We start from the raw sequence: 288358 nt of genomic DNA on the forward strand, positions 1-288358 counted from the left end.
ATGGAGCATACAAGCCCAGTTTTCGTAAGAAAAATGCCAACGTTGAAATTTGGAGTGGGGGTTAGTGGAGTTGGATATTTGGAAAAAATATTCCACGAAGGATTGTGATTTACATATTCGGCAGGATTCGGAGATGGCGAGCAAATCCCTTTATTGCCATTACAAAAAAAAAAAAAAGCAAAGGTTCCAACTAAAACAAACAAACTGGAAAAACCACGAAGAGAGGCTTACTTATTCCATTTACGAAACCCAGACTGACTGTCCCTAAGGATCGAATTCCCCGGGTACTAACCAGCCTCTGTTCTTCGGGTTGCGCAGACCCAGGCCCCAAACGGAGTGTCTGGGAGGGTGGGGGTGAAGGTCAGGTTGTAAGGCCGGGGCGGGGGGGGGGGTGTTCTCACACCTCTGATTTCACCCCAGGGTCCTGCCCGACGAGAACGAGGCTTGGTGAGCAATTTTCGAAGAAAAATTTCCGAACCTCTGACCCGAAGGAGAGATGCGGCGCCCAGAAGACTGGACCGAACGATATTGGGGAACCGGGCTTTCAAACCGATCCGGAGGAAATTGAACACACCGCACTGAGGTGCGGATGTGAAACGTGAACGGAAAGAAACCCGGGAGTTCCTTGGGGAGAGCGAACAAAGGAGGGGACGGGGTAAAAGACGGAACACCACCCCCCACCTCAATTTTGTGTCAATCGAATGTCGTTTAGAATTGGAATAAAGGTCATTTAAGATTTTTCTCGACCCTGGCAAGGGGCGGAACGAAGCTCGCGGGCCGGAGCCGGGGATGCGCGCGCGGGCTTGGCACCCCCGCGGGGCCGGGCTTCCCTTGGCCGCAGCTGCGCCAGCCGGGCCCCCGCGCGGCTCGGGGCGGGATTTGTGTGGCGTGCTCTAAAAGGAGGTTTGTTGGGGGTTGCCAGAGGCTACAGAGACGGGAGTGACCCTCCAGGAGCAGCGGCTCACTTCACCACTAACCAACGCTCCTTCTGCGAGGGTGGCCAACTCCGCGTCCGCCCTCCCCCAAATCTGCACAAACAGAATTAAACCCAACCCGGTGGGCAGAAACGCTCCCTGCTCCCCAAAGGTCTAGCGCCGCCTTGCTGGGCCCAAGGCTGCTACCCCCACTCCCTGTCCCCTCAGCTGTCCTTCCCTTGCTGGCCCCGGAACTTCGTCCCCGCCCAGAGGGAACTTGGACGCCGGCGGCTCGCAGCCCAAAGGCCCCCAGCCGTGCGGCGGGTGTTTGCCCAAGCTCCCTAACCGGCGCAGGGAGGGCGCCCCTAGCGCAGGCGGCTGGGAGGCGTGCGGTGCAGCTCCCATCCCCTCCCCGGTCAAAGTTCCGGGGTCTCGACTCTTCAAACTACCTCCTGGCAGGGCACAACGGCCCCTGAACTTGTCTCTGGGAGGTGAGGTGGGGGCGCCCGCATTGCGCGGCCCTCCGGTTTGGGGAGGGCAGCGGGGAGCCCGGAGAAAGGACCAGTTCATTCACATCCAGAGGGGCATAATTTGGGTAGCAGCTGTTGGGGGAGAGAAGAGCCAGCGTCCTCGACCCGGGTTCTGCTCTTTAACCCCAGCCACCCCAGGCCTGAGGGGCAGGCGGTCCGGCCGGGCTTGGCCCCACTGCTGCCTCACAGTCCCTCGCACTGCGCTGGGTACCTCTCTTGGGCAGCATCGAGGTGCAGCAGAGGAGAGGCCCCTTGAAAAAAATCGCCGGGCTCATCAACACCTCTTGAGGGACTCGAGGGCTGTTCCACACTCCAAGGAAGCCGAGGCATAGGCTCCGCTGGGCACACATCTCTGATGAGAATGGGGCTGGGTGATTTAAGTTCAGAGAGATTTACAAGGACAGCGGGTCGGGGTAGAAGGCTCCGAGGGCTTAGTTTTTGCAGGAACCGAAATTATCCATAGAGAATTGCTGGTTTGAAACAGGGTAGAAGTTTCAATCCTGTACATTTCTCTCCTACCCTCCTTTTTTCTATGGACAACTTCTATCTTGGCTTCTATGACATCCCGTTCCATATTCTGGCGCCCGATCTTCCTTCATTTCTCCCTTTTGTCCAAGCCAGAGCTCTGGGGTCCCAGTGCCACAGTCAGCACAACCCAGAGGCTGGGGTTTCACGTTCTCCACCCCCTAAATCAACTATTCCAATCCCTGCACCCTGGGTTTGTGCCTAAAGGGTTTGCTCGCCTTCCCCTCCTCCTCATCAGTTTTCAAGTGAATCTCAGCAGTAGGGACCTGCGCATCCTGGGGCGCGGTCTGCTGGAGCAGTCTAGGGTCGCAGTTTGCCCCTGGGGTAGAGTGGAGGCGCAGACCTGTCCCTCTCTCAAGAGAGCGGCATTTTCTGAAAGTGTGAGCTTCCAGTCCGCCCAGGCCAATGAGTAGCAAGGCGCTGAGTCCTCTAGCGGCAAACTCTCGCAGTTCATTTCTGAGCGCTCACTTACACCTATGGGATCTGGTCGAGAGTCAATTCACGCTCAAATTTGAGTCCTAAGTGAGGGGAAAGTCTCCTGAATGTAATCCAGGCTTTCGCCAAGGCCCTCCTGGTAATGAAGCCGGGAGGCTCGGGCGCAGTCGCTCGAACTGTGGAACAGCTGATTTGTCTCCTCCATGGCAGATGGTCTTTGAGCACAGATTTGCATTCATTGTCTTCAAATCTGTTTTCGCGCTGGTGTTCTAGATTTCAGCAGCAGATCTATGCGCAGATCAGAATACAAAAGGAGAAGCAAGAAAATAACACCCAGCCAGGAGGATTTTTAATAGGCACCGGGAGCTGCTCGGCGTAGTTAAAAAGCCGTCTAGGGTTTCAGCTGTTTGGCTGAGCCGCCGCCGCCTCGCAGCCACCAGCCTGCGGCCAGCAACGCGGCGACCGCGCGCCCTGGGCAAAGTTTCCGCGACTTCCCTGCTGGCTCCCCCCCCCCCCCCGCCCCCGGCTTCGCGAATTGGAATGGGGTGGGCTCTGGCGGGGGGGGGGGGACGGGAGGGGGCCTCTGGGACGACACCGGGAAGCTCTCGCTCTCAGCCTACCACGATCTGTCAGCAAGCTCTCATCCGCACGGGTGCGACTCCCGCTAGTGTCTGCCCGGGGGTATTTTCCTTAGCTCCTTGACCGTTTCCCCGGACACTGTATTTATTTGACTAGCATTGGAGCCTTGCTCTTCCCCCACCGTGCCGCTTTCATTCATATATCCTCCTCTCTCAACAACTTGTAAACCGCACACAAAATCTGAGTGTCACCATGAAACAGGAGACTTGGGAGAGCCATTCAGGGAACTGGGTTGCTTTGGGGAACGTTTGCACAAAACATAAGTGCATGTGGTCACACTCTCCGCTTCTTCACAAATACGCACGCAGATTCAAGCCCCGAGAATGAATATGCCTCCGGCAGGCTGCAAAAATCTGCATCTAGAGGCGGGATCCACGAAGGCTTCGCGCTCCCGCGGCCGGACTGAGCGGGCGCATCCCAACCTGCAGGGTCGGATCACTAGCCTTCAGTGCAGGATTTGGGGCCCCCAGCCGACGCACGCACACGGAGTTTGGACAAGGACGCAGCGTCCACAGCTTTCTGTCCCCTTTCACCTCCCGGACTCCCGGCAACGCCGAGCGTGGCGCGCGCCGCCGGAGGACGTCGGCCCGGCCTGCCCAGCGCCGGCCAATCCCGAGCGTCCATGCAAATGAGCCTCCTTATCGGGCCGCGGCTCCGCCTCCCGCGACCGCGGCCGTAGTAACCCATTCATGGGGCCCGCGCGCGGCTGCAGCCCGGCTCCGCGGTGCTCGCAGCCACCGCCTCCTCTCGGCTCCGGGTCTTCCCCTTCCTTTTACAACTGATCCTGTTGGGGATTTTTTTTTTTTCTAAATTCGAGCGGTGGGGAGGAGCGGGGGGGGGGGACCAGGAGGAAGGGGAGAGATTAGGCAGCCATCAATCTCCCGTTTCTCCCAGAACAGGTGATGCTTCTAAATTGTGATCACTTTCTGGAGGCAGCGCTGCCGCTGGAAGGATGCGAGCGACCTAGGACGGAGGGCCTCAGGCGGCGGATCTGAACTTGCGGAGGATAAAACCCAAACTTTAACTACATCAGTCCGCACCTCACGCGCGAAGCAAAGGACGGGTTATCTCCCCCCACCCCTCCCCTCCAGAGAGACTCAAACTTCGGCTCTTGATCCCTTTTCTTGGATTGCTTTTGGAGGAGACCGTTTGGTGACAGCGTTGGGAACAGCAGGGACAGTGTTGTAACTCGTATTTTTAAAGCGACAGTAGACCAGACTTTTTAAATGTTTGGGATTCAAGATACTTTAGGAAGAGGACCAGCTCTGAAAGACAAATCGCTGGGTGCCGAGATGGATTCCGTCAGGTCCTGGGTCCGGAATGTCGGCGTGGTGGACGCCAATGTCGCGGCGCAGAGGTAATGATATGGCCTCACAGTTATTACGTTCTTAAGTCTTTCCCTCCTTCGCTTTCTCTCTCTCACCGTCTCTCTGTGTGTCCCCTCCCTCTTCCCCCATCTGTCGCACTCGCCCCACGCGCTGGGGCTCGACCCAGGGCAGGCAGGTCGCTGCAGTCAGGGGGACACTTACCCCCTAGCCAACACTCAAGTTTCCGAACTGCCTGGGTCGTTTGTGTTTCTCCCCCATTCCTTCCCCACACACCACTCGTTGGGAGGAAAAATAGCAAAGTGGCATCCAACGCCTTGCAGCTCTGCCCCTAGTCCTGCGATGCCAGCCCGGAGCGGAGCGTGAGGACGCGAGCTGGCAGCCGCGGCCGCCGGAGGAGAGCCGGCTTCCCGGCGACTCCCGGGCTGCGCCACTCCGCGTGCAAGCGCCTCTCCTCCCGCAACTTGCCGGGTGATTCCTGGAGGCCGGAAGCCCCGCGGCCAGATGGCGGCGGCGGCGACGCGAGGAGTGGGAGAGGCCGGAGCCGCTGCTGGGAAGGCAAAGCGGCTGGGAGCTCCGGGAGGAGGGGGTGCAGGCTGGAGGTCCAGGCGCAGAGATAAAAACAGTGGACTAGACGCACGGAGGCGGGGGTGAGGGGAGAGAAGAGATTAAAAAGAAAAGACGAAGGAGTAGCAGTGGAAAGAGCCGCAGAAGAAAGGCGAGGAGATGGGCCGCAAACGCAGGGATCACCAGCCTTTAGTTTTGCTAGTTGCTGAAGTTGACTTTGTTTCTAAGCGTCCGCCTGCTGAGATGGTAAACGCCTTGTCTAGGATGACACTCCACGGAGACATCCTGGTCCCCTTCCCTCATCACCACTACTGAGCTGGGATTTGTGGTCTGCGCGTCCTTGTCTTGGAGAGACAGCCTCCTTCCCCCAACCCCAAAGTGCTCTCGAACTTCTTCCCACGACTTCAGCCTTCCTATCCGTTCTCCTGGCCATCTCCCTCTAAGTCCTAACATCACGCAGAGAAATAACTCCTTTCCCAGGCCAGCCATGTCTCCAGGTGTCCCGGGTAGAGCGAACCAGCCTCCACCCTTGGAGGAGAGGAGACCGGGGCTGGCGGCGGCTGCCTCCCTTCTGCCCGAGCCCCAGGCACGCCAGTATCCCCAAGGCAGACAGCATAAGGCGGCGACGGCTTTCCGCAGCCGTCTGGGTACTCTCTGGGCTCAACCGGGAGAAATTAGGCAGCTTCGCAGAGAAGGCTCCGAGGCGCATTTCCTTAGCCAAGCACCTTAAAGACACCTTCCCTACTTTCCTCCTTTCCCCCGATCAAATAATTGTGAAACTTGGAATAGGCACCCCGAGTGGCGGGTTCTAGCCAAAATTTTACACCATTCAAAAGAGTGAAAGTGCTCGCGCCCCAGGGTAGAAGGCCCAGCGATACCGGCGCCGCGGGGCAGCACTGGCCATCTGCGCGCTCGCCTGGGCCCTGAGACTTCTGTTAAATGCGATCTGGCGGCTAGTTTGTCCCCGGCCGCGACGGGTCTGCAGGGAGGTGTGTGCGCACACTCAAAACGCTCGAGGGCGCCTCCCGGGTCCTCCAACATGGGTTTCGCGGTCAGCGGGTTTGGCTGGCGCCGCCGGGAGATGCAGCTTAAGCGGGGATCCCTCTGGCCCCAGGCGAGGACGCTCTCTGCCTCTTAATAACATTTTGGCTGCTTCAAGCGCAGCAGTTCTGGGGGCGGGGTCCCCAGTATCACGTTGTCGGCAGTGGCCCTCGATCCCAGGTCCCAGGGATTCCGCTCTGCCACTGTCCGGGGCGCAAGTTTTCGGAAGAGCGAGGGAAGCCGGAGGTGAGGCCTCTCCCTGTAGGGCCAAGGCTTGGGCTCTGGGTTTCCCGCCCGCCCCCAAGGCGTTCCCAGCCACCAACTTTTGGAGAGAGCAAGGAGGGCGTAGCGGGCAGTAGCTCTAGGACAGGACAGAGTCACTTCTTCAAAAGTAAGGAGGCATTTATTGCTCTAACCCGGGGTCCTAGCTCCAAATCCTGATCCAGCCGGCGGCGCCACCTGAGGGTGAAGATAGGGGCGGCCCTGCGGGATAGGACTGGGCCGCCTCCTTAGGGGACCGCTTTGAGCCTAGGCCCACACCCGAGATCCTTTGGGCTCCACTAAAGGCCTGACCGTGAGCTGCCAGGCGCTGGGACTCCCGGAGGCTGGAACAGCGGGCGTGGCAGTGGACAGGGCGTCGGCTCCGCCAACCGACCCCTGTGGCCACGGCGACTACTCTAAGGAGTCCGTTCTTCTTAAACCGAACTGAAAAAAGATCTGAAGGGCCCAGAGCTCTGGACCCGGGACCGGAACCCTGGACCCTCCTCCGCGGTGCTTGTGTGGGACGTTGGTAACATTGTGTCTTTCTCTTCTTCCCTCTGTCTGGTGGCCCCCTCGGTGTCTCTTCCTGCGCAGCGGAGTCGCCCTGTCCCGGGCCCACTTTGAGAAGCAGCCTCCCTCCAACTTGAGGAAATCCAACTTCTTTCACTTCGTTCTGGCGCTTTATGACAGGCAGGGGCAGCCGGTGGAGATCGAGCGCACAGCCTTCGTAGATTTTGTGGAGAACGACAAAGTAAGCGGAGGTCCCCCCTCTTCTCACGGCCTAATAACTACCACCTTGCAGAGCACTAAAGATTCCATCTGTCACTCGCGACACTTTTCCACTCACATCATCAGGGATGATAAATCGAGGCTTCTGGCCCAAGCCTCTAAATCAGTCGATTTCCCGGCGCCTCCTCCAGACTCCGCTCCCGCACCACACGCTGCGGGGGGCGCTGGCGGCTCTGCGCACCTAGCCTCCGGGTCAGTTGTAGAGCCTGGTCCTGGACTGGCCACGGAGTAAACGCCCTTCAGACTAGAGCATGCCCTTCTCCGGATTATTTATTATTTTGCACCTGCCAGCGCCGGCAGATGGGGAGCTACTAGGTGCAAACCCAGAGCCCAGTCTTGGCCCGCTTTCCCCAATGAACCTTCTCTCCCACTCTCCCTCCTGAGCGCAGTGCCTGCTCCCGACCCAGGCTCGGTGGTCGGGATTTGATCCCAGATGAAACAGACGTGTGAGGAAAGGAAAGTCTCTTGCCCTCTCTGGGCCTCAGTCTCCTCAGCTCTACAATGCGAGCTTTAGGGAAGGGGCTTCCGGTGGGCCCTCTCGAACCTGGCCCTGGGTCCCTGAGCTTGTGGCCCCAGAAGCTCCAGTCTTGGCGGGATGGAGCCGGGATGCTGCCGTTCCAAATGACAGACCTGTATCTTTCGGCCGAGAGAAGCCTTGGGGCTTCTTAAGGACCGAGAGATCCGGAGGGGCTGCCTGTTTGAGGCAGCTTTGGCCGCAGAGTCAGATGGTGGCGGCTCCGGAGGCAAACTTCTGAGGACATTTTTGAGGGGGAGGGACAGAGGGGTTGGAGAGCATCAAGTGGTCCGAGCTGTAGTAAGTTTCAAGGTTTGGCGGCTGCAGAAGCTCCTGCCCTTTGACCTGGGGCTGGGCAGGGGGTTGTTCAAAGCTGCAGGGCGAGTGCGAGAAAGGCGGCGGGAGGCGGTGTGGGGCACGCTCTCCAGTCTCTCCTTTGGGTGGGGGGTGCTGGAAGGCAAAGGGGCTCCAACGCTGCCTGTCTTTTCAGGAACAAGGCAACGAGAAGACCAACAACGGCACCCACTACAAGTTACAGCTCCTCTACAGCAATGGTGAGCGCCCAGCGCCGGCGGCTGCGCCCGCACGTGTAACCGGCGAGGAGGGCAGCTGAGCTTGCGGCCGTCGCTGGGCGGCGGCCTCCAGGCCTGGGGTGGGCAGGGCTGCGGGAGGCTCGGTCAGGGGCAGGGGACGGGCGGGGGGTCTTTGCCCCCTGGACGGCTCAGCCCGCCGGCTAGCCAGCAGCCCGGAGCCTGGAGTGGCTGCCTGGGCCTCTGCCCCCACCGCGGGGACGGGTTTGGGGGTGCGGGGGAGGGGCTCCCCGGCCCTGACTTCGTGCCCGCCCCCTCCCCCCGCAGGCGTCCGCACCGAGCAGGACCTGTACGTCAGGCTCATCGACTCGGTCACCAAGCAGGTAAGTCGGAGGTCCACCCGGCTCCTCTTCTTCCCGCGCCCCCTCCCCCCCTCGTCTGTCCCTGACCTCTGCTCACCCCCCGCGGTTTCCTGGGTCAGACTTCACTTGCCTCTCCACGTCGAATAGCAAGAACCTGTCCAACCTGGAGAACAATTTTTTTTTTTCTTCTCTCTCCCCCTTGTCCTGTTTCTTTCTGGCCGGGGGGTGGGGGGGGGTGGGGGCAGGGGAGCAAAAAAGCGAAGAGAGAATTGTTGCGAGATCGCGTCCCCCCCCCCCCCTTTGCAGAAAATATGTTTTCACTAGGGCCAACTTCGCTACTCTATTATCATTGTCGCCTGAATTAACCGGGCCACAGCTCAGGTTCTGTGCTAACTCCTAATGAAGCAGTGGGCAGAGAGGGGACAAAAACCCACCCCACGATTCTGTGCTTGCTCTGAAGTCTCCTTTCCTTTGTCTCTCCGTTGCCCTCCCATCTTCCCTCCCTGCCCCCGACTCCTCTGCAGCCCATAGCTTACGAGGGACAAAATAAGAATCCGGAAATGTGCCGAGTTCTCCTGACGCACGAAGTGATGTGCAGGTAAGTGTCGCTTTTTCCTGCGGGCTTTGCTGGAAAGCGGGGCAGGTGAGCTTCGCTGGCCGCGCTCCCGTGAGCCCCCGGTATCGCCTTTCAGCAATGATGGCTGGGAGGGAGGGAGGCCTTACTCCGGGGGCCGATCCGCTAGAACTTCCCCTTAAAGGTCAGATTCTTAGAGCATATCCGTTAAGACGCTAAAAGGAAACCCACAACCACTCAGGATTTCACCGCCCTGGCATCTCGGGAGTCTCCTCCGTTACGTGGAAAGTCTCTGTAGCCCAGCGGTCGGTGGCAGCGCGGGGAGGGGGCGGGCAGCCCCCGGCCGAATTTGGGGTCGTGAACTTTGCCTGAACCGGTCTCCACCCGAGGTCCGCACCGCTAGGTTCCCGCCTGTCGGGCCCGCTCTGGGTAGATTTCCAGGAGGGGCCACTTGTGGCGGACCGAGTCAAAGCACTGGAAAACCTTGCAGTCTCGGAGAGGGACCACCCGAGGGTGGAGACCCCCATCCCCAACCGCCGAGGCACCTGTCTGTGATGCGGAAGGGTTTCCTTCCTCCGGGGATGTGGCTTCTCCGAAGATTTCACGTGTCAGGGGAGTTTCTGAGGTCAGGAGAAACTACTGGGTAGAAAGTGCAGTCCGTTCTTAATTCTTCATCCTTACAAACAACCGTTTGGGTAGTGGGGAACTCAGAGCACGCGAGAGAGGGTATAAGAAGGAAACTCTTGAAAGAGGTGGTTATTTTATGTAAAAATGTAAGCGTTGATTCCATACGTGTTTTTCTTTCTCCAAAATCCCTGACGGGGGAGAAAGCCTCAGTTCTTCCTTACTCTGACTGCTCCTGCTCCGGCCAATGTCTACCAGCTCCAGACTTGCTAGTTTTGGGTAATTGCAGGCCATCTGATTTAGCTTGGACTGTTTTATGGGCAGCTCCTAGCAGCCCCGGCTCCCTCCCAACCCAGTCAGAAAGAAACCATAACAATCAGCCATGTTTGTTTTGGTTTTGACCAAGTATTAGGAAAAACAAACTTTGCCAAATGCAAAGTTCAATTCTGCCAGGGGCCTCAGCCGAGGGGAATAGAGCTTCCCTGTCTGAGTAGCCGGGTGAGGTGATGGGTGATGGAGTAAGCGGATAGCCACGTCATGATCCCAGGGCCCCTGATAGATTCGTTCAGAAAGAAAATACAATTCCAAGACGAACTTGCGTGTAATACCTAGATTAAATAGTCAGAACACTTTGATTTAGTTGGCTAATTGAAGGGCGTTTTTTTTTTAATCCCTCTTTATACTTTTAAATGTCTTTGTTTGGAGAGATTATCTTCTTAAAAGAAAAGAAAACAAACCCCCAAACTGGCCCATTGTCTGACGAATTACACCTATCACTTTAAATAACACTCGCACGCCCCACCTAGCAGTAGTTAAGGCTGACATTTTTATTTTTAAGCCCAATCAAATCCTCCTCATTTTATGCTGTCTAAGTAGCAGCATCAATTTTTAAAGCCTCTAGTTTAGTCTGCATTAGTAACACAATATAAAAATTTAATGTACTGTAACTTCTCCGCATTTGAGACCAGGGAAGACGCTCTGCTATTTTCTTCCCCAAACTAGAATTTAAAACACATATTAATTATGGGTAAATAAATGATCCATTGGATGGGCACTGTGCATGGAGTGTGCATGTGTGTGTGCATGCGTGTGTGTTTTGGGAGATCACTGGGATGATGGCAAATGTTGGATGTATCCAGAGGGGAAGATCTCAATTTGTCAGTCAGAGCTGGTTGATTCTCCAGGAAGGGAAAAAAGTTCTTTCTCCCACATTTTCAAGGCAAGTGCTAGCAGTCAGTGATAGAGGGATGTTCTCAGAGATTCCTGCTCATGCTTAGTTCCATTTGCATGGTGTTCTTGGGCATACCTGGGAATTGCCCTGAATGGTTTCTGTAATCCTTAGGAAAAAAAAAAAAAAAAAAAAAAGAGCTCATAAATTGATGTTTAGCTTTTGGAGGGGAACGAAATAAATCTCTTTAGGAATAACTTTTTCTCTCTTCCCCAATTGTCTCTGCTCCCCTCTTCCCTGCTTTAGTTCATTTTGCCAATTATTAGCAAGGAGAAATCTAGTTGTTATGTCGCTGCCAGCCACCCCTGTGCCCTCAATGCTCAGAGGGTTAAAAGATATTATAATTTGAACAGAAGTCGTCTCAAGGCCTACAGCTGGCTAATAACAGAGTTGTATTGAGCGCGAGCAAACCCCACAGCTGTGACTTTTCGCCACAAGGCGCAGGCTAGACAGGGCCCTAATCAGATGGGCCAGCCGGGCAGTGGGGCCAGTGTCTTTATCGGCCAGATGGTGTGAATTTAGACACTTTTGTTATGCAATCGCAGGGAGGAGTTGGGGAGAAGAAAACAAAACAAAAGCCACCATGCTGTGCGCTTATTTGAGTTTGAAATTAGAGACAGATTTTTGAAAGTTGAGGGTTGAATTTTAAAAACGATTTTGGAGGGGAAAGGGCACATTCGCTGGTCTCGAGCAGGAGTTTGACTGACTGGACACCCTGTGTCCGTGGCTGGGGCTTTTTTTTTTTTTTTTTTTCTTCTCCAGCCATCCCTCATCCCCCTTCTTTCTTCCTTTCTGAAAAATGCAGGTAAGATTCAGGATTGGGATGCAATTTTCCATATTCCCCCAGCCTCGTCCCCATGTTTTTGTTTTTGTTTTTTTTTTTCGTCTCTTTCCCTCTCTAAAGACTCGGTGAGGAGATGCGGAAGGGCAGAGTCCTGTAGGCAAATTGAGAGGATTTCAGGTAAAAGGTTCTCTGAATCAGAAGTAGAATAAAATAAACCAAACCCAGCCAAAGTGAGGAGGGGAGGACCAACCTTCATTTTCATTCATTAGGGAAAAAGCACTTCGGAGCCTCTCCATGGTAGTTAGGGACACAGTCAACGTGATGCCAAGTTCAGTTTCCTCTTCTTTGTTTATTTTTCCCCTTCCTTTCCTGTTTCACAGTCTTGTTCAGTTTTTAGAAACACCAGGAACTTCAGACCTAGAGACTTGCTTATTAGAAAATAACCCTATAAAGCCTTTTAACTAAAGTAGCTGAACCTGAAGTTGGTTGCACAGGCTTTGTCTATACAGCAAAGGGAGGGGAGAATGGAGTTTGTTATCTGAGTAATTCAGGGTCCCAGTCCTCCACATCCACCATCCACATATCTGATCTCAGAGCAGTTGTTTGGAGACCGACTGTGGGTTCACGAATGTCTCCCACTTCCCACTTCCCTTTGCTTATGTTGATATTATTGGCATGAGGACGGAATGTCATTTAAGAAACCAGATTTGAAAAAAAAAAAAAATAGTGAGGACATCTTGATGAGACATTTTCTTAAAAAAAAAAAAAGGAAGAAAGAAAGAAAGACTTAGTTTTGCCCAACCCGGAGAAATGTTAAGAAGGGCTCAAATGGGGCAAACACAATTAATTAATTAATTTCAAAAAAAATTTATTTTTTATTTAAAAAAAAATTTTTTTTAACCTTTATTTATTTTTGAGACAGAGAGAGACAGGGCACGAATGGGGGAGGGGCAGAGAGAGAGGGAGACACAGAATCGGAAGCAGGCTCCAGGCTCTGAGCTGTCAGCCCAGAGCCTGACGCGGGGCTCGAACTCACGGACCGGGAGATCGTGACCTGAGCTGAAGTCGGACGCTTAACCGACTGAGCCACCCAGGCGCCCCCCCAAAAATTATTTTTTAATGTTTATTTTTGAGAGAGAGAGAGAGAGCACGCGCAAGTATGAGTGGGGGAGGGGCAGAGAGCGAGGGAGACACAGAATCTGAAACAGGCTCCAGGCTCCGAGCTGCCAGCACAGACCCCGACACGGGGCTCGAACCCACGAACCATGAGATCATGACCTGAGCCGAAGTCGGTCACCCAATTGACTGAGCCACCCATGCGCCCCAACTCCTATTATTTTTATACCTTTACTATTTCAGTCCAGCTGCCAAGTGAGTGTCTTCTCCATCTTTTTGTGCCCTGTGAACATTAGAGATTATGCTTAAAGACGTTATTGTTGGAAAATGGAAGATTGGGTCCTAAAGTTCCTCTGCATTTTTCTTCAAGCATTGGCTCCTTCCCTGATGAGGTTCCCCACATTGTGTCACACTGGCCCCAGGCTTGCATTTTTACCTGTTTTTCTTTTCCTTCAGAGAAAATCCCCACGGAAAGCAGCTGAATTCGGCCGAGCACTCTTGCAAACTTACTCGGCCTCTTCAGAATCATTCCTTCTCAAACTAGACACAGTGGCACATCCCAACAGTGTGTGCTTTTGTAATTAAATTGTACCCAGCACCGTACACATAATTTGGGTCACGTTGACATGCTGGTGATGTCAAAGGGGAGTCTAGCTGGAAGGTCTTTAGGTAACAAGCATATATGGGCTTTTGAAATTGTGTTGCTGAGGAGGAAAAGGTTTGCCTGAACTGCAAAGGTATTCTGCTGACATGAGCAATGGAAACAGAAGAGGATGGAGACGGAAATGGGTGGTGATAGGGAGTTGGGAGGAGAGACAAGGGCTTTGGGACCTAGGAAAGCAGCTGGCCGGCATTTTTATTGGTGTTAATCTTGCAATGGATTGAAATCTTAAAAGTTAAGACCTAATATAATTTCAAAGGCAAAATATTATTTCAGAAAGCCCCCAGTGGCAAACTCTGGTATTTAGGGAAGTGGAGACCATTTCTCTTTTACTTCCTGCTAATTTGATTAAGTTTCTTAAAAGCTCCTAGCGCTCATTTGGTGGAACTTGTTTAGCATCTCTCAAGTATATTTTGCTTTCTGAGAATGCTGGAGTTGGTTCGCCGCGTCATCCACACACACATCCCTGCAAGGAGGGAAGAGGAACTTTAAAAGTGTTAAAAATTCTCCTTTATTTGTTTGTTTGTACTTCTGTGGCGGACCAGCGAGGGCAAATGGACGGAGAAGAGGCAGAAAGCAAATCTGTGTCTGGGCCGGTATAAGGCTTTGGTATCGCTGCCACATGGCTTCCCTCTTACTCTGTCGTCACCTCCAAAGGGTACTTGGGGATCTCGCTGCCTCACAGGCTTTGTAAACCTAGAAGGGACTCTGGAGATAATCAGTCCAATATTAAAAAAAAAAAATTTTTTTTACCATTTATTCATTTTTGAGAGACAGAGAGAGACAGAGCATGGGTGGAGAGGGACAGAGAGAGAGAGAGAGAGAGAGAGAGAGAGAGAGAGAGAATCAGAAGCAGGCTCCAGGCTCTGAGCAGTCAGCACACAGCCCCACATAGGGCTTGAACTCATGGACCACAAGAGCATGACCTGAGCTGAAGTTGGATGCTTAACTGACCGAGCCACCCAGGCACCCCAATCTAGTCCAATATTTTAATTTTATATATAAGGTTGGCAAAGCCCAGGGGGGTTAAACAGATTTGACTAAACTCATGCAGCTGCTTAGTGACAGCATTGGGTCGGATGCCAGAGCCCTGATTCTCACTTGGGCAATCTTCCTATGGTGTTGCTTCACTCTTCAACAGATCGGGGGAAGGCAGTGCTTACATATACTTTGCTAATGTTTATGAGGCATATTCTCGCACCAGTGTGGATGGTAATTTTTTTTTTCTATGCCCTGCAAGCCTACATCCATAAGCAACTACCATTGATGGTAGACCATGTGCTTGGATGAGCCAAGAGGTATTCAGAAGTCTGCAGCGGCAGCCATGTGGGGAGGTGATTTTTTCAGTGCTTCCCCACCACCCAGCTTCCTTTGCTCTTGTCACATCTGTCTAGGTCTTTCGCGCGGACACCTTTGGAAGGGAGCATTTTGTTCTCTGCTCAGGTTTGACGGGGTCCCGCTTATCTGTCGTAATTGCCGTCGGGCCTCATCTTTCTCTCTCCCTCCCAGCTAATTCCACAAGTGGTTTTTGAGCCCCTACCAGGTACTCTGCTAGGAGGAAGCCCTGGGAGGTGGAGTTTTCAAGATGGCACTTCACGCATCAAGTCCCGTTTCTGTTCTGGACTTGGCGAAAATCATTGGAGATATCATTTCATAGCTCCCTGCCTCATTTTCTCCCCTATTTCACAACGTATACCATGGTTCTGGTCTTCTCCCGTCATCTTTAGAAAATGATAGAAATGAATAAATAAACAAAATAAATGTTTATAAAGTACACAGAGTTTTCTGGAAAGATTACACAAATAAGGTTGATAAGTCCAGGCAGCTACTTGGGGGTCTATTTTGTCCGTGCTCCTGCCCCTTCTTTCTTCAAATATTTATTGAGACACAAAGATCTAAAATACACAATCATAAAGTCATTCAACATGGGTCTATAAGATGTGACCTTATAGATTTAAAAGTCCAATGCCTGTGGCTCAGAATACAAATATGGTTCCTGAGAAAGTTGTGATTTGCTGAGAATTACCCAGTCATAAGCCACAGAGTATTTGAAGGAGTATCTTTGGGCTTCAGGTCCAGCGTTGTTTTGAAACATGGCCATAAACTCTGTGCTCGAGCCTCTGAACGCTAAGAGGCTACCTAGGATGTTTGTATTTTTGTGAATGTTTCTATGCTGTATGCTCATTGTATCTTCCTGATTTTAACAATTTTCTTTTACTCTTTTGGTTCCTTCCCAATCTACAGTCGATGTTGCGAGAAGAAAAGTTGTGGAAACCGAAATGAGACTCCTTCAGACCCTGTCATCATCGACAGGTAGGGGGCAAAAGTGATTAAAACGATCATTTCTGGTTTCTCTCCTTTATGAACCTCGACGCTGAGTATCGATCACTTGGGATTTGCCATAAGGTTGGTTTCATGTTATCTTCAAGGCAGAGCTAGTCCAACATGTGTTCTCTTGTTCTGGTTGGCCTTTCTTGGAAGAAGTCAGAACCTTCCTTTTTGAACATGTGTCTCTAAATCTATGCTGGGATTCTTTTTCAGGTGCACTGATGTCGACCTAATAAGGAGTGTGTGGATATTGATGGTAAAGGAGGCCAGCTCTCCTACTTTGCAGAGCTGGGTCTCACTAAGTTTCTTGGAAGAGGCAGTGTACCCCGAGTTAAGCGTCATCCCCTTTGTCATTCTCCGCGATGGCTGTTGGGTTGAAGACTATCAGTTTAGATTACAGTTTAGGGGATTATGACAAACTCTCTCTTGCATCGAGGGAGATTCCTTTCTACCACAGAGCATTGCATTCTGGGTCTTCTGTTCTATTCAGAGTGGGAAAGATTCTCTGGGACAAGATGCTAATTCATTGAAATGTGATTTAGGCATCCTCGGCTGTCTGTTTTTGTGATTGGAAACAGAACTTACAAACCAACGAAGAAATACCAAATTAACTTCCAGCAATCATGTAATTTTTAAGAAATCCCATATTCCCACCCCTAATTTTTTCTCTTTCGTTAAAAAACGGAATAATTCCCTATTGCTTTTTTCTTTGGGTTTTCGTGTTTCTAGCCAGGTCCTGAAATGGATTGGAGAGACCACAGTCTCCAAAGTTGTTATTCCAATATCCCAATGAATTCTCAGTTGGGAGAATGGAACCTCTGGCATTCTTCCCAGAAAGCCAGCTTGGTTTCTTTGTGGAAAGTATAGCATAGCCCTAGGAACAGGGAGGCTGGAATCCTGATCCTGTCCTCGCCTCTGACCTTGGACAAAGCACTCAGCAGCTCTGTTCTTCCATGGTACGATCGGAGGGTACTGGCTGCCGCTGTAGGTTTCAGGAGGCTCCTGAAATGTCCGTGGCGGTTCTGCAGACTTCTCTGAGGTGCTTGGAAGAGGATGAGAACCAAATGTAAAAATGTCTGTTGGATGTGCAGGGTGCTTTTGCCGTCCTAGGAGTCTCACGGGGGACCAATTTTAGAGAGCTGTTTGGAATTCCGGTTTTTTTTTTTTTTTTTTTTTTCTGAAAGTGCATAGAAGCTTACAATGCAGGGGTTGTAAGAACTCTCTGGGGTCAGCCATCTCCCTCATCTGATAGACGGAAGGCTGACCCGGGAATGGTGACGTGACTTGCCCACGATTGCACGGCTGGGTGGAGCAGAGCTGGCTCTAGAACACAGTTGTCTGTCCCTCTCGGCTCGTGCTCCTCTCACTGCCACAGCCTGCCTCTCCCAAGCACTGTCTGTCCTGACTTCTGTGAGTTGGATGTGTTGATCGCACGTGGCCCCATTTCCCAACTTCCCAGGATGCCCTCAGGATCCTCTGGGGGAATTCGAAGCATATGAGAACAGCTAGATGCAGACCCAGTCCTTTCCAGGATGCACGCTGACCTCACTAATCTTCAACTCTCCTCCCCACACTTTTGCTCCCCTTTGAAGAAGGTCTTCCGACCTCATGACTATGGCATCTTTTCTTGGAATAAGGTCCCCACAAATCAGCTTTAAAGATGGTTGCCAACCCATAAATCCTAATCTGCACCTTCCATCTCATAAGCACACATCTTAATGACTCTGCACTTAGCAGTTCTTACTTTAAGAACCCGCATACGACTTGCACCCGCGGATAAAGCCTGACATATCTACGTTTTAATCCTATGTAATACGCATGGTACCCGTACAAAAGAAAGTCTTTTAGCATCTACAGAGGGAGAAGATTTTCAAATTAGGTGCTTTCGTTGTTTGTGCTAGAATGCCTTAAATTCGTCTTCGAAGGTGGAAATTGTATCTTGGCTGCATATTATAGAGCTTTATGGGACTATGGCATTTACTTTTTACTATCCTGTGCACAATAAAACAGCCCAGTGATATCTCTGCATCACTTGAAATATGTGTTACTTTTGAAATGTTGTGCATCTACACACGGAGACATACCAAAGGGTGCTGTAAATTGGCCATCATCAGGTTTTTAGAGCACCCGTTTTATTGTAAACAGATGCATTTATTCTGCTTACTCATTGTAGGGCTTTTGTTTGGAGATATCGCCCTTGTCTTATTACTTCTGAATGTCTTTTGGGCTTACCCTTGCCTCCTTCCCTTCCCTGTGGATGTAAAAGGAGGTGAAGTCAGGTTTCCATTTGTGGGAGGTGGGATGGGTGGTTTGTGTCATTCAGGGGTTTGGTTGAGTTCTGCATCCCGTCCCTGTGTTCAACGTCTGCCAACTTGGAAATGTTGAGATCCCCCACGAGCAGCAAACGGGTGCAAAGTAGTCTATTTTGGATTTCCTCTGAGTAAATATAGAACTCTCTTCTCTGCCCTTGTTCCTATAATGCCAACTAATTATCTCCTCCCCCTGCTCGCTCATCTAACCAGATGCAGTTAATTTACACTGTCTCTCTTTGAGTTTTCTCACACAACAGGCACGCTCCACTTTGGCTCTAGGGAGCCTGCTTATTCCCTTGGAATTGTGCATGTTCGGGGGAGGGGATGGGGAGCCTCAAGGGTGGTTCCCAAACTTTTCACCACAAAAGACCCCTTCGATCATTTTCCTTGGCCGGCCCAGCGTTTTGTCAGATTTTGCCCACTGGACTGCAATCGACAAGTAACCAACCATTCAGCTGTAAACTCCATTTTTATTAATCAAAGACATACAATGGAATGGGAAGGAAGAATCTCATTCCAGAAATGCCCTTGATCTCATCAGTGGCCAGTCAGAGTTTTGGATGGGGACAAGACAAGCAGTGTTATGACACTGACTTGATAGGCTTCCAGCTCAAACGCCAAACAACTTGACTTTTCATTTAGCCTCTGTGACCACATCTTGGGCAGATATTCAGTTTCCAATAGGCTGCTTAAAAGATGAAAGATAGCTTTTACTACCATGTGGCCCCTTCATTGAAAATCATCGGATTTTATAATAGGGTGCCTGCCCGCCCGCCCCCCATCAGAGATGTAGTTCTCTAGGTCCTCAGACTTAGCCCCAGATTAGGATTTTTTTTTTCCTACTAAATTGCTCTCTGCCTTGATTTCTCTAGAAACATAAATTTAATTTTTATTTTCAGCTGTCTTTTCAGCATGCTTTTGTGAATTCTTGGGCAGCCCCACCTCTCTCCAAAAAGCCAGGCCAATGCACAGCCCAGCAGGACTTGCTGCTGAATCACAGGCCTCCAGTAGAGCCTTCCTTCTGTGTACAAATGTGTGCATGTCTAGAGTGGCAGTAAAGCTGATTAATTTTTAGTGTAAAAATCCAAAGTTCCTGTATGAAAGAAGAAAAAAAAAAAACCCACCAAAACCGGAACAGACCAAACCAAGAATGAAACCATAATCCTTCCTTTGGTCGGCCTAAATCTTGTCTATAAAGATGTGTGTGTGGTAAATAAAAATAAAAAGTCTCAAGCCGATTTACATTTTGTGGTTTCAGAGCTAATTCAGAGCTTGTTTTTTCTGGGCTGTATTCTTCTCAGACTCTCTTCTCCGTCTGGAAACTTCTTCTGAGTATCTGCTGAATCTCTGGGGCTCAGGGATAATCTGGTGGTCCGTGGGAAGATCTCTTTAGGGACAGTTGCACTGATGTAGGAGAGTGACAAAAGGGTCCTTAAAGTACCAGTTCTTGTAGCCCATAAAAAGTCAGATGGGTAGAGAGGGCTAACGTTCTTTTTGCATCTTTGTAGGCTGTCTGTGCCCATGTGCACACTGGTACGGTATTTTCTATTAGAAGGGCAGATCAGCCTATGTCTCATACGCTAAATATCCCAAGATCTTCTGTCTTGGGACATTGGTTTCCATGTTTCTGAGCTGTTTCCTGGAGGGCCATTTTAAATGTTGATGTAGTTTTGTTAACTTTCTTTTTCAAGAAGCCCGACAAACAACAGAATGAACCTTATTCAAAAGGTTTACTTAAAAGTATCTCATGGGTGGGTTTTCCTGATGGTATCTTCCCTGTGTTTTAAATAAATTTTTAATTGTGGAAAAATGCACACAACATGAACTTGACCGTCGTAACCATTTTTAAGTGTCAACCAGTTTTAAGTTCAGTGGTTTAGGTCGTTCACATTACTGAGCGGTGAGAGCCACTGCAGAGATCTTTTCACCTTGCAAAACTGTGACCGTCCGTTCTCCCCCACCCGCAGCCGCCGCCATGCTACTTTTGGTCTCTATGAGTTTAACTACTTCTAGGGACCTCACATGAGCAGAATCATTACTGTATTTGTCCTTTTGTGACTGGCTCATTTCACCGAGCATAATGTCCTCCAAGGTCCTTCATGTTGTAGAGTGCCAGAACTGCCTTCCTTCCGAAAGCTGAACAATATCCCAGTTTGGATATATCACATTCGTTTATCCACTCATCTGTCGACAGACACTTGGGCTGCTTCAGTCTTTCAGCTCTTTGTGAACAATGCTGCTGTGAACAGGGGTGTACAAATATCTCTTTGACTGTCTGCTTTCCATTCTTTTGGGTATAGACCTAGAAGTGGAATATGGAACTCTCTTCTCTGCCCTTGTTCTTACCAAATAGTAATTTGAGTCATGGCCACACCATTTCCGTTGCAGCCACTTACGTTCCCACCCACAATGCACGAAGGTCCCAATTTCTCCAGATCCCCACATTACTTATCTTCTTTCTTCCTTCCTTCCTTCCTTCCTTCCTTCCTTCCTTCCTTCCTTTTTCTTTCTTTTCTTTCTTTCTTTCTTTCTTTCTTTCTTTCTTTCTTTCTTTCTTTCTTTCTTTCCTTCCCCCCTCCCTTCTTCTTCCTCTTCCTCTTCCTCTCCTCTTTCTTTCTTTCTTTCTTTCTTTTCTTTCTTCCTTTCTCTCCTTCCCTTCCTCCCTCCCTTCCTCTTTCTCTCCTCTTTCTCTCCTCTTTCTTTCTTTCTTTCTTTCTTTCTTTCTTTCTTTTCTTTCTTTCTTTCTTTCCTTCCCCCCTCCCTTCTTCTTCCTCTTCCTCTCTTCTTTCTTTCTTTCTTTCTCTCCTTCCCTTCCTCCCTCCCTTCCTCTTCCTCTTCCTCTTTCTCTCCTCTTTCTTCTTCTTTCTTTCTTTCTTTCTCTCCTTCCCTTCCTCCCTCCCTTCCTCTTCCTCTTCCTCTTTCTCTCCTCTTTCTCTCCTCTTTCTTTCTTTCTTTCTTTCTTTCTTTCCTTCCCCCCTCCCTTCTTCTTCCTCTTCCTCTCCCCTTTCTTTCTTTCTTTCTTTCTTTCTTTCTTTCTTTCTATTCTTTCTTTCTTTCTCTTCTTCCCTTCCTCCCTCCCTTCCTCTTCCTCTTTCTCTCTTCTTTCTTTCTTTCTTTCTTTCTTTCTTTCTTTCTTTCTCTCCTTCCCTTCCTCCCTCCCTTCCTCTTCCTCTTCCTCTTTCTCTCCTCTTTCTTTCTTTCTTTCTTTCTTTCTTTCTTTCTTTCTTTCAGTAATTGTAATCCCAAGTTTTGCTCCTCTTTTCATCTTGGTAAGCATCTTCACTTGCTGCTTTCCCCTCCTGTCCAGGCTTCTTGTTTGCCCCTTTCCTGCCGTTTGGCACATCCTTTTCCCACCTTTTTCTGCCTCATCGACCACCTTGTTCCATTGGAGTGCGTGTTTGGATCCTCTCTCCTCTGGCCCATGCTTGTTATCCCTCTCTCCAGTGTATCACTTAACTCCAGGAAAGTATTATTTGTGGGATGGGAATTTCCAGAGAATAACTGTGGGGAGTAAAGCTCTTACCGACCTTCCAGGCATGCTAGAGGGTATTGCATTAAACCTGAACACTAGAGTTTTTGTTAATTTACCAAACGGACTCCATATTAATTTCTTCTTGATTTGTAATGTCGATTCAGCTTTTAACCCCACTGTTCCTTTCAGCACAGAAACAGTATTTGGATAGTAGTTGGAGTTGAGCTCTTGCTGAGATTTATGTCCACAAAGCCTAGTAGATTCCTGCCGTCTTAGGCCACTCACACTGGTTTTCAATCTGTGACAACTCCCTCCCTTTCCCTGGAAATGGACAAGCCAGATATGTCAGTAGAGGCACGTCCCAAACAAGGATTTCTGTCCCTGGAAAGGGTGGATACGACCGATACTCAACCTTTAATTGACGCTTACTATGTGCTGGGCATTCGGCTATGTAATTTGCGTTAATTATCTTCTTAATTCATCTTTGGTGGTTAAGAAAAGTTCAATTTTATGGGGAAGAATATGAATCTTAAGGAGCTGGAGAACTTAGCCAAGGTCACATAGCCAGTTTCAGTGGTGAAATTGGAGTGTAGTTAATGGGTAGAAGTTCCAGAGAAAAAGATTTTGGTAAAGAAGGAAAACCTTTCTGGAATTTAGAGCTGTGTAAGAATGGAAAGGCCTGGTGAGTATGGTCTGGAAGCACTGTTGGCTCCCGAAGTGCCATTTAACTCTGAGGTTGTACAAGTCACATTCATGTGTGTGACGGGCATGATGGAATATCAGTCCCCAGTCCCTGTGACTGAGAGGCTGCATTTGGTAGCAGATATGGCCTTTGACCAGGATCAGGATGCCTGCTCTTGGCCCCGGATCATGCACTGGCTAGCTGTCTCATGTTACAGAGGTCATGAGCTGCCTCTCTGGGCCTTAGTTTCCCTATCTGTAAAAGGAAGTGCGTTGGATTAATGGATGACCTTTGCATTACCTTCCAGCTCTGAATTCTGATTCTAGCGGAGGGCCCAGGCTTGGGTGTCAGGCATGCTAATTCATCATCCTTGCTCATCAATAATTTACGGGAGCTATTAATATGTGCCTTCCATGCCCAGATTCCCCATCTCCAGTGTAGGGAGCCCAGTGCTGTGAAGAGTCTACAAAAGCCTGGCCCCAGGCTATTTTTTTTTTTTTTTTGTACTGAAAATTCTATTCTTTCAGAGAGGGTGTAGATTTTCTCACCAAACAACACAAATTATCTACCCGAAGTGAGTGCATCATTCTTTCATTTTCTTTGTCCTTTATTTTCCAGTAAAATCTTTGCTAGTTTCTTGGCCATTTTAGACACAGATAGGAGAAGGGACTCTTCTATGTGCTGGTATAGAAAATACATCCTTTTGGGTTGAAACACTTCACCAGATGACAGCCTGGACCACGTGGTAAATAAATGATATTTCGCCTGAGAAAATCACTCTTCCCCTGCTGATCAAAGAGGTGGTATGGAAGAGTTTTGATGTTTACTTCTGTAGTTGGGCTAGTGTTTAAGAATTACACTTGTTCTACTCGGCTCACCGGTCTTCCTAGACTCACAGAGCTTTAAGATTTGACTCACACTGGCTCAATCATCTGTACGTTGGTTCACTCCATCGTTTATTCATTTAGGATTTTGTTGCTGTTGTTATTCAGTTATTAAACAAATATTTGTGAACTCGTGGCACTAAGAGACCATTGGGGAGCATAACAGCCATGGTTCCTCCTTTTATGGAGCGGACAGCTTAAATGATCACGCGGAGAAATATTTATTTACAAACTGTGGAAAGTACATGAAAACTAGGTGAGTGGATTGTAGATGGGTTCCAACTTTCTAGTTCAGTCATGTCTTTCCCCATGAATCAAAATGTTTGTTTCATCAAGCAGACCTTGAAAATGTCTTCCTCTCTCCCTTTGCATGTACCAGCTCTGCCTGGAGCACCCACCCCAAACTCTGCCGATATAAATCCTATCAGTTTTTCAAGACCTGCTTCAGATTCTGCCCCTTCAAAGATATCAATTCTTATAGCCCAAGTCTTCTCACTTGACATTTGCCCCCTGTGCCTGCTCTTGCTAGGATGTTTGGATGTTGTTATCTTCTTTACCTATTGGGTTTGCCTTACATTTCCAAGTACACTGTAATTCTTGGATGTCGGGCATCATATGTGGCTTAAGTCTTTGATATTTCTTGGTTTTGTGATGGTGCTAATAATACTTCTTTCTCAATGAGTTGTATTAAGGATATTATTGAAAGATATGGGTTTAGAGTCATTGTGTTATCTGTAGGTTTCACGCTTGTAGTGAAGAAGTTACAGAGAGGGAGGGAGGCAAACCATAAGAGACTCTTAAATATTGAGAACAAACTGAGGGTTGATGAGGGGGGTGGGGGAGAGGGGAAAGTGGATGATGCACATTGAGGAGGGCACCTGTTGGGTTGAGCACTGGGTGTTGTATGGAAACCAATTTGATAAAAATTATGTTTAATATAAAAAAAAGAAACCTCTATTGGAAATTAAAAAAAAAAGAATATTAGTGTAAGGTGCCCACCATAGCGTATGACTGAATAGATGCTTTAAAAAAGTCATAGCAATTATTATGTTGTCTGTAACATCTGTCCAGTGGCTTGGATACTACAGTCACTCAGTAAATATTAGTTGGCAGATTAGTCTGTGACTGCCAAGCGTTGAAGGGTTTGGATGACTGAGTCCTTTGCCAGTTTATATAGGACCTTTCCTGTAACTACTTGTATTTGACTGCTGCTTAGCAGTCTTACCCCCAGGGACAGGTAGGAACAAAACAATGCCAAGAACAGATATCTAGGGTTGTGAGGCAGAATGAATCATTCAGTAAATGTTTATCAAGGGTCTATTATGTTAAGGACTTTGCAAGGTGCTGTTAGGAATAATAAAATTGAATTGACACAAAGCTTTCCCATCAGGAGCTTATAGTTCAGATGGAAAAATGAAAAGTGTGCAGAAAAAACTGCCATAAGAGAGGCAGAGATTAAAGCTCTGAAGACCTGTAGTGGGGAGATTATTTTCATCTAGGTAGAGGTGCGAGAGGTGACGACTATAACTTGGACATTCATAGTTGAGATCAAAGGGCATTCTAGGAGGAAAGTGGGTAGGAGAAGACATGGAAAGGAAAAAATTTCCTAAATCTGCTCATAGTTTTAGAAGTGCATGGATGTATGTGAAGGGGAGCAGTAGGAGAAGCTAGAAAGATTATTTGGGTCCAGATTTTGTAAGACTTTATATGCCTGGACAAAAGTATTTTGACATCTTTCGTTGGTGACGGAAAGACATTAGAGGATTTTAAGTAGTGCAATTTTATGGTCAGGTCAATATTTTGGAGGGATGATTTTGAGGATGAATTGGAAAATGGAGAACGGAAGTAGGGGAAACTTGTAGGAAGGCGTTAAAATAGTTCACGGATGCTTTGCTTCCTGTGACTTTTTTGGGAATGTATCAGTTTGCCTGCCAAAACTTGGGCATTATTTCTATCACCCTGCACCGCCAGGAATTGGGAAAATGGGCACAGGCTTCAAATTTGGTGACTTCCTATAAAAATATCCTAGTTTTTTTTTTTTTTATGTTTATTTATTTTTGACACAGAGAGAGAGACAGAGACAGAGCATGAGCAGGGGAAGGGGCAGAGAGAGAGGGAGACACAGAATCTGAGACAGGCTCCAGGCTCTGAGCTGTCAGCACAGAGCCTGACGCGGGGCTCAAACTCACAGACCGTGAGATCACGACCTGAGCCGAAGTCGGAAGTTCAACCGACTGAGCCACCCAGGCGCCCCAAAATATCCTAGTTTCTGATTTAATTTCTTTCATCTTCTTCTGGATATGCTCCCTCCTACCATCAGCAGTGGCTGGGAGTTGGGTTTTCCCTGCCAGATACCAGTCACTGGAGGTAAAAGGCCCATTTTCTCACCTCTCCACATTTCACTTCCCCTCCCCCAATACACCCACCACTCCAAAGCTTTTGCTGATGTTGCCACTTGTCCCCATGAGTACGCGTCCTTTGTTCACTGGAAAGCTCAGATCCTTTGCAAAGAACTGCTGTTGTACCATCTGGCAATCTGTGAATTTTTTAGTAGCCTGGATGTTTGTGAGAGAGCAGGAACTCGGAAGCCGGAATCCAAACTGTTTGCAAGTAATTCTTTAGAAAAAAGGGGAAAAACCCAAACCAGTTCGCTTTTACTAGCATTCTCTCATTCGAAGTGCTCGCGTTAGGTCCCCTGGATCAATTCCCAGGGAAAATCGGAGGACCAAGTGGATGTATGCGGTTATGCGGAGCAAAATAATGGTATGCTTCAACTTCCGGTTTCTCCCGTATAAAATTGTATGATGTGATTAAGTTGCAGGTTTGCCAGAAAGGGGATGAGTCAGGAGAAGTAGAACAGCACTGTGACGTTGTTCAATGCTGGAAATAAGAAATCGATGTTTGTTTCTAGGAAAGGTATTTCTTCCCAGAGTTGTCTAGCTGGCTTTAGGGGGAACAAAGGACCCAGAACTTGGGAAAGATTGCTAAGACCACATGTTCATCCTGAGAGAACTTTCTAGAACTCCCAGTTATTTCTTTCTATTTGAGCAAATGGGGCTAGAGGAGTTCTTCTGGGTCTATTTATGACCAGCCAAGAGGCTAACAGGCCAAACGGTTGGGAAATATGACATATCCTAAGGAGATAGGAAGGAAGTTATCCACAGATGATTTATAAAACTCAGGGCTCTACCTGTTAGGACTTGATTAGATTATATGCTGATTGAAATCTTATAGGAAATGTTCTTTGTTGCCCTGTTCTTCATGTTGACCTAGAGTTGCGTTTGGAGGGGGCATTTGATCGAAAGGAAAGTGGTCGAGTGACAAGAGGCTCAAAGCACGTCAGGCAGCTTAGACCCAAGTCTATAAGGAGTCAGCATTTCGTCAGTCTCTACTGGGTAATTAATTAAGTGATTGTCCTCCAGGAAGGTTTTGTTCTAAACTCAAACTCTCCCAGCCCCCTCAAGACCACCAAGGAGCCAGAACTGGTGAGAAATGCTGCAGCTGCTCACATATAACAGGAGCTTTTGAAAAGGAAATAGGGAGAAATTCCTAATCCCACTGATACCATGGCAGGAATGGAAGAATTTGCAGGGATGGAACCATCTGGATTCCGGCCAGCACTTTGGGGTTAACACCGGCATTTTTTAAGGCACATAGGATGCCAGGACTTTTAGAAAAGAGAGCTCACGAAATGGTCATGCAGTCTGGGCCATCGTAGCTCTGTATGCTGTCCTTCACACATAGGTCCTCCAATCAAGCCCTGAGGTGGTTCTCTATGGAGAGAAAGGGCAAGCCTTTTGGTTGGTTGACTTTGGTCCAGATTTGCACAGTTGCACAGGACATTTTCCTGATTGACTGAAAGCTTTGCCCATGACTCAGGTATACACTGGGACCGTCACCCACATTTCAGATGAGAAAACTCCGTGGAAGAGCAACTCCTTCAGTGGCCATGTAGCAGGCAGGTCAAAGACTCAACTGGGATTAGAGACAAGATCTCTCACTCCCAGGACACAGCTGTGATGGTCTGTGTAAGGAGAGGACAGGAGGAACAATGACATTCCCAATGAATAGGGTGTCGCTGAATCGCAAAGCTTCTAACTGGACCGGAGCTTTGGAGGATTCATCACCTTTCAAGCACCATGCCATGGGTCAAACTGATGACATTTTGCTTCCCTATAATCAGTAATTTTGTATGTAGCCAGTTTGTTCTGCAAAAAAAGGCCTTTTCTTTCTTCAGAAGAAGTAAGGTTGTGCACGTAACACAGACTTATGACATGTGGGTTGCATACTTGAAGTGGTTGTTATTCCTGGAGTGTGATAACTGGCAAAATCTGGCTTCAGATCTGGGTTTGACCACTCCACTATACCATTCATGCCTTTACCCATTCATTCATTTCCTCCCTCTCATTGAATCCGGAGTTGCCGGATTTAGCAAATAAAAATATAGGATGTCCAGTCACCTTTCAATATCACGTAAACATGAATGATTTTTTTTTGGGTGCAAGTATGCCCTAATTTGATTTGTAGTTCAGATAAAAACAAATGCAATTTCATTATAGGCCTTTCCCACGTGATATTTGGGATATACTTATACTGAAAAATTATTCATTGTCGTCTGAAATTTAAAATTAACTGGGCATCCTATATTTTATCTGGCAACCCTACCTGAATCCCAGTTTGTATCTGAAAAATAGGGGAGTGAGGACTGTCGCACAGTTCTGGGATGGGGAGATGATGCATGAGAGAGCCCTGTACCATGATGGGCTCATGCTGGCTTAGTTCCTTCCTTTGTGTGTGTGTGTGTGTGTGTGTGTGTGTGTGTGTTCTGCCTTCGTGTAGGGCTCATAATGATCTTCTTGTCCACGTGGAAGTTGATTCACACTTAGGGGGTTCAGTTAGGAAGCTGATAGGTGAACAGAAAACATTATTGGGAACCGTCAGCAGTCCCTGCCGGCCCTCCCCCTCCCCCCCCCACCAGTCTTTGTCAGTTTCGCCACCCAGGCCCCCTCTTCGGCGCTCTGTCTCTTGTCTCTTTTTGTCACCTCTCGGTGCCTTGCTCTCATGCTCTGTCTAGACCCTGTTTTATGGACTTGTCGCCTCCCCTGCATTGGTTTTGTTTAGTGCCCACTGTCTACCTACTGTTCACTTTTATACTGACTTCCCTGAAAGCCTTTGTTCAGCGTTCCCCAAGTCTCCTTCAGCGCTTCAGACATGTGGGACTGTTTAGGCTCGAGTGATAAATTGCACGGAGTTGAAGGTAAAGGGGAAGCTCCTCTCTCCCCACTTGGTCTTGGCTGACGTTTGAACAAGAGCCAGACTCGACTTCGATTTAATGCTAGCAGTCCACTTGATGCTTGCCCAAGTAAATGTAGAGTGGCTAATGCATTTTATCATCCAGATGTTGAGTCACAAGATGAAGGATCACCACCATTTAGACATATATCTGGGTAATTTAGTGAGCTGAAAAAAAAAATCTAACTTTGAAAATTTGGTGTCGTTTTTGAGTCAACCTGTGTCGAAACACCGGACGGCGATTTTCAAATTCTGCATTTGCTTCCCTCACTCCTGTCGCGCCCCACTCTGACCCCGTCTCCCTCTTTTTCCTTTGCTGACCTTTCTTTTTTTTTACTTCCTGCCTTTGGCTTTAGGGACTCCTTAGCTTCCCCCCACCTTGCCTTGCGTTTTTAGTGAGGTGTCTAACCTTGAGTCAGACACAGGCTGTCAGAAACATTTCCGGGAGCAACTGGTACCCGAGTGCCTTTCTCCTCAATCCCCTCTTTCTTCTTTTCATTCCCTGATGAAGAATGAAACGCTGGCTTCACTGTAGGTGTTCTGTTTATAACTCCGGCTTGGCGGTTTTCACTTCGAGTGGAGTCCATTGAGCTTGTAAATTGTATTGGATCAGTGAGCCCATAATGAGACCTCCAAACCCAAACAGTAGAAGTCTGCTGGGATTTTATTGTTCATAAAGCTTCTTCCCTGGGGAGGGATAGAGTCATTAGGTGTGCACTGTGTTTAATATTTGGTCATGACAGGAAGCAATAATTTTCTATTTTTATGGTGGCTTCTGAGTTTTTAAAGCAATTGCCTAATTCCCATCACTGAGACTGGAAGCAAATTAACCAGACAGCGAGGTAAGCCGGTATGTGGTTTTGGTCAGGGCGTATCTTGTTTAGCGTCTTTCTCCATCCCGTGCCTGACCCCCGCCACTCTGATGGCTGGAACCTGCCTACATGGGGGTGTAACTTATCATTTGGAGTCCCATGGACTCTTACTGCCAGGTAGAAACGTGCCCTCTCCAAAGAGGTGGAGCGGTGGGCTCCTCTTTGGGAGGCCCTCCCCTGTCCTTTCAGAACTTCCCCTCCTTAGATGAGAGAAGTATGTCACGTTTTTCAAAATTGGCATCGGCCTGAAACAGGCCGCCTCCCTCATTCTTAACCCCTGGGCAGGCAGCTGGATTTGAGTGGGACACCTATGCTAAAGTCCAGCACCAAGAAGCCCCAAGTCAAGGTGTTAGGTCTTCTTGCTTCATGAAGACGGGGGGTGGGGGGGGGATGCTTTGGCTTGGAGCCTCTGGGAACAGAGCCCAAACCTAAGCATCTGCAGATGAGGGCAGGGAGATCAGTTTGATGAGTTGGCATGATTTCTATTGGTCGGGCCAGGCTAACCTGTGATACTGAAATAGGAAGGATGTGGGAATTTCCAAGGGCAGGGGCTCAGCTGTTCCCCACTCACATCTGTAAAGGGGCATAACCACTAGTAGATTACGGCACAGGTCATGGGGTCAGTGGTCCACTGGCTGCGGGATGCTAGTCTACCCTGACAGCAGGATTTGAAGTTCCGTGGAAATGGGATTCTGTGATGTAATTCTGAGGACAAGGAAGGTTGGAAAGAAGGCTAGTTTTTTTTTTTTTAAGTTTATTTACTTATTTTGAGAGGGAGAGAGAGGGAGCACTCATGTGCATGGGAAAGGACAGAGAGAGGGAGAGAAAGAGAATCCGAAGGGGTTCTGCACCCACAGCACAGAGCCGGATGCGGGGTTTGAACTCATGAACTGTGAGATCATGACATGAGCTGCAGTTGGATGCTGAACGGACTGAGCCACCCAGGCGCCCCAGAAGGCTGGTTGTTTTGAGACCCATTGTGTCTGTAGATTAATCTCGGTCCCTTCGGCATTTTTTTTTCCCTAGTAGAAAACTAAAAATGAGGCGTCAGTGACATGCTTCTTTGGGAAGTCACAGCCTACCTTCTTCTTCTTCTTCTTCTTCTTCTTCTTCTTTTTTTTTTTTTTTTTTTGAGTTTTACAGACCTTAGCAGGAACCAGCTGGGCAAAATTGTGTCCGAAAAGATTGTCATGCTTGACCTGACCTGCAGAGCTGTGGAACTGACTCTCAGCTGTTAATCAGATGTGATGACCTTGAGAAAACTTCCTGAAAGCTCCCTGGCATGGGAAGCCTAGACTTGTTGCACGTTAGAGGGTTCTGGGGAAGGTCAGGGAGCCAGGGCTTGAAGGCAGAAAACCAGACCCAGGGAGTAAATGAAAGGACCTTTTTTTCAAACCCAAGTCATACATATCTATCCTCTGAAATACTATGTCTATGGAGAGAGAGGTTGCCTGATACCATCCCAAGATTTTGGTGTTCTCATCTCCCCCACCACATCCCTTCCTTTTTCATCATGGATACCGTCGATGGTCCAGGAAAGCCTGTGGATCTCTGATCCCATTGGGGCTTGTCTACATTTAAAATGGAAAGAGATGCTTAGATGCTAAATTTCAATTAGGGGGCAGTGAAAATAAAGATCTGATTTGTTTACCTTTCCAAGTTCATGGATCTCTTCCATCCCCAAACACATCGAAAGTTCCACCAGTGATGTACTGTGCCCTTTCTTTTCTCTTATCCCGTCTCCACTCCTTTGTTCTCTTTCTTGCCTCTTTACTCCTATTCTGTTCTTGTTCTTGCCTCCTTTTCTTTTTCCTTTCCTCTCACTCTGCGCCTTTTCTTCCTGTCTCTCTTTCCCCTTGCCGCCTGCCTTCCCCTCCCTAAGTTATCGCGGACTTGTGCAGGAGCCGACAGCCAGTGTGTTTGTCGGGAACTTGGTCTCAGCCGTTCTGTTGCTCTCAATGGCCCATTTGTTTGCTCTTGTGCAGGAAAAAAAAAAAAAAAGAAACTTTTCCAACCTACGAGTTCCGTTGTCTCCCTAGGGATCCTTGTTTGAATCTTTGCTGTAAGATTTTTTTTTTCCTATGAAGTACCAAAGAAATAATTGCCTTATCGTTAACAAACAGAACCTGGCTCTTATCACCCCATACCCCAGAGCCTTGGTGCAAAAGTTGGGCCGTGCCAAGTGCATGCATTAACCTGATACGCGAAACCCCTTTTCAAAGCTGGTCCTCAGAGGACACTCATTGAGGGCGTTTTTGTCGAGAGGTGGCACAGTGAAAGCACTTCTTACGGCACTGGGTGCCAAAAGAGATTGGCTGGCGTTTACACCCCTGTTACAACAAAAAAAGAGTGTATTTTTCTGGGAGGAACATTTTCAGATTGTTCTAATTGTCACTGGCAACGAACAGTACTTGGAACCGGAGTCTTGCGGTGGCCTCACTGGAGTTTTAAAGCATCCCTTGGCACAAGAGACTTTTTGGTTCCGTGGGTGAGCTGTGGCCTGAAAAAGCAAACGGATCATAAAAAGCACCAGGCCTGACGGCCCACTATTGCCCTGCGAAAGGATGTGACATAACTTGGAACGCGGGCTGCACTGTCAGTGTGGATTCCGAGTTTGTTTTTGGAGCCACAGAGGTCTCCTGTGAGAGTTCATTTGCATCTCGTAACAGTCTCTTGGCCTCCACCTGCTTAAAGCAGAGTTCTTCTTTCGGAAACTGCATGGATCGTGGTATCTTCTCACTTAAATTGATGGTATCATTTTCAGAAAGGCCGAGCATGAGGTTGGCCCCTCTATGCCAACCTACCATTGGATCAACATCGCTTCTGCCGTCTTTTGGATCTTTCGACAAGGCCGATGCACAAGGGATCTGGGGAAATGCTTGCTTTGGGGTCAACTTGAATTGCCATCCCTTTAAAAAAGTTTGCCCTGTTGTGTCTTCTTTGTTAAAATAAAATAAATAAATAAGAAAACCCCACAGCAAAACACAAAAAAAGATATATGGTGTTGCATCAGATACTGACAGCGCATCTCAAAAGATCCTTGGGGAAGCTTTTGTTTGGGGTGGGAGAAATCTTCCTCTTAAGCATTTCCCAGCATTCCTTCAAGACATCTGGTTCTCTCATTTTCTCTCTGACTTCTGTGCTTTTTTTTTTTTTTTAAATAACTCCACTACTGTCATTATTTTTATTATTTTTAACCATTTAACGAAATGTGCTGAATGGCGATCCCACATGGCATCTTGTCTAAAACTCGTTTGACCTTCGGAAGTGATGACCTTAACCAATTTTTACTGGCAAGTGTCTTGACTTTATTACTCAGGAGACAGTTTATTTATTTATTTTTTTCCTTAAAGAGAAGAGTGAACAAGAGAGAGTGAGCTTCTCTTAAGATCAAAGAAAAGGAAAGAGCAAGGAGGTTCTACCCCCACCCCATCTCCATGCTGGAGCAAAAATTTTTCTCTTTCCCATCCTGTTTTGTTATTATTCTCAGTGTCCTTATAAAAGCATAAATAAACACGGTGAAATCTCACCCATGCCTCCTGTACCCACATTTCTCTCTTAAAGCATTTGGGAGCTCCTCTGTTTGCACTTTGAAATTGGGCTGCTGAGTTGATGCATTGTCTCATGTCACCATCGTATTATTTTCTTTTGCCCACTGTCAGTGGAGGCCAAATCTATTAAGTGCAAAGAAAAAAAAAATAAATAAAAGGAAGCAAACTGGGTTGCTGCACTTTCTGCTCTAACTCTAGGAGACGTAGGTCTGAGTTAGAAGGATTAACTTTGCCGCTTTGTGCGCCCTGCCGTCCCTGGGCTCTATCACCAAAAGCAAATACAGGTAAGCAGAACGGTGTGCGGTTGGCAGCCACTGGGTGAAGAGGCCCCCCCCCCCCCCCCCCGGTGGAACGAGCACTGTAAATGAATTGCTGTTCTACCCCGGGGCAGGGCAGCGTGAGAAACACCAGTAGAACAGGGCAGAACTGTGCTGCCTCCCTCTCCCTGCACTGAAGAGCTAGTTTAGGTGTCCAGCATCATACATCTCAAAGCCCTGCAAACTACGGGGAGAAAAGAACCCTTAAGCTGCAGCATCCTTCCTTGGAAAGGGAGTCATTTCCTTCTGGGTTGTTTGTGGTTGTATGTCGAGAAAAGGGGTAGGAACTTCACGTAGAGGATTTCTTCGAGGGGGGTGCTGAAGCAAAGGGCCTCTTTAGGAGGTGGGAGCATGGACGGTGTCATGGTGTTGGGAAGGGATCCTATCGACTTGGAGCTTGGGAGCTGTATCTCTGTCACCCAGCACCCACATGCAGCGGCTGCCCTCAGGGTTTCGTCTCTGGATGGCGTCAGCATGCAGGCGCTCTTGGTCCAGGCTTCTCCAAATGTCAGGAGATGAATGACGATTGGCCGAGAGCTTGACCAAGGTACCAGGCATTTGGGAGGAAGCATTCTTCATTGGCATGCGGGGCTAAGGAGAAAATTGCCTTTACAGACACAGTTTACGGTTTGGATGGCTAGAGCATCAAGAGATGCTCTTTGCAATAAGAATGAGCAGTTTATAGCAGTTGGAACCGCCGATATATTCTCTGTCATGTCGTCTTACTCCAATGCCATGGCTCGTATACGGCTTCACCTTATTCAAGGCAAGCGATGCTATGGATTCAGTTAATTAATCAAGCACTCCGTCCCTCCCCAAGTGTGTTGTGAGTCCCTCGTAGCACTTAGCACTGTGTAGTGCTGTACTTGGGGGCGGGATAGGAGCACTTCTGGTCCAAGGTGGAAGGGGAAAGGTGAGCATTTCTGCATTCTTGATTCTAGCGAGGCTTATTTCTGTATCTGAGAACTCTTAAAACACATTGCATGTCTCTGGGGCTCAAACCAAGCAGTCAGTTCTAGAAGTCATGTTGGTATTATTGCTAGGTTGTTGTTTTTTTTTCTTCTGTGGTCACTATTATTTTCTTGGTCCACCCATCACAGAACAGAGGTCACAGCACCATGACCTTTTCCTGGTGGAATGGACTGCTGAAGAAGTCACATGGCCAAGTTTGTATCGGGGGTCCACATTTGTTTCCTCCACTCTTTTAATCAGAATGCTCATTTAATTCTATTCCAGCACCTGTTCAGCAATTAACACCCTACGATTTGCATCTTACCCTGACATTTGCTATCTTTCCAATTAGTTTTTATATCAGTATAATTAGGTAGGGTTATTACAGTGCATCAAGCAGGGTCATGGTTATTCCCAAGCCTTTAAGCGCTTTCCCAGATTTGTTTAGGGAAGCCACTAAGGGCAAATGGTTGATTAGGATCACTGTTTTTCTTCTTCATTCAGATCAGGAGAAAACTGTTTCCCCATGTGGCTCATGAAAGATCAGGGAAATATGTCAACCTATAAGAATTAGTATTATGTAGTTCATGACTTTTGGGTGAATTTACAGAGGATTATAAATAAGCTACATAAGGTGAAAGTACCGTGGGTGTTTTCTGTGCAGGGGCCAAGGCAAGATCCTCACTTCACTTGCTTTGGGTTATCCGTGGCGGGGACAAAGGGAAGAAAGCGAAATCGAAAGCTTCAGAGTCAACTTTTGTGCGTGTGCATATGTGCGTGAGGATGCAGGAAGGAGGAGAGGGGGAAGCGTTTTTATCCTAATGGCATCAGGGGATAAAGAGAAGGTGATTTGAATGCTCACCTGATATCTGCACTGAAGTTTAAGCTTGGTTTTGTGATTTTCACCCACATCGGGAGTATCTGACGAGACAAAACCCAAAACTCTCTCCCTACTGGAAAAAAAAGTAAATTCAGAAGGCAGATGCTTTGCTGGGCCCATCCGTGTGTCTACCTGTTATATCCTGTATACTTGGAGCATTGCCTGGATGCTTCCGATAACGTGATCCGTAATATGGGCTGGGGGGAATCATTGCCTGTCGTTAAATGGCATGCCCAGAATAGGAACTGATCTTGGTAAGATTTAGAGTACATGCCATCCAATAATGCACCGTCAGATATTATTCTATGATAATGTGTATAGAGTATTTCTTTTATATGCCAAGGTCAGATCCATGATTTCCTCATAAATGTACATGTGTAGGTCATACACATATATTTAGGTCAAATTCCATTACACTCAACGGCAAAGTCCCGGAATTTGGACATAGTTGTTGGAAACAAGTGAGGACTCTGAAATCTCTAGGCAGAGGTTAGATTTTGGTGGGACCGAATTGTTTGTAATGGTATCTGGAGTCTTTGCTGAATTGGTAGGATGACAGCAATATCTGGATGTTGCATCTGATACAGTTGTTGGAGAGACAATACCATGATTGATGGGGGATGTAATAATGCCAGATTCCTCTGGGAGAGAATTTTACACTGTCTGATTTCATATCGACAAGGTTTTCTTTTACCTGTGATACACAATTGCATGGAGTCATTTTGTTGTGGCTTGACTTGCTTTTTTTAATAGTGAGTAGACATGTGATTTTAGGAGGGGTGTATCTGAAAACCAGGGAGTCTGAATTGCCGTAACTGGAGCACATCTATTTACCATGTAGGAACTGGCACCTGAAACTAAAACTCCCAGGTACTGATTTGGGATCTTGGAATGTTTCTGCCTTAAGTAGGAAGGGGAGCAGGTATGATGGAGCTGGGGGGAGAGACAGAGGAGGGAAGACTTCATAGATGTTGCTTTTACACCATTTTGATATTTCCTCCTCAAATGTTGACACAGAGTAGACACCCAGCAAATATTACTTAAAGGAATGACAGAACCTACTGTTAGGACAGCAGGAACCAAATGGTGCAAGTTCAGTGGGAAAGAAGCAGCAAAGGGTGCGGGAAAGCACAATCTGGTCTCTGGAGGGAAAATGGGGAGAAATTCAGCTGTTTTACCATTGGCTGTGATTGGCATGATAAAAACCAATGGAAAAATCCTTGTCGTTAGTTAGTTCATATCTACTTTTTAATTGGGACTGTATGTTTCTTTTGTTTGTCTGTCTATCTATCTATCTATCTATCTATCTATCTATCTATCTACCTATCTATCATTTATTTTGAGAGACAGAGAGAGAGGGAGTGAGGGAGAGAGAGAAAATCCCAAGCAGTTTCCACACTGTCAGCGCAGAGCCCGATGTGAGATCATGACCTGAGCTGAAACCAGGAGTCAGACGCTTAACTGACTGAGCCACCTGGGCGCCCCAGGACTGTATGTTTCAATGTGAAGCTTTTGCTCCAGTGTCCTTGGGGTCTTAAATGTTACCCCGGTGAAGATCCTCCTCCTCGATCCTGCAGTTCCTAACCCCCTTCCGTGCTCGATTTTTCTCATCACGCTTTTCACTAATTAACGTGCTCTGTATTTTTCTCATTTGTTGCTTGTGTATATTGCCTTCGCTGACTCCCACTACAAAGGGGCAGAGAGTTTTGTTTTTCTGTTTAGCAGTTCATCCCCAACATCGAGAATAATGCCTAACACATAGTAGGTACCAATGAACGTTTATTTAATGAATGAATAAAAGAAGACCTACATTGTGGAAGTCTTTGTTTCATGTTCTAGTGGTCAGGGGTCTCAGGGACACTTTGAGTATACATAATGCACACTGGGCAAGGGGACAGGGACATGTCCTTTTACCTTGGGTGCCTCACTGGTAGCACCTGTTTGAAATCTAGCAACCAGCACCAATGGGGAAGTATTTCAAAGGTAGAACATATTATGTAAATCCAGAATAAAAACTGTAACCGTGTCCACTGATGGAAGAATTGAGAACCCTCTCTGCCCATCTTGGCTCGCACTTCATCCTTGCCTCAATAGATTTCATCTGGAATGCAAACCCATTTATAGAATGAAAGGGCCTGTTTAATATATGAAATACCGACTCCAGGAAGAGAGCAAGGGAGTAAGAGTGAGAGGGACAACTTAGTGTGCATCAGGAATCACTTAGATGGTTTTCAACTTGGGGTTAAGGCAAATTTCTCTATTTCAAGCAACTTATTTTTGGTTGCATTTTTCTTTGTATAGGATTCCTATAAACTATTTGCATCTAAGTGAAAATATACTTTTCCGCACGTTCCCTATACTAGTAAGTGTGTTGTGAACTTTACGTTCATATCTACATATATGTATATATGAATGTGTATGTATGTATGAATATATATGTATATGTAAGTATATATGAACGTATATGTCTGTATATTTATATATGAATGTGTATGTATGTATGAATCTATATGTATATATGAATCTATATGTATATACACATGCAAAGGAACCTTCCATACAAAGTTCCTCCGTCACATCATACCTGTGGCTTCCCTTCCTCTTTCCTCCACACCACTACCCTACACACACACCCCTTTTGACTTCAGGGACAAAAATACAGTCTTATCCCTTTAACCAAAACCTACGACACAAGAATTCTAGGAAAATGATATGCTTGCAAAGAAGTGGGAGAAGTAGAAAAATAAACAGGGCATAATTTTTTCTCTTCTGTCTTGGAATGGGAGCAGACGGATTTGGCTTCCTAAGGTGATGAGGTTTCTTTCCCCACTTTGGTTTTCTAACGCTCTGGTTCTTTCAAGGCTCCCTTTGTAAAGTTACCACAGTGAGGTGGGGAAAGCTTTACCACTCTGGAGGAGGAGCTCTGGGAGGGGCACTTGCCTAGGCATCAGTTTCTTATTCATACTGTGCCCCTTTTTTTTTTTTTGGCTCTGCAAGTGCCCCCGAGATTTGATAACATGTTGGCCTAAAAAAAAAAAAGCCAAGGGGCGCCTGGGTGCCTCAGTTACTTAATCATCCGACTCTGGCTCAGGTCATTATCTCGCGGTTCGTGGGTTCAAGCCCCGCGTCGGGCTCTGGGCTGACCGCTCAGAGCCTGGAGCCTGCCTCGGATTCTGTGTCTCACTTTCTGTCTCTGACCCTCCCCGCTCATGCTCTGTCTCTCTCCGTCCCTCAAAAATATATAAACATTAAAAAAAAAGTCCAAATAAATATTATTTCCCGCTAAGAATGCTGGCAGGCTAGCAAATAGCACAGGGGAGGGGGTGCGACAGGGTAGTCGCAACAAATGTAGACTTGGTTCTGTGAAGATGCATTTTGGGGTCTCGGGCAGGGTCCTTTCGGTCCATGTGCCATCGCGTTTCACTCTTGTGTCCCTTGCTTTAAAGACCTTCTGGGACGCAGATCGTTGTTTGACCCAATGTGTCCTGCCTTTGGCATCGTGCATGGTTCCAGCACCGGACTGAGGGAGCATCTGGTCATTGTTATTTATCGATTGGCAAACTTTAAGAGTTGAGGTGGGGAGAAAGAGAAGCGAGCTGAAGGGATACGTTTACTGGGAATACACTAGGCGAGGACAGCTTTCAGAGCCATTGCAAATGGAATTAAAAACGAGAGACCCAGGGGCTTACTTCCAGCACAGAAAATACGAAAGAAAAATGTTTCTTCTGGTCCTCCTCCTGCCTTCTCCTTGTTTTCTTTCTCTTTTTTTTTTTCTCTCCTCCTTTTGCCAGAACAAGTCGGTAGTTTCATAAACACACCAACTAAGTATGAGAAAGCATGGCATACGTGAGGGAGAGTGAGATTAGCAAACTAATCAATATAAACAATATTGCCGACTGTGTGCAGTTTCCTTAGGAACGACCCCCAGCGACCAGGATGTGGTAGCAATCGCTTCCATAAATGTAGTTCACTTTTATCCCTAAATAGCTCAGCCCATCAACTGTTGACTACTTGTTTAAAATTTGCAGCAGTGGGGAGAGAGTAACTTTCGCTACAAATCTGAAGGTGAAGGCTGCCTTAGAGACATATGTGTATGTGTGTATGTATATTTTGCATGTACACACAGGTATATATGCACACACGGTACACGCAGAAATACACACATATATGTATCTATCTATATACGTATAGAACAAAGCTAGTGTGCTTATTTTCTGCAGGTGACACCACGGTTCAGACTTGCTTAGTGGGGGCGGGTGACTGTCTTACACATCAGCACCCACTTTGGTCCCCGCCTTTTAGCCACACGTTCAGGGGAGGCGCGTTGGCGAGGGACAGCAAGAGCCGCCACCCTCTGGGTCTGAAGCTCCGCCGGAGGCCTCAGGGAATATTCTCGGCAGCTCTGTGCCCTTAAATCGAGGGAAGGCATTCCAAGATGTCATAAATAAATAAATAACATTTGCCGTTGTTTATAAATCAATTAATTTGTAAGTTGAAAGGTCACGCAAAATATTTAGCGATTTCCGAGGCAGCTCTCAAGCTGCAGCGGCCGCCGAGCAGCTGTCAGGATGGTGCTCCCGCTCGGCGCTCAGCTGCTCGGCACCCGGAATTTTCTGCCGGGGGACGGGTGACCGCTTGATTAGTCGCTACTGGGTTTTGTTCAAGGGAGAGCTCTGCATGGTTGCATTTTAACACCTTCTCCACTAAGCAGGAGGCCAGCACAGGGTGCTAAATTCCTGTCTGTGGCTGTCTGTGAAATAAATCTGTGTGCTGTGCCGTTCCAAGCTGTCAGCAGTGGCTCGCCCTGATGGGCCCCTGAAAGGAGTTTCCTTTCGGTCTGTGGAACAGTGAGCAGCCACTAGGGAGCTGTCTTTAGCTCAGATTTCAGAGTTCGCTCATTAGACCAATAACAGCAGACACTCTCTTAAACATATTCACAAAGTTATATTATGAGAAGGGAAAAAATGGCCAGGGCCAGACAATGCTAATATTCGGTTTCCCCTCGCCGTGCGCACCAGCCGCGATGGGAGACAGGAGGGCTCCATTACCTCAGGCCCCCTGTCCTTCCAGGTTTCCCCCCTACTTTCCTTTTTTGATGTGTGGCCTATCTCCGTGACAAGTTTATTTATAAAAGCAGAGTTTCTTCCCTTCCCGGCGAGGGAGCACCGCTCATCCATTTTCTCCGGCCCTTCTTACCGGGAGCCCCAGCCAACGGTGTCTGAAGGGGAGGGCGTCCAGCGAAACGATCATCCCGCGATCTGGCTCCTCTTGCTCGTTCTTTTCAATGCATGTTTTCCCTCTTGGCTCTAGGAAGCCGGCAATGTCCTCAGATATTTATGTGAGATTCGGGAAATGAGGCCAGGAACTGAATTTCTGAGTGGGGTGTTTCCCTGCAAAAACAGTCTTGGCCTCTGCCCTCTACTTAACTTGTTCAACTCTTTTACTTTAAACGTTCCAGAATCTCCGCGCCTCCCTGCCCCGCCTGTCACGGGCACCCGAGCCACCGTTAGGCTCTGCCATCTACCACGTGGATGCCGTGCGCAGAGCATCTCGGAAACCTTGAATCTGGGGGCGGTGTTTCTCCGAGGCGCGGCGGGAAGGCGCAAAAGCCGGTCTACGCCCGGTCGCCAGGGTTTTTGCGGGGTTCGCGTCTCCGTCCACGATCTCCACCGCGGAGGTGATTATTTCCACGTTAAATGCTGTACAGTAACTTTAAAAGTCGAATTCTTATTTTGGATGCTGGATGCCAAGTGCACGCTTGCTTTCCTATTCTGGTAGTTATTTGTCATTATGACGTGCGATCCGACTTGTGCCTGGTAGTGCTAGTTTTACGGTTACACGTAGATCTGCCTTAAGAATTCCCTGGTGCGCACTTGTATAGAAAGAACATGCTGAATATGTTCATACTTGGCTGCGGCACAAAGGTGATTCTCCTCTTTCTGAAAAAAATGAAAAAAAAAAAAAAAACTTGGGTAAAGTATGTTCAGCCATTGTCAAGTAACTCAAAGACAGGCAAAGAACAAAATAACTTTTTTCTTCTTTTTTATGACAAATTCAAACTCCCACTCCATGTGCTGGGTTTTTTTTTTTTTTTTCCTCCTTTTTTTCCCCTTTCACTCATGGATAACTTAAAAATGGCTCAACTTGAAATTTTCCATGTGTCCAGGAAAGCTCCTGGGATTTCTGAGGATATGTAGGCAGGAAACACTTCAGAATATATAAGCAATCAAAAATTTGTTTTCAGTTTGTGAGCCTGCTGTATAAAACATCACAAACTCTGTGGCTTAACTAGCTTTGCCTACAATTTTGCACACACATGGTGTGTTGTTGTTTTTATTGTAGTTTTAGGTTTTTGTTTTTGAGTGGTGCATAAATAAGGCCAAGAGTAGTTTGTTTATCTTGGGGATGGAGAGTTAGTTAACTGTGTATTTCTATATAGAGTCAGTTTTTTCCCTCTGTTTAGTTTCTAAGGGAACAAATGCCTGGGATATGAAAAGCAAATCATGATCAAATGCCGCTAACTTAATATTGGCATTAGGATTTCAGGCAAAAGGGGAAAATAAAATGTAATGTCATAACTTTTGTTCTAACTGAATTTACTGTACTTTTGTAAAGAGCACCCCCTCCCCCGCCTTAATTGCAGTTATCGCAGTGAGTATCTTGATGGTTACCGGAGTAGGTTGAGGCACTGACTAGCTCAGGCAGCACCCCAGTCTGTCTCTGGGGCCCCCCAAAGGCTGACATTTTGCTCTTGAACACTAGCTTAAACATCGGGTTAGTGGGCATGACTCATGACCTGACCGGGTCCTTGTCGAACGAGGCTTCTCGAAGTGACAAAGGCAGAACGCGTTTTGCAGTTGCGTGGTGAAATGCAGACTAGGAAAGGTGTGAAGGGGACTGCAGTAAAAGAAGGTGGAAAAAAAAGCATAAATGCAGCTGACACACGTGTTGTGATTTTCCGTATCCTTCCTGAGGACCGGGCGTTAGAAGACTTCCCTGTCTCTTGCCATGTGCTGTAAATACTGCTTGGTGAAAGCAGGCCCACACCCACGTATCACTGAAGTCTGTCTTGTACACAATTTGTGAAAACTCGTATTGACCTCAAAGATATCCCAGGCCCTGCTGGTCATGATGATTGCATCGGAATTGGGGACACAGTCTCCCAAGTGGATTCAAATATTAGCCTCTGTGAACGGCCCAAATGTAGGACATTTAAAACGATTTCACTTGGAAACTATGCAGTGATATCTTCCTTTTTTTTCAGGGAAAAATGCTGAGATATCTGGTAAAATTATGTTTTCAGGGAAACCTGTGTGTCTTACTTTTCCAATAGGATCAGGCTGGGCTTAGGTGTGACCTTGGGAACCGCTTTCTCTGTGGTGTGTGCATGTTGTGTGGGTGGCGTGCAAAAAGTCACGAGCAGATGAGAAAGTGATGGTCCTTAAGGCGGGGGGCAGGGGGTGTCAAGATCTGAGTCTGATCTCAGAATCCAGGATGACCCCAATCTTACAGCCCAGCCTCTACTCCTTGGTTTAGAGGCCCAGTGTGATCTGGGACCTCTATAGAAGGGTGTCGAAGTTTTAGTGTCTTTTACACTTCTGAATACTCGTAGTCTCACCCTTCCTAGCTTCCTCCACGGGTTCTTTTGTTTTCTCCATAAGGCTGTTCTAGTCTTAGCCTGGATTAGGTGATTTGCAAAGCACAACTCAAGTGGAGTAGAGGAGAACAAATTGTAAATGACAATATCGGCAGGCAAACACGATGAAGCCAACTGCATCTCTAGTTCCCCAAAGGGAGCTGATACCAAAATGATTCATATCTTGTGAGTAGAGAATGTCGGAGGCCACAGGGAGTGCTCAGGGACTTGGTCAAGGCCGTGGAGTGAGTCAGTGCGGAAGGCAGGACACAAAGCCTGGTGTCCTGACAGCTCACCAAAAGGCCAGCCTCTCTCCCTGTTGGCCTAGTCACTTAAAACATGGTGATGTGAAATGATCAGGCCACAGGAGCAACCTTCGCTGGAGAATCTTGGCCCGGAGGAGCAAGGATCAACAGTAGGTCTCATTAGGTTATACTTCCTTTCTCATTGAGAATATTTCTTTTTTTCTTTTAGTTTATTTATTTTTGAGACAGAGAGAGAGAGAAAGAAAACGTGTGGGGGAGGAACAGAGAGAGGGAGACAGAGAATCCCAAGCAAGCTCTACACCGTCAGTGCAGAGCCCAATGGGGGGCTCAAACTCATGAACTGTGGAATCATGACCTGAGCTGAAATCAAGAGTCGGACGCTTAACCAACTGAGCCATCCAGGCGCCCCCCCACATGGAGAATATTTCTTAAGGCTTCTATTAACTCAGTTTTTTTTTTTTTTTTTTTTGCTACTATGGCTTGAGGAAAGGTCACTTCTTCAGTAACAGATAAATTTATTTGTCTCATCTGGTGAGGAAGACTTCACAGTCATCTTGGGCCACACAAAAGTAACAATGTCAAGATGGCCAGAGGAGCGCTTCCCTGATGGTAATGGCCCTGGATTGTGGCCTGAAAAGTATGTGCTAAGTGGGTGCTGCTGTGTTCATATTGCCGAGTCCCACGACCTCTAAGGGGAAAAGGAATTACTCTGGTTCTGAAGAGACACAAGTCAGCAGTGAAAATACTCTTTCCGGTCTCAGAAACAGAGAGATGAGGTCTTGGCAGGATGCCATGTCTCAGTAAAGCCAACATCAGCCTTGCGAGTGGGCTTCTCATTTTTGCTTCAAAAGCACCCCTGCAGAGCACTGGCAAGGAGAGGGTGTCCAGAAAAGGTGATTAACCAGACGATGTAGTTTTCCCACCAGGAAGTACATAAGAGGTTGTTTATTTAAAAATAGACTCATAGTGGATCACGTAAGGGAAAAAAGCCCCTCCCTCCATGAAGATGTTCATTACCTTGTTTATTATCTGGAATAGTAAAGACCTGAACAACCTTTTTTTTTTTAATATGAAATTTATTGTCAAATTGGTTTCCATACCACACTCAGTGCTCATCCCAACTCAGTGCTCAGATCTCAATGCCCATCACCCACTTTCCCCTCCCTCCCACCCCCCATCAACCCTCAGTTTATTCTCAGTTTTTTTTTTTTTTAACATTTATTTATGTTTGAGAAACAGAGTGAGACAAAGCATGAGCGGGGGAGGGGCAGAGAGAGAAGGAGACACAGAATCTGAAGCAGGCTCCAGGCTCTGAGCCAGCGGTCAGCACAGAGCCCGATGCGGGGCTCGAACCCACAAACCGTGAGATCGTGACTTGAGCCGAAGTCGGTTGCTCAACCGACTGAGCCACCCGGGTGCCCCGTTTATTCTCAGTTTTTAAGAGTCTCTTATGGTTTGCCTCCCTCCCTCTCTAACTTAAGACCTGAACAACCCAAAGCATATCCTGTAGAGGAAAGAGAACGAGTAGGCACATGATAGCACAGCAATTGGATGCACCCGTAAACAGCCATTGAGGAGGATTATGGGGGCTGGCTAGCAAATGTGGGAAGATGTTTAGCGGAAAATGGAATGTATATCGTGGATTCACAGATTGCTGCTCTGTAAAGTATGCCCCCAGGAAGCAGAGAAAGTCAAAACAGTGGTTAAGGTGGTGCAGTTATGGCTGGGGATCTGTTTTTTATTTCCTACTTTTATTCTCCTGCCTTCATGTAAATTACAACCAATGTTCCCAAGAAGGATCACTCGGACCGGCTTTTCGATATCTTGACCCAGAGTATGTTTTAACTTTCTATTCCCACTCTGGGTTCCTCATGTTCCACGATGTTTAGCCATTTGTAAAAAAAGGAATCTTTATCCTGCAGGAAGGGATTTTTTTTTTTTCTCGTGCTAAGGAGGAACCAAGATGCCAGTGAAGACGTGCTACATGGAGGCCCTGACCATTTGAAAATGGAAATTAAATTGTGGCTACTTTTGGGAAGACTCATGCTTTGACGTCATCACTTATCAAATGGGTCCAGCTTCTAGTATCATTTTAAACTCTTCCCATTAAACACACACACACACACACACACACACACACACACACACACAGGATACTCTGTCTCATAATAGAGTCGTTGCTGTGTACATCAGTGCAGAAAACATCTCTTAGAAAAAAATAGCCCAGCTGCTCTCCAACATACAAGTAACTCCTTAGCAATGTTCCACAGGCTTTTTGTGACCTGGTAGAGAAAGAAAAGGAAATCCTGCACTTTAATTTGATTTTTTGCTGTTAAATTTGTGTTTGTGGACAGGTGGTTCTTCGTCTATGTGCCTCAATTATCTTCTCCATGTCTCCTGTGTGCCTCAAAGGAATATCAGCAGCCCCACGGGACTGTTGTGTATGATTCCATTGTTCTGGATGAATGAAGAAATCAAAGATAATTCTGTTATCTATATTGTGGGGTGAGGTGGGGCTCAATTTGAGCTATGATACCCATCTCTCAGCCCTGGTTATGGAATGTCGAGGGGCTTAGGTGTCTCTTAGGGGATTGTCGTGCTTAAAAAATTATGTTTTTAATTTTGGTGGAGTGTTTTTTATAGGTAACTTTATATAAGGGACCACTTTGATTTTAGTCCTCTCTCAGAAGTTGAAGTAATTTGCACTTGGAGTGCAATGTGAAAGTTGAGTATCAATAAAAATCAGGAAAAAAAATTCTGCCTTGTTAATTTTTCTTGGAATAAATTTTATCAAATGGATGCTGGCTTAGAGACACTGGGGTTAAAATTGCGTTCTAGGAAAAGCCAGTGTGTGAAGGAATTATAGATATTGAAGCCAATAGTAACAACAAATGATATGTTGATTTTGAGTGATTTTAATACCCCCCTTTTTTTTCACCATGGTCACTTATTGTCCTAAGGCCTTTGGACATGGGGAAAATACTAAGTCAACAATTCAATGACACCTAGAAGCAAAAGTCTGTTTGCACGGTGGAAAGAAAAATGCATCTCCTAATGAGATGGAAAACAAAGACGAAGGAGTTTCAGAGACAAAGAGCTTTGGTACAAACTGCCCCTGGTCCCCTGAGAGTCCAAACTCTTGCTGGCAAGAGGCAGCACTTCGGTGAATCCCTAGCTGTTGTCTTGGTGCTTCGCCAGAGAGGTGTTTTTTTCAGGAGAAAACTGAGTTCAGATGAAAGAAATTGAGAATGAGGTAGTGGGAAGGGCCATCAACGTTTGCCCTCTCAGGACACGGCTGGAAGCGAATCTGACCGTCACCAGCTCCTAGGGGTCAGTTTTGAGCAGAAGCAGGGGCATTGCTCGCTCACCTGTCCTGATGGCCCAGTGTTCTAAGACCTGCTCGGTTGTTGCCCCACAGGCTCTCCACGGTGAGAGCTGCCTCCAAACACCTCCCGGAGGTATTGCTTCTTACAGTGTTTCAGATTTCAACCTGAACTTGCCAGTGACCAGGAGGAGGTTCCTTCCTGCACCGCTTGCACTCACCATAGAAACAACTCCATCCTCCTGAGGCTGCAGGCTCTATCTTCCCGAGGCTGGATTTGATTCCAGAAGTTCAAGTGCAGGACATCGATCTACCTGCTGCTTTCACTGCGTAGAAGTAACTGTAAATGACTTCCATTGCCCTCTTTTGGAGAGGGGATCGGGAGTAGCGGGAAAAGACAGAGCTATCGGAGGAATTCTGAAAATGCTCACTCACAGAAAACAATTTCGCAGCAGTCGTTGAATAGGGGTAGGGGTGAAGAGGCAGGGGGACACTCAGTGCCTTCTCAAAGGGCCTGGAAGTTTCTAACCACTTTCTAGCAGGGCTTCCCACGGGCTCAGTGCCCACGGATGAGCTATACCACTTACGTATCCATCACAAAGGGTACTCAAACCCCTTCCAGTGTGCCGTTTTTATTCAAAGTTCCAAGGCTCTCCCACTCTGGCTTCAGAAGGAGTGACTCCAAATAGTCTCTTGGAACGCAAGCTAGGATCATATTCCTTCCCCCAAACAATCAGGGAGTTTCTTTGTTTTCTGGGCCCCTTGTCTGCAAAAGGAGGCCGGGAACAGGGAGGACATGAAGGCATCTGGGAACTGTCCCAGAGCCCCGCTTCTTCTGGCCACCTGCTCTCATGACCAAGACTGCCTGTCCATTGGCTTCAAGATCGAATCCATAACCACAAACAGCCACACCGACTTTAGAAGACGCTCGACGCCCAGGGGGGGAAGAGGCACAGCCGAGAAGAACCGGGCCCATTATTACCCTCATTATTTATTACTCACCCAGCACTCCAAAGTCTGCAAGGGAGCAGGTATAATTCCCTCCGCATTTCAATCCTGCAATATTTACTCCGAGCCAGAGCCTCTGCCTGTTAACGTTCTCTCCGAGGAGCGCCACTTGCTTTGAGGCGAGCGCCGTGGGGAAATAGAACACAGAAGGGAGAAGGAGGCAGAAGAGGGCTCAGAGCGGGCCCTCGCCGAAGAACTCGGGCTGTCATAATTTACACACCTTGCCTAATGCACAGCACATGTCTCGGCTACAAAAGGCGTTGGGTAGACTGGCGCTGTCTGCCTCGCAGTGGGCCTGCTGTGAGCGTGTCAGCAATACTCTTAACGATGACAAAGTAGTTCATCAATAATTTTTTCCTAACACCCTTCTCCAGGAACTGAACAACAAATAGAATCCATCTCCTATCAAGCCCATCCCTGGGCACCGTCTCCCTCACTTCACCCCACCCGGGCAGACTTCGCAGTGGAGTCGCAGACAAGGAGGTCACAGGCTCGGATGTGGGCTCCCGGTGCTGGTTGGGACCTTGAGTGCAGCTTTCGGGCCAGAGGCCCCGAATCCCTGTTTTCCTTTTTCTGAACACTTCACTCACCTCATCCATGCTAGCTAACGGTCAGGGAGCGCTGGGGTTCTTCTGGCTACCAAGCCTCATAAAAGGAAACTCTCTTTCTTTTTCTTTTCTTTTTAACTTGGGGGGGAGGGGCAGAGGGGGAGAGAGAAAGAGAGGATCTTAAGCAGGCTTCATGCCCAGCTCGGAGCGCAGTGCAGGGCTTGATCCCACGACCCTGGGATGGTGACCGAAGCCGAAATCAAGAGTTGGACGCTCAACCGACTGAGACACCCAGGCGCCCCCTGTCTTGTTTTTCATAACCATCTTGCTGAGTTCAGTTTATTTCAGGTCACTTTTGTCCGTCATCCTTCCTATTTCTGGTGCCCCCATGTGAACAGCGTCATTAGGATCCGGCGGCTGCTTGGGGAGCAGGCGGGGGAGGGAAAACAGAGCTGTTTTAAAAATATATTAAGTAAGCTTACTTTCTTTTCTACACCTTCTGTATTTAATGGAGAATGATGATTTGAAATTACAGACGTCGTAAGGAAAAAAATAAGCCTATGAGCTAGGATTAACCACTAGTAACGTTTGGTTAATATCTTTCCAGATATATAGTTAATCTAGTTAGATCTGTACCATCCTCTTTCCTTCTTCCCTTTCTTCCATCCTCTTTTCCTGTCAATGCAGTTGACGCTTGAACAATGTGGGGGCTCAGGGGCACCCACTACCCCCTTCCAGTCAAAAATCCATGTATAACCTTTGACTTGCCCCAAACTTAACAACTAATAGCCCACTGTTGACTGGAAGCCTTACCAATAACATAAAATGGTCAACGAACACGTTTGGTTTGTTGTATGTATTATATCCTGTATTCTTCCAATGAAATAAGCTAGAGAAAAGAAAATGTTACGAAAATAATACAAAAAGAAAATACACCTAGAGTCCTGTATCTTATTGGAAAAAATCAGCATATAGGCGGACTCACACAGTTCAAATCCGTGTTGTTCAAGGGTCAAGCATTTTTCAGGTGGGGGAGCCACTTTTAGAAAATGCTGACTCATGGTTACCTTTCCTTCCCCTTCCCGTCTTAGACGAATGGCTTGGCAGGATTTGGCCTTTTGAGGGCCGAGCGAGCCAATGCCAGGCACGGTGCCTGGCTCTCTGTATGCACTCAGCACTCACTGAGTTAGGCTTTACTGCAATTTTTTTTTTAGGTACCCCATGTGGCATATGGTTGCTTTGCAGGCTAGAAATCATATGCTAAAGAAAGCGTTAAATCTGAAATTTATGTTAGCAGTCAGAGCCCCTCCCTGAGGTAGGTCCGACTTTGACTCTGACCTCCCCATTCTTGTTTGAATTCACTGCTCACTTTCGACGGCGTGACCATTGGTGGCCTATCCATAATACAAGGAGTTTTCTTTATTTATTGGATTAGCTCCTCGGCTGGCATTTTTACGGTTGTGTTGTGCCTGTTGATTGTTGTTGGCTAAAGAACAAACGCCTGGCTAATGTCCACAGGGAAGAACAATTTGCACATTTATTTTATCCTTTTGTTGATATTTCAGTTCCAAAAGCGCAAGGTTAGTTTGCTTAACTAATGCGTTATCCCTTGATCCCAGGTGTTCCCGTATGACAGTGTTGTCTGGGCTTTGACTCCCTGGTGTGACTGGTAGAATGTACACATCCTTATGAAATACGAACAATTCCATTTATCGGGGCTACAGAACTAAGGCACAGCCAGTTGATTAAAGGAACAAATGAATAGCGCGTTCCTTTATGTGTCAACAGAGGCTACTTACTGAATTTGACTATCTGATTTTCCTCATACAGTGTGGCCTCAGCACTGGTGATCATTGCTGGCAGTACCTGTGTCCAGGCCATAAGCACTTTGACAACAGGGACCGTGTCTCGTCCCCCTCTGTCTTCCACAAGGCTTGGCACCAGATGCAAGATACGTTGGTGCTTCATAAACGCTCCTCGACGATGTCGATGAGGGGGGTGTTTGCTCGTATTTGCGTTGCTTTGCCAGTTGGGCAAGCCGAACACGTGATGTCTGGTGGCAAGCCCTTGTTTCTTTCAGTATAAAGCCAGACAGAAAGCTGGGCCTGCTTCAAATCCCCAGTGGTAGCTTGATTTGGGAGTAAGGACTCAAAATGCCAGATTCTTACTGGACTGTACTTTGCGGGGGGGGGGGGGGGGGCTTCTCCCCCCAACCATACCAGACAATGACACTGTGATTTCTCCAGTTGTCATGACCTGAGTTTTCTGGCTGCTGGGGTGTTTTCAGCCATGGCGGACAGACCTGTTGTTTTCGAGTTGCTGGTCCCGTCAGTTCTGAGGTCAAAGCAAAGTGGGGGAACACCCATTCCCGAGACCTCGGTTAGATGTCATGGTCCGAATGGAGCAGGGTTTGAGCACCTTGGACTGGAGAAGTTTGGTGGGAAGTGGGAAGTGAAGAAAAGGGTGCAGGAGTCGAGAATTGCTGAAGAATGGCATAGTAGAAATAACAGACAAAGAAGAACTGGGTGGGAAGACTGAATGTAACAGGTAGGAAGCGGGACGCCCACGGAAGAGAAAATGTGAGCGCATGGGGGTAGGTTGGGGCAATGAGAGACAACGGGGGCAAAAAGGGAAAGAAGGGATGTAGAGTGAGAGTCTGGAAGAAAGCGAAAGATGCGAAGGGAAACGAAAGAGGAAATTACAAACCCTGATGGAGAGAGACCCGGACTGCAGAGGGAAGAAAAGGCAAGAGATGCAAAGTGAATATGGAAAAAAAAAGGTGGATGTTCTCTTTGAGGGAGATAAATAGAACGTGAGTGAGATGAGACTTTCTATGAGACAGGCTGCATTTGTTAGCTTACCCCAGAAAGAGGGAGCTGAGAAATACAAATATATTTTTAATCTGATGGGTTTTAAAAAATATTATCTATTTATATTTTCATTGGCATGGAAACGCATGGAATGCACACCAGATCATCATAGAAAGGTGTTTGGGGGAGAAGAAAAGAGACAAAAATGATTATTGCAATGGATTGTTTTTCATTTTCCATTTCAGAGACAATTTAATAACAATTTGGCTTTGATGCTTTTATTTATTTTGCTTCCTCTTCTCAAGGGCCGATTGGCCCCATGTCTGTTTTGCTTGCCCCTGAGCGTCGTTTGTTTACAACCAAGAGGGAACCCGATCTTTTACTTGAGTAGCATCAACCTCATTTCGCTAGGAGGCCAAGCTTCTTTCTTTCGTCTCCAGCTCTTCTCCAAGAAATTGGCTGTATGTCAGTCTTTCGTTTGCTGGAAAATTGTTTTCTTCCCCTACTGGTTACTCAGTGGCGCTGATAAGTGGGACCTGCTATTCGTTTATTCAAAGAGGGATGGTGGTGACGAGTGTACTTCCTGTATTGTGAAATCGGAACTCATCTGCACTCTGGTAACGAGATATCAATCTTTTGTGTAATGCCAGGTACTGCGCTTAATTGCCCTCTTGTAATGTGTTATCCCTGAGATGATAATTTGAGTTATTTCTTTGTTAACCTTTACACAGCCAATAACAAATTAAACATCATTATCTGAGTTTAAAATAGGCTGTAAATCTCTAAGCCCTGGTAATACTCAGACACTTACAACCAGGGAGTCATAAAATGACATTAAATGACACTCTGAAACACAACCCAGAAAGTACTACAAATAAATGGGAAGAAAGCAGAACATTACCAGGAGGAGTTTATGTGGGATGATCCCTCTCAGTTACAAGGCAGAGATCATTCAAATTAGGGCAATTTGGCGCTGAAATAACCACTGAAAATGCGCTTTCTTAACCTCTCTTCATGTTGCCTGTGACCCCTTCAAGACTGGACAGTCCTTCCTTGTGTATTGCTTGAAATATTGCGAGGAAGTTCAAGTTTGGCTTCTGCCGTGGAGTCAGCCTGCGCTCACTCCCCTTTGCGCCAAGATCCTTGTCTGTCTGTTTTCACAACTATTGCCTAAACCGCCCGTTTGGTTACTTAATTCTCTTCTCTTGTCCGTCACTGCTTGATGTTGTCAGTTTTATCCCCTCCATGACATTGGGAGCCTCTCACAAGTAGGGTTATGTCTTACCTTATTTTGCATCGTAGGGGTCCAGTGATCTTCCAGATGGAAGTTTCTAGGTTCTCTCCAGTCTTTTCAGTAATGCGATGGAGGGTGAGGAGGGTGAGGGGGTCGGGGAAGAAGGTATAAAATATGTGTGCACAGGGAACTGCTTTTTGGGACCAACAATGCTGTTTTTCCTCTCAGGTTTTGTTTGAGAACTAACTCTGTGGATCACACGTTCAAAGTGAACCTTATGCGCCAGCTCAGGGCCAAGAGAGAGAAACTGCCTTCTCCAAGAGGGTGTACAAACCGTTGTTAGTGGTAGCACAGGACAAGGTTTCAGGCTTCTGGGCCCCAGCTTGAAAGCTTTTCCTGTTATTCCCCATGTCCCATGGAGATGGTTAGAATTGGTCTGTAAGATTAAAAAAAAAAAATTAAGATTGCATAAACAGTGGTGATAATCTGAGGAAATGTAGCTGTGGGACCTACTGATCTCAGTGGAATGAAACATGCCAGGACATAGAATGTGTTTTAGCACGGGATGGGCAGGAGGGAGTGGGTTACCCAACACAACCTATGAGGTCCATTCTAGCTGTGCAAGTCTCCAGGATTTCATGCTGACCCCTCCTCTCCTCCACCTCCCATCTGTTCCTGACCACTTGTGATACAAAATCTTGGCCCAACGGATGCCTTCTGACTTATTTCTCTTAGCATAATACCCTCTAGGTCCACCCATGTTGTCGTGAATGGCAAGATCTTGTTCTTCTTTATGGCTGAGTAATATTCCGTTGCATATATTCACCAGTTACAAACAAGCAAAACAAGCAAACAAACAGAAAAACAGAAACAGATTTAAATATAGAGAAACTGCTGATTGCCAGGAAGGGATGGGTTGAGGTGAAAGGGATTAAGAGGTGTCAGCTTCTGGCGATGAGATAAATAAGTCTCCGGGAATGTGATGTACAGCCTGGGAATGTAGTCAGTAATATGGTAACTACACTTAACACAGTGAACACTGCATAATGTATAGAATTGTCCAATCACTATGTTATTCACTTGAAACTAATGCAATGTTATATGCCATCTATCCTTCAATAAGAAAAAAATTTTAAAGGATGACTTTTGAAAATGTTTCCAGTTTCAGAATGATTTTGGATCAGTTTACGTTTTCTCCTGGAAGACGTTTTATTCTCAAATTCAGTCTTATCCCCAAAGTAGCAGACTTAAGTCAACATTTTCACACTTATTAGCATGTAATTGTATATAGTGTTCCCCTACAGATTTATTATTTTTTAAGTTTTTTTTGTTTATTTTGAGAGAGACAAAGACAGCTTAAGTAGGGGCGGGGCAGAGACTGAGGAAGAGAGAAAATCCCAAGCAGGCTCCACGCTGCTGGTGCTGAGCCTGATGCAGGGCTTGAACTCACAAAACTGTGAGGCCAACAGTCTGCCACTTAACTGGCTGAGCCACCCAGGGGCCCTAACGCAGTTGTTCCCCTACAGTTTTAAAGATCTCCAGTTAAGCGAGGGTAAATTCCCCAGGTCCTTCATTCTTGAGGAGTTAGACCCATTTGTGTTCTTGTTCTCTTTCACTTTCTTACCCTCTCTTTCTCTTATCATCCTTGGTGGTTTTTCAAATTTACATTTAAATTATTTATTTAAAATTCTTTGTCAATTCTAGTTAATTATGGTCTGCTTTCGTCTCTGCCAAATCCATCTTCTTCCTTTCTGTGGGACTGTTTCACTTTCAAGTTTCCTTGATTGAATTTTTAGTTTATTTATTTTTTAGTTGTTCTGTCTTTTCTTTTTTTTTTTTACTCAAAGAAGGCATTTGGGGCCATGCAAAAAGAAAAATTTGGGGCCTCTGTGTGCCTCATGTTTTGTGGCCAAGAAAAATTTGTGGCCTCATGTTTTGGCCATGAGTTTTTGTGAGTTTTAATACATTTTTCTTTCTAATTGTTATTTATTTATAAGTACTCATATTGCAGTTTCAATTTCTAAGTGATTGAATGGTTTTTGTTTTGGTTTTTGTTTTGTTTTGTTTTATGTTTTTGAATTATTGCATTTTGGTTAGAAAATGTGGTTTGGACCATTTCTATTTTGGGTGATTCTAAAAAAACCCCACAACTTTATTAATGTTATTCACATCATCTCCAACCTTGTTTTTTTTTTAGTCTATTTTATTTTCCAAGGAGCAAGAGGGCTCTGTTAATCTCTAGCTATAATTATCATTCTGCAAATTTATCCTTAGAATTCTAATACTTTTAAGATTCATATATTTTCATGTAGTGCATTTGCATTCAGGATTACTATGCATTATTCTCAATATAAATGTTAGCTCTTTTTATTATTATAACAATAAAGTTTATAAACTTATCTCCTTTATCCAGTTTAGTGTTGTTTGCCTTTAAGTTTACTTTGTCTACCATTAGTTTTGTGACAGCTTTATTTTATTTAAAAAAAATTTTTTTTAATGTTTTTATTTATTTTTGAGACAGAGAGAGACAGAGCATGAACAGGGGAGGGGCAGAGAGAGAGGGAGACACAGAATCCGAAGCAGGCTCCAGGCTCTGAGCTGTCAGCACAGAGCCCGACGCGGGGCTCGAACCCACGAACTGTGAGATCATGACCTGAGCCAAAGTTGGACGCTCAACCGACTGAGCCACCCACGCGCCTTGTGACAGCTTTATTTTTGTTTACCTTTGCCTCAGAATCACTTGCACATCCTTTTATTTCTAATCTCTGACTTGAGCATTATTTTTATTTAAAACAGTTTTATTGAGGTAGGGTTGACATAAATAAAATCCTCCCATTTTAAGTGTATATATATATGTATATATATATTTAATTTTTTTAATGTTTATTTTTGAGAGACAGAGACAGAGAGACAGAGTGTAAGCAGGGGAGGAGCAGAGAGAGGGAGACAGAATCTGAAGCAGGCTCCAGGCTCTGAGCTGTCAGCACAGTGCCCGATGTGGGGCTCAAACCCATGGACCATGAGAACATGACCTGAGCTGAAGTTGAACACTTAACCAATTGAGCCACCCAGGCACCCCTTAAGTATATATTTTTGATTTTTAATAAATTGAGTTATGGGACATCTGTGTATTCTTTTAAATAATATGTATTTTTGATTCGATGTGAATATCTCATTCAATATCCTTTTAATATGAAAGTTTAACTTATTTACATTTATTGTTGTAGCTGATATTTTTTGGCCAAACACCTGTCATCTTGTTCTACTTCATTTCCTTTGCCTGTTCTCTTTCTGTATATTGATCTTGTTTTCTTTGTTTTTAATTTCAAATATCTTTGAATGTATATGTCTTCTTTTACTTTTACTATTGGTCAAAATTTTTTCAAAAATAATTCCTAAGCTGTATTTCTGTTACTGTCAGCCAGAAGCGAAATGCATCTCTCTCTCTCTCTCTCTCTCTCTGTGTTTGATACAAATAATTTAGCACAATTTTGCATTTATATAATCACCTTTTCCCCCTTTTCTTCTTATGTCATTTCTTAGTCTTTTAAAATAATAAATTTGGCCTTTATAACCAGATTAATGTGATTACATCAGACTTTTTCATTATATATCCTCCTCTGAATATCTATTTTTTGGCATTTATATTTAAATTTGTAGTGATATTTGTATTGTTAGGCGTGTCTCTATTTTAATTGGTTTCAGCATCCTCAACTACTTCCTTCATATTATAATACCCACATTTTTGAGCTTCTAATTTTGTTTTGTTTTTCAGGAGTTGGATTACATCTTTGATAAATTTGTTGGGAAGGGTGTATAGGTGCTATATTTTCTGACACTTGTATACTTAAGAGTCTTTTTCTGAGGTCTTCACTTATAAGATATTGGCTATAAAACTCTTGGGTCATTCTCCTTTGCACTTAAAACTACTTAGACATAGCCCAGTGTATTCTAGTATTTAATGTTGAGATGTGAAAGTCTGGTAATACTTTGCTTTTATTGATTATTCCTGGAACATAAGGAACTCTTAAAATCTGCATACATTTCTTCAAGTTAGAAAAATATTTCTTTATCATGTTTTTTGTGTTTCTTCCTTATTATTTTGCCCTTTCCTTATGTTTTCTAGGACAGCATTTCAAGCTTGTGGTCCACATAGTGGTTGTAGTTTTCTCCCTGGATGCTGTGTGGAAAATGGACTGGAAGGTAGTTTGGGATGGAGGCAATGAGGAGAGCAGTTATGGTAGCTCTTATAGGCACAGACCAGGGTGGTGGCAGTACAGAAGGAAAGAAACAAATGAACTTGAGATACATTTAATAAGTAATTTTCCATGTTGCTGTGAACTCTCCTACCCCTTCTCCTCCTCCTCTTTCTTCCTCTCCTTGTTCTCCTTCCCCTTTCCTTTCCCCTTCCCTTTCCCCTTCCCCTCCTCTTTCTCCCCTCCCCCTCTTCCTCTTCTCCTTCTTCTTCTTCTTCTTCTTCTTCTTCTTCTTCTTCTTCTTCTGTCTTTCTGGATCTTGATATTAACAAGGTAGCAGAAACAGGATAGGGAGCTGTTAGCTGGAGGCCATTTTGAACCAGAAGCTGGCTCACAGATTCTTGTGGCAAGTTTGTAGGAAAGAAGAGTCTTAATAGTTGGACATTTGCAAAGTGCTTTAAAACTTATATAGTAATGCCTTAATTGAGCCTTTTACCCAGAGTGGTTGACAGTGCAGCTAGACATAATAAAACTAAGATACTGGGTGGTTCAATGATTTGCTTGAAGTCACAGCTAGTGGCGGAATCATGACCTCATCTTCCATTTTTTAGCACAGTGGACTTTCTACTGAGTGTATTCAGAACCTTGGGCTTCTGCAGAAACTCTGGAATGGTCACTGAGGGTGGGGTGGGGGCAGGGAGAGGTGGCAGGTCAACTCTACCCATAGGGCCTAGCCCCTGTGACCTCCATGTTGGCCAGAGCATTTCCCCCTTTGCCTGTTATATTCTTATAATCTATACATATAAAATTTTATTGAAAGAGAGTCTATTGATGAATGATACATTTTGACAACCATTTCAGGATCCCACGTTGCCTCCAGTCTTGGGCTTGATGAGTCAAGTGGCTTTAATATAAAACACGTTTGAATCCTCTCCACCCTCTTAATCCAGATTCTGACCAAGTGCACCACCAGATGCACGTGGCACGGCAGCTGCAAGATGGGCCGCACGAGTCACAGTCCAGCTGCCCTGAGCTGGGTGGTTTGGACAAGACCTAGGCTACACGTCTCGTCAGTCTGTATGCCGCCTTTCTCCTTTATGTCCCATTCCGTCCATGTCATCTGCCTTTAGTTTGCCCCTTTCTTATCACATATCCTGCCCCCTCTTATTTTGTCTTTCCTTTCTTTATATTTTCCTTCCCGATCTCTGTTTGTGTTTTCTGGCCTCCGCCCACTTGACTTCCTTCTGCTTCTCCTTTCCTAGACCTCTCTTGAATGTTTTACTTCCCTGTCCTCTTTTCCTGTCCTTTCCCTCATATTCTGTCTTCTCTCCCAATCCTCCTGCTCTTTCCCAACACTTTATGATGAAGATGTTCAAGTATACAGCGGTGAAAAAATTTTACAGTGATACCAGTATACTTACACTCAGATTCCATTGTTAACATCTTATGAAATGTACATATCTGTTAATTACATATCTGTTTATCTCTGTATCCACCCAGAAATCTATAATTTTCTTTTATCTTAAAATAAGTTTTGGGTATCGGTGACCAGTACACTCCCTATAAGTACTTTAGTATGTGTATCATTAGCTAGAATTCAATATTTGCTTAAAGTTCCCCCCCCCTTTTTTTAAAGGAGGGAACTCATTTTTTTTTTAGGTTTATTTTTGAGAGAGAGCGAGCGAGCGAGAGCTTGTGTGCGCAAGAGAGCACACAGGAGAGGGGGGGGGGACAGAGCGGGAAGGCAAGAGAGAATCTCAAGCAGGCTTCGTGCTGTCAGCACAAAGTGTGACACAGGGCTTGATCCCACAACCGTGAGATCATGCCCTGAGCCGAAATCAAGAGTCAGACACTTAACTGACTGAGCTACCCAGTTCCCACTTTTTTTTTTTTAATGTTTATTTATTTCTGAGACAGAGAGAGACAGAGCATGAGTGGGGGAGGGACAGAGAGCGAGGGGGACCCAGAATCCGAAGCAGGCTCCAGGCTCTGAGCTGTCAGCACAGAGCCTGACGCAGGGCTCGAACTCACAAACCGTGAGATCATGACCTGAGCTGAAGTCGGCTACTCAACCGACTGAGCCACCCAGGCGCCCCCACCCAGCTCCCACTTTTAAGCTACAATTTACAGACAATAAACTTCGCAGGTCTTAAGTGTGCCGTTGGATGAGTTGGGACAGATGAATACACCTGGGTAACGCAGACCCCTGTCAAGACAGATAACCTTCCAATCACCTCAGAAAGTTCCTTCATGCCCCTTCACAACCAATCCCTGTCCCCCCTTTCTCCCTCCAGAGACCCCCACTGTTCTGATAATTTACCACTCTGGATTTGTTTTGCCCGTTTTAGAATGTCATAAAAATGGAAACAAACAGAATGTACTCCTTTCTGGAAGGCTTCTTTCACTCAGAAAGAAGTTTTTAAGGGACGCCCAGGTGGCTCAGTCGGTTAAGCGTCCGACTCTAGATTTTGGCTCAGGTGATAATCTTGCAGTTTGTGGGTTCAAGCCCTATGTCAGGCTTCAGATTCTCTCTCTCCCTCTCTCCCTGTCCCTAGCCCCCACTTGCTCTCTCTCTCTCTCTCTCTCTCTCTCTCTCAAAACAAAAAAGACCGATGTTTTTAAGATTTGTCCAACCCCCAATAGTTGTTCCTTTTTGGTTGCCCAAGTGATACTTCATGGTGTGGCTATAATTCCTATCTCACAGGGTTGTGTGGTGAAGAAAGTGAGGTAATGTATGAAAGGCTCCCAAGTAAGTCCCTAGTATACAGTAGGTGCTCAATAAGTGGTAGTTGTGATTGTACAGAGAAGGCACAGAGGCTTCTAGTTGGAAGATATTTTATGATTGGATTTCTGCATTATTTTCTAGCTCTGTGGCTTTTGCCAAGTTATGTCACACCTATTTGCCTTCATTTATTCCCCTAAAACCTTTCTTTTTCCTCGCGAGTTGTATAAGGATAAAAATATAAACCTTCCCAGTATTATTGGAAAGGAATGATGAAGAAAAATGATGGCATCTCCTTTTTTTTTCACACTGCTCGGGTTTTGCAAGAAATTGCTTCGAGATTCTTGGATGAGAAAATCTTACTCAAAAGCCAAGAGCTACAGTGTGAGGGATATCCTTTTCCCAGACCCATTAGCTGCCATTCAGCTAGGACTTAGCAGTTTCCACTGGAGCATAAAGAAGTTTATTTTACCATTTTAATTTGGTGCTGCTTTATTTACCCTGTTTGTGCTAACCCAAATTTGGCACCCACTCTGTACTCCAAGTGCTAATTTAAGTGACATATTTCCGTTCTGCCTGGGAAGAATACACAGAAGAGCTGAAAGACGTGTGTTTATAATTATAAGGTACCGAGTTGGCTCAAACAACATCTCATAGCATATGGGAACTATGTGGGCTAGTTAGCAAAAGTTTATGCTGAAGCCTGATGCTGTTTGGCTGAGTTTTGTAAACTCAGAGTTGTTAAGCTGTGTCTAATAAAACATGGGTTGAGTCAATTTAATATTTCCAGGCTATTCTGTTGTTGTGGTAAGGACAGCCCCTTTCCCTTTTCTTGGCCTAAAAATGCAGAGGATTTGAATTCAGCTCTGGAGATGGTGGCTTTTGTTGGGATAAGGAGGACAGGCAATTTTTTTTCTTTTTCTGCCGCACCGTCTTTAAGAACCTGGACACGAGTGCTTGGCCCCCAGGAAGACTGGAGCTAGCTTTTTATTTTTCATTACGGATTGGCCTCAAGGAGGGTTCTCAGATGATTTCAACGTTGTGCATTTCAAGCTTTCTGCTTAAAACAGGACTGTACATGATCTCATAAAGTTTCTATTTATAGACCTTTAAAATTATTATTTAATACAGCAATGCACATATACATAGAATATTTTAAGCTCAGAGGGAAGATGCACTATTGTACAAATGGGTATGTTGATTACGTGTAGTGTGTGCGTGTGCGTGTGTGTGTGTGTGTACATCCGGAGCAGTGTATTCTATGCATGCGTGTGCACAAGGACACCATTACGTAGGATGACTGGTTGTGTAAAACTGCGGTTTCAGTAAGATGTTATTGCACACCTACTATGTGCAGACGACCATACCTCTTGTTCCTGACCTTGGGCTTCCTTTCCTATCTGCGAATTTCGAGGCTGGGCGGAGGAGTCACCAGGAGCTGAATACTCCTGCTAATCCTAATGCAGCTTTATGCTCTAGAAGTTGACCCTGATGCCAAGTGAACTGGCAGAGAGGAAAACCATTAACCCTCAATGGAGGGCTTCCTGGCAGGTTCTCCTCCTGCATCACATTTATTTACTGGTAAGTAGAGGAACAGGGCGACCCACTGGCCCTTTTATCCAGAAAGGCAACTTGACTGAGCTTGTGGAAAGGGAAGCTCTCTTGCCCTTTTTCCTATTATTATATGGAACACATTGCGTCTTTCTGTGGCAGGAATGCTAAGAAGAGACTGCAGCAAAAATGGAGACTACTTGTAAATGTGGGCGAGTTCTCTGCAAATATCTGGATTGTCATATATCCGAACCGTTTTTATTCCCAGGGGCCTCGGGTATATGAGACCGCACGATGTAATGCCTGTACTCTCCCAACCCCCTGGTTACATGGATATTTGTTTAAAGAACCAGAGTTTCACATGGCACCCAACGTGCTTTGCACATTGTATATTTTTCATCTTCGGAGGTGGATCAGATGAGGTCTTGCTCACACGTTCACTACAACGTAGATCTTTATAGCCCAGATTTGAATGCGCCGCAAGCCAAAACCTGGCCCTCCATGCCACACGCGAGATGGCGAAACTGCTCTAACCTGCCATTGGCTCATGCGATGAGTGTTTCATCTGTCTCCATGCCCAGCAGAGGGGAGCGCCCTTCCTACTGTGCTCCCCCACCCCGCCCCTAACGAGTCATGTTCAGTCGTTCCTTTCCTGCCTGTAAAGCATCTTCACGTACATTATGGCCTTTATGCCTTACGACGGCTCTCCGGGGTAGCTGCTGCTATTCCCGCTTTACAGAAAACTGAGGCTCAGAGAGACTGAGGGATTTCTGTGAAGTCATAGATTTTTACCAACCAGGGACAGAGTCCGAGCTGTCTGACTCTAAGTCCCGTGTCGGTTCTTCTGCATCTCAGCTGCCCCTCATGGTCGTGTCTCACACAATTAGTTTAATATAATTGGATGATACGATGCTGGCTGTTTAGTTTTCACATGTGAGTCTTGCTTGGCAGTGTGGTTTCTGTGAAAGAACTTGGGATTTGGAGTTTGAAGAACTGAGCGGAAATTCTCGCTCTTCGACCCTTTAGTTGTGCAATTTTGAGAAAATCCATTCTGATTTGTGATAGATGTCTTGTAAAGCGGGGGTGGGGGACGGTGTTTGGGAGAGCATCGTATAGAACATAAACTATTATGCAAAATGTAAAAGGTTATTATAATTCTCTCATGAACTAGACTGTATATTTCTTGCTGGACCACGTCACGTTCCTTTTCTATTTCTGTAGCTTAATGTAGTGCTACCTACATAAAAGCTATGCAATACATATAAGCTGATTGACTTATTGATTGATGGAAAGCTGAGATCATGCCTTCCCATTCCTTTGTGTTTTTCCCCCCTGTGCATAATACGTTTCCATTCAAATGGTGACATCCCAGTGATGACTTTTGGCAGATTGAAAAATGTTTCTTAATACACATATGTATCAACATTCATAGGGATGTACACGGCTGTGTAATATTTATTTAAACATGTGCGTGAGTGACCATGTGGAATATTTTTGCATGTGTGTGGGGAGTTCACTATTAGTTGTGGGGGGGGGTCACTGATGGCTGATGTGCAGGGACCAATGGTATTTTTGCAAGATCAAAGCTGTTCTACTTGTCTGTGCCTGTGGCAGCTCTGTGGGCAGCCCTCAGATGTGTCCAGGGCCCCAGAGCTGTGGTAAGGGCCCCAGGGTGGGAATGTGTGACCCAACTCTTTGTTTTCCCACCTTTCCACACTCTTCAACCTTCTATCCAATGGCTGGCCAAATGGGCCTCTAGACAAGATGTACCAGGCTGGGAGGAGCAGGTAATTCTAAGAGAGTAGGTTTCTTGCAAAACCCTTGGACAGCACTACGCTGTCCTTGGAGTGTCCCTGTGTCATAAAAGAATTCATTGTATTTTAAGGTTACCTGTAAAACAAAAAAAAAATAAAACCTACCAAATCAGCAAACCTCAAGAGGTTTCTTTAAGTATTTTTGGGGCGTATTACTATAAAATATACTTGAGTGGTTGATGATATGTTTGCAGACACTGAGCCCAAGTTAATGCTTGGAACCACCCGGGAGGAGACGCTTCTAGAGAACACGGTAGAAGCTTCCTGAAGGGGCATTAAATAGGTGTGACGTCCTTGCGAAGTTTGGTTTTAGAGAAGGTTAGTATGGTATAAAGCCACTGGACTCAGAGGCTGGGAGACCTAGGTTTGGCTTTGGCTTCGTTACTCTGAATGGGATTTCACCTTTGTGTGCCTCAGTTTGCTCAGCCGAAGAACTAAGGCAATAATCCTCATACGTGATCGCTGAATGGCTCAGATGGGATACCATGCATAAAAATTCTTAGAAAACTCTGAAGTGTGGAGCAAGTGAAAGGTGGCATGACGGTTTTTGAAGGCTTGAATGATCCGTAGAGCCGGCTGTCGGAGAGTGAGTACGAGAAGGACTCTTGAGACTACCTGGGGTCCACTCCCGGCTCTGCTACTTCCCAGCTCTGTGACTGCAGGCAAGCTTCTGAACCACTCTGTGCCTCAGTTTCCTCTTCTGCAAAATAGGGAGCAATAATAGCGTTCGAACAAAGGCATAGGTCCTGAGACACAGCTAAATTTGGTGCCGTGGGGGACATGACAAAAGAAGGCACGTCCTTGTCTCTGGGGAGGTTATAATCTAGTAGGGTAACAATTTGGGGACACTTACCAGCAGTTCACAAGCAATATGATTTCATATTCAACGGTGCTCCTAGAAGTATGGTAGCCCAGAGGCAAAAGAAGCCAGGGTCGACTGCGTTAATAGTGGAGGAAGGTTTCATCGAGGAGCTGGGGGTTTAAACAGAGGTAGAATTGAAATGGGTAGAGGGCATTGCAGGTGGCGGCTGCAGCATGAGCAAAAGCAGACAGGGTGAACCCCCCGGCACATCTGAGTATCCAGGAGGGTGCCTGATGGCTCAGAGACCGTGGCCATGCTCAACCATAAGCTTCATGAGGGCAAGAACCATGGAGTTTTGCACTCCAGCATATACACATAATCGTTCCTCAACGACTATGTTTTACATAAACGAGTGCACATCTTAGGGCCATGTAATGTCACCATTAAGCTCATAAAACGTTTCCAGCACCTCGCCTCATTTTTCAGTAGCAAGATTCCCATTACCTTCTGTCCTCCTTAATTTCTCTCCTGGCCGGACCAGAGTAGCATTTCAGGGAACGTCGGGGCCTTGAGAAGGACCTTCAGTGTATATCTTTACAGAGGAGGAAACTGAAAGCTGGGGAGGTTAAGTGACTTCCCCAAGGTCACACAGCTAGTTGGTGGCAGCACTATAACATCTTCTTCGTTCCGAAGTCTGGCTTCTCAAGTAAGCGCCTGGCTTTCTCATTACGGCCAAGTTGACTCTGGAAACCTCTCCAGTCCCCTGGATCATTTAGTCATCTTTGCTCTCTGGAGGCCTACCACCTGGTTTACTGACGGAATATGCTGAAATTTTATGTGTATATCATGTGTGAAAAAATCTGCTGTGGCACCATATATTTTATATGTAGCCACTGGGTATTTCAGAGAAGACAGGAGCTAAATTCCCAGCCAGTTTTAAAGGGCTTGTCTTCCATGATGTTGGCAGAGAAAGGGGACTGGCCACATGGAGCCCATGGAGAACATCGAGACCTCATTGGAGGCTTGAATTATACTGGGTAATTCCCACCTTGGTGACACTCCTTTCCCATCACAGCCCGTGCTCCGCTCAGTCCTGTTTGTATCACTTTTCAAATACAAAACAATTCTTTCCCTTAAGAGCGGAGTTTACCGTCCCTGAGATCTGGAGGCAGAAGAAAGAGACCTTTCCCTTTGCCTATTGTAGAAGTGTATTTTTTTTCTTTTTTTTTTGTCTTTTGGCAGAAGATGCGTTTTTTGAAAAGTTTCTCCATTTCAGGGAGTAGGCGGATAAAAATCTTTGAGAACACCCAGGACGGGTAGCTGCAGATCTGAGCTTTGCACATCTCATTCTGTAAAAACCTAACAGCCTCTACCCAAAGAAAGAACCCTGGGCTGCTCCCAAAATTTAGACATCAAGGAACATTGGGCAAATTTCATCGCCCGGAAACGGGGCTTTCTGAGGTGCTCACGGGCTTGATGGACTTCACTGAGTTTTCCCAGGCTCTGTGCCTTGTTTGCTTGTAAATGTTGGTAAACCTGGGCTTGGGGGTCTGTTTACGTATGCATTTAATGATATGGTGAATGCAACTGTGTGTGAATCTGACACTCAAATCGAGTCAGCCAAGATTGTTTCAGCAAAACAGCCCCCCCCCCTTTTTTTTTGCACAGCTCCATGCAATGCTTGAGTTCTTACAGTCTTTGTAAATTTGGAGACCCACCTCCTCCTCGATTTCACATTCCACATGTAACCTTTATGGATTCCAGGTTGCACCCCAGTGTGTACATAAGCCTACACAGGCACACACCTCTTGGCTTACTTTTCATTCTCCTTGACCCTGGTACCATCCGATTGGAGGAGGGATCCCGGCATACGGCCGCCTGACAAATGTTGGGGGAATACATCCACTGGCTAAAAAAATGCTTAGATTTTATTATTTTTTGAGGCAATCATTGAACAGTTATCTTGGGGTACCTTTTACACCACACCCTACTGACGTGGAAGGATATAGATCACAAAGTAAAGTTTCTGATTTTTAAATTGACATTGATACCAAGGAGGGAAATCCTTGGTTATGTCTCCAGCACTGGGGGCTCAGCTGATCCATATGCACGAGTGGGTACACCCAGAGAGCTTTCATAATTCATAAGCCGAGAGGCCCCTGATGAACTGGGGCTACACACAGCTAGAGCCAAGCGTAGTGCCTGGGAAGCTGGGGCTGCGGGGGGCGGGCACTGGAGATTGGAGCTCAGGAGTTCTGGCTCTTCCTTGGACTCCAGTTCGTTGGGTAGTGTTGGGAACCCAAAGCCCAGTTCCCAAATTGGGCGCCAGTAGGTGGCCCCAGGGAGAAGACAGGAGTGTAAAAGATGTCTCCCCACTGGAGGCAGCACTGAGCTTGGATCGAGAGGCTTGTTCAATGATAAAATGAAACAGCAACACAAAAGCAAAGCCTGGAAGAGAATGGGAAAGACATCGCTGTAAGTCTCAGCGCTTTTGTGTGTTCCCTACGGTCTTCTAAATAGGCATATTTTTATGCGTGATAGAGGACCTAGGAGTTTGTATTCTGTTATTTTAACTTCCACACTGAGTGGTGAGCATTTGGCATGCTCTTATATATTCTCCATCCTTTTTTTTTTTTTTAATTTTTTTTCAACGTTTATTTATTTTTGGGACAGAGAGAGACACAGCATGAACAGGGGAGGGGCAGAGAGAGAGGGAGGCACAGAATCGGAAGCAGGCTCCAGGCTCCAAGCCATCCGCCCAGAGCCCGACGCGGGGCTCGAACTCCCGGACCGCGAGATCGCGACCTGAGCTGAAGTCGGACGCTTAACCGACTGCGCCACCCAAGCGCCCCTCCATCCTTTTTTTAACGAATAAATACCATCCCACTGAGTGGACGAATGTGACATAGTTTGCATAACCATTTTGCCATTATTTCTGGTATATAGAAATTCTAATCTTTTTGTTGTTTCTAAAAATGGTGCAATGAACATATTCATTCGAGAAGATGAAGGTGTGTGTCCTTATCCTGCCACATATTAGCTAGGTGATTTGTGGAGAGAATTACTGAGTCTCATTTTTTTCACCATGGAATTGAGATGATTGTATCTATCTTACCTATAAATATGAACCTTATAAATAGAAATATATACACATGTGGGGCGCCTGGGTGGCTCAGTCGGTTGAGCGGCCGACTTCGGCTCAGGTCACGATCTTGCGGTCCGTGACTTCGAGCCCCGCGTGGGGCTCTGGGCTGACGGCTCGGCGCCTGGAGCCTGCTTCCGATTCTGCGTCTCCCTCTCTCTCTGCCCCTCCCCCACTCATGCTCTGTCTCAGAAATAAATAAACATTAAAAAAATTTTTAGAAATATATACACATGTTAGTCATATGGCAATATAATATAGTGATATGTAATTACGCATTTATATACACTATCTGTATTGTATATGTATATTGTAATAACATAATATAAACACAAAAAGGTTGGCCCATATGTCACCCTTGTGTGTTTCTGTTCAATTTAATGACTGGCTCCGTATTCTAAAAACCAAAATAATTTAAACCAACCTTAACTTAAAAAAAAAAAAAAAAAAGGAAAAGCATAGGATACTTTTTCCCCTTGTAGAGGTGAAGGGGAGGAAGGAAAGGTGCTGGTAAAATCTGACAGCGCTAGTGTGTTTCCACTCTTAAAAAAGGTTAGGGGCTGGCGAACAGCCTCTTAATGGTCTTGGAGGGCGGTGTAAACACGGATCAATGAAATCCACACACAATCCCCCAGCTTCCTTTGAGATAGTAGTCCCAGGCTCCTTCCCCATGGAGCCTGGCATTAAACCTCTTCCCCTGGGACTGGTGTGAGGTTCACTTTTTACTTCCCAGGCCCACTGGTTGTGGAGGGTCAGATGCACTGAGGAAGTGACAAGAAGCGAGGAGGAGGAGTGAAGGATGGAGAAGCAGGGCCACGGCTAACGGGGTGGGAAGCTTTCGCTTTGCAGGCGAGCTGGCAGAGGGCTGAGGCTCATTCCCACCGAGCCTGAGTTCTGGGAACAGGGAGAAACAGCAGTTCAGTGTGGGTGTTCTGGGCAGGTTTCTTGCCACTTACCCTTTAGCGAATGTCTGAAGGACTAGCTCACCGAATTGTCAGTAGAGTTCAGAAAGCTAGAGGGTGAGGAACTTCAACCGTTTTTGAAGCATAAATGACAACTTCAGCCCAGGTGTCTGAGAGCAGGAGCTAAAAATGCCCACCCCGATCCAAACTCTAATTGGGTCAACTTTATATATAATATGAGGGGCTTTAGCTACTGAGACCTCCCTCTGGGACAACTGCGGCCAAATGTCTTTTTTTTTTTTTTTTTAAAGCTTAGTCCATGAGCTATATAAGACTACCTGAAAGTGTTCTGGTCCGTAAAAAATGCTATTCCGCCTTGTTCACCAACTTTGAGGCTCCTAATTTGCATTGAAGCTGTGAGAGTGCTTTGGAAATTTCAATCTAGATCGTCCAATGTAAGGAAAGGAGTCCTGGGTACCTCTTCTGTATACTGTTTATCGAGTGAATAACTGCATCACTTTCCTCAACTGGAAAAACGCAGATGCGGGCTGTGTGAACACGTTCGTGTCTGCTTTCTTCCCCACTTTCTCTGCCCTCTAATTTTCACTTTGGAAGCCAGACTCTTCCTTTTCCTGTGCAGCGGTCGATGGACATGGATGACAGAGCATTGACTCAGCGTCTGTGACACAGTGTGTGGGGCAGGAGGGTGGGGGGCGGGGGTGGCAGGGAGCTCCTGCTGTTTGGGAGCTAGAAGTGGGGAGATGGCAAAAAACCCACACATGGAAGGGGGGGGGTGGTGGTGCAAAACAGCAAAGCGTTGAGGCCGCATGCACGGTTGAGCGTAGGTGGGGGGCCGCTGGAAGCGGGGGTTGTTAGTGGGGGGTGAAGATGAGGGCTCTGGGGGCACAGCAGACAGAGAGGGAGAGGGGAGTCTCTGTATGGGCAAATTCTGGGGGTTCAGTGGGAAACCTATGTTCTTGGAGTTTCAGTCAGAAGGTGAAGTGTTCCTGGGCCCGGGAACCAAACGTGGGTGGGAATTCAAGTTCTCCGTTCGTGGACTGTCTACCACTCACCTGGTCGGAGTTTCACAAGGACAGATCACAGGTAGCAGGGGGTCCGGGGACCATCCTCCACGGCAGTGCTGTGGCTGCAGTTTCCCTGTGGCCCCCAACCCCCCCTCTCCCCCCCATGTCTTTCCTCCAAGGCATTTGGCATCTTTTTTTTTTTTTTTTGGTGGTGGCCTCCTAGTGTCATTAAGCAAGTCAAAGGTCATCAGTCTAGAAATTGACACACTTGACCCATTTCCTTTCTGTGCTGGACCTTGAGTCTGGACCCAGCTCCCCCAGGGACCATGTGGAGGGCTTGAAGCCGAGTCTTCAGTCCTTTCTTCCCATGAGGTGTATAATTCGATATTTATTGCCTCTCTCCCCAACAAGGTCTATGGTGCCACTGGGATCCATTCGGTAAAGAATGCTGATCCCCTTTATGAATTTTTGATGGTGGAGGAGGAGCGTTTGAGGCCACTGGGGGACCTTGTGAAATGGAAATGTTTTTTCTTTTTGATCTCTCTCTCTCTTTCTTTTTTTCTTAATTTAAAGACACACATACCGTCGTGGCAATGCCTGGACTTCTCTGAACGTACGTGTGTGGTGTCTGGGAGAGAGTGAGCATTAGAGCTCTTTAAAACGGCAGCCCCAAACATCCCCTGACACATCGATCAAACTGTGTTGGTAGGAACAGTTGGAAACCTTATTCAGGCAAAGGAGCTACGCGGGCCCAGAACCCCCAAATTAAAAATAAAACAAAGCAACAAACAAGATTCACTCTGGAGTGGGAGAGGATAAATACACCCACCCCTCCGCCCCCCCCCTCCCCCCGCAGGCCCCCCGCCCCCGGCCGTTCCGTTTTTGGTGGTCTGGAGGGGTAGGACTCAAGGGACCAGGAGACTCAGGATCTGTATTTCATTGCTGAGAATTTGACAGTTACAGTGCAAAGCAATACAGTCCTGCTTTTTATTAGCCTGTGTGAGTCCAGCTCAGAATGAAGTTTTTTTTTTCTTTTCATTTTTCAGAGGTAGAAGTTTTTGCCAAACTATGAGATGATTTAACCACAATTTCCTTCCTGACTTTTTTTCCAGAGGGGGAGGGGATGGTTGGGTGGGTGTTATTGTTTAATAAGATTTAAACAGGGTCTCTATTTTGTGGCCGGAACAGCCTTTCATGCCCTTTATCTGTACTGGGATTTCAGCTGGGTTTTTATTTTGGTGACATATGGCCCATCGTATAATAAAAAGAGACGAACCATTCAGATTTAATTTGAGCAGCTAAGGACGTCAGAAGGGCTGTGAGGGGAGCCTATACCTGAGCTTTCATTTGTTTAAAAAAAAAAAAATTGTGCAGAGAAGTTGAGAAGGTGACTTTTGGAATTAGTTTGGTTTGGAGGCATTAAGTCCCAGATCAAGAGAGAAGGTCAATTTGAAACTTTGGGATATATGCCAGCTTTGCTCGCTCTTTTATTGGAGAATTGCCTGTGGGGCCTTTCAAAGTATCTGCCCTTCAGGGGTCCTGCTTTCCACCTGCTTCCCCCTGAACAGGGAAATGGGCTTTTAAAAATATTATGCAGCACGCCACAGCCGTCTCCTGATCCAAAGGCTGTGTGGCACGACACAATGTGACTCGAGGGCCGGGGGCGGGGCTTCGGTCTGCAGCTGGCACACGGAGCCTGTCCGGTGCGGGGACCGCTACTTAGCCCAGCACGCGATGCCCATCGAGGACACGGCCACCTGGCCTCCAAACACCCCTGGCAGCCCTCCCAAATCATTTACTCTCGTTTCACCCCCAAACACTGTCGCGGAGGAAATGCCTTCTGCCTCGGTGGGGCATACAGCAAGTTGCCGGCAGTGGTTTTGGGGGGCCACGGGTGTGGCGGGGAGCAGAGATTCGTGTAGCCATGCGGGGACCTCACCCTCCCTTGGCATGTGGAGCCTTCGCGTGGGTGTGCGCTCATCCACACCAAGACGGGTACCGAGGTTCTGAGAACCCTTCCTGCCTCCAGAAGATCAAAGGCGCTGGGAGGTTCGAGCTGCCTGTGTTCCAGCCGGAAGCCACGGCAAGCTGTAGAGAGAAGTCCCCGTATGTCACAGCCATTAGGCGCCCTCAGTGTCCAACACGCGTCTTCGGCACGGTCTTTTAAAAGCTTTCATTACTGGATGAATTGTGTCCACGGTGCGCTGAATCGCCCCTTTGTGTTGCTTCTAATTAACTGTAATGACAGCACTTGATGCCGGTCTGTGTGCCGGAGGAAGGTGCCTTCGTTGTGTTTCCTTGGGCGAAGCATGGCCCTGGCGGGGAGTTCAAGTTCGTAGGTGCCCCTGCTCTGAACCCGCAGCCAGAGGGCGAAGGCTACCTTTCTTCTCTCGCCCATCTGGGCCGTGGGAGGGCTGCCACCCTCTTTTCTTGAGCTGCGGACTATGGTTCAGCTCGGACCACTGCTGCCATGTCCCTCGTCTCTGTGATGAAATGACCAGGATGACCAGCCAGGCCACGGTCCCCGACAGCTGCCAATAGCATTCGTGATTTATTTGCAGCAACTTGGAGATCTGCTAACAGCCATCTTGATGGGAAACAGCACTGTAATTGCTTGGGGAGAAAGGCAGGCATTTAGCAGTCATAAAAGAAAATCTGCCCACCGCCAAACCAAATGCCGCTGCTCTCCTTCCATGTGGCCAGCTCATTCCCCACCCCCCCCCACCCCCGCCGGCATTTCAAGCCCCCCCCCCCCCGTCTCCCCCCAAGGCCGGTCTGGGGATTCCCTGACTTTTTAAATCCTCTCCCTTCCGAATCTGGGGTTTGAGTGATTCTTTTTTGTTCCTCTTGGGGGAGACTGAGCCCATGGGGAGGGGGTTACGGTATTCACTGCATGTTTTCCGGGGCTTCCAGTGTGACGGGAGTCCAGTGACAGGAGCTTCTGACGGGCTCTGGGGCTGCCCAGCAGCCTGTGACCACAGTCGATCAGCTGGGGGTTCTCTCTACCTCTTCAAAGTGACAACGGAGTAGGGCAAAAAGAAAAACAAAACAAAACAGGAAAGCCCAAAGCAAACCACAGGGCCGCCTGGAAGGGAAAATAAAATAATAATGATCCGTAATTTTGTTGCCTTTCGTGGGCCTCACGGAGGAAGCATGCTCCCCACACGCACCCCATTACCTGTAGGCTCTGTCCACAGTCCTCAGTGCACCTTCTAGTTCTCCACCCATGTGTCTGTGACACGTGTCATGGAAGACAGTGTCAGACAACGGCATTTGTGCTTCGGCACTTGGGGTAGAGAAGTAAAAACGGACTCAGAACCAAGTACCCTGTTTCATTCTAGGGGCCGGGAAGGTCCATCACTGCCTTTGCCCGGGAACAAAGGCACGACTGCTTGGTTGACTTAGGTGCTTCCTTCGGGCTCCCGACCGGCTTTACGTTTCTTCCTCCTCCCCTCACCGCTTCTACTTTCCTTCTGCTGTCGCTGTCCGAACAGAGCTGGGGGCAAGAGAGAGAGAATGGAAGGCTTGCGGGTCTGGCAAATCCATCATCTCTCATAATGCACCGATTGTGAGCCCTTCCGCGTGTGGGTGCTGTGCTGGACAAAGTCCCCGGGGGGAGGAAGTCGGTGTTTGGTTGAGGAATTAGCCGAGCTGAGATGTCAACGGCTCTGTCCAGGATTAAATGAGATAGCCTGGGAGGAGCACTTGGCGTATGGGATGTAGTTTGGAAAAGGTGGCTCTGAGCCCCCAGCACCTCTCCCTGGATCGGAGGTGCCTGTTGGTCAGAGATCCGTGCCAGGGAGCAAGGGCAGGCTCTGGCTTTGGAAATGCCTCTTTGCTGTATTCCCTAATCAGATCTCAGTCAGATAACGGCTCAGACCTGGGAACATGAGATTTTAATGCGAAATGAATAAGTACCCTGAGACTGAAGCTTGTCACTGCGGCGCATCTGGAATCACTTACAGCTGGGTAAATTCACTGGGAGCTGCAACTCCAGTGAACATGGGGTTTAAAAGGAGGCGCACAGCGCGTTCCTTTTAATGTCTAAACAATCTGATGTTGACAAGCCTTTCACATTAACCCCAAAGTGGCAAAGTTTAAACCCTTTATTATCCGATTCGGTTTGGCAAATCATTTAGAGGCTTAAGAGTCCATATTTACAGGGAAAAGGCCAACCTTTCCCCGCCCCCACCCCCAAAGCAAGTACCACTAATGTATGCACATTTATGTTTACTTAGAAGGTTTGCAAGACCTTCAGCATCGAGACTCAAGCTAAGAGAAAGTAAGTTGATTCTTTTTTTTTTTTTTTTCCTCCGGGAGCCCCTAATCTCTTTTTAGAACACAAAAGGCATGAACAGTCCAAACCCTGGAAACTATATCAGATTAACAAATAAGTAGAAAAGAAATACAGGAAATCGTTTCCAAATATTATTAGTCTTCAGTTGAAATATATTGTGTCCTGGCAGCTAAGTCTAACGCTGTGTCATTTTCCTAAGGTTTTGCCCAGAACGTTATGAGTGATTCTAAAGACGGCGAATGGCAGCTTGAGTTCTATGGAGGACTACAAAATATTATAGAAGTTAGAAAGCTGAATAGTCAAGCACGGCTTAATAATCATCTATGGGACCTGTTGCCAAATTGGCAAAATTTTAGGGATCTCCGTTATAACATGTGGAAGAACATGGAAAAAAGCTGCGAGTGGTTTTTGAGAACGAGATTCAGTAATAACTTAATAATTTTAACCACATCCTTTAAAAGCAATGAAGACATTTTAATTCATCTTCATAAAAACGCATGATGCAACAGAGTTGAGTTTTTCATTTTCGTCTGAGGAGAGTTTTAATGTCATTGAATTTATTCTTATTTTATTTTCAAGAAGACCCAAACCTCAGAACATGGTGATTCTGACTCATGCTCTAAGAGGAATCTATTTGGAAATTTCTGGCATTGGTTTGAATCCTATCGAAGCAGCTCATAAAGATTAACACTGCGGCATAATTTTGACCACAGCTGTTCATCCTTTTAGATGTAATTTTTAACTTTCCTTTGGCAGCTGTGCAAATTTAGATCTGAAATCACCAGTCACCAGCTCTGCTTAAACACAATTTTTAGATTCTGTGATGATTTTCTGCCTATTAATTCTCCTCAGTAATTCTGCACACAATGCCAATTTTTACAACTTGGGATAAGTTTGAGTTACTGTAGAAATGAAAAGAAAAAAAAATTTAACAGCATGTTGCTTGGAAATATAAAAACTACTTATTTTACGTCATACTGCAGTTTGGGGTTAGGCAAGAAAAAGACGAAAGATTCTTAGAATCTTGCTTATATAAAGATATCTAGCACATGAAAATATGTATCTTGTTTATATAAAAATATACATACAGGCTTAAAACACACAGTGTTAAGAAATGAAAAAGCAGGCTGTGTATTTATGTATTTATGTATTAAATGAATCAAATATTTCATTTAACAAAGCCAATGTATGTGATCATACTGATATCCTACAAAGCGTATTACTCAACTTACGAATGCTTGAATGCTGCTTTAACTGTGTCCCGTTATTTAAGTAATAGTCCCAGTAAAAATGTGCATCTAAATTTTATGATAAAGGAAGGTAGGAAAGGGATCTGATGTTGCTTTCGATGTTTGGCTATGTTACATTATGTGCCTGTGGCGTGTTTTCCTGAGACCTCTTTGATTCTGTACCAACCATGCTTCAAAATGAAACCACTAAGGCCCTTCCCATTTTGCATGATGTAAACTCCTGTAAAATTTGAAACATGGACCATTTCTTTCCTTTTCCCCTGTAGTCCCTGCTCACAGAGTTGAGCAGAAGATGTGATTTGCAGTTCAGTACAGTAGTTCCTGTGCTGACAGAAGCTGAGACCAGGATGTGGTCCTTTCCCTTCCCTTCCCTTCCCTTCCCTTCCCTTCCCTTCCCTTCCCTTCCCTTCCCTTCCCTTCCCTTCCCTTCCCTTCCCTTTGTCCTTCCCTTCCCTTCCCTTCCCTTCCCTTCCCTTCCCTTCCCTTCCCTTCCCTTCTCTTCCCTTTGTCCTTCCCTTCCCTTCCCTTCCCTTCCCTTCCCTTCCCTTCCCTTCCCTCCCCTCCCCTCCCCTTCCCTTCCCTTCCCTTCCCTTCCCTCCCCTCCCCTCCCCTCCCCTCCTCTTCCCTCCCCTCCCCTCCCCTCCTCTTCCCTTCCCTCCCCTCCCCTCCCCTCCTCTTCCCTCCCTTCCCTTCCCTTCCCTTCCCTTCCCTTCCCTCCCCTCCCCTCCCCTCCGCTCCCCTCCCCTCCCCTCCTCTTCCCTCCCCTCCCCTCCTCTTCCCTCCCCTCCCCTCCCCTCCCCTCCCCTCCCCTCCCCTCCCCTTCCCTCCCCTCCCCTCCCCTCCCCTCCCCTCCCCTCCCCTCCCCTTCCCTCCTCTCCCCTCCCCTTCCCTCCTCTTCCCTCCCCTCCCCTCCCCTCCCCTTCCCTTCCCTCCTTCTTTCTTTCTTTTCTTTCTGTTTTCTTTTTAAACTTGGGCACCTGGTGTTTAAAGACTAGGATTTAGAGCAGGGTCTGGAACTGCTACAACTTCTCAGTGTCTCTAATCTTTTTGCTTTGGATCTCTGGTAAACAACGAAAAGGTAATGCTTATTTGGGAAATTGGCATCCGCTAGTAACAAGAGGGGCGGAGCAGCCAGGAGCGTGATTGTTCTGGATGAACTATCAGGGATCTTTTGGGAATACTGGTGCCTTGACCCTGATGACCCTCAAAGTGCTGAGTGTAGAAAATGGGAAGTCTCCCCGGACATCAGAATGTACAAGATGTCAGAAAAATGCAGTTCTTGGAAAACTGTATTTTTTGGCTGGGGTGGGAGTGGAGGGGGTGGGGGTAGAAGGAGAGCAGGGCTCATTATTTTGTAGTTCAAGTCCTACTTACGTCACTGCTAACGTGTTTGTGTATGGTCAGAAAAATATTTTGAAAATATTATAACATCCATTTAAAAATACTTAGTTGAATGGTAAAATTCTCGGTTGCTTGTTTGATTCTCCCAACATTAAAAGTTCAAACTCAGATTATTCAGTTTTCGGCTCTAGCCACTGGCTAGACAGTGGGACATTAGTCCAAACTAGAGATTTGTCCAAATACAGGTATCAGGGTGGAGGTTTTCACTTTAAAAAAAAATTTTTTTAATGTTTACTTATTTTTGAGAGAGAGAGAGAGAGAGAGAAAGTGCTAGTGGGGGAGGGGCAGAGAGAGAGAGAGAGGGAGACACAGAATCTGAAACAGGCTCCAGGCTCTGAGCTCTCAGCACAGAGCCCGACGTGGGGCTTAAACCCACAAACTGAGATCATGACCTGAGCCGAAGCTGAACACCCAACCGACCGAGCCACCCAGGCGCCCCTATTTTCACTTTGATCACCAGGCTATCTGTCAGTGTTCTCAGCTACTAGTAAGTACAAGGGGATGCCGTGGACTTTGATAGATCCTCTTATTTTCTGGTGGCCGTCAGGCCGGTAACATAAAGTCACTGGTTGCTCCAATCATGACCGGGGGGGGGCTAGGAAGTCAGTGAGAGGTTCTGGGAAGAGCACGGAGTGAGGAGTCCAGGCACTAGGGTACTGGCCTCTGGCCTCAGTCCAGCCCACTGCAGCTGGGATCTGTGCCCATTCACCTGGGTATTTCCTGAGCTCATCTGTAAAGTCAGAGTTTGACAGGGGCTGCTGGGTGGCTCAGTCGGTTACGTGTCCGACTCGATTTTGGCTCAGGTTGTGATCTTGCAGTTTATGGGTTCAAGCCCTGTGTCGGGCTCTGCACTGGCAGTGTAGAGCCTGCTTGGGATTCTCTTTCTCTCTCTCTCTCTCTCTCTCTGCCCCTCCTGTGCTCTTTCTCTCTCTCAAAATAAATAAATAAGCTTTGAGAAACAATCACAGTCTGACAGCACAATCTCACCTGCCTCTTCCCTCTCTGAAGTTCTTATCCTTAGCAAGAAGTCAAAACCGCTCAGATAGTTTCCATTTGGAACTCGGAATAGACAGAGATGTGGCACGTGACCTCACGTGCTTTGCAAAGGAACAGAGCCCCGTACAGTCTCCTAATGGAACTGACACACCTCGAGGAGCTTCAAGGGGGGGTCACCCAACCTAACCAAGCAGATTTAAGGATGGAGATGTAGTGATTTGAGAGTTTTGCTGTTTTCAAGTTCTGCTTGAATGGAAATGTAGCTCCCGCTTTTAAAAAATGTTAAACTTGTTGCATCGATGAGTTTACATACCTTTGGAAATTCCCCCTTTTCCTGTATTTTCAAAGGGAAGTCAAGATATCACTTAACAGAAACAGAAATATTGCTGTGCCTTCGAGCCGGTTGAACGTGGCAGGAAACAAGTACCCGTAAATGTGGTCTAGATTAGAACAGCGTCAACAGCACTGAAATTGCATACATAATATTCTGTTGGGGGCGGGGGGGGGGGGCGGAAGTGGAAAGAAAGGTACTTAACCAAAAAGAATGAAATCAGCATTTAAAAATCCTTAAATACAATCTTTTGATGTTTGCCTTTTTTTAAAGTCTGCCCAAGTTCATATTTACCCGTGAGACCGGTTGGCACTGAAGGATGGCCTGAGTCTCACAGGTAAATAACAAATGCTTTTGCAGACCGCCTAATTGTGTTCCAAGCCCTGGAAACTGCAGGCCTCGAGGGTAAACGGTGTGCTTTGGCAACTCCACGGAAAAAGGAGCGTAAAGTTGTGCATCGTTGAGTGAGAGCGCGGGGCGGAGCCCAGAGGAGGGGAGAGAGGAAACCAGGAGATCCCACCTTTGGAGCTGAGGAGGGGGTAGCAGATTTTGAAGTGTAAGAGGAGCTTAAACATGACTTATCAAAAAGGTGATTTCAAAAACACTGCCAGTACTGCATTCGACTGTATATTGTATCTGTTGGTGTGGAAAACGTCATCTCTCAGTCACCATTTAAAACTGGCACATGCTGCGGTTGTGGGTCCTGTGATTTTGCACATCCCTGGCAGACATGGACACCCCCACCCCTCCCCACTCCCCACCATGTATCCTCCCGGTACGGTCACCCAGGAGGTGCACTGCAGAAAACTGGCGCTTGGTGCCAGCTTTGCCTCCTTGTCATGTGACCTTGAGCCCTGAGCAGATCGCTTCGCTTCTGTGGCCTCCTTTTTGTCCATCTGTAAAAAGGTGTGTGTGGGGGGTGGTGGGGGGGGGGGGTGTCCACAGTTTCTTTCTAGCTCTGACATGCAACGAAATAATCCGCGAATTCTGTGTCAGCATTAAAAGTCTGATGCGCCCATGAGGGTGATCTCGTGCTGCTTGCCTGGATTCCAAAGTTCTGTTCCACTCACAACAGTGGCAGGCACTTGACCCTCTCAGAATAACCCCAGATCACCCCCCCACCCCACCGCCCCCGAGGAATGCGCTGTTGTCTGGGGGAAGTCAAGATCGGTCCTCTGAGCTTGTACAGACGGAGAGTAACTGTACCTCCCTCAGCCCCTGGCCTTGGGTAGACCCAGGTGATACTTTTGGCTCTTCTCAGGCCCCAGGAAGGAAAGGCCTCCGAGATCCGTGGGCTTCCTCTCTACGTGTGCAGCCGCGGCCTTGCCTTTGCGTTCTGAGGGGACGGTCGCTGTGTCCTCACTGCTCAGCGTCCTTGCTCCTTGTCGGCTGCGGCCACGCTCTTGCGGAGCACTAACCTTTTGATTTAACTTTATTTGCCACAGCAGGACGGTCACCAAAAAGGGAACAATACGCCCTGGCCATCTGGCCCCCGCCGCCTGAGGCGCCCAGGCCGCTGCGGCACGAGGGTCCTCGGAGGGGCCGCTCTCCCTTCCCACCAGCCTCACTAGACGGGTGCCCTGTTTTTGTTTTTTTGCAAATCAACCTTTTCAAAATCCAGATACAGGCGACAGCTAGTGACTCAGAAAACCGTAAATAATACAGCAAGCTTTGCTTGAGGAAAAAAAAAAAACACCCCAAAGCAAGCCAAAAAGGTGTATTTATCATTATATTTAGCTGGTAACAAGTCTAAGATAAAGTTGTGTGGGTTTTTTTTCCCCCATGACCCTTAAGCAAGTGTGACAGGCATTAACCTATCAATATTAGTGAGTGATTTAAAATACCAACCAACATTTGCCTGCAATAATTTCTGTTGTAAACGACTCCTTCTGGGCCCTCCTACCAATAATTCAGTGCTCATAAATCAGAACCCAGAGTGTGTTGCTTCTCTCTCTCTCTCTTGCCCTGGGCGATTCTCGGAGTCTTTTTTTTTTTTTTTCTAGGGGAGTCTGGAATCCATTCACATTGCATTTCTCTCTTCCTCCCTGCTGCCATCTTCAGAGGGGACAGTAAAAAAAGAACACACATCTGCAAAATGAGACAGAACCCCATGCCCCACACTGCCTTGTTTGGGTCACAGGAGGTATTGGGCTTATTTCTTTGTCGCTCTTTCTGGACACAGGGCCGAGGAGTTACGCTGGCTCCCGGTGGAGAGATTCCGTCTGGGTCCACGTGCATTGGCCTGCGGCTTTGGAAGGCCCACACCGCGGTGGAGATTTTAGTTTAGGTCAGGACGATGAAAGGTGAAGATTTAGGTGAAGATGCTGAATCTGAGGAGAGATGGAGGAAGCGACAGTGGTGGTCAGGGAGCCAGGAGTGAGGGGAGCCGGCAGAGGGAGGCAGTTGGCAAAAGTTCCGGATGAGTCATAATTCAAGTACCAACCGGGCCTGAACCAGTGGGCTGCATCCTCCGGCCTCGTTCTTGGGAGAGAACCCAACCGCAGACCCACATTCTGACCCGCAGAGGCAGCTTGGGTCCACATATGCAACCAAATAAAATACCCACTCCAAGAAAGGTAATTTCTTTAGAGTTAAAAGATTTATTAGGGGAGCCTGAGGAGCGGGGAGGGGGTGTTGGGGAGGGACGGAGACCCATCTGGTTTGTTGTGGGTCTTTTTTTATTAGAAGAGAGAGAAAAAAAAATCGCTCTGTGGGTTCATATGTCTAAGGAGAGCTCAATTAAAGTTATTTGCTGGAGCTTAAAATACGCCCGCACCTGCTTCAGTGCTGGGCTCCGAGACTGACACAGTCTCCCAGAAGGCAGAGCAGATGAGGGCCCCTGTCGAGGCAAATGGAAGAACGGGGCACAGCGTTTCACTTACATTTGGGTACTACCCTAGGATAGGAAAGTCCGCAGCCAACGTGGAGGTAGCTTCCTGGTGTATCCGGAGACCAGGGCCTTTGGCCTGGCCTGTCAGTGGATCCGAAGGCCTCTTCTGAGCGCGGGCCAGAAAGAATGGAACCAGAAGAAGGAGCAGTGCAGACAGGACAGCATTATCCAAGCATGCGTCTCTATATTCGCCAGGCCTTTGCTGTGCATTAGGCCCTGTACGAAGCCTGTTTTACCCATCGCCCCGTTGAATGTTTACCACGATCCTGAGAAATAGGTGACGTTGTCATCCACGTTTTGTAAATGAGACAGCTGGTGCCAGGAGAGATTACGTTCCTTGCCCATGGTTCCTCTGCCACCCAGACTCTTCGGACTGCCGAGCCTGAGCTTTTAACTGCTCCGTCATAAGTGAGACTCACTGAGAAAGAACTTGCAAGTACTCCAGTGGCAACATGCATTTGCTATGTCCTAAGACATGCTCTGGTTAAGCAGACATGCTCTCATTTAGAATTTCCTTTGCCCTTTTACGGTCTCAGTTTAGAAAGTGACTTCTCAGGATGGGGGCCCTACACGCGTCGCTACCGCCTTTCCTGCCGGCCACGAAAGTGCCCCAGGCCCGGTGGAACTCAGAGGGGTCCGTAGGTCTATGGCCCTGCCCTTGGAAGCCTGGGGAGACCAGACCCAAGAGTCTCCATTGCCTTCCATTTTCTGAAACAGGTGATTGATTTCAGAGCCTCCCTTTCTGGCTCGTGCTGCTTGCTGAATTCTTTGATCCCCGATTCCCAGGCTGCCCACCAGAAATGGAGCCAGTTCTGGGCACTGGGGAAGCAATTCACATACGGGATGGGGGAATTTGGCAACTTTCAGTGATGGATTTTGTCGTTAGTCGGACTCGAACCTAAATCTTCTTGGACAGTTCCTTGTTCTCCAGGGTTTGGCTTTGGGGTGTCTTCAGAGGAGGAGTCTTTGATGCTGGGAGGATCCAGAGACTGGGACCGTAATCTCCATTTGAAGAGGACTTTCCGATTATGTGACTCACTGAGATTCTTAAGTAGGTCTCAAGTGCCTCGTCTTTCACTAAATAGCCAGTGAACATAAAAAGTACCACCTGCAGCCCGTATATATTTTTTAAAACAGAGCTCTGCCCGGATTCTTTCAGGCAGGCTGCACGGCGTGCGTGCAGACAGTGCATGCGTGCTGTTGTGAGTCGCCGGTGTGTGCCTGGCACTGTGATAAGGGTTTCATCTGGCTGCTCCATTCCGTCTCCCCGACAACACTCCTGTGTGGCGGGTTGTGTGATTACCCACGTTATACATGTGGATGTCTTAAGGCTTAGAGATATTAAGAAAGTTAGCAGATGGGGGAAGCAGGGTGTGAACCCAGGAGGTCTGGCCCCAGAGCTGTGGTCTCTCGTGGAAAGTGGGTGAGGATCCCAGCCATTCAATGTGTCCACCCGCCCCCAGCACATATCCACAGACATCCCAATTCTCTACGCAAGGGGGTGCTCTATTTTTCTATTTTTTTTTTCTATTTAAAAAAAATTTTTTTTTTCTAACGTTTATTTATTTTTGAGACAGAGAGAGACAGAGCATGAACGGGGGAGGGTCAGAGAGAGGGAGACACAGAATCTGAAACAGGCTCCAGGCTCTGAGCCGTCAGCACAGAGCCCGACGCGGGGCTCGAACCCACGGACAGTGAGATCGTGACCTGAGCCGAAGTCGGACGCTTAGCCGACTGAGCCACCCAGGTGCCCCTCTATTTTTCTGTTTTTGAATCCGGACCCAACTGCAGGTGCGTCAGCTCTCACCTCTTGCCTCCGTTCTTCGCGATGACTTAATACACGTATATAGCGTCTTTTTCTTGTGAGCCTCCACCCAGGGTCAGCCCCCACCAAGCAACATGCTGTGTGTGTGCCATTTATTAGAGGTTTGCTTTCCCAACCAAGACAGACTCATCTTCATTTTTTTTGCGTCATTACTGATGAATTTATTGATTAGCCTCCTCTCCGTTATTGTACCTACGTCGACTGCAGCGTATCCGTTATGATTTCTCCCGTCCCTTGCTGACATTGTCTCAAGAAATTATATGAATACCCAGGCAGGGATGGTATTTGGGCAAGCTGTCTATAGACGGTCCACAGAAAATGATCTCTGGCCAACCTCGTGCCTGGCAGGGCATTAAGGCTTGTAGCGTCGCTGTCTTGGTCTAGAGAATTCCTCCTCGTCTTCTTGTACAGTGAGACTTTCTGACTGCATTCGCGGAGGAGTGGGTGGCCTTGTGCTGTTAATTTTTTCATCGCCCAAATGGCAGGCAGGTTGGAGCATCAGGAGGGAGCAGAGTGGGCTGTCTTTTCTCAAGAATTCAGGGAAGTCAGGGCCCATCTCATCAGGATGTTGGAAAGGAGCTCAGGTTCCTTCAGAAGCCTCCGCCTCCTGCTTTATATGATGGAACACAGCTCCCCCTTCCCCTTCCCCACCCCCCCACCCCCTGTTGTTTACGGCACACCTCTCAGATTGCAGTAACATTCTTGCAACCACTGCTCGTTTTCTTTCTACCAAGATTGATGTTTGGTTGCTGTTGTTTGGTAAGTGTGTGGGTGAGGGCAGAGTCCATGAAATGATTTCCTTTGGGTCTCCTGGGAACAGCTTGGGCTTAGGTGGGAAGTGTGTGCAGGCAAAGAGGTGCCCTACCACCCTGCTATACCTTCCTTTCTCCCTCTGCTTGGGGCGAGGGGCGGGTTTGAATGGCTTACATCAACTAGACCTGTTCTTTAAAAAAAAAAACATTTTTTTTTTTTAATTTGAGTAGAGTTGACATGCAATGCTACATTCGTTTCGGGTATACAACACGGTAATTCTCCCAAGTCTGCATCCTTTGCTGTGCTGCGTGTAGCTGCCCTCCGTCACCACACCGCACTATTACAATACCATGGATGACGTCCCGTAAGCCGTGCCCCTTGTATTCCCGCGACTAGCACATTCCATAACTGGAAGCCTGTACTTCTCACTCCCCTTCGCCCGTTTTGCCCCCCCTCCCCCTCCCCCTTCCCTCTGGCAACCATCAGTTTGGTCCCCGTATTTACGGGTCTGCTTCTGCTTTTTTTGTTTGTGTATTCATTTGTTTTGATTTTTAGACTCCACATGGGAGTGAAATCATAACGGTATTTGTCCTTCTCTGACTTACTTCACTTAGCGTAATACTCTCGCGGTCTATCCATGTTGTCACAAATGGCAAAAGCCCATCCCTTTTGTATGGCTGAGTAATAGTCCAGTGCGTGTGTGTGTGTGTGTGTGTGTGTGTGTGTGTGTTTACACCACATCTTCTTTATCCACTCGTCTATTGATGGGCACTTAAACTGCTTCCCTATCTTGGCTGTTGTAAATAATGCTGCAAAACACACGGGAATGGATACATCTCTTTGAGTTGCTGTTTTCGTTTACTTTAGGTCAATAACTAGTCATGGAATGATTGGATTACATGGTATTTCTATTTTTAACTTTTTGAGGAGCCTCCATGGTGTCTTCCACAGCGGCTGCCTTAATTTACATTCCTCCCGACAGTGCGCTAGGGTTCCCTTTTCTCCAGATCCTTGCCAACACTTCTTATTTCCTGTCTTTTTGATTTTAGCCGTCCTGACAGGTGAAAGGTGAGATCTCATTGTGGTTCTGATTTGCATTTCCCTGACGATTAGTGATGTTGAACATCTTTTCATGTGTCTGTTGGCCATCTGGATGTCTTCTTTGGAGAGACGTCTGTTCAGGTCCTCTGGCCATTTTAAAATCAGATTGTTTGGGCTTTTGGGGTGTTGAGCTGTGAACACTCCTGTCCTTCTAGTGCCAGACTACTCATCAAAATCTCTAGTACCTATATAGCTCCCTCTCTGATGGGAAAGATGTTACCGTCCCCAAGACTTTGGGCCTGGGGCAAAGGCCCTCTTTCCCTTTGAGGAGGGGCCAGCCTGATCCAGGGTGGGGTGGAATAGGTACCCATATCTGGGTTGCTAGAAGTTCCCCATCCTTATTTCCCCTTGGCTTCTCCCACCTTACAGATAGGGATGTGAAGCTCCTTCTCCATATGTAGTTACTCTTTTTTTTTTTTTAATTTTTTTTTTCAACGTTTATTTATTTTTGGGACAGAGAGAGACAGAGCATGAATGGGGGAGGGGCAGAGAGAGAGGGAGACACAGAATCGGAAACAGGCTCCAGGCTCCGAGCCATCAGCCCAGAGCCTGACGCGGGGCTCGAACCCACGGACTGCGAGATCGTGACCTGGCTGAAGTCGGATGCTTAACCGACTGCGCCACCCAGGCGCCCCATAGTTACTCTTGAATGAGTTATGCTGTGTCCACAGAGTGCACTGGCCGATTGCAGCAGTATAGAGCTGAGAGCAGGAGACTCTTTGCTGATGCCCTGTCACGGGAAGTCATGGCTGTGCTGCTCTTGGTCAGATACCGACCTCTGGATTTCTCTCTGCTTCCCCCGATCTGATATTTGCCCTTCTAGTAAATATCCTCCCATCCTCCAGCCAGGGAGACTGAGGCAACCAGCAAAAGGGGTGGCATTAGGGTCCTACAATGAATTTATGGATGGGATGGGGAAGGAGGCGCGTCGCCTTGACCAGGGGGCTCTCGTTCTTCTGGTAACTTTGACAACAGTCGTCTGTCCTTCTGTTTTGAGCTGGAATGGTTAAGAATGAAAGTACCGATGGTTTGAGTTGGTACCGTCTCTGGTGTCTGTCATCTCCTGCCAAAAGTTGACAAATAGGATTTCTCCCTGGGGGCATGCTCAGGTTCGTGGCATTCACTTTTCACTTCATATATTATTTTTGGCGACGGAGGAAAATAACTAGAACTCTCTGCCTCCAAAGGCGTTGTTGGCATTTCCACGTAACTGGAGCTAGCCTCAGCATCAGCCTTGTTGGAGCACTGGATGACGTCAAAAGCCCACAGAATCTGCATGGAAGCAAAGCAACGTAAGACAAGATCTGTCAGGGAGCGCTTTTAACGTTGCTGAACACAATCTGTTACACTAAATCTTTATAGACTGAATAAGTACTCTGAGTTCCAACAAAGTAAACCAAAGTAAACATCGCTCTTATGGGAAATAAAATTCTATGTGGTTAGGGGCAGGGCTGTGATTAACTCAGTGGCAATGAAAAGACCACGAAAATATAGTAAGGTTATTGACTCTGTCGGAGAAACAATTTAGTATCTGCCGTATATATCTATTCCAAATGATGGGTGGTGGGAGAGGAGCTGGTGTTTCTCATCTTTAATTATAAATTAATGTACTGATGCCCTAGGTATCATTTCTCCATCAATTATTAATACTGATCTCACTGCAGAAATCAGTAAGGAAAACAGAGTGATAAAAGGCAGCACTGAAGAGATGAGGGCCAGGTTTCTGTGAAATTCTGTGCGCGCGCGCGCGTGCGTGCGTGTGTGTTTACCTTTACAACCATTATCTCCTGAACTGGAGATTTCTCAGAGCTCTCTTGGACTGCAGCCTTGCCCGAAGTACATGCTTTCATAATGTGTATTTTAACGTTAAATGATTTTTAATATTCTACATATGGTTTCATGGTTTTAAGTCTTCTCTCTGGGAATGAGCAGGGCTGTGGTATTATGATGAATAGTGGACTATGTCCAGGACACCCACTTACTTCCCTATGTATCAAACATGTGGCGCTCCCATTAAACATGTGACGGTCTCTAGAGATTGCAGTTGTCCTATCTAATCCAGTCCTGTTTTGTTCCCTCCGCCCGGATTGAGAAGGATACATTGTTCTCATACATTCTTCTTTTAATTAAATGCAGTAGATATGTCACGTGCATGAAATATTCCAGGTCTGCTTTCGCATCTGTGGACATTTTCTCCTCCTCTCCTTCCATTTGGCTTCTTGGAAAGAAAACCAACCTTAAATGTATACTTGGACTAATTGATTGCTGGTATGCAATTTGCCAGGACAGTTTAGATATGATCTTAATATTTTGTACCTAATTGTAACAAAATGTGCTGTCGCGGCTCTTTGCAGACATTCACCAAAGCCCTCACCATCTATGTCCAACAATCCGTTGGAATGGGTACCGTATTCTCATTCAAATTGGCCCATCCAGGCTTCCTTCTGCCTTCACTGGTGCTGGAGTTTACAAGAGAACTTTTGGGTGAGGACGTGAGCCTGTGTGTGTTTGAAGTTTTAATTGCTGGGGGCGATTTGCTAATTGATCCTATTGATACAAAGTACCGTCAGGAACCTTCTCTGTACATCGTGCTTCACCATCAGCAAGGAAACCTGATATCTCGTAAAATTATCCATTCAATTATAATTTCAAAATACTGGAGTAAACTCCTAGCAATTCACAAGAGGCTAAACTAGAGCCCCATTAGAAGGGTACTACAAGTAAACATTATTAATTATAAAAAATTGCCTAAATTAGATTTTTTTCACACCTGCTTCTTGCTTAATTAGCTCGCAATCCACATATTCCATTCAGTTGAACTCTTACTATTTATTCAAGCATACTTGACATTAACATACTGTTTGATGTTTGATATCCTCAGTTTTAATTTAACCACACGACAACAAATGGTGTTTATGAAATACCAGTGAGCTGGAAAAATATCCTGTGTTGGAGTTGCACATGGGACTGAATAGAGAATTTTTCTTTAGGAAGAGCTTGAAGGCAATAAGGAAACGAGAGTCTCATTTTCTTTAATTTTCCTGTGTTTTCATTCTTATTCTCTGTCATGCCTTTAAGAGAGCTTTGGAAGGTCCTACGAGATGGCACCAAGGCTGGGAGGCAAGAGGTCCTTGATAACATTAATGGTGGAAGAAGTACCTGTCTACCTGGTGACACCTGGGAAGGATCTTACAGAACTACCCTCATATTAGATGGCCACATCCTGGCCATTTTTCAGGGTTCAAAGAGGAGAGCATGGGCATGGCGATCTTTTGGGTAAATGGGGGCTGTTTGGTGTTACAGAGGAGAAAAACGAGGGCATATAGGCCAGAGTCAAAGCCTGGAAGTCTTGAACTTCATCAGCGAGTCATTTTCTCTAAGTCGTGGCTAAGCCAACGTGATGAGGTCGTTCCTTCCAGGGGAGATGGGGAACTAAGCATTTTCCCTAATGTTGTTCTTATACCCGAGAATCCAAAGTCATGACCTTAAAAGGGATAAAACAAGAGGAATGGGCTAGACAAGTTCAAAATGGACCTGCCAACAAAGACCTTGGACTTGTTATTCTCAGTCTCCCATGTCTCATTGGATTTATTCCTTTAACTTTTCCCCTGTTCCTCCAGAAGAGCCACGTGGGCGAGTCCTGGTTGCGATGCCTGTCAGCCGCTTTGTAATCTGAGTGCCTTGCAATCTAGTGATGAAACTCAACTGAGAAAATTCCCTGGGCCAAGAGACAAAAAGAGAAAATTGTCTCCATAATGTATTGATTCTGACTAATGACATCACTTGTTGTAGGGGATTCGGATTGATAGCCACTGGCTTGTCTCCAGTAAGATACAATTTTACATCTGACTCTGATCAAACTGTGTGTAAATCATTTTTAAGTTGAGTCCTGTAGATTTTGTGTTCACACCACGGAACTATGGTTTGGGTTTGACATCATTATTCTTTGTTGGGCTGTCTTTGTTTAAGAGCCACTTAAAATTTTTGGCTGCTGGTGAATAGAGAAGCTTGTTAGCTGAGGAAAACATGTTGATGTCACACACTTGCTGGAATTTTTTGGGGGGGGATGGAGGGGGGAGTCAGGCTGTGTGGATCCAAGAAAATGTGTGGTGTTGCCCGTGATAGATGGATGGGTTTCGGTTCAGAGGCTAGATTCAGTTATGTCTGGATAATAGTTAGAAGCTGATCCGAGGGGGTTGCCGGCCCTTGGGACCCAGGGTATTTACATTGAGGCCAATGCTTCTTGCTTCTGGAGGGGCCTGTTATCCTGGGACTAACTTGTTATCCAAAATAGCCCTCTTGCAACTGGGTTCCAGGGGAAACCAGGTGCATCAGTGAGCTAATACTACCAACACCCTGTGCTCATATCCGGATAGGACTTAGAACCAAAATTTGGGCCACCTTCTTATTTCTTTGTTTTACCTGCCATGTGTAAGCACTTTAACTTACAATATGTGTTTGAATGGAGCAGAAAACAAATAGGATTTGTATTTGGCATTCAGAATGCACGTTCCCAAAAACTTTATTCGTTTTGTTTAAATTTGGCTACTCCAGAGAATTTGCATGCCTTATGCCCAGGTCAGTTCAGCAACGGGTAGAAGGACATTTTAGAATTATGGAAAATATACTTTGGCTCATAAATCTTCTAAGGGTGTTTTGGAGAGGGTGTAATCTACAGAAAGACTCTTTAAAAATGAGGGTTTTTAACTTCATAAGAATAATGGCAAATGCATTTTCCAATACCATTTGGTCCACCTTCCGCCCATTTTCAACTGTAGGCTGCCCTGGTGCATAGACCCTTTCTAAAAAGACTCATTATTACTCTTTTCTGTTCAAAAAGTTGAGAGCCGTTTAGGAAAACCAGTATAATGAGGAAGGGTCTCCATGTTGATTACTTGAACTGTCTCATAATTATCAAGTTAATAAAATTCATTTTATTGACTCCAGGGGAGCAGAATTTTTATCTTCTAAGTTTACATTTTAAACTTTCTCTTATGGAAAAAACTTTTCTCTTATGGAAAACTTCAAGCACATGTACAAGCAAAGAGAATAATATAATGAGAAACTCACATGTGGATAGGTGCATACATATTTATGTTTATATATTTGTGCACATGCCAGTAGTAAGTACCATACCCATAGGTTGAAGAGTCTAAAACTGGGGAACTGAAAGAAGTGGGGAAGATAGATTTTAGTGAGTTTAATTAAGTACATATTCTACTCTGGCTTTCTGAAGAATCTACCCAACCCAACATACCCAGCTCTCTGGAGACTTTTTGATGGTGCTTTAGGGAAAGAATAAAGGCTCTTGAACAGGCAAAGGATTTCCATTCGTTTACTGATTCATCTGCTGTGATAGGCACCCACAGGTATCCCCCAGCAAAGAAGAAAATTTACAGTAAATTGAACCTTTCCAATGGGGCTCCCCTTGGCTGTTGACGTCACAAATGATACCCTCCCGATTTTAATTCCTCGTTCACTTATTACACAGGCGAAATCTGATGAATATTTATCCTGGCCATCTATTTGTTGATTTGTACGTGAAGTTCGTTGTCAGAGACCGTGGTTTCGCTTTGGTTGGGACGACGAATGAGTGGTACTGCATGTGTTACAAGCTAGCTTTAGGAACCTTGTGTTGAGCTCTGTGAAGAGAGCCACAGCTGGCCTGAGGGCATGGAATTGGTTCTTCTGGTTGGAAGCCCACTTCTTTAAAACGAGACGGCCCATCTGATGATAGACTTTCCGTCACTCGGGAACTGAAATGACGCCATGGTATTGAATACTCCTACAGCAAGGGCTGAATCTGCCTGTCATGGCATGGAGACCCCAGCACTGGAGGAACAAAGTAAGGGTGGATGGTCATAATCTCTGAGTCACCAGTCCCTCACTTTCTACCTTAGATGCTTGAGGATCATTGCTTCAGGGTGATAGATGTGTTCAAAGGTAGCTCTATCAGAAACCAGGAATTTGGATCATTTGTGTTTATTCCACCTTGGGTACAACCCTGAACTGTTGGTTTCTTATCTGCAGAATGGAGCATTATTACCTAATTAGTATTCCTGCTCTTGAGAAGGACCAACCACACACACACACAGACATTTATTTATTTATTTATTTATTTATTTATTTATTTATTTATTTATGAGACAGCATGAGCAGGGGAGGGGCAGAGGGAGAGGGAGAGAGAATCTCAAGCAGGTTCCATGCTGAGTGTGGAGCTACGTCAGATGCTGGGCTTGATCCCATGACCTTGAGGTCATGACCTGAGCTGAAATCCAGAGTCGGACGCTTAACTGACTGTGCCACCCAGGTACCCCCGACTCACTTTTTAAAAATCTGAGAAATGCTTTCAAGTCTTTAGCATTATACGAGTGTGAATTATACCATTTGAGAGACTGTTGGCCCGACTTGGGTCAAGAGGATAACCCAACTGTGCTCTACTGGAAAAAGGACTTTGCTCTTAAATGTGAATAAAGTAGATCAACAAAAGGTAATGTTTTACAGGCACATCTGTGTCGTAAAACAGCACCTTCCTTTTGCTCTCTTAAGAAGTAATATTGTTGCTATGCAAGCTGGGGAAAGAGAGAACATGCCTGAAAACATTTCAAACTTTGTGGGATGGAGATTTCCTCCTGATACAGAATGTTCTAACTATAGCTTCAGAGAAGGAATGCCATATAGGAGAATCTTTGTCTCAGGAGGCCAAAGGCGGGGTTGTGGTATGATTTCAGGGAGGCTGGTCTACAATTTAGGGTCTGTAGCAGAGACAGATGGGAGAAGAGATAGTCAGGAGTGTTTGGGTCCCTTAAGCATTTGCAATAACTGATGATTTTCTCTTCTTGCTCCTTGGTGACATTTGCTACGAGTCATCTCCATTCTTGACCTCTCATCCTTCCATTTTGGATGCCATGTTTTAGCTCTGGATGCCATGTTTTCGATGGGGCTATGGAGATGTAGTTTGTAGGCGATGAAAACCAGTGGGAAAGGAATGGCGAACAGAACCTGGGGGTAGAGATGCTTGGGGCGATGGCAAAATGGCTCTGGTGTGACAAACAGAGCTGGCAGATGAGCTCTGTTCATCTGTAGATTTAGGAAGAATCAAATAAAAAACAAAACTGAGTAAACACCAGACCAGGATCAGTCCCACTGTGGGAAGTGAAATATTCATTACCTTCTCAAACCACAATTCATTTGCTTAGAAGAGATTATTAAAAAAAAATTTTTAACGTTTGTTCATCTTCGAGAGACAGAGAGACACAGAGTGTGAGTGGGGGAAGGGGTAGAGAGAGGGGAGACACAGAATCCAAAGCAGGTTCCAGGCTCTGAGCTGTCAGCACAGAGCCCGACACGGGGCTCAAACTCACCAACTGTGAGATCATGACCTGAGCCGAAGTCGGTTGCCCAACCGACTGAGCCACCCAGGCGCCCCTAGAAGAGCTTATTTTAAACAGCAGTTCTATCCCTGGAAGCCAGGAAACCAACCTGAGGGTGCTCCTGGCTTTGCCGAACAATCTTAACGAGTCATCCTTGAGCCTAAGAAATACTGAACGGTGATCCCTCCACATCTCGGTAGAGTTCGGCCTCAGCTTAACCCCGCCCCTGACCCCCAGTACCTTTCCCTCATCTTTTTCCTGAGCCTCCCTTGATGGGGCTCCCAAGGACCCAGTCCTTACAGCAGGTTAGCAGGGGCTAGGGCTGAGCATTCTACTAACGGAACTGTAAACAAAGCTCCCAGACTCGATTTTCTTTCCTTTTTCCTCTCGAAAAAAAGATGGAAAGAGGCTACTTCATAGTCTACTGAAGTAATAATAAAACCAGACCTACTGGGTCACCATATGTGGGGAAAAGTTCTCTTGGGCCTTAGTCTACACACGCAGGGAGTGAAACAAAGGAAGAGAAAGAAGCATTCCTATTGGCAACTGTCGTTAGGTAGTATAAACAATGGCCAGTCACTGGCATGGAGTGCAGGCTCAGATTCCAATAGCACTCGATGGGGAGCCTTCCTTAAAAAATTAGAAGAAGCTGGGCTGGAGCTGGTCCATGCTGGGAATGGCAGAAGAAGCAAAAACAAGAGTAAATGAATGGAAATTAAGCAGCAGGAAATGGGGATTTGGCACAAAGTTGGAATTTGAAACTGCAGAGAGGTGTCAGTGATAAGGTTGTATAGAGTTTCTGGCCAGAAAAAGAGAGAGAAGGAATGCAGATGTGTTCATTGAATAAAGTGCAGATGGAGAAGGGGGCAGGAAGGAAAAAAAAAATGCCGGGGAAATCATAATGAGTGGAGGTGCATTTGTGCAGCAAAGCTTTAAAAATTATTCTCCCCGCGTGTCTGGATGAAATTACAGGTTGGTTCAGATTGTTCCAATCTACGGGAGAGATTAAGGCAGCGTTTATTTACTTTTACCTTTTCCTGCTCTGGGCCTACGGGGCTGTTTCTGTCGGGGAGGCTCTGGGCAGTGCGAGGCAGGCTGAAGCCAGGTGCTGGTCTCTGTTTGGGGTCTGCTCAGGCACCGCGTCGTCTTTAGTTAGAAACGACTGCGCCACCTCTGGAGAGCCCGCATCATCCTGCAGGTTTGTTGTCTGTCTGGGGACCTCGTGGAAGGACGTGCAGCCAGGAGCTCCGACCCTCCCTACCGGTCGTGCTCTCTGTTGGCTCTGGAGAGGAAGCCTGGCCAGTTTGGTTCTGTCCCAGTCGCCACTCCCGCCCCCATCTGGCAAGGATGGCTTGAACTCCTTTTTGGTTGTATCCCACTCTCTTCTATTCCTTGCCCGGCCTTGGGCATAATTCAATAACGCAGGAGACCCGGCCAGATATTAGGGCTTCATAGGCAGGGGGGATGGTAACGGGGTGGCCCGTGGGGGAGTGGAAAAGTCTCTGACTTTGAAATAGGAGGGCGAAGCTGGACAGGGTCACTTTGCCATCCCAGCAGGACTAACAGCGCCTTCCCAGTGACTTTTAGAGATCCACGTTTGTTTGGGGAGACGCCTGTGAAGGAATACGTGTGAAAATGTCTTGCAGGCTATCTTGTATCATCTTGCGCAGTGTGTTACCCTCTTCGTCATCTGTGGGGCGGGAAAGTTTGCTCTTGGAAGCGAGAGGGCAGTTTTAGAGAGAGAGGTGAGGCGCTGCAAGGCAGGAAGGCAGTGTGGACACAGAAGTCCTACTGGTACCCTTCTTTCAAAGAGTGAAAGTGAGGGCTTTTTGACGTGTGCCCTGACCCACCTCCGTCCTGCGCTTTAAGAGCAGTGGAAGATGTGGCCGTCACCGTGGTCCTTGGCAAAATGTCCCGATTTCTCAATATGGATATTGGCAACTGCATGGTGGTGGGTAATATGTCAATCTGGACTTCTTCCTTTCCTCTCCTTGATGGGCAGCAGTGTTTCCTTGGGGATGAAGCCCAGATGTCACGTGTTCTTTATCAGCGCCATGGACATAATAGTCCGGGTTACATTCAGTTCTGATGGTTTGTCATCTTGGGAAAGACTACCATTTACATGTGAGCGTTTGAAACAACCCTTAGGTGAGAACTGGAGGGCAGGTGACCGTGAAAGCTTCCCTGTCACTGCTGTGCCACCCGTCCCCATGTAGGGCTCCACCTTTGCCCTTCTGCTTTCTCTGCTGTTCCTGGGTCAGAAATCATGGCTGTCCTTTTCATCTGCAGACCTTCCAGCACATCCTACTCCTCGGGGTCATGCTTTCCAGGGGAAGGAAAGGTGTATCAGTACCCTAATTCTGTATCAGTAGTCACCAAACACAGAAGGTAGCACTTAAATGTGCCAAAATCATAGCTTTTAAAGGGCTCTGGCTTCAATGGGAATAGTTTAGGTGAACGTGCCCTTGAATGTGGCTTGTGGTTGCAAATATTAAGTGTCTAAGAATTGGCTCTCTGGAGTGCTCTCTTTTTTTCTTCCTTCAGATCCTTTATTTCTTGTCCTTTTAACAACATCAGTGGGCTATCTAAAAATATGGAAAATGTGTTAAAATTACAATGCTTTAAAATATTTTCATAAAAATCCCTTTCCATTCTTATACTTTCCTGGACACGTGAGTGTATGTGTTTTATAGGATGGCAAATATTTATTAAACTTCTATTATGCCCTCAACTTTTTAAGACCCCAGAATGCTTAGAGTCTCACCAAATGTTTCTGGAATTTCATCCCCCTCTCCATTCTCAAGGCCTCCGCTAATTTAGGCCCTTATCTCTTATCATGGCAAATATAATGGGCTGCGGTCGGTTTCCTGTCTCCAGGCTCTTCTTCTGGCTCAGAAATTAACTTTCTAGAGCACAGACTTGAGGGCATCTGCCCTCTGTGTCAGGACCCCACCCCAACTCCTAGCGCCTGTGAGGAAAGCCCCCCCAGCACCCCCCCCCCCCCCCCCCCAGTCCTGGTCCCTGCCTCGGTCAGGCTAAGATAGAGCCGTGGCTCTCTCTGCTGGCAGCGATCGGTCCAGTTTCTCCACTTTGCTGCAGCCTGGAGCCTTTCTCCGGGATGCGCACTGGGCTGTCGTCTGCAAGCCTTCTCTGATCCTCCCGGCCTACGGCAGTTCTCAGTTCTCGGGGCACCTTGTTTACAGCTGTCTCACAGGCTGGCATGCTGTGTCTGCATCCTCAGCACGGAGACCCCAGCTCCCAGAGCCAGCACAGCCGTCACCGTGCTTAACAAATTAGGCACAGCTCCTACCTTCGCAGGGGCTGCAATCCATTCGGGGAAGACCGACATGGTATAATTAAAAGTGCAGTGGGTATTAGTATCATCCAGAACCACAGGGTGCTGCAGCAGCAAATAACCAGGAGACCCAAACTGGGGCAGGGAGCAGGAAAGGCTTCCTGCAGGATGAGCAGGAGTTCCCTGGGGGAGGGGCTGGGGAGGGCTGGAGGTGGGTGGCAGTGAGAGGGGAGATTTGAGTGGGGCCTTGAATGGCAGGTAAAATCTAGATGAGCAGAGAGGAAGACGCGGTGGAAACAGTATATATTTCTTTCCTATTGACTCCCTTGAGGAAGGTGTCAAATGTATGGATTTTTTTCTTTCGCGCTTCAAAGTATGAGGCATTTGAGAGAACCAAGACCCACAGGTTGCCCTTGCCTCTTGGGGATCTTTCTCCTTGGACTTGTGCTATCTGTACACCTGATGGAGAGAGACGGGGGCGGGGGTGGGGGAGCAGGAACACACAGCTCCCCTGGCCTGTGCACTCAGGTAGGGCCGCCGAGCAGCAAGACGCTGCTGAGCTCCAGACCCAGGCGGCTGCATTTAATAGCAGTCTGCAAGCAGTGCCGGCAGCCTTCTGGGGTGCTCTGGGCGCCACGATGGAGGCTTCAGGAAAGCAGTTTGGGTTTCCATGTATCCCAATATCACTCTTCCTCCGCCTGAACTATTTTGAGACTCTCCTGCCATCTTTCTCTCTCCCACACATACCCTTACTATGACTAGAATATAGCTAGTTCGAGCTAACATATGTTCTTATAATTATGTTGCTGGCATGATAGATTATTTATTCTACTCTTTTTTTTTGAGTCCCAGCTCTGTGTACCAAGACTACGGAGATTGTTTAAATAAAGAGATACTAACACACCTTGACAACAGCTTGTACAAAAAAAAAAAAAAAAAAAAAAAAAAAAGAAAGAAAGAAAGAAAAAAAAAAGAAAAGCCCCCACCTTTAAGAGGTCTCAAATCGGCATCCCATCTGTTTAATATGCAACCTAATGTGCTACCGTGAGGCTCACTTTCCCACTGGGAAGCAGCTGAAGGGAGAATCAGAGGTTCTGTCTGCTGAGCTGTCAATCCCTGACTGTGGAGAGCAGGAGCCCTTGTGCATCCAGCCCTGATGGAGTGTTACCCTGCCTGGGAATCATCATTTATTTGCAGGAGTGCTCAGTGAGTAGGCTTCTGGGCCAGGGAGTTCGGGGGCTGGAAGGGGCTTCTATAGTCTTTGGGGCCAGGCTTCCCCTATTTCTGGTGGAGACTCTGAAGTCCAAAGCACAAGGTCTTGCTGCTGGTGGTGCAGAGACTCAGTGGAAGGCAGACCTCAATGTAGTTGCTCTGGCTTTGAAGCCGGTGTCTTTTTCCCTACATGGCATGAGGCTGAAAAGCCAATGGAAACCGGTTCTGCTAGCCAGTGTGGAAGGAGCAGAAGCCAGGAATCAGCTATCTCATCCCAGTCTGCTTCCTATGACTTGTCTCTTCTCTTGTAGGGAAGAGAAGATTCTGTCTCTCCTCTCCTGACTAAATTGAATAATTTGATTAAGTCCAATAAACGCCTATTTTATTACTTTAAAGAAAACCATGCGTTCATTCATTCCTTCAGTCATTCACTCAACCGATATTTACTCAGTGTCTATTATGTATTATGGATACGTATTGAGGATATGATAATCCAACAGAGTTCCTACCCTCTGGAGCTTTCCAATATAGTGATGGGCAACTACGTAAACAAGTCATTACCACCCAATTATTACAGTAAAGAAATACCACAATGTGTGTGCTATGAAGTGAATTGCGCAAGATCCCATGGACCAGGGGACTCTATCCCAGGCTATGTCAGGGCTGGGAGATCCCAGGTTCTTGAGCTGCAACTAGACTGGGTATTCTCTTTGAAGCTTCTTTGTTTGTTTTCCTATCCTAACTTCCTGAATCATCTGTGAGGCTGTCCAATGGAGGATGCAAGAAAAGTACAAGAAAGATCTCAGCCTTCCAGGGACTTAAAGACTAATTGGAAAAAGAACTTCATACTCACAGAGCAAGTAGGAAAAAATCCAAAGTATTTTGTAGGTCAGTGCTATGTTATATGATACATACAATAAATATTTTTTAAAATTCAGAATGGGGAAAAAGTAGAAGGAGTTGGAGTAGGCCGAAAGAGCTGTGTGGGAGAGGTGGACATTCATTTGGATTTTAAATAAAGCATAAGATTTGCTTAGATGAAGGGCAGGTTAGGGAGGATACTCTAGTCAGGGAGTTGGGGAAAAATTAACAAAGCCTGCAGAAGGAGTGAACATGGCAGAGTGGGGAAGAGCCAAAAGGCTGAAATGATTTGTAATCGTTTTTAACCTAACGATTGCCCAGCCGGATTGTAAATTCCACATATACAGGGTGAACACATGTCTCAGGTAGCCCTGGACAGGCCTGGATTACATGCCTGTTTTCCTGGTGTAATTACCAGAGCCCCCTTCGAACACTCTTCAAAGTATCCATATTAAGAATGATTAAACAAGTATTCATCATTTCTGATGAATTCTGAATGTCAGAACTTTGACCTTGCCTTTTTGTCTTAGGCACATGCTGGAAGTCATCGCTCCTCTTTTCTGTGCCTTTGTTTACCCATGAAACACTTGGTGCTTTCATTTCTTCCTAGGGACTTACGGGGCCCAGTGAAATCTTCAACCTTATTCTGCTTTTGGTAGGACATAACAATTCACCCTTACCGGATGAACAGAAGTAAAAAACTCACTCATCTCTGCTGTAGTAGTGTGTGTGTTCTCTCTCCTCCCAAGTGAATTTCCAGGTTTTCAAAGATCTGTCTTTGTCTAAAAGGGTTGGAGAACTGAGTTGGATGACTTGGAAAGTGTTTAAAAATTCTTTGGACACAGGCATCATAGAAATACCAGGTGGCCATTGGGAAGTGAGGGGGTGGATTTCATCCAGAGGTGGCGCCATTTATCATGTTCACTTGGATGGGCCAACTAGGATTCTGGAGCAGGCAATAAAGGGCTGTCCTGTCCGATGTGGGACTTGCTCTTGCTCTCACAGCTGGTAATTCCAGCCCGGATGGGCCTGGGCTCCAGCTCACGTAACCACTCCTCAGCTCCCCCAGCTAGGAGGGAAGATTCTAGTTGCTGGCACAGTCAATCCAACACCTTTTTATGTGCGCTGGATTTGCAAAAATAATAAATGAAAATGGGATTGTGTGTCGTTTCAGCATGTGTTCTATATAATGACATAAGATGGTGATATCAAATTACTGGCTAATTTAATTGTCTGGAAAAATTAATTTCTAAAAATGCCAAATAATTTCCAAATCAGATAGATTAGGGAAGCAGCATCTATTTTTGGTTTTCATTTGGAGAGAAAGAGATACATCATGCTTGGAGATTTTTTTTTTTTCCTTTGAAAATCTATAAAAAACTACTTTGTCCTGGACTGGGACCCTCCGTGTCGGGGGTAAGTGGAGGACAAAAACCCTTTTATTTTCATTTTATTTCTGAGTTACAGTTAATTTTCATTCTAGCTTTTTCTTGTCAGTTTGTGTTAAAATTGTGGAGAACTGGCCTCATTTGTTAACTGGCCTGTGAATTATGCATTTCTGGTACAATTTGGAGCACCAAGGCATTAAAGATTGCCTGAAGGTTGCCCCAACCCAAGATTGTAGTTCTATGCCTGAGGCAGTTGATGAACAATTATGGTGACATCTTTGACCCAGGGTCAATGGTTTAACAGACTTTAACCCATTCCTCCCAGATGGAGACCCAATCTTTTTCTTATTCATTTAGCTCTAGTAAATCTTATTCCTCAGATGCAGCAATGAGTAAAGTGTCATTGATAGTTACTTTTGTTTCCCTCTGAACCAGGTAGATGAGATGTTTGGGGCAGTGGCCAAAGGTGGTTTGGTTACCTGCCTCGGCAGCCAGGAACCTTCTGGAACATAGGGGCATTTAAATTCTGAGGACCCATGTGTTGCAGAAGCATCCTTTATGTAGAGACTTCACATGTGTTTTGCAGCCTTTATTGTAATTGAAAAATGAGGCCAATTTTATTGTATATTTCTATTATTTTTTTAATAAAATGTGTAAATCTCATATGGATGGGCATCGGAGATGGCAGCCTTCTTGTTTTTAGCAAACTATGGAATTTGAGAGGCCATTGTATGATTTTTGAAGGAAAAGGTCTTTGCAAAAGTAATGGAACCTAGCAGTCCGTTATTTATCAGTCAGTGATAAAAGGGGAAACAGCCAGTTCAGCAAGGTGGCTCATTTCAGATGCTCTGATTAAGGAGGCTGCCCTTCATCAAAGTTGGTCTTCAGACCATGGCCATTAATACATTTCTAGGCTGACGAACTATGCCCTGTTGCCTTCTGTAAAATCCCAGATCTACTTGGCCTCTTGCTTATTGGTACAGTTTTTATTTCAAAAGGTGATGAAGTTAATATTTCTAGAAATAATGATTTAGCCCTTAACTGGTTTTAAAACACCTCACCAAAAATGGCATCCTGTGTGGTACTGCTGAATGCCCCGAGGCCAGCTCTAGGCAAAACTGTGAAGTAGGCCAAGTTTATTTTTTGACTTCCCTGACTGCCTCCAAATGTGGTCATTTTCTATCCTTTTCAGGACCACCTTCCTTTTCTCTTTTCCCCACCCCCGGACCCCACCCCCCTTCCTCTACTTCCAACATTATCCTTCTAATGCCCTTGATTTTTTCTTTCATGCTAATAAAGGAATGATCCAGAAACCTCACTGGTACTAAAGTACTAGTGACTTTTTATATTACCCTCCTTGGGGCACTTGCATTTTAAAAGGACATGTTGATGGCCACCTTTAAACCCATGGGAGGGATCTCCGATGGCCAGCTTTCAGGCATTGGTAGGAATGTTCTGTCAGGGAGTAGCTCCTGCAGCCTTCTTATTTAGCCAATTAGGGGTTCCAAACTACATGAGGACCTTGTTAAAGAAAAAAAACATTAAAAAAACCAGGACTCCCAATGCCATTATGGGGGGGGGGTACTTTTAATAATAACTGTTAGAAACGGAAGAGGCAGCATGATGCAATAGGGGTAAGGCATGCTAGAACCAGCTTGCCTGTCTTGAATCACAGCTCCGCTGCTTTCTAGCTGTGAGACATGGGCAAGTTACGTGACCTCTCTGTACCTCAGTTTTCTCATCTGTAAAATGGGAACAATGAGGGCCATGTACCTCATTGGGTGGTTCAGAGGATTAAATCAGTTAATGTGCGGATGGTGTTTGAAAAGTGTTTGACGTATGGGAAGCGATGGTGAGGGTGATGATGATGATGATGATGAAGGTCACGACTCAAAGCATTTGAAAAGTAGAAGGGTAAATTTGTGCAAGACCTGTTATCTGTTTAGCTATGATTTTTGGTGTGTGTTTGGATTCCTAGGTCACTTGCGGTAAGCCCCAGCCGCCCAGAGGTCCGCAATCGTAGTTGGAGTTTGTATTAAAGGCACACGCTGGTTGGTCCCCTTTAGCAGAGAACAGGGAAGGGAGAGGTAGTTGGCACCAATGCGGGATTAGACTTTGGATCCCCGAGATTTCCAGAATTCAGGAGTTCTCCGAGATATGTCCATCTTTCAGTGAAGGCTCCATTTATTTCCCTTGTGTCCAGGGCTCCGGGAGAGAACTACTGTTTCCTCTGCTTTTATGAGTCATGGCTCTCTCCTGTCATTTTGGGAAGGGCCTCAGGCCCCTCAGCAGTGTTATCACTGTGCAATTATCTCAGGTGAAGGCACACAGCAAAGAACATTTCCTTTTTCACGTAGTTATAAATGTCACATCAGCTTGAGATTTAGGAATGGATCAGGAACTCTGTTTCCTAGTCAAACAGGGTATAATTAGAGTGGGACTCTGGGCCCATCCCTCACCAGACATTGTAACTGGGGAAGGTGAAGCAATGAGCTGGTTTGCTTCCTCTGGACCAGAGAGGTATCTGGAAGAGGAGTGCCTTCTTGCCAATCATCGTCTAAGCTGCTCTACATGGATGCTTGCTCGAAGTCATGGAATTGGTTTGTTTCCCCAGAGTAACAATGCCTGCTCTCTGGAGAAATAACCCGCTCAAGTTTTCATTCATCCACAGAACTCCTGAGCTGGGGTGAGTGTATGTGGCAGGAGAGGCACTGCACGTTGTCATTTTTGGTTCCTTCAAGACAGGCCAAGGAGAAATCAGATCTCTTAGAAAACCAGTTCCCTTAGGATTAATTTCTAATCAGATTCTACCTCCAAAGTATAGGATGCTTGTATCCTATGGCTGAATGAATGAATGAACAAATCAATGCATGCTTGGCCAACTAAGCTCTTTGGAAGAACTTTCTGGCATCATCATGCCATTAAGAAACATTTATTACACCTCTTCCATGGAACAGATTTTCTGTTCTATGGAGAGAGTTGAGTGTCGTAGTTGCTGCTTTCTAGGGGGTCCCGGTTCAGTTAGAGAAAACCAAAAATGACCAAAGAGCATGAAAGTGTTTATCAGAGGTCTATACCAAATTTATAGGAAGGGCCCCTACATACCTCTGCCTAGGGAAAAAAGAATCAGGGATAATCAGAGTGTGTGATGCCCAGACTGGGTGAAGAATGAAAAGGTGCTACTAAGGCAGGGAAGAAAGGAACAGCATCCAGGTAGAAGGAACAACAAAATGTGCAAAAGAGAAGGGGGAATGGGCCACACTGCAAAAGTTCAACTAGGGCTCTTGCCAATAGAGGCAAGTTATTAAGGGACTTCTAGGCCAAACAAAGGAGTATGGACTCTGGTCTGAACACGGTGGCAGCATTGAGGGTGGTTGGACAAGAATCAAAAGTTCTTAAAAGGGGGTACAGCCTGAATGGATTTGCCTTTGACTGGGGCTAGAGTATGGAGTGAGGGATGCATGAGAGGGGAGAGCCTGGGGCAGGGCAACCAATTAGGGGAGCTTTGGCATGATTGAGGCAAGAAGTGAGGGAGGCTTGGATGAGGGCATAGCAGTGGGTGTAGAGAGTACCCCCTTCCAGTTCCAACCCCTTGCTCATTCTGAGACTACGTTTCAACATTCTCTATTAATAGCAAAAGGCTCTCCCATCTTTGGAATGAAAGAGAGACGATTTTAAGAGGTTGAGGAGCCCCGAATCCTTAGCACGAGGAATAAAAATTCCCTTTACCCCAATCAATTTAGTTACCCTCCGGCAGCATGAAACATTTAACAGAGGTGAATCAGAACCACCTTCCCTCCAACCCTCTCTGTCTTTTCCCCATAATCCCAGTTACAGACCCATTATTCAGGGGCCCTCAAAGCATTGCATTATCAGAAACAAACTTCATAGGCTTTCACTGTACCCCTGAAGCCAAACACAGAAGAGACATAAAGTAGGAGAAAGAAATAGTTGATTCTATATAAATGATGCCTCTCACATCTTGATTTTGGCATAAGAGGCCTTGAGTATTGGGTGAACCTGGAGTGACTCTTTTTGCCTCTCTAACCTGGTGATGCAAGAAGGTTCATTCAAGCCCAGAGCTTAAATAAAATGAGGATAAAATGCGGGAAAAATACAGAAGAAGGGGGCATCTTTGCCTGGATTTCCTTAGGCCAGCTGCCCTGGAAGTCAGCAACCCATGGAATTACGTTAGAAATTTTCTGATCTCAACCACCGCATGATGTGGAACAAGGGGAGATATTGCCCAAAAGCAATTTGTGTGAAATAAGGCAGAAGTATTGAGCTCAACTTTGGGGCCACAGCAGAAGAATATTGACAAACTGGGCCTATGACAAAGAGAGAGTTGGAATCATGCAGGTGATAAGACCCACAGTCTGGATCAGAGGGCCTGGAAAAGCATACCACTAAGGTCCTGGCTCCTTGGCTGCATATAACACTGCACTTAAGAATATATATATATTTGAATAAATATAAATTTATTATATATAATATATAAATTATAAATATAAATATATATAAATATATAATATATATAAAAATATATTTATAATATTATATGTAATATATATTATAAATATAAATATATATAATATATACATATATATTTATAATATATATTATATATATAAATTAGAAATATAAATATATAATATATATTCATATATATATTATATATAATATATAAATTATAAATATAAATAAATATATATTTATAGATATTTATATTTACATATATATATGTATATATACATATGTGTGTGTGTGTGTGTGTGTGTGTGTGTGTGTGTACAAGGCCGGCCATGTACAAAGTCCTATGCTAGATGCTAAGGGTGACTCAAACAGCGTCCTTTGACCTCTGCCTGCAAAAACTTCTAGTCTTGTCAGGGGAGAGAAAACTGATACCCATGAGGAGTGAACTGTCTATAGCAGGCAACGACCGGAGGTCTAAAGAGAAGCAGGATGGAGATGTTCTTGGGAGTTTAGAGATGAGGACAGTTAACTTCAGCTGAATGGTGACACTGTTGTTTAGACACGTTATAAGTTTCTTTCTACCTCTCTGTCATTTGTGTCTTTTCCTCTCATTAGCTTGTGGTTTCTTGGAGGGCTGGGACCTGGCCGTCAGCTTTTCTCTTACCCCTGTAGAGTGCCCACTGTGAACCAAGCAAATGACAAATGCTTAACGCCACTTAAATTAAAAATTTTAAGAAGATGAATTTTTTATGAAGACGTCCTCTTTTCTCAGCTTATCTGTTCACACAGATAAGCCCTTTTTCAAAGGGGAACAAGGGTCTATTTGCGTGTGGCCCTGGGCCATGAGTCTGGAGCACCCTGCAGCCCTGTTCTCCCCTAGATCTTTCTCCTCTGCTGGAAAGCTGTGAAGGACATTTGTGATCCTTCCAGATATCACGGCAGTCATGGGGATCCTCGAGTGTCCTATTCTGCTCTATTTCCGCCAAGGAATGGGAAGGAGGAGAAGAACGTTCCAGATTACCGTAGGCTTCTTTCGTGGTGTTTTGGTGTTTCAGGAAGAACTGTATTTTTTCTGGGGCTGTCCAGCTTCCCAGATAAACCCAGAGGTTTCCATTGTAAGCGGCTGAGTGTTGTCACGTACCCGTGGACTAGGTCTCCAGGACTAAAGCAGTCACAGGCAACCCCATACGAGATTCTTTGCTTTCAAGATGAAAGCAAAAAAGGAAAGGACAGTGAATTAGGAGCCGGGAAACCTCGGTCTTAAATGAGGTGTTTCCACTGGATGGCCTCTGGAGTTCTACTCTAGTTGAACAGTTTTATTCCACAAAAGAAACAAATATTTGGCCGTTAGTCCAGTTCAGCTCCTACACAGCTGGGGAGGCAAGGTGCTAGGCTTCAAGAGACAAGAGTCCTATGAAGTTACTCATGGATGTAAACTCGAGTTTTCGTTCAGAAAAACCCTGTGCCCGAGGAAGTTACCCCTTCATTGACTTAAAACACACGCAACTTACCACGTTCACGCCTAGGAAACATTTCCCAAACACAAAAGTCCACACAGCAGCCTTTGACCACTGAAAGAGCACACACAATAGTCATTAAGTTCTGTGGCCCCAGGGGGACGCGGCCGCTGAGCTGGGAAGTGGGGGGGCGGGGGGTCACTGGGCATGAGCAGTGCTCCTCATTTTTCCGAGCAGTTGCTCTGGCCCTCCCAGCCCCCACCTCCTCACTTAATTATCAAAGATAGAAGATATGTGTAGAATCTCCAATTTAGGCTTAGGTCAAGTTGGAAAAGGCTTTCAGTTTCTATTTCCAGAATGATTTTTGCCATATATGTATCTCTGAAGCTGCCTGAGGAGGGGGCTAGGGGTTAGACTCTGCCCTGGGTGACCTTAGACAGCGGTTAATCTCCACGGAGCCTCTCTAAAAGGGGGATAAGCCCCATAGGGATGTGGTGTCAGTCCACTAATGACTGTAAAAGGCTTTGAAAAGCCCCCAAGCGCTGGAGGAATGCCCCTCCCAGCAAAGCGAAAAGGAAAAGAGTGTATTTCCAGGACGCTGCAGCCTGAAGACTTTCTCTTCTCTGGATGGAGGAATTTGCAGCTTCTCTCAATCCCGAGCCAGACTGGGGTGAACCAATTTTCAGACTATTTAAGGACCCACGAACTTCCAGGTAATAAAGAGCTCAGCCCTGGAAAGGGAAGGAGAATAGGGGTTTGGGGAAGCCTCAGAATACAAGAAGGAAAGCAAAGGGAGGGGAGATGGCTTTAGACTCCTCTTTACTGTGTCAGAACTGCTTCCCAAATCCAAGAGGGCTGGAAAGGGAGCAGCTACAGTTATTGAATATATTAGTAAGTGTATCAATCCAACAAGCATTTATGAAGTTTATTATGTTCTATATCTTATATATTATTATGTATGATACATGTTATATACTGTATATTTTTCTCATGTCAAGTACTAGGACACTTACTGTGTCCCTCCGAAGAATCCTTCAGGATCGAAGCATGGGCACTTAACAGGCATGAAATGCAAGCCGCTCACAGGGTCAAATTGCAGAGTGCACATATGCCCAAGTAAGTGCCCAGAGTTACTGTCACGTAGTGAATCCACAAACCTATACTCTTCCCGTACCTGGTGGTTAGTGCATGGGCCCGTGTATAAGGCTTTTTAGTTACCTGGTTTTTAAAATGAAAATATTTTTTGTCACCAATTTTCAGAACTGCAAATTATGAACGTCTCCCAACAATATCCTATATTGTATGATATCCAAACAATATCATACAAATAGGATTTGATCCTATTTGTATCAAATACAAATTGGTTGTATTTCAATCAGTTTCTCTGAAACTGAATGCTTAGCAACATAGTAGGATTTATGCCCCATCCTGGAAACACCTCTTTTTCTTGTGGGCTTCTTTTGCTCCGCAGACTGAGGACTGACAATGTGCTAGCATTATACGTAGGTGACTGAATTGTACATTCTTCAAAAAAGAGGTGTCTAAGGGCACCTGGGTGGCTCAGTCATTTAAGTGTCCGACTTCGGCTCAGGTCATGATCTCGTGGTCTGTGAGTTCGAGCCCCGCGTCGGGCTCTGGGCTGACAGCTCAGAGCCTGGAGCCTGCTTTGGATTCTGTGTCTCCCTCCCTCCATCCCTTCCCCGCTCACACTCTCTCTCTCTGTCTTTCAAAAGTAAATAAACGTTAAAAAAATATTAAAAAAAAAAGAGGTGTCTGATGTAGCTTACCATCTAACTAGACCTCGTTCCTCTCAGACACACACCAAATTCAACTGGGGAAAGGTTATATTAGAATTCGGGTTGCTGGAGGTGGCTCTTGACAGTCTAGTTTTGGGGGCCCCTGGGTGGCTCAGTCGGTTGAGTGCCTAACCCTGGATTTCAGCTCAGGTCATGATCTCATGGGGGATCGAGGCTTGCATTGGGCTCTGTGCTGGCAGTGTGGAGCCTGCTTGAGATTCTCTTTCTCCTTCTCGCTGCCCCTCCCCTGTGCTCTCTGTCTCTCAAAATAAATAATAAATAAAACTTTAAAAAGAAAGTCTAGTTTTCAAACTGGCAGGTATGCTTGAGGACTATTCTGTGTTCCCCGATGAAGTCCATTGCTCTTCTTAAGCATTTCTACTGCAACGTGGACTCCCCTCTGTCTTGGGTCTAAACACACCATCTTACAGTTTTGTCTCCAGTGTTCATCTCCTCTGTTGGACCGTAAGTCCCTTTCTATTTCCAGTCTCTAGCACAGGTCTTAGCAAATAATGGTTACTCAATAAACATTTGTTGAATCAACAAGTGATCCATAATTTAGCTGCCATGTGGACTAAAACCCCAGGCCATCCTGGGAATGGAAATGGTTGACTTTGGAAACCCCCTACCATATTTTAACAAGTTTAACAAGTTGGAGTGTTTATAAGCAATGCATAGGTGAGAGTGGGGAGTTTTGTAAAGAAGGGAAGGAGACAGAACCAGTGGGCAGTGTGGATGGAGTCTGGCCCCTCTATCAGCAGCCAATGGTCTGGGACTGTTGTTGGATCCTTCTGGTCAACCTGGGTGTCTTTAATACTTCTCCAAGGCATAAGGCACAGACTAGGGGGTCAGGTAATAGAGGAGTTACGGTTTCTACTGCCCCTTCCTTTCCCAGACTCCTTTGCTTCCCCTGTAGTGTTGTTGTCCCATTCCTCCCCCCCCCCAAAATCTCAGATGAGAAAAGTGAGTGAAAAAGAGGGGGTGCAGTAATGACTTTGGGGATGCCAGTTGTCATCCAGCTCGGTAGCTGGGGAAGCATGGGGAAGGGAGAGCCCCAGGGACTGGCGAGGAGTGGCCTGTATCCCGGCCATTACTGCCACACCACTCTTCATACCCGTGAGGTTTGCTGTCACACCCTATCAACTCACCAATAAAATAAGGCTTGAAAAAATATTTTAGAGATAGAGTGCTATATAAATATAAAGTATCATTATAATTGTTATTAAATCTCACCAGAGCAAAATATTTCCCTTAGGATGAAGTTGTTTGGCACATGGGAAAAATTATCCCTGCTGTCAGCCTTACAAATAGCTAGCAAACATTTACTAGTCTACCATGTGTGGGAGAAGGGGGAGGCCATGGAGGTTGGGGGTCTCTTTCCATATACGTATTACACATGCCTTCCCTCCAGAGGTACATGCAAAATGCAATGTATGAAATCATTCTCGCACTCACCTGGTTTAAATCATTACTTGCCTGGTCAAGGGGGCGGGTGCCTATTTTAAGGTCTTTGAGGAACCCTGCAGAAATCAAGATTTTCTTTCTTTCTTTCTTTTTTTTTTTTTAAATCAAGGTTTTTATTTCAGGTGGCCTGCTGAATGACGACTCCTCCAAGCCTCAGTTTCCTTTTGTAAATGAAAGGACGGAGCATCATGACCACAGAGTTTCCTTTCTGGTAGTTCGCGATTCTCTGTGGCTAATCATTTGTAATGATTAGAGAGAGAAATGCTCACGGGTCCTTGAAAGAGAAGTGCCAGGGACAGAGGGGACAGCTCAGGACGGAAGCTGCTCAGAGTTCCAGCCTCGGTTCTTCCCCTTGCTAGCAAGCCATGTAACCTCCCTGTCCTTGATTTCAATGACAGTAAAATGTGTAGCTCGTGAGTTTCACCTTAGAAGGGCGCTGTGAGGCTCAAAAGAGGTTGTATGATACTCTTCAGATGTAGGTTGTTGCTGTCTCTGGGTCCGCGACCGCCTTCTTGGGGGTGTAGGGACTGCCTAGAGTCCCCCCACCCTGTGAGGTCTCCTTCAGTTTTAATAGTCTATTCTTTCGTGAGGATGCTTCCGGGTATTTTTGTGAAACACCCCATTGTCTAGCTGTGTGTCTTAGAATCATCAAAGATAGGTATTTTTAATTAGAAGGGGCTTAGATGTCATCTAGGCGAACGTGCAAAGTCACAGAGTGATTATCTTTAAGGAATTCTGGACAATGGGTTAGTTATCATGGTGGGGAAATCGGGTCACAAGGGGACCAAATGTGATTTTGAGCAGTGTTACACTTCAGCCAAATTTTTTTCCTAATGGGCCAGATCTAGTCCTTGGTAAATCCTGCCCACCGCTCCTACTTTCTGTCCTCTGGAACCCTAAACAACCTACAGGTATTTGTGTTCACTCTATCTCTCTTGTCTGGGTTAATAAACTTTTCTCTGCTTCGCAGTTAAGGAGAAAGAACAAAGTTAAGTGACTCATCCCTGATTACATAGTGGGGACACATCAGGGTATGGTGACAGCTTCCTGCACGAGATTTCATGACTGCTGCCCACCCCTCCTGAGACACATAGAAACACTCTTTGAACTTATGTGGGGAGGTCTCTGTTTCATTTTGCCAACAAACCACAATCCATTGCTTTGTTTTGAGTTCCTTTGTGTGGCTAAATGTTTTCATTACATTAATTGTAAAAGGCTTTGCTGGTTGACCAAGACTAACTTATTAACATATGTGTGTGTCCGGACACACACACACACACACACACACACATAACCGACATACAACCAAAGTGATGTGTCAGAAACTCTGGGGAAAGCTGTCCCACGTTCATGTTTTTACATGAAACTTGAAACGATGTTAGGCAAATAGGCAATACATAGACATAGAAGAAGTATCTCTGAGTTCTAAAGTAATGTTCTCAACCTGAGCGAACCCAGTGATGTAACATAAAGGAACTAGGGGGAAAAGATCATAGAACAGAAACGTTAGGAGCCTTTGAGCTTTGTTTTGGTAGAATATAGAATGTCACCCGGGTCACTTAGTTTTAAATGTTTAGATATTTGTCGTAAGAGGGAGGTCACCGTGACAGAGAAATGCACGGCAGTTGTGTTTCGTGCGGAACAGAAGGAAAAAGGTGACAGTAGAGGTGGGGCGCTGTCCCTGCTCGCTGAGCTCCTGTGGAGCGACTGCCTCGGTCTCTGAGGGGCTCGGCGGTGAGTGGAGGAAAGCCACAGTCTGTGACTTTTGGGTATGAGTACTCGGCATTCCCTCAGAAGATTTGGAGTGTCCTAAAGGGAGACGTGACACTTGGGCCTCGCTGCCTCCTTGCGATACCAACCGTATTTTACAAGGGGAGACAACGAGGGCCAGGCCAGTGTAGTGACCTGTGTAACACCACTCAGTCAGTAAGCAAGTCCCAACTGCATCCCGGAACAGAGTAGATGACTTCTTCCCATCCAGGAGATGGACACCCTAAAAACAATGGCCCTTTCCACCCCCAAAAGCATGAAGAGTTCCGTCTCCCATTCGGCCACAAAGAAAATCTTATCGTTAGCTCGTTCAGTCATCACGGTGCAAAGTCACAACCACTTTGGGAGCATTTCTCCTATTTAGATTTAGCATCTTATGAGGTTAAGATATGTGTCTTCCCTATTTACTGGAAACGCTGGAAGAATTTCAACAGCTGTACAACTAGACTCCCGTAAGAAAGACGGACAGACAGAAAGAAAAAGAACGAACCGGGCTTTTTTTTTTTTTTCTTTTTCAAAGTAAGGGAGGAAAAATAACATTAACACAAAGGAACACTCTTACTAAGAGTAGGTGGAGAAAGGCATCTGAAAAATAATACCTCAAGATGCATTGAAACATTTTAGGGAATTAGGGAATTCTGATCTCCTGAAAAAAAAGAAAATTAATATTAAAGACAAGCTGTGAGTTTCCATCTGGCCTTGCCGCTTTCGACTAACGCTTCCATGACGGAATTCATCTGTCCATCAACTGTCAAAAATTCTCCTGTCAGTAAATCCCACGACACCCCGGCAAGCCCACCCCGCTCAAAATATTCCATGCCACAAACTATTCCGAATTCTGAATTCTTTTTTTTTTTTTTTCAGATCTCTGTACTATGAGACATAAGAGTTGTTGCTTTCCCCCACCTTCTTGTCTCATCTGTTTCCCCCCAAATCTCTCGCACCCACACCCTCTAGGCCGGGGTGGGGATGAGGGAACTTGGGTGGAAAATTTGGGGAGCCCTCAATCATTTGGAGATTCCCACCAAGATCCTTCTGAGCTTTTCCACCAGCGTCTGACAACAGACAGCCCACATCTGTTTTAAAACACTGAGTGGTTGTGAAGTGTGAACTCCCCACTGTTTAATGTAACTACATGACTATTTAATGTACACAGTGGTAGAGCCGCTCAGAATGCCAAACTGTTGTGACATGCCTGAAGGACATATATAAACATAATATACTGTGGTTTATTGTGACAAAGAACATCTATGCCACAAACAGGGAGATGTGTCTGTTCACCGGTACCATCAGTTGAGAAAGGAAAAACGTTTGGGGAGACCCATTCCCTACCCCATCGCCCTTGTCGGCAGTGAAATTGATGTGGGGCTAATGAATCAATAAATCCAGAATGGGCGTAACCTGCCCTATTTTAATAATTTCAAATCCAGAACTTCAAAACCACTTATCTTTTAAATTAATCTGAATATATAAAGCCAAGGGAATAGGTGGGGGTGGGGGGGGTGGGGGGGAGGACAGGCAGAGAGGGACGGAGAAAGGGATTGCTGAAGATTTTGCCCTGTTCCTAGAGCCTCTGTGAACTTTTATGGGTGTTAGGAGGACCTGGTTAGGAGAAACTGGGATATTTTGGTGCTACTTTTGGTAGATTTGGGGGCCATAATTTTCTGTACCTTGTCATAGACGGAAAAGCATCTACAGCTGCTGCTAGTGTTAATAAACCCAATAAGAGGGAAGACATTATGGCTTTGCAAATATATTTCATTTTTAATATGTTTCTCCCAAAGGTGAATTCTTGTACCTTCTGACATCTCATTAATCAATTGATCAGAATCTGTTCTTTTACATCTCATTGCTACAATTCTAATTAACCTTTGCTAGTTAAATACTCACCAAAAATCAACTCCAATTGTTTTCCTCTAATCCAGGCGTTTCAATAAAAGCTTTTCTTTTTTATCAGTCCTTAATTAGGAATTAAGTGGAAAAGATCTATACTGTGTGGTATCTACTGCTCTTTGGGGGATTTTGACGACATAGAATAAAATCTTTAGGCACAAACAACATACAAAGATCAGACTCTTAGTAGCCTCCATAGCAGAGACTCGGCTACTCTTGCATATACATTTAGGAAAAAGTCTCTTTCTTTTTTTTTTTTTTTTTTTTGACTCAAAGTTGCTGTTTCTCAGAAAATAACTATTTCCATGGAAAACAAAGCGAAACAAAACAAACGTCCGGAAACAACAACAAAAAAGTCCCTTTGTAAACGATACCAAGAAAAAGAAGGCAGATTTATTTTGAAAATACATCTTGAACGGCTATCGTTGGTGGTGTTTAGCTTAACGCTATTTTGGTACAGACCAAGATTCGACGTCGCCCATTATTTCTAGACCGAAAATATCAACGCGAAGGCCTTGTGATTGGGAAAACCTACTCCGACTATTGCGTTTTGGGGTTCCCATGATTTGTGAATTACCGCATCCTGTGGTTCGCGTAATTTTCCCTAATAACTTAGCGGTCACCGAGGGAGTAAATCTGAGAAGGCCTTTAAAACAAAATTGTGAACGCTTTCCTGTTTGCCTTAGTGCTGCAGCCTGAGTCCAGGCTGGAGATGAACCTTCCCGGGGCATCCAGGACTTGCCTTAAAATGCACGTATTTAAAGGACAGCGTACGGAAAAGAGCTCAAGAGAGGAGCCAAGGATTGAGGAACCCAGCAACACGGCAGCGAAGGCAAAAACCACTTCTGTAGAGCCGGCAAATGGGGGAGTTGTGGTAGAAGGTCTTTTAGAAGCCGGTTGTCCCTTAGCAATACGGTCAAGTAGTTGTGTTTTGCTTTGACACGGTTTCATATCGTCTTCTTCTCCACTCATCTGCGGCCTTTCATCACACTGAACATTACCATTACCGAGTAACACCTCACATTAGCTCCTAATGTGCAGAAGTTTCTGGTTACAAGCCTGCAGATGCTGGCTTCCGTCACCACCCTTCCACAGCCGAGCGGACTTGAACGGGGCTTTTATTTTAATTTCCTTTCTCCTGCTGGTTGCAACTTTGGAGGCAGGAGGCAGCCCTCACCACACAAACAGGGTTAGTGCCTCTTTAAGGAATATTTAAATTGCATTTCCTACTGTCAGTTAAGTCTCATCAATCATGTTTTTAATTAAAAAGAAGGACATCTACATCCCACTTTCCACTCAAAGTGCATAATGAAATTGTAGATTGGGGCAGCGCTGGAGAGTTTCAGCATTGCTCGCTGCATTCTGCGGAGATGCGGGGGAGGTCAGAAACGCTGGTGCATATGCAAGTGGCAAACAAATAACACTCCTGATAGGGCCGGTGACATGTGTCAACCCTTGTCATCGAGAAACAAGAAAGGCAATGTGCCCAGACAAAGGGTAGGGTGGAATCTCTACACACTGGCAGAACCTGACCCACGCGTGAGGGCTTTGTGTAGCAGATGCCTCTCTCATTGTTCTGTGCCTCCCTCCCCAGTACCCCTGACAACAGCCACTGCCGCTGGCATCCCACCCTGACATCTGTTCAGCTTTATTGATGTGGCCCTGGAGGAATTCCCAGTGTAAACAGGGAATTCTCTAAGGGAACCCCATGTTGTAAAGGGATGAGCTGCATAATGCAAAGATTTAACCACTATTTAAAGGTGCGACACTTGATTGAAAGTGACTTGATTTTTACCCCCCTTTCCAATCCTCCCTCCCTCTCCACCCTTAACTGTATCTGGCAACACACTGGCTGCCGCCACACCCCACCTCCCCCTCCTCGTCGCTTTGTTTTCCTGATGCATAACTGTTGGAGAGAAGGAAGGATGGGGGGCCTGGGTGCCACCGTCCAAAACAGCCACTTAGAAAAAAACTCCGGGTTACAGTCAATTGAATCTAGTTGTCATGCTGGGATCCTGCCCGCTGCCCACCCACACTCCTGGCGAGAGCAGCTTGAGAGTGGCTTGGTCCTGTGGCTGAAACTAACGGCGTGGGCTTTGTGCTCCTCGCTGGAAGAAACTGGCAGTTTACAGTCCCCGGGCAGAGCCTAGTCGGACCAGTTCTGGCAGCGCTTGAACTTGGGGGATTTGCCTTTGGAATTCTGTGTTTTTGGCCACAGTGCCCGTAGGATGTTAATGCGAATTTTTTTAAAAAGCCGACCTGTTAAGAAATGCAATGCGTCTATCTTTGCAAACGTACATGCGCTGTAAGGCCGGCTCCGAAAGGCTTCAGCCTCACTCAACTTCTTGGCTGATGTTCAAGTGCAGGGAGTGTTGTGAGAGCTCAAGCCGCTAATATTTTGTTGCTGAGGGTGAACTATGCAGAGATCCATCAACAGGGCCCTGTGCAGCGCGACCGCGTCTGGTTAGGAGCGAACTTTTCTTGTTATAATGCAAGAACGGGGTGTATTTTGTGAGGCTGTGGGCTGGATTTGGGTTTGTGTGGGTCCAACCCCCGGACTCCCCTCCAGTCCCCCTAGACTAACGGCTAAATAAAACTTGAAAATGGCAATGACTCCCTCCTGCACTGATTCAAAATAAGGGAGGTTCTGCGTTACCAAAATAAGGGCAGAAGGAAATGGCAAAATTAGCGGAGTGTGAAGTCCAAAGTCGTAACAGGAAATCTGTCTGTATATGGGCCTAGAGTGGTGCTGACCTACCTGCCTTTTTGGAGAACAGGTACCTATCAAAAAAGGTGTGTGTGTGTGTGTGTGTGTGTGTGTGTGTGTGTGTGTGTGTGTGATTAACTATAATGAGCAGGCCAGTTCTTCACACGGGGTTCTAAGATTTGCTTTCAGCTGACCCTTTTCCTGACTTTGATGGAAGGTGGGTTCACGTTGTGTAAGGCAGCAGAGAACCCAAGCTGGCTTTCAGCAGTGCTGTTGGTTCCCACCGTCACAGACTGAATTTTTGCTTAAAACAACAACGGGAAGCCTCAAGATTCTTTTTCTCCGAAAAATAATGCATACGTTCTCTTCCGACTGAAAGAGCATGTGATCGTTTTTGAAAATTTCGAGGACACGGACAGGCAAAAGAGAATAAAATGAAAACGACCCGCGAGCTCACCAGCCGGGAATAACCACCAATCCCCTTGGCCAGCCCTCTTCCGCTCTTGTTTCTCTGTAGTTAAAAAAAGAGTGATTATCCTATGTTGGGTCTTCTGTAGTCTGGTTTTATTTTTCTTTAAACTTTCTAGACTATCTTTTAGTGTCATTAAATATTCTACAGGATATGTTAGATAATTATGTAGAATTCTTCTGTATATCAGAGACAATGATTCATTTCAGGACAAATGTGGTTTCCGCTGTTCTAAGCAACGCTGTGTGCAAGGAATATCTTTTGGAGGTGGAGCATTAGGCATTTCCAAGTCTCTTTCTTTGGGACAAACCCTTAAAATACGATTGCTGAGTCAAAGGCCATATGCGGGTTTAAGATTCTTGACCCAGATTGCCATACAGCCAAGAAGACCGTACCAAAGTGGAGGTCTTCTGGGCCTATCCATGTGTGTCCACATAATATGGAACTACGTGTGGTGAAGTTACAGTCTTGAACAGTCCATCGATTCATGGCCACAATTCTCATTAACACGTATATTCCCAAATCCCTCCCCCCTCTGTATTTCCCTGCCTGCGGTAGTTGGAAACAGCTCAGTGCTGATAGGAGCCTCATGGTCTGTCTGACAACGTCTAATTTCCTTTCCCATTCACTTTAAAGTGAAACATAAGTTAACTTCGATATTTTTTTTTTTTTTACCAGTCACGGATTTATTTATTTATGTATTTAATTTTTTTGAGAGAGAGACAGAGAGGGCATGAGCGGGGGAGGGGCAGAGAGAGCGAGAGGAGAGGGACTATCCCAAGCAGGCTCCACGAGGTCCATGCACGGAGCCTGACTGACGTGGGGCTCGAACTCGCGAACCATGAGATCTTGACCTGAGCCGGAAGGAGTCGGATGCTTAACCGACCGAGCCACCCAGGCGCCCCGCCAGTCACAGATTTAAAGTGTCCTAGAGGTAGGATTCGGGCCCAGTTCTGAAAAGACACGTAACACCCTGGCATGTCCACCAAGACCTGCTGGAAGATGGCAAATGCAAGACGACGCGACAGCTTCTCAGGCGAACGTAACCTTCATTAGGATGCGCCTATAGGTGGGTTGTCCCTGAGGCAGTTTTCCTTCACCGAGTCTGAAGTCTGAATACACCTTTTGGGATTCAAAATAATTTTGCAACAGTGGATACAGACCTTTTTTTTTTTTTTTTTATGTGTTATTGGTCCGGGAACAGCAACAGATTAAAAAAAAATATTAGCAGGTCAAATAACAGCTGTTATTATTAAGTTCAGCTTTTATTATCAATTTGCCAGTAGAATCCGGCAGTAAAAAAAAAAAAAAAAAAAAAAAGAGCCTGCATCTGAGCTTTTTACTAATCAGTACTCTCATTTTGCTAATATTCTAACGACTGTCAATTTTCTTCAGTGCTGCCATTTGCAGAATTTTCCAATTAGCAGCAAACCTGTTCCACCTTCTCCTGTAATTACGGGGGACTCAGTTCAGATCAGCTGCGGCCAGACAGCACATGATGTAGTTGCCAAGATCTGTGCAATGTTGTTTTTAACCTTTGCATGTGCTGGCACGGTTTTAACATCTCTGTTTGTAGGCAGGAGGCTCCCACAGTTAGTGGCATGTGTCAAAATATCAAAATTATTTTTAATAAACACACAACGAGGATGAAAACACAGATATGGGCATATTTGGTCTTCGGATCAATTTAACGTCTGTTCCAGATTCAGGAGTGTCCCCCACCGCCCCCCACCCAGCCCCACGCTGTCTCCGTCTTTTTTTTTTTTTTTTTTTAAATCAGGATTCTTTTGAAAAGGAACGACCAAAAAGTGCTGCATTGTACCAGTTTCTTCCTGTTTTGTTTGCTGGTAAAACAAGTTATGAAACAATCCTGAATTTTGGAATGGAGGGGCCCTCAGCCATCCTGTAGGTGCTCCTCTCCTTTTTAAAAATGAGGAAACTAAACCCCAGGAGAGAGAAGGGGTCTCCCCACGGTCATACAGCTAGTTATGCGCAGAAGGGGGGATTGGAACCCAGGTCTTCTGCCAACATTCCAGGGCTCCTTCCCCCACAGCACTCCTTCCCCCTTTTCTCTTGATGGCTTCTAGGGAAGGCAGGAGACAGAACAGGAAAGCCTCACCCCGATCCCTTGTTTCAGAGAATGCCTTGCGAGCAACATCAAAACCAATCAAACTCTCTGAAAGCTGCCTAAACAGCTGGCATTGCAGTAATAACAATAGGGCGGCAATAACTATTATTGCTACATGAAAAAAATATATTTAATAATAAGCTCATTGATTTTTAACAACATCTCTGTGTTGCCTAATTGATGGGAAGTTGTATGTTTGTGTAGCCGATGGGGGTTATGAATTAAATATGGCCGTCTTTCCTTGAGGGATGCATGTCAATGCAAGAAAGACTGAAGATCTACATTTCCCCCAAGCAAAATAGTCCCCTTGTAACAGAAGCAGGGAAGACTGAAATGCGAACAAAAATAAAAACCATCCATCACTGTTTATTAAGTGCTGCTACTTGAAGGTAAAAGGGATATTGAACTGTTTTTAAATTGGAAGGAATGTAGCTGGACAAAATATTGATGGTAATATTAGCTGGGTGACAAATTTTGTTCTTTTGTCCACATTCATCAAAGGAGCAATTTGGAGTGAATTATTCTCTCTATGCCCATAAACTGATTTTTCTTCCCTTTTCATTTTTTAAGCACACATGTTTATTAAGGAATATGGTGGAGGAGGGATGATACCTTCTGGTTCAAGTCGTCCCAACCTTGCCGTATGAGTCAAAAGTTCCACAATTGCTTTAGACCAGGCCATGCGTTGATCTCCAAGGTGCTTATATAAAATTTAATATGGGCTTAAAAATTGAGGCAGACTGAGTCTGTTCCCACAATTTAAAAGAAAAGGGGTGGGTCAGATTTGATTTCATTTTTAGCTGTGGTTTTCAAGTGGAAGTTCTGAAGCATTTATTTATTTTTCCAAATTTATAGTGTGCCCCTTCAGTCCAATGTTCACTGGCTGCTGTTCAATGAAAACATCCAAGTTTCTATGGCAAAATGGGCTGAGGCAGGGAAATGGAAATTGAAAATGTCGGCTGACAATGAAGAGAATTTCAATAAAATGTGGCTTGAAGTTTCATTCGCTTCAACTGTATTTAACTTCAAGTCATTTTTGTTTTCATGAGGTCAGGGAAGCCCTGAGGTGTTTCTCAAAAATCTTAGTCCGGAGCTGGCGGGGCAAGGCAGGCGGGGACTAGTGTTCTTGCCGTCTGCACTCAGATTCTTTGGCATCCGGGTTCTTCCAAGCTCAAACGTGCACTTAGCCAACGTGACATCGTCCTTTCTCTTGACAAATTTCATCGTCCCAACCAAGGTGAAATTCATTAAACGGCAGAAGTTGTGTTCGCAAGTGAATTTATAAGCTTAAAACATCTCTTGGCCTCAGCTGCTGCAGAGCCGAGTGGATTGTCTCGGGTGTTGCTTGTCGTCCAACAAATGGCCATCCCGTTTCTCAACTGAATGAGGAAACTCTTAAGGAAGCTGGCCAGAGAGTTAATCAATCGGTCGGTCAATCGGCAAGATTTTAATGAGTCCCTGCTAGGCACTGAGCGACAAGTGATGTGTAGGTAGCACTCGATGGCTCCCAGCACGCTTCCACACCTACTGTCCCCGTTGCTTCTTATAGAGAGAAATTGTTCGTGAGGCTCAGAGTGGCTCAGCGACTTCCCGAAGGTCACACAGCTTTGAAGTGGTGGACTCTAGCCGGGGTCTTCCAGCACTGGTGTTTTCAACACTACTTCACACAGTGTGAGTCAGCATAAGATTAAGTACTCCGTGAGCGGTGCAGCCCAGCAGTGCCCATGACCATGGCCGAGCCTTGGAGTGTAGTCTGAATAAAACCAAAAGTCTGTGCGTGCCTGTCTCCGCATGGTCTCACATCCAAACCTTTCAGCGGCTAAAAGTAATTGCAAGTAATTCATTTTCTTCCGGGCATAGTTTAAGGAACAGTAAAGTAATGAAAGGGAATTCCGTTCATAAGCTTTTGCCTCATCATTTTATTCTCCATCCCTCTCCCATCCTTAGCTGCCATGAGTTCTGTATATTCACTGCTGTTGTTCATTCTCTCAAGTCCTCACCGTCTTCCCTTCCCTCCCTCTACCCCTCTCTCCCTCTCTGTCTCTGTTTCTCTCTCTCTGTTTCTCATAAACCTTAGTCCTTTCTTTTTTCTTTTTAAGTTGTTTATTTATTTTGAGAGAGAGGGCGCTGGGGAAGAGGAGAGAGAGAGAGAATCCCGAGCAGACTTCGTGCTGTCAGCATGGAGCCTGACACAGGACTTGAATCCCTGAACCATGAGATCATGACCTGAGTTGAAACCAAGAGCTGGACGCTTAACCGACCGAGCCACCCGGGTGCCCCAAACCTTAGCCCTTCCTAACACAGTCCTTCCATTACTCTTCTCCCCACTAGTTATCTGGATCTGGGTAAAGCCCAGCTCTCGGGGGGTGGGGGTGGAGGAGGAAGGAGCTGTGAAGGAGGCCCAGGACCAGTGTTATTTTCCTCACGGATGTGTGTAGATATGCCAAGGAGAGAACAACACCGTGGACTGAAGGATCGGGATTTATAAAGGAGAGGACGTGTGTGTGTGTCCCAAAAGTTGGGTAGAACTTACAAGGTTTCAAAAGCAGAATAGAAAAAAGTACCCAATAGAAAGGCATTGAAGGAACAAGGTGAATAAATACTAAAATGGAGAAGTTCTCTTGCCTTAAAATCTTAATCATATAATGAATAGCTGTATCGAGTGTCTGCTTTCAATAAACAGTGTACTGAGTGCTTTAAATCACCTGATAAACTGTGATAAAATGCTTCAGGAAAAAAAAAGAAATGGCAACGATTCCCTCTTCCCCGAGGTAGGGAGCTGGACCCTCGTGCTGTGGTTAAACAAGTCTGCTCTGGAGCCAGGATACCTGGGCTCATGTCCCTTCTCCACCATCCAGTCGCTATGGGACCCTGTGTGAGTGCCTTTACCTCTTTATACCTCAGTTTCCCCATCTGTGTAAAATGGGGATATCATGGCTACCTGTCTCACAAGATTGTTGCGAGTATTCAAATGAACTAGAAGCAGATCACTGGTCAACATCCAGTAAGCACTAGGTAGGTGTATTATTTCCTTCCTTCCTTCCTTCCTTCCTTCCTTCCTTCCTTCCTTCCTTCCTTCTTTCCTTCCCTCCTTCGCTCTCTCCCTTCTTCTTTCCTCCTTCTCTCTCTCTCTTCCTTCCTTTCTTTCTTTTCTTTCTTTCTTTCTTTCTTTCTTTCTTTCTTTCTTTCTTTCTTTCTTTCTTTCTCTTCCTTCCTTCCTTCCCTCTTTCCCTCCCCCCTCCCTCCCTTCTTCCTTCCTCCTTCTGTCCCTCTCTTTCTTCCTTCCTTGCTTCCTTCCTTCTTTTTTAAATGGACTCTACCTGGGCCCTCGGCCTTGGGCCCCACTGATAGAATGTGAGCTTGAAGCATCTGGGCCCTGGCCCATCTCACAACACTCCTGGGGAGAACTCTGCCCATGTAGACCGCCAACCCCAGTGGGCCCAACCCCTGGCCCCGCAGGGTTCCCTCACCAGGTGTATTATTTTCAGTTGAACTCTCTCCATACCGTTCTTTTTGAATTAAAACTAATAGTACTAACAACTATCATGTATCGAGTGTTGATGTGGAGGCATCTTGCTAAGCATTCGGTACAGTAGGTGCCTCCTATGTAGCAGGATTATCTTGGAAAGGAGGGACTATTTCCTGGTGTGTTTGTAGTTTGGCCAAGTGTGGTCTACTTCCTGGTGGAGAAGGCTTGATCTCTACTTCATTTCCAGTTTCCATCTCCAAGGTGAAAGGGGTCAAAGAGCAAGTGAAAAGCCTGTGGGGTTCTCTTTCTCTCTTCCACAGTTAGCACTGAGACTTAAGCCGGTAACGACCAGGTATCTAAAAGGTTCTTCTCTTCCTACAGCCTGTAGAGACCCAACCTGTGCATCTAGGATGCCAAATAGCCTCAAGAAAGTGGGGAAAAGAGTTCAGGAATACATGCTAACGTTGAATTTTTTTTTTCTTAACTGAATTCATCCTAAAGAATAACATTCACCCCTACCAGATTCTAACCCATGTCTTTTCCCATTAAGCTAGGGGAAACCCATTTCTGACAGTTTTCAAACTTCTGGCTATAGGTGCATGGGGAGGAGGGGACAAGCCTTCGTCCTTTATACAGCGGGCATGATTCCTTCTATTTTTATCTTTATTGAATGGAATACATACATTCTGGTCTTGTCCTGGGTCCATAAAGGCCAGGTTTTATTCTCTACGAGGTTTTCTCATCAGAGTTATGTAACTCTTCCAGAGAAATATAGGGATTTCTCAGAGAAGGAAAGAAAGCCCATGGTACTTGACACAATTTGATTGTAGCTGGGCCATAATAACGACAATGTCATGTAAACTCACTCTGTTTAGGGTTTAAGTTCCAATTGAGTACTTTTCAGTCAGGTATGTAAAATTTACTGTTATAAGGCCACAGCAGCATGAATCACAGAAATATTCCCCCCTTCCTCTCCCCCACCTCCCTCTTGTACCACTCAGAAGGAATGTCCCCAGAAGGTTTACTGTGTACCAAGAATAGGACAGCTCACCTCGGAGTTATCCACTCAGGCAGAAAAGTGTCTACTCTTTCGTACTTTTAGGTTCTTTGCATCTTTAGGTTCTAGAATGATAAAAGTTCTCTCTCGGGAGAAACCAATAAGAGAATACATATATATATATATATATATATATATATATATATGTACATGGACATACATACACACACATACATATACACACATACATATATATGTGTGTGTATGTGTGTGTATATGTGTGTGTATATATGTATACATATATATGAGTTGGCTCATATACTGGTGCGGTGAGGTTAGCAAGTCCAAAACCCATATGCAGCCTAGAAATTCAGGCTGGGGTTGGTGCTGTAAACCTTGAAGCAGAATGTCTTATCTAGGAAATGCCAGTTTTTGCTTTAGACCTTCAAGTAACTGGATGAGACGCACCCACATTGTGAGGGTAATTGCCTTTACTTAAAGTCGACTGACTACAGATGTTAACCACATCCTATAAATACCTCCACAGCAACACCTCGACTAATGTTTGATTCAATAACTGGACAGTGGAGCTTAGCCATTAGCCAAGTTGACACTCCACACTAGCCGTCACAGTCCTGAAACTCTCCCTGGGACTTCTGCCTCTCCTTACTGGCCCCCAAAGATCACGTGCACGTCCTCCTTGATCTCAGGGGTTTTCTGAGGTGGTGACGATTCTCTTCTCATTTCTTCTGGGAAGTGTGGTGAACGTAGATGGCTGCAAAGATTATGAATAGAATTTTCCAGGGTGCTTCTCAAATTTTACATGCAACAATAAACTATCGCCAGCGTTGACGGTGATCGCATCTCTTAGGAAGTAGCCTCGGTATGTGGAAGGGACTCAGGCCTCCGTGAGTTGGTGGGACACGTTGGGGGAGTCGGTGAGTGTCACGGAGAGTAGGAACAATGCACACCTTCTCACTAAATGAAAACTCTTAATACAGCCTGCTCAGAATCAGAGAAAGGGGATGCCCAGAGAGAAAGTTGTGTTTCCTTTGCCAAAGTCAAGGTGTAAAGGCTGAGGTTCCACTCACAAAGGCACCAGGCCTGCCCTCCTCTCCAGATTGTTTCTCAAGAGATTCCGCCACCATCCGGTCCAAGCGCTTAGTGCATTACTCTTAGCGAGACTTGAGAAGAACGTTGGAAAGACGGGAGAGGTGGGGTGGGCGGACAGATTTCACAGGCCAGACATGATGTTTCCTCCGCACCTTCCTTTGGGGGCGCCTGGGTGGCTCAGTCAGTTGAGCACCTGACTCTTGATTTTGGCTCAGGTCATGATCCCGAGGTCGTGGGATCCAGCCCTGCGTCAGGCTCCTCACTGAGTGTGGAGCCTGCTTAAGATTCTCTCTCTCCCTCTGCCCCTCCCCTGCTCCCTCATACACACCTGTTCTCCCTCTCTCTCAAAAACAAACAGACAAATAAATAAATACCTTTCTTTGCAATAGCATCTATAGTGGATGAGCCAGCCTGCCTCGGATTCGGTCCCAGAAAACTCACAGAAACACTTGACTTCTCAGCCAGGCTACCATGTGGAGAGGACAAAGACGTCCTCCTCACGCTCTGTATTGTGGCCCTGTACCTGGGGACGTGGAGCCGTCGCCTGCTGGTTTTGCCTCCCATCAGAAGGACTCTCTCTGCCCCTCTGAGCTAACTGCATGTTTGAGTCAAGACTCCTTGGAGCACCTGCCAGGCGGGGCAGTTGAGGAATTCTTTGCCGCTGTATCAATGGGGGAAAGGAAGAGAACCATTACAGTGCACAAGTGTGCACACGCACATAGCACAGGAGAGTAGAGCCTGCAAGGACATGGCTGGTACTTGTGCATACGAGCTGTGCTCCAGGAACGTTCATAATCGGAGTCTGTGATTTTCAAAACCACAGTCTAGGGACAGTCACCCTTGACTCTAAAATGCATTCCCTGTGGCATCTGGGTGGCTCAGTGAAGCGGCCGACTCTTGATTTTGGCTCAGATCATGATCTTGGGGTTCGTGGGTTTGAGCCCTGCAGCCAGCCGTGTGCTGGTAGTGCGAGCCTGCTTGGGCTCCTGTCTCTCCCTCTCTCTCTGCCCCTCCTGTGCTTGTGCGCCCCCAACCCCCCTTGCTCAAAATAAATAATTCCCTGCCTGGGTTGTAAGGGTTTTGCAAACAGACAAACAAAAAACAACTTCCTTTCTATCATGGAAATGAAAATTAAGTATTTTCTCAGCTCTGAAGACATCAGCTATGAAGGCATTTGGGGCCCCACAGCCCACCATGACTCAGAGGCAGCTGTTCTGACCTGAGGCTCACAGACCTCCAAAGGAGACTGTCCAGAGGCTTGGCTGCCTTGTGATTAGGCCCTGAAGAGCTATTCTGTGTTTCTGGCAGTACACACACTCACACACACACGCACACACACACACTCTCACTCACTCACTCTTCAAAGGGCAGCTGGTGAAGTATATTCACAAGGACTGGCTGAGGTGATGTAATGGCGGGTTGGGGGTGAGGGGGTGGACTTGAGGATTAGAAAACCAGGGCCGACAAATGATAATGTCCACAGCCCCCTTCCACAAGGTTCTAAGTGCTCTGCCAACATTTTCCTGCACGTCCAATTGTCCGTGGTGGAAGCCGGGCCCTGACGATTCCCTAGTTTCCACCCACACCAGTCATTCTGATGACCTTCCTCAGCTCATTTTCTACGCCCCTGGTTTTCTGAAAAGCCCATTCTTTTCTAGTTAAGAGATCCTGAGAGAAACCCTGAAATTCACAGGGTTGTTTAGGGACAAAATTTGTTATCATTTTCAAACTGAGAAGTCGCAAGGAGAAAAGATACGTTAGAATTTCAAAAAAAGGGAAACTATTCTCAGGTCCGAGGTGAAAATACTACCAAGCCTTCAGTTACAGGGCCCATTTGGTCCTATAAGCATGGCAGGAAAGGGACCAGCAGGATGGGGCTGCTGGAGAGTTGTTATGAAGAAAGGCCTGGTTTTTGAAACTATTGTTAAGAGGGTCCCCCTCAGGCTCCCAAGGCCAAAGCAGGTGTTTCTAAAGCACCCCAGAAACGGGTCTGGGAAAAGCCTCAGCCCTGCACTGAAGAGCCAGTTCCTCATTTTCTGTGCGTCTGGTATGTTTCCAAGCACCAGTGGGCGCAGTTGTGGCTCATACGGACGCTATAAACGTCACCTTGCTGTTCTGACATCCTGCATGCACGTGAAAGGCAAAGAATAGCTGGGTGTATAATGTCTTGTGCCAAACGATGTATTGCAAGAGTGAGAATTCAGGCTTAGACATCTGATTATCGAAACACAGAACTTTGGGATTAGTCATGCTAATGAAGGCCATTTGGCCCTGTTTTCTCTGTGAACAAAGCTATCTGTGTTGGTTCATTTAATCTAGCATATATCTGGCAATTATTGATATGAAATTGATTTAGTGTTCCGAAAGATGTTTCAGACACCAAACACAGAACTCCCAGTTTCTTTTACAGCTGAATACAGAACATGAATTCCTTCTCGATGTAATCAGCTCTTGGTTTAACCCCTGAAGTGCAAGCATTGATCTCTTCCTGGTGACTTAATTATTATCCATGGTGCCCTCCTTCTGTGTAATTTATTCTCTGGAAATAAACGGAACCCTTTGGGTGGAGGGTTACCTGTGTGGGATCGTCTTTCACCGAGTAGAAAGACAATTTGCTAAATGTGTCATGGTTATTTACCGAAGGCTGCCGCGACGGTAGGGACGTTAACAGTATCTGCTATTTCACGAGAAAGTTCTAAAAGGTGTTTTAAGTTGTTTCCCAAAGCACCTAAGTAATTTTCCCAGCATCTCCCCGAGGTAATACCCAATTTTACAGGGAAGATATGTGAGGGAACGTGTACGAGGGCCGAGAGTAGGCAGTGAAACAGAGAGGTGAAAATATTGTGAGTAATATAGGCAGGAATTGAACACGCTCGCTTTCCTCTTAAGTTTTATCCTGTGGGTCGCACTGCCTCCTACACTACATTATCGGTATTAACATCAGCATGGGAGATTAATTTTATAGATCACATGAAAAGTAGGTGACATTTATCTTCACTTTTCGGTGAGTCATCTCATTTGGAGAAGGGTAAACATTCAGCCCCGGTTAACACAGCCGAGTTAAAACCAAAAGGAGTCCGCTAATTTTGGAGAACTACATTATCGCTTTTTACAATCGTAATGTAAAAGTTCATCTGCCTCGCTTCGTTCACCGAGCAAGGCTTCGCTATCATAACCTTGGCCAGCCTCAAAATAGAATGTATTCTTAATAAAGCGATAAGCTTAAAGAGGAGGACAAGGGGTGCCTGGGTGGCTCAGTCAGTTAAGCGTCCGATTCTTGGTTTCGGCTTGGGTCATGATCTTGCGGTTCGTGGGTTCGAGCCCCGCCTTGGGCTCTATGCTGACGGTTTGGAGCCTGCTTGGGATTCTCTCTCTCTCTCTCTCTCTCCCCCGCTCTCTGCCCCTCCCCCGCTCGCACTCTCTCTGTCTCTCAAAATAAATAATGATAAAAAAATAGATGAGGACAAACTGTGCAAGGCCACGAACCACACCTGGGCCTTTCAGTTGGACTCTATCTCGAACTTGAACTCAAGTGCTCCCCTTACCCCCAACTCAAGGCCTTGGCTAACAAAGCAGGGGGGTGGACACACATTTTGATCAGTTCAGAACTTGCACTATCTAAAGAAAACTTAATGTAGTCATGTTCCTGGGAGTGAGGAAATCTCCTTTTTCTTAGAAAACAAAGAACTTTAGCCATGGATTAGCTGTTTGCTCAGCATGGCTAAACTGTAATCACCTTGGCAGGCTGAGGGATGGTAACAAAAACGGGCCCTCTTCTTCCTGTTCTGTCAGATTTCAAGGCAGGATTCTATCAGGAGGAACAGTAGAATTGTAGCTTCAATTGGGGGCCAATGTGCAGCCAATCAGCTCTGAGTCATCCAGGAGCCAAGATGACTTCCTTGTGACGGTGCTGGACCAGAGGCATTTCTGGGCCGTTTCTGGGGGTGGTGATCCTGCCGATGGCTTTGCCAGGGAGAAGCTGGCATTGGATCCCTGGGTTCTGAGTCAGCAGAAAATGCCGGGCTGGACAGAGCTGCCCTTCTCCCAGCGTGGCTGTGCGACCTTCTGTGCTTCTTCCCCAGGGAGCTGTGGCTCTCGTTTTCCCATGCTCCTGGACCCAGTCCTACTGTTCGCTTGAGTCCTGGCAGCTCCCTGAGAAAACAGAACAGGCTCTGTGGCCTCTGAGTGAAGGGCTGAGACGTTTTACTTCCAGGTCAGCTGCTGACTCCCCAAGGGAAGTGATTTTTTTTTGTCATTAATGACTGTGTTCTCTGATCTACCGCACGAGGAGAAACCACAAACTCAACTCTAAGCTGTGGGGAAAGGGACGGCTCATATGAGGCAATCCAAGTCTTTAGTTTTTGCAGATTGCTGAATATTGAGCGTGTCAATGATCAAGCCTTTCTTCCCCTCATGGTGTTAAAATTTTAGTCATTCATTGAATTCTCCGCCATGTTCCCAAAAGAACTTGCGGTGGTCCATTTGGCTTATCAGCACTTACTTCAAAGGCATTTTGGAGAGTAAGAAAGCCAATGGCATTGAAAGTCTCAACAGAGTTTTGGGGACTATATGCAACTTTCATGCATTTTTTGTGCTACCCTGTTTCGTGTGTGTGTGTGTGTATGTGTGTGTGCTGTGTACTTTGACGTGGCAATGGTATCTGTTCTGGTGAAGGAAATGAGTGTTTGAACCATTAAAGTTGAGGATCTCTGTAGATACCCAACACCTTTGCAATCTTTTTCTGAAGAAAGGTTTTCTTTATTTGAGTCATCGTGATTCTCTGGCCTCAAGCGAAGGTACTGTGAAGGCACGCATTCTACTCCCCTGGCTGAAAGAACAGATCTTATTTAATGAAGGGCAGGGATAATTACCTAAAATCCACTCTTACCTTTGGAAATGGTCTGGACTTGTAAAACACTGCATATCATAAAACCGGGCTAAAGAAAGAAAACCGATTTTCATCAGTTTGGAAGTTATTTAAGAAACTAGAGTTTCGGGGGTGCCTGGGTGGCTCAGTCGGTGGAGCGTCCGACTTCGGCTCAGGTCATGATCTCACGGTCCGTGAGTTCGAGCCCCGCGTGAAAAAAAGTGGAACAGATTAAAAAAAAAATCTCTTAGTGGCATGTGAAAGAAAGATTCCATTTTTGGTACTAAGATTTGGAAGTTTCCAGAAAGTGAGTGATACCCAGAAAGTAAAGAGAGGCTTTAGAATCAGCAAAGTTTGAATGAAAAAAAAAATCAGAAATAATACCTGATTCCTGGGACCTCATGTAGATCTAGGGGTTGGGTTGAGATTAGACAAATGTCATCATCGGCCGCGATACTGACAACACTCTGGAATATTATCAGCTTTATCTGGATGCTTTTTGTATCAAATTCTTGACCTGATTTTTGTCCTAGTTTCTCTCTTATATCATTTAGGTTTAGTGCTTCCTTTAAGGAAAAAAAAAAAAACCTTAAAAAAATTCTAATGAAAGCCGGCTGACTCTACTATGAGTAATATAAGAAAATCTGTTTTGCTAAGGGAGTGACAGAATATTGAAATACCTGGTTTTATATTTTTATGTGGGTTTGGCAAATGCAGTCTGAAAGTGGCTAATATGATACCCGACCTGGTGTTAATAGCCAATGATAATTCCATATGTACCACCTGCTACCTGTCAGGTTACACATTCTTTCTTGTTTCCTTTTTTTGGCATGAAGGTTGCATTAACTGGGAATGTGGGTCTTCACGGCTACGGTGGAGGCAAGCCGTCATACATTTCAGATGAGGTAGAGCTTTGATGTCATTATCATCTCGGCTTCTTTGCTCCGGCCACCCCTTCTTCCCAACTCGCCTCCCCCCCCCCCATGACTCTTGAAAAGCACAACACGCCGTCCTGAATTTACGAACTGGGGAGACAGAGGGATGGAGACAGAACAAATCACGAGAAGAAACTGGGAGTGATAGTCAAGGGGGGAAGATCTTCCCGGTAAAGAGTAAAATTAGAGGAATTTCCTGGAATGTATATACGAGGGGAAAAAAAAAACCATTAGCCACAAGTGATGTGGGTTTGTTAACGAATTGCTTTACACCTTAGTGTTTAAAGGCCACAAAGTCGTTTCTCTTTCTCCCTAATAAGTTGTCAGGAATGTCTCAAAACCTGACTGTGCATGGGCCACAACTGCTTTCTCTCGGCTCTCTCCCCCTGGTACGTATTTTGAAATTGGCTGGGTAAAGCTGGAGAAAATAGCCAAGAAAACCAAAACCAAAACCAAATCTTTTGCCTATCCATACGTGGGGCTTGACTGGGTGACCTTCTGGCTCTTTCCATCTCTAAGCTCTGCTGCAGAGGGGATGTGGCGTCCTTGGTCCAACACTTCAGGGAGGAAGCAGGGAGGCCCTCCCTTTCAGTCAGAATTTAACGATTAAGCCCTTTTCTCGCTTTAGCAAAACAGACCCGCACCCGTTCCCGACTACACAGAAACCAGGTTTCCTACTAAAAAATGGGATGTGGGGAGTTTGAAAGACGAGCACGCTATATTACAGTGGGTTTTCTTGAAAGGTGAAGGTGTTATTCAGGATCTCCATGGCGATGCATGTAGTTTTTGACCGAAGATAATTGTTGCCTCTTATTAATAGCATTATTCCAGCTGTTGTTATGTTCCTTCTGAGTCACTACGAGATACACAGAGAGCTCCCTTTCTTTTAGGCTTTTACAAACCTGCCTAAAACCATTTTAATCTCCTCAGGTGGAAACCAAAGGCAAAAGCTATGGTTTGACTCTGAAAACCCGTCCCAGTGTCTTATGCTTCCAAACTATCCAAGTAATAACATCACTTTGCTCAGAAAAATTGTTGCACTCTTTCCAGGTGCTTTCAAGATATTTTTCTCAGTCTGCTTAGTCACTGCAATAGCCCCAGGCCGTAGCCGGGGTCTAAGACGAATGCCTCTCGGGCGCCTGGGTGGCTCAGTCGGTTAAGCGTCCAACTTCGGCCCAGGTCATGATCTCACGGTTTGTGAGTTCGAGCCCCGCATCGGGCTCTGTGCTGACAGCTTGGAGCCTGCTTCGGATTCTTTGCCTCCCTCTCTGTCTCTGCACCTCCCCAGCTCATGCTCGCTCTCTGTCTCTGTCACAAATAGATAAACTTAAAAAAAAATTAAAAAAAAAAAAAGAAAAAGAAAAAATAAGATGAATGCCTCTCAGGGCAGAAGCAGGAGCCGCCTGTCAGTCTGACCCCCTGGCATTGGCTCCTGGCAGTGGCCACAGGCCTCTGAGGGGCTAGTGCACGTCTAAACTTGCATTTACACTCTGGGGTGCCCGGATGGCTCGGTCAGCTGAGCGTCCGACTTGGGCTCAGGTCACGATTTCAACATTTGTGAGTTTGAGCCCTTCTTTCAGCCCTGTGCTGACAGCTCAGAGCCTGGAGCCTGCTTCAGATCGTGTCTTCCTTGTTCTCTGTGCCTCCCCCCACCCCCACCTCTCAAAGATAAATAATAACCGTTAAAGAACATTTAAACTTTCATCTCCACTCCTGAGCTAGCTTGTGTCCTAGCTTTGTGGAAAAAAAAAAAAATGTTGGCTGCCTAGTAATGAGGAAGTATATGGTAACGGACCTGGGAAAATGTTTCCCCTTCTTCGGAAGTTGCTGTTGTGTGCATTCCCTGTGAAAACCTGCATTCCAGTGATAGACAGCCAGGCACATTTCAAGTGGCCCCGTCCTTTTGGCCTACCGATCTTTTTTGGCTGCTACTATTAGTGACTTCGCAGAGTGGGAGGGCCAAGGACCTCTCTGCTTTCTCCCAGCCTGTTATTTCTCCTCTCTTTGAAAGTTTGATCACTCCCCCCTGCCAGAACATGCATTTCCCACTTTGTGTTTCTAGCTTTGTCCTCGATTTGTGTGACTGTTAAGCACACTTTGGCCTTCCGGATTCCCTCCTTGCCTCAAAATTTCAAACAAGTTATCGACCCATACCTGGACTCTCCTGCCCCTGGTTTATTCTCCGGGTCAAAATTGAGCCTCGTGCTCGGTCGTAAAACTATATAGTTTCACGTTTTCAAGCGCACAGATGCGTGTGTTTCTTTGAGACCGTACTCTTCAGCATTAAAGAGGGACCCTTCATTGTAATCATTACCGAATGGATACAGTACTAATGGAACTTAATTGTTTCCACTAGATGGATCTCGGGTGTTTTTGGCAGCCAAAATGAAAATGATTCCAAATACCATCAAAGGGGCTTATAAGCACCCAGCATGCACAGAGTGTTTTGATATACAGTGGAGTGTTAATATCATTATCTCTCCTAATACAACATACGGTTACTTTAATCCTCTCCCGCCTCTGTGATCTTGCAAGATCCGACGGATAGACGGCAAAGAATAAAACATTATACACAAGGAGACAAAGGGAGAATTAGTCCCCATCCTCTGAGTGAGATTTTTTTGATTGTTTGAATGTTGGCTTCAAATATGTACCTTTATCAATACTGACTTCTGTATCTTCCACACTAGTTTGAGTTTGTATGCGACATCAAACATACCTTTTCACACATGCTCTTTCCAGATTTTTTTTAACACTTACTTAGCAGTTTATAGAAGGAAGTGAATGATCTCCTCAAGCTGCTTACAAATTAAAAAAAAATCTGTGCTTATTAATTATGCAGGATTAGTCTAATTATAATTCAGCAAATTAATTAGCGACAGAAGGTGTTCTGAAACATTGGAGTACATTTGCATGTTAAATGGAGAGGCTAGTCTGTAATATATGTAAATTTATGCATGGCTTCATAGTTTAATTTAAAAATTTGCAGCTGCATATGGTATGGGAGCAGGTGAAAAGTCAGTTTTAGTTTAATGATGCTAAAAAACATTGGATGGTGTCCTGTCTTACCAAGAGAATGCACTCATATCTGCTAATCTACGACTCTGTCATAAGAATATAGCATTACATAGATGCTCAAACTCAAGGTCACTAGTGAGTGGACCCATAGGTGCAGTAAGTATAAAGCTAAAAACTGCGGGGGGAAAGCGGTGATAGGAGGGACCCAAACTCTGAACTTTGCTCGCCACTTTATCCAATATTGCGTATTGGGTCGGTCCGCCTTAGTTTCAGGAAAGTAACCTTCCAACCTGTGTAGAAAGGGATATCTTTTTTGTCCGACCGTTATCTGTGCTGGCAGGTAGAAGAGTTGTCCAACCTTGATTCCCTTTCCAAATATTCACATTTGCACTTCATTTCAATTTCCTGGAGCCGTGGGAAAGTTATTACCAAGTTATGAATTAATGGTAGGGTAGAGAGTTTTACACATTGGCCTCAACCATCTGGCAAAACAGTAAAACCAGCGGACCAGGCAGCAGCAAAGGGCTCTTGGTGTAATTGGTGTTCATTGCTCAGCCTAGCATAGATGAGCTTCACAGGGAGGGCAGAGCCGCGGGAGGGGGAGGGGAAGCCTGTCCAAGGGGAGAAGGGGCACTAAGGAAATAGGATGGTAAGGACCCATTAAGCTGATGGCTGGCTAATAACTTCATTTCTCTCCTTCATCCGAGTCGTCGTGGGCGTTAGAAAGGGAAAGAGATTTGTATTCCAATTCTGAAGTCTCCCTGAATGATGCTTCCTGAAGTCAGCCGGTACCACGTTCAGTTTCCCTCCCTCCGTCTTTTTTCCTCTTATTGATCTGAAGGGAGAGGGAAGGATCCGGCCAAAAAGAGGATGCGGGTTAAAAACAAAGCAAAACAAACACACAAACAAAAAACAAAAGGAAAAGCTGGAACAGCGCACATTGCCAAGAGCCCTCCAAAGACACTTTCTGAGAACAATTGGAATTACAAACATGCTCTTAGCGTTCTGTTTCACTCCAATTCAAGCCCAAAGAGTTCAATTATTATTTTCATTAATGGTGTCAGATTTTCATCCGAGTGCAAAAACAAGGACTTCTCCTTGGAGATTCTTTTCCTACGAGCCTCATGTTGCCAAGTAATGGAATTCAGGGGAGTGAGGATGTGTGTCTGACTCCAGAAGGAAAAAAAAGACAAAAAAACCTCCCGCCACATAACCCCAGGTCCTCAGAAACTATAGGGTGTTATTGGTAAGACGTGGAGAATCAAAGTGGCCCCTTGCTTTGGCAACTCAGCGACTGTTGACAGTCGGTTGTTTGCACTTGAGCTCTGGGAGACCCTCACTTCGGAAGAAATCCCGAAATGGCTCGGAAATGGAGTCTATCAATACAGAGCCAGAATTACACAGTGGGGGAAGTCGCTCCCTCCTGGTCCACTGGAGAGGCAGTGTGTTTGGTAATGAAGGATCTGAAACTGAAGTGCCAAACTGAAGTGCCACTTCCAGGAGCTTGTGATTGGAGTGAACGCCGAATAGAAAATGATCTGATGGGGCCCGCTGCCAGTGAGGAACCGAATTGTTTTGCCTGACCGTAGTTTGCGGAAAACGCGGATGAGGACTCTGACCCACGGTCCTCTGCCGTTGCTCTCTTCCTACGATCTGTTGTGATAGATTTAATGGCATTTTTGTTTTTCTTTTTACGGTATCTTTCCAGGGCATGCCCGGGTGGCTCCGTCAGTTGAGCATCCAACTTTGGTCCCTGAGTTCGAACCCCACATCGGGCTTGCTGTGGTCAGTGCGGAGCCTGCTTCAGATCCTCTGTCCCCCACTCTCTCTTCCCCAACCCTGCTCATTCTCTCTCTCTCTCAAAAATAAACATTAAAAAAATAATAAAATAGGGGTGCCTGGGTGGCTCAGTCAGTTAAGGTCTTGATCTCGCGGTTCATGAGCTCAAGTCTCATGTGGGGCTCTGTGCTACTGGAGCCCGCTTTGAGTTCCGTGCCTCCCTCGCTCTCTGCCCCTCTCCTGCTCACGCTCTCTCTCTCTTTCTTAAAAATAAACATTAAAAAACTTAAAAAAAAAAAACAAACAAATGATCTCTCCCTGAAAATTAAGGGAAGATCTTTCAGTAGAGTATATATTAATACTGGAGAGGTAATCAATGCAGAGAGAACCAGATCTGAATTTATGGCAACTCCCTCTGGTACAATTTTGTTTAGAAAATGAGCCATTTTCACATGTGGTGGCGAGGAAGGGGCAATTCAGGGCGAGGTGCCATAAGTTCGCCTATGGAAAGGTGAGGGTGCTAAGTTACTATGTCCCAGCCCAAACACTTGGCGTGGATAATTAATCCTCGCCACTGGTGCAGGGGGTCAGGTTACAGAGGAAGAAACTGAAGGTCCCTAACTTTTTTTTTTACAATAAATACAAAGCAAGCAAAAAATAATAACAGTAATTGCAGAAGCCTTGATGTCGTGTGGCAGTGACTTGGTGGGGACACCCCAGTGAGCTGCCACATGTAAGACCGAAATTATCTGCGGCCAAAGAAATGAACTTGCTGGTCTATTAAAAAATCTCCAATGTAGGAGAGCCTCCTCGGTCCCTTGGGTAATGCTTTCAAAATTTAGCTTGGTGACTTGACTCTCAAAAAATGTTTTCCAAGATTTAATTCAACTGCTCATGTTGCACATTTGACTCCCAGCCTTTTCTGTCTCCATAGTCTTTTATTTTTTTAAGTTGATTTATTTGTTTAAGAGAGACAGAGAGAGCATGAGTGGGGGAGGGGCAGAGAATGACGGAGAGAGAGAATCCCAAGCAGGCTCTGCCAGCGCGGGGCCTGACGCATGCGGGGCTCGAACTCACGAAACGGTGAGATCGTGACCTGAGCTGAAACAAAGAGTTGGATGCTTACCTGACTGAGCCACCTGGGTGCCCCTTCCATCTACAGTCTTGATGGACAAACGACCCCTAATCGTCATCATCCACTCAAGCAGTATTTTGTGTTCTTTTTCTAGAAGGCTGTAACTCTTTGGGTCATGTCATGTTTGGACCACGTGGGTTCTTGAGATGTTTTATTTTCGGATACCTGATAGACTTTTGTCTGCTTGTTTTGTTTTGTGACACGAAGAGTGACTTTACTCTCATTTCCGTAGAATAAGGTGAAGGATATCACATGATCCCCCCATAGATCAGTGAGGCCCTAGTCCCTGAAGCAAAGAGCCACTTGGCTGTATGTCCTACCTTTTTCTTCAAAAGAAGCACGGCCAAGGTCGCCTGGGTGGTTCAGTCGGTTGAGCGTCCCACTTCGGCTCAGGTCGTCATCTCATGGTTCGTGGGTTCGAGCCCTGCATCGGGCTCTGTGTGGCTGGCTCGGAGCCTGGAGCCTGCTTGGGATTCTCTCTCTCTCTCTCTCTCTCTCTCTCTCTCTCTCTGCTCCTCCTTCACTTGCACTCTTTCTCTCTTTCTCAAAAATAAATATACATTGAAAACATTAAAGACAACAAGAAAAGAAGCACAGCCAACCTCCCACCAGAGCCATGTTTTTCTAAGAGTCAGAGGAAGCAGAGTTCCTCTTCTAGCTCTTCTACTTATTAGCTGTTTGACCTTGGACAAGTAATCTCACCTGTGTGAGTGTTGTTCCTCTCCCCTGTAAAACGGAGATGTTAATTCTCCTACTCTCAGAGGTGGGTGGGTTAAATACAATCACACGTGGCACATAATGTGAGGTCGATGAATGTGGGTTATTTATTTCTTGTTATTACAATCATCTCCGTAATTAGTCTTTCAACCATCGGGAGTGAGAGGAGTTGAGTGTAGTTGTAAGTAAGACAATGTAGTGCTTCAAGATTTTCCGTAAACTTACATTTTTTGGGTCTGAAATGAGCTCTCACCGAAGCAGTCTACGTGGATAAACTTTAATGGTAATACAACTCTTCCATAGGGATGCCTGTGGAGATTAAAGATTCTGTCTGCTCTGTTCATGTATTTATATTTACATTTTAAGGGACTCTTTAAATAAATAGATCACCTAGAAATTCAGCTTAGAGAAATGAGTATTTGATTTAAGCCTAAAGATCCCAGTCAGTCAACATTTTTCAGTTATCTCCCCTTTCCATGGATCTTCTTGAACCTTTGTTTTGGCTGTCATCTTACCAAGCAGATGTCAAGTTCCAACCATTCCCAGATGCCCCACTGTCAAGTTTTTAAGGCATAGCAAGAGCCAATGGGGAGCTTGACCCCCCCCCCCCCGAGTCTCTTGATTTTTGTGGACTTGAATGAGACCCTTCACAAGGCCCTTAAAGCTTCAGGGCCCTTTCTTCCTTGGGCTGATACCTAAACAATCAATAGATTTATCAAGAGCAATGTCATCTTTGAGCCAAGCATGGGGCCCACTGCTGCCCTTCATCTCACTTTGGCCGCCAGGATTTGGATTCTGTTGTAGGCTTTTGGGAGAGGGAAATGCGTTCTTTCTGTTGTCAGAAGGTTCAAAGAGGATGTTACAGTTAAGACCTAGATTAAAGCTGGAGCATTATCATCATGTTTTTTACTGGTCTCAAGTGGAAACCCAGCACTTAGGGGTTTTCTTACCTTGTAAAGCAGAGGGAGCTGCCATGTTGGACGTTCTGGGTGAGAAAATGGCCCCCGCAGGTGTGTCCATCCAGCGCGGCCCCTCATCCTGCCTAGTCCCCCGAGGATCCAAGCGTGACAGGGCCCTGGGACAAGAGAGGCAAATGCTCATTTCTTTCAAATATGACTGGATGATCCGGCCTCTCCCTACATTTGATAGTTCTCAGAAGTGGTAGCAGTGCCTTAAAGGAAAGGAGTTAACCTTCTTTTCAGAAGCACCCACAAGCAGTGGGAGCCAATTGTATTTTAATTTATTGGACTCTAGAAAAGGCGGCTTAGTAGTTAGTCCAGATAACATGTGTCTTCCTCGAAAATCGTTGGACTTCGGCCTTTAAACACCTACACGGTTTGTGAGGCATATCCAGTCTACATGTGGCTCAGGCTTCAGTGAGCCAGCCTGCTTATGTGGCCACCGTGGCAGAGAGAGACAGAGAGAACCAGAGAGAGTACCCCTTGCTCTTGGCCTTTGGAGACGGTGGGGGTAGTCTCATCTCTGTGGTGTGGAACGTGTGATCATGGTACTGCAGAAATTATTTCCAACATAGGCAGAATTAGATATGTTTTTTTAAGGGAAAAGTTTTCAAAGTGAAAGGTATTTTACACATTACTTTGTGTAGAGTAAGGTTCTACCTGATGGTGGCTGTTACTGGTGCTAGTTCACATTCTTTTTTTTTTGTTCACATTTATTTATTTTTGAGACAGAGAGAGACAGAGCATGAACAGGGGAGGGGCAGAGAGAGAGGGAGACACAGAATCCGAAACAGGCTCCAGACTCTGAGCTGTCAGCCCAGAGCCCGACGCGGGGCTCGAACTCACGGACCGCGAGATCGTGACCTGGGCCGAAGTCGGACGCCCAACCGACTGAGCCACCCAGGCGCCCCTAGTTCACATTCTTTTGATGGGCATCCCTGTCTAATCTTTTCCTTGCAGACGTTCATGTCTTCCCACAGTGCTCTCCGCAACACTTTTCGTATCGCAATTTTTTTAGAAGGCGCTGGATCTCGGACTTCAAATGGGAGGTGAATTGAATGACCTCTACCACAAATCTGGACAGAATTCTGCTGGGTTTCGTACTAGTCGGATCGTTGGTTATAATTCTGGAATCCGGCGTGAATGCTGAGTAATTGCCCTTCCTTGGATTTAGAGACACGTCCTGCCCGCCCTGCTTCTCCCACCCTCCAGGCCGTCACTCTGCGCCCTATTTCTGCAACCGGTTTTAAACTCAGGTTCCTTTTGGGAAGGGCTCAGGACACTTCTAGACCCACCCTTCTAGAACTTTCATTCTATTCTTAACAGTGATGCGTGTTCCAGTATTCCAGATTGGGAGAAGAAGAGTTCTGGGGTACTAGGAGATCCCGTGAGATCGTAGACCCATGTTCAGGGGTCTCCAGACGCCTCTCACAATCTGAAGAAGTATATTTTGAAGAGGTTGATTGTGTGCTCCATGAGGGCAAAGATTTTGTCCATCTTATTTGCCATGGTGCTTGAACTTCTGTGGAATTTACTATATACTTTGCAGTCGATCAGATAGGTAAATACATGACTTTCATTAGTAGGCATTGACTTCCATGCAACTATCTTTGACCTAATGTTTCCCTCTTGCGATGCTATAGCCCTCTCACCAAGAAACCAGAATCCTTCACGTGGTTCTCTTTCTTTCCACCCCCCTCCCCTTACCTCCCTCCGTCCCTCTCTCCCTCCCTCCTTCCCTTTTCCTTCCTTCCTCCCTCCTTCCCTCTTCCTTCCTTCCTGAGCATTTTCTGTTTTAAAACAGCTGTTTTGAGATATAACTGACACACTATAAAGTTCACCCATTTAACGTGTACAGCGCCATGCCTTCTCATCTGTTCACAGAGCTGTGCAGTCATTGCCGTAATCTAATTGGTTCAGGAAACATAGAATGCCAGATGGAGCTTGCTGCGAGAAAGACCCAGGTTCAAATCCTTGTTTCTGCCACGGACAAGCTGTGTGATCTTGGGCAAGTGTCTGAAAAATCTGGTGCCTTTGTTTTTCGTGGCTGTGAGACGATTCATCAGTCATAAAGTTGTTGCAAGAAAAAAATGGCGCGCTGTATATGAAGCACCTAGCTCAGGGTACTGCACAGAGGAGACAAACTTCCTTTCCGTCCCTTCTGTGATCCCGACACCCTTCAGCCGCTGGTCCAACCCAGAATGGTGAGCAGGGACAGAGGTGGCTTTGACCTGTGATGTTCCTGAGCCACCTTCTCCTGCCTCAGAAGCATCCAGAAGGGGTCTTGAGAGAATGGACACTCAGCAGTTTGCCTGCCAAGCCCCAGGGTACCACCTGCTCTGACCAAGGCATCGCCTAAGATGCCTCACTTTCCATCCATCAGCTGTCCTGCCTTATTTAGTTATTTAGTTAGTTCTTTTTCCACAATCTCAGATCAGTGGGTTTGCCCTATCTCTAGAAAACCCTGGAAACATCCCACTTGGACTTTAGTAAATCGGGGTCTTTTTGTCTTCAGTGCTTTCTTCTATCAGTGCAGCCATTTCTGGAGGGCTCTCAGCTCTACACGCTTGACTTTGTGATCATAGAACGTTAATGTTGCCTCAGCCCTGGAGGTCATCCAGTTAAACCCAGCGGAAGAAACTGAGGCCCAGGGAAGTGAGGTAACCTGGTTGCATAGCTGGTGGGTAGCAGGTCAAGACTAGAATCCTGTCAGCATTTAATATATATTTGTGGAGTGCGGGAATGCCTTTTGGTACCTTAGGTTGCCTCAGCGGACCTAGGAACCAGGTTGAAAGCTGATGGCTCGAGTTCCCATTCTGATCCCACCTCCCCGCGTCTATAAAACAAGGACAGTCCTGCAGTTGTTAGAGTTCGCTCCTCAGGAATGAGATCAGAAGCCTTGCAAAGTGTACTATATGCTGAGTGGCTATAATATTTATGGAGTCAACGCTGTTTGGAGAAAGTGGAAATAACAACATCCATCCTGATGAGAATCTGCACATTTGGTCCGAATCTTGTAATTCATTTTGGTTTCCCGTTTCTGAGTGCAGAGTGCTGACATTTCCCAGGCAGCTGTGGCTTCGGAGGGATCCAGACCCAGGGGATTTGTTCCCTGCCTGTGGCTAATGGATGGTATAGTTAGTAAAGGGTTCTCTAGCAAGCCCCTGAGCACGGTGGGTGGAGGGGGTGTGGGCGAGGGAGGTGGAAGACAGCAGGAAAAGGAAGAGAAAAAATTGGAGACCTCAGTAAACCCCAGAATTCCTTTACATGAATTTTTAGGTTCACGTATAAAATATCCAGGCCATAGTTTCTGGAGCTAGCCACTTAGAAGCCGCTGTGCCTTCCTTTAGAAAGTACTGTACAACGTAAGAGAATTTTCTCTCTCTCCCTCCCCGCTTGACTTACCCCCGCCGCCATTCCCTTCTCCTTTGTGAACGGAGGGTTATATCCCTACGGTGCAGGGAGCTGTCTAGGTTACAAACTCCAATCCCAGGCCAGCCAAAGAGTCAAAACTTTCCATCCAAAGAACTCCTAATTGAAAATGAATCGAGCCTGTCGGCAGGCCCCTCGTTTCCCCCAATCAATTTGATTTCTTGTAAGCATTTTTTTTTTTTGCACTTTTCCACCTACCACACCATGCGCGCAATAATGCCTTCGCGAACATTAATGTCTTCACCAGATACGTTTCAGGGAGAGGGTAGGGCAGGTAAGGGAAAGTCTAACACACAGAGCGTGCATTATAAGGAGCTCCGCTGAAGCAAAACTTTCCAAACATCAAGGACTTGGTAAGAAAAGGCACTTGATTTGGTTTGAAGAGGGGAAAAGGTGTAAATCACCCATGGGGGGTGGGGGGGGGAGGGCTATTGTTTACAAGGGGACTGCTGTGAGAAACAGCAAGTTTTAAAGGATCTCCGTGAGTCCTGAGTGGCAGTAGCTGCCTCTGCGGAGACTGTACAAACGGAGGAACATTTCCCCTCACAAAAATCAAATGTTTGAATTCTGCTCGGTCTCCGAGTGCTACGGGCAGGCATTTCACTGCATTTTAGGGAGCAAAGGCAGGTGGTGAATTTGGACACTGCGTAAAGCAGTGAGGGGCAAAAGAAAAAAAAAATAAAAACGCAGTGCGGGGCATCTTCTCTGCCCTGTCATTCCAGAGGTACCTCGGCTGGAGACCCTCGGTGGCTGCATGGCACCGGAAGTAATGCCCACCCCCCGCCCCACCCCCCACGCCCCACTCCCACCCCCGCCCCAGCAAAGATTAAAAGAGAAGTGAAAAGCAGATGTCGTAACAGCACGAAAAAAAATTTAGCTGTTATTTCCAAATTCACACCCCACCTTATTCATAGATAGGGGTCAGGAGCACTTGGCCAAATATTTTTAGCGAATCTGGAGTAAAAGAGACTCCAACACAGAAAACACTGTGCAGAATACAGTTCCCACTCTCTCCTCCTTTATCGTGTACTGCTTATCTTTCCATCAGGGCTATTATTATTATTTTTTTCTTTAAGTGCTACATACAATTAACCGGAGCGCGCTCTAATTCTTTTGTGTGATTCTTTAAAAAAAAAAAATGAAAATAAACAGAAGGTCACCCTGAGAGCATCTCACCAGCCGTTGCTTTAAAATAGAATTTTTGGAAGCATTGTTGATTTCCACTTATTTTTGTTGGTAAATCCTGGGAAAAAAAATGTATATCTTTTCCTTTAAAGTTCTAATTCAAGGCATGGATGTGAGAGTTCTGGAGGGACTTTGGGACTGCGGTAAAATTTCGTTGTCATAGTAACAGAAAGGGAAATAGGCCTAGCTCACCTGGGACTTTAACACTGCAAAAGCTGGATTTTTTTTTTTTTTTAAGGAAAAGGACTCTGCAAGTGAAATAAATGAGAAACTTATTGTGTTTTGCAACAAAATCCAAAACATGAAATAGGTAAATGGCCGAAAAGACCACCCCTGCCATTTTTGTTGTTGTTGTTGTTTCATGTCCTTGTCTGATTAAAGGTTCCCAATTTTAAACCTGCACAAATAGTTTATTTCAGAAGCTGTGGGCTTTAAAATATGCCTTATGAATGATAACCTCAGACCATTATGCTGCGCCTTTGTATTTTTCGGGATAATCTACAGATGGTCTGAGAGGACATTCACACTTGTTATTAATCATAAAAACCCCAGTGTATTCCTGCACAGACCGATCTGCCTTTGGATGGCAACATACCGTTTTCTGATTTTTATATACATTGGTTAAAAATATCAGGGGCCCTTTTGTGGGTGAGGGGATACGTGTGAGGTGTGCGAGCGTGAAGGTGTGTGTGGCCCGCGGAAAGCCACATGCGTGAGGAACCCTAGGATTCTGGGTGAAGTCATGCCATTTTTTTTTACCCCGGAGCAAGACATTTTTGCGCGGCAGGAGTCACTGCTGCCTTGGAAGGCTTATTTTTGGGAGACAGAGTGCCCTTGCAACTCGGGGTGGGGGTGGCGGGGGTGGGGGGGGCGGGTATACAACCAGCAGCCCAGCTTGGGAGCCACCTCACAATCCTCAACGGGTGATGGAGCTGGCGTGTGATTGCAAACATCCAAATTTGCAAATTGCAGTGGGTTGGGGCAGGGTGTTCCTTCCCAGGCGGCTGGCTGAAATTCCCCAGACTTTGAAACACAATCGCTTTCCAATCAAATCTAATATAATGCAGATCTATTTTCTCTTAAAAACTGTTTACTCCGGAGTGTAACACGTTGCTTTCTCTTCGCAGATTCTTTCTCAAATTTTTCCTCAAGTGCAATCAGAATTGTTTGAAAACAGCAGGAAACCCGAGGGACATGAGAAGGTTTCAGGTAAGGGGCCTGCGGTTCTTGCCTGTTAAATAAGTCATCCTGTTTTCCCAGTCTTTAGCACTTGCTTCTTCTTTTTTTTTTTCTGCCTTAGAAAACATTATTCACCGATGCTGCTAACAATAAAGATAACTCTAAATGATAACCCTCATCCCATAGCATTGAGGGTTTCTTCATTTTGTAGTGCTTAGGCCCTCGGCCTCTATTGCCAAGGCCCCAGGGGAGGGGCACCAACCCGTGCTGGAGATTTGATTTTAAGCCCTCAGGCTGCCCTTCGCACACACAGCTGCCCACAGCAGGAACCGTGTTCTTGATACTCCGCCACCTTGGGATTTTTCAAAGCAGCTTCTCTATGCTTTCTGCAAGCAACAGCCTCTTCCTTTCCTTTCCCACCGATTAACTATTCAGTGGTCTCTCTCGGAGCCTTTGGGAAAGCAGCAGCCCAAACAGCCGTGGTCACTTTAAGATCGCAGCATGACAACAAGACCCACGGGGCAGTGACCCAGCTGCCTGGCAGTTAAATCTGCCACCGGTTTCATCACCCTTGCCACTGATGTACTGAGGACACGAGCTAATAAAAACACAGAGAGAGGCAAAGTGTGTCAGCTAGGAGATGAGAGGAAGTGCAGTCCCCCTCGGCCCCCTTCCTTAATCTTTGAAGGACCCATATTTAATCCACCAAAAGGCTTTCTTGCCATTCACACCCCGGCGAAACATACAGCGCTCTCTTCCCCGTGGAAACATTGAAAACACATTAGACAATAGCCTTCAAGCTTGAGACTTAAAAAAAAAAAATCCGGCAGCAACGGAAGGGATGGGGATGATTAAACTCGTGTTTTGGGGGAGGAAAGTGAGGTTTTAGGGCCTTAGTGACCTGCCTCTAATCGCAGGAAGGATGTGATGGAACCAGGAGCCAGGAGCGTCTGTCTGCTCAAACCCCTTCCACCAGACCGCGGGTTTGCACTGTGTACAACAGCTAGGTGCGCGCTTTGCTGTTGACTTTTTGAACAACCTGAATCATTTCTGAGCAAGGGGCTGCACGTATTCGTTTTGCGCTGGACCGCACAGATAATGTCGCTGCTCCCGCCCGAGGCTCAGAGAGCTTCTCGGGTTTAGGAACAGGGTCCTTAAAGAGTTGCCAGGGGAGGTGGGTGCACACACGGTGAGAGAACTACTTTGCAAAAAAAAAAAAAAAAAAAAAAAAGAAAATTCTTGTCATTTTTTTTCCCCACCATCTGATGGCTATCGAACTATCTTCCTGGCGCTGGCCCACTTTTTGCGCATTATTGAACACTATTACCAGCCTCTCTTCCTCTCCATCACACAATTTCTTCCCCTTGCCGTATGCCGTGAAGACAAATGGAAATAAAGTGAGCTTTCTTGGGGACCACGCAAGGAGGATTGTGCAAGGTGGAAGTTTATGGTATTCCATGTTCCAAATGCAATAGTACAGCATGTCAGTCCAAAAAAAGTGTGAGATGCAAAAGAATTCCAAAGTACCTCGATGACCAGAATGACCTTGGCTTTCACTTCCCCAAGAAACAGAGTCGGGAGGAGAGGTTGGCAGTTTGCATTCCTATCTTCCTGTTCACTACCATCACTTCCAAAGAGTTTTGCATTTGAGAATGCTCTTATAAATGTGAAGAGGCTTTTCATAGAAAGCCTTGTCATTTTATTTTTCTCAAATTTTGGAAACGTACCCACTAAGCAAACGCATGCTCATATTTCCTGTACTTCTTCGATTATTTACTAAGTGAGGGTTTCAACGTGTCTGAGCTTTCAACAGGGTCAGAATAAATATTGCTGATCTCAGAATGATGGCGAGTTCTCATCCCATGTGAAAATATTTAACTTCTGCAGAGAACGAGAAAGATTTTTTTTAGGCTTGTGGGTTCTGATTGTCTTATTTTGGGGGTAGTGCTAACATCAATTGGCAATTTTCTTTTGTATTTTCTTATTGAGTTAAAATTCAGAGAACATATCATTGATCCTTTTTTAAAAAGTTTATTTATTTGAGAGAGAGAGAGAGAGAGAGAGAGAGAACTCCAAGCAGGCTGTGTACTCTCAGCGTGGAGCCCGATGTGGGGCTTAAACTCATGAGCCGGATGAGACCAAGAGCCGGATGCTTAACCAACCGAGCCCCCCAGGCACCCCAGAGAGAACATATCATTCATCATTTTAACCATTTTAAATTGTGCAATTCAGTGGCCTTTAGTATATCCACAGTGTTGTGCAACGATCACCGCTATATGCTTCCAGAACATTCATCATCCCCAAATGAAACCCCACACCTCCCAATTCTCTTCTCTCTCCACCCACTGGCAACCACAAATCCACTTTGTCTCTTGTGGATTTTTCTCTTGGGGAAATTTCATAGAATTGGAATCATACAATCTGTGGCCTTTTGGGTCTGGCTTCGTTTCACCTAGCATGATGTTTTCAAGGCTCACCTGTGCTGTAGCCTGTGACAGTCCTCCATTCCTTTTAGTGGCCGGATAATATTCCATTGTAAAAATGTACCGCATTTTGTTTATCTGTGCATCCGTTGACGGACCCTTGGGTTGTTCCTACACTTAGGCTTTTATAAATAGTGCCGCTGTGAACATTTGTGTGCAAGTTTTTTCATGTGCAAACAGAACATATGTTTTCAATTCTCTTGAGTATATACCTAAGAGTAGAATTTCTGAGTCATACGTTAACTCTATCTTTAGCTTTTTGAGGAATTGCCAAACTGGTTTCCACAGTGGCTGCATCATTTCACATTCCCACCAGTAATGTTCAAAGGTTGCAATTTCCCCATCTCTTTGCCAACACTTGTTATTTTCTGGTTTTTGTTTGTTTCTTTGTTTGTTTCTTTGTTTCTTTTTTAATTCTAGCCATCCTATGAAGGTGAAGTGGTATTTTACTGTGGTTTTGATTTGTCTTTCCCTAATGGCTAATGGTGTGGAGCAGTTTTTCATGTGCGTGTTGACCATTTGTGTATCTTCTTTGGAGAAATGTCCATTCCAAATCCTTTGTCCATTTTTAATTGGGTTATTTGTCTTTTAATTGTTGAGTTCTGTGGGTTTATATTTTATATATATATATAAAATATAGTTTATTGTGATTATGTGTGTTTGTGTGTGTGTGTGTGTGTGTGTGTGTGTGTGTGTGTGTGTGTATGTATGTGTGGGATGCTAGGCCCTTATCAGATAATTGATTTGCAAATATTTTTTCTCATTCCATCATTGTCTTTTCTCTTTTTGGATAGTGCTCTTTGATGCAAAGAAGAAATGATAATTTTTATACTGTGCTCAGATTCTATTAAGAGTATAGTCTTCAATGAATACTCTTTGCATAGAGAAAAGCCTTGACTATGACTATGGGCTATCAGGGTCAAGTGGGAGACTTGGGTCAAGTTCAACATATGGAACCAAACCAGAGATTGTAGGTAATCATGGTGGTGGGGCGGGGGGCGGGTTGTGATCTGAAGGAATGGTGACTTAGGAATTTCTGAAATACATATCTTACTCAGAATGACAAAGGTAACACTTTTAAACCATACAGACAATTACTTCATTTCTCTACTTTGTTAAGTGATCAAACAGATTTCATCTGAAGCCTTCTTTTGTGGAGATTTGATCTGAACAGATAAAAATATGAATCTCTTCTTACCAAATCACGACGCCAACCAACCTCCCTCTCCTCTCTCACCCCTCTTCTTTCCTCTGTCTCCAAAACACTGGTGGAACCGAATTCTTTTTCCAAAAATGAGCACATGAGAACAAAACCATTATATTACATTCATTTTCTAACCTAAAACAAACCTTTCTTTAATTCAGTTCAAGTCCTAAGTATCTTGGACCTATACAAATACATATGTCTATTTATCAAAACACAATAGGTTTTAATCCTTTTTTGGTTCACAGCCTATTGAGAATTTGGTAGAAGCTATAGTTTCCCCACCAAAAGCTACATTGAAACCAAGTTTTACTTAAAATATCAGGTGTGGCCAGACCTCTTGAAATGTTTCTTAGGGTTCCATGGACCCCTGATCTAAAGAAATGAAATTCATCTACCAAATGGCCGTCCTCCATTTAACCCTTACAAAGAGGACCTGTTCACTTGGGAATTCCCTCATGAATTTTCCTGTTCTCTTATAAATGCCATCTGTTCCCAGGTGGCTCTTGGATCCCTGTCCTCAGACCTCACCCTTCTCTGGAGCTGCAGAATTACCATTCTACCTTCTTCCTGGGCATCTTCTCTTGTGTCACTAATGAGCACATGTTCACAGCAGATCTCAGTACTGACTCTCTGGATCTGTGCCCTCCTTATTTATCGTTGAAGTATCACTTCCTCCACCCAAGTAGCGGTTAAATCTATCTCTCTTCCTGAAAACAACTGCAATAGGTCCCTGCTTCTACTCCTTCCTTGTCTAGTCCATCCCCAGCCCTACTGCCAAAGTTAACTTTGAAAACATGTCACTCCTCTGCTTAGAATATAAGTATCTAGACAGAAGTTCAGGTTTTAAAAGGCTGAATAGTTTCTTCATAGATACACCCTGTCACGCACATCTCCTGATGTTTCCATATACCCACCACTCACTAGGCACCTCTCGCTGATTTCTCTGACATGGAATATTACTTGGAACCTTTCCACACAGTCACCCCTCTGCCTGAGAACCCTTCACCTCTCTCTGATTTGTGACTTCTACTCATGCTTCAAGATTATACCTGGGGCGCCTGGGTGGCTCAGTCAGTTAAGCTTCTGACTTTGGCTCAGGTCACGATCTCGCAGTTCATGGGTTCAAGCCCCGCGTCGGGCTCTGTGCTGACAGCTCGGAGCCCAGAACTCGCTTCGGATTCTGTGTCTCCCTCTCTCTCTGCCCCTCCTCTGCTCACGCTTTGTCTCTCTCAAAAATAAACATTAAAACATTTTTCAACAAGTTAAAAAAAAAAGAGACTACACCTGAGTGTCACCTCCTTTGTGAGGCACTTTTCTCACTCTTCCTGACCGGACAGAGTGGTTGCCTCCTTCTTCTGTACATCATACCATTCTCTCCACGCTTCTTCTATACCATCGATCACATTGTCTTGTCATTATTGTTTGTCTGAGACTGTGCTGCCTGAGGGTAACTGCTATGTCTTCTTAATTTTTGTATTTCTCCCCAATGCCTAGCACAATGCCAGCCATTCTGCAGAGCTCAATAAATTGTTATCAGATACATTTTTAAGAGGGAGAAGAAATAAAGGGAAGGAAGAAAGGGAAAGTAAAAATGTCTGTGGTCCCCAACGTATCTAAATCCATGGACCATACATGCAGAAAATCACTTCTGCCCTTCTTGAAATGGAACAGTTAGGTGAAACACCCAGATTAACAGCTCAGTGAAGAAAAGGAAAAGAAATTTGTGCCTAGTTTAAGCTGACAGGCCTGTTAGACGTGATGAACCCCATTCTTTATTTCGCTGCATTGTGGGTGGAGAGCAGGCAGTTGGAAAATCCAGAAGAAAATCAAGCCAAGACAAGGAGAAGTGAAATATGTTGCCATTTCCCCCATTCAGATTTGAAAGCACGGAAGTTGATAACAATCAGGGCAATTGTTGCCAGCTCATTCTCATAGACAGGCGGACTGCTTCTGCTCCAAGTCAATGAAAACATAGATGCCCTCATTCATTCACTCACCCAACCAGTATTGTTGAGGAAATTCTCTTTGCCAGGAACTATCCTAGGTGCTAGAGATACATCAACAAGCAAAACAGATACAATTCCCTGCCCTTTAGAGACGTATCTCCCGGGGCGGGGAGGGGAGACACAGGGAAAATATGATAAATGAGTGATTTACATGGCTTAGCTCTGCTTCCCCGTGGTCTTCAAGTGACCTGCCTGAAAGCACAGGGCCCAGCATGAGGCCAGTTGTCTTCGCCCTGACTGTCAGAACCCAGTGGTGTGGTCAAGGCCAGCTGAGGTAGAACTAAGCGATACCCGCCGTTATGATAGCAGTCAGTGGGGATACTCTTCCATGTAGTTTTCAAAGTTTTTTAGAGCATCAGCTGTAAGAGGACACTAACGTCAGCAGATCACTTACTTATTTGATATTGGGAAGCTTAAAGGCCTGGGTGTCCATGATTTCCCCTTGCCTCACGAGGACTCTGTTTTCGGGCGTCTGGCTCAGTCAGTTAAGTGTCTGACTCTGGATTTCTGCTTGGGTCATGAATCTCAGTTTGTGGTATTGAGTCCCGTGTCAGGCTCTGCGCTGACAGCACGGAGCCTGCTTGGGATTCTCTCTCTCTCTGCCCCTCGCCTGCTCGTGTTCTCTCTCTCTCTCTCTCTCTCTCTCTCTCTCTCTCTCTCAATAGATAAATTAAAAAAAAAAAAAAAACACCACATTTTTTAAACAAAGGAGTCTGTTTTAAACAGGCCTGATCAGGGGCGCCTGGGTGGCTCAGTCGGTTAAGCGTCCGACTTCGGCTCAGGTCACGATCTCGCGGTCCGTGAGTTTGAGCCCCGCGTTGGGCTCTGTGCTGACAGCTCGGAGTCTGGAGCCTGCTTCGGATTCTGTGTCTCCCTCTCTCTGACCCTCCCCTGTTCATGCTCTTTTTCTATCTCAAAAATAAATTTAAAAAATTAAAAAAAAATAAACAGGCCTGATCACTGTAGAGGGCTGCAGTATTTTCCATCATATAGGTAGCACCAACTTGTCCATTAGTCATTCTGAAGTTAGTAGCATGTGCCTTGAGATATCTCTCACCCGAGCATAATATGAAATGAACTCCTTCGTTTAGACCTAAAGCTTTCGTGTAGTTAGGATAAAGACTCTTACTGTCATGTGCTGAACTTTTCTGAGTGACTCTTGTATGCCTCAGGTTCACCCCTAAATTATTCCGTTTTTGGATTAGGTCCACCAAAATCATAACTTTTGTTTATACGCTGATTCTAGGGGGAGGACTGAGAAATATATACAGACAGGTCTCACCACCTGTGGCCTCAAGAGACAAACGGGCAAGATATATGGAGGGGCACGGGCATCCATTTCTAACGAAAGGAAAGTCATCGTGGAGCCAGATTGGGAAGGACATCAGTGCTAAGTCGATTCCTGTTTGTTTATAGGGATCTTCACAGAATCCCGGGATGGGCCTGCCAGAAGGGGATTTTGAGGGGCACTTGGAGGGGGTGAGAGAAGGGGTTGTGCCTGGTGAGGCTACATCCAGGTCTGCCAGACCTGGGAGGAAGAGATGTGGAGAGAAGGGAATGGAAGGCGGAAAGATCTCCTCCATCAGAATGAAGAAAGGAAGTGAGGCCGCGTAAGCCCTGACTGGCATCGCTCTGGTAGCTGGATAATGTGAGAGGCCTGGGGCCCGGATACAGTTGTTACTGCCCAGGAACAACCGGGAAATTAATGTGGATGACAGAGACACCCAGTCCCCACAGCTGGGCGTCAGCCCTTAGTCTGTGTGACTAAACAACGCATGAGCGAAGGGCAGGGCTGCTCATGTCTTGGAACAGGGCCAGGATCCATCCAACAAACCCTTACGATTTCTTAACCCCCCAGTTCTTATATAAAACGTTTTAATGGCACCACCATCTATTTTCCTTAAATAAAAAATGTTGAATGTTTCTCTCACACCCATTGAAGAGGGAAACGAGAGTTTAAATGAACTCCAAATGGTAAAAATTTAATACAGCTCCAGCTGCCTGCAGGTTTCTTCAGTTCAAATCTTTCAAATCGAGAGCTCCCCCAGCTGCTCTGTGATCTCATGCACCCTTGGAAGGTTGCTGGGCTACTGAGTAGCAGGTTTAAAGCTCATAATGAAAATCACTTGACTTATGGCCTCTCTAATCAACAGGTGAGTCCATGATCTGGTGGTAAAATAAACCAGAGAGTCCAGGAAAGAATAATTATCTATCTGGAGTCAGAAAAAAAAAAAAACCCTCCGAGGGGCTGAGGATATTTCCCTCAGTCTAGTGCTTTAAGCTCAGGGAAGGCTTTCTGTGGGTCACTTCAAGCTTTTCTCTGCTTGGCAGGATACCCTGCTGCCCCCCCCCCCCCCCCCAACGCGTGACCTTTAGCATCTCAAATGGGGACAAGAATCAGGCGGATAAAAGGTTTGACTCACCCCCACAGGGAATGTGTTTTGACTTCTTTGGGGGAGAAAAGGGAGAGTGGTAGCAAGTAGCTCTCTGTATAACTTTTGGGAAAAGGACACGTCAGATTTCAGGTAAGTGGAAACAAAGCTTAAATGCGCCAGCATTTTAGGAGACGCAAGCTTGGGCCCTAAACCCTACCTCTGAACGCATTCCAGAACAATCAGATGCAGAACTTCCTGGAAAGCAAAGCTTTTTTAGTTTTGCAATAAGAGTGCGTAGATTTTTCGCTGCTTATGGGGACTGCATGCTCCTGGTTTTTGATGAGCGACAGGTGATTCCTGAGGTCCCTGGTGGGCAGAGTTTGGTGGAAGAACATGGCCCAACTGAATCGAGAACTGCATCAAATATGTTAAGGCTCCCTTGTGGCTCTCCAAATGTTTGCTGGTAAAATACAGCCCTTGACCAGAACCATCCCGCTCGGAGTACGTTTTGGACGGGGAAAGCAATGGGTTCGATGGCATAAAATGAGGTAGGGTGGATGCAGCAAGTGTCTTTGACCCTTGAGATGGGGCAAATTTAGTTGTAAAGCAGGCTCCCCAATGACACAAAAGGTGGGTTGGAAAAAACATTGCCACTTGATTTTTGTACATATTTAATTCTTAAAAAACAACCCCCCAAAACAGGCTCTAAAAGACAGCCATCCTAAGCCAAATTTGCAAAATATGCCAGCAGAACCTGTCTCTGGCATACTACTGCACTTATGCCCATTAGATTTTTGTTTTGTTTTGTTTTAAGTTCCAGAATGATGATTGCAGTAACCTCAAGTCATGTAACCAAACTTTTTCAGCTCTTCAAGACCTATCTCAAGTTTCACGTCCTTGATGAAAATGGTGGTCACTGCCTTCGGGTTAACTTTTCTCACCTTTGGACTCCTAGGGTATGCAACGGCCACCCAATTTGGTCCTCAATTATGCATTACTATGTAGTCATCTTTTCTGATTATGTGTAGTGTTTGTTATGCTTCATCAACTACCTGGTAAGCTCCTTGAAGTTGTGACAGTGTTTTCTGTAAGTCTCCATTGCGTGTAGCCGTGGAGTGTCACTGGGAATGTCACTGGGAGTGTCAAAAAATACCATTGACTGCTTGAAACATAGGGCTGTCTTCTTCAGAAAGTGTCTTCTCGGGAGTTATGTCCTTAATGCCATGGTCCCCCCTCCTTTCATGCAAGCAGTTCCACAATGCCCCACATCTGTCTCAACAGCACTCAACTTTGTGTTCTCTCCTTCGGCACTTGATCCTTAACTGAACAGAAAATTTAGCCTTAGGGAATACGAAACAGCAGCGATTGCTAAGAATTCTGGGAATTCCTTTAAAAAAAAAAAAAAAGATGACAAAATCCATACTTGTGGGGTAGGTGTTTAAAGGTAATTTTGGAGACCCTGGAGTCCAGTAACAAAGAAGAATCTGGTCTTTAAATCTGGTTTGAAAATACGACGTGTGCCAAGAGTAAAGTGGTGGGGAGAAACAATTTTCAGTAGCCAATTGTTTGTTGTCAGCCTGGGTTGAATTAACGGAGGCTTAGACAAAACTGTTTCATCAGAGTCCCCTTGTCGAATGTGAGAATTAGCCAGGGTATAAAAACACCAGTGGAGTATTTTTTTTTTTCTCGTGCTGTGGACTCCAGACTTGGTTGCCTACCACAACCAGAAGTCTGTCTTGATTTTCTCTGTCCCTTTAATGGTCTCTATGTCTCTTTCCTCCTACCACAGGTGGAAAATAAAATCCCACATAATAGTTACGCTTTGGGAAAGCTGAAATAACATATATAGCAACTGAACAGTTATAAGGGAAAAGCACATCATGAATTTAATTCCATTTCCAGATGTAAAATGTCATAAAGAATTTTTTTCCATACTTGGCAAAATAACAGGAATTTTCGAGGCCATTTTATGTAGCTTGGTGGACGCGTGTTTGTGAGTAGGTACACGAGAGCCTTCCACCTTGAGTGTGCTATAAATGCTACGTAGTGTAGCTTTACTGAGATTAAACTACGAAAGGCCCCACGTTCAGCTAGAAGGTGCATGACCCTCACTGAAATGGAGGGGAAACGTGTCTGACTGATGGTGGAATCTGGTGTGTTTTCAAAGCAGGAGCTCTGATCCATATGGGGAGGTTTCTAACCAGTGTAATTATTCTCTCATGACGACAGACACTAGGATTCTCGTCTGTTTCAAAGAGCAGATCGTGTAGTCATTCCACCCATTTTTCATTTTGACTTCTCTTTTTCCTTCACCCTCCTGTGTGAGGCTTAGGGCCTTTGTAGGAACACCTGGGTGGGAGCTGAGAAAGGCTGGCTGGGGGTAGAATCCAAGCTGGTCGTTCCTCTGACTTAAGCAATTCAACGAAGCCATACAGTTAGAGCTTTGAGAAGGAGAGATGTTAAAAAGAAAACCAAAAGCGTGATGTTCCAAAAAGCCAAAGACGTCTCAGAGTGAGACATAAAAAATACCTCAAGGGTGGGGATAAGTCAGGTTGGTAAGGGTTCCCAGGCTGCATGCTATCATTCTGATACCAAAGGGACAGTTCCTTTCGTGGCAAATTGGTTGTACGGGTTAACGGATGTGCCCACCTAAAGGGTAACTCCCGCCGTGGCCTTGTATAGGCAGGAGAGACCTCTTTACAGCTCAGCTCCTGCTTTGTATAAATTATTAGAATGAGGGACATGGGAGTACTTTTAGATAATGAGAAGAAAAATATAATTTGAGGAAGCCAATCAGTTTTCTTGGGTACTTTTAGCAGATTGCTAACACAGTTGTAAATTTTGTTCTTACAGCTTTCTCGTACTTTTCAAGGGGAGATACAGACTTTTTTTCATGTAGCGAAAACTGCCATTTAATTGGCTGATTCAGAACGGAACGCACACGGCCCCTCTCCAGTTGGTCTGTGCGTATTGATCTGGCTTCACCAAAACTTAGAGATCACGCGGCGCAACATAGGGGGTTGTGAGAAGTGCAAAGCTACTGTCACTTAAAAAAATGCAAGCAATTTTGGGGCGCTTGGGTGCTCAGTCAGTTTAGCGTACGACTTTGGCTCAGGTCATGATCTTGCGGTCTGTGGGTTTGAGCCCGCAGTGGGCTCTGTGCTGACAGCTCAGAGCCTGGAGCCTGCTTCGGATTCTGTGTCTCCTTCTCTCTCTGCCCCTCCCCTGCTTGCGTTCTATCTCTCTCTCTCTCTCCCTCAAAAATAAACATTAAAGAAATTTTTTTTTTTTAAATGCAAACAGTTTCAACGGATCCCTACTTCTCTTTCTTGGAAACTTGTCTTACAAATGCCATGTCATAAATAATATTTGCATGAATATGATAGTTTTTGCTTTTGGGTTGAACTGAAATGTTTCAGTTGGGGAGAGCTATAATTTACAGTAGCGTGGGTTTCAGATCTGCAGGCTTTCCTTTGAGAGCTTCGAGCTAAAATACAGATACACCAGATATGAGAAACAAATGAAAGCTGTCACGGTGTCAGCAGCTAAGACCGGGGGTCCATCCCACACAAATTATGGACATCTGTATTCCTAATTGGCATTCTTTCGAGCTGTGCCAGCAGAACGGGAGTTCCAAGAGAGCCTGACAGCTTCAGAAAAGACAAGGTATCAGGTTTAGGTGGTCGGAGACACTGATGAGACATCGAAGCTCTTTTGTAGGCCGTATTCTCCATAGGTTTGCCATAATACCCGTGATTTTCAGTTTCGGCAACCTCCGAATGGCAATCCTTTGTCAATCCGAAGTTTGCTACTTCTAAAACAGATCAGCTTATGAGCCTGAGATAGCACGTAGTGTTGATGGTTATATGATCAGAAGATCGTTGGCAGAGATGCATACAAATAGTTAACAAGGTAATGGTAAGAAATGTTGACCTTGATTTGTTTAGCTAAGATGTAAAGATTTTTGAAGGTCAAAGGTGTCCTTGTGTAGTGTTTTGGAGTCTAACTGTGTCTGACCCTCTAACATTAAGCTGCTGTGGCCTGCAGTTTTGAAGAGTGAAGCTAACCAGGGGAAAAGAGAGAAGGGGGAGAGAACAGGAAATGGAGTGAGGTGTTTCAGGAAGTTGTCAGGGGTTGACTGATTGATTCCAGATGGAAAAGGTCAGCCTTCGTGACCCAGGAAATACTCACTAGGGGAAAGAAGTTGGCTTGTGGAAGGGGAAGGCCTGGGAGTGGGGCAATGCTGGAATGCACATTCTACTTCCTTTAGTCCCCGAACATTCAGAAACTTTAACTTGTCTGAATAGAATGATATCGGTGTTGTCATCGTTCACCAGAAAACAGGGAAGGAAGTTAAATTCGAAGCTTTCAGTGTACCAAGTGGGTCTTCGCCTCCGCGCTGCGGTTCGTTTGCTTCCAGGAGTAGAGGGAATGCGCGTAAAAGTCAATATCGGCGTGTGCCTCCATGTACGAGAGCAACAAACAAACATGTCTGGTTTCACGCGGTGGAGTTTGAACGTTAAGTCCTCGACATATTGCCAAGTCCGTTTCACTGACAGGCTCTCCTAGATACCTCAGTCTAAGATAGGTTGGAGTATTAAAAATGGGAACTTGCCTCGTATCTATATATATATACACACCCACACGCACATACATTTGGACATAATTTAAAATCTTGTAATAAATTTTGCAGACACTGAAATAATTCAGGTTAATTCCCTTGCTGTCACGAGAGGCCAGCGCTAGCCAGCAAGAGATTAAAATTTATTTCCATTGTTAATAGAAAATAATGAAGTGCATCTGAACCATCAGGGTATGTCATTCGGGAAATGTTCACTTTGGAACTGAATCTCACTCCACCCAAATGCACAATGATGAAATCAGCTGGCTCGAGAAAGCCCCACATTTTGTGGCAGGGATGCACGAGGAGCGTTACAGTACAGTATGACAAGAAGCTTGTGGAATGAATTAATGTGGTCTCAGAGAGAATGCTCTTTCTGGCCACATAATCCTCAGACAGGCTAGGGTTCCCCTCACTGTGCCTAGGACGGCTCATTGGCAATTAAAGCCAGAAGCACCCTTGCGTTTTCAGGTTTTCCCACAGATGGCAGCCATGTCCTTGAAAATCCATTCGCACACACAAGTTACAAAGGTGGTCCGCTTCCTCTTTTTTTCCTCTGCCTCCTATTGTTTTCAGAGGGCGAGCGTATACAGAGGTGAGTGCTTTCAACCTTCGTGTTCATCCTAACCCCGCGCTAGGAGACTTAGTTTCTCTCTTCCTTTGACTATGCCGCCATCTGATGCTTGTCCGGAGAAGACCTTGTGCCTCTGCGCACGTGTGAGAGAGTGATGGATGTCTACATCTTACAGTGGCCACCGTACGATAGGAACTTTCTGGAAGGACTTTCCCCAGACTCCTAACGTGTTAACTTGGGCACAGTTAAAAACAGACCCGGAGCTAGACAAGGCTGCATCCCTGAATTGTGAGCTTATAGACGATAATTTTCTGAGTGACAACTAAGGTTCCTTTAAGTTCATTTTGATGTCACAGAGAGGCAGGGACACCGTACCTGTGGTGCACTCCCAAGTCAGGAGCTGAAGTGTGGGAAGGACACGTAGCTGACTAGGAAGACGTTCTGTTGTCTTTCAATCTCCAGGACCTGACGTAATACCCAACACATAGCAGGAGTTCATTGTAAGCTTTTGGAATGAATGACTGAAGCCCACTTATGTCCCTGGAAAATTCCTATGTGCCACTGTCATGCCCACAGCACCAGGCTAGGTGAAATATTTTGTGGACTTCTGTTTATGGGGGTTTTCTTGAACCCTATTACATTAAAATATATATTAAAAATTTTTAAAGATACCATCTAAAACTCCATTTAAGGTAAAAAAAAAAATTCAGAAGGGTTTTCTTGGGTGGGGGTTAGGCAGTGGATAGGATTGACTGAGAAGGAACACAAGATAACTTTCTGGGGAGATGGAAATGTTCACTGTCCTGATATGGTGTGAATTACTTGAATGTATCTCTTTGTCAAAGCTGTGCAGCAAAGATTTGTACATTTCAATGTATGAAAACTTCAACTTAGAAAAAGGATTTATTATACTATTCTGTTTATTTTGTTTGCTTGAAATTATTCGTAGAGGAAAATTTTAAGTGCCGTCTAATGAATCTTATTTCATATTAGAGATAAGGCAGGGTCAAGGTTTCCTCCCGCCCTTCATTTAATAAGGAAGGAAGGGGTGTGCAGAAAAATTACCAGTAGAATATCAGCAAATTTAATTTGGGAGTAGACAGAAGAGTCATTTTTAAATACGGCTCCTCATTATGTACCTGTTCAATGTCTTTCCTCAAGAGGTCTATACATATGCATGAATATGTATATAACACGTTACTTTCTCAAAAAAATTGCATGCATAACTGATAAAAAGATTCATGTCTAGCATGGCCCGTCTTCCGGGGTCAGGTAGGTGGTGGGTGCACTCAAATCCATCCACCTCTGCTATGCTTTCCCAACTGCTCTGGCCTTGACTGATCTCTGTCTTGAATGTCCCCTGCACCCCTGATCTAAGGCACACACATAGACCTCAATTTGATTTCATTTTGCATGCTATTGGTTTGATGTGTTAGCCATATCTCTGTAGCCTGAGAGTGAGCTTTTTAAGGCTGGGACCCTGCGTCGTAAATTTGGTACCCAGCCTGTGTGCCTGCCTTTCCAGAGGCTCCCCGGAGCTTACGCTATGGGAGGGGCTCACTGAGTAATGTCACCTGTCCTATTGACAGGTCAAACAAGGCAGAGGTGAGGCAATTAGGGTCGGACGTCATCCCGATTTGGCACGTGCCAGGCCCTGCCCCAAACGCTTTACGTGAAATATCTCACCTTATCCTTCCTCTGTTTATTCAGCCCTTGAGACAGGCATTATTGTGTATGTTCTACAGATGAGGAAAAAAAGAGATTAGACAAGGTGAAGTAATTCGTCCCAGGTTACAAGGTTGGGGAAGAGCAGGTGTGGCGTTTCAATTCTGTCTCATTCCCAGTCCATGCCCTTCAACTACTCCACACCCATCCCTTCCCTTTCCTCTGCTTAGATTTACCGACTGTCCTACATTTTCAGCACTGACTTCCAGCTTCTTCATCCACTCACCAAAAGATCAGAGCATCTCTGCCGCAGCTCTCGAGTGGGCGGGGCCACCGCAGACCACTCCCGGGGCAGCATCCTGGTACCCAGCATTGCTTTAGCACACGCTAGAAGTGGGAGAACCCATTTCCAAGCTGGGAGAAATGACCTCCCCACTGGTGTCGAGATCTTCACTTCCTGAGCACACACAATCGGCTCCTTGGTGTGACTACAGATGTAGGGTCAGCTGGGAACGATTGTCCAAGTCCTGTGGTAGAGAACAAGGTTCTTATTTATCTTTTCGAAAAAAGTTTATTATTTACTTTGAGAGAGAGAGAGAGAGAGAGAGAGTGAGAGCAGGGGAGGGACAGAGAGAGAGAGAGAGAGAGACCGAGAGTCTCAAGTAGCCTCCATGCTGGCAGTCCATGCCTTAAGGGGGGTTCGAACCCATGAGCCATGAGATCAAGACCTGAGCTGAAAGCAAGAGTCATATGCTCAGCCTCCTGGGCCACCCAGGCGCTCCGAGAATGAGGTTTTTAGAACCAGCAGGCGGATGGCCAGTTTCCCCACTTCATCACCTGGGCGTGGTTTGCGTGCAAATACGTAACAACACGTGAGTGAAGGGTGGCCTCTTTCTCCAGAAGGCTCTGCCATAATTATGAGGGGATAGCCTGCTGAGATGCTGAGGACATGGCCCCGGCCCAAGTTTCTGTTCCATCTCTCATTAGCCATGGGGAAGTCTGGCAGATCAGTATGCTACGGCCTCTACTACTTTATGTACAACTAACTCCACCCCCACCCCACTTTCACCTGAAATACGCAGGTCGTGTTGTCAACAACGGTGAATGTGGATGGACACGTGCTGGCTGTTTCTGACAACATGTTTGTTCATAACAACTCCAAGCATGGACGGCGAGCGAGAAGGCTGGACCCGTCAGAAGGTAGGGCTGCCCGCTGTCTGGGCTGAGAACAGCACACAGGTCGAGACGTCCGCAATTGTCCTGGCTTGAATTTTCCATTTATGTCTAAGCCGGAGTGGGGAAAGCACACAAGATCATGTGGGTTTTAAGTGAAGTTGTAAACACGGATGCCTGCCTATTCTGCTGCAACGCCACACACGTCCCAGCCCACACTCAGGCCCCCATGCCTCACCGTCCCCTCCATCCAGTTCTGTGTTTTTCTTTTTGCTAGACGGGCATTTCAGGCAAACGTGGGCCTATGACATCTTGGTTAAACAGGAACGTTACCTTGCCAGACATGTATGAATAAGTGTCAGATGTACCCTTAAACAGATTGTGGGCAAAACAAAACAATGTGCAGAATGAAATTGACACTAATTGATTTTTGTTTGCTTGGACAAGAAGAAATCATGATCTGCTCTGGGTAGTTTTCCATGTGCATTAGAGTCGTCAGAAATACTGGTGACTGTTCAACTTCAAGTTGTCCAAAAAATTAAAGCATATCAAGGAAGATAACTGACAAATACCTAAGTAAATTCCATCTTTCACACTCCCCAACTCGCCAGGGTTGGGTAAGGCTTTGTTATAGGGGGTGAGTGGCTAGCCTAGGCTACTATTTTATTGTGATGTTTTGCTGTGTACTGCCCACCAGCCCCCCGCTCCAGCTTGGCCCTTAAAATGTGTCTTGTATCAATTTAAATAGGAATTAATGAACTGAAAGAAAATGATTGAATCAGTAAAGAATTTGGAGTGGTGTTAATTCTCCCACAGTGGGCATTGAAAGGGGAGAAGAAAATCCCAGGGTTCAGAACTAGGAACCCATCCAGTTTCTTTTGACTGATTGGATGTGATTGACTGGCTGTTCAAAGGGGGCTCATGTTTTTGGAGTCCTGCCAAAGTTCTCCTCCACCTTTGACCCTGTCAACTTTGGAAATGGAGTGATGGATTGACTTTAGTTATGGCCTGAAAACCATATTGGGTTCCTGTTGGGATGTAAAGTCCAGAGGCCTTGAACATATGGAAGAAGGGGGGGGGGGCGGAATCCTTCCTACAAAGTTAGGAAACTGATTAGAAATTGTCTCTTAATAGAGCCGGAAAAAAACTCAACTATGATAGATTTTACTTTCTCCTCTCGCTAGCGCATTAACAGGCCTTGTAAATCTTAACATCTTGGGGCAGAGGAGGTGGGGAGAGAAAAGGGATTTACACATTTCTAGTGTGATCAACTTATAAAAATATGGGGGAAAACAACAGGGTTTTAAAAACACCCTTTGCACAATTAGCTAAGTGTTCCACGTTTTCATATATAGTGGTCAACTCATTAGGCTTTAATGACCTGGTGAAAACCAGCAACCAATTAGGGAATGATGGCAAGTCAGCAAAGCTCAACTTGAACTTGAAATAACCAACAGCTTTCAAGAGCAGCCAATCCCCAAAACTCTAAATTTCAACCATCAAAGGACAGCCCTGACTTTTCCTTTCCTATCTTCCTAGCTACCCCCTGCATCAAAGCCATCAGCCCGAGCGAAGGCTGGACCACAGGAGGAGCCATGGTCATCATCATTGGAGACAACTTCTTTGATGGCCTCCAAGTGGTGTTTGGGACCATGCTTGTATGGAGTGAGGTAGGCAAAGGCAACTTGCTTCCCTGATTTTCTTTGGCCCAAAGATTGTTTTGATTTGGGTAAGTGTAATTCCTGGATCATCAGCAAAAACGTGACTGCCTGTTGTTGAGTACTTGCTATGAGCGAGTCACCGAGAATTAAAAGACATGTAAACCACAGTTTATTGTAGGCACGAATCCGTTAAAAAGATAAATCTTTGTTGCGCGTTGTTTACAATTGTGAAAAATTAGGAATAGCCTAAATATTGAATAATGGAATGGTTAAAATCCATTATTAAAAATTAGGTTTTGACAAAGTTCTAATGACACAGGAGAGGGGATCGTACTTACGCTACAATGGTAAGTGAAAAAAAATTCGGGGTAACAAGGTCTACGGATATAAAATCTAATTACACAACATGCGTCCATAGAAGAACGCTAGAAACACACCAGAGAGTAACAGTGGCTGTCTCTGGGTTATGCAATGCTAATGTTTTACTTTATATTTTTCTATAATTTCCAAATTGTCTAAAGTAGGTGTGTTCCGCTGTCATAATGAGAAAACCAGCAAGACATTACAAAAAGACGAGTACAGTGCTGGGTTGGGTATGGAAAGTGGCAAATCACGATGTGAGAGAGTAGCAGTGTGGGAAGCAGGGAGGGAGTGAATACAGGGGGTGGTGGGACTTCAGCAGCCCTGGCGGGGAGGCGAGGATCCAGACAGGTTACCTTGCGAGGAAATTCCAGAGTGGGAGAGAGGAACACGTGCGACACAGGGACGGGGCGTTTGGAACGTTTGGAGCACTGTGAGCACAGCCAGTTTGCCCCGGGGGGTTGTTGAGGGAGATGCTCCTGTTCTCCATATCCTCGGTGATAACTTGCATAACAGGTATTTTATTTCCCTGCCTGTTCAGCTAATAACTCCTCATGCCATCCGAGTGCAGACTCCTCCCCGGCACATCCCTGGAGTCGTGGAAGTGACATTATCTTATAAATCCAAGCAGTTCTGCAAAGGAGCTCCTGGGAGGTTCATTTACACAGGTGGGTGAGAAAATGATCCAAGGGAGACTGGCTCCTGGTTCACCTTTGCTCTAGCTCCCAGTGTCTCCAATTTATAATGATTTTACCTTTTCTAGGCCTTTCTACTAGTGTGGGAAGAGTGGACTGGGTGGTAGGTATTGACTGGGGAAATGCAGACTTGATTCTAAAGTTTATTTTATGCAAGCAGTTTCTCAACAGTCTGAGAGATGATCACGGGAGTTCATTTCATGAGTATATATCCCCATAGATTTAACTCAGCTGGAACCACCTAGAATGGAATTTTGTCTAAGCAATCAGATAAAAAAAAAAAAATAGACCAAGTTGCTGGCTGTGACTAAATTTTCTTGAAAAAGATTCATAAATATTACCCAATGATACTACAGACTGATTCAAAGTATTTTAAAATTTTATGGAAGTGGAAATTATTATTTCGGTATCTGTTGAATATCTACTTTGTATCTACTTTTTCTACATGGAAGGTGCAATGACTTATAAGGCATGCTTCCTATTTGGAAATGTAGAAACTTTTGGAGGAGGGATGGTATATTGCACAGAACAGCCGAGGAATTTGAATATTCAAAATGTTTAGTGTTTCCGATGAATGGAATATGAGTTTGGTGTGGCCTAGAGTAGGAGGAAGGGTTTTCAAGGAGGAGATGGAAATCAAAGACTGTCTTTTTAATGTTTATTTATTTAGTTTTGAGAGAGAGACAGAAAGCGCAAGTGGGGTAGGGACAGAGAGAGACACACACAGAATCTGAAGCAGGCTCCAGGCTCTGACACGGGGCTCGAACCCGCGAACTGTGCGATCATGACGTGAGATCACAAACCGGGAGATCAAGCCGATGTCGGACGCTTAACTGACTGAGCCACCCAGGTGCCCCCAAAGACTATTTTTAAGGGTGGGGAGGATTTGAATAGGCAAAGAGAAGAAGGAAGAATGTTCCAGCTATGGGAATCTCACATACTAAGGCCCAGCGGGTGAGGTGAGCAGGTGTCTGGAGAAGAGAGGGCCGGTTTACAGCTGTGGCAATGCACTCAGGTAGAACTTAGACCAGAACTTTGCCCACATGAGCCACGCAGGGGAGGGAAGGAAAACATAAAACAGTTTGAGAGCCCTGTAGGGTACCTGGAGTGGTCAAAGTCAGAGACAGAACATCAAATGGTGGTTATCGGGTGGTTATCGGGGAGGGAGAACGGGAGTTGATGTTTAATGGGTACAGAGTTTCAGTTTTGTGAGATGAAAAGAATGCTGGAGATGGGCCGCACAACAGTGTGAATGTACTTCACATGCCTGAACTGTACCCTCAGAAATGGTTTAAGATGGTATATTTTGTTATGCATGTTTTACCACAATTTTTAAAGAAATGAAAAAAAAAAAAGCTCCTCGTATGGGAGTTAGGGCTTGATTTGTAAGACAACGTTAAGTGTTCCCAGGCAAGGGAGAGTAACTCAAAGGGGTTATCATAAGAAAAACAAATGCTATTGATATAAAGACTGAGTCAATCAGGGGAATGACTGAAGGCAGGAAGATCAACCAGGACATTGTACTTTGAAGGAGAAAACAAGGGGTGTAGAGAAAGAATCACATGAACCTAAAAAATATATCAGGCACATTACGAAATTCTGATCGTATTTTATAGCGTCCTCGTCTCTCGTTTGGATCCAGCCTCCTATTCTCGTTTATGTGTAAGTGTCTGGTTAGATATCAATGAGGAGTAGATGGAGAGTAATTTTTAGGTTTATTTATTTAAAATTTCACCTTTGAGTTTTCTCTCTCAGGGTTAGCGTGTGTGTGTGTGTGTGTGTGTGTGTGTGTGTGTGTGTGTGTCTACGGAAGAGTCTATGGCAGGAACAGTAAGGTATTTGCTGCTCTTGCCCCCAGAGGGACACAGTTTACTCATTCATTTAAATGAGTGTTTCTTACATGCCTACTGCCATGGCCTGGCACATGTCTAGGCTCTCCGATGTAGAAATGGGCAAGAGAAAATCCCTCATCTTTTTTTTTTTTTTTAATTAAAAAAAAATTTTTTTTTCAACGTTTATTTATTTTTGGGACAGAGAGAGACAGAGCATGAACGGGGGAGGGGCAGAGAGAGAGGGAGACACAGAATCGGAAACAGGCTCCAGGCTCCGAGCCATCCGCCCAGAGCCTGACGCGGGGCTCGAACTCACGGACCGCGAGATCGTGACCTGGCTGAAGTCGGACGCTTAACCGACTGCGCCACCCAGGCGCCCCAAGAAAATCCCTCATCTTAATAAAACTGACTTCTAGAGGGGAAGACAGACAACACGGAAAACAGGTAATATAATTTCAACAGTAATAAGTAAGGGATAGAGAATGAGGGAGGGCTTGGGGTGAGGTGGTCAGTGAGTGACGCTGTGAGGAAGGGACGTTGCGTGAAGACCTGTATCACAGGTGTGCAAAGCTGTCCCCCTGCCTCCGTATCTTTCTCACTTTCTCTCGCCTCCACTCACACTGCCTTCCCTCTGCGCCTGGAACTCTCCGGGCCTGTGTTTCTGTGTGGCTCTTCAGTGTTCTCTAGCACAGTGTCTGACTCTCAGTGAATTGGGGGCGAGCGTCCCAAGCAGAGAACAGATTATAGACTGAGAGGTCGGAATAAGCCTGGCGTCATCAGGGAAAAGCATGAATGCCTGTGGCTGGAGTAGCATTGGTGGGGAGGAGGACAATGGGAGACGAGGTTGGAAGGGCACATAGAGCAAGGGGTTTGAATGGGAAGACACAGAGGATGTTGAACAGGGAAGCAGTCGGCATCCAGACAGGATTGAAGTCCACGGGGCTGGATGAGAGGGCCACAGAAGGGAGTGTAGCTACAGAATGGAAGAAGTCTCAAGATGGCGCCTCAGGAGCACCAACATGTAGGGCTCGGGGTGATGGGAGGAGCCTGTGAAGGTGACTGAGAAGGAATGGTTGGTAGGGTTGGAGGACAGCAGAAATGTGGGCTGTCCCCAGAGTTAGGTGAGGAATGGGTCTCACTTTGGGGCACTTGCCACATTTAGGACTCTGGCATCTCTGTTTTTTCTAGTATACTCAGTGTATGTGGGAGACCATCGGCCTGTGAGGTCTGCAGCCAATCCTCAGCTTCTGCAGCCAATCCTCAGCTCTCTTGTGAAGTAATGAAAGACATCAATCCTCAGGGAGGCTGTGGACGTGTGGAACCAGGGCTTGTGTGCTTGTACACGCATATGTGTGTATACATGTGAAAAGTGTCTCTGCAGCAGAAGTCCTCACCCTTTGCTGCACTTTAAGTCACTGACACGTGGGCCCCAGACCAAGTATCTCTGAATCTCGGAGGGCAGGACCCACCCAGGTATCCATGCACTTCATATATTCACTGAACAAACATCAGCTCTAAATTATGCTCAAGGCACCAAATCAGTAATTTCAGTATGTCTCTAGCAGCTTACAGTTCCAGAAGGGGAGACGGACCCATGGAGATTGTGATAATTGGATTAAGTCCCATCAGAGGTATAAATGCGTGGAGCACTGAGCAGGGAGTGGCTGACTTTGGGGAATCAGTGAAGGCTTTCCAGGAGGTGACAACGGAGTGACATTTCTAAAGCACAGGAGGAACTTGCCAGACAGAATAGAAGAGGCCGTGATCCACAGCCTGTGGAAACAAAGTGTTTGGCAAAGAGGAGCCCACATAACCATGAAAATAACAGATATTATCTTACTTGTAAATTCCAAGAACGGTAGAGATGATGAGCCATTGAAGATCACGTGGTCAAGCTCCCTGTTTTGCTGATGGGAGAATTGAGAGCCAGGCAGAAGTGACTTGTTCCCAATGGCCCCTTGAATTCAAGGTAGAGTCAGAATAAGGACTCAGGTCTCTGGCCATCCTGCCCGGCATCTTTTATTTAGCAATTATTGTTAACCAACAGCTCGGCCTTCCTGATGTGCTGAGATTTTATCGACTTATTCACCGAGCAGATACTTAAAAAAAATTTTTTTTTGGTGTTTATTTATTTTTGAGAGAGAGAGAAAGACCGAGCACAAGTGGAGGAGGGGAAGAGAGAGAGGGAGACACAGAACCTGAAGTAGGCTGGGCTGACAGCTCAGAGCCTGATGCGGGGCTCGAACGCGCAAACCACGAAATCATGACCTGAGCCAAAGTCAGATGCTTAACCAACTGAGCCCCCACAGGAAGCAAATATTGGTGGAGTGTGTTTGCTGTGCTTAGCATTGTGCCATGTGCTGGGGACACTGTAGATGAGTCAGACCAGCAGGATCCTTCCTTCATTATGGTGCAGTGATGTGAAGATAAGCCAGTGATGCTCTAAGCTTGGGCTGCTTGGATGCCTCTAAATAGTTCTGAAATCTTGTATACGTGACTTCACTTCGTAGCCTTCCCGTCTACAAAACGGGCTGCCTACCTTACAGAGCTGTGGTGAGGACTAAAAATACGGGGCATGGAAACACGTGGCATGCTGGTAAAAGTTTCACAATTGGCTCTTCAGGGAAAAGCCAGGGGGAGGGAGCAGTAGGGTTTGTAGTATTTGCTGATTTCCATGGTGCAAATACTCTGACTGTGGGTGATTTCTAGCTACCAGTATGACATCAGCTGGCTCACAAAATTTCTGAAAATTTAACAGCTTTCTCTCACGAGCTGGTGGAAACCAGGTCTAGAACACCTCTGTATGTAAGCATTTGGGAGGGGGAGCGACTATATCTTATTATTCAAAAGTATTTATTACTAGAGCGCCTGGGTGACTCAGTCGGTTAAGCGTCTGACTTCGGCTCAGGTCACGATCTCGCGGTCCGTGAGTTCGAGCCCCGCGTCAGGCTCTGTGCTGACTGCTCAGAGCCTGGAGCCTGTTTCAGATTCTGTGTCTCCCCTCTCTCTCTGACCCTCCCCCGTTCATGCTCTGTCTCTCTCTGTCTCAAAAATAAATAAACGTTACACAAAAAATAAAAAAAAAAGTATTTATTACTAATAATATTCCTATGCTTACTATCAGGGTTATTACCATGGAAACTTTTACTATCAGGGTTATTACCATGGAAACTTGAGCAAGTAATTACAAATGTGATGAATCCTAAAAAGGAGTTGCATAGGATGCTGGGGACATATGCTTGGGAAATCGAACCCTCTTAAACTGAGATAATGGGGAAAGCTGAGAACAGTCCAAACACAGGAAGCAGAAGGTGCAAAGGCCCTGGAGTAAGAAAGAAAATGGGATATATACGATGGCCACTATGAACAGGGAAGAAAGAATGAGCTGAAGAAAGGTTGGCCTCGAGCTGGAAAGGGAGGGTTGGGGCTGATCATTTGGTTCTACCCCGAGTGCCATGGGGAGCTATTGGAATATTTTAAAGCCGGGGAGTGTCATGATCAGATTTGCCTTTTAAAAGATCATTCTGGCTGAGTTGTTGAGAATGGCTTGGAAGCCAGGGTGGATTCAAGGAGGTCAGCTGGAGGCCGGTGTGGTGGCCCCGGCCAGAAATGATGGCAGCTTGGACCAGAGTACCAGTAGTGGGAACAGGCAGAAGGGGATGGAATCTAGGAGGTAGCGTTGGCATCACTTGATGATTGATTGGATGGGGTGAAGGTTGGGGAAGGGAGGGGAGGAGGCAGCTCTCAGGTTTCAAGTTTGAAAAATTGGGTGGGTATAGTTTAGAAAGGGATTTTTAAAAAGGTATAAAGTGCTAAGGGAGTTCAGAGGAAGGCCAAAATACTTCCAGCTGGTGGAGAGGTGAGAAGATTTAATATTGTAAAGATGTCAATTAATGAATACATTTAACACAATGCCAATCAAAGTACTAACAAAATGTTTGGGGAAACTTTACAAGAGTTCACCTGGAAAAATAAAGGTGCTAAATAGAACCACTCCTTTTGAAAAATGAGAAGGGCCATGCTCTTCCAGACTTAAAACCTATTGCAAGTTTCAGTAATTAGAAGAATATGGGGCTTTGTAGGAATACATAGAAATGTTATGCCACAGAAGAGAACATTTAAAAACAAACAGGTTTTGTATACATGAGTACTATGGATACATAAGGAGCCATCTCAGTCAATGTGGAAAAGATGGAATGTTTAACCAATGGGAATGGGCTCACTAGTTAAGCATTAAAAAAAAAAAAAGTTAGATAACTAATTTTATATTATAAACTGAAATATCTGAATTAGATGTTTTGAATGAATAATGTACACAGTTCAGGGTGCCTGGGTGACTCAGTCGGTGACTTTTGATTTCAGTTCAGGTCATGATTTCGTGGTCGTGAGATCGAGCCCCACATTGGGTTTCATGCTGACTGTGGAGCCTGCTTGAGATTCTCTCTCTCCCTCCCTCTTTCTCTCTCTCTCTCTTTCTCCCTCTCTCTCAAAGTAAACAAGTAAACATTAAAAAAATGTACACATTTCAAAATATTATAATCTTAAGCCTTGCTAACCTTGACCCCAAGGAAACCATCAAGCATAAATCTGTGATGACATAAAAAGAAAATTTTTGCATGTCAGGGTGATGGTCATTAAGTCAAAAGGAAAAGGACAGACTGAGAACATATTCATTGCATGTGACATATTACCCTATGTATAAAAAGATTCATTCATTTGTTCAGCAAAAGCTTACTTTATGCCTACCATTTGTCAACCACTATGTTATGTCTTGTGGGTAAAGTGATGAATGTTAGATATCTCACAAACTAAGGAGAAAAGGAAAGATATGTAAATTAAAAGCTAGCAAGGAATATCAGGAGTTAATTCAGGAAGGAATACAGTTTAGCAGCAAACGTATTTTTAAAAATCCCAATCTCATTAATAATCTAATACATGCAAATTAAGGCGACTATAGGATAACATTTGTTTTCCCTGTCAGGTTGGCAAAGAATTGTTTTTAAACAAATGAAAATACCCAAGTTGGCAAAATTAGAAGGAAGTGGGACTTCTAACACTCTACTGCAGGAGAGTAGATGGCTCTAAAGAGTACCTTGATGGCACTGGCTTTAAAAATGCATATACCCTTTGACCCAACAATTCTACTTTCTGTAATATATACCGAGGAAATAACTCAGTTTGCCTGAAGGCTGTTCATTGGAACGCTGTTTGTGGTAGTGAAAATTGAAAACATCCTTAGTGTCCATTAGGGGACTCATTGAATAAATAATGAAGTCTCTTTACACTGAAACACATTTTAGATGTTAAAAGTAATGCTATGAATGAATATTTAGTTGCATGAAAGATGTGATATAGGTTAAAAAAAGCATAAATTATATATATATAATATCTATATATATTATATATATCCATATATATTATATATATAATGTGCATATATTATATATAATATCCAAATATATTATATATATAATATGTGGATATTATATATATAATATATATAATAATATATAATATATTATATAATATCCACATATTATATATACAATATTATATATAATATATATATTATATATAATACCCACATATTATATATATAATATATATGGATATTATATATATAACATCCATATATATTTTATATGTATATATATATATATATATATATATATATATAATTATCCACATGCGTAACATAGCTGTTGACAAATGGTAGGCATAAAATAAGCTTATGCTAACAAATGAATGAATCTTTTTATACATAAGATAATATATCACAAGTAATGAATATGTTCTCTGTCCTTTTCCTTTTGATTTAATGAACATGTATACATGTATACATGTATGTATATATGTGTGTGTATACATATATGTATGTATGTGTGTTTATATATATATATATACACATACACATATATATGAAAAAGGAATAGTTGTATAAAAAACCCCAGTAAGATTAAAAAGCCCTGCATATGAAGGTCTTAACAATGGTGGTTTCTAGGTGTTGGTATTATTGTTATTAAGTTTTGCTTATATTTATTACTTTCTGAAAAAAATAAGTAACTTTAATTAATAATTAAACAAAGAAAATGTGGTATAAAAAATTAATGTTCCCCATATTTAAATTCTGAAACAACACACATTGGTTGACTTGATTCTTTAGGCACAAAAAAGAGTATTTCCAGCCAGGGAAGCAGTGAAGCTTCTTCCAGAAGACTGCCTTTGATAAAGAAGGACCATGGGAAGCAGTTAAGGGTGAGGAGGGTGGGGACACAGTAGTATATTCTTTCACAAATAGAGAAGAAAATAAAAATACAAACACTGTTCAGGTGGCTCAGGAGGCTGGTCACTCTCTCTAAAAACTTCTACCTGAGGTTACTGAGCCAAATGGGACTGGGGTTGGTAGAGACAAGTGGCTAATGTTATTCACGGAGGGGCCCAGGCGCTACAGGAAATGGTTTGGCAATCTCTGGTCTTGCCCACTCCATGAGCAGCCACCAACATGGAAAGTACTTTCCAGCCCATCGGGAATCTTGGTCCAAGAGCTGGAGAGGCAGTGGCTTCCCCCCGTGACTGGAGGTGGGGCTACAATGCCTCCCGAGCTGAGGCCTGGCTTCAGGGAACCTGGAGAATCCTGACCTTCTCTCTGGGTGGTGATGGGGAGAGAACTTATGGATTTCCAGCCAGCCCGGCCTCCTGAGCCACACCTTCGGAGCCTCAGAATGTGCTCAGCTGCAGGATAGTATGTCAGAAACCACTAGAGGTCTAGACAAAATACTCAGCTCCAGTGGTCACGTGGAAAATCGCATCTTGATTCCAGAGGAAAAGAAAACCTTGAGAAATCTAGAGAGCTTTAGTGGGGACAGACTGGGCACCAGCGATCGGCTGGCATCCAAGGGGAGGGTGCACTGGACTCAGCCAGAAGACGTGCTTTCGGATGCCGGCTGTGGCACCAATGACTTGTTTGTCCTTTTGACAAGTCAGCTAACCTTCCTGAGCCTCATTTTCTTCATCTGTAAAGCTCTGGTACTAATTATACTATTACCCATAGGTGTTTTCCTAATTTGGCTGAGCATGAGAATCATGCTTGGCTTCGTTCCAGACATACCGAATCATTCTCTTTGGGGAGGGTCTGAGAATCTGTATTTTAAACAAAGAAACAAGTTTGAGAAGCCTGAGTCCTGCTCATCAGGCCGTCGTGGAGACTTTCTTGCTGGTAAAGTACCCTGCGCACAGGGGCAGCTCCTTCGAGACTGAGTCGTTGCACCGCGAACACAATAATATTTACTCTCAGGTGGAACTTTCTAGGAGACTCAAAAAGCAGGAGGTGGGAAAGGAGGCTCCAAGGTCCAACCATTGATGGTTGCTGTATCCAAGGATACACCATCATAATAAACCCAAGCCTATTAGATGTAACTTACTTGATATAATTAGCCAAAATGCAGTAATCAGCTCCCCGTGGTTGTTGCGCCAAGTACAGCATAAACAGCATCAGGGCTCTGAAAAACAACACATTTGCTTCACACGTGTGACTTTGCAGATCTGTTTTCCTCCGACCGTGGTTTGCTAAAGCGTGGCTTGCTGCTGTGGAGTTGAGAGATCCATGTGAGAATACAGCTCCTCGGGAAAGGTCCGACTGCCTCTGTCTGCTTAGGGACCGAGGCATGGTATACCAGCCGGGGCTCAGAGGGAAGAAGGACCTCTGCTTTCCTCACAGACCCTTCCACAGTGAACTTGGAGGGCAGAAAAATAATCGCGGTAGAGGCGCCCAGTGGGATCATGGTTATTGGTTGTGCAGGTGCTTCCTGGCTGTCTTGTGGGTGCAGGAAGGGGATGTCTGGAGTGTGCATCTGGGGGTAGAATGGCCACAGTTTATAATGATAAAATCCGCACCACCCACAGAAACCAGTGAGAGGTCATGGTTTTTGAAGGCAGGTCATCGAGGATGTGGGGGTAGATGAGTACAGCTTTTCAGTGTTACTCCTCTGGTTCTTTGGCCTAAACATCTGGTGTAAACGTTTGATCGTTGGTGAAGAAGTCTCCCGTAAGTTCTGTCATCAGATAGGACTAGTGAGAAAAAAGAAATGATGATACGAATTCAGTAGTCATATCTGGCATCGTTTGAGGAGGTAGGGCCAGGCTCATATCTCATGAGCTCATAGCATCACTGCTTTTCCCCCATGGTGATGATTCTATTAGTATCTCGACCTTATAGATGAGAATGCTGCTGCCTAAGGTCACCGAGATAGGTGCAGTCCTAGGTGTCTCATTTCAAAGCTGCCTTCTTCACCACTGACCTATGCTACTCACCAATCCCGTAATAGCAAATAGAAGAAATTACACCAAGGCCATCTCTTTGGCTTCATCCAATATTTTACCTGGCAAATGCCAGTGGCCTTGCCTCTCTGGCCGGTACTCTGAGGAAATGCACAGGAGATAAGCCTGGCCAATGAGCACGGAGGGGCTCAGAAGATGCCTTGCCTGGAGCGCCTGGGTGGCTCAGTCGGCTAAGCGTCTGACTTCGGCTCCGGTCACGATCTCACAGTTTGTGAGTTCGAGCCCCGCCTCAGGCTCTGTGCTGACAGCTCAGAGCCCGGAGTCTGTTTCAGACTCTGTGTCTCCCTCTCTCTCTCTCTGCCCCTCCCCGACCCCTGCTCATCCTCTCTCTCTCTCAGAAATAAATAAACATTAAAAAGATTTTTTAAAAAAAGAAGAAGACGATGCCTTGCCTGTGCCCTGCTGTTCCACATTGCGAAGTGGGGATGTCGTGTGATCGGCTGAGACTCTATGGAGTGCTTCCAATTCCCTAGAAGTCATAGAAACTATCCTCTCCACGGATAACTGAAGTTGGGAAAGGAGTACCAACTCCACTTTCTTATTAAGAGAGAACCTAGTGCTGGAGTGGAAGACAGGGACTGAGTTTGGAGGCCTGGATTTGAGTCCCAACTTTCCTGCAAATCACTTAACCCTTCTGCATGTCAGGTTCCTAAGTGAACAAATAGGAAGGTATATATCTCATGAGGAAAATGAAATGGTATAGATTTGCAAATGCATATGCTTAGAAATATCGAAATAGAAGTACAGCTCACTCCTGTTGGCGTTTGGCGGAGGGGCACGTGTTTCTGGGATGAGTTTTACGTGGCTTCGCCTTCTTCACCGTTGGATCCAGGGTGGGCTTTTTGGCATGTCTTCCCTTCTGAAAAAGGTGGGATTCTTCTTGAAAGGCCCGCCACACTGTGCTCTTCATAGCTGGGACTAGATTAGAAATCAGGATTCTGTCGGGGCCAGAGGGGGCCAAGGCAGCCTGAGAACGTGGGCTCTGAAGGTGGAGAGAAGGGGGAGCGGGTTTTCAAAGGGGGACAGAAGGAGCAGAAGACACCTAATCGGCCCAGGTGGCCCAGGCACGCACGGAGGAGCTGCTTGCCCAGGTGTGTGGTTGAACTTGGATGTTGGCAAATTGAGAACGGATGGGGACCCTGGGACGCTGAGGAGCCAAAGAATTCGTGTCACCTCACCTCCGTCCCCAGAGACCTTCTTACCTTTTGCTTTAGCACAAACAATTGCATCTGATTCCATGTGTTAACAAGACAAAGCGTTAACAAGAAAATGGCCAAGAACAGGCAGCAGTTGGGAGAAGAAATGGAAGACCTGGATTTTTCCACAAATCTTTCCATCATACCCGAGGCTTGGTGTAGGGGGTGGGGTCCTCTTTTCATAAAGCTGCACCTCACAGATGTGCAAGTGGGATTGCAAATGTGAATAGCTCATTGCAATTCACGTTTCGTTCTTTCTTTTTCTTAGAGCGGTACCCTGAAAAAAAATTCCCATTTAAGAAATGAATCTGATTTTTAGTTAAAAATACCCAGTTCAGACATCAAAAACTGGCCCGAGTACAATTGTTCCCTGTTCACCCTGGAAACAGGTTGAATCAATAGCCCTCCTGGTAGCCTGCAGTTGTACTGAGGTCGCCTCTGCCCCCACCTCTTGTAAAATTCGGATCCGTCATTCGGCTGAGTCTGAAGAATGATGTCTCCATTGGAAGCCCCAGAATAGGGGGCTGTTGTTTCACTGGAGACATCTCAGCCCCTTAATGGCCTGGTGCTCTCGGCTATAATATTCTAAATACACATTACAGAGAGCGTGATCATATTCATAACTGCTCCATTGTGGCATTTAGATTTACCCTTGAAATTTATCTTTAATTTTTACAGTTGTCTCCTTAACCGTGTATATTACTCCCTTCTTCAAACAATCTGTCTTCCTGCTGCAGTTTTTCTTGAAACCAAAGCATAATTAAATATTAAATTAATATTTCATTTAAAATTAAATATCAAAGGCTTCAGTCTAATCTTTCACTTATGCACTGCTGGTTCTCACCTCGTGTTCTTGTTCCTGTATCCACGAAGGTGGGTACCGCCTCTTAATAATGTGTTCTTATATTATCTTTGTCCCTTTTTTTAATTGGTGACACCGAACTTTTGCTACATTGAAACAAGCGGATGTGGGGAAAGATTTCAATGTAGCAAAGGTTAACGACGATGTAATTCAACAGCCTATGGCTTCAGCCCCACCCGTCTCCGCTTCTCAAAGAAGCATTTCACTGCACCAGATAAATAATAGCCTTCGGATCATATGCAAGGGCCTACAAGGGATCTTAGAGGCCATTTAGCCCAAGCTTGTGTCTTTGCAGAGAGAGAAACCAAAGTCCACCTGGCCTTGAAGATGGTGTATGGTTGGTCATGGGTGGGCGAATAAAGCAGATCCCAGGCCAGACCAATTTTACCTCCATTGGCTATCCAATGCTCTGAAAAAATTTAATTTGGGAGCATTAAGATGCTAATTGAACATAGGCCTTAAAAGAAATGAACGTAGGCTTTGCATGTTGGACACATGAGCAGTGGGGCAGAAGGTAGATGATTGGACAAGGACATTGGGAAGGTGAGGAGAGAGAGAAAGAGAAAGAGAGAGAGAGAGAGAAACTAAAATCAAAGCACAAAGAAGGCAGACCCCACAGGAATCAATATGGAGGCTCAAGGCTCTTTGAAGAGATGGACACTGAGGGAAAAGCAGAATGGAGAAGTCCTAGAGGTAACATGAAGGCAAGAGCTGGTCTCTGTACATCTGAATTCTTCCCCATGCTGAGTTGTTCTCCACCTTCCTGTCCTGTCAACAGGACTTTGACCAGAGCCACATAGAGAGGTATTCGTGATACAGTTTTTCCCCTTCGCTTGCGTATCAAAGTCCATCTTCTGATTTGGTGTTTGTCTGGCAGTCACATTGCAGAGATTTGATTCTTTTCCATTGTTTTCTTTATTATTGGAGAAGGATAAGATTTCAAGTTAGGACTAGAGAGATCCTCTATTTATGTGGTCTAGACCCCTCAGTGGACCATGGGCTCTATGCATATCTAATAAAAGTGAAGATCCTTTGTTGCCGATAAATGCACATATGTGCAAACATACAGCTAGGCTCAGACTTTTAGAATTTTATTGGCCTCTTGATGGCCATCCATACACTCCATGATGATCGTAGGCTCCAGCTGAAGACTTACCAGTGAGGAAAGCTGAAACCCAGGCCAACATCCTAGAGTGACAGCCCAATTGAGCACTCGGATCTTCCCTCACCACATCATCTGATTTGTCTCTTCTCAAATTTCTGCAAAGGAATTTGATCAGCCTTTGAAGCCGCCATTTTTGTGATGAGTACTCCTGTCGGCCAAGGGCATAAATGACCTCCTGCCTGCAATGTCAATGCTGTCTTTGTTGAGGGTTGACCAGAACTGTCACAAAGACTCCCCATTCCATGTTAGCCAGTGTCCCCTATATTTTTTTTGGAAACAGAAGTAGAGGGTAGGCATTATCTGGTTTCTGTGCCTCCCTTTAAGGAAAGCAATAATCATATAGAATTTATACATCTCACCAACCTCTGGGGAAAATTAATATTGAACACCAGCCAGCTTTTTTTCTAATGAGTGGTTCCCAGTAGATATTTTTAGTTAAATACTATTTACTTATAAAATAAAACCTTTACACACTGCTTATAGTTTATATCTATTTGCCGGATCCAAGATATGTAAGAAACCTCATATATTATACCCGCAATCAAAATGAGAAATGACACATAAGATCCAGGCTCTCGGGAGAAATATTATGAAATCTCAAGGTATTGATGAAAGTTTTTCCAAGGCTGATCCAAATGGGATTTAGATTCTGTGGCAGTTGAAATGTGTATTATTAAACTCCTTAAGCAAACCCGAATGACTCCCAGTGGAGGATTAAGACATTCTATGTATAGCAAAGACGAAATTCTCATGTCTGAGTTTTCTCTATTGAATTCCCCCTTGATTAGCTTCTGTAATATTTAACTTCATGCCATGCCATAATTATTTAATAAAAGGTAAATATAAATTATATTTCAGCGGGGATATGACCTTTTACCTTAATGTGATGTTACTAAAGAAAGACATAGATAAATAGAGCCTATAGATCGAAGTGTATTTTTAATTTACTCTGTTTTTGCCCCGCCAGCACTTCTCTGTGTCCCTGTCGGCCAAGGGGCCGGCAGCGTTTCACAGCCCCCCCCCCCCCCCCCCCCACTCCATGTGGTAGGAGAGGTTGGAAATTCACACGGATGATGGTGGTTAATGATCTGGTTGGCCCTCGGAGGCAGTCTTGGTGCTGATCTTGGGCACCTCATTAGCTAATTGAGGTTTGCTTGGCTCACGCCGAGGCCTGAAATGTCAGAGAACACCCAGGGAGATGGGGAGGAGGGAAGCCGGGATTCAACATGAGGCCGAACCGACAGGATGCAAAACCAGCTGGTCAGTTGGGAAGTCAGTTTGGGACCAAAGTAAAGGTTGTCCAGTTCAACCTGGATGTTCTGATGGCCGAAAACTGGAGGCATTGACCGACTTTTCTTCTTTTGGCTTGGCGTTGACTAAGCACCGCTCATGATTTGTGCTTCAGACGTGCCCTTGATTAAACGAAGTCGTGTGTGTGCATGCGCGCGCGTGTGCATGCGTGTGATTTTTTTTTCCTGTCCGTATAGGCGACAGTGTATTTTACCATTGTCTTCTCATCTGGGATACACAGATGAGAACAGAACCCCTCCCACAGTTTGCTGTGAAGTCTGGCAGGGGCCTGCCAAAAAACACTCAACATCAGAAATAGATGAGGATGCCTGATCAACTTCTCAGTTTAAAACATGCATCGCTGACCCGGTGTGGCCAAGATAGTCTGCTATTTCTGATTTGGGTGGGGAGTGAGGAGAGGAGGGCAGGCAAGATAAAGCAGACATTACCCTTGGGACCTGGTGGTTTCCCATCCAACGGGAAGAACAGTGGGTACAAATGTGCGATCAATTCTGTGCAAGAGAAACTTCCATCTACATCCCACTTCTGTGTACTGATTGAAGCCCAGCCGTAGAGAATTCCTCTGCAAGTGGCAGGAAGCACAAGGGATACGGGGATTAGTGGTGGTCATGGGGGGACCCCTGGAGCTGTAGTGAGGGGGAGTGAGAACCTGTCGGTGGGGGCGGGGGGGGAGTAGCCATGCAAATGGCTAGAAAGGACAAGGACAGTAGTGGAGACAGGAGGGGGAGGCCCTCGGAGGGGCTAGATTTTCTACCTTAGGGGATCTTCCCTTACTTTCTAGTAAACACATTGTGAGCATACTAATTTCTATAACTTCCATTTTCTCCACATAAGAAAATCAGTACCTCGGGTAACGAAATGGTGCCTGTTTGAAAACAGACAAGGCAATGATTGATTTAGAGCATTTTGTCACTAGGTCTGTTCTCCCTGCAGCTCTGGGCAGCTGTTTGTGTTTGCTGATTGATACCAAATGGGGCCTTCTCCCACACTCAGGGACTGCGAAGTCAGGCAACCTGGCGAGGCTTCGCTTTGGAGATCTGCAGCCCTTTGCCAGAAGCTAGAGAGGAAGCGCGGGAAGGCAGAAGGGCGGGTGCAAAGAGTGGGTGGAAGCAGAAGATGGCATGGCCACTTGCCAACACTCTCTGCTCTTTACCAGCTCAGCCCAGTAGCTCAGTGCAGAGGGGTAGCCTTTGACCCAGGTGGCCGTTGGCGAATCTGGATAAGGCTTGAGACAACATCTCTAAGGTTCAGGGCACAGGCCTAGGAGTTAGAGAAGACAGGACACAAATTCCCCCTTTACTGCCTGGAACCACATTCGAAATGGGGATAAAACCCATATCGTGGGGCTGTAATGGGGATTAAACGAGCTAACGTATGTAAAAGGCCTGTAATACAGCAAGCCTTTGGTTAATTCTAACGGCAGCAATAACGATTTTCATTATTGAATATTATAGCCACTAAAAATACTGTTATTAAAGAAAAAGGATTCAGAAACTGCTGACGTTTTAATGCTAAGTGGGAAAAAAAAAAAGGTTTATGGAAGGATTCTAATTATACACACAGGTTTTCTCACATGTGGTTCTGGATAAAATGGTAATGTGAGTCCAAGTGTTTAATCTGCCCTCAGCCCCAGAAAATATCAGAGGATATTTTCAAGAAGACGACGACAACAACAACAACAACAACAACAAAAATAAGGGAAATCTAGTCTTCGTGTTTGAAGCCAGTTTGGTGTCATCAATATGCCAGAAATTGTGTGCTGGTGTGTGCAAACAGGGTTATGTTGGAGGATGTGTAGAAAGCTGCCCCCATCATTCCCCTCCAGGCCTCCTCTGACCCCCTACCCAAAGGGTAAGAACAAGCAACACAAGCAGAAACTTGATCTTGAATGGAGACCAGGGTACCTCGCAGTGCTACATCCAGAGAAGTTGTCATTTACATATGAGGGAGACAAAAAGATATTGTCTCATTGCAGGGGCTTGGATAGAATTCAGCTCTTCTTACTGATGTAACCTGACTGCTGGGGAATTGAACCAGTGAAAAACGTAAGGATGGAAAAGTTATGGTATCACAAGAGAGAAAGCAGTTAGAGTATTTCAATTACTGTCAATGTAATGACAAAGCCTAATGTCAGTGTGAGAATTAGTCTAAAAGAGACGGATCATAGAAAGTCTAACGATAGTAATATTAGCTGAAGATGACAACCGAACAATCAAAATGTAAAAGTAGAAAGTATGAGGTAGAGAAATTAAGGGTGGACCAAATTCCTTCCGTGTGGAGGGGCTTACCGGACTCAAATAGTTAAAAAAAAAAAGATTTTCAGAGAAACCTAAAAGCACTGTTTTTAAAATTTTTTTTTAAATATTTATTTATTTTTGAGAGAGAGAGAGGGAGACACAGAACCCAAAACAGGCACCAGGCTCTGAGCTGTCAGCACAGAGCCCGACGCTGGGTTCGGACTCACGAACCGCAAGATCGTGACCTGAGCTGAAGTCGGACGCTTAACCGACTGAGGCACCCAGGTGCCCCTAAAAGCACTGTTTTAAGTTAAAATAGGATGTGTATCTTTCTCATTACTAGAGAGAAATATAGCCATTAAAAAACCATCAGAAATACATGGAGAATGTGGAAGGACAAATTTATAGTAGCAATTATATATAGAATATGTTAAATAATATGATCAAAAAGATATATTAAATAATATACTTGAAGCATTACCCATGGAACACAGACAAAACTAATGTGTATTAATTCAGAAAAAACTTAAATTCCAAAAGACAGATATTCTGCAGGCTACCTTTTAGAATCCAATGCAATTAGCTGGAATAAATAATTAACTAACAGCCAAGCGTCTCAGATATTTTCTTTGGAACAAAAGGAAGACAGAATTAGAAATATGACTATTCATGGGGCACCTGGGTGGATCAAGTCGGTTAAATGCTGACTCTTGATTTTGGCTCAGGTCATGACCTCATGGTCATGATCTCACGGTGTGGGACTAAGCCCCATGCTTAGAAATTCTAAATATACTGTGTAGAATCTGTGCTAAAACATTTAACATCGTGATGAAATGCATGAATTGTCTAGAAGAATACAAATGATATTGAGAAATAAAGAACGAATCTAAGGTTTCTGATTGGCAACCTAATGGACATGACAATTCACAGAAAGCCACATCGGCTTGGGGTATCTTAAGTGGGAGGAGTCTATGGGCTATCCCGTGGAAATTTCCAGCCAATACTTGGAGTGATAAGGCAGAATCTTAGGCAAGCTCTCTTGACTAGAGACAAAGGTTTGTGACAGTCAGCATGTAGCTTGACACGGAAATCATGGGGGCACTGATGAGGTGGTTGAGGGAGAATGTATAGCCAAACAGAAGACTGGCTTGGCAACAGTCATGGGGAGCAATAGCATTTACAAGATGGAGGAAGAGCAGTCCTCAAAGTGGCCTGAGATGGCGTGACTAAGGAGGTAGAGTGAAACAGGCAGTGCACTTTCAGGAAAGGCGATGGGTGGAAGAATTTCCAAGGGGAGAGTATTTCCAGTGTCAAATGCTAACTCGTCTTTATCATATGAGTAGAAAAGTTCCGGGGTGCCTGGGTGGCTCAGTCAGTTGAGTGCCCAACTCTTGATTTTGGCTCAGGTCATGATCCCAGGATCGTGGGATAGAATCCCATGTGGAGAACTCACCCAGTCAGCGCTGGGTGTGGAGACTGCTTGGGATTCTCTCTCTCTCCCTTTCCCTTTGCCTCTCTCCCTATGTGCTCTCTCTGTCTCTCTCTCTCAAAGAATATATATATAAAAAAAGAAGAATGGCAAAGTTCCTCTTGGTTTGGTTAAAATGTTATTGGTGACTTTAATGAGAGAAATCTCACAGGGTTCTTCCAGACTTTTAGTCAAGAGAGAATATCCATGTCGTATAAATTTTACAAAGCATAGGATGAAATACAGAGAGCTTCTCAATTTATTTTTCAAAGCTCGTATAAAACACAAATCAACCAGAAGCTGGACAATACCAAGCACACAATCCCAATTATTAATATGGATACATAAACCCCCAGCAACGGTAATAGTAACTAATATTTGTTGAATGATTAGTATGTGCTAGGCACTATTCTCAATAGTTAAATGATTTAATCCTCACAGCAGGAATCTTAGGAAAATATTAACAAACTGTATTCAGAAATATACCATATCCGTGACGAAACACTTAATTGTGACAAATTGGGAAATCTCTTATCAAATATAATATATACTTGTCAAATGAGAAAATTCATGATTATAATTTCCTCGAATTCTAAAAAGTCCTGATAAAAAAACCCTTATTGAAACATAATAATTTGATGGTGAAATGTCAATGTCATTCCCATTCGGATAAAAACAAGCAAGAATTTCCACAATCATCCTCATTTTTAGACCATTTGGGACATTTTAGCTAACATGAGAATGAGATTAAGAGAACTAGTTGGAATTAATATACAGACAAAATGATCCTCATATGTTGATGCCATGAATGGATGGTCCTAAGAATGAACAGAAAACATTAATGACATCTGTCAGGGGTTTGGTTACAAAATAACAGATAGCTGCCCTTGGTTAAGAACTTTTCTGGGCCAAGAACTGAGCTGGGACATTATATAAATGGTTTTCTTTAATTTTGACAGCAAACCCATGAGATGGATTTTAAACAGAGGCTTAGAGAAATTAATGGTGGAGCTGAAATTCAAACCCAAGATCCATTTGACTCTAAAGCGGAATCTCTTAATGACTAGGCCATATACGACCACCCACTCCCTGCACGCTGCCTGCACAGACACATAAAAACCAAAAGTGTTTCTAGGCACTAGTAAAACTCCTAGAAAATGTGATGAGGGAGTAATCGTATTGACAAGAAAAATGATAAAAAGTGAAATACAGACCAAAAAATAAAAAACGTATTACCTAGATGATGAGCAGTACACATTTTATTGGTGGACCTGGGCAAAAAGAAGAAGAAAGAGAATTCATATATGTTTGTATATGTATATGCAAATACCACACGTATTGCATGTGTGTGTGTGTGTGTGTGTGTGTGTGTGCGCGCGCGTGCGTACTTATCATGGAATTGGGATGATCTTTTTACATATAATACCTGAGGACAAACTGGGATATGATATTATAGCATGGGGACATTCAGAGTGTTAAAAATATTTATACATAAAGTGTTTTTACAAGTAAAAAAAAGGAAAAAGACTAATCCCCAATTGAAAGGACCATGGAAAGAATCAATAAGCAGTTCATAAAAGAAAAAAATTAAAATGATCAGCAAGCATAAGAAAAAGCTCTTCAGTTTCACTGATGAATGACGAAATAGACGTTAAAGTGACCACATGCACCGCTGGAGGGAATACAAATTTGTACAGTCTTCTGAGAAGAGTTCGGGATGTGTGGAAGGCCTTAAATATAAATCATAGTTTTGGTCCAGTAATTCTAATTCTTGGAATTATCCAATTGAAATCATTAAAACTATACACAGCGGATAATTATGGCTCTGATTTTTATAATAGTGAGAAATTAAGGATCACGTTAAATGGCAAACGTTAGGAAGCCATTTAAATAAATTATAGGCCATGACATGGAAAAATATGCAGGAATTTTAAATAATGTTATAAAAGAATATTGAATAAGCTGGGGAAAAGTTTGATATGTTGCTAAATTGATAAAAAGTAGGTTATGTAACAGTGTGAATAATTTTAAGTATGCGTGCGTGTTTAGATCTGTAGGGATATGAGCAAAAATGCTAACCCAGCTCATCTCTAAAATGGTGATTATGGATGATTGTATTTTTATTTCCGCATTTAAATTTTTTGAATAATTCTTTTGAACCAAAGGTGTTGCTTTGATATTTAGAATAATAGCAACAAATATTCATAAAACATATGTGCAAAAAGGAAGATTAAAAAAGGAAGTACACCCTCCTGTGTTTACTGCTGCCTAATGGGAGTGCAGGTGATTATTTTTTTATTCTTTGCATCTTTTTTCTTTACTTTGATCATGCATTAATTTTGAAACTACAAAATTTAAACAACAGACTTATAAGAACTCAAAGAAGACAGGAAGAAGGAGAAAGGGTAAGGGAATCCACTCCAAAAATTCTTTAGCATGGTAGATAGAAATGGGGAGATGTGTCATTCATTCACTCTGTCCCTCACTCATTTTACAAATTGCTGATGCCAAATGCCTACTATGTGCCGGGCACTGTCTTCAACAATGAGAACACAGTGGCAAAGCAAAGCATGTGTCCTGATTCTATGGAACTTTCAGCATATGGTGGAGCCTGACAGTATACGAATGTACGTGTAGCAAAATGTAATGGGAAATTCTGAAAGTGTATTGCATAAGAACAGGGCTTTGGGAGAATAAATTCACAGAAGGTTTGTATATGTATGAATGGAAATATTTAGGAGAATAAGAAAAGCTGATAATTAGGAGAATTAATAGATGATAAAGGTATACTTGGGAAACGGAAGAGGGGGGAAGAGAAAAAGCATGTAAGGGTAGTTTATTGTCTTTGTAGAAAACGGGGAGATGGTCGATTGTGTAATATTTCTGGTTATTTGAGAGTGAGCGGAGAATGAGAAGTTGTATGCACTTAAGGCAGAATGGTAAAGTAAATGTAATAATCCCGAAATTCTGAAATATCGTTTGAATGCAAAGACACTAAACTACCGTGAATTCCAAACTTACAAATGTGAATTAACCAATGTCGACAGCAAAAAATTCCTTAACGAATTGTATCCATTATGTATCGATGCTCAGATAATACCAGAACCTTTCTCTTTGCGGGTGGAAGACTTACTGAGAAGTTCTGCTTTATGACCACGAAACATACTCAATAAGAGGACTTTTATTTTTCAGCATTAAATGAACCCACCATAGACTACGGTTTCCAAAGACTGCAGAAAGTCATTCCAAGGCATCCTGGGGACCCAGAGAGATTAGCTAAGGTAAAAAAAAAAAATGCTTTGGAAGTTGACAGGTGAAAACCTTATTATAGGATTTCAGCAAACTTAGATGAATCCAGAAAATTAATACCTGAGGGAATATGAAATCTGAAAATTTTGTCCTCAAAAACAGATACACTACAAGTATCCAGCTTATAAAACATTGCCAACTTTATGAAAATAAATAATTGTATAATTGCTTAAAAATGTAAGTCCTCACTTTTTTGTGTTTTATGTGCCCATAGTTGCAAGGGCACATTAACCCACAATCAGGTATTCATAGAGGCACCACCCCGTATGTGGGTATTTTGTGAAGTGAAAAATGCCTTCATGTAAAATTTCTGTGAAATGAATCACTTTTAAGTGAACTTGCTTATGGACAATTATGTCATGAACTTGGCCCATTATTTAGCTTTCCGTATTGAAAAGCACATTAATTTATTAGACATTCAATTAAGGAGACATTATTAAACTTTAACGTCTCTACTCGCATTTTGAGTACACACGATATAATATGCCGTGTTCTCTTCTCTGTACTGTGAGTAAAATTCAAGTACCACATTCGCTTCTCCATCACACCTTTATTTCTCCTCTTGGAAAAATCCCCAGCCCCACCATTAAATTAGATGATATCTGGAAAGTAGGTTAATAGCAATTTAAGAGGCTGTTCAAAGCAGGAGGTGGAAAAGACAAAATGAGACGAAAGGGATTACTGATTACGAATTCTCTCTGGTTAAAGTGAACAGGGGGAAATATTATTGAAAGAATTCATCTTTATTAGAATAAAATTTTGCAGAAGGCCCTGCCAAGATCATTTCAGTATTACGAACAACTCCTTGGCAAGCAGCTAAACTCAGGCCAGTCAATCATTTGAAGAATTTCTGGTTAATTAGAGTACCAGATCTTATAAATGGAATGGTCTGAAAGTTTTTAATGGCACTTCCCAGACCTTATTAATTTTAACCAGCTCCACCTTGAATCTGGTCGCGTTTTGGTTTTGGTAGTGCAATCATGTATGGAACCGTTTTATCTAGATGGATTCTGTGTAGATACATATTTATAGCGGGATTTATACGTACAGGTATAATTCTGCCTGTCACACCAATTATACAGGACCCCTTAGCCAGTTATTTATATTTCAGGGAGGATGTCTGGACTTTTGATTTTTATGCATAATTTTCCTTTGTGTTTGCCACTGTGGGGGGGGGGTGGTTTACTTTTGCTCATCCCTTACCCTTTCTTCCCTTTTCTTAGGAAATGCTGTTGAAAAGAGCTGCGGATCTGGTGGAGGCCCTCTATGGCACACCACACAATAACCAGGTTAGACGCTGACCTCTTACACTCGGTTGAGCTTGAGTCTTTGCGCTGAATAAAAACGCTCACCTCAACCTGCCATTCTGTAGGACATCATTTTGAAGCGGGCCGCAGACATCGCGGAAGCCCTGTACAGCGTCCCCAGGAATCCCAGCCAGATCCCAGCTCTCTCCAGCTCTCCGGCTCACGGTGGCATGATGGGCATCAATTCGTATGGCAGCCAGCTTGGCGTCAGCATCTCAGAGTCAACACAGGGAAATAATCAAGGTACAGCCTTTCCCGGAGGCAGGCTTCGAGCACCTTCTCCATTTAAAACGTTGGTTCTGCGTGAGTGGAGGGAGGTGAAGCTTGATTCACGTACCATCAGAAAAGCGTGTCCCCCCCTTCCCAATCACATACTGGATTATCTCAACATGATAGGTGATGTTTTGTTAGATTTGGGGCTTTTTAGGTCCCGGGTCGAATCCCCTTAATTGAAGATATTTAAGGTTAGGAGGGACTGTTACTTATTTAAAATGGTTTCGGCTTCCTGGAACGAGACTTACAGGTACTCTTTGACTCAAATGTGCACTTCTGCTCTTGGGATCATCAGCTTGAATAGTGAAAGGAGGCTGAGTCATTGCCATTATCGTTTATTTATTATGCACTGCCCTCTCTTCCTAGGAGCCAGGGGTGAGTGGCTTGGCTTTATTTGGTGACTTCTATGTGTGTATTATCTCATATACAAATACATAGCAGCACATTTTCTAGTTAACAGTGCTTTCTACACCTGAAGTATATCGTGTAAAGATTTTTGTCACCGAGGTCGATTTTATTAAGGTGCTAAGTTTATCACAAATCATGTTGTAAAAGGAATAAATTTCCTAACCATATCCCTAACTTTGGGATAGCTTTGTTTCCAATTTCATTCATCCATCGGAAGGCAATGCCTCATTTTCATGCCCAGGCTGTGTTTTTCTTATAGAAGGGTGGGTGTGGACATATTATAGCCTTCTTCTTCTTCCTCTCCTCCTCCTCCTCCTTCTTCTTCTTCTTCTTCTTCTTCTTCTTTTTCTTCTTCTTCTTCTTCTCCCCCTTCTCCTCCTCCTCCTCCTTCTCTGACTTGGGTCATTTTTTACATAGCTTTAGAGACGGTTATCCAAAATGGATTATTTCAGGATAGGTTAGGTGATGTCTCCGTACTGGGGTTTCAGAAGTATGAGAACCCTGCCATCCCTTCCCATCCCTCCCACAGACCTGATCTCCCTGCACTCGATGGCGGATGCTTCCAAGTCTTTGGCCAAAGAATGGCACATTTAGATGAATTTAACAGCAATTTTTAAATGAAGATGTTCCCCACTCCCACCCAGGGCATGGTAACAACCTTGAACTCATGTTCCCAAAGCTATGATCTGCAGAGTCCTGGTGGCCCTTGGGATGTTATCAGGATCCCTTTTGCCCACTGCTCCTGGGAAAGATACTGTGGTGTGTTAAATTTGGGAAACACTAGGTTAGCGGGTGTAAACTGGTTTGCTTATTCTCTAGGCCCCACATACGCGAAAAGACAAGGGATAGCTACGGTACACAACTTGACCCCAGAATGCCTTCCTCAGTGACACCCTGGAGATCTCACAGGACTTGACCTGAAGGATGATTTGGGAGCTGTCACTGCACCCAACCGCTAGTCACTACTCCTCGGTCTGAGCTGGAGATGTTGACTGCAAATGGGGACCAAGAGGAAGGAGGGGCTGTCAGGGACATGGCCTGGTTGTAGGATGGGGAAGGGAGAGGAGGATAGAAGGCTGAAGACAAAGTGCAGACATTCCACCCTGCCCAAGGGTGGCTCCGGGGGGGTTTCTGCCATCTGGGGGCCACGTGGGCCCACGCCGCCATGTTTGGCCTGTGCTGGCTGCGTGTGCCGGTTCCTTTACCTGGGCTTTCTCCTTGTTGTCCAGGGTACATCCGCAACACAAGCAGCATCTCTCCGCGGGGCTACTCTTCCAGCTCCACCCCCCAGCAGTCTAACTACAGCACCTCCAGTAACAGCATGAACGGCTACAGCAACGTCCCCATGGCCAACCTGGGCGTCCCTGGGTCACCAGGATTTCTAAACGGCTCCCCCACAGGCTCGCCGTATGGAAGTAAGTGCCCCTTCCCTCTGTCCGGCTCTTCCTGTCTCTCTGTCCCTGGGCTTTATTGTTCACCCCTTTGAGGGAGAGTTGCATCCCTACATCTGACTGACTCGTGGAGGAGGAACCCAGTTTCCCGAGGAAATGTCCTTCTTGCCCTCTGCTCTTCGCTGTCGGTTGGACTTTGGTGCACTTGGTTGCTCAAAGCCTTCTGAAGGAAAGACAAAGAGGGAAGATACTTGCTTTTTTGCAAAGAAAGGGCAATGCGGCTCATATGGACAGGAGAGGGGAATTGAGATTCCATTTCAGCTACCATTATGCACACTCGCAATTAGGCACTTTGGGATGTAATGTTTTATTTAATCCTTATAAGAACTTCCTCCTTGTTGTGGGTGAGGAGGTTCAGGCGCACAGCAGTTGACTTATCCGAGATCACACAGCGAGGATAGAGCCAGGCCATCATCTGAACACAGAATTTGTGGTCTGGTTGATTTGTGTATCACACCATGCTCCCATGTTGCTTTGTTACATGGCCCTCTCCTCCTTACGTACCTTCCGAGAGATGGAATTTAGCTGCTCATGAGAGGGTGTTGTGAGACAGACCTCTTAATCCTATTATGGGCTAGCTAGATGTCCTAGGGGGTCGTGAAAACTCTTTTGGGTTGCTTCGCGGGCTAAGAAACCTGAGAGAATATGTGTTCTTCAGACCTACCTGGGGGATACTTCAGGCCAGGGGAGAAGCCTCCATGGAGAGTCTGTGTGAGCGAGTGGAATGTTCTTGAAATTCTGGCTCCAATTGCAAGGCTCTACAGCAGGCCCTCTGTTCACCAGAATGGTTCCCCCAGGCCAGGGACAAGGGCAAGTCAAGGGCAGCACACAGCTCAGGCTGTGACATGCCAAGGATCTGGAGGTTGCCTTTCACAGCCTTGTGGTTCTCTGTGGACGCACACCCATGAGTTATTTCTGTGTTATCTGTTCAAATCATTACCTTCAACAGTCTACTCAGTGTGATAAGGACGTAGTAACCAAGTAGCAGAGAGACCAGAGGTTGGTTCTTCTACTACAACTAAAATCGTACTGCTGTAAAGACATGAGTTCTGTGTCTGTCATGTCCAACGGCCTGGATCAATTAGATCATGGCGGTCTAGATAAACAAACTATCACTTTCTTGATTTGTTTAGTTCTTTGTTTTTACCTTATCTTCTTCCAAAAATATTTGGGGGGATATTAATAGTGAGATGAATGCTTTGAAAGTATAAAATAATGACCTCCAGAAACTGAGATAAAATTAAAAAATATGGATAGATCATGGCGGTCTAGATAAACAAACTATTGCTTTCTTGATTTGTTTAGTTCTTTACTTGTTTTTACCTTATCGTCTTCCAAAAATATTTCGGGGGGATATTAATAGTGAGATGAGTGCTTTGAAAGTATAAAATAATAACTATAAGAAACTGAGATAAAATTTAAAAATATGGATAGGAAAATTAGATGAATCCAAGGACTAACCTGGATGCTATTCAGTCTATTCAAGAGAGCCATAAACTTGGTTCGGAAGCTTACAAGATGGGAAAGCAAAGAGAGAAACATTACTTGTCATAAGGTTTTGTGTCCACACATTTCTTGGTGTGGGGTTGGGGGGAGCTCTGAAGAAACCTGATTTTTCTGTTGCTGAGATCTTGGAGAGATATCTCCCCTGCATCACTGTGTAGAAGGGACCACATCTCCAATAGCCCTTACAAGCGATACAAAGGCAAGAGAGCCATTGTGTAAAGAATGTCACATAATAATGGTGACAACAAGAGTAATTCACAACTGCATTCCACTTTACAGTCTAAAAAGCATGTTCACATATAGACCCCAGTGGGATCCCCACAGCAATTTATGCCACGGCTATGATTGTGATTATTATTATCATTTTCCCTTTAAGTTATCAAGGGATATTAAATGACTTACTCAAGGATTTGTAGGCAATAAATCATAAAAATAGGACTAGAAATATGTCACCAGGTTCAGAATACCATGTTCTAAAATTATTCAATACTGTAAGAAATACTTTTTGTATTTATAATACATTATTAGACCAAACAGCATGAAATTACTTTTTTCCCCCAAATAGTTTCATATGTTCAACATACATTTATCAATAAAAATCCATGTATAAAGCTGAACCATATTAATTGTCATTTTTGTAGCTCAAAAATGGTCAATATAATAATATAGTATGTAGTGTGGTGATGAGGGAGAGAGACCAAAAGAAAGACAGGGGTGGATGAGTAGGGATGAGAGAGAGAGATAGAGGCAGGGAGACATATATATATAGAGAGAGAGAGGGACAGAAAGAGACAGAGACACAGAGAGGGACAGAGAAAGATAGGGATAGAGATAGAGAGTGACAGAGAGAGAAAAGAGGAACAGCTAAATGAATATGCCCACTGGGTAATTGCTTGTTTCTTATTAGCTAATTCATTTGGTCGGGAGCTTCCTTTCCCACTGCAGCAGTGACAACTTCCTTCCACTATCCTTTCTTGATCATTCGATCCCACTGCCACAAGAAAAATGATAACACCCAATTCTTCAAATCACCCATTAAAACAAGATGGCTTATACAGACCAGAAAGAGGCACCCCGCCCAACGGGAGTAGGGACACACAACAGAGAACCTTCTCCTTGCTCCTCCTGGGTCTGTGTGATCTCTCGCACCGTTATTTTCTGAAGGAGGGTCCGAAGCAGTTGCAAACCGAGAATGGATTCCAAGCAGTGCATTCATTACAATAAAATCCCCTACTGCAAAAATACTGAATACCCCATGGAGTTCATTACAATAGCATCTGACCTGTATTTCTAGCCAGCTAAGTCTTAACTTCTCTGGGAAATATAAAAAACAGCCCAGGGGAAACCATTTTGTCAATTCAGTTGCTTGTGTCTGAAAACACCAGTCTGTGATTTTTCGTTTTCTTTTTTAAGCGATGCTGATGCAGCCGGGCCCTGCCCCGGAGCAATCACTTGCCAGAGATGTTAAGAAAATAAATAAATAAATAAAAAGCCAAGCCTCTCAGTCAAGTTGATTTGCATGATGTCCATCGCAGAGTATCAAAAACCGGCGTCTTCACTGCTTTCGCTCTCACACTGCTTCAAAAATGGCCGGACAGATGTTTTTTCAATTTCACATACAAACTTCACTTCCTGGCGGTAGCATGTGTGCCAAGTTCCAGCTCAGTGCAGGTTTTTATGGCTGAATTCTAAACCCCTGACAATAGGGGGTTATAATGAAATGCCGACAGACCCCTTAGCGCCAACAAATGCAATGGCTCGATGCAAAGGAGGATATGTGCCCGGTGAGTTCCAGCTGGGCCTATGCAGGCCAATCAATCCTTGTAAGAAGAAAAGTGGTTTTTCCTTAACTCCCCATGTTCACAGAGATTTGGGGGCCAGACGGACTTGCCTTTACTTTGGCCTCTATCCATAGAGAGAGAGTTGTCCAGAGAAATTCTCAGTTGCAAGTGGATGTGATCAGCTTTCCTAAAATGGCGCCCGCTGGTGTCCCCAAAGACGGTCTACTCAACAGGCTTGCGACGCTTGTGGGACCACTTCTTCCAAAGCAGGGTAGCCATCGAGCAATTCCAAAGATTGGGGCAGAATCTATACGGGCAGAAATCCAACCCGTGCTCAGGGACTCCTACTTCATTTACATAGTTTTAGCCTGGGCCCTGGGGCTCAATATTTTTATGTTTTCAACAACAGATATCAAGACATTTTCTATGGTAGAGTATTAAATGATTATTATAGGAAATTTAGAACATATGGAAGTAGTTTCAAAAAGAAAGCGTACTCCCACCATAAAAAACAACCTTGTTAACATTTTGACATATTTCTATTGTCTTTTACTCGGGAAGGAAAAGAAACCCTGTTACAATAGTAACATTCTCATTTATACACAATTTGAAAAGCAAGTATATGTAAAAAGGAACACGCTTTATTTCCGTGCAGGGACAGCCGCCGTTAGCTTTTAAAGGATAACCTTCTAGTCATGGATAGATACATTTTGAAAATTGCAGTGTCTTCTCTGATGCACAACAAATGGAATTCTGCCAGGGGATCAATGAAAGAGGGAGTAAAAGAAAAGTGGCAAAATTATCAAAGTCACAGATTGGAAGCTAGGCTCCATAAAATCTGTCAGTGATGCAGACCTGGGTCCTGAGAATGGAGAACAAACAGAAGGAGTGATGTTTGCCTTGCGAAGTTCACTATAATCAATAAGCTTTTCCCGGGATTTTGAAAATTTATCAGTGTCTGCTTTTTTGTAGCAGAAAGGTTAACAGGCAACCTTGTTTACAGGTAGTAAAGCCTTAAATCAAAGAGGGGCATTAACAGCCAGGAAAGCTATATAATTTTTAGCCAAAGTTAACCAAAGTGCTAAGGATTATGTAATTTTTAACCAAAAAAAAAAAAAAAAAGGAGATTTTCCATTTGTTTCTTTTAACAGCTTTTATTGGTTTCTGCTACATCAAAATTAATGCATGTTCATCATAGAAGATTTTGAAAATATGGAGAAGTTAAAAGAATAAATTTAAGAACATTCATAATCCATCGGCCAGAGATAACATTGTTAAAAGTTTTGATGTATATCACATCCTTCTAAATTTTTGCTTTGTATGTGTTCTTAGAAAATAAAATTGGGTTGGGGCCCCCGGGTTGCTCAGATGGTTGAAGGCCTGACTCTTGATTTGTTAGGGTCTTGATTTGTCAGGTCATGAACCCAGGGTCATGGGATTGAGCTCCGTGTTAAGCGTGGAGCCTGCTTAAGATTCTCTCTCTCCCTCCCCTTCTCTCTCTCTCTCTCTCTCTCTCTCTCTCTCTCTCTCTCTCGGGGCTCCTGGGTGGCTCAGTTGGTTAAGCGTCCAACTTCTGCTCAGGTCATGATCTCACGGTTCATCAATTCGAGCCCGGTGTTGGGCTCTGTGCTGACAGCTCAGAGCTTGGAACCTGGAACCTGCTTCAGATTCTGTCTCCCTCTCTCTCTGCCCTTCCCTGGCTCACACTCTGTCTCCGTATCAAAAATAAACAAACGTTAAAAAAAAATTAAAAGATTCTCTCTCTCTCTCTCCCTGTGCTCCTCTCCCCTGCTCACATGCTCCCTCTCTCTCAAACTAAAAAAAAGTTAATCATTAAAAAAAAGGAATTGGGTTTGATGTATATGTTATGATGTAATTTGTCCTATTCATCTGAGGAGGCATATCTTTCCATGTCAGCAAATATTCTTCTCCAACATTAGCTTTAATATTTGCATAGCATTCTATTTTATAGACTTAATATAGTTTACCCCGTTGCTTGGTCATTTCCATTATTTCCCAATTTTTCCCAATTATAAAAATGCCCTTGGATCAATTTTTTTTTTTTTTTTTTTTTTTTTTTTTTTTTTTTTGCAAATTTATGATTATCTCCTTGGGATTAACTTCTCAAAATTAAATTGCTGGGTTAAACAATGGGCACATTTTAAAATACTTTGATTTTAAATACACATTGCCAAAGTCCCCCCAGAGAGATGAAACCTCCCCTTAGTAAAGGAAGAGTATCTGTTTCCCTGCCCTGTTCCTTTCTCCTTAATCTTTGGCAGTTTGGTAAAGTGGAAAGTAACCTCTCATTACTGTTTTAATTTGCATTCGATTACTAATCAGTTTGAACATGTTTTAGGCCTATGAAAGTCTTTTTGGTCATTTTCACTCATGTCTCACTTATGTTTGTGACTTTGCTTTTCCGATCCTTTGCCCATTTTCCTCATTGGGATGTTTTTCTGTTTTCTAATTGATTTATAACAGCCTATTAGCTATTGAGGATAAGAACATATCTAAATAATTATGATAAAGATTTTTCCTAATTTGTCATTTGCCTTTTCTCTGCGTGTTAAGGAAGTTTTGCGTCATGGGGCAAATCTGTTCCGTGATGTTCTGTTTAGGCTTTGAGGTTGAAAGGATTATGTAGATTATATAACCTCCCTAATTTTTCTACTAGCGCCTTTATAATTTTGTTTTAGCAAATAACTCATTAATCTACTTACATTACTTTAGTGTTTAACACGAGGAAGCACTTTAAATTTTGTCTCTGGGGGGCTTGTATATTGTTCCCATGCATTTATGTCCCCATTAATTTGAAATGTCGCCTTTATTAAGTTTCAGTTCTCATATATATCCAGGTCTGTTTCTGGCCTCTATTTTCTCCAAGGATTTGTCTGCCTGTTTCTACACTCATATAACACTGACTTCATTGATGTAGATTTTTCGTAAGATTTAATATCTGTTAAGATAAATGCTTTCTTAGTACTTTTGAAGTATTAACAGAACTTCCTGGCTCTTATAGGGTTGTTGTTTTTTCAGTAGATAAACATAACAATTGGGTTTGTGGACATAAACAAATTAAAATTCCTCTTGGGATTTTTGTTATAGTTGCATTAAATTTTAAATTAAGTTGGGTATTTAGCATTTCACAAAAATTTCCTAAAAGGTATTTTAATTGGGCATATTATAACTCTGTGCTTATTCAACTCTGCAACAATTGTTCCATGTTACTTAGCGAAGTTTGAGGCGACTCTTTCATGGAGAGGCAGCCACATTTGACCTAATGAATCTACTTTAGTTTGAGATCTGTTGTTTAGCAAAGAGGTATTTGTAAAAGTGAATCAGATGCTGAATATAAATGGAATCAAGGGTGTATATGTGTGCCTAATGTTATAAAAACCCTCCTCTATCATGGTGTAGGAGGAGAGGTGGTGCTTTTGCAGACTCAGAAGTCAAGGCGCCATCTTGGTGCCTGCATGGTTCACATGGAGTGGTGGAGATTGGACTGTGATCGGAATCAGGGCCTCCGGAGTCTCAGCTTTTCTTTGGCCTCTAATTGTGTGCCTTCTAGAAAGGGGAAAGAAAGGTCCCCGACTTCCTTTTATTGATGTGAAAGCCAATGCTAGAAGAGGAGATTTTGCTTGAGACTATGAATACAATCCACTCCCAATGGTTAGCCCTGTGTCCTATTCTGTAATAATAGTGAATTAGCCCAATTTTTTCTTCAGTTTAATCTTCAAGTATGATGTGAGATTCTTCCAAGACTTCATCCTCCTTTCCAATTTTTTCTCTTGATTCCTATTACTTGCGGAAAGACAGACATGTACTCAGATGCGTCTTTCTGCGCTTAAATCAGGACTACATAAGGATGAGCAGTTTTTAGATAAAGCTCTTTTTTTGAGGTCTTTGGTTTGTAGTTTGGCTATAAAAGACATCATATTGCAGGGATGCTATATGGTGATTTTATATATGTAATTGTGTGAACATAGCCCAAAGTGTATCTTCATATGGAGGTAGAAAATATGGAGAGACAAGAAACGGGAATGGAGTCTTACAGAGGACATCAGAACAGCTGACCTTCAATTCACCCCATACTTGGTCTTTGAACCATAAGTCACATACATGTCCTCACTTTCAAAATTTACTTTGTTGGGTAGCTGGGTCACTGAAGATACGAAGCAGAAGTTAGCACTCCTAGCCTTGACCATTAGGTTTCAGTAATTCCTTCACCATGTCATATGATAGTTCAGAATTCTGGAGACAGTGCTAAAATGAATCCCTGGAACTTGACCTTATTCTCCAAGATGCTGTATCTGCCAATTTTACCCTTGTGAACTGGAGATTACCCCTTACTTGAGCTAGTTGAACAGAAAAGATAAAATTATCTTCTTGTATGATGTAACTTGGTGGAGTATCTGACATTAAGAGGTAGGGCATTTCATTGTGGAAACTGCCTTTATTTTTCTTGGAAATTACAACACTTAGCTTTTGGCTTCCTTTAAGTAATTTTAGTGTTAATATTGGTGTTTTTTTCTACACATTACATCAGAGGGGCCTAACTTGCAACTTCATTTCCCAGGGGCTTTGAAAGTAGAGAGAGAGAGAGAGAGAGAGAGAGAGAGAGGGAGGTAATCTCCTAGATGTTAATAAACGTTTACATTTAATGAGGCAGTGGTCCATAGAGATGGTACTCTCAGAGATGTTAACCCTGTAGATGAAACCTCTGGAGCACTGAGAATTACCAGGGAAGCGCAGAGCTCCCAGCCAGGACTTCTTTTTAGGGTGAAAAAGAGGTTTCCATTCTTGAGTAGATTTGATGATTTTGCCGATGTTGGTCTTAGTGTTCTCTTGTCAAGCTTCTAGTTGTGAGCAAAGACCTATCATCGTATTACCTCCTGCTGCTGTCTTCCTGACTCCCTGGCAGAAGAGGACTCTGTCTGCTGAGTCTCCTTAGCATCGTGTATGTTCTCCAGTAGGACTGTGAACCTGTTCATTATTTTGTCTGTGTGTTCCCTCCACTGGGCAAGGCGGGGACATTGTTGCATTCTACTTTGTTTTGAATCCCCAGAATCTGGGACAATGCCTGGAACCAATGAGTAATGTGTGTTGGTTGTATGTCCTGAAGAAAGGACTTCGTTCCTAGGTTTGTCCCTTCCTAAGAGGATTGTGCCTTTGCTTTCCAGTCATGTCATCAAGTCCTACTGTTGGATCTTCTAGCACGTCCTCCATCCTTCCATTTTCCTCTTCGGTTTTTCCTGCTGTCAAACAGAAGAGTGCCTTTGCCCCTGTCATCAGGCCACAAGGCTCCCCTTCACCTGCCTGCTCCAGTGGCAATGGAAATGGATTCAGAGGTAAGCAAAGGTACCACTTTGGTACCGCCATGATTAGATGGGCCACAGGGCCAGCAGAGTAAGAGCAAACAGCACAGCATCATTCCCCATCTTTAACCATGTACTTACAAAGAGGTGCTTTGGTGTTTTCACCATGGGTCACAGATGGCTTGTACAACTGAGCTTGTACTCCACCCAAGAGCAAGATGGAGGAAAAGAGAGAAGTCGGACAGCTCTTCGAGGTCACGGGGTTAACTATGATAGAGCCATATACACCCTCCGGGAGTGTCTGGACTCCCCAGACCTTTGGTTTCCACAGGGCCGTGTCACCGTTTCCCAGAAGGTGCCTCGTTGCCACATCAGATACCGTATGGTGATTGCTGCTTACCTGTCTTCCTGTCTACACTGCATACATATTCCCATGGCACAAATGGACAGGATCCATTGGGAGCAACCAGCCCATTGTGAGAGTTCTGGTTACATGCCAGTCAGATTGATAGCAGGTGCCTGATCAGGGGTGGGGCAGGAAAGAAAGAAAGAAAAAAGACATACACCGTCTAAGAACAAAAATGAATATCGCCCATCCAACCCATTTTTGAGCAATGTCTGAAAATAGAGTATGACATAACATTACACAAATGTGATGAGTGCACGAGAATCTAATCATCTCGCTGTGAATGGGAGCCAGCTGATGGCAAAAGAACAAATTGGAACCTGCTCGACACCATGGATCCTGACGACCCACATTATTTTTAGGCTCTTTTTCATGTCTTGACATGAAAACATTCACGATTAGCAGCATTGGCTAAAACGGAGCAGGGCAGAGGTTTGGTTAACCCCTTATGGATCAGAGCCTCTGAGCTCAGCAGAACCTCAGATGACCTGTGCCGTTCCCAGGACGGCATCTGCCTAGTAGCTTTATGATTATGCGTAGATTCCCGACCCTCTAGGTCACCTGTGAGGGTTCATCTGCCAGTTGTGGCCGAGCAGAGCTCTGGGAGGCACGGTAGGTTCCTGTCCCATTCTACCATAAGAGACAGTGGTGTCTCCTCAAAGTCCAGTGACTGGACAGACAAACTGTGAAATGGGAACTGGAAGCTCAGCCCTAAGAAGAGGTCCCTGAAAATTCTTTCACTTTCAATGAGACAAGCAGCTGGGAAACATGCCATCCAACGTGTGAGTAGTTGGAAACATCTGTATATTTGAGGGGGACAATATAGATCTGTTTGGTTCTAATCTAGATGGCTGATCCATAGAGAAAGAGGCTCAGCCCACGGCTCAGTGTCACTACCTGCCTGGTCTCTCCTCAACAACCAGTGGTTTCCATCCCGTCCTTGGGGGATATGCTCAGAACGTTTTCTATGAATGGCCTCATCTCGAGACCGGGAAGTGGATACAGTTGTCGAATATTTGGTGTGTCTTTCCCTTCTGCCTGCCGGCGTCGGTGATGATGTCTCCCCTTTCTAAGTGCTGTGATTTTAGTCACGTCCCTTAACCAAGTGGGGGCCACACAGTTCTCGCTGGGGAAATGTAGAGCGAGGGCCCCCTGAAAGGCTAAGAAGGAGTGCAGGTGTAGGAGGAAGTCGGGAGGGATGCGGCCCTTTCCTCCTTGCAGGCAACCCTTGCCAACATTTCCAGCTTCACTTCGAGGAGGAAACGTACGACTTCACTTCCACTTGCCCTCCCTCCTTTATCTCTCTTTCGCGTGCACTCAGTTGGGCGAGTTGAGCTGGTTGCCTCAGATCTTCTGGGCAGAAGATACTCAACGATGGGCCCTGCCTGGCTTTTGGCCCTCAGGAATGCGGGACAGATCTTACACCGGCTCCCATGACCCGGAATCTACCCCCTGCCTGTGGCTGCTTGCCTAAGTCTAGCTGTGGTGTGACCCGTTCAGAGTTGAGTTGGCCCCAAATGCTGGAAGGGTCTGTGCGGTCATAGTGAGGTTTCTGTGCAGGGACAGCAGTCGCCAGACCCTCCCTAGGGTCCTCAGCCATGTGAGCTTCTGGTCCCCCACAGGTCAGAATAATTAGACTGAGGAGGTGGCTGAGCCACACGTTCCGTGTCGGCAGGAGTGACGATTTTATCAGTTGCGCGTAGGCACAGGCTCTGGGATCTAGTCTCCTTTCTATAGAATCGCTGGAATGTCCCGAGCCTCTTTGGGAATCCTACAATTCCCTCTAAATTCCTCTGGCAACTTGAGCCTGAAGAAGAAGGAAGACAGTAGGGAGGAGGTGGAGGGGGAGAGCCGTGCCTAAATTAGGAGTGCAGACTCCCACTTTTCCTCATTTGGCATCAGGTGACTAGAACTTCAAGGTCCAATGCTACCAGGTGTCCTGCTGATGCCTAGAAGGAAAAAACAAGCTGGCTTCAAACGAGCTAGCCACAGTCCCCGAGCGAAGGAGTCTTGGGATTGCCGGGGCGATCAGCACGAAGCCGCGTCTCTCTAGAGACAGACGGCGGGAGAGTAAGAGTGTGGTTGGAGGTGCCTGGGTGGTCACAGGCTGGTCTGTAAGATGAGAGGGGCTCAATCATCTGCAGAGGTCACGTGCAACCAGCCGTCTCTGAGGCTTGCCGTTTTTGAGCACCACGTGCAAGACAGTGACCCAAACACTTTACACGGATTACCTTGCCCAAGCCGCACATGTGACCAAAAAGGGAAGGTCGTACCATTATCACCGTTCTCAGTTAAGTCGTTTTTCCCAAGGCCACACAAGCAAGGTGACCTCAGACGTTTGGATTCCAGAGCCTGTGCTGCGACAGCCCACTGTCTCCCCGGGGACAGGCATGGTGCAGTTCCTCTCTTCACCCTTCGCCCATACCTGCTTTCCACCTGGACCAAAGGGGGATTATTGCTTTCCTGGAAAACGCCAAAGGCAGAAAGAAATGGAACAAAGTGCGGTTTTAAGCACGCTCCCCTCGCGACAGTGAGCATGCTTACTTTTTCTCCACTTAACGTCTGCTTTCTGTCTGTTGGCGATGGTTTCTATAAGCAAAAAGTCAGGGTCACCATGTAGCGGAGATCCAGCCCACCCGGTGCCCGAGGTGAGAGTAGGAAGAAGGAAAATATGTGAGATCTGTTGTTCTTCCTGCAGGCAGTGGATCTTCTTCTTTGAGCGGCTCTGCCCTAAGCAGCTTGGGTAACTCCCCAAGGACCCAGAAAAAGGAAGGGGCTGATGAGTTTTAAGTGTAATGGACAAGTTAAAGTTGAAAACGTGAGCCAGAATCCCACTGCCAGAGAGTTATACGTGTAGTGTTCACTCTCCCAGCTTCTACCTCATTTATCAGGCATTTGCAGTGATGAGTATAGATTGTCGAGATAATATTATGCACTATGTGCCTGATTCATTTTCCAGCTCCCTCCAGGAAAAGAAATAAAATAAAATAAAAAACCTCCTACACTCTGGGATAATTACTAGGGTTGCTATGTCTCCAAATCATCAGGGAGTGTCCAGAATTGAACTGCCTTTATTGAAAAGTTACATCGATTCAGTATATAGTAATACAGGCAAAAATAATTAAGGCTTTGCTAGCTGTGTAAGACCTTAATCCAGATCTCACAAACATTCAATAAAGGCCGTATGGGCAGGGAAATAGGCGGCTGACAATTTTGCCCGAGCAGACTAGCTGGCACGGAGAGAAGGGGCAGAGGGAGGGGCGGGGGAGGAAGAGGAGGGGAGGAGGGAAGAGGGGTGGTGTTGGGGGAAGCAGGAAGAATCTCGGCCATTTGCTTAGAAGCTTGGTCAGCACCACTCAGCAAAATGCTTCTATGTATCCGGTGAGCTCTAGATGAGACAGAGACAATAAAACTCAAAGCATCAAGTTCTAGATAGGGTTTTCAGGTTTGATGCAAGGAAGCTGCTCTGCTGATTCCCAAGAATGGGTTCATCACCCGAAAGCCAAGGTCAGAGGGTGCATTTTGCCGTGTGACTTTTCCACATTTTGCCGAGGCTACATTGTTTCCCATATCAAGGGGAAGCCTTGAACCCAATGCCCCCAACAGGTATCGTGTGTGTCCTCCTCACTAGATGGAGGAGACCTTGAGCACCACACTTGGCTAGGGGCTGAAGAGTGGGGATCGGGTGACTCCCAGATTAGGAACACAATTAAGTCTTCTATTCCAGGGGATCAGCATTTTGTTAGTGAACGAGCATCGCGTATCAGCAGTAAGCACCAAAGGAAGATGAGCTAGTTAGAAAAAAACAAGAAAAAATCTCATCACATTTCAGCTAGAATGGATAGAAACCTAGGATGGATAGAAAGCCCTACAGGTCATAAACGACACCCGGTGAGTGGCGCTATAGGCTCAGCACCTGGAGCTTTCTTTCCTGTTCCAACTGATTTGAGACCATACAATCTTCTTTGTAGTCTGATGCTACAAAATGAATATAATGCAAGGATGTGAGTAGTTTACATGTTTACCTCTGTTCTGTCAAGAATACAACCCGTTGATACACAACAAGACAAAACATAGCTCCTGGCCTCCCAACAAAACTTCAACAAGCCTTGTGTATATGTCAGTGATTCCGTAAGGCTTCGGTGCCTCTGACCGGGCTGTCTGCTAGACCAGACCTGGAGAAAATGGTTTCCCGTATCAGTGCACCGTCTCCCCGGATTGTACCAGACTCTGTCAGTCCCAACCCCCCGCCCCTCACTCCGGGTTATAGACACGAGTGTCAACATCTCTGAGTCTCATTTCTGTGCCACTCTTTCCTTGCAGCCATGACTGGACTTGTCGTGCCCCCGATGTAAAGAAGAGGAACTGCTTTCTTATAGCACAAAACTACTTACTCTGATGGACCAATACTGAAGAAAGCACTATGAGCTCTTTGGGGAGAGTTGTGCCCCAGAACGAACATGACGGACAGATTTGGGTGTGCAAGGAGCCGCATCTCACCTGGTCTCCCGCTTCCTGGATAGCTCTCATGGTGGCTACACAAACTGACCCTCTTGGGGACAAGGACAAAAGATGTCATTGACGTAGTCAGTGCTAAGAGCAGAAATGCAATTCTTTGTTATGAACATTATGAGAACCACCTTCCTATGTTTGTAAAATATTTAAGAAAAAAAAATTGGCAAACAATTCATGCTTAATATTTTGGATACTATTTGTTTTTCTTTGTAGGAAAAAAAAAGTTGAAAGTTTCTATTTTCTATGAAGCCTTTCAGATACCAATTTAGTTTATGCAGAAAAAAAAAAAATTGAACACAACAGGGTACCAGCATGGAAGACATTCTTAAACGAAACCTGAACTGAATGATGAAATGTTGTATGTGTGTTTGCTTATAGTTTAATCTCTTTAAAAAACAAAACAAAACAAAAACAAAAAAAAAAAACAAAAAAGGGAAAAATTTTAAAATGTTTTACAATTATTTAAATAAATAAACGTGTAACTTATTGTAAGTAGAGGTAGAAATTAAGACCTTTTTGGAAGAGAGAGGAATTTCTCTTCCTGATGTAAAATGAAAATGATGCAAACAAGTAGTAACGAGTTTAAAAGGTGTGTGATTATTCCTGCAGTTACTTACTAGACTTTTATCCCCCGTCCTGCATCCCCTCCCCCACTTTTCCCATCATTTTATTGACCCATGGGCAAGAACGCGTACCTTCCACAGATTCCTACAGAAGAGCCCAAGGCAGAAGCAAAGATTCAGTCCATGCGCGTACACAAATACTCAAAGTCATCCACTCATTCCCAGCTCCGTCCACTTTCTAAATAGTCTACATGTCCCTTTTGGTATTCACTCTTTGTGAATGTTTGAAAAATTTATATTGGCTTTCAACACTCTCCTCCAAGCAGCGCGGAAAATTCCCATGTTTTAGTGTGTCCCAGGCTTTGCGTCCCGGAGCAAGACGTGTCTCGCCTTAAAGAGGAGCCAAAGCCATGTGACTTTCCCAAGTGGCCCCTTTGGAATTCTCCCTTGATAGAGCCACATACCCCCTCCTTGTTGGTTACCTGGCTGAGCACAGAGGTTATGAGCTCCACGGAACTTCAGAGACAGGGTTTAAGGAAGATGATCCTGTTTCTTGGACTCGTAAGCACTAGTCTTAGAATGTCCGTGTCCTTTCTTCTCTCTGCAGCTTTCCCCTTTCATGGCATTCAACTTTCTTGAAAATATCTGTATCTAACTTGACACAGTTTCCAGACAAGAATGGGATGGTTGTGTGGAAGAAGAATGTTAAAAGCCCTAAATCCCTCTCCTAATGTTCAAAAAGATGGACACCCAGATTCTTAGCAGGGTCAGAGACTAAGGGCCTCTGTGCTGAAACAGCACTGGTACCCAGGTCTGCAACGGACTCTTCCTAGTTCTGGGAATAGCTCTTAGGGAAACTTTGCAGGAGCGGCTAACAGTGGCTGAGTCCTGAAAGTCTGTGTGATCCTGAAGATGTATCTAGACTCGTTTGGATTTCCGGTAAGGACGTCATTTTTTTGTAGGCCAGGGTTCTCCTCGTTGCCTCATTGGTACCACGGTACAGTCTGTATACAGATTTCGGTCTGGGGTTCTAACATCAGAAATTGTTGCAGCTCTCATGGAAACACATCTTCAGTGCATCTGAGCCAATTTTAGGTGACTTCACAAATCCCACCTCCCTTCTGTTTGCCCCATTGATACCTGCCCACAGCTGTCCAGCCCCCAGTGGTCTTACCTGCCTTCAATCCATTCTGGAATTACTCAATATGACCCAAATATTATTTCTATGCACATGAGAATCCAAGATTCTAGAAACCTGGCATGCTTATAATTACTGCTGACAGTCCTTCATAGTCAGGGCTTACAGCACCAAAACATAGGGAATGCACCAGAGAAAGTTCCCTGTGAAAATTCTAATCGAAGAGGAAGAGTGTGTGGAATACAAACACCACCATCCAAAAGTGAAGGCAGAACAAAGCTAAGCGTGTTTAGACCTGGATTCGAGCCAATCCAACATAAGGAAATGTTTTTTTAAGTAGCATTGCTTTTAGAATCTGTGAATTTTGCTCTTGCATGAAGATGAGTGGAGTACTGTCTTCAAAATGATTGTAGAATTTGTTGATAGCTTGACACCGAAAAATGTGTGTAACTAAATACCAGACATCCTTGACCATTCAGCTAGAACCTTGGCAGCGACAGATCTATTTAATTGTACAAATGTGTGTACGGATTATTTTTAGTGTACTAATAAATTAAAAACAAAGCTACTCTCTCCTCTTCAGTCTTGCTGTTGAGTCATTCTGGTCCCAGGTTACTTTTGTGCCACTTGGAATACGAGTATTTCTATAGGTAACTACAAATTCTATCCTATCTTTGTAAGAGGAGCTGTGTAAGATTTTCCATTTAAAGGGACAATTTACTTCATTATTTATCTCATTTTTTTGTTATAGCATCATATTTTTTCCAGTTTTTCTTTGCACATTTCAATATGCATGGTTTAAAAACCATTATCTTCTCTACCTTTTGTACAGTAAGGTCTCATTTTCAAACTGTATAGTTTCCTTTTATCGTTTTGCTTTGTCAGTTATATACGGTATAAAGTTGCTATGCACAGAGCTTTTTGTAAAGACAGCTTTTTTGTTTACTGTTTTTAATGGTCTTACTTATTAAAGAATATCTTGTTTGTAAAATGAATACGTCTACTTCAGTTTTAAACTTTAAATTATCCTAACAAAAAATAAAATTTTTGTACTGTAAAAATGATTGGAACTTTGCCTTTTTTTTTCCCCCCTGAAGTGCAAAAAAAATAGTTTGGGATTTGTTCTTATGTTTGCGGATTTTCTCATAACTATTAGTCCCTGAGCTCTGGTTGAGGAAATCTTACTACAGCTTTTGCTTACATGGAAAGTGTTCTGAGGTTCTCACTTGCAGGAGAGAATATGTATGACTTTAGGTCATTTTTCTGTATGCATTTGTTTATGTATCCATCTGGTCAAATTCCTTCATAAAAACTCAGAAGGATCCTACTTCCTGGGTTGGACTTTGGCTGTATGGAATTCTTGAGGTAGGTGGGTGGTCTACTTAAGTTTGAAACTGCATGTTGAACAAATGTTATAACTGACCCATCAGACACTGGGTCAAGATTTGGAGGCTGGACACAAAGGCTTGAGGCCAGTCTTAAGTCATAGGAAGAGAGCAAGGTGCATGCCCCTGGAAGGAAATAATCCATAGAGAATAGCTCATACAGGAATATAGAAGGGCTGCAGGAACTCGGAGAAGACAGCAATCACAGAGGGTTGGAGTGGTCAGAGAAGGTTCTATGGGGGGAGGCAGGGCTGAAAGGGCCTTCAAAGAATGGTAGGAATTTTGTGGCAGAGGTTGATAGTGAATGCTGCAGATGGAAGGCCGTCACAGAGACATGTAAAGGGAAATTCACAAAGTACATTTCGGTGAATGTGCTCCTCAATGTCATTTTCAAGCAGACTGTTCACAAGCATACTCATGATTGGATTATCTCCTTTCTGTCTACAAGGGTATAGTTTCTTGAAACCACGTAAACCGCGTTCCTTGCGTGCGTGGATGAGATGGTATCTCTAAGCACTAATCTGAGAAAGTCACCTCAGTTCTGATTTTCTCTGTGAAGACTATCTCTCTCCGCCTTGACCGTGCTTGCCCTTGATCTTCTCACGGGGAAGATCTTGCTCTTTGCAGCCTGGTGTCTTGTCGTCCTTCAGGCCTGAGATCAAGTATCCTGTGCTCATGGAGGCCTTGGCCGACCTCTGATCATGCAGGTTTCCCACTTACTCTCTTTAACTGAACTCTGCTTGTGTCCTTGTCATGATTTGGATTCATTTGTTGTCTACTTTAGACTGAAGGCTCATAAGAACAGGGGCCATCTCTCTCTCAACACTTTATGTGGAGCACTGAGCTCAGTGCCTGAGGTGCCCAACAAATACTTGTTAAATTAGTGAACGAACACACTGAATTTTGATCCCCAGAGACAGCTCTGCCTTTCCATGTGGGAGAGGTAGCTGATCTGTCACAAATGGTAGGAAATAGCATCGCTTTGAGAGCCCACTCCTTAGGGACGATCTTGTCAGTCAATTAATAAAAAAAAAAAAAAAAAAGATGAAGTGTGTCTATGATGTAAAGTGGCTGCTTGCTTAATAAATATAGAAATCTCAAAATAGAAAGAAAGCAAGAGAGAAGAGACCTCTCTGGCTGGTAGCCTCTTGGGTCAGTTGCTTGACCCCTTGGCCCTGGAACTTATCCCATGTGGATTTTCATGATGTAATTCCAGAACCAGAATCGGGAACTTTTAGGGAAATGTGCATTCCATTTCTGTTCCAGATATGACACTTGTAGATCCCACTCTTGAATCGCAAAGAGCTTTTAGGGCATTCACCAAACTGCAAGTTCAGAGTGGCTGTGGGGCAGTGAATGTGAGACTTTATGAACGAAGTGGAAGCGAGGTCCTAAAGGATCTTGGAGACCATGCCAGAGAGTTTGGATTTCATCCCCAGGACTGTGCAGCAGGTCACGGAAAACTCTTACAGGAACTTGAGTCAAGGAGTGACCCGATACACTTTATAGAAAAATGACAGTAACTACAGTGTGGATTATGGATTGGAGCAAGTGGTTACTGGAGGCAAGGAGTCCAAGCAGGCGAGGGATGAAAGATGGCTCATATGCACCTGTGTGCTGTATTGGTGCCTACGGCAGGTGTCCATACGGACTGATCAGTACCTATGCCATGCCTGCTGATAAGTGTTTTTAAATGACTCCTGCAAATTAGGAGGAAGTCGCAATAATCCTGGTAAGAGTGACATACCTGACCTAAGGATTGCCAATAGAGATGGAAAGTAGAGGAAAGATTTGAGAGTGAGCCTTGCAGTTTGACAGGACCTACAGACTGATTAGATGTGGGAATGAGGGAGAAGAGGGGGCTGGTATTAAGTCCCAGTCTGCTGGTTAGACAATTGGATTCTGTGATAACGTTAACCGAAATAGGGAATAAAGAGGAACAGATTGCGGGGAATGCGAAGATATCATGATTTTAAATTGGAGCACAAATGCCCCAGTTCCTTTTTTTCTTTCCTGGTTAGCTGAAGACTGTTTGCCAGCAGTTGGTTTAAGGACTCAGGAGAATTACTACTTTGGTTCATGCATATTTAAAAAAATGGTTGCTCTGTTTCTATTTGAATGGCTGTTCAGTTGGGTATAAAATTTCTGGGGTTACACCGCATATCTCTGAGAATGTCATACAAGGGTTTGTTTTAAAGCTAGCTCCCAGTATTGAATGTTGCTATGGGGATGTCTGCAGTCATGCCTTCCCTTTTCATTCCTCTCTTTAATTTCCCTTATATAAGCAAGGAAATCCCATAATTGGTGAAGTCCAGACACTTCTGACCGTGAGAAGGGGCACAGTAAATAATTATGCCTGGAAAACAGATGCAAACTGGCAGTTGGTCTCACTCTTGATATTTTTATCTGCCTGCCTAAAAGTGCCTTTCTCTGTATGTGAAGTCCAGTGATTTGTCTTCGTGTTGATAGCTATGTGTAATTTTTTCCCCCTTGGGATATGGCATTCCCTTTCAAGGTGTAGCTTCCAGGCTTCTTTCATTTTTGGAAACTTTCCTTTAATTGTAACATAAAATACATTCCTTGTTCCTTCATTGCAGTCTGTCTTGCTAGAGACTCCAGCTATTGATAAGCTGGATCTCTAGTGTCCATCATTCATATCTATCATGGTCTCTCTAGCCACCCTTGACTCTTAGTGTACCTGTATATTGCCATTCGTATGCTTGTCTTCTTCTCTACTCCCTCAAATGTGGCCTTAATTTTTCAGATGCTTCTATTTTTTCCTTCACTTTTCATCAGCTGTACCAGCTTATACCCCATTGCTTTCTATTGTGTTGCTTGTTTCCATTGAGCTATTGTAACTCTGCTTTGAGCTATTGTTTCATAGAGAAATTATTTTATTATTATTATGGCAATGAGCTTGATCAGAATTACCATCAGGTTTGTGAAAACTTTTCTTTTTTTTTCTGGTGAGTGTTGTCATCAGCTACCTTTTTTTTTTTTTTTTTCTCTCCTGGTGTATGTATATAAATCATGTTTTGATACCTTCTTCATAATACTCATTTAAAAAAAAAAGTTAATGTTTATTTTTGAGAGAGAGACAGAGCATGAGTAGCAGAGGGGCAGAGAGAGAGGGAGACACAGAATCCGGAGCAGGCTCCAGGCTCTGAGCTATCAGCACAGAGTGCGATGTGGGGCTCAGACTCACAAACCTCGAGACCATGACCTGAGCCGAAGTCGGATGCTTAACCAACTGAGTCACACAAGTGCCCAATAATACTCATCTTTAAAGTGAGTTTTTTCTGTATCAGCTAGTTGCCAGAAGTTTGAAAGGGAAGGGTCTAGGACCATGTACAGGCTAGCAGGAATTCTTATTTCAGAGGGATGTGGGGGGTGTGTGTGTGTGTGTGTGTGTACAAGAGAAGAGAGAGAGAAAGAGAGAGATGCTTGTTTTAGCTTTTACTTCCTCTTGGGCAAGGTAAAACAGCACTTGTGCTCTTTCTCACAGTGGCTGCTACTCTTCCTCACTGACTACTTCATACGTCCATGGCTTCCTTGCGTCCTTCCCACATCAGTCTTACCTAGTGTGCTTTATGCCTCTGCCAAATGGGGTCCAGAGGTGTGTCTGCCATCAGACTATATGTTACTTCCAGTCGTTTCAACAGAAGACCATTGGTTTGGACCTTAGGATCATCACACCTCATCCTGCCAGCTTTGTCTGACTGTATCAGCTGAAGCATCTTTTCTCAGTCTCTACACAGTCCTGTTTGACTCTCAATGCCATTGCCATGCCTTCCTCACAAATCGTGATTTGGGGTCACCGATTTTCCTAATTTCATCCAAGATGAAATTCATGCCTCTGTTTCACATTTCCCTATTTTCTATTGAGTGATTCTGAGTGGGAATTGATGGGAAAGGTCTTATGATAGTGTGTTAATCTGATGGCTTCGTATTCTCCGAACCATAATAATTCAAGAAAAAGGGATTGCTGCGTAGTACTACAAACCCCTCCATTCTACCTTTGACCTTGTAGATTCCCCTTGCTAACCAGCTCCTGTGGCCCAGGCCGATGGCTACATTCTTCATCTTCTCCCCTGGATGATTTCAAATAGTCAAATACAAATAATAAGATACAAGTAATTCCCAAAACTACTACTGGAATTTGTTTCAATGAAAAAATATACAAAAAGGGACCCATGGCCTGAATGTTGGAAATATGTTGAAATGGCACATCAGTGCTTTTGCTTATTTCCCTATAGCTGATCCCACTTGGAACAGTAAAATTCTATTTTCCATAGATTATATAATTATATGCACAGAACATGGTATGATAAAATGGAAATGGCTAGAATGCAGAGATCTGGATTCAAATTCTATCATCCTTAGCTATGCAATCTTTATTAAATCACTGCATTAAATCGTTATCTCCTCAAATGCAAACCAAAAGCAACTATATGTATATATGTATACACATGTATTCACATGTACATCATATGTATACGTATACATATATATGGTTGTCCTTGGTTTGCACTTGAGGAGACAAGACTCAATGCAGTGATTTACGCAAGATTACATCAATAAAAATATACATGGCTAAGGAGTATATATACCTATACATATATACACATATATACATATGTATGTATGTATCATTCTTATGGTTAAATAGCAACACCTATATACGTTAAAGAACATAAGCTCCGTGAGTGTTGAATTTTTGTTTTTGGTCTTCACTGCTCTGTTCCCAACACCTAGAATAGTACTGGGCACAGTGTAGGCATGCAACAAAAAATTAACAATTAAATGAATATGTGAAATGCCTGCCTTCCGTAGAGACTCAGTAAATTTGACAATAGCTCCAGCAGGGTTTTTGAGGCCCCCAGGCTCGCTCTCCCACTTGCCAGCGTGTGAGTACTGAAACCCTGTAGTCTCTGGTTTATCATCTTTGAAAGAACAGAACTACTACAACTGCTCCTGCCTTGGGGTCAGTTAATATCTCCTTCTTATGGTCCCAGGTCCCAGGTGCCTCTCAAATAGGTGCTCAGAAGCGAAGGAGTCAGAGCACAAGGCTCAGTCCGGTCTGTTCGGTGGATTGAAGAGTGAACAGCACTGGGACCATTATTTGGCCATGATGCCCTTTGAACCGATAGCAAAAGTCAAGGAGGGATAATCGACCCCAGGCCAGGAAAGAGTTCTCTAGCGCTCTGCATACCTGGCAGTGGTCCACTCAAGAGAAGCCACAGTCCCAGTTCTTTGTAAGTGATAATAAGACTGAAAGATGTGTCCTTAACACCGTCTGTGTTTTCTTCCTTTAAAAACTAAGAAGAATTTTTTTTTTTTTATCATAGACCAGAACATCTGGTGCGTCATGAACAAAACTTCTGAGGACAAAGCAAGCATTGTTTTTAATTCCAGATTTTTGCAAGTTCCAAGAGTTTGAACCCATGAAAAATTGCTTGTAAGACAGAAATGAGACCAAAATGATTTGTAATATCAAATCCAAATATTTGCCATTTCGGAACTGAGCAAAAGCAGAATAGTTGCATAGAACTCTAAGTGCCTCAAAGATTGTGACTTAATAATTGTGAAATATTATGGTCATTAAATATTAATAGCACTAACTGGTAACAATAACAATGATAATCACCAATACAGCAAAAATGCTTAACTTCCGGTCTGCGTCCCACGGAGTAACAGAAAGAGTGTGAGCGCAGGAAATTCACAGACCTGAGTTCAAGTCCCACCTCCAGCCTTCACTTATAACTGTGTAACTGTCAGAAAGTTACCTTTAGGAGCCGTCATTTTCCCATCTGTAAAACTGGTGACAAGAAGACCTCTGTGCCAAGATTCTTTTCCTGCCAAGACCGTCGTGAGGTTGAAAGAAAATAAAGAATGTGAAAGTGGCCGACACAGTTACGTGTTCAACACTATACATTTTTTTCTTTCTTTCTCCTCAGCCTTAGGTAAAAATTAACATGTGTTGATCTGGAAAACCACCCATCAGCTCTTTTCTTACAACTCCTCCCTGCCAGCATGGAAAAGAGGCTTATTAATTAGTCCGTGTTTGTGAAACTCTTGGAAGATGAAAAGCGCTGGGTGTGGAACAACACCATTTACATCACAATACATGAGTTGGCGGCTCCTTCAACTGGATCTGCTTTACAATGTAAGGGAGTCCTAAGAGAAGTGCTCCAGTCTTTCAAAAATCAGTGTGGGAGTCTTTGGAAAAGCCATGGGTCTGCAGGCTGCACTACAGCCTGTTCTGAGCAGTAGGCAGGCAATTCGGGACAGGCAATATTATAGATAATCCTCTAACAGCCAGGGCAATGGGAAACCAATAAAAGGAGGTCAAAAGTTGATCTGATTGAAATCTACAAATCACCCGTAAGTCCCCTTCAGTGACAACTTTTACCAACAAGAAGGATAGCTGGCCCATTTTGGTTTCACATTTTCTCCTTGCCCTTGTAGATCTTGGAATATAGAAAAAGACCGATTCTAAATGGATAAAGGCAGTATTCCTCAAGCCAGGGTTCATACGTCCCTGGGGGAGGAGCGTGATGTTCTATGGGAGACTTGGGGCTTGTGGGTCTCACACTGGTCTCTATATTTCGTTCCCCTCTGCTTCTGGTCACATAGAAAGATCGCGGTGTTCCATGTTGTTTCAGCAAAACAACACCATCCATCACTGTAAATGCATGTTGTGAATATCCAATTTATTGATTTGGTGATTTTGATGGCCTTTGTGAATTATTTTTATTTAAAACAAGCATATATGAAAGCATAAGTATTCGATCTTAAAGTTTAGTTCTGTGCAAATTTTACAATTTTAGTATATGTAACTTAAGAAACACTGTAGCCTCTTAAAGATTTTTTTCCGAAACACATTACTCAAATTTGAGAAGCCTATGGCGATGAGAAAGAGGAGGAAAAGGTCTGGTATTCTACAGATTGGGTCATCATTGCTTGAATTATCAAGACTTGGCTGAATGTTAATTCCTGTGTTCTGTAATTCAGCATCAATAAAAGAAATCTCCATGTATTATTCCAGTATTTCATTTTTGCCTCTGAATTATGTTCATATCCACAAATCTCAGCCAAGGACCTATTGAATAATTGTCCCCACATGTAACATTTTCCTGGTCATGTTTTCCTTGCCTTGGTTCTATGAAATATAGAAATGTGTTTCTAATTATTAGCAAAACCACCTGGTAACTGCACTGTATCATCTCAATAATATGACTCATTGATACAGTGTGGCAGAACTCAGAGTCATCTTTGACACCATCCGAGAGAAATTAGTTACCAAAATGACCTCACGTAGCACAGGCTCACCTATAACCAAGGTGATCATCCTTTGTAGGGCACATATCAGGACTTGGGATTTGACAAGCAGAGATGTATCTGAAACGGGCTGTCGTGGAAAATCCAGGACGTACCGAGTTCTACGGTATAAGCCATGAAAATCACCTACCACGTGATGCAGCTTCAGTGCAGGTGAAAGCTTCACTTTCTTATTTTTGAAAACTGAAAGCCACAGGTTCTTGTCTTCACCGTCCTTATGTATGTGTGGGCTGAGACCCAAGAATCTATCACTTCCCTGAGTTCACTAAGGTGGGCAAGAGGTGAGAACAGAAATCAAACCAGCTCTTCTGGGAAACGTACCCTGACTTTGCAAGGAAACCAGAAAGAAATCTCTTCCTGTATAATAAGCCTTGTAAAAATTGGTCCTTTCTTCAGGCTTAGCAGGGTTGGCATAGTGATGGTAGAGAAGGCGGTGTGCCCAGAAGCTTGGGGAAATGCTCACGCCTCAGGCTAAACTTCTCTTCTACGTTGAATCATATTGTACCGGCCAAAGGACCCAAGGTTGTAAGCAGATGCGAATTTGCATAGCATATAGTTTTCATTCCAGTTACTGTTGTCTTTCCTTAATTGTTTGACTGTGCTTTGGGTTAAGGAGGAATGTCAGAGAGTGGAAGAAAAGAGAAAATGAAGAGAGAACACAGTATGTATTTGATCTTTTTTTTTTTTTTATTGAGGGATAGTTGACATACAACATTTTGTTGGCTTCGGGTGTACAACATAATGATTCGATATTTGTATATATTATGAAATGATCACCACAGTGAGTCTAGTCAACATCTGTCACCACACAGAGTTACAAAAATTTTTTTCTTGTGATGAGAACTTTTAAGATTTACTCTCTTTGCGACTTTCAAATATGCCATACGATACGCATTTGATCTTAAAACAAGAACAGAGGAAGAATTCCATGGTGGAGAAAAGTTCAGTTAAGTAAATTCTCAGAGGCAATAGGCACAAGCAGGAGAAGTACCACTGAGGTTCTGTCCTGTAGGACACATTTCGATGTGGGGAATGAAGAGAGGGCTGTCCCTTTGTGGGAACACAAGATATACGATTGATGGCATCCATTCTTCAGAAATGACAGCAGAACGTGGAGCCTCACCTTGACATTCATCAGCATGGCAGAAGAGAAGGAGCCTGTGGGAAAGGCAGCAGGTGCAGGAAGCAGGGAAGGAGCAAAGGAGGTACAAAGCCTTAGGCAAAATGCTTCAGGTCCCTCATACAGGTGCCGGGTTCTTTCTGCCTAACAGAGGACTGTGTTGGCAATAGAAAGACAAGAGGGATACATCTGGGAAGGGTGCTTTCCCCAACACGCTCTAGCCTAGTTTTCTAACAACCAAAGACTTCAACAGCTGTAACCAAGAAATCTACCGAAATATGCCAATGCCCTTTTGTGGTGTCCTTTCTGAAGCGCCAGTGGAAATACCAGGTGAAAATGCTTGAGGATTCTCTCACTTCCCAGCCAAGCTTCCTGCATTCAGGACCTTCACAAGGCTTTTCTTCAACCTGGCAAGGTTTAGTCATGTGCGTGTGATGCGGTATCAGGCTCTCTAACACACATACGACATGTGACATCTAAAGAGGGCAGCTGGGCTGCAAGGGAAGGACTTAGAATCGGGAGGACGGTTCGCAAATCTGTTTGTCTATGGATTGAATATGTCAGTTCTTGGCCTCTCTGGGACTCTGCTGTGTTCTGCAAAATGGACCAACTCCTCCTTACTTTGTGCGGTTGTGATAAGAATCACATATGACTCCTGTGAATGCCCCTAGCACAGAGCAGAACTCAGTGCTCTTGAACATGAATCAAGGAATGGGCTCATGTTACAGAGTGACTTTTTCAATTCTGGTATATTGATAAGTAACAGATCATCAGTAAGCAATTAGAGAAAAGCCTTGCTAAAAATGGTTGGATTTGAAGATTGAAAGAATTAGACTAGAGGTAGCTTGGTCCCTTTCCCTCTCATAACCTTGACGGCAAAGAAAGAGACAGAGATAAATCTGAGAGAAAAAGTGTGTAAAGACCTTGGGGTGATGGAACTGTTCTCAAATTCGGCTGGGCTACACTACCTATTTATCCAACCAAACACTTACCGAGGTGTTGCTGTGAAGGTATTTTATGGATGTGGTTAACATCTACCATCAGTTAAAAGGACTTCCTTGTGATAATATGGATGGGCCTTGTGAAACCCATTGAAAAGCCTTAATAAGAGCAAACACCAAAGATTCCAGGAAAAGAAATTCTGCCTCGATATTGTGACACCGAACTTCTGCTTGTTTCCAGCCTGCTGGGCTGCCCTGGAAGATTCATACTTGCCAGCCCCCACAATTGTATGAGTCGACTCCTTAAAATAAATGTCTCCCTCTCTCTCCATATACGTATTAGTGATGTGCCTCCGGAGAACCCTGATGAAAAGTAGACTTAATGCAAGTCGATTTTATTGTATGTGAATTCTCTCTCAATAAAGTGCTTATTTCTTTTTTTTTTTAATTTTTTTTAAGTTTATTTATTTAAAAAAAAATTTTTTTTAATGTTTATTTATTTTTTTTGAGACAGAGAGAGACAGAGCATGAACGGGGGAGGGTCAGAGAAAGAGGGAGACACAGAATTGGAAGCAGGCTCCAGGCTCTGAGCCATCAGCCCAGAGCCTGACGCAGGGCTCGAACTCACGGACCGCAAGATCGTGACCTGAGCTGAGGTCGGACGCCTAACCGACTGAGCCACCCAGGCACCCCTAAAGTGCTTATTTCTAAACTACGTACTGTGGGATTCCATTTTTATAAAATTCTAGAAACAGCAAACTGATCTATAGAGACAGGAAGCAGACCAGGGGTTGCTGGGGGTTGAGGGGAAGATTATAGAGGAACATGGGGAAGCTTTTGAGGGTCATAGAGATATTTACTAGCTTGACTGCGGTAATGGTTATGTGGGTGTTTACATATGTCGAAACTCGTCAGAGAGCACGCTTTACGTTTTCATAGTCTCTTTTTTCTTTTTCTTAAAACAGACTCTTTAAAAAAATTTTTTTGAAGTTTATTTATTTCGAGAGAGAGCGGGGGAGGAGCAGAGAGAGAGAGAGAGGGAAAAAGAGATCCTAAGCAGGCTCCACACTGTCAGCATGGAGCCCAGTGCAGGGCTTGAACCCACAGACCGCATGATCATGACCTGAGCCAAAACCAGGAGTAAGACAGCTTAACCGATTGAGTCACCCAGGCACCCCGTACGTATAGTTTACTGTATGTCAATTGTATACTTCATAAGATGGTTTAAAAGAGAGAAAGATGAAGAGACACAAAGAGACACAGAAAGATAAATCCAAGGGAAGAAGTGTCTAAGCCTTAGAGCGGCCTACATGGCTGTTTTGTTCCCCCTTCCTCCTGTTCCCCACTTTGCTATCCTTAGGCTGTACAAATAAATAACACAGGCGATGGAAACGAGCACTTCTCTTCGACTCTCAAGAATGCTGCAGGCATCCCATTCCCCTTCTAATTCAGGCGAAGATGCCAGAAAGGGCTGCTCCCTGAACACACAGTGAGCCCATCCATGACAGGAAATGAAGTAGAAAAAATGTCAGAGTGCTGTCTGCTATGATCAGAAAGACTGTTGATAAAGGTGAAGGCTGTTGCCCACCGGGGAATCCATTTTTATCTTAGAACCCACATTTTGTCCAAAAGGAGTGGAAGACAGCACCTGCCTCCTCACCACGGCCCTGGGACGGCCAGCCAGACAGCACAGAGCTTCCAGAATCGACTGAGTTGAGACACCACAGGGTTCAGGAAACAGAAAGAGCTGTTTCCCTCTCCCCAAGAGGAGGAAGCAACGAGCAGTTTGTGGAGCGCATGGGGATTGACCACACTTCTGCTCAGACAGGGCCTTGAGCAAGGGACACTGGCAGAGGCCGAGGAAGAGTAGCCGGGTATGTCCCCTGATAGACAAGGACAGGAAACTGCGGCGACTCTATAACTCAGGAAGATAAATCTGGTCATGACCAGCACAGAGATCCCCTTATCTGTACTTGCTAAGCATTTTGGTGATGAGGAAGTAAAACTCAGTAGGACTTACTATCACAAGCCGCCGGGGAGATGTTTACAGCCTTGACTCTGAGTCTACTCAACTGTGTGGCTTCAGCCATTCCCAGCGACACCTTTCTTGTCCACATGACGTCTGGAGTTTAAAACCACTCATGAGCTTTTTGTAAGTACTACAGAACCATTTCAGGCAAGATTCTGGTGCCCAGAGGAAGCCAACGGGGAGACTGAGCAAGCTCCCAGGGCAGCCTGGTGCTCTCTGGGTGGGCTTCTCTCTCTGGGTGGCTCACAGATACCTGGGGGCTTGAGCTGTGTTTTTGGAATGCACAAACCCTGGGATTACTTGAGCCTTCAGGACGCCTGGGGGTGGTCTAGCTCCAGGAGGATGTTGACTGCGTGAAAGGGACAGAACTGGGAGCAGGAATGGAGAACCCAGAGACCAAGATTCATGTGCAAGTGACCTTGTTCATGAGCATTTTGTCCATGGAAAAGTGACTCGGTCTTTCTGAGCACGTTTTATCCTCTGTAAAATGGGCCCAAAGAAAAAGCTCACGTGAGTGTCGGAAGGATTAAATGAGATAATATGCTAGTACATGTGGAAGTGTTACTAACATAATCTGGGAGGCGAGTGCAAATGTGCTGGGGACGCCCAGGTGAGGAGACGCCCCATGTTTTCCTGGGGGCTTCATTACCTCCGGAGCTTCATTACCTGAGGGAGGAGCTCGTTTATGGACACGCAACTGCAAGGCGCCCAGGTCAGGCGGGAAAAGCCTGAACCATGGCCAGGGGGTGGAGGAGGGGGCACGGAGGGTTGGGGGGCAGCTGGCGGCAGAGATCCAGCTCCGTCTTAGGAAAGGTGTCACAGAAGAGGTCGCTGGGTGCACTGCTGTTGCTTTCGAGGACCACGGGCCTGTTTTATTTTCATCCACGAGAAGGCAGTAGTAACTTTTAGCGTTTAAAATGTTTCACTCCAAGGACAAAAAAAAAAAATCAGTGCAAGAAGCTTTCACTACCTAGTCTCTGTTCCCCCCGGCAAGCCTGTAATGGACTGTGGCTACCCACATCTGAGAGGTGGCATAACTGAGGCCAGGAAAGGTTAGGGGCCCTGCCTGACGTTGAGCAGCTGGGCAGTGGCAAAGCCCTGCCTTGAATTCTCCTGATTTCCCATTTGAATGTTAAAATAATACAAGCAAGATGTTATAGGTGTTTGGAATGTAGAAATCTTTTAAAATAAGATTATTGTTTTCCTGTCCGAGATTCAAGCTGGGCCTCTGACCTGAGGCGAGAATGGGGAGAACTTGGAAAGGCTTGGGAAGGACGCGGCCAAAATGAACAAAAGCTCGGGGGAGAGACAAGAAAACTCTTCCTGACAGGGAAAAATTAAAGAATTTGTTCACTAGATGGTAGGTTCCAACGGGGCCAGGAACGGTGTCATATAACTTTGCTTTAGTGGCCGGCCTCCTCCTCTCCCTCCGAGGCTCCCAGCTGGGGATGCAATGTATCCTGGTTGATCTATGGATCACTCTGGTCTGCAAAAGGAAAGGCCAAGGGGGTGGAATTCATTACAACCTCCAAGAACCATGCCTAAAGGAATCAGAGGGGAGTGGTGATGAAGGAGGGTTTATGCTTCATCATGTCACAACAAGAAGGAAAGTTCTAGAATGTGCCTGAAAACGAATTTTCCTTTTTCCTCTGAACTGGGTGTGAAACACTCGAATGCACCACCAAGGGTGCAAGGCCTCTCTCTCTGTAGACCTTGAAGAGAGTGTTCAAGTGCCAGAGGTTCGAATGCGCCGGTCCTAGAGGTGACCTCGCCGTGTGTCACACAGTCTGGAAAGCCAGCGGGGTACCCCCACTCTGCCCGTATCAAAAGGCTAATTCCAACATGACTTTGCAGGCCAAAATGACTTCTCCATCCATGGCAAGTCTGACCAACACCCAGAGGATTCCAGCGACGTGGCTCAGCCACCAGGAAGGCCAGGAAGAGATTTTTCAATATCATCTGAGGCTTTGGGGGAGAGCGAATGTCGAGCCCATAATAGATGCTTTCTGATCCTCCTCACACTGTGTCTGGCTCTCCTAAGTATTGGTCTTATTACGTTTTTAAAAATAGCTCTGAAGTAATTTGTGTGCCGAACGGGCTACAGGATAAAAAAAAAACCCACCTGAATAAATTCTCCTTGTGCCTATCGGCCAGAGACCAGGAACCGCGGCCACAGTTTCCTCGGAGCTAATTTTCAGCATTAGGGTTTATCAGAACCTAAATTCTGTTCTAATAAACGGTGAAACAGCAGCCACTCTTTCAGCCACTTATTTGGGCGACCTGGGAATTGGCAGACGAGTTAAAAATTTCCACTGGTGACAACACACAGCTGTTGAGGTGCAAAGATCTGAGACTCTAATCAGACCAGGTTATATAAGTAGCACTGTCTCATTATCTCTGCTTGGGGGATAGGGTGCGCGGGGCAGCTGGGGCCGAGCGCCGTGTAGACAGAATAGCTAATGGGAAGTTGACACACAAAGATATCAAGTTAGAAGAGAAGACGTGGGCAACCTATGCCCCCCTTGCAACCTTGAAGAGGAATACAGAGCGGGGGCGGCCACTTCCCAGCTCTTTTTGCATGAGGCGCTATCAACAGCAAATGTATTTATTCTGTGTTCATGAGAAATGACAGCCAGGGGCCTCCCGGTGGCACACGTGGCAGGGTTCTCCCACGAGCTTCCTTTCCCCTCACATTCTGATGAAAACTGCAAATGTAGAGCCAGAAATGCTCAGAGGGGGAAACCGTCCCGAGTGCCGTACACAGAGTAGGGAGTCCGTAAGTGGTGGCCAGGCACTCTGCTAACACGCGACAGGCAGAGGCGTGCTTTCATTTTATTTATTTTAATTTTTTTAACGTTTATTCATTTTTCCGGAGAGAGAGACACAGACAGACAGTGCGAGTGGGGGAGGTGCAGAGAGAGAGGGAGACACAGAATCCGAAGCAGGCTCCAGGCTCCGAGCTGTCAGCATAGCGCCTGATGCGGGGCTCGAACTCACGGTCCCTGAGATCATGACCTGAGCTGAATTCTGACACGTAACTGACTGAGCTACCCAGAATGCCCCTATTTGATTTATTTCTTAATGTTTATTTATTTATTTTGAGAGAGAGCATGCACATGTGAGAGAGAGAGACAAGAGACAGAGAGACAGAGAGAGACAGAGAAAGAATGAGAGAGAAAATCCCAAGCAGCCATGAGATCATGACCTGAGCTGAAACCAAGAGTCAGACGCTCAACCGACTGAACAGCCAGCAGTGTCCTTTTAAATTCTGATTTGGGAAGTAGGTGATGCTTATCTTAGACCTAATAAAGGTAACAGTGGTCATTGGCCAAACTACGTAATGATCAGCAATTCACCAAATATGCTCACATCCGTTATCCACTTAACTTTTCAATACAACTTTGTATGGTAGCGGTACTTATCATTCACCCTTCAAAGATGAGGTTTCTCCGGGGCTCTATAGACTAAACAAATACCTCTGTTCTTGCCCAAGTGCGGAACCTACAGAAGCCAGGCGAGCGAAGAGGAAAATGTCAGCTTTATTACTGCTAAAACTTACCAGGGAGAGCGGCTGACATATGCAATGAGTCTGTTAACATCCCCGCCCCTTTCCCCACAGGCACACACAACGGACATCAGCATAGACCAAGGGCAGCCCATTCAAGTACAAGTTTGGTCTTCACAGCAGATTCACTTACCACGAATCCAGGAGGAGGGGGAAGAGAGCACAACCCTCATGCTCAAAGGCTTTTGATAGATGAGCTCCATGCAACTGAGGCTGTCATTTCACGAGTGGATAACTCCCTCCTCCTTACGAGGTTGAGTGGGTGAGAGGGCAGGAGAGCCAGCAATATTGTTCATGGAAACACAAGGAGGGGAGGGGAAGGGATTTCTCCTGGTACATCCCAGCTCTTTTGTTCTAATGCCTGGAATTTAACCGCCAAGCACATGGTCATCACAGGTGTGGCTGTTTGTTCTGAGGGGCTTTATCTCACAGCCATGCTGCTCCCACTCTACGAGGCCAGCCCCCCAGTCCTTGCCACGGCTCCTTTGGAAAATCCTCCTGGGATCGTAGATGGACAGTTTAGAATTTGCCTTCAGAAGACTCCGAATGAATCCAAAGACTACATGAACTTAACCAAGTGCAAAGGCACGCCTGATTCTGTGTTCCTCCCCCCAAAACTGTTCAGCCATGTTCTCTGATACGCCTTTCAGAGGTTCTGCAATGTGGTTAAGTAACAATATACTCAATTGTATAATGCCAGCAACATAGAGGGGACCAAATTGGAATCGAAACTCCTTCCCATTAGGAAATTCCAAGGGATATATTGAAGTCCAAAAATTAAATAATACTCCTCTAAAGAAAGTCCAAAGACATTTCAGGCCAAAATAATTAAGGCCCAAAGTTAAATTTCTTTAACTTGTGGGGTTAAAAGTCCAAAGAAATTAAAGTTGAATTTGAATTTTTCGTTTTTCCTGTGACTTGATACACAGAGAAATTCATGTCCAAAATTTCATCTCAATTTCCAGCCCTGCTCAGTCTCAACCAGAGGGTCTTGGCCTTTACCAGCTGCAGACTGGGCTGTCTTCCATGGGAATGGGCGTGACTCCTGCACAGTCCCCCAGGAGCTCCATTTTTAAAGGGTTCAAAGAGTTAATGGAACACAGAAGATTATTATCACATCAGGCCCATATTCCACAAAATTTAGAACCACAAGAAATCTCCAGCCACCTGAGAAGCTAACTTATCACAATTATTTTTTTCAGAACCCAGTATGTAGTGTTGTCAGAGGCAAGCAGTGTTGGGAGAAGGAGAAAATCTGTGGGCTAACCCACAATATAGGTCCTGAAATCTAAAATCTTGGCCAGTGCTTATGTATTTTACAAACCAGCGCCAAACGGGGGCGAATTCTGGAAAGTGTGAATAAGCCATGGGAATCCAATTGGAGTTTTAATCCCTCCATGGTTCTCTCCCTCAGCTTCCAAGGGGATCCAAAGCAACACAGTCGGATGACTTCCGGGACATCAGACCTAGCCTCGCTTTATCTGTGCCCGGCCCAAGACACCTTCGTGCTCTGTACATCATTGCTGACCACACAGTTTAAACTCTTGGCCTGCAGACTTGGCTGAGATCCATGGTCAAAGATGCAAGCACAGTTCTGCCTACTGATGCTTAGCAGGTGACAATACCTCATCGAGCCTGGGTGGTTGCAGGTGAAACGGCACCAGTCGCGTAGGCAGGTGGACTTTGCCAAGACCCCAGCAGCCTGCTTGCCCTGGCAGCCGGAGTTCGCTGAAGTCCACGTGTATTTAAAACAATAAAAAATAGCCATTTTCACATAGACAAAGCTGTCACGAGTAGGCTGACCACATAACTTAGTGTTTAAACCAGGACAGTTTTGAGAGTGAAAAGGAAAGAAATGTATAAATACTGTGAGACAAAAGGCATTCACTGTGCTGGGCAAATTGTGATGTATGGTAACTGGAGCCATAAGCTCAAGCGTCAAGCAAGGTGAAAGTCCTAATTCTCCAGGGAAGCCCCTACAGGGGGGAACATGAGGACTAGGGCATAGGTGTTTCCCCCAAAGGAAATGGAGTCTTGGATAGTTAAGTGATTTCCCTGGAGTTAACAGGCTTATGAGCGATGCAACCAGAAATGAATTCAGGTCTTCTGGATACAGGGCTACAGTTCTTTCAATACATCCCGGTGACCCCTTCCCTTTGGATTCTGCTCCCCAACTCCCCACCAGCCACAGCTCCGGGACTAATTTCTTACAATCCCCTTGTTTGGCCTCTTTTTTTGAAATCATGTTTTTTTTTCCTACTACATGAGTAATAAATGTTCACTGTAGAAAATTTGGAGACTGCTGACCAGTGTAAAGAAAAAAAAATAGTTATTTTACTGTTAAGGAATACGCCCTGTTATCATTTTCTCCAGATTTGTTTTCTGTGTGTGCATGTGTATTTGTGTGTGTGAGCGTGTGCAGTAATATTTTTGGGCTGTTCCTGATTCCTTCCCTCTTTCTTTTCAGTCCATCTCCCTTTTCCTTCTCTCCCTACTTGAAGCAGATAGAAAGCATGTTGCTCATTGCCTCAGGGGAGAAATGAACAGGCAAAAAGCAGAAAATAAAGAGAATTTGGTTTCCAAAAGCCCAAGCCCATCAAGGATATTATTCTAGTAACCTCTGAGGCAAATCACAGTTTTTCTCTCCTTTCCAAAGTTTATACTTCATATTTCTTTCTGTTGATGTCCTGTTGACTAAGGGTTCCAGGAAAATATTAACTAACAAGTTGTGATGATAGCAAGCTCACATGCCTAGGTCTGACTTTTATATCCAGGTTTCCCAATTAAATGTGATATTGGCCAATTTGACATAAATATGCTTTTTCTGGTTAAGGAAGTCTCCTTTCTTGCTGAGAAGTTTCATTTGAAATTTTTTTCTTAAAAATCAAGAATGACATTGGAAATCACCAACGTATTTTGGCATCTAGTAAGATAATCATGTGACTCATCCTTTATTTACAAAACTAATGAGTTATATGAATAGATGTTCTATCATCAAGCCATTTTTGCATTCCTGATTCTGCTGTGTTCTTTATTTAAACTAAGCTGCTGTGTTTGATTTGTGGACAAGGCCAAAGGAAGATTGGCTTTTATTTTTCAGTTTTCAAAGTACTAAGTTTGTGTTCTTGAGGGATACATAGAACCATGAAATAAATTAGAAAATTTTCATTATTTTCTAGCTTATGTAACAAGAATTATTTTTCTTGAAAAAACTTTAAAATTTGTTCATAAAAACTTGTCGGTTTGGAGCTGCAATGAGAGATAATATTCTGACAGCTTTTTCTGTTTTACTCATCATTATTGATTAATTAAGGAGTTTTATTTCATCACTTGTCAATTTTATTACTTTAAATTTTCCTACCATTGCATTGAGAATTTTAAATTGAATACCATAGAATTGCATACAGTTCCTACTGGATTTTTCTTGTGGTCTAATTTAGTATATCCTTTTGTTAGACTTTTACTAATTTGGTACTTGATTATTTTTTGCAAAGAATCAATTCTTAGCTTTACTAATCCTCTATTTAAATGTTAGGGTACTTTTATTAAGTTTTCCTTATTTCTTTCCTTTTGGGGATGGTGTAGTGGGGATGTTTCCTGTTTTAACTTAAGTGAAGTTTATTTACCTTTTCACTTATTAGAAACAAAATGATTTAATGTTATTTAATTTCTCTCCAAGGACAGATCTGGTTCCAACCCACTGGTTTTAACTTGTATTTTTCTGATCCATGGAGTCATAATAACTATTGTTTTTGTCTACTGAACTTGCTTCTTCCAGGTTTAGCTAAAGCCTTAGTGAGATCCCATGAGCTCCCAGTGTGAGAGTCTAGAACAGCCTTCCGTGGCTTTCCTGAGACACCTTGGCTCAGCTTGTCTTTCAGTTCTTTGTGTTACATCAGGATCCTCTCAATACTCCTTCTATCTTGTATAATGTGATCAGTTTTGTTGCTTAATGATGGAACTGATATAATATTCTTAATTTTGAACTTGCATTGCTTTTTGCAAGATTGGTACTGAATAGCTATTTCATTTTATTTTATTTTATTTTATTTTATTTTATTTTATTTTATTTTATTATTTTTTTACTTTAGAGAGAGGGAGTGAGCATGAGGAAGGGAGAGGGGCAGAGAAAGGGAAGGAGAGAGAGAGAGAGAGAGGGAGAGAAAATCCCAAACAGGCTCCATGTTCAGCATGGAATCCAACTCAAAGCTCTATCCCATGACCCTGAGATCATGACCTGAGCCGAAATCAAGAATCAGATGCTCAGGGCGCCTGGGTGGCTCAGTTGGTTGAGCGTCTGACTTCTGCTCAGGTCATGATCTCACCATTTGTGAGTTTGAGCCCCGCATCGGGCTCTGTGCTGACAGCATGGAGCCTGGAGCCTGCTTCAGATTCTGTGTCTCCTACTCTCTCTTCTCTCTGTCTCTGTCTCTCTCTCTCAAAAATAAATAAACATTAAAAAAAAAGAATCAGATGCTCAACTAACTGAGCCACCCAGGTGCCCCAAAGGTATTATTTAGTGTGCATTCTAATTCCTAAGCAGTGGGGACTTTTATTTCATAATTTCGTCCTTAATTTCTATGTTTCCTTGCATTATTTCAGAATGCAGACTGTACATTTTCTGATTTCCGGTGTTTTTGACATGTTTTCTTTGTGGTCTAACATATGACCGCATTTATTTTTTATAAAAAAAGTAGTTCAGGATACTGGAGAAAAAGATGAAGCTTTGAGGTAGAAAGATATCTATTAATCAATGTTATTACATTATTGAGATTCTCCAGCCTTATGTATCCCTTGCTAACCATTTATATCAAGGACTGAGAGGATTGTGCCCCCAAATTGTAGTCAGCTTCCTTTTTTTTATATATAGGTTAATTTAAAGATTCATATTTTTTCCCCAGTGCTGTTGAAATGTAAATGACACGCAGAATTGGATGTCTGTTAAGGTGTATGGGGGCTTGATCGACATATATTGTAAAGTGATTATCACAACAAATTTAGTTAACACCCACCATCTCATATAGATACGAAAAAAAAAAGAAAAATATTTTTTTCCTTGTGATGAGAATTCTTAGGATTTACCCTCTTAACCACAGTCCCATAGATCACATAGCAGTGTTCGCTACAGTCAGCTTGCTGTACGTGACATCCCCAGAACTTCTTTATCTTATACCTGGAAGTTTGTGCCCTTTGACCACCCTCATCTAATTACCCCACACCACACCCCACTCCCCACCTCTGGTAACACAAGGCTGATTTATTTTTATATGAGTTTTTCTTCTTACTTCACATGTAAATGAGATCATATAGTATTCATCTTCACCCACTCAGTAGGTTGTCTTTTCATCTTGTTGATGGCTTCCAAAATACGTTGTTGTGGCAGATACCAAAGAGTTGGCTGCCTATGTTTTCTTCTAGAAGTTTTATTGTTTGTCATCTCTTGTCTTTTCCATGATGGCCATTCTAACAGGCTTGAGATGATATCTCATCTCAAGATGAGGTTTTGATTTGTATTTCCCTAACGATGAGTGATGTTGAACATCTTTTTGTGTGCCTGTTGGCCATTCATATATTTCCAGAAAAATGTCTATTTATGACAAGTACGGTGTTTGAGTTCTCTATAGACCTGAGATATTAACCCCTTATCAGATATATGGTTCACAAATATTTTTCCCATTCCATAGGATGTATTTTCATTGTATCGATCACTTCTTTTGCTGTACAGAAACTTTTTAGTTTGATGTAGTCACAACTTGTTTATTTTTTATCTTATTGCCTGTACTTTAGGTGTCATATCCAAAAACTTATTGCCAAGACCCGTGTCCAAAAGCTATTTACTTTCATGCTTTCTTCTAGGAATTTTATGGTTTCCAGTCTTATGTTAAGTATTTAATCCATTTTGACGTAATTTTTGTAAGTGGTGTAATAATATAGGGGGTCTAGCTTCATTCTTTTCCATGTGAATATCCAATTTTCCCCGCACATTTGTTGAAATGTGTTTTCTCCATTCTTGGTCAGTTTCCTTTCTGGTGCTGTCATTTTCCGCAAAAGATAAGAGCTCTGTTGTTTTATTGGAATAAAGCCATTTACCATCAGTGCTGGCTTTGGACTTGAGGTACTTGGCTATTTTGGGTGCTGACCATCACTGAGACACAGTGGCTAAAGACACAGTGGCTGCCTTTGCAGCCACTCTTTCCTCCTAAGAGCTGAGGGATGTTCGTAGGGTCCCAAATCTCTGCCTACTCTTTGGGCAGTAAATTTCAAGGATGTTCATGTTATCTCTCTGTTTTGGTTCCATTCTCTGTGCATCTGGCACAAACCTCCAAAGCTTAAGGAAGCTGGATTGTTTCTTTCCCAACATCTAGAAATCCTGGTTTCTTCTACTTTCTCTTGTCATTTCCGTTAAAAATGGAAGAAAGATCAAATATCTGCGTTTCACTTGTTGTTATTTTAGAAGTTCAAAATACTCTTTTCATATATGGAAGATTAATCCATTTATGCTTAACGGTATCAAAAAAAGCCCTGTCTCATGTTTGATACACCACTTTTTATAGTTTGTGCCTTTTTGCAATTTTCTTTATTTAGCCGATGCACCATGTTTCCTTTTTCTCTCAGACTGAGAAGTTATTCGCATCCTGTTATCAATTGTGCAACAGGTACACCAGTCTGAGGCTCTATCTACCTACCTTCCTAGCTAGCTATCATCTTTCCTATGACTACACATTAAAGGTTTGTTTTTTTTTTTCTTTATTCCCATTTGTTGTCTTCTTCGGGACAATAGTTGCCATATGTCAAGTTTCCATGGTCTGACCTTCACATCTATGCTTTCTTTCTCTCATTGCCTCTTTCTGTCCTTTGACTTCACTGTCTGCGAGAGTTTGGCAAACTTGTTGACTAGTTGAGAGACTTTATATTTTACAGAATCTGTGTATTCTCTGAAATCTTTTTTTCCTTGGTTACTTTTAAAATTGATTGTGATTCATTTTGACATAAAAAAATCCATTTAAAGTATACAGTGTGGTGAGTTTTGGCACATCAACACCAGCCCAACTGAGATTAGATTGTTTCCATCATCCCTAAACACATCCTCCACCCCTGACTGCAAGCATCTGCTCTGCTTTCTGAAAGCTCTGCTTTCTGCCTCCATAAATTAGTTTGCTTCTTGTAGAATTTCATATAAATGGAATTATATGGTATGTAATCTTTTGTATCTGTCTTTCTTCATCAAGCATAATGCTTTTGCAATTCATCCATGTTGTTGCATGTGTCAGTAGTTCATTCTTTTTTTATTGAGGAGTAGTATTCCGTTGTATGAATATACTATAAATTATTTACTCATCTACCTGTTGATAAATATTGATACTTTTTCTATTTTTTAGCTATTATGAGTAAAGCACCAAGACCATTCACATACATGACTTTCTGTGGACTGATGTTTTCATTTCTTTTGGGTGAACGACTAGGAAGGGAATTGTAAGCATATTGTTAGCATATGTCTTATTTTATCTTTAAGAAAGACTCAGTTGGGGGCGCCTGAGTGGCTCAGTCGATTAAGCATCTGATTTCGGCTCAGGTCATGATCTCACGGTTAGTGGGTTCGGGCGCCACATCGGGCTCTGCACTGACAACTTGGAGCCTGGAGCCTGTTTCGGATTCTGTGCCTGCCTCTCTCTCTGCCCCTCCCCTGCTTGCACTCTCTCTGTCTCTCTCTCTGAAAAATAAACATTAAAAAAAAATTAAAAAGACTAAATTGTTTTCCAAAGTTACTGTGTCATTTTCACTCACACCAGCGATGCATGTGAGTTCCAGTTGCCCCACATCCTCACCAACAGTTGGTATTTTCAGATTTTCTGGTTCTGTCCGTTATAATGGGTGTATAGCCTATCTCACTGTGGTTTTAATTTGCATTTTCCTGATGACTAATAATGTTAAGCATCTTTTGAGATCATTATAGACTTACACACAGTTGTGAAAAGTAGTAGAGAGACACCTCGTGTGACCCTTTACCCAGTCCCCCAGTGGTAACACCTTGCAAAACTATCAGTAGTACATTACAACCAGGATATTGACCTAAGTGCAGCCCACCCATCATATTCAGATTTTCCCAGTCCTATGTATACTCCTGTGTGTGTGTGTTTATATTCAGTTATCACTTGTGTAGATTCATGGATCCATAGTCAAGAGGCAGAATACTATGCTCCCTGTGTTGCCCTTTAATAACCACACCCACAGACCTTCCTTCCTCCACCCACACCCCGTCCCCACCCCCTGGCAATCACCGATCTGTTCTCCATCTTCAGGTTTTCATTTCAAAAATGTCATATAAATGGAATCATGTAGGATGTAATCTTTGAGGATTCCCCGCTCCCCCCCCACAGCATAATTCCCTTGAGATTCATTCAAGTTGTCGCATGTATCAGTAGTTTGTTGCTTTTTCATTCTGAGTAGCATTCCATATACCAGTTTGTTTAACTATTCACTCACTAAAAGACATCCAGGTTGTTTCCACTTTGGGGCTATTACGAATAAAGCCATGAACATTCATGGACAGGTTTTTGTGTGAACATAAATTTTCATTTCTCCGGGATAAATGCCCAGGAGTGCAATTGCTGGGTCATATGGTAATTGCATGCCTAGTATTATAAGAAACTGCCAAACCATCTTCCAAAGTGGCTGTACCATTTTACAATCTCATTAGCAAAATGTGAGTGATCCAGTTTCCCTGCCTCCTTGCCAGCATTTGGTCTTGTCACTGTTTTTTCTTTTAGCCATTCTGAGAGGTGCGTAGTGGTTTTCATTGTAGCTCTAATTCACATTTCCCTAATTGCTGATGAAATTGAATATCTTGTCATGTGCTTTTTTGCCCTCTAAATATTTCACCTTTAGTGAAATGTTTCTTCATGAGTTGCTCATTTACTAATTGATTTTTTTTTTTTTGGTTTTTTACTCTAATGTTTGAGAATTCTTCATACATCCTAAATACTAGTTCTTGGTTGGATAAGAGATTTACAAATGTTTTTTTCCCAGTCTGTAGCTTGTCTTTTCTTCCTCTTAAGAGAGACTTTTGCAGAACAACAATTTTCATTTTAATGGGGTCCAATCTATCAGCTTCCCCTTCTATGGATTGATTTAATTTATCAATCTCTTTCAATTCTACAGATAGTGCTTTATGCATCTGGGCTAAGAAATCTTTGCCTACTCCAATGTTAAACGGTTGACTGTTGCAAAGATTTTCTTTTTTGTGAGTTTTAGATTTATATTTAAGTTATGATCTATTTCAGGTTATGTTTGCGTTTGGTCTGAAACAAGGGTAAAAGGTTTTTTGTTTTTATTTTTAGTCTCCTAAGGTTATCCATTGTGCCAAAACCATTTATTGAAAAGATTATCCCTTCCACGTTGGGTTGTTTTGTTTTGTTTTTTTGTTTTTGTTTTTTGGCATTTGTATCAAAATCAGTTGAGCATATATTTGGTGGGGGCCTATTTCTTTTATTATGTTTCATCAATCTATATATGTACCTTCATGCCAATACCACACTGATTTTAAGAGCTTTATAGTAGATTTTGAAATCAGTCTTTCAACTTTGTTCTTTTTAAAAAAAAAATTTTTGGCTATTTTAGATCTTTGTATTTTCCTATAAATTTTAGAATTAGCTTGTCAATTTCTACCAAAGAGCCTTTTGAGATTTTGATTGTGTTGACTCTATGGGTTAATTTAGGACGAATGACTTTCTTAATAGTGAGTCTTCTGACAAATAAACATACTATCCCTCACATAGCATATGTCTAGGTATTTTTTAAAACTCTCTGAGCAATGTTTTGCAGTTTTCAGAGACTGCAATGATATGATCATTTGATAATGTCCCACAAGTCACTTCACTCTTCACTTTCTTTCCCCAAACTTTTGCTTGCTCTCTGTGCCTCAGTTTGAATAGTTTCTATTGTCTTCAAATTTACTGAGCTCTTCTGGCTCTGCGTATAATATTCTACTGAGTACATTTGGTTAACTTTGAAATTTCAGATAGTGCATTATGAAGTTCTAAAATTTCCAACTGATTCTTTTTTATACGCCCATTCCTCCTCAATCCCTGAACATATTTATAATAGCCGTATTAAAGTCCTTTTCTGTTAATATCATTATCTTTATAATTTCTGGTCTATCAACCAACTCTTTTCTTGGTTATGGACCATATATTCTTGCTTCTTTATATGTCTAGTAATTTTTTTGTTATTGTGGGATATTATATAAATATTTATAAATATTGTGGATCTAACACTGTTGCGTGTCTGGATTTTGTTGTCAGGCTTGAAAGAGCTGATTTTTATTTTGAAAAGGATTAGTTTGATCCTTTGTGGATTTGGTTAAATTTTGTAGGGGAAAATCTAGAGTAGTTTTTCTCTAGGGTTAATTTAACTCTCATTGAGACATGACCCTTCTGGGGTATCTACCACATGCCTGGGTGTTAGACAATGTGTCTCCTCTTTGGCTGATTGAAAACTGAACATCTGTCAGGTCTTGTGAGCTCTGCCAACTGTTCAGCCTTACCGTCCTCACCAGTGGATTTTGTATGGCTTCATGGACTTGCACCTTATAGATAGATAGCTTAACATTGAGCATCAGACTTCAGGAGGCTCCTCTGTAGATTTCTGGATCTTTCTCTGCATTGCTTCTTTGTCTCTAATAGTCTTCCCCACAACTCCCAACCACCTTAGACCATTTAAACCTCAATCTCTGTCTCCTCAACTCAGCAAGATGGCCCTGCTGTGCTTGATCTCCTCCTCCCTGTGCTGAGCTCCAGAAAGTGCTTCCAGGCGGAAAGCCACAGTAATTGTAGGGCTATGATTTCCCCTCACTGTTTCTTTTCCCTCACTGTCACAGTCATTCTCTGCTCACTTCCAGTGTCTGAAAGGAATCATTTCATATATTTTGTCTAGTTTCCTTGTTGTTTAAGAAGAAGGACTAACCTGGTCCCAGTTCTCCACCGTGGCTGAAACTTCTTACAGCTTTTAATTTCAATTTGCAATTCTGTACATGTTTCCTGATTTGTTCATTTTAGCCACTCTGACATATTAGCCACTCTGATGTTATTTAGTGTCAGTCTGTTGGTCTTAGAAAGGATATCTTGGTTACCATGCATGAGTAGTACCCTTTTTCCGGCATGGTCTAAGCATTTGTGGCTTTCACCTTGTAAGAAGAAAATGTATAAAACACTACAAGCCTCACAATACATTTTTTCTATGGGTTAAAGTTCAGGCTGACTTTATTTTATTGATTCATCTTTAATTTTAACTTTTTTTCTTTAAGAGGTAATATTTTAACATGGTTCATAATTCAAGATAGTCCAAAGGTATGCTGAAAAATTTCCCTCTGACAACTGTCCCTTAGTCACCCAGTTTCCTTCTTTGTAGGTAATCAATTTTACCAATTTCTTGTATATTTTCTAAGAGGTAGTCTCCATATATACATATACATATTATCCTCTGCCCGTCTTTCCCACAGTAACACAGGCTACTCACTGTTTTGTACCTTTTAAAAAAATATAACTGCACCATATATATATATATATATAAATTTATAATATATATTTATAAATATTATATAAGTATATAAATATATATTAAATAAATATATATAAATTAAATAAATATATATTAAATATATATAAATAAATATATAAATATATAATTTATAAATATATATAATTTATAAATAAAAAAAAATATATATAAAACTAACCATCTTAAAGACTTCCATTGTGCATAAATAACAGCTTGGCTTTTAATGGTTGTCTTGTAGTCCTTTTCTTTTTTTCTTTTTTTAAGAGAGAGCAGAGCCCAAGCCCTGGAGGGTTCTCCTGGTGGGAGGCGCCTACAGAGGGGTAGGAAGGGCAGAAGCAAGAGGGAAGTCCAGGACCTGGTCCAGCCATGGGGCAAGTGGCCCCAGCAGCAGCTTTGGGCTCCCGCTGTTCTCTGATTGTGTCCTCAAACCATCTTCAGGCCCAGCGGGCAGTGCTTTTCCCCTTTCAATCCCTTCCCATTTTTAATGTATGTATTTTGTTTGATCATTCCTCTATTTATTGACATCTATGTTGTTTTCTATTTTTTGCCACTAATAATAATATAATTGGTATTTAATAAATTTGTCCTTTTGCACATATGTGAGAAGAGTTATAGTATATTTGCAGGACAAATTCCCAGAAGTGGGTGAACGAACATGTGCATTTGTCATTTTTCAAATATTGCCAGATTACCTTCAAGAGAGAGACTACCGTCACTCTAGCTTGCCAAGGACATTGTCCCAGTGTAGTTATTAATAATAATACCTCTTGCACTTAAGTGGCTGGTTTGGATGATAAACCAAATGGTCCCCTCTATCTGTAGAGCTTGCGCCAATTTCCACTCTCAGCCCGAGCCTGGCTTTTAGCACCTGTTTATATGCTGACATCTCTCACATTTATACTTCCTCTTTTGAGGTTCAGACAGCTGCTTACGTGGATATCTCACAGAAAGCTCAACCCAACATATCCAAAATAAACTTTTGCCTCTCCCCAAAATGTATCCTCCAATCCAAGTGTTTTTTACATCAGCGAATGGTAATACCATGCATCCATTCATTCAAGCAAAAATGCTAAGGTTCTTTCATTCAAGATTCTGCCATTTTCTCCACCGGCTGAGCAACCGTACGCAAGCCACCGTCCTCCCTAGCCTCAGCTTCTTCATTAGCAAAAGCAGAACAAGTTGTTCCAAATGTCTTCCTTTAGGCCCTTTGTAGAATATGGAGTTTATTTCTGTAAGTGCATACCAGAAGTGTCCTCAAAGACTGAGGACGTTGAATATTGAAGAATAAACACGCTTGTTTGAAGTGAAATGATCTTAATACTATCAAAAGTCAGAATGGTAACATTTATATCTTTGTTATTTGTTTCCTTTCAAACGTGTTCCTGGCTAGGCAATGCTGTGGTGATTCACAGCGTTCACTTTTCAAAATAACTTACACTCTCCTCTAAACTTCTTTAATTTTAGAAGACTTGGGATTTCCTGGATTACAGGATTTTCATTTTTTTGGTTCTTTTTAAAGAGCAACAACTTCTGAATGCAATTGCTGTGATGTGCTGGGAAGAACACTGGCCCCGAAGCCATAACACCCGGATTGAAATCCTGGTTTGGCTGCCTCTCATCTAAGTGACCTCATGCGGGGAGTATGAGCTCCGTGAAACCCAGAGTCCTCGTTCTCTCTTGGATGCTTCTGTCCATGTTGTTTCATCTCATTCCTACACTGTTCTTCAGAAGATGAGTCTCGATGAGAAAAAAGTGTGTCAAAGTGCCAAGCATCTGGCAGGTACTTGTTCCAAGATTCATCAAACTAGATTTATACAAGCAGAAAAATGGTAGCTGTGTGCCCGGCTGGAAGAGCTGAGTACAGAGGCTTAAAGTGTGCAACCCAATGAAGAGTATCTGGGACAAAAGGTGTTCTGTTCTTTGAACTGTTCCACGGAGGTGGAAGGACCATTCTTTCACAGCACAGGTAAGCAAAGTAAGGCCTGCGGTGCTCATTGAGCTGCTCTGTCTCACGGTGCTCATTGGTGGTTGGGTCAGGGCTAGATTTAACTGAAGCTCAAATGCAACCTGGCCTACAATGTTCTAGAAACTGGACTCTTACTCATAGAAATTCTCTTGACTGGAAAACCTAAGGTGACCTCTTCACTGAATCCTTTGTGGAACAATACCAAATGAGCCCCTGTGTTAGGATTTTAGGAGAAGGCTGTGCAAAGGAGAAGGTATTTTGAAAGGGGAAGAAGGAGAGGAAGTAGCGAAGAGGATGCAGCCATTTATGAAACATCTCTCAGATGCCTGGTGGGCCAGCTACTTCAGAATGGATCAGGAAATGATGTCTCAGAGAAAAAACCCATGAACATCCTTCTCTTCCCTAAAGAATAAGCCTGTGGGAATCAAGCAGGAGGCCCACTGTCCCTCCTTCCCTCTTAACTTCTGTTCATGACTTCTTCCCACAGCCACGGGACACGGAGCATATGTGGACAATGAGAACCCAAAGGCTGCCATTGCAGAGTCCCTGTTGGAAAGACTTGGATGACCAAAAAGAAAAAAAGAAAACAAAGAGGGGAGAACCAACAAGGGACAAAGGTACTGTGGCCAGTCCCCCTTCGTCTCTTCCCCTTCCATTAAAATCCAACTAATTCCAGGGTGGCTGTCCTCACAAGGCCATGGTGCCACCCAGGCCATTCTGGCTTGAATCTACTCACTTGTTGAAAGGAGGAGAATTGATTTTCTCATTTTCCCCTCCTGCCAGATGCAGGAGATAAAAGAGGTGTTCTGACTTTTCAGAATACTTCCCATTCTGCATGGATGACAGTATTAAATACGGAGGGCCGTACCTGTCCAAAAAATTAAAATGCGTGGGCTGACAAAGCTCTTTATCCTGACTTAAGAATTTATTCTTGAGAAAAATCTTACAGAGGCTTAATAATGAAGTGACACTTGGTTAAGAATTTAACAAATCACTTTTCTGTTGTAAAGAATAAAATGACATGAAATCTGGGCCATCCTGGAAAATGGAGACCATATGGTCACCATAGGTATAGGCGACAGGCTACACAAGAAAGCATTTTATAGGTTTGCCAATTTGCCACCTAATTTTAATCAAATACTTGGGTATGTTAAAGAGGAAAGGCTTTCCTGTGGAATGTAATAATAACAACAAGCAATACTTGGGATAGCCCTCTAAAAATTTCAAAGTGCTTTCGCATAAATTATCTCGTTTGATCCGATCCATATGTGTACGAACAGTCACACATACCAAGGCAGAGGTGTCAGGACCAATAACGTTCAAATTCTCTCATACACGGCTCACTGGCCCAGGCAGGTCCTGTTTTCTCACATGCGTGTTCTCAAGTAAACAGAGGAAGATGACCCAGGGCTGTGGGGAGGTGACGGGTCAGGAGGACAATCCCCCTCACACCGTCTGGGGAACTTCTCCAGTTTCAGATCACCAGCCTGGTTTCCCAGGAGCTAGTCTCTGCTGTTCTCTCTCTGCTTTACCCATTCCTTCAACTCTAGAAAGCACTAGTCGGGCCAATGGCCAGGCACCATGAAATAATGTAAGGGCACGGCGCTAGTCCTCAAAGGTTGGAGCTCACCAGGGGCACGGCTCAAAGGCCAGGCTGGATCAGGTAGGGAAGGAAAAATAACCCACAGATTAGAACTAGCACGCGCCATTGAGGGAGGGAGCCAGGGGCTGCACTAGAGGAACACAACTGGCTTCAGATCTGGGGAAGTGGGAGCAGGGCTGCTTTGCTCAGAAACTATGCAAGGGGATTGAAAGGAGAGGGGAAATGACTGGGGAGTGAGGGAAGCTTGTGGAATAGAGGGAGCCATTCCAACTGTGTCCTGGCAGAGTAGGGCAGGAAGGGTTGGCTTCCTTAAAAGGACAGGGCCCTAAGCCCGAAGACACGGCATAGCCCAGACACGGTTAGGTGAGTGGATGGGTGGTGCAATATTGTTGTCTGCTTCCCAAGGTAATAATGTTTATTTTTGAGGGGGAGGAGAGACAGAGAGAGAGGGAGACAGAATCTGGAGCAGGATCCAGGCTCCGAGCTATCAGCACAGAGCCCAATGTGGGGCTCGAACTCAGGAACCATGAGATCATGACCTTAGTTAGCTGAAGTCGAACACTTAACCGACTGAGCCACCTAGGCACCCATCCCAGGGTAGTAGATTCAGGAGTTATCAGATATCTTGTCTCTTCCTCTCCATGGCTTCAAATGCAATGTCTAAGTCCATGCTATCTACGTTTGTATTTCTGACCAAGACTTCTCTTCTGAATGCCAGACCTACATATCGACATTTGACATGACTGCTTGGAGTCTCCAAAGCAGTTCAGTGCCAAAAAGGCGTTCTTAACTCTGTCACTCTCACCTATTCCTCTCAGTTTTTTCTAAATCTCAGTAATGATAACCTCCTGAAACTGACGTCATTCCTTTGGTCCCTCCTTTCCTGCCTCCAGGATATTATTCGTCACCAAGCTGTGTCAGTTTTATCCCAATGCACATCCAGAGTGCCTTCCTCTCTCCATTTTCTCTGCCAGCCACCAAGACAAACCACGGTCATGCCTCCTGTCTCTTGACTCCTGGACTCTTGAGTGATCTTCCTGCTTCTACTCTGACTCCATTCTGTCTCTCACAGACTAGCTTGGGTGCGTTGTTGTTGTTGTTGGTGGTGGTGGTTTTTTTTTTTCTTAGTGTAAATTGAATTGTATCTCTTTCCTTTTTAAAACTTTCAGTGGCTTCCCAATGCACTTAAGACAAAATCCAAAATGCTCAACACTGCTCACAATTTTTATTCTTTTCCCACCTGTCCAGTTCCATCTTGTTATTTTCCCCTTCACTCCACAACCTCCAGCCAGATAGGCATACTTTATGATTCTCAGACACTGTAAGGTTTTTTTTAATACCTCAAGGCCTTTGCATATGATTTTCTCTGCCTTAGAAACCATTTTCCCCACTTCATCTAGGTAACCCTAACTTATGCTTCATTTATAAGCAAAAATGCTGCTCCACAGAGAGACACTAAACCTCCCAATGTAATTCATATGCCTGTGTCAACTAGTTCTTGGGTGTAAGCACAGAAACCAACTGGTTAATCTAGGAAGAAAGGGAATCCTTTGGATCAATATGAGATCATGCGGAGATTGAAAGGAAAGCTGATAAATAGGCCAGAAGGACAGGGACTGGGCATATACAGATCCAAGTGACAAGTTGGTCGGTGTATGGTTCTTTCACAGTAGAGAATGAAATGTTACCTTTCCTTGTCTTTTGTGTCTCTCCAGTTGAGGTTAAGGTCCAGGGAGGGAATCTGATGGGCATACCATGTGCACAAGCCTGATAGGAATAGGATGGAGAAATAGGAAAACTTGAATGATAGCTCCACAAAAACTACACATAATAGAGGGTAGCTCCCTTCTCAGGCAATGAGGGCCTTCTTATCAGGAAGAAGAGTGGATGCCAGATGTCAAGTGAGTGAACGTTTCCATTGCATGTTTTCATCATACTATGTGCTTGTCCTCCATAGCACCAGTCACCATTTGTAATTGTGTAGTGCGGTGGACACAGAATCAGTGCTCATTTCTTCCTTTTTCTTTATATTTTCTAGCCTTTTTTGCAGGGAAGAAGAAGCCCTGTGATCAGTTTCAGCTAGTAACATGTAGGGGAAATGGAGCATGGCCGTCCAGGCCTGCTCTCTAAAATCTCCCAAGATCCTGAACTTTCTCTTCTGTCCCCACAGCTGGGAATGAAGAAGCCCAGAATTATGGGGTCATGCAAGGGAAGAGCTGGATCCTTGAGCCACCGCTTAGAAAGAGCTGACCAAGATATGAACAAGAAATAGAATTTTATTATAGTAAGTTGCTGAGATTTAGAGGGCTATTTGTTACAGCAGCTAACAAGCTTTACTCTGACCATTACCAACTTATTTTAGTGTTTATTACTTATTGTCTTTTCCACAAGATTATAAACTTTACAGAGTTATCGACTAGGCCTGTAACTTAGCTAACGTAGTGAAATTCAATACATATCTGTTAAATACATGAATTAATTTTTCTGGTCCAACCTTTCTCTCTCTGATTTTTCTTTCAATAGAGGAAGGAAATGAGTGCTAAAGAGACTTTCCTGACACTATCTCTGCCCACCTGATGCGCTTCCCACTAGGCAGTGGGTTCATAGGCAAGAAGTCTTAGGCCATTTCTTCAAGTCGGTGTCACAGATGCATCAGAACTGCTTCAGCACATCATGGACACGCGAGGAATGTGATTGAAATCTAGCAGCAGGTTACCTGTGACACTGCAATTGCTTCAGTCACTTCTTTGTCTTTAAAATGCCATATAATTGCTAATGTAATTAGTAATGTATACAGAGGGGGCTTGTGCAATTACTGAGTCCTAAGATCAAGTAATTAATGTTCTGTCAACAAAACAGCAACTGTTTCATTAACAACTGCTTGGATCTGGAAACAAGCATAATCAGATGCAGACAGATCAACTAAACATTATCAACTCAGCTGAATTTTTTTTAGGCACTAAAATGTCAACCCCACAACAGTGAACACAATAGAACTTTAAGACTACCTTTCTCTAGTTCAAACAAATACACAGTTGGATGGATAGATAGATAGATAAAGGTGCGGGAGAGTGGGGGTGGGGGGGGGGAGTAGAGAGAAAGAAAGATGATGGATAGATAAGAAATAGACAAAACCAAAAAAGCAAATAGCCTTGGTTTTTTCTCTAACCTGAAAGATAATACGAATCTCATGTCTAAATATCCTGTGAAACTATATTCTGAAAATCAGGAAGGATATATGAATTTTAACTGCAGCTATGCCTCTATTTTCTCCAATGTGCCCTTATATAAAGCATCTAACCTGGGACGCAGCTTTCTTGCCTGAAAACTGAAGGGACAATCTGATTTGTACACCGCAACATGAAAGGTGAGAGCAAGGTACGACTACATAAGGAAAGGTTTGCTTGAGTGTATTAGCTTGCTCTGTGATACGCCATATAATAAATATCCTCCAATATACGCTATATAATAAACCCCCCTAATTTCCATAGACTCCAACACCTATATCTTTGCCCATGCGTTTGTAGATTAGCATCTCAGCAGCAAGTTGGATTCAGGGCTGTCTCATGTCTTTCTATTTTAGGACCCAGGAAGCTGGAGCATGTCCTTCTTACGCGAAAGAGAGAGAGCACAGAACCCACACCACACCAGCACACCTCTGCTCAGATGTGGTATTTTCAAATTTGCTCACGTTTCACTGGCCAAACGGCCCACCAGTGGTGTCTAAAAGACTACTCCTTTCCTGGGGGAGACGGAGGACAGGAAACATTTGCTCAACAATAACACCCCGATGACAAATTATTTTCAGTTTCTCAGTTTGTTTCATAAGTCATGAGCTCCCTGTTTTCAGAAACAAATGACCTTCAAATAAGCCAAATACTTTTGAAAAGTCCATGGTGTTCGCCTAGAAACGACAGTGCGCTATCTGGAACAACAAAGCACTCAGATGAGAGTAGACACCTGTCCTGTTTCAGTGTTACTATTAGTTAATTTAATGACCTTAGGCAAGTCACTTCACAACTCTGGGCCTGTTATCTCACTGTTAAAGTAAGAGGCTTTGACAAGGTGATGTTCTCAGTGCGCTTTAGCCCTAAAATATTAATCTGCAGTGGGTTACCTTTTAGAGTAGATGTTTAGCCCTGTTTGGGATAGTCAGCTAATGCTTATTAGAGAATGGCTCAATGCAAAAGAGGCAAATGTAAAAGGAAGGCTGCTCAGCTGAGGAAACGTGTGTTACTAGCTGGCCCCCCTCGCCGCCTCCAGCATCACTTAGGGTAATAATAAAGTCTCACTGGATATCATGTAAATGAAGTCTGGGCCTCATAAGATAGAGTTGCCCATTCTAGAAGTAGCTCCACAGTGAATCAATTCAGAGCACCTGCCTTTGAGACTTCTAATTTGGGATTCGTATATGAAACTCTTTTCCCTTTCCATGGAAGTTATAACACTGTAGATCAGAAGTCGTTGGGACATCCCAAGTAAACTCAGTTTCAGATGCTCCAGAGCAAATTTCGCAAACTTTACATAACCTAGATTGAAAACCAGACCACACCACATACCCCCTCAAGATTTACTGAGAAATCCATCCAAGTGTTTACATGTGATGCATTTAGACACTAACAGACAGCAACTTGATTTTTTATTCCAGATTGACTGTACTTATGAGGGTGTCTTGTTTGGAACAAGAGGTAAGTGGGGGGCAATGGAGGGCATGTCACTGAGTGGGAAGCATCAAACTATTAGCTGGAGAACAAATGTTGCTTGCACGTTTAATTAGTAAAGCAGTCTGTCCCCTCTTTCCTTCTCAGAAACAGAAAAAGAAATTATACTCCAGAGTTAATGCCTAAAAATTCTTTGACATTCTTCACAACTTCTTCAGCTAGCTCTAGCTCCATCACAGCAAGCCATGACACCCCAGGACTCGTGCATCCCTGTGTTTCAAATTCTCTGTCAAATAACCACAATGCCACTGGAAATACTGGGAGCACAGTGTGCAAACCTGCTACCATGCACACTTTCTTTGCAGATGTGTATGGCTTTTTAATTTTTTTTTTCAACGTTTATTTATTTTTGGGACAGAGAGAGACAGAGCATGAACGGGGGAGGGGCAGAGAGAGAGGGAGACACAGAATCGGAAACAGGCTCCAGGCTCTGAGCCATCAGCCCAGAGCCTGACGCGGGGCTCGAACTCCCGGACCGCGAGATTGTGACCTGGCTGAAGTCGGACGCTTAACCGACTGCGCCACCCAGGCGCCCCATGTGTATGGCTTTTTATAATTGTTATTATTACTATTTTGAGAAAGAGAGAGAGTGTGTTAGTGGGGGAGGGTTAGAGAGCAAGGGAGACAGAGGATCTCAAGCAGGTTCCACGCTGTCAGCACAGAGCCCCATGCGGGGCTTGAACCCATGAAACTTGAGATCATGACCCGAGCTGAAACCAAGAGTTGAATGCCTAACTGACTGAGCCACACAGGCACCCCAAGATATGTTTGGTTTTTTTTTAAGTAGGTTCCATGCCCAACATGGGGCTGGAACTCATGACCCTGAGATGGAGAGTCACATGCTCCACCAACTAAGCCAGCCTTTTTGCAGATGTGCTTTTAATCTTTACATATTGAAGTAAAGTTTGCATTCACATTTTTGACAAATAAAATGCAACCAGCCCCCCCAACACCACCAAAACCCCCACTACTTTGAATAAAACTGAGGCAATGTAAGTGCTCTGTTTATTGTATCTCCTAGCCATACGCACAGTTTGGAACATTTGCAACCTTTGTGACTTCTGATGTGAAAATCAGATTTTCTTTCCCCAGAACTTCAGAATTAATTTTTGATCTGTGTACTAAGGATCATAGTACTTTATCTATAAAAGGATTTTGAGAGGTAGAAAATGAGACAGCTGGTGGAAGCAACCAGCAAAGCATCTGGCAGACTGAGGGCAAAGCTGCTGTCATCCACATCATGCCATGTTCCCACCCCCACTTCCACTGCTAGCTCTGCCACCATCAAGGTGTTAGTTTGTCAAGTTGGAGAGCAACTTTGTGCTCTGCAGTGTGGTTTGCATTTCTGTCTTTGGTGGAGAGTAACTGGATTGTTCCCCAGGGAGGTCTTTGAGATCCTTCAGAATTTCCACAGCAAATGAAAGGCTGTAGAGTTCCATCTTCTCCCCAAACCAGCTCCTGCCCCTAAGAACTCTTGATGATATCATCACTTCTGTACATAACTCCCTGCACAACCCACTCAGGAAATACCTACCCAGCTACAAGCTTATGTCCTCATGGTGGAAGACTGGGCCTTCTCTCATAGCAGGAGATGCCCTTATTGCCAAAGCAAACAGCAAAGGCTGTCTTCGTGGTTGAACTGGTTTTGCTCACACTTCTGACACCAAATGTGTGGCTTTTTCTCCTGACATCAACCAACTCTGACACCAACTGGCTATCCTACAATTCAGTTCAATTCTCACACTACCTACCATTGAATTAGCACCAGACTCCATAGACTTAAGTGCTTAAGCCATAAGACTGCCCTCAGTTTAGACACAAGTCTCAAGTAGGGTACCCAGATTATTCACACTTCTGTATGACTTGGAAACAAATTTGGAGTTCCTTGATCCCTCCTCAGGTTTGATAATTTTCTAGAACACTCACAGAACTCAGGAAGACACTTCACATACTATTAGCCGTTTGTTATAAGAATACAACGAGGGACAGCCAAATGGAAGAGACACATAGGGAAACACATAGGCAGGGCACAACACCCCCTCAGCACTTCAGTGTGTTTGCTAACCCAGAAACTCTCTGAACCCTGTAGTTTAGGGGTTTTTATCGAGGTTTCATTATGTAGGCAGGATTGATGAAATTGTTGGGTATTGGTTATTAACTCAATCTCCAGCCCCCTCTCTCCTCCCTAGATGTTGGATGGGGGTGCTGAAAATTTCAAGCTTCTAATCAAGGCTTGGTCTTTCTAGTGACCATCCCTCATTGAAACAATGACCAGCTGCCATCCGGGACCTATCTGGGGCTTGCCTAGAGTTGCCTCATTAGAACAAAAGGGGCTCCTATCACAATTATCACCCAGGAAATTCCAAAATTTTAGGAGGTTTGTGCCAGGAACTGGGGACAAAGACCAAATATCTTTCAATGGTACCAAAATGGTCACCATATTCTTCCAGTGAAATGGAAACAGAAAGCAAATGATTCCTGATTTCTTTCCTACATGCCTCCTGAGGATTTAAGAGCAAGAAGGAATTGCATCAGCACCTCGCCACTCTAGATCTCTAGATCTTCTATTAATATTTATTTATTCAATATGTTAAGCAGAGAACTTCTCAATTTTACTCAGTGTAAATATTTATTAGTACTTATTTTGTGCCAGCAATGTGGTAGGAAGATGTTAGAAATGTCATGCAGAATAAAACATAACTTCTGTCCTCAGAGGGCTCCAAGTTTAGTGGAGACAGTCAAGAAACCTTATCATGGAAACAGAGGTAAGTGTGGGAGAGGCCCTTCACTGAACCTTGGGTGAAGGACGCTCCCAGAGAGGGCTTCCCTGAGAAAGGGGAGCTGACCCTGCATGACTTATGAGGGAGTAGCATAGAAGAGGGGACTTTTTTCTGAGCTCACATAAATTATAAACAATGCCATGTAGAATCAAGCAATACCAATGCTGGAAGGAGACTTGTGCATCTTTTCCAACCCAAGTCACTGGGCCTGTTTGAGTGTTGTTCAAGGTCACTTAAAAGCAAATGTGACTTGGGGAGCCTGGGTGGCTCAGTAGGTTAAGCGTCTGATTCTTGTTTTCAGCTCAGGTCATGATCTCACGGTTGGTGAGTTTGACCCCTGCATCTGGCTCCATACTGACAGTGTGAAGCCTGCTTGGGATTTTCTCTCTCCCTCTGTCTCTGCCCCTCCCTTCTTGCAATCTCTTTCTCTCTCCCCCTCTCTCTCTCTCCCTCTCTCTCTCTCTCTCTCTCTCAATAAATAATAAAATTTAAAAAAAAGAAGCAAATGTGACTTCACTTAAAAATTTCAGATAGAAGTTTGTACGCTTTGATCAACTTCACTCATTTCTTCACTCCCTCTCTTTCCCAACCCCCACCCCTGGAAACCACCAATATACTCATTGTTTCTATGCATTCTTTTTTTTTTTTTAAGTTTATTTATTTTGAGATACAGAGAGAGCAGAGGAAGGGCAGAGAAAGAGGGAGAGAGAGAATTCCAGGCAGGTTCCATGCTGTCAGTGTGGAGCCTGATGCGGGGCTCAAACTCATGAACCATAAGACCATGACCTGAGCTGAAACCAAGAGTAGGACACTTAACTGACTGAGCCACCCAGGCACCCGAATTCTGCATTTTTAGATTCCAATGTAAATGAGATCATAAAGTATTTGCCTTCCCCTGTCTGATTTATTTCAGTTATCATAATGCCCTCAAGATTCATCCATATTGTCACAAATGACAGGCTTTCTTTCTTGATAATGGTTGAATAATATTTCACCATAACTATATACCACATTTCCTTTATCCATTCGTCTGTCAACAGATACTATTGTGGGAATCATTCTGCAACATATATGTATAACAAATCAGCTCACTGTACACCTTAAACTTACACAACGTTATATGTTAACTGTATCTCAATAAAGCTTGAAAAACTTTTCAAATTGAAAATAATAATAAATTTAGGGGCGCCTGGGTGGCTCGGTCGGTTAAGCGGCTGACTTCGGCTCAGGTCACGATCTCGCGGTCCGTGAGTTTGAGCCCCGCGTCGGGCTCTGTGCTGACAGCTCGGAGCCTGGAGCCTGTTTCCGATTCTGTGTCTCCCTCTCTCTGACCCTCCCCCATTCATGCTCTGTCTGTCTCAAAATAAATAAACGTTAAAAAAAAATAATAATAATAAATTTAAAACTTTTTCAAAAGTTGAAATGCAAAAATGTATCTGGCTACTAGAATAAATGATTTATCCCCTGACTTACATATTCTACCATACTTTTACTCAAAACGTGATTGTGCTTCAAGAGAAAGACGTTAGTCTGTCTGTTTTGGTCACAGGGTCATTTTGGTCATCTCTAACTTTCCATTGAAAACACAGCTACTTATTCACTTATGTATTATATTCACTACAATTATATATACCTATATTATACCTATATTATTATATTATATTATATTATATTATATTATATTATATTATATTATATTCCTATATTATATTTACCTATATTATATATTATATTCACTACAAATATACTAATTATATTCAGTACATTTATTCAACTTATTCAAGTTTATAACTCGCTTTCTGTAAGTCCTTTCATATGCTTTTCTTTACACAACACTTGGAATGAAAAACCACTGGAGCAGGATCCATGACTACTGAGTATGTTTCTGCTGTGGCTCCACACACAGGATAGCTACCTCAATTCTACTTGATGTTCAGCAGGACACAGAGTATAAAGAGCCAATTTATTCAACTGCTATCCAGCGAACAAGCATCTCCAAAGATCTAGGCACAATCCAGACCAATAAGCCGCACACAGTTTAAGCAAGGGATCATGTTGGAAACATGATGATGACATATTTATATACAATGTCTTTGCAGTATCTACAGGCATGAAATATGGGAGTTCAGAGGAGGAAGCCCCATTAGTATAGCCTTGACTAGTCCTGGCTGGATGATGGGCTTCAACAGAGCAGGGACCCGTCCGTATCTCTCTTGTTTGCCATTCTAGCCTCTGTCCCTAGCTCACAGGAGGAACTCCGCAATGATTTGGTAAGTAAATGAATGAATGAATTTATTTTGTTAATGAGGAAATAGAGGCTCAGGAAGGGAAGTCATCTGATTTGACCAACCTCCCAGGGCGAGCCAGAGAAATCCGTACCCAGGTCTCCAGACTCCTCCTAATCCAATGCACATCACGGTGGATCAAATGCCAAAGGTTCGGTAAAATTTTCCAAGAATTTCAGGCTCACTGCTTCATAACTAGGCTGGATAAACTTATAACAACATACATCCTGGCATTGGACATGGCTGACTGTATAATTAGCTTATTTCCTACCCATATGGAGCAGCTCAGCTCCTGTGCCTCAGTGGGGAATTCCTCATATGTTGCTAGGGTCGCCTTCTGGGATTACATCTTCAGAGGTGTGCAGGAGGAGGAGTCGGCTGTGCTGATAAATGAATCAGAGAGACAAGAGGAAAGCTGGCAGGGTCCCTGCAGGCGAGATGGATGGGGGCCGAATCGTGCCATGACTGCTCTCCTCCCGTGGCTCCTCTCCCTCTGAACTGAAGTGGACCCAGTGGGGAAATAGTGCCTGCTTCTCCAGGACGTATTGCTTAGTCATAAACTCCATCTCAGGGCTGTTGGGGGGCTGGGGGCGGGGGAGGGCGACACTGAAGGCGGGGTGCAGGGCAAGGGAGGGAGGGAGAAGGAGCAGAAGGGATATGGGAAGAGGACAGAAGAGGAGACAAAGATGTCTGGAAAAGTTGAAGGGCCAGCAAAGCCTCTTTAACTCAGGTTTCATAAGTCGAGAAATATTTATCACCCTTGTGAGTCAAACCTCTGAAAATCAATAGGGCTTGAGAGTTGCCTATATTGATCTGGAAGCCTGAGATGTATTGAAATATTCATGGCTGGTTGTATGTGTTCAGAGAAGGCACTGGGGGGAGGGGCCTGTTGCCAAGAGGGAGATGGGTAGGTAGATTTCTAAGTAAAAGCCATTCGCGTTTTCATTAAAAATAGATTAATTCTATTAGTTGGACTAAAACCTCACACTTAAAAGGAAATGAGCTTGTTTGTCAGACAAATAAGCCACTGGCAAACCCAGAAAAAAAACATTTATTTATTGCTATTTAATAGCAGAAGAGCCAGGGAGAGTAGATAAAATTAGCACGGTATCCCCAGGGGGGATGCAAGGGGCTGCTTTGTTTGCAAAGGCAATTTGGACACTGCTGCTTTGATCTTCACTTTGAGCATTTGAACAGGCATGTTAGTATCACTCATTTCACAGGAGAATTGGGATTCAAGTTTCCCCAACAATCTAAAAAGCAGTACATTAGAAGAGGGTTGTCTGCCTGTAGTCTCAGAGTCTCAATACCCTTGATACTAATTTGATGTGATGCATTTCACCAGATGTGTCTACCTGAACGATAACTGATGCCCAGGAGACTGTGGTCCTGCCTGAGAGTATTAGACTTGGATTTTTCCTCCTTCGAAAATGATTGGATGAAGGCATCCATAATTTAAAATCTGCATATAGATATGACATATGTTACAAATATTTGAGAAAATTCATGCAAGGAATTGAACAACAACAACATATGGGAAAGCAGTTCCAAATAACAAGGCAGAATTAAAAATAATCTGTTACCTGTAGCCACCCTCCTCTTCTGTTCCATTGCAACTGATAGAAATGGTGCCAAAACTCGACTCGTGAAAAAAACAAAAAACAAAATACCTCAAGCCCAACAAGGCATCACGCTGCGGAGAAAGCATTTGGAAGTCTGAAGGGAACAGCAGATTGGTTTAGACTCCAGCAGGGCTCATCATTCCCACCTTCTTCAGGTGCGAGGACGGTCTTAAGGAAAAAGCAGCAGGTGTGGAACTGGATGGATGGGGGGTCTCAGTCTGCCACAACGTGACTTCAAGGAAACCAAGCCATTCTGAGCAGCTACTGCCCACTTTATGGGGGACAGCAAGTGCTATAGGCGCTCCTGGCATCAATGAAAATTCAATTAAACCCAAACTTAAAACAACACACACACACACACACACACACACACACACACACACACCCACACCAGGTACGGTGGAGCCAGCCCTGGCTTCCCTAAGCAGCTATTTTAGAGAGATAGTGAGGCTCGCTCAACACTCCAAGCTTCCCACTGCTTCAGGACACTTTCTTTTCTCCGGTTTCCACCATATTGCTGTCACATGGCAAGACAGTTGCAGAAGGCAACAAGAAAGGGAGGCAGGGCTCCCTTACTTCTGGGAGGGCCTTTAGTGATGGGAGAAATCAAAAGTCGGCCACAAAGCAAGGATGGCTATAATTCTGCTGTGTCCTCCAGTGAACCTGCCATCCGCCACTGTTGCATCACCTTCCTGCAGAGTTTACAAAATGCTTTCTCCTTGTCACTCCTCCCAGAGCATGTTAGCACTTTTATTGTTACTCCCTTAGATGTAGAAATAGGAGTGCAGAGACACTTGCCAGGTTCTCCCAGGAAGAGTCGGGATTAAGTTCACATCTCCACATCCTTATCTCACTGCTAAAGGAAAGCACTTTTCCCTCTCTGCATGCCTGCCCGTCTCCCCAGTACACAGAAGAAGCAATGATGTCTTGCTACCCAGAGGCTTCCTGGTCTCCTAGTGAGATACCACTGTGGTTGTTAGAAGCAGACGACACACTCCAGGGGCATGTTCTCAGAGATGAACTTCCGGGGTACAAGCCTAGGCAATCTGTACCCTAGGGGCTGGTGATATCACCTGTAGATTACAGCTTCTTTTATTATCCTCCCCTTGCCTTCCCTCACAGCTGAGTTCAAGATCATTGGCGCCTTCCTGAGAAAGAATGGGGTGGAGCAGAAAATGCTCTGAGTCCAGTGATTGGGTTCTGTGCCTTATCCACCACCCAACAAAAGTTTTGGAGATGGAGGAGATTGCACAAAACCATTGTTTTGTCTAATCCGTGACTACCGGCTCCCAACTGTGGTCCCATCTTCCCCGTCTTCAGGCTGTACATCTTCCAATCCATCTTCTGTTTCCAGTTATTTGATGGACACGTTCCTGCTCAACCCAAAATCTGATTTCTACTCATCTCTACTACTTCTAGGTGGGATGTCTTAAGTAGGAATCCATAAATAAGTGTGTGCCAGAGGGCCCCAAACTGTCCCTGAAGTTGAATGTCAAATATAAGAGTCACGTGTATGTGTGTGTCACTATAGCTTTTCTTTCCAGAGACAAGGGACAAGAAAGCCCACTATAGTCTGCATCCCAGAAAAGGCTAGGGATTATTAATACACAGCAAAAAGCTCAAGCTCCTTATCATGGCAGCTGGGGTCCTTCATGCCTCATACCTCATTCTCATGTTCTTCTTCTTGACTTTTGGGAACAAACCATGACTCCTTTAGGTCGATGTACAAGCTGCTCTCTCTGCCTGGAATTCCCTTCTCATCCTCCGGTTCTGCCTCAGGAAAATGGTTCAGATGTCCTTCCTGTGTCTCCTCTGCAGTCCCAAAGCATTCCTTGCTTTCCACTGTGGTGGCGCTTGTCACATCATGGTGTGATTGCTTGTCTGTTTGACCATCTCCACACTGAACCATCAGCTCCCAGAAGGTGGGGCTAGATTTTTTTTGCTTCTGAATCCCAAGCACTTAACATATGTCCCCAAATAGTAGGTGGTCAGCGTACATGAGAAAACCCACAATAACATGGTGTGCGATGTCCCCAAACTTCGGTTGTGCAAAGTGTCATCTCTCATTTGTCCAAGGTTAATGAAATGACCAGGTGGACTTTGCACATGTGACCAGCTTGAAATTCTGGAAGCATTCCAGTGGTTTGGCTATGCAATCCAAATCCTTCCTGTGCGGGCTGTGGTTTGGTGCCACCTGATGGTAGTTCTTCACTCTGGCTTAAATATTGATGGAGAAGACTCCCGGTTTGTAGACGGGCATTTTTAGGGCAGTAGAAAGGATTTCAAGAATTTCCCCGTTGGTTAGAATCTGCTTCATTGTCCAATGTGAGTGGTTTGGACTGAGGATGTGAGCCCCCACCAACATGAAGTTTTTTTATTGTTTCCAGTGCTGCTTCATACCCTGCCTCTGTATCATACATCTCTACCCTCCCCCAAGAATATCAGGACTTCAGCTCCATTTGAGCAAATGACATGAGCTAATCACCAATACCATGGTAGTCACATTTGTGCACGTCCGGGGGTATTTTACTCAGTTTGCAGAAAGCACACAGGATTAGCGGAAGCAATTGAATTTTAAATTTCATCTTGCTGATTCTCCTAAGCCATATCCCCCTTGAAGAGAACATACAAGGACAGAGGAACAATTCTGTCAGTCTCTGATTCTGAGCATCCTCGTGCACCTGTCCATGACCTCACTGGCACCTCAACCCAATGGGGTATACCTTCTTGGTGACATCCCATAAAGCCAGCCTCAACACATCATGTCTCACTCCAAAAACCTTAAAGCCCTGTCTTATAAAGATTCCTAAGGCAAGGAGAATGTAGGTGCAGGAAAATTATCTACTCTGTACTGTACCAAGAACTCTATGTATATCAGCTTATTTAATCCACACAAAACCCTATGAGTTAAATATCATCATTCCCATTTTGCATAGGATAAAATGGAGGCTGATAAACATTAAATAACTTGTCCTGTGCCAAGGCCCAATGCTCAGGATTTGTGGGGAGACTGGCATGACTCGAAAGCCCATATTTTTCTCCTATGAAGGCAGACTGTCATAATGCTAGGCAGCTGGAGCTCTGAAGTTAGGCTGAGCAACGCACTAGTTATGTGACCTTGGCCAAATTTCTTACCTGCTTGGTGACTCCATTTCCTGAGTAAAATGGGATAAAGGAATTAATACTTATAGAGCGCTTAGAACATATGTCAGGACTTAGTAAACATGAGCCACTATGATTATTACAATATATGTCTGATAACTTGGTGACCATATTTTCCAAACAAAGCTTTGGACAAATAGTCTGACAAGTGAAAGTGAATTTGGGGGTTGGACTGGGTGACAGTTTCTATAATAGCTCTAGAAAGTGACCACCATATCTCTATTTTAGAGACCACTGATTGGCATTTTCCTTCCACTGTGACACATTCTGTATATTCACTTTTTAAGCTACAGAAAGGCATTAGGATAATAACATGAAGAGGTTTTTTTTTTTTCCTACAATAACCTCTAAATCCCTTTCCTCATCAGTATGCTGGTAGGCACATCTATTTAATATGTATTTTCTCCTTTTTCCTCCCAGTGCTTCTTCCCCACACTCAGAGTGATTATTCTGTGTTTTCATTAAGAACATTTTCCATTTGCCAGTCCAAAAAACAGCTTCTCAATGTGATGGCATCATTTCCTGCAGAGACGAGAAGTCTTTCCATTTGCAACCAATCACAAGGCCAGATTCAAGTAAGAATTAACTTCCAACCCTTCTTCCTCAAACATAAATGGGAAGGTCAAAAGCTGACCCTGGAGATAGCCTCCTGCCCACCTCTGCATATAAATTCCAGGGATTCTAATGTCTTGCTGGCAAAATTTTCCTCTGTTTCTGTCTTATTCTTATCATGCTCTAATTTGGTAAAAATAAATCTAGCAGGTAATGTCTCCTAAAAATCTTGCAAGGGTGACATTAGAGGTTGTGCCTCATGGGTGATGATCAGTTTCATTAGGATGTATTGTTTTAATATAGAGAGGTCTAACTTACTTAATAGACTTTTATTAAAAATTGACAATGAGCCACAGACTAGAATCGTGGATGAGTAAGGCTAGGCTCCTCAAGGTGAGCGCAAGTCAGAAGTTTAGAGAGTAAGTAGATATGTTCAATGTCTCATGAAGGGTGTGGCATGAGACATAGAAACTGAAAGCTGTGGCAAACACAGAGAGAGCCACTCACCACACCGGGAAAAGAAGGAAGGCTTCTGTGATATTGTGATTTATAGTAAGAAATATATATTTGGTCTTCATCCAGTTTCTGAGTCAGAGCTCCTAAAACCCTTGGAATTTCCTAAGTGATAAGAGAAATGTGAGCATCTTTTGTTGTAGTACTTGGTCTTTTGTCCTTGATTCTTAAAATAGTTCCAGAGCCATAAAGGTGAAAGGAGTGTCCTGTTATTTATAACAAACTTCTTTGAACCATACTTGAGTATGTTAATGAGGTGACTTTTGGAAAGGCACTAAGGATGGGGTTGGTTCCCAGTGGGACTATGATTAAAGAGCTGGACCTTTCAGCCCCATCCCTAACCTCCAAACAGAGGAAAGGGGCTGGAGTTTGAGTTCAATCACCAATGGCCAAACGTTTAATCAATCATGCCTATGTAATGAAATGGCATTAAAAAAAAAAAAAAGACAGGTTTAAAGAACTTCCAGGTTGGTGAATCAGAGCATGTCCATGTGCTGGGAGGGTGGCACACTTTAAACTCCATGGGGGGGGGGACAGAAACCCCTGTGTTGGGGGCTCTTCTAAAACTCACCTTATATATCTGTTCATATAACTGATTCAGATACTTTAATATCTTTTATAATGAATCAATAATCTAGTAAGTAAACTGATTTCCTGAGTTTTCTGAGCCATGGTAGCAAATTAATCCAGCCTGAAAAGAGGGTCATGGAAACCTGTGATTTATAGCCAGTCAGTCAGGTGACAACTTGGATCTGTGATGGTGTCTGAAGTGGGGGCAGCCTTTTAGGGCTGAGCCCTTAACCTGTGGGATCTGATGCGATCTCCAGGTAGGTAGTGGGAGAATTGGGTGAAGTTTGTGGGACACCCAGTCAGTATCCACTGAGACTTGGAAAACTGCTTGATGGTGTTGGAAAAAACAGCTTTCCAGAAGAGCAGCCTTCAATAAGCTGGTCTTGAAACATGAGCAGAAGTTTGCTATGGTTGACGTAGGAACACTGAGGGAATCTGGGGGAGTGAAAGAAGCAAACGTAGGAATAGGGAAAAAGCAATCAACACTGGGCGGAATATAGAATAACCTATATATAGGTGGAGAGGACGGTAGAGTTTTCTTTGGAAAGACTGTGGAGGTTCCAACACTGAGACATACCCATAATACTGAAAGGTCACTTTTTTAAATAAGAACAAAGAACCAGATTAGTGTTACTCAAGGATAAGTTATATTCAGACTCCTCGTCGTGGGGGAGAAAAAATTTGTAAACACCCAATGTTAATATATTTTTATATGTTTTGTACCAATATAAAATTCAGCATCACTTTTTATAAGTATTAAATAACTACAAAGGCATATTCGCAAAGTGAATAGAAACAAAACCCAAAAGACAATAAAAGTCATTAATTTAAGATAATAAGTAATGCTGTTTGGCAGAAACTAAATTGTTATCCCCAACATGAACAGGGTGATGAAGGCTACAACTCAGTTACTTTGGGGATTGATTGATATGTTTATATTTCTGTGTGTTATGTGATGACAAACTTCTCATATCACTTTCTTCTCTTAAAATTACTGGAAACTTTCATTCAGACAGTGTGCCATGATAGTATTTCATCTTAACTTTATGAAATGCATAATTCATCTATTAAACCTGACTCTGTTCTTTTTCATTAGCCATCTGTTATAGTATGTCATTTCCATGATGTCAAATCAAAGTCTTAATTTATTAAAAAAAAACTTTAGGGACAAAAATCATAGTCTATGAAAATGTCTCTTAATTGTAAATTATCTTTGGCAAATAAGGCTTGTGTTTATTGCTGGTAAAGAATTCAGTGTGAGGATACAGAGAACAGAGGCTGGTAGCTGTCGTTGTGATATTAGGACCTACCAACTTGCTTCCAGCTGGACAAGCCCAAGTACAAGTTCCCTTTGGGTGGTGCCCTCCCCTCCAAAAAAACCGTAAACACTGTCCTAGGATCACATAACTCTGGATCTGCATTCAGATGCCTTTGATACTCTGATAATATATTTATATCACCATCAGAGTGAGAAGACAAATTTTAAATCTCATAAAAAAACTTGTAGACTAAGAATATGTTTGTGGATCCCAAGAGTCTGCTGAACCCAGTTTGAGTAAGGCTGTGCCAGATGACCTTAAAGATTCTTTCCAGTTCTGAAGTTCTCCCATTATCTTTAAAGTCAGGAATGATAAACAGCAAACGCAGGTGAGTTCTAATTAAAACTGTCAGGTTGTCCAAATTTGTCTTCTGTGATCCAGCCCCTCCTGCATCTTTCTCATTCCTGGGAATCTCAGAACTCTGTCCTCACAAAGATCTGCTCTTGGAAAAGAGCAGGATCCTGGTCCTTCATGTCTCAGTGTGGATTTAATCTATGTCACTTCTTGCAAAGGTGATACAAATTAAGCCTGAGCCCCGTGTTTTAAGTGTTTCTTTTTCACTTCTTATTTCTAAGTCCCCATGCAGGCATTCCAGATATCAATAAATAAGTCCGGGGGAAAACTGTTTGGTGGGGGAAGACAGAGAGGCCCGGAGGCATACCAAGGAGGTGGTGAGCCCTGGGGACATTTCAACCCTGAACATCTGGAGCCTGAATCACATGAGTGATGACAGGGAGAGGTGCACAATTATAAACTGGGCAGATTTGAAAATTGATCCTGAATCAAACAACCACTAATTTTCCTGGTCCCCTCTGGCAATCATCCTTTCAAACTGTGCAGGGCTTTAAAATATGAAAATAATGAACTCCTGGCAACCCCCTTCCTTTCCTCTTCCCTTTCCTCCAGCTTCCCAACCCCCTCCTCATAGAAACCTTCTAGTTGGCTATCTATATTCAAATTACACTTTTCAAGCTGTCCCCTCAGTAAGTTCAAGAAGAGTTGATTTCCCCCCGCAACTGCTGCTAAAGTATAATTGCCTGCTATATCTTTTACCCCTTTTTGAATAAGTGGTGTTAGATTTGCCACTTTGGCTAATCCTCAGGAATCTGACCTGTCATTATACAAACTTCTAAAAATATCAGCTTGCACTTCACAGTTTCCGTTTTGTTTTCATGTAATGCCTCTTCGGTGTATTTTATTTGAACCTACTAACCTGCTCTGAAGGGGAAAAAATTTGTTAGCTAGCATTGCCTGTCATCCGCTGTGTTTGCTTGCTTCTCAAAACACCTCAAATGAGAATGCCGGTCTCTGGGTAGTTGAATAAAAATGAGAAGAAGGAAATAGAAGAAAGACTCATTGACACACACATTTCCCTTCGGTCTCTATGATGGCAGCAGAGAATGTGCCCCTTCTCCATCTTCCCTCAAGTAGGGCACTGTGGAAAGACTACAGTAATAGAAGGAATCCAGCACCTATCTGTCAAACACCTGCTAAGCACCAAGCACTGTACCAGATGTGGGGAATGTGCAAAAGTGAGCTAACGTAGGTGGTAAGGAGAGATTCTTGGTGGGGTCGGGGTTGATGGGAAGGGAAGAACTGCAAATGAGTGTCTCAAATCACGCTGGGCAAGTAGAATAGCCCTTTACATAAAAACAACAGCCTGCCTACTCGGGCTGGCCATAGCAGGGAATAAGGCATGCTCCCTCAGATTACAGAATTGCTTTTGTGAGAGGAGGCTCAAAGCTGCTGGAGGAAGACCAACCGTGAGACAAAGCTGGCCATGCCTTCTCAACATTTACGTACTATGTGTGGTTCTCTATAGCTCTTCCTGGTCAGAACCATGAAAGGGCAAGAAGTCAGAGTGCCCCACCCTGTCCCAAGAAAGATCACTGAGAGATTCCTCGCCTGGACTCTACTTCTCCAAGAACACAGTGATAGACAGATTTTGCCCCTGCCAGACAACCTCCCATGTGGATTACTACACAATACCTTTAGTCATCTCTGTAGCTGTGTGAAAAGAACTGCTCAAGCTGGGCTCAGGAAGCATGCTAGATCCACTGGCACTCATGGTCAAGTCAAGCTCACTCTGCAGGTTCTGGGCTCCATGATGGGCCAGACCACTATGTCTCCCTGATCCACACCCTGCCTGAAGACTCTGCCACATCTCACAGAGAGTCAGCACCCCGCACTCAGGGCCAGCCCTGGGAGCCCTTTCCTGCTAGCCCAAGTTCTGACCTGAAGACCTCCTGGTGGTGGCCTCCTTCTCCAAGTCTATCCCTTCTCAGCGAAGTTACCCATGATAGGTTGTCCACATGGTTCGAAGGGTCCAGTGATTTTCTCTTTTATATTCTCTTTTTAAATGGCTACCAAGTATCCCAACTTGGGCAGGCATTGGATAGGGTAAATATAAAAATATGATGACTAATGGACATTACAGCCAGTTTTACAGAAATAAAAGGGGTTATGAGACTACCATAAAACAGTTGTATGACAATAAATGGGATCACCTTGATGAAATGGACAAGTTACTAGAAACACACAACCTATCTAGATTGAATCATGAAGAATTAGAAAATCTAAACAGACGGGGCCAAGGCTGGCGGGCGCGGGGAAAATGGCGGCGGCGGCGAACAGGACCGGAGGGAACAGCGGGGATGGAGGTGGATGCAGCAGTAGTCCCCAGCATGATGGCCTCCAGCGTGACAGGGAGCGTCTCAGTCCTCTTCATCCCCTTGTCATTCTCAACATTTCAGACCATTGGATTCGTATGCGCTCCCAGGAGGGGCAGCCTATGCAGGTGATTGGGGCTCTGATCGGGAAACAGGAGGGCTGAAATATCGAGGTGATGAACTCCTTTGAGCTGCTGTCCCACACCGTGGAAGAGAAGATTATCATTGACAAGGAGTGTTACTACACCAAAGAGGAGCAGTTCAAACAGGTGTTCAAGGAGCTGGAGTTTCTGGGTTGGTATACCCCCGGGGGGCCGCCTGACCCCTCTGACATCCACATCCAGAAGCAGGCGTGCAAGATCATGGAGAGCCCTCTCTTTCTGAAGTTGAACCCTATGACCAGGCACACACATCTTCCCATCAGTGTTTTTGAGTCTGTCATCGATATAATCAATGGAGAGGCCACAATGTTGTTTGCTGAGCTGACCTACACTCTGGCCACAGAGGAAGCTGAACGCATCGGTGTAAACCACGTAGCCCGAATGACAGCCACAGGCCGTGGGGAGAACTCCACTGTGGCTGAACACCTGATAGAGCAACACAGTGCTATTAAGATGCTGCACAGCCGGGTCAAACTCATCTGGGAATACGTCAAGGCCTCTGAAGCAGGGGAGGTCCCCTTTAATCAAGAAATCCTGCGGGAGGCCTATGCTCTGTGTCACTGCCTCCCAGTGTTCAGCACAGACAAGTTCAAGACAGACTTTTACGATCAATGTAATGACGTGGGGCTCGTGGCCTACCCTGGCACCATCAGCAAAACGTGCAACACCATGAACCAGTTTGTGAACAAGTTCAATGTCCTCTATGATCGACAAGGCATTGGCAGGAGGATGCAGGGGCTCTTCTTCTGAGAGGGTACTTGAAGGGAGGATGCACAGGTTGGACAGTGGTCCCACAGGGGAGGGGTGTTACACTTCCTTTAGAGAAACCTCTGTCAATAATAAAAGGGGAGCAGCCCCTCAGCACCCCCCCCAATCTAAACAGACCAATAATGAGTAAGAAAATTGAATCAGTAATCAAAAAACTTGCTAATCAAAAAACTGCTATCCAGGACCAGGTGGCTTCATTAGTGAATTCTACTAAGCATTAAAAGAAGAACTAAAGTAATCGTCTTTAAATTCATCAAAAAGGTTGAAGAGGAAGTAACAACATCCAAATTCATTTCATGAGGCTGGCATTACTCTGATACTGAAGCTAGGCACTACAATAAAATTATAGACCAATAGCCCTGATGAATAGTGACACATAAATCCTAAACAAAATCCTAGAAAAAAGAATTCAACAGCACATTAAAAGGATCATAGTGATGACCTAGGGAGCTTTTTATCCTGGAATGCAAGGATGGTTCAACAAATGAAAATCAATCAATGCAATATACCAACCAAATTAACAGAATGAAAGACAAAATAACATAATAGTCTCAGCTGATGAAGAAAAAGCATTTGACAATATTAAACATCCTATATGATAAAAACACTCAACAAACTGAGAGTAGAAGAAAACTGTATCAACATAATAAAGACCATATATGAGAAGCCCAGAGCTAACAATTTTCCTATAAGATAAGGAACAAGACAAGGATGCCCACTTTAGCCACTTTTATTCTCATAGTGCTAGAAGTCCTAACCAGAGCAATTAGGTAAGAAGAAGAAATAAAAAGCATCCAGATTGAAGAGGAAGAAGTAAAATTACCTCTGTTTGCAGATGACATAATCTTATATGTAAAAATTTCCAGAGATTACACACACACACACACACACACACACACACACACACACACACACTATTAGAATAAACAAATTCATTGAAATTGTGGAATACAAAATCAACACAAATATTAGCTGTGTATCTAAACACTCACAATGAACAATCCCAAAAGGGAATTAAGAAAATAATTCCACTTTCAATCAGAAAGAATAAAACACTTAGGAATAACCAAGGAGGAGAAAGACTTACATACTGAAAACTATAAAACATTGATAAAAGAAATTAAAGAAGATACAAATAAATGGAAAGACACCATATATTCATGATTTGAAAGACTTAATATTATTAAGATGTCAATACTATCCAAAGCGATCTATAGATTTAACTCAATCCTTTGGGGTTGCCTGGCTGGCTCAGTCGGTTAAGCGTCCAACTCTTGATTTCGGCTCATTTCATGAGCTCGTGGTTCATGAGATCGAGCCCCACATTGGGCTCTGTTCTTGGTTACATTCATAAGTATGCACAAGTCCTAATATTTGGAGCAGTAGAAGGGACCTTCTTAAAGTGTGCATGTATCCTTCTAAGCTCTTGGGTTATGCGTACATACAATAAAATACAGCATCTTGTGATTAGTGAATAAATCACGTGTTGGGGCTGGGGAAGGAGAGTGAGCTCATATTTGAATGAGATCTTTTTTTTTCTTTAAAGAGAGAGAGAGAGAGCATGAGAGGGGGCAGAGAGAGAGAGAGAGAGAGAGAGCATGAGAGGGGGCAGAGAGAGAGAGAGAGAGAGAGAGAGAGAGAGAGAATCTCAAGCAGGCTCCACACTCAGCGTAGAGCCTGGCCTGGGGCTCAATCCTGTGGCCCTGGGATCGTGACCTAAGCCAAAGGATTCAACTGACACTGACACTCAACCAACTAAGCCACCCAGGTGCCCCTGAATGAGATCTTGAAAGGCAGCAGTGGTCGTCATAGTAGTAGTAATAATACTAATACTAATATTAGCAGCTCGTCTTTATTGAGAGCTTGAATAAGCCAGGTATCACCTGTCGTTTTTCAGAACAGTTAACTCCCTCACGGAGACACTTATACAAATGATGGCAGATTGTTTATACATAACACTCACATATCCTCTCTCTCAGTTTAATGTTATTTTGTTAACCCCATTTTACTGATGAGAAAATTTAGATTTCACAGTTGAATAACTTGACTAAAGGTTATCCAGAATAATTAAATGACTTGTTCTTCATCACAAGGCATTACTTTAAGTATGATGGCATTTTGGCTGAAAAGAGGATATCATGTATAGTCAGATACTTCAATTCTGCTACGTAAGCTCCAGATTAAAAAAATTGACGAAGACCTTTCCACTTATCTGCATCACCAAAATCCTAAAAGGTTTTCTAGAATGTACTCTGGGAAAGGAATGTGTGGCCATTTTCATCAATTCTGAATGAACTACGGTAGAAAATACATGTGATATACATCTTCTGCATTACTTTTATGATAATTTTAAAACATTGGCATTCATTAAACCTTTTCAGAAATGCCCTGACTAGGGAAGAAGCAACTGATAAAAACAGAGTTTAGAAATTCCAGTTTAATTATGATGTTCTAAAACTGAGAGCTCACTAGAATAACAGAATAAAAATAGAATAACAGAAAAGAAAAACACATCTTATTGTTATAATCTATCTTGTAGGCAGGGAGTTTTAGGAAGTTTCATGCTCTTACACTTTATTCTTTGGGCATTTTCATGTCTCACAGTCATGATTATTGTGCCAATTAAATAAAATTGAAATTCAGAATACCTGCTCTGCCTATTTTATACTGTGGTTTGGGAAATAATTATACTAATAGTAGTTACAATTAAGATTCATTGAGCGCTTTACTATGTGAAATATGTATACCTTAAATTCATTTGATAATCAAAAAATTTCTGAGGTGGGTGCTATTATTATTCTCATTTTGCAGAGAAGTAAACTGAGGTTCCAAGATGCTAATTTGAGCTAAGTAAGCAATGGACATAAGATTTGAACGCAGGCAAGCTGGTTCCTGAGCGCAGATTCCTAAGCATTTCACCATAAAATATGAAAGTATATTAAAAAATAATCAAGATTTTCTTCACCAGTTCTCACCCAATCAGGGCACCAAGTATTTCAAATATTAGTTTAAGCCCCTCTCTTTAACTATACTTGAAGGGGTTAAAAATTGCTGCTGCAATCAAATATTGCCTCATTGTAACTTGGCAACCACTAAATATGGGTTCCAGAGGCCCTCTGAAAAGTTAGAAGCATTGCACAAATATTAGTATTACTAATTGTATTGGCTTGAAACACCATTCTTTTTTAACAGTCCCTGAATAGATGATATTGATACTCCAAATTCGGAGCTGAGTTTAGATTGTCCAAATATCATTCAACGTGAAGTTCTTTTGGAATGCCTTACATTATTTCTCCTAATCTTTCCAAAACTAAAAATCTTAGACTCTATGATGTCAGTCGGAGGGATGATGCTAGAGAGGGGGAAGAAAGGTTTTATAATTATTTTCACCAAAAACAATAATTCTCTGCCAAATTACCTACCATAATGAGGTCATAATGACTTTTGGCTCTTTCTTCAAATCAAATACATCCTCCAAGAATGAAGACTCACCATTGATAATATATAAAGGAATGTAACAAGTCCCCTAAGACCGTTTTCAAAGATGAGTTCCAGCATTGAGTGTATCCAGTGTTAGGATCAAAATGGCGTCAGCACACAGCTGGCCTCAGTGAGTAAGTACATGAAGTCAGCAGTATTCAGCCAAAAGTGTTACCTTCTGGGTGTTTTGTTTTGTAAAGAATTTATAGTACTTAATATACATATCTTATATGTTTGTCCCCAAGCAGCCCCATCCTGTGTTAGTAATTTCGAGTCATGCGGCCTTCTTGTACAGAACTTCTTGGCAAATGATCAGCACTAAGCTATACTCAGAGTCAGAGCAGAAGGCTGACCTGGTGAACTCCACCCTACCCCCCACTCTCCGACATTTAATATCCCAAGCTACAAGGCAGCTAATGGTGCTTGTGTTAGAAACAGCCAGGACAAAGGTCAGCTGGTGAAGAATGTCCCTAGGACCCCACTTAGCCAGCTCTGTGCAGCTGATGCAGAGGGCGTGATGATACCGCAACTGTTTGAGCCCTGTTATCTGAGCCAATGTAAACACGAACCACAAAAACTTCCCCTTCCTCCTCCAGGATCCAAATGTCAATTGCTTCCAGCTTCAAAGTTCTGAATCTCTACCACACCTCCCTTTGATTCAAACTTGCTTGGAAAGAGAAAAACATGCCTGACTCCATCTGTGTGGTAAAATTGAGTTTCTCTAGTTAAGTAATTAGGAGGTACGAGGCGTGCCCCAAACCTGGATCCCTACAGTAGAATACACCCTAGAGAAAATTCTGGCCATCTCTCAAACGACCACACAAACAACAGGTCAGCCTTTGGAAAGGCCATCCTCTAGGTGGGCGGGACCCAAGACAGATCAGATCTGGGGCCCAACTAGGAGGGCTCAAGGGCACCCAACATACGACATACTGTTGAACCTCAGGGTTACTCACTTAAGGGCTTCGCCTGGGAACTGTGACAGAGGGCCTAACAAGGGTACCTGCCTTTCTCTGCCCTCTTTCCCAGGCCCACATTCTTTTGGCCAATAATAATAGCATTATACTTGCCATCCCTTTCCACTGTAAAAGTATCCCCAGAACTTTAGGTTAAAAGCAGTTGATCTAATGATTCATTGTAACAAGTTTCCCTAATAGTCAACCTCTTCTGAGTGCTTTTTTGACATTGTTCTGGGTGTTCTAAAATTATTTTTGGCTTTCCTTTTGGCATTTAAAAAACTTCTGTATCACTCCTTTTGCTACCAGTGCCCTAATGCTTCACTCCAGTGCTTGAGTTTTTCTGTCTAAGGTATCCCTCTTCCTACCCTCCTCCACCAAATGTTGCTTTGTTCCTGGGCTTGGCCTGTGTGGACATCAATGCGATTTTTCAGGTGGGTGCTAGGTTTGGATAGTTCTTCCTGTTTTTGTTTCTTTGTTGTTGTTGTTGCTGTTGTTTTAAACAGCTTACTAAAATGTTAGCTATGGAGGAGGAGGAAAGGGGCCAGAAGGAGCAGCTGGGACAGCATCTTTTAAATTAACAATGATGGCCTGACTCTTGACTCTTCTTGTTGGCACCTTCCAAGATGAGACTAAATTCTTCACCTTGTCCACTTCTCCCCAACCCAAGGACAGCCTGTCTCCAACCACATCCCTCCTTCCCCTGCTATAATTCTCATTTCTATAACAGGCTTTTTTTTTTCTTTTGGTTCCAGCTCTCAGGCCATATTTTCATGATCCATAATTCCCCTTGGGTTCACAGGTTGGAATTTGACCTCTGGATTCAGAGGGCTCTGGTTCCTGGCAAGTAAGAGAATGCTTCTTGTGAGAGCAACTCAGTGAGAACCAATGGTGCTCTGGCCAACTGTTCCCAGAATCCCTGCTGATCTGTTTGTTAACTCCTTGCAGGCTCAGTTTTGCTCATTTTCAGAAGTGAGAACTGGCTGACCACGGCCTACTTTGATACAATTCTTAGGAAAATGGAAAGTAGTGTGAGAGAAAAGGATATAGGTTTTAGAGTCGGATGGGCTGAGCTCCCAATTCTGCTTTAGTCAGCCATATGTCTCTGGGAACGTGACCTCCATTTCCTCATGTGTAAATTGGGACTAATCATAGCCTCTTCAAGAACTATTCTGGAGAAGAACAGGTTGATGAACATAAGATATTAGACTTGTTTACTTTTCTTCAACGTTACATGCTTTTTTCTACCTGTGGGTCATCCCACAAGCTTATCTTTGCCCAGAACATTCTTCAGTTTGTTCCCAACTCAGAACCCACGCTTGTACTGGCTTTTACTCATCTTTGAGGCTTTAGTTTATACATAGTTTTGCTGAAGATGCCTTCCCCTCCCCACATCGCCAGACTAAGTCAACTATTCATTTTTGTATTACTAGAGTATTCTATGTATTTCCAAATCTTATTCAGAGTTCCTTAATTTTTCACTTAACGTCTTTTTCTGTGCCAGGGTCCCATCTGGGATACCACATTACATTTGATCAGTATGTTTTCTTAGGTTCCTCTGGACTGTTGCAGTTTCTCAGACTCATTTTCTTGCTCAAAGTGTTCCAGTTTGGGCCCAAGAGCGCTCTTTCAGGTTGGCTGCTGTGTTCCTTTGACATACCCTCATCTTTCTGTCTGTGAGCACTTCATTATTTTCTGGCACCACCAGAAGCTCATATTATATATATATTCCCAGCCTCAGGTCTAGAGTCAGCCATTTTTCCCAAAAGCTGTGATTTCTCTTATTGGGGAAGATATTGGAAACCATGACCTGCATGCTGAATATGCTCATTGATGGCAGATCAAGGAAATATATGTATGCTAACTCTTGTACATACATCTATCTATCTATCTATCTATCTATCTATCTATCTATTCATCAATATCCATATTAAATTAAACTTGAAATTGTACTGATGCCTCCAACTCTAATTCAGTACCATATGGATCATTCAGATAGTCTTTCCCTCCTTGCTTCTCTGCACCTTCCATTCCAACAGTGAGAACCTGGCTCACAACAACTGCATCCATTTAATCCGTTATTCAGTTCCAGTATACATGTATAGTGGTTTCAGAACTATTAACCCATACCCTGTGGGAAACAACTTTAGCAAAGAGAGCACAGCGTTTCTGTACAGTTCTTTATGGTTTACTCTCACAGTATCCATCCACTTCTAAAGGTACGTAGGTCAGCATCACTCCCCACACACAGACACACTTCTTTCGTTGAGGTTATTTTATACACTTGTGGTACAATTAAAGTCTTTTGTCATAGCCCATATTCTATCCTGCGCTTATTAAGGTTCACAGATTGCACTGCAAAGTTCTATGGGTTTTAACAAATGTAGGGTGTCATGTATTCACCACTACAATATCACATAGGGTAGGGTCACTGTCCTAAGGAATCCCCTGTGCTTCACCTATTCAACCCTCTCCCTCCTCCAAGTCCCTAGCAACCACTGATGTGTGTGTTTACCATCTCTATAGTTTTGTCTTTTCTAGAATTTCACATAAATTGCATGATTTCATATTAAGCATTTTCACATCAACTTCTTTCACTTAGCACTATGTGATTCTGTAATTTTTTTGAAAAAGTTCATTGTTGAGGACCAAGTAGGTGTCAGATAATGCTCTCAGCAGATTGACTATACATTACAGTTTGCCTGGGGTAATCCCTGTTTACAACTGCTGTCTTTGTTTTCCATACATCTTACTATTTTAACACAAAAACCAGTGTCACAGTCTAGAAATAAATTATACTGTCACCCTAGTTCTAGATTGTGAGAATACATCAGTGAACAAGACAAAAATCTCTTCCCTTACTAAATTTACATTCTAATTGGTAGAAATAGATAATAAACTAAAAAACAAAATGATAATTTCATATAACATTGTGAAGGGAAAAGGGAAAACATTAATTGAATTAAATAATCTGGGGGAGTGTGATCAGAGAAAAACTTATTTTTTTAAGTTTATTTATTTATTTTGAGAAAGAGAGAGTGAGCATAGGAGGGGGCAGAGAGAAACAGAGAGAGAATCCCAAGCAGGCTCTGAACTGTCAGTGCAGAGCCTGATGCAGGGCTCGAAATCACGAACCGTGAGATCATGACCTGAGCTGAAACTGAGAGTCAGACATTTAACCAACTGAGCCATCCAGGCACCCCTCAGAGAAAAACTTCTTTGATGATGGTGTAGTTGAGTCAAGACCTTGCAAAGAGCCAGAGAAAGAACCTCCCAGGCAGAGTGAAGAGCAGATACAAAGGATTTAAGGTGGAACAAAATCTGCCATTTTTGAACAGTTGAAAGGAACTGGGGGAGAAAAGAATAAGGTTGTTGAAATAATCCATATTAAGGGATTTGGACTTTTTCTAAAGGCACTGGGAAGTCATGAGGGGCTTTAAGCAGGGAAATAACATGATATGATTTATATTATAAAAAGATCACTTTGTCTGCCACGTGAAGAAGAGACTGGAGTAAGACAGGCATGAAAGCATGCAGACCAGTGCTGTGGTCTGGACAGGAGATGATGCTGGCTTATATTTCAGTGGTGGTAATGAGAATGGAGAAAAGTACACCGACCCAAGATACATTTTGTGGGTAATGCAATGGATTGGATATTTGGGATAAGAAGTGATGAAGGATTCCTAGGCTGTTAGTTAGCTTAGCAAATGGCTGGTAAAATCATTTAGTGAGATAAGGGAGTAGTGGGGAAGGAACAGTTTAGTGGGCGACAACTGATGGCTTGTTTGAGTTGTCTATTACACATCATGTAGTAATATCAAATATGCATTAAACCTGTGAGTTTGGAGCTTAGAAGAAAATTTAAAGCTGATGATTAATTTTGAGACTCCTCATTTTATACATTATTTAGAGCTATGGAACTGGGTAAGTTTTCATAAGGAGAGAGTGTTGATAGAAATGGAAGCTCCGGAGTAAGCCTTGAGAACTCCAATATTTATCAGCAAAATTATAGAGGAGCAGCCAGAAAAAATAGAAGGAAAACCAGGAGTTTTGTCTCATCAAAATTAAGAGGGAAAATTGATTTAAGGAAGATATTCAATTTCTTTGAATGTTGCCAAGAAGTTAACTACAGTGGAGTCCTTTGGATTTGGCAACATGGAGGCCATAAGTGTCCTTGACGGAAGCTGTGGAGATGTAAGACAGAATGAAATGTGTTGAAGGTGAACTTGAAGAGGACCTATGGATGATTCATGAGCTTGTTTGACTAGACTATAAATTCCATGATAACATAGACTATCCAGCCTATGGTTTTGCTGTGTTTCCAGTACCTACAAATACCTTTTATTAAATACTTTCACATTCTCATGTGTATTTCCAATCTTTATTGGGTAAGCTACTTATAATGATGGGACAAGCCAAAAGCTGCGCTGAAAAAAAAGATAAGTCTTAGACCTGCAAAAAGGACCTATTTTAGTTATGCTACTTTAATTTTTCATTTATTGCAATTTGGGTAGAAGAAAACTGGGAGTACCCCCAAATATCTTCATCTTCTTTATGCTCACCAGCGCTCCATGTTATGGATGTTGGAAAACCAGAAGTGTGCCTATTCCTTAAACTGGAGCATTTCCAGTTTAACAGAGAAGATGGCTATTTAATATAACAAATTGGGAACAATAATCCTGATTTAAAATCCCAAATCATACCAGCAAAACCAAGAAGAAAAAAGAAGGAGGAATTTACATGATAAATTCCTTAACTAAAGTGGGACAAGACAAGAGATACTATCGCATTCTTGTTTTTAACGATTAGTGAAAATATAGACTAAAAGAAACCTTGGGGTTGATTTTCAGTCTTCCTAAATGTTATTGTATTGCCAAGTTTTTTGGGGGCCAGGGCTAGTAAGAGAAAGCAGACAGCCTTAACATCAAGAAAAAAATCAAGCAGGCTGAAGCTATGACATCCCAAATTTAACTGCAGAGCATGAAAGCTGGAGCAACAATATAAAAATGGTTTTGGGTTGGGGGAGGGCTAGGGACAGTTAATTCAAGACTACTAAATGGAGAGTAAGCTCAAAGAAAAAGAGGAAAAGAGAAAAAAAGCTACCCATTCAAAATGAGCTTAAAAATATAAATTCTAAAAAAAACAAAAGATAGGGAGGAAAATGATAAAGCCAACAACCAGAATATGAATGTACTGCAGATAGAAACAAAGTACCAGAACAATCTGAAATAGACTTTACAATAAGTATGTTTAGGGTCTTCAAAGATATAAATGAAGGATTAGCACCCACAAATAAGAACAAGATTATGAAATGTAAAAAAATGTAAAAAAATGTAAAAAAAAATGTATTCTCTAAAATATACAGACAGAGCTGTTGAAAAATGGATAATAGTTTGAGGATTCTCGGATTCCATTAAAAAGTAGTTATGAAAATGGGGTGCCTGGGTGGCTCAGTCAGTTCAGTGTCCGACTTCAGCTCAGGTAATGATCTCATGGTTTGTGGGTTTGAGCCCCATGTTGGGCTCTGTGCTGACAGCGCAGAGCCTGGAGCCTGCTTTGGATTCTGTGTCTCCTTCTCTCTCTGCCCCTCCCCCACTTGTGCTCTGTCTCTCTCTGTCTCTCAAAAATTAATAAATGTAAGAAACAATTTTTTAAAAAGTAGTTATGAAAAGAAAATCATTCCTAAAGCACAAGCAACAAAATAAAAAATAAACGAGAGGGTCTCCATCAAACGTAAAAGCTTCTGCACAACAAAAGAAACCACCAACAAAATGAAAATACAACCTAAGGAATCAGAAAAAAAAATTTGCAAATCATAGATAAGGGGTTAATACCCAAAATATATAAAGAACATATACAACTCATAGCAAAAAAAGTCAGTTAAATAATAATCCAGTTCAAAATGGGCAATGAATCTAAATAGATATTTTTCCAAAGAAGATATATGAAAGGCCAACAGGTACGTGAAAAGATGCTCAACATCACTAGTCACTGGGGAAATGAAATGTAAAACCACAGTGAGATATCACCTCACAAATGTCAAAATATCCATCAACAGGACAAGAATAACAAATAATGGTCTAGATATGGAGAAAAGGAAATTCTCATGCACTGTTGGGGAGATTGCAAGTTGTCACAGCCATTATGGAAAACAGTATGGAGGTTCCTCAAAAAGTTAAAAATACAACTAGCATATGACCCAGCAATTCCACTTCTGGGAAACCAAAGGAAACTCAAACACTAACTTGAAAAGATACCTGCACTTCCATGTTCATAGCAGCATTGTTTACAACAGCTAAGACATGGACACAACCCAAATGTTCATGGATAAAGGAGTTGTGGTATATGTATAATGTAATATTATTCAGCCATAAAAAATGAAAAAAATCTTACCATATGCAATAACATAGATTAATCTTTTTTTAACATTTTTTTTTAACATTTATGTATTTTTGAGAAACAGAGACAGAGAACAAGCAGGGGAGGAACAGAGAGAGAGGGAGACACAGAATCTGAAGCAGGGTCCAGGTTCTGAGCTGTCATAACAAAGCCTGATGCGGGGCTGGGACCCATGAACCGTGAGATCACAACCTGAGCCGAAGTCAGTTGCTTAACCCACGGAGCCACCCAGGCACCCCTAACATAGATGAATCTTAAAGTCATTATGCTAAGTGAAGTATGTGACACAGAGAAAGAAAATTACTATGAGATCTCACTTATATGTGGAATCTAAAAAGAAACAAACAAAAACACCAAACTCATGGAAAAAGAGATCAGATTTGTGTCTACTCTGACAGAAGGCTGGGGGAAGGGGAATTGGAATTGAAAAGCTACCAATTTCCAGGTACAAATTTCAGTATTTAAGATAAATACGTACTGAGAATGTGATAGCCATTAGCCATCATGTTGTACATCACTGTCATATGATACATAGGAAAGATGTTAAGAGAATAGATCCTAAGAGTTCTCATCACAAGGAGAGAATTTTTTTTCTTTTCTTTGTATTGTATCGATATGAAACGAACGATATTAATTGTAGTAAACATTTCACTATAATGTAAATCAAACCATCATGCTGTACACCTTAAACTTATACAGTGATGTGTGAATCAATTTTTTTTTAACGTTTATTCATTTTTGAGAGACAGAGATGGAGTGTGAACAGGGGAGGGGCAGAGAGAAGGAGACACAGAATCCAAAGCAGGCTCCAGGCTGAGATGTCAGCACAGAGCCCGACGTGGGGCTCAAACCCGACTGAGCCACCCAGGCGCCCCTATGAATCAATATTTTTTAATAAAACTGGAACAAAATAAGAAATGAAAATGGAAAAGCTCGGTCACATAATAAAACTTTTAGAAAAAAGTATAGGCAAGTGTCTTTCAGGCTATGCGATAGGGTAGGATTTCTTAAATAATACACTGAAAGTGCCAACTTTAAGAAGAAAATATTGGTAGATTCAACTACACTAACATCACTAAAACTTCTAAAAAAATTTAAAAAGTGAAATTCACCCTAGAAATTGGTAGAAAACACTCATATAAACAAAAATATTCAAATTGAGACTATCTTTTAAAATTTCTGCAAGTCAATAATAGAGAAACAAACAACTCAGTTAAGAACCACAACAACAAAAAAGATTATCTGAATTCTGCAGAAGAGGAATGGAAGAGGAAGAGGAAATCATATGGCCAATTAAAAAGTGAAGAGATGTCCAACTCCATTGGTCATCAAGGAAATTCAAATTAAGACAAAACAAGATGCCATTTTCTTACTGATTAGATTTGTAAAAATTAAAGAAATCTGACCATATTGAGTTTTGGCAAGAATATATGTCAATTTCATCCCCAGGTGTAAGTTTTGGGGGTGTAAATTGATACAATTATTTTAAAAATCCGTTTGGCATTATAATGTGAAATTGAACACCCTTTTACCTCACAACTCAACAATTCCACTCCTAAATATATGTCCAAGAAAAACGTTAGTATATGTGTCTCAAGAGACATGTACAAAAATATCATAACAGCACTACCCATACAGAAAAAAATGGGAAATGCCCTAAGTGTCAATTAACAGGAAAAAGTTAAATTGTGTAAATTCATACAATGGAAATTTCACAGCAGAGAAAATGAAAGAACTACAGCCACATGCAATGACCTGGATGAATCTTCATACATTGTGTGAAAAAAAGCAAGTCCCAGGGAACTATAAGGTAAGACACTTTTTTTTAGAAAGTCCAAAATCAAGCTAGATCAAATAATGTAGTGCAGAGGCATAGATAGATGATGGATGATAGATGATAGACACATAGATAGACACATAGATAGATAGATAGATACATAGATAGATAATAGATAGATAGATAGATAGATAGATAGATGATAGATAGATGATAGATTATAGGTACATAGATGATAAAACATTTCTTAAAACAAAGAAAAGATAAACACAAAATTCATGCTAGAGATTACTTCTGGAAGGGAAGATGATAGAAAGATGGCATAGGAAAAGAACCCATTAAAAGATGTATGTTTTTGGTAGTAGTTTAATTTTTCTTAAGGGTTCATTAAATAGTAGATATTAAGTACTATATGTCTATATCAATATATATCTCTATCTCTATTTCTATATAAATATTAATGTACTGATATAAATGTATAGAGAGACATATAGAGATAGATAAATTACAATAAATAGACGGTAGATAGATATAGATAGATAGTGCTTAGTGTTCATGAACCATGGATTATGATCACTCCAAATCTGTAACCAGAGGTCCAAAGGGAGGGGGGAAAAAAGAGTAAAAAGCCGCCAGGGAAAAATGACACATTACCTACAAAGGATTTATAATTAGACTGACAGCAAACCACTCACCAGGAACAACAGATGCTAAGAAACAAAGGCTGAGGCAAACAGTTTGTCTTATTCAATACCCTTGTAAGTTGTCATTTAAAAGCGAAGATGAAATAAGACTTTTCTAGACATATAGAAACTAAAATTGCTGTTCATCTTCCAACCCACACTGAAGGCACCACTAAAACGTGACCAGTGGCCCTAGCAAAAAGGAATGTTGTTAGAAACAGTGGTGAGCCCGGAAGCTCATAAGGTATGCTTATAGATTTAATAAAATATTTTAACCTAACGTCATTCATTTTAGTATATTTTTTAAAGCAAACCTAAAGCTGCAGACAGCAATAACAAAGAAGATGGTGGGAGAGTTGTGTTAACAGATAATTCTAGCAATCTGAAGAACTTCTGGCCAAGTATTACTATACAGTTTTCATTAAGAGAGAGAGAGAGAGAGAGAGAGAGAGAGAGAGAATATGTACTTTACTACTAAAAGACTAAAAATAAAAATTATAATTTCCAAACCAGAAAGGGTTAGAGTGAAGGGAAGGGAATATATAATGGTTGAAAGAAAGTCATAAATAAAAATTAGTAATGTGTAAAGGACCATAACTATACGTATAATAGAGATGTTTTTAAAAAGATCATGAGACCATTATAAGCAATTTTATGCCAATAAATTTTTGAAACTTAGAGAAATGGGTAGTTATCTAGAAAAATCTAAATTCTCAAAATTATCTCAAGAAAAAGTTAAAAACCTGTCAATATCCTTGAGAGTTATTTGATTGGTAAAATTTTTCTCCCCACACATAAAAAAAATTACCAATAAAATGGTTTTATGGATTAATTTTTCTAGAGTTTCACGGAATAGCTATTCCATATCTTACATAAATAGTTTCAGTAGTTGGGGGAAAGTTATCCAACTCATTTTAAAGGGTAGATACAAAATTGACACAAACTGAACAAAATAAAACCAGAAAAATATAACATAACCTCATTTAGGAACATAAATGCAAAAATTTTGAACTAGTAGCAAATCAAATCCAAATATATATTATTTTGATAATGCAAAGAAGTTTCAATATCAGAAAATCCACATTAATATTAATCCTGCCATATGAATTAATAGATTAAATGAAAAGCGAGAGAGAGAAAAAGAATAAACTACAAGAAGAAAAGAAGGGAGGAACAAAAAAACAAGGAGAGGCACCTGGGTGGCTCAGTCGGTTAAGCGCCGACTTCGGCTCAGCTCATGATCTCACGGTTCGTGGGTTTGAGCCCCGCATTGGGCTCTGTGCTGAGAGTTCAGAGCCTGGAGCCTGCTTCAGATTCTGTGTCTCCCTCTCTCTCTGCCCTTCCCCCGCTTGCAATCTGCCTCTCTCTCTCTCTCTCTCAAAAATAAATAAACGTTAAAAAAATAATAAAAAAACAAGGAAAGCCATATAATCATCACAGTAAATGAAAACATATTTGACAAAATTCAAAAGCATTCTTAATTTGAAATAAAAACAAAAACTGGTTTTTAAACAGAGAATACAAGGAAACTTTCTTATGCTGATAAAGGACAGCTATTCAAAACCTAAAGCAAATATTATTCTTATTAAAGTCAAGAGCAAGATAATGATTCTCAATATCAGTTCTACTGTTAATAGTGTCCTAGAGATACCAGCAAATACAACAAGACATGAAAAAAATAGAAGTTTAATAATTGCCATGGAAGATGCATCACTGACATTATTTCTAGAAAATACCATTTTCTACACAGAATATCTGCTCTACAGACAAACTAATTCACAGGGATTCAGCAAGGTGCTGGATATAAAACACAAAATTCGCAATGGACAGGATAACAGCCCTAGCAAGAATTTCTGGCTTCCTCTTATGAATACATGTGCAACATATGCAATAGAATCTAGGAGGAGATCAATGATTCATAGTTAATGTAAAACAAAGCAAAACAAAACAAAAAAACAAAACAAAAAACGGCTAGAAGCTCCAGTTATGTGATTAGGGTCCTGGTAGGGTAGGAATATAGGCAGTTAACATGAAAAGAGAACTGAGTACCACAGATTGGACTAGGGAAAGCTTTCTCAGTGTGGCTTTTTTTTTCCCTCCAGGGTTAGTCTCTTCACTTCCGCAAGGCAGAACATCATATAGGACACAACACATAACAATGAGTACAGCAGCAGAAGCAGTGTAGGAGCCCCAGCAATGAGGGGTGAGATTAAAATCAAGCTAGTTGTCAACCTGCCTGGAATGGAGTATAGTTAAAAACTAGGGCTTGTTGTATATTAGAGCTCCAGAACTTATTTATCTTGTATAACTGAAACTTTGTACCCTGTGACCAACACCACCCCCATTTCCCCAACCCCCTAGCCCCTGTCAACCACCATTCTATTCTCTGCTTTTATGGGCTCAACTTATGTAGATCTCACACATAAGTGATATCTGTCTTTCTGTGTCTGGCTCATTTCACTAAGCATAATGTCCCCCAGTTTCATCCATGTTGTCACAAGGGATTTCCTTCTTTTCGAGGTCTGAGCACTATCCATTAAATTGCTAAGAGAGTAGATCATTAAGTGTTCTCACCACCACACCCCCCCCCCCAAACTCTTACTATGTGAGGTGATGGATGTGTTAATTAATTTGGTTGTGGTAGGTAATCATTTCATACTGTTTAGGTATTTCAAAACACCACATTGTACCCCTTAAATATATGCAATTTTTATTTGTTAATTATACTTCAAGAAAACTGGAAAACAAAAACAAATACAATTAGGGCTTGTTGTTGAGTGTTCTTACCCCAATACCTATCCACTTTTCAAGAGCTAGATGATTACAGCTCTTGAAGAGTCTGAACCAGGGAAAATATAGAGATAACAGAGCCTAAGCATTTTCTCATCGGGAGGGGCACCCGAGCCCTAATCATGAACCAAGGTGGTTGAAACGAAACCTCCAGGAGACTGCAAGGGTTTTAGATACAATCACAAGGCATCTTCACAACTTTTATAAGAAGGAATGCAACGCAAACAAGTTAAACCAGGCAAAGACAAAGTGGTAGAACAGATGGAGCAAGAATTTAAAAGTAAATGTATTATTATCAATGAGATAAGGGGGCTGGTGTTCAAAACATGAAAGAGGAGCATAAAAGAAGGACATGTTCAACACTGAAGGAGGTAGAAGTCATAAATAAAACTTATCTGGACATATTATGTATGAAAAACAAAATGGATAAAATTCAGTTGATAGCTTGAAAGGCAACATGTAATCCTTTTAGGATCATATTAAAGAATTCTCCCAAAAGACACAAGGAATGTGTTAAGAAAACAAAAAAATATACATAAAATATACTTTAAAATGCCAAAAGAGGGGTGCTTGAGTGGCTCCATCAATTAAACGTCTGACTCTTGGTTTTGGCGCAGGTCATGGTCTCATGGTTTATGAGATCAAGCTCTGAGTTGGGCTCTGCACTGACAGCTTGGAGCCTGCTTGGGATTATTCTCTCCCTCTCTCTCTCCCCCTCCCCTGCTCATGTGTGGGCACTTTCTCTCTCCCTCTCTCTCTCTCTCAAAATCAATAAATAAAATTTTTAAAAACACCACAAGAAAAGGAAAATAAACCATTAAGAGGAAATAAATAATTGTGAATTTTCTGTATTTTAAAAAATACAACCTTCAAATTACAAAGACATCCAGAGTAAACATAAAAACATCCTACACTAAGCATCTACATATTAAATTATAAAATTTTAAAGCATCAAAACCAAAGAAATATTTCCAAAAGTTTCCAAAAAAAAGGAGCGAATCACCGACAGAGGAACAAGAAACAGTTTGACATCAGGCTTCTTTTTTTTTAATTTATTTACTTGAGAGAGAGAGAGAGAGGTGGGGGGAGGGGCAGAGAGAGAGTGAGAGAAAGAATCCCAAGCAGGCTCTACACTGCCAGCATGGAGCTCGATGTGGGGCCTGCAGTCACAAACCTCGAGATCACGACCTGAGCTGAAATCTAGAGTTGGATGCTTAACCAGCTGAGCCACCCATGTGCCCCGATATCAGATTTCTTAACTGTAGCACCAGAGGCATATGTCAATGGGGAAATATTTTCAAAATGTTGAAAGAAATGATTTTAAATTTTTCCTAAGTTTATTTCTTTTGAGAAAGAGAGAGAGAGAGAGAGAGAGAGAGAGAGAGAGAAAGCACACTCATAAGTGTGAGGTGAGTGGGGGGCAGAGAGAGAAGAGAGAGAGAATTCCAAGCAGGTTCCATGTGTAAAGCCCAATGTGGGGCTCAAACTACAAACTATGAGGTCATGACCTGCGCTGAAATCAAGAGTCGGATGCTTCACTGATTGAGCCATCCAGGCACCCCAAAAGAAATTATTTTAAAGCCTAGAATTTTATGTCCACAGAAATCATCATTTAAATATGAGTGTGTAATCAAGATATTTTTATGCATAAAAATGTTTGCTACAAATACCTTTTTGGAAAAACTCTTACAGAAAATATTCTAGCAGAAAAAAATAAGTTAAGGAAGATAGCATAATGTAAATATAATATGAATTTACCATATTAGATTTACCACATATCCATTGCAATCCATATTTAAATTCGAGATAAAACCAACAAAAGAGAACATGGTATAGGTAAAGAAAAAAAATTTCAAACAATTTTACATATGAACACATATTCTAAAGAAAATACTAAGTAACTAAACCCAAGAGTGTGCATCTTGATCCAAAGAGTTTATCCTAAGAAGGAAGAATATAATTCACCATGTTAAAAGTAGATGCAGAAAAAGTACTTTATAAGATTAAATTAAAATACTTATTTATGATTTTTAAAAAAACTTCGTGAGAATTGAGAATAAAAGGGAATTTCCTTAACTTGATAAAGATTTTATGCTAAAACTGTAAAGCAAATATCAGGCTCGATGGCGAATCCTAGGAACATAATTATTTTAAGATCAGAAGTAATATAAGCATTTTCTCCATCACTACTACACTTAACATAGCATTAAATGTAAAAGGTTGAAGGTTAAGAAGGGAAAAATCAAAACTATCATTATTTTCTGATTATATGATCATCTATACCGAAAACCTAATAGTTGCTCTTGGAACTAATGAAAGAGCTCAGCCCCAGGGGGATGCTTGGAACTAATGATTAATGACTAATGAACTAATGAACTAATGACTAATTAGTTGCTTGGAACTAATGAAAGAGCACCTAGGTGTCTCAGTTGGTTAAGCATCGGACTTCAGGCTCAGGTCACGATCTTGAGGTTTGTGGGTTCAAGCTCTGCATCAGGTTATGTGCTGATAGCTCGGAGCCTGAAGCCTGCTCTGGATTCTGTGCCTCCTTCTCTCTCTGCCCCTAGCCCACTCACACTCTGTCTCTCTCTCAAAACTAAATAAACATTAAAAAAATAATTGAAAGGGGCTCCTGGGTGGCGCAGTCGGTTAAGCGTCCGACTTCAGCCAGGTCACGATCTCGCGGTCCGTGAGTTCGAGCCCCGCGTCAGGCTCTGGGCTGATGGCTCAGAGCCTGGAGCCTGTTTCCGATTCTGTGTCTCCCTCTCTCTCTGCCCCTCCCCCGTTCATGCTCTGTCTCTCTCTGTCCCAAAAAATAAATAAACGTTGAAAAAAAAATAATTGAAAAAAAAGAAAGAGCTCAGATGGACTTTTGCAGTATTCCTCGATAATAGCAATAACCAATTCAAAAATAAATTAGAAAGTAAAGTATCATTCACAATAACAACAAATTTTAAGAAGTACCTGGAATGTACACAACTTTTACAGAGAAAAGTTTACAACTCATAGGATACAATGGAAGATTTGAATAAAATAGAAAGACTTACCATAGTCATGGATAAGATAGAATCTCATGGTATAAAGATTCTAATCTGACAAAATCAGTCTATATATTCGATGCAAGGCCAATTAAAATTCCAACAGGACTTTTTTTTTTTTTTTCCAGAAACTCAACAGACTTATCTATATGGAAGAATTAAAGTTCTTGAATAGCTAAATCAATTTTGAAAAAAATAAAAAAGAGTATTGAGGGAATTTACCCTATCAGATATGAACATGGCAAGTAGCAGAAAATAAAGAACTCAAAGTTATACTCCTGAATACGTGTTTTTGATTTATCAATGAGGTGACACACCACATATTATGTCAAAAGGATGGATTATTTAACCAATGATGTTAGAAAACTGGTTCACAAAATAGAGGAATTCTATGCTATACTATTTGCAAAAATGTATTTTAAGTGGGTTAATAATCAAAATGTAAAATTTGAAACTATAAAGTTAATAAATGTTGGAGTAGATCTTACCTACAGGTGGGAAAGAGTGTCTTAATTGGGACCCCCAAAACACAAACTTTAAGATGAAATTTTGATGACTTGGTATCGTAATGAAAGAATTCTGTTAAATGAAGTATACCATGCATATAGTTAATTGCTGAGTGACAACAAATCCAATGAAAGATTAATATCTAGGATAAAAATAAGACTCCCACAAATCAAAAAAATAAAAGGATGGCAAAACCAATAGATAAATATTTGTAGATGATATACTTAAGAATTTGAGATCACAGTCTCTTGAAGGAATCCAAGATGATGGTGGAGTAGGAGGACCCTAAACTCATCTTGTCCCATAAACACAGCTAGATAACTATCAAATCATCCTGGATACCCCAGAAATCAGCCTGAAGCCTGACAGAATAAACTCCACAACTAAAGGGAGAGAAGAGGCCACATCAAAGGGAAACACAATTTAAGGGAGAAAGAGATCATGGGTGCTGCAGAGGGGAGTGAGCTGTGGTCCCAGAGAAAGGTAGAGAGTAAAGCACACAGGAGAATGCACAAGGGGAACATTACCCCAAAGCCATTGGCTGGGAAAAAGAGAGGGGATGAATTTTGTGAGTTCTTTCAACCAGCAGGGCTAAAGACTGGAGTTTTAAAGGTCAGTGGGCTTGGCTGGGATAGAGCCAGGAGGTCATTGCACTGCTTCTGGAAAGAAGGCAGGCAAACAACCTGGGGGCCGTCAGCATGGAAACAGCATCTGAAGAATGCCTGGGGCATATAGGGGAGAGACCATTCACTGTTCTAGGAATGCTTCCCTGAGAGGCAGCATTCATGGAGACTGCTGCTCCAGGAACAAAGGAGCTGGCTAGCACCACTTCCCTTCCCCATCCCTCAGCATAAGCACAGAGGCACCTGAAGGAAGCAGCCCAGCATGGACACTGGCTGCCTAACTTGCTTACACCAAGCCCCACCCCTCTGTGTTCTGGTGGGACTGCTCTTCTCAGGCAAGCTTGCCTCAGTCTCAGTGTGGCCGGCCCTCTCCCCCAGAAGATCAACACAAACCACTGTCTACACCACATTTCCTGACCAGAGAGTTCTGCAGGTCCTCAATTCTGGTGGAGGTGATGGCAGGTCTCATTTTACAAGCAGACCAGAAGACACCTAGTTAAAACTTACCACAGTCAAGCCAGGGACCAAACACTGCCCACAGCAGTCAAGGAGAGCCTCTATAGAGAACTGGCCTGAAGGATAGAGCAGCCAAAACACAACAGCAGAATACATGCAGCACACACTGGAGACACTCCCTGAAGTGCCACACCCTGGGCACTACATGATCTGGCTTTTCTAACACACACAGAAAAAGGCAGAGATTTAAAATTCCAACATGGAGGAATTTATCCCAAATGAAAGGACAAAATAAGCCAAAGATCTAAGTGAAACAGGTATGAGTAACATGCCTGATGGAGAATTTATAGAAAAAATCATAAAGATACTCACTGGGCTTGAGAAAAGAATAGAAGGCATCAGTGAGACCTTTACCACAGAGATAAAACAGTTACCAAAGAATCAGAGGTGAAGATACAATAAATGAGATTGGAAACAGGCTTGATGCAATCAACAGCAGGCTAGAAAAACCAGAGGAATGAATTAGTGACCTAGTAGGTAAAATAATGGACAATAATGAAGCTGAACAAAAGAGAAACAGTTATGGAACATGACAGTAGACGTAGGTAACTCAGTGACTCCATCAAAGGCAATAACATTTGTATTATGGGAGTCCCAGAAGAAAGGAGGGAAAAAGGAGCAGAAAATTTATTTTAAGAAATAATGGCAGAAAACTTTCTTAACCTGGAAAAGGAAACAGACATCCAGATCCTGGAGGCACAGAGAATTCCCATCAAAATCAACAAAAGGAGGCCAACCAAGACATAGTATAATTAAATTTGCAAAATATAGTGATAAAGGAAAACAATCATAAAAGCACTAAGACAAAAGAAATCCTTAACTTATCCTTAACTTGCAAGGGAACACCCAAAAGACTAGCTGGAGATTTCTCAAGAGAAACTTGGCAAGCCAAAAGGGAGTGGCATGATTTATTCAAAGTGCTGAATGGGAAAAATTTGCAGCCAAGAATACTCTATCCAGCAAGGCTGTCATTCAGAATAAAGGAGAGATAAAGAGTTTCCCCAGACAAAAAAAACTAAAAGAGTTGGTGACCACTAAAGCAGCCCTGCAAGAAATATTAAAGAGGACTCTTTGAGGGCAAAGGAAAGACCAAAAGTGACAAGAATAAGAAAGGATCAGAGAAAATCTCCAGACACAATGACAAAACAAGTAATAAAATGGCAACACATACATGTCTATCAAATACTTTGAATGTAAATGGGCTAATCCTCCAATCAAAAGACAGAGGGTGTCAGAATGGGTAAAAAATCCAAGACTCATCTATATTCTGCCTACAAGAGATTCATTTTAGACTGTAGATAGGAAGTGAAGGGGTGGAGAAACATTTATCACACAAATGGATGTCAAAACAAAGGTGGAGTAGCAATACTTATCTATATCAGACAAACTAGACTTTTTGTTGTTGTATTGTTTTTATCCTGCTTTGGTATCAGGGTAGCACTGTCCTCCTAGAATGATTTTGAATGTGTTTCCTCTAGTCCATTAGTTGTAAGATTTTGATGAAGACTGTCATTAATAATCATTCTTTAAATGTTTGGTAGAATTTACCAACGAAATCATACGGTCTTGGACTTTTCTATGCTGGGAGATTTTTGATTCTTAATTCAACTTTCATTCTTGTTACTGGTCTAAAAAGATTTCCTACTTCTTGGATTCAAGGTTCATGATTCAATCTTGGTAACTTGTGCTTTTTAAGGAATTAATTATCTTTTTTTCCTAAGTTATCATTTGTTAGTATGTAATTGTTTACAGTAATTTGTTATCACACAATATTTCTGTGGTTATCTTTTGTATTGTTTTCTCTTCTATTTCTCATTTTGGTTTTTGAGGTTTTTTTTCTTAGTTAACACAGTTAAAGCATTGCTAATTTTTTTTAATTGGTCATTATTTTCAATGTTATGATATTGTTTATTCTGGTCTCTATTTTATTTATTTCTAATTTTTCTTTGTATTTCCTTCCTCTACTAAATTTCAGCTAAGTTTCTTCTTTCTCTAGTTCCTTGTGATGTAATGTTAAGTCTATTTGAACTTTTTTTGAATACAAGCATTTATATCATAAATTTCTGTTTAACATCTGCCTTTGCTGTATTTCATAGGTTTTGGGATATTGTGTTTTCTTTTTCTTTTGTTTTGAGACATTTTGATTTGCTGTTTGCTTTCTTATTTGGTCCACTGCTTGTGCAATAGTGTATTGTTTAATATTTACATACTGAATATGTAATAATTAGATTGTACGTCTTTCAGCTTTTTTATTGTTGATCTTTAGTTTTGTACCACTGTGGTTGGAAAATTTTAGTTTTCTTAACTTTGTGGTATTTGTTAAATCACTTTTTATGTGATTTAACCAGGGGATTTTTCTGTGTGTACTTAAAGAAAATGTATACTCTATTTTTCTTGGATGAAATATTTTATATATAACTTTTAGAATCATGTGTTCTGGGGGTGCCTGGGTGGCTCTGGTTAAGTGTCTGACTCTTGATTTCAGCTCTGGTCATGATCTCAGGTAGTGGGATTGAGCCGTGCATTGGGCTCTGCACTGTTCGTGGAGCCTGCTTGAGATTCTCTCTCTTTCTCTCTGCCCCTCTCCCCCACTCATGCTCTCTCAGTCTCTAAACACAACAACAACAACAACAACAACAACAACAAAAGAATGTATTCTGAAGTATGCTTTCAAGTAAAAGTGTTCTTGTTGAAAAAAAAAAAAACTTTAACTGAGGGTACTCATTTAAAAGAAACATATCAGAGGGAAGGTAGCTGGGGGATGGGTGGAATAGAGGATTAAAGAGTACACTTATCTTGATGAATAATTTACGGAATTGTTGAATCTCTATATAGTACACCTGAAACTAACATAACACTGTATGTTAACTATACTGGCATTAAAATAAAAACTTAATAAAAAAAGAATTTTGTAGAAGTAAGTAAGGTCCTCAGGTCTTACAGGAGAGTTCACTGAATTGGACAGTTACAAAATAAATGTACAATATGCCAGCAATACTGTTAGAAACATAATGAATTAAGATTCTATCCATGATAGCAACAATAACAAAATGAGACTCCTAGACATAAATTAAAAAAGGAAATTGCTTTATACATAAGAAAAGTTAATTGACTAAAGAACAGTTGGAATAGAATCAGGTTTCTGGATGGGTACATAAGATTTTGCAAGTTGTCAGTTCATCATTATTTAATTTATGAATCTTAATGAGTTTTCAGTCAAATCCTAAAAGGACTTTTTTGGAACTTGAGTAAATAATTTTAAAAGTTTATCTGGAAAAATAAATAGATGAGAAGAGCCAACAAATCTTCTAAAAAGAAGAATAATAAAGGTAGAATTACTTTAGTAAATATTTATACACCTTATAATTCTAACATAATGAAAAGTGTCCTCTCAGAAGAGATAAACAGATAAATGAAACAAAATGGAAAGTCTGGAGCAGAGAATGGTATGTGTAAGAATTTAATATATGATAAGAGTGATGTTTAAATTGTTCAAATAAAGGAATTATTTAATAATAGTACTAGGAGGCTTAACTAATTATTTGAGGGGAAAATAAAGTCATAATCCTATCTCACACCATCTTCAGTACAAACTATGGGTTGACTGAAAAGTTAAAATATTAAAAGTGAAATACAAGAATGAGCTAACGCACATCAGTCTATATACATGTAAAGGTAGAATTTATAAAGGAAAAAAAATGGTATGCCAGACACCATAAAAATGAAAGCATTCTATATATATAAAAAATCAACATAAATGAAGTTCACAAGCATACAGAAACTGGGAAATTACAATTATAATACATGGCAAGAGATTAAAGTCTTTAATATGTAAATAACTCTTATAAACATCAATATAAAAAAGGACAAATGACATAAACCATTAAGGAGCAAAAGAAGAAACAGAGTTTTTATAAGATGGGAAGGAACTTAACAAACAAGTTCTGAGATAAATGTAAATTAAACAGCAATGACCTATAAAACTGGTGAAGGGGTATGGGAAATAGAAAATTTCACACAGTGTCAATGAGAGTGTAAATTTCATAAAAACAAAGCAAAACAAACACAATCTCCTGGCAACATGTGTGTAAAACCATAAGACTGTGTACCCTCTTTGAACCAGTAATTCCACAACTAGAATTTATTATAATTATAATAAGAGAAGTGCTAAAGCTTTGAGTACAGGATGTTTATCACAGTTACTTATGTGTAATTGTCCCATAATAAAATGTCCCATAATAAAAAAAATTGGCTACATGATATGTTGATATTATGGAACCTGTAACAACCATTTTATTAAGAATGTTTAATAGCAGAAAATATTCTAAGTACACTAAGAGAAAGAAAGCAAATTAGAAGACGCAATTATTCCATACTCAGATAAAAAAAAATCCTAAAATCATTTATTCCAATATATTAACTGATTTATACCACAAGAAAAAGCTTGTTTTTCATTCACATAATTTCCTTTTTGTGCTTCTCTGCACTTTGCAAGTTTTCTAAAATGAAAGCATTTATTTGGTAATCAGAAATATACATGTTAGGTTTATAAGTTACATTGGAGCAATCGAAATATAAATGGATTTTCTGCTTCCATCAATGTATTCACATTTAAATATATTCAGGGAAAATGTAGTATCAGGAAGCATTAATAATTTATATATAGTGAGCCTGGAGAAGTATAAACATTTCACTTGGCTTCTATTTTTACTGTCTATTCTACTAATTGGCACAGGAGTTCTACCTGGGACCAACAGCCACAGACTTTGAGCCATGGATCAATTAGCCCAAACTTTGATAGTTCTTCCAACAAGCTGATTTCTTGGTCTCTTATTTTTTCTTGAACACATGCTTCATTCAATGTTGGCACATTCAGTGCAGTTATTAAGAACTTGCTGAAGGGTATGTATGTAAAAGCAACGGGGGAACAATGATTCTCAACTGCTTCATCCATTCATTCCTTCTTGCCTTCGATTATTCATTCATCTCTATTCTCTTCTTCCACTTTATAATTATTTGTTAAGCATTTATTACATGTCACATGATGGGCTAGGTACTTGGAAGGATTAAAAATATAAGTGAAACACAATCCCTACCTCTTAAAGCTTTAAGTCTCGTAGGTGTAATAAAACATATATGCAAATGGCTACAGCACGAGTAAGAAGGAATGTTATAAGATCAGTACATATAACAAGATTGATATGTCCTTGGAGGTACAAGTCTTTCTGCTTGGGGTAATTGGAGAAACTATTCTAATTGCATAAAATGCTATTTGAGTTGAGTCTTAAAGAATGCATAGGACTGTGATTGGAAGGTTGGAGAAGGAGTGCATTCCAGATGGAAGGAGTGGCTCAGGAGGTGAGACTGTCTGACGCATGCCCAGGAGATGAAAAGCAGATGTTTGGTAAAAGGGAAAGATCTGAGATCATTTTGAGAAGCTAAGTGGAGCCCAGATTGTGGAGCATTTAAGTTCCAGGTCAGAGTGTTTGATATAGATTTGGTCATCTATGCAGTAACGCAAATAAAAAAAAAAAACAGATTGGGGGTCGTTGTCATACTTAGCACCCAGCCACCTATAACATCCATTAAATCACTAACTTCCACACCCACTGTATGTCAGACCCTGTGCATGGCACTATGGCAAAGTTCAGACCTTGTCCTAAGTGAGCTGCGCTTCAAAGGACGGACCTTGACTTAAAAGTAGTTGAAATGGAAGGTCTGTAGTTCTGAAATGAGGGCAGGGTATGAAGATACCGATGTAAATATCCACACGGACATGAAGTTTAAGTCATGGGATTAATATAGGACTACCCTGGAAGTAAACATAGAGAAAGAAGGGAGGATGGCTTCAAACTAGATTTATTTAGTGAGCAAGAGGAAGAAAAATCAGAAAGACATCAGAGAAGAATCAACTGGAGAAACCGAAGGAGAACTAGGGCTGTGTAGTATCAGATGGAGAGAAGAGTGTCAAGAAAATGGAAGGGAGCACTAGTGTGAAATATTCCAAAAAGTTCAAGGAATAAAAAGTACATGCAGTATACAATTAGGGGGCACTGATTGTCATCCACTAAGAGAGCACTTTCTAGAGAGTAGAAGTTGCAGAAGCCACTTTGGAGGGGACAAAATGATGAATGCAAGGAAGTAGAAGAAACATGTGTCTGGAAAGCTGGTGGTATGTCTTCTAATACAACCTTTTAGAAACGGTGGCTTTCCCAGGATTTCGGTTGGAATTCTTTACATGCCCCCAAAGCTACATCTGTCACTTGGAGAGATGTCATGTGTGGGGCTGCTTTGGGCACCAGGCCCTCGTGATTCTTCGCAGCCTTTTGTCAAATTTGAGAGGGTCTTCCAGACAACTCTTAAATTGTTCTGAGCTCCTAAAAACGCTGTCTTATAGCCACACCTTGAATTTTGATTTCTACCCAGAGGTGATTTTCAACTTCTACTGGGAGAGACTGGGAATAAGAAATACTGTTGAACCTTGAACAACACAGGTTTGAACCTGAACAAATTCACTTTTTGGATAAATACAGTAGAGTACTGTGAATGTATTCTCCTTATGATTGTCTTTTTCCTTTTTTAAAAAAATATTTATTTATTTTTGAGAGAGAGAGAGAGAGTGAGTGGGAGAGGGGCAGAGAGAGAGAGAGAGAAGACACAGAATCTGAAGCAGGCTCCAGGCTCCTAGCTGTTAGCACAGAGCCCAACACGGGGCTTGAACTCACAAATCGTGAGATCATGACCGGTGACGAAGTCTGAAGCTTAACTGACTGAGACACCCAGGCGCTCCCCCTTATGATTTTTCTTAATAACATTTTTTTCTCTTACTTTATTATAAAAACACAGTATATAATACAGTACAACATACAAAATACGTGTTAATTGACTGTTTATGTTATCAGTAAGGCTTCCAGTCACAGTAAGCTATTAGCAGTTGAGTTTTTAAAGGACTCAAAAGTTATGCATGCATTTTTGGCTGTGCGAGGGCCAATGCCTGTATTGTTCAAGGGTCAACTGTAGTTTTATTTTCCAAGCTAGTTTTATTTCCAAGTTACGTTTTTTCCCATTAGTGAGTCTAATACATGTCTTAATTTCTTCTTGAAAACCCAACAATTAGTGTTTTAGCTCATTTCTCTCTTCATGTATCTTACCATGTGTAGCTAAAACATGAATTGACACTTTCAACATGGTACAGAGAAAACTCCTTATCCACACCCCCAAGTTCATTAAATACATTTCTAGTTTCTAAACTGCTACAGATGACAATTTTGCCAATGATTCCACCATTACATAACATAGGTCTTTTTTTCCAGCCTAGCGTGGAACTCTCCTGTGATCTTTCAGTCTTCACTAGCTGTTTCTTTCTACCTCCTTCCTGCCTCCATCTGTCACCTAAGCCCCCAAGTCAATGACAATGTTTCAGGTTTGTAACACAGCATCCCACCTCTAAATACCGATTTCTCTTTCATTTAGCCTTTGCTGTATGACTGACATCCCAAAACTTTGTGTTTTAAAACTATGATGATTTTTTATTTCTCAAGTCAATGCACCTCCACTTCTGGTTTAGTCTGGGATCGTTTATGAGGCTTGATTTAGCGGGAGGGTCAACTGGCTACAAGGCTTAAGATGTCCTCATGCACGTGTATAGAAGCTGGCACAGGCTACCGGGGGAGTTCTGGCTCTCCACCACGTGGCTTCTTATCCTCCAGTAGGCTGGCCTGACTTCCTTACATGGAAGCCTCCATGCACTGACACAGAAAGCAAAGGCAGAAGCTGCAAAGCTTGAGACATAGGCTCTGGAACTTGCAAAACATCACTTTCGCCACATTCTTTTGGTCCAAGCAAGTCACAAGACCAGTCTTTATTCAAAAGACTGAGACAAAGGCTCTGTTTCTGGGCATGAGAAATGATAAAGTCACATTGAGAAGGAATGGACATGTTAGATGCAACTTTGACCACTAAACAGTCTAGCACATTTGTGAAACACAGTTTTAAATTTTAATAAATTTTTTGTTTCATGGTTAGTGCTTCCTATGTTATGTCTAAAAGAACGTTTCTGGGGTGCCTGGGCGGCTCAGTCAGTTAAGCATCTGACTCTTGATTTCTGCTCAGGTCATGATCTCGGGGTGGTGGGATTAACCCCTACCTCAGGCTTCATGGACCCTGCTTATGATTCCCTCTCTCCCTCTACCCCTCCTCCACTTGCACTCACTCTTTCTCTCAAGAAAAACAAAATAGAAATAAAGTAAAATACTGCCTGTCTCAAGGTCAAAAAAACTTTTTTTTTCTAGAAGTTTTTTTATGTTTCACTTTTATATTTAGGTCTATGAACCACCTTGAATTAATTTTTTGTGTACTGTGGGAAGTAGAGATCAAAGTTCAATGTTTTTTCATGTGGGTATCCAACTGCCCCAGCACAATTTGTTCAAAAGACTATCCTTTCCTTGTTGAATTAACCTGGAAACTTTGTCAGAAATCAATTATCTGTACATGTGTGGACCTATTTCTGGACTCTATTCAGTTCTATTGATCTATTTATCTGTCTTCCTGCCAATAACACAGTGTCTTAATTACTGTAGCTGTATAGTAGGTCTTAAAATCAGGTAGTGTAAATCTTCAAACATTCTTCTTTTTCATTGTTTTTTTTTTTTTTTTAGCTCTTTTAGATCTTTTACATTTCCATGTAAAATTTTAGATTCAGATTTTCCATTTCTATGTAAAAATACTATTGCAAGTTTACTGGAATTGTGCTAAATCTATAGATCAGTTAGGAAAGAGTTGAAATCTGAACAAAATTGAATCTTCCATATCATAAAATTTAATCTTCCAGTTCATAGTACACCTCTCTATTCATTTAGGTGTCTTTTTGTTTTTCTCTGTAGTTTTTTTTTTTTTAATTATCAGTAAGGAGGTCTTATACCTTATTCATTAAATTCATTCCTAATATTCTATATTTTCTTCCATACTATGGAACTGTTTTCTTTTTTTAAATATTTCATTCTTTCTTTTCCTTTTTAAGTTTTATTTTAATTCAAGTTAACATACAGTGTTATATTAGTTCCAGGTGTACAATCAGTGATTCAACACTTCCATATATCACTTGGTGCTCATCATAACAAGTGCGCTCCTTAATCCCTCACCCACCTCCTCTCTGGTAACCATCTCTTTGTTCTCTATAGTTCAGAGTCTACTTCTTGATTTCCCTCTCTCTCTCTTCTCCTTTTGTTCATTTGTTTTGTTTCTTAAATTCTACATGTGAATGATATCATATGGTATTTGTCTTTCTCTAACTGACTTATTGGACTTAGCATTATAGTTTCTAGCTCCATCCATGTTGTTGAAAATGGCAAGATATTCATTCTTTTTTATGCCTAATTAACAGTTAGATCTATAGATAGATAGATCTATATAGATACAAATGATATAGATAGATATAGATACATACAGATAGATATAGATATAGATATAGATATAGATATAGATATATAGATATAGATATATCACTTCTTCATTATCCACTCATCAATCAGTGGACACTTGGGCTGCTTCCATATTTTGGCTATTGTAAATAATGCTGCTATAAACATAGGGATGCATGTATACCTTTGAATTCATGTTTTTGTATTCTTTGGGTAAATACCTAGTAGTGCAATTGCTGGATTGAAGGGCAGTTCTATTTTTAACTTTCCGAAAAACCCCCCTACTGTTCTCCACAGTGCATGCTCCAGTTTGCATTCCCACCAACAATGCATGAGTGTTCCTTTTTCCCCACATCCTTACCATCCTCTGTCCTTTCTTTTGTTGTTGATTTTAGCCATTCTAACAGGTGTGAGGTGATATTTCCTACAGCTTTGATTTCCCTGATGGTAAGTAATGAGGAACATCTTTTCATGTGTCTGTTGGCCACGTGTATATCTTCTTTGGAGAAATGTCTGCCCACTTTTGGGTTGGATTATTTGTTTCTTGGCTGTTGAGTTGTATAAATTCTTTATATATTTTAGATACTAACCATTCATCAGATATGTCATTTGCAAATATATTCTCCATTCTGTAAGTTGCCTTTTAGTTTTGGTGATTGTTTCCTTCACTGTGTCGTAGATTTTTACTTTGATGTAGATCCAATAGCTTTTGCTTTTGTTGCCCTTGCCTCAGGAGACCTATCTAGAAAAAACTGAAACAGCCGATGTCAAAGAAGTTACAGCTTGTGTTCTTCTTCTAGGATTTCTATGGTTTCAGGTCTCGCATTTAAGTCCTTAATCCATTTTGAATTTAGTTTTGGATATGGTGTGAGAAAGGTTTCTTTCTTTTGCATGTCACTGTCCAGTTTTCCTAAAACCACTTGTTGAAGAGACTGTCTTTTTTTTTTTTATTGCATATTCTTTCCTGCTCTGTCAAAGATTCGTTGACCATATAGTTGAGGGTTTCTTTCTGCATTTTCTATTCTGTTCTATTGATCTACATGTGTAGTCTTATGCCAGTACCAGACTATTTAGATTACTACAGCTTTGTTATGTAACTTGAAGTCTGGAATTGTGAGATCATACAGTTTTGTTTTTCTTTTTCAAAATTTCTTTGGCTATTGGGGTCTTTTGTAGTTCCATACAAACTTTGGGATTCTTTGTTCTAGTTCTGTGAAAAAATGCTGTTGATATTTAATAGAGATTGCATTCAGTATGTTGATTGCTTTGGGTAGTGTAGACATCATAACAATATTTGTTCTTCCAATTCGGGAGCATGGAATGTCCTTCCATTTCTTTGTGTCTTCTTCAATTTCAGTTCTAGCAGGTTTTGGGGGGGAATCTTTCAGGTTTTCTATTTATAGTATCATGTCATCTGCAAATAGTGGAAGTTTTATTTCTTCCTTACTGATTACATTTTATTTCTTCTTGCTGTCTGATTGCTGTGGCTAGGACTTCAAATACTAGGTTGAATAAAAACGATAAGAGTGCACATCCTAGTCTTGTCCCTGAACTTAAGAGAAAAGCTCTCAGTTTTTCCCTATTAAGGATGATGTTAGCTGTGGCCTTTGTTATGTTGAGGTAGGCTCCCTCTAAACCTACTTTGTTGAGGGCTTTTATCATGGATGGTTGTACTTTGTCAAATGTTTTTTCTGTATCTGTTCAAATGATCATATGGTTCTTACCCTTTATCTCATTGATGTGATGTATCACATTGATTGATTTGAGAATATTGAACCACACTTGAAACCCAGGAATAAATCCCACTTGACTAGAGTGAATTATTGTTTTAACGTATTGTTGAATTCAGTTTGCTAGTATTTTGTTGAGAAGTTTTGCAACTATGTTCCTCAGGGATATTGGCCTGTAATTCTCTTTCTTCATAGTGTCTTTATCTGGTTTTGGTATCAAGGTAATGCTAGCCTCGTAGACTGAATTTGGAAATTTTCCTTCCTTTTCTATTTTTTGGAATAGTTTGACAAGAATGGTATTAACTCTTCTTTAGGTGGTTGGTAGAATTCACCTATGAAGCCATCTGGTCCTGGACTTTTGTTTGTTAGGAGTTTTTTGATTACTGATTCAATTTCTTTACTGGTTATTGGTCTGTTCAAATTTTCTATTTCACCCTGTTTCAGTTTTGGTAGTTTATATGTTTCTAATAATTTATCCATTTCTTCTAGGTTGTCCAATTTGTTAGCATATAGTTTTTTATAATATTCTTTTATAATTGTTTGTATTTCTGTGGTATGGGTTGTTATTTCTCCTCTCTCATATGTGATTTGCTTTATTTCAGTCCTTTATCTTTTTTTCCTGGTAAGTCTGGCTAGAGGTTTAACAATTTAATGATTGTTTTTTCCTCAGAGAAACAGCTCCTGGTTTCATTGATCTCTTTTTTGTTGTTTCCCTATCACTTATTTCTGCTCTAAACTTTATTATTTCTTTCCTTCTGCTGGTTTTAGGTTTTATTTGTTCTTCTTTTCCTAACTCCTTTAGGTGTAAGCATAGGTTGTTTATTTGAGATTTTTCTTGCTTCCTGAGGTAGGCCTTTATTACTATAAACTTCCCTCTTAGAACCACTTGTGCTGCATCCCAGAGGCTTTGGACCATTGTGTTTGCATTTTTATTTGTTTCCATGTAATTTTTGATTCCTTCTTTTATTTCCTGGATGGCCCATTCATTGTTTAGTAGCATGTTATTTAACCTCCATGTATTTGTGCTCTTTCCAGATTTTTCCTTGTGGTCGGCTTCTAATTTCATAGTGTTGTGGCCAGAAAATGTGCATGGTATGATTTTGATCTTCTTGAATTTGTGAGGCCGCATTTGTGGCCTCATCTGTGATCTATTCTGGAGAATGTTCTGTGTGCACTTGAAAAGAATGTGTATTCTACTATTTTAGGATTGAATATTCTGAATATATCTGTCAAATCCATCTGCTCAGACCCATCATTCAAAGCCATTGTTTCCTTGTTGATATTCTGTTTAGATGATCTGTCCATTGATGTAAATATGGTGCTAAATTCTCCTACACTTATTGTAATATTATCAATCAGTTCTCCTATGTTTGTTATTAACTGTTTTATGTATTTGGGTTCTTCCATGTTAGGTGCTTAAAAATTTACAATTGCTGTATCTTCTTGTTGGATTGTCCCCTTTATTTTATACAATGTTCTTCTTTGTATCTTGTTAGAGTCTTTGTTTTAAAGTCTATTTTGTCCTAGATAAGTATTGCTGCTTTGGTTTTCTTTTGACATCTATTTGCATGATACATGTTTCTCCATCCACTCACTTTCAGTCTGCATGTGTCTTTTGGTCTGAAACGATTCTCTGTAGGCAGCATATACAGCATATGGGTTTTGTTTTTTAATCCATTCTGTCACCATATGTCTTTTGTTGGAACACTTAGTTCATTTACTTTCAACGTAATTATTGATAGGTATGTATTTATTGTAATTTTATTGCCTATTTTGTGGTTGTTTCTAAAGATTTTCTCTTATCCCTTATCCTTTCTTTTCTTTCTCACCTTCATGGTTTGATGATTTTCTTTAGTGATGTATTTGGATTACTTTCTCTTTGTTCTTTGCATATTTATTAGTGGTTTTGATGTATGGATACCATAAGGTTTGTATACAACACCTTCTGCGTATAGCAGTCTACATTAGGTTGATGGTCATTTAGGTCTGAACCTATTCTTCTCTCCTCTCCACATCTTAGGTATATGTTGTTATATTTTACATCCGTTTATTTTATGAGTTTCTTGACTGATTTTTTTACAGAAATACTTATTTTTAATGTTATTGTGGTTTTTATTCCATCCTTTTGGTATTTCGTTTCCACTCAAAGAGTCCTCTTTAATATTTCGTGAAGAGTTGGTTTAGTGGTCACAAACTCCTTTAGTTTTGTTTGCCTGGGAAACTCTTTATCTCTCCTTCTATTCTGAATGATAGTCTTGCTAGAGTATTCCAGATTTTTCCCATTCAGCAATTTGAATATACCATGCCACTCCCTTCTGGCTTGAAAAGTTTCTGCTGAAAAAAAAATCCCCTGCTAGCCTTATGAGGTTTTCCCTTGTATGTAACTGTCTTCTTTTGCCTTGTTGCTTTTAAAATGTTTATCACTATATGTTGGAAATTTAATTACAATATGTTTTGTGTGGATAAGCTTTTGTTGATTTTGATGGGAATTCTCTGTGCCTCTTGGATTTGGATATTTGTTTCCTTCCCCAGATCAGAGTTTTCAGCTATTATTTCTTCAAATAACTTTTCTGCCCTCTTTTCTCTCTCTTCATCTTCTGGCACTCCTACGATGTGAATGTTATATTTGATGGAGTCACAGAGTTCCCTAAGTCTATTCTCATTTTGCATAATTCTTTTTTCTCTCTTTTTTCCAGCTTGATTACTTTCCATTACCCTGTCTTCTAGGACATTAATTGATTCTTCTGCTTCTTCTCTCCTGCCATTCATTCAATCAAGTGTGTTCCTCATTTTATTCATTAAGCCCTGTATCTCTGCCATGTCATTCCTTATCTCTGTGTTAGGGACTTACTGATATCTTTTCTCAAGTCCAGTGACTGTGATCATTGTTTTAAGTTCTCCATCAGCCATGTTACTTATATCTGTTTCACTCTGATCTCCAGCCATGACTTTGTCCTATTCTTTCATTTCGGATAAATTTCTGTCTTCTCATTTTGTCTAAGTCCCTGTGCCTGTTTCTCTCTGTTAGAAAAGTCAACCATTTCTCTTGTTCTTGAGGGTGATGGCCTGATGAAGAAGAGGTCCTGTACTGCACTGCCCTATAGTCACCTTTCTTCCTCTGTGCCTGGCTCTTCTAGGAGTGTCTCCAATGTTTGCTCCATGTGTTCTATTGGTTTATCTTAGCCACTTTACCCTTCAAGCTAGTTGTCTACAGAGGCTCTCTTTACCCGTTTTGGGCAGTGTTCCGTCCCTGTCTGGATTATGGCATGTTTTAACGAGGTGTGCTCAAGTCTGTTTCTGAAATGGAACCTGTCACCACTGCTGCCAGAACCAGGCTCCACAAAACTCCTGCATCAGGAGATGTGGTTCAAGCAGGGGTTTGTGTTGGTCTTCTGTGGAGGGGGTCTGCCATACTGGGACTGAGGTAAGTGTGACTGGGAGAGGAGGTTCCACCTCAAGCATGAGGAGTGGTGCTTGAGGTAAGTAAGTTAGGTAGGGAGTGTCAATGCTGTGTTGATTCCCACAGGAGGCCTTGTGCTTATGCTAAGGGGTGGAGGAGGGAAATGGCATTAGCTAGTTCCTTTGTTCCCAAAGGGGTCTCTCTGTGAAAACTCTGGGACTCACTCTGAGATGAGCAAATAACCTCCCCACTGTACCCCAGGAGTTCTTCAGAGCACTGTTTCCACACTATGTTCCCCGCCTGTTTGCCCTTCCTTCTCTCCAAGAGCAGCCCCAATGCCCTCTGAGCTCTCCCAGAGCTAAGTACACACTGACCTTTAAAACCAAGCTTTAAGCACCTCTCATTGCAAAAACTCACAAAAGTCAGTTCCTCTCACTTTTCATGTCAGTTTCTATGGGGATTCCTTTTCCCCATGCACTTCTCTATGTGCTAGTCTGTCTCTCGCCCTTTGCACGACCTTGGCTCTCTCCCACCACACTGACCATGATCTATTTCTCTCCCAAACCACGTCTTTGTACTTCCTGTCTTCTTCCATGTGGCTTCTCCTCTACCTTTAGCTGTGGCGTTTATCAGTCTTCAGGTCAATTTTTGAGGTATTTAGGATGATTTGATAGTTATCTCATATTCATGGCAAGCATAGGGTCCTCCTACTCTGCTGCCATGTTCCTACTCTCTAAAAGATTTCATTTTCTAATTGTTGTTAGTAAATGAAAAAGAGAATAGTTTTTTATATCCTGAAAATGTGCTAACCCCACTTATTAATTGTATTCATTTTCATGTGGCTTTCTTAGCATCTTCTACACAGTTTTTTTTCTTCATAGACAAATATAGTTTTATCTCTTCTGTCCTTATGTGTATGTTATGTATATCTAGTTCACATCTTAATGCATTGGCTAGGAACTCCAGAACAATGTTGAGCATAAATAATGAGATCATGCACCCTGGCTATGTTTCCAAGCTGAGGGGAAAAGCCTTCAATACACATCAAGAATGATGATAGCTATCAGCTTTTCATTGATTTCACAAATGCCCTTTATGAGGTTGAGGAAATTCTTTTCCCTCTCTAGTTTTCTGAGATTGTTTATTATGAATGGGTGATTTCCTGTATCAATTGAGATTATTACACATTTTTCTGGCATATTCTGCTAATGTGGTAAACAAATTTTTTAAAAAGCTGAACCAATATAATATCTCATGAGTAAATTACCACCGTGTCATATTGTCTTACCATTTTTATATATTGATTGCTTTGATGTGCTAACATTTTTCAAAGGATTTTTCCATCTATGTTCATGG

General features: G+C 43.6%; 1 protein-coding gene, 1 long non-coding RNA gene and 1 pseudogene across 2 annotated transcripts in view; all 3 read left to right on the top strand.

The window, feature by feature from the left end:
* Positions 1 to 746, top strand: part of LOC113604714 (uncharacterized) — a 1869-nt gene extending 1123 nt beyond the window's left edge. The window contains exon 2 of the long non-coding RNA XR_003426740.2: positions 421 to 746. This is a non-coding gene — a long non-coding RNA (uncharacterized LOC113604714). The remainder of the gene's footprint in view (positions 1 to 420) is intronic.
* Positions 747 to 3719: 2973 nt separating this feature from the next.
* EBF2 (EBF transcription factor 2) lies at positions 3720 to 197597 on the top strand. The gene is made up of 16 exons (XM_027077364.2): positions 3720 to 4400; positions 6832 to 6988; positions 8031 to 8094; positions 8398 to 8453; positions 8957 to 9030; positions 15664 to 15732; positions 139802 to 139883; positions 155867 to 155984; positions 157497 to 157627; positions 158520 to 158646; positions 180274 to 180362; positions 181614 to 181679; positions 181763 to 181940; positions 183608 to 183793; positions 192300 to 192467; positions 197164 to 197597. Exons 1-16 carry the CDS (start codon positions 4270 to 4272, stop codon positions 197193 to 197195), a joined length of 1728 nt encoding a protein of 575 aa, XP_026933165.1. The 5' UTR covers positions 3720 to 4269; the 3' UTR covers positions 197196 to 197597.
* A 52990-nt stretch (positions 197598 to 250587) lies between these two features.
* On the top strand, positions 250588 to 251747 carry LOC106966592 (COP9 signalosome complex subunit 6-like; annotated as a pseudogene).
* The last annotated feature ends 36611 nt before the right edge of the window (positions 251748 to 288358 follow it).

Source organism: Acinonyx jubatus, chromosome B1, assembly GCF_027475565.1.
Source record: "Acinonyx jubatus isolate Ajub_Pintada_27869175 chromosome B1, VMU_Ajub_asm_v1.0, whole genome shotgun sequence".
Lineage (NCBI taxonomy): Eukaryota > Metazoa > Chordata > Mammalia > Carnivora > Felidae > Acinonyx > Acinonyx jubatus.

What these genes read in the sequence shown, in the direction of transcription:
- EBF2 (XM_027077364.2), top strand. Translation starts at nt 4,270, where the DNA reads ATGTTTGGGATTCAAGATACTTTAGGAAGAGGACCAGCTCTGAAAGAC. An exon ending in ACAGCTCCTCTACAGCAATG is followed by an intron (nt 8,095 to 8,397) that starts GTGAGCGCCCAG and finishes CTCCCCCCGCAG; the next exon opens with GCGTCCGCACCGAGCAGGAC. An exon ending in TCGACTCGGTCACCAAGCAG is followed by an intron (nt 8,454 to 8,956) that starts GTAAGTCGGAGG and finishes ACTCCTCTGCAG; the next exon opens with CCCATAGCTTACGAGGGACA.